This window comes from Aythya fuligula, chromosome 8 (assembly GCF_009819795.1).
Source record: "Aythya fuligula isolate bAytFul2 chromosome 8, bAytFul2.pri, whole genome shotgun sequence".
Lineage (NCBI taxonomy): Eukaryota > Metazoa > Chordata > Aves > Anseriformes > Anatidae > Aythya > Aythya fuligula.
In genome coordinates, this window is record NC_045566.1 from 17,115,824 (window position 1) to 17,349,856 (window position 234,033).

Here is a 234,033-nt window from a genome sequence, read left to right on the forward strand (position 1 = left end):
CAACGTTGCTAATATTGCTTCCATATTTTGTAATGCTAGTCTTCCTTTTAGGTTTCTGTAAACAGGCATGGTCAAATTCGTAACTGTCTGGTAGTTATATTGAATATTTTTGCCAGTCTTGGATTACGAACAGTAAAATCATAATACCTTCCACAAAGCTTGTTCTGCTGGTAGGCAGGTGATACTACCTTAGAGACTTCAAGGGGAGCAGAAGAAAGGAAGTTTGGACAGAGAGAGGGGACATCTTACTGTATGTCCTGTTGTTTCTGTTTAAGTGTGGGCAAAGGAAATAGCAATATTAATAATTATTAATCTGTGAGAGAGAAATTAAACTCCTTCAAAATAATTTGTAAAGCAGCAAAGTAAAAGCATCATCTGTTTTACTGCTGGAAAAACATAGGTTTATGTATTTTTTTTTTTTTCAAAGCCACAAGAAGTGGCTTATATATAGTATATAAATGCATATTTTCAAAAGCAAGTCTTTCAGCCCCAAGATACCAATCGTAGATGAAGGAACTTTATCAAAAAGAATAAGTAGATTGCAGCAACACAGGTATATTTCTGAACAGAAAAGAAACGTTTCTCCTCCGTGGTTATGATCACTCTTAGTAACAGTGGATGTCCTTTTTAATGTGACACTTTGCAGGAAAGTGCCATTCTCGCATGCTTTGCGTTCTGCAAGTGATTCTTAAATGCAGAAAGCAGCGCCAGATGCAGCATTTCCCTATGCTATCCTCTGACGGCGGCGATGCAGCAGAAATAGCTTGTATATACAGGTGCTAGCAACCCAACCTTGGATAAACAGGTGAACGTATTCCCAGCAGCGCTTACTTTTTGGGTTAATCTGTTGTAAAGGCCTCCACCTTGTGGCTAGCAGTGTAAAACGTGCAGCCTTCTCGAGTTAGAAGCATCATTAATTTCCTGTAATTTCAACACTTCAGAAGTCAAGCCGCACATTTTACGGTTGCCTTCTGACTTTGCTAGATAGTCTTTGTGAATCCTTAAAGACGTGCATACATGTCAAAGATGGTCGTCTCCCTGGCTCTTCTGAGACAGTCTCAGAATTTGTCTGAGTGACAAAAATATGATGTCCAGTGTAAGTGAGAAGAGATGTGCTAAAGTTCTACACCTCTCTGTGCAGCAAAGCCAAATTTACAGGCTATGCTGCAGTGCAGGGCCAATTAGTTTCACATCTGCTGATTACCCTAAAACAGCAGAGTGTAACTGAGATGCTGTGAGACTTGTGAGCCCGTATCTCTAGGATGACATGCACAAAGAAAAGATCCTGTGTTTAAGTTTGAGCTGGTAATTAGAAAAGCTGTTTGTAAGCATATTGGATCCAGTAGAAGACAACACACAAGCTGTTTATAAAGTATATCAATGAATTCACGTTTCACAGTGGATCCTGAGTGAAAAATTTTGCACAAAATAAGAACCCATCTATACAGAAATTGTCACCAACATAGCTAACCCTGTTTCACATTAATTCCCTTAGGGTGTCTATGTGGCTGCAGCAGGTGAGCACAGATGCATGCATTCACACTGAGAGGATGCTGAAGCAGAGGTTATTTCCAGGTTGGTGTGTGTGTGAAGCCGTGCATAGAGAACTCTGTCTTCAAGGAACCTGGTGTTAGGGACAAAATCTGCCATCACTTGCCTGTTCTGCAGAGATCTGGATAGGAAAGAGTTCAGGCAGGGCAATACCACTCTGCTTAATGGCAAGCCATGTCACTGTACAAGAGTGTATAGAGTTGGCAGGTCATTCACTCTTGTAAGAAAATAAAAATACCCATCATATCACATGAAGCAACCTCCTTTTGACTTTCTCTTTGGTGGCATAGGTCACTTACCATTAGTAGGATTTAGAAGCCAATATTGTGACACTTGGATTTTTATTTTGTCACTAAATGCCCACGGAGGATGCCATAAAATACAATAGTTTCAGAGAGACCTGGGCTTTTATCTCTGTCTGTGTCATATGGAATACCTTATTTGTGCTGGTAGGCTTTTGTTCAAGATCACCTTGTATTGATCTTTGCTAGTCTTTAAGGGTGCCTTTTAGGGACAAAGAAATCAGTGGCCATAAGAGAGAGGCTCTGTCTTCAAAGGCAGAAATCATTTCACATCAGCCTTTGCTGTGGTCATTTCTACTGAGCACCAAAAGATGCACTGCAGTGTTGGTGCCTGTTGCACACCTGTGAACAGGAAGAAATTCTTGTGTTTAATGGACAAGGCAGTGCTGTTCATAAGCACTGATTGCCATAGTGCTCAGCGTGCTATGAAATGGCACTGCCTGAAAGCTCAGCTGAACTTTTTGCTGAAAAATGTCACTGATAGTTCTATAGCTTGACATTTGGAGTCTTCAGACACAATGTGTGCATCTACCAGGGATTCAGTTCTCTGTCTTGTTTCTAAATGAGATTAAAACGAATAGGAGGATGCTGTTTGCATTCCTGTGCATTGTTCTGTGAGCATTTCTTCTTCTTTGGCAGAACTTTCTCTCTGGGGCCAGCAGTAGGACCTGAGGGAATGGCATGGAGCTGTGATGGGAGCATCAGGCTGGGTGTTAGGGAAAAGTTCTGTGCTGAGAGGTGGTCAGTCAATGGATTCAGAAAACCTCATGATAGAAATTCAGTACATGGTTAGGAGACGTGAAAAGTTTAGCTGACTACATCTGATCTGCCAGGTAGACTCATGCACTCCCTCATACTGAGTTGCAGCTTATTCTTGTTATGATCACACTGGCTGTATAAAAGGCAACAGACTGATCTGAAGATGGCTGAAAAGCAAATGGAAGAAGCCCATTCATCTCAGTGAGCATCAGTCCTGGCCAATGGTGAGTTACAATTTCTATTTAGCTGTGATCAGGATTATTTCTGAACCCCTTCTGCACAGCAGACAATCTTGGGTTTTCAGATGCTTAGTCCTAGGAACTTGAAGCCAGTAGGTAAATCCTACCAGAGAGACATGTGGCAAGAAAGGAACATTTAAACAGGAATTTGTCTTTTTAAGTGTAGCCATGGTAATTTGCTTACAAGCACTCAGAAAAATTTCTCAGGTATAGGCCAGCAACTGTCGTTGCAGGAACAACTAGTTCTCCAGCTCAGCCAATGTTAGTTATTCATTATGTAAACTTATAAAGATCTGCTGGGGTTCTTTGGAAAGGGCTTGTCATCAAGTTATACAAAATAAGGAGAAAACATAGCTAACTCTTTTGGACCAGAGACAAAACACAGGCAATGACCAAATGACTTGATGCTCTGCTGAGCTAGAGTAGAACAGGCTTGCTTCTCTCATGTGCCGCTGTGTTTTGGCTTCAAACCTAATTTCTCTCTCACAAGTTAGTCTTCATAAGAGAAGTTGAGCCTGTGATGTGGCACCTGCAAATCTTATCTTATACCATGGTCTTGAAGCAGTGACAGCAACCATTGCCATGCTGAGGGATCCAGCAACTATATTAAAAGTGTTGCTGCTGCTTTCTCTGCTGCTGTCTTGTGGTTTCATTCGCCATGCTGCTCCAGAGACATCCCAGTAGCCATATAGGAACTCATTTTATGCTCACTGTGGTTGCAGACAAGCCACTTGGCTGTGGTAAGCTTTTTGTAAGGTAAAGCCAAAGAGCCTGCAAGGGCCGTGTAGAAGTCCAGCTGTGTTTGTGGGTATTTGTGCATACACTTAGATTTTATTGAGTTTCAGTATATGAGCTTGAAATCTTGCCATCAAAAATCAGTTTATAACTCTTCAGATAACTTCTGCTTTTAGTTAGCATGGAAGTGCTGTACGGACAGAGCTTTTTAGGGGCACCAGGGTTGGAGTTCAGCCCTGTCAGATGCAGGAACTGGCAAAGCATGTGGAGAGTGGAAGAAATGGAGGGAAGAGCTGACCCATGACAGCTCTTGGCTGCTCTGAGAAATTTGGCTCCTCGCTCCCACATGCAGCATCCTTGCGAGTGGCTATGGCTGGAACCCAAAGGCAGGGTGTGGCAGCTAAGCAACCCTCATTCTGAGGGAGCTTTATGTGAGGCCCACTCTTTCAGTTCTTACCAAGGCAATACCACCTCCCCTCTCTCCAAATCCTTCCCATAGTCTCTCTGAAGGACTACCAGTCCCACAGTGGGACAGACTTTTGTGTCCTTATCTCTGGAGTGGCAAAAAGAGGAAAAACAAAACACCACCAGCAAAACACTTTCTCATACTGACAGGTTTTATGGCTTCACGTAGAATCAGAGTCATAGAATATCCCAAGTTGGAAGGGACCCACAAGGATCATCGAGTCCAACTCCTGGCACCACACGGGTCTACCCAAAAATTCAGACCATAGCACAGTCCAAACTCTTAAACTCCGACAGGGTTGGTGCTGTGACTGTGTCCCTGGGGAGCCTGTTCCAGTGTGCGACCACCCTCTCAGTGAAGAACCTTTTCCTGATATCCAGTCTGAACCTCCCCTGTCACAGCTTGATTCCATTCCCTCAGGTCCTATCGCTGGTCACTAAAGAGAAGAGATCGATACGTGCCCCTCCACTCCCCCTTGTGAGGAAGCTGTAGGCCGCAGTGAGGTCTCCCCTCAGCCTCCTCTTCTCCAGGCTGAACAGGCCCAGTGACCTCAGCTGCTCCTCATACGTCTTCCCCTCGAGGCCCTTCACCATTTTTGCAGCCCTCCTCTGGACACTCTCCAACAGTTTCATGTCCTTTTTGTGCTGTGGTGCCCAGAACTGCACACAGTGCTCGGGGTGAGACTGCACCAGAGCAGAGCAAGACAATCGCTTCCCTCGACTGACTAGCAATGCCGTGCTTGACTGCTTTTTACATGTTTAGTTACTAAACACAGTATGTGATACCCTGCTTTCTTTTCTGTCCTTGCTTGTTCAAAGAATTGTGTTGTGAAAAAACACTAGATTCTTCTACAGTTGCGTATGGGTGAAAATTATTATTTTTTAAAATCAGAGTAGGAGACTACTCCTACTTAAGTTGCTACTAAATAATGTAGTCTAATCTTCAATATGTCATTGATTATTCATATTAAATTAGATGCCCATTTTTTTTTTGTTTGAATCTGTTGTCTATAATGAATACATATTTCAACTAATTAAATCAGATTTGATAAACTAGCTGGGAGAAATCGGATGATTTTTAGTTTAAGTGTAGTTAGTTCAACTTTTGCTGGAACGCTTGCTTTAAATGGCTCTTGAAAACTGAAATAGCATGGATCTAACAAAGACAGTTGTGTATATATGTTGTAGCACCCCAGTAAAGATACTGCACGGTACCTGTAGTGCAAGAACAATTAAGAACATTAAATGATACCTGAAAATATGTCAGAAAATGGGTTGTATATAGGGAAACCTGTGGGTTGTGGTCTCCAGCTTTTGTAGCTGGAGGGCTGTACATGGCCTTTTTGTTCAACCAGACATTTCTCCTGCTTCTTGTAGTGCCTGAAGAAGTGAAACTCTGAGTGGCAGGACATATTTGTGGTTGGAGACATCAGAGTACCTGGACAGTGGCATATACAGAGCCTTGTAGGAAATATTAAAATTGAAGTTTTTCATCTGACAAAGGAAAATAAATAATAATCCTAATAACAGGAACCCGACTGCTCAGCTTTCTCAGTGGATTCAAGGAGGTGAGTTGAACAGCTGTGTGCTCGGATGTCCTGCTGCGATCTGGATGGTGCTGTCAGCACTGGGCCGAGTGCCTCGCCCCATGTTTACCTCAGCATCCCTCATGGGGTGTGGGCCAGGCTTGTCTGGTGTCTGCTCCTCAGTGACCAAACAGACCCCCGCCAGGATGTTTCCCTTGTTGGCCTTCCCGCTGATCCTAACCCATAGGGACTCAACCTTATCATTCCCAGCCTCAAGTTCCACAACATCAAAACTCTCTCTGATACAGAGAGCCACACCACCACGCCTTCCATGCTGCCTGTCCCTTCTGAAGAGCCTATAGCCAGACATTGCAGCACTCCAGTCATGAGAGTGGTCCCACCATGTTTCCATGATGGCAACCAAGTCATAGCCTGTCTGCCTCACGATGGCTTCCAGCTCCTCCTGTTTGTTACCCATGCTGCGTGCATTAGTGTAGATGCACTTCAGTTGGGCCATTGCCTTCTCTCCCAGCCTTGCCATTGTTCTCCCTGGCACAGCTCTAACAAGCCTTGTTTCAGCCCTGTCCCCCTTCTCACCTAGTTTAAAGCCCTCTCAATGAGCCCTGCCAGCTCCTGGCCTAGGATCCATTTTCCCCTTAGAGATAGGGACCCGTCTGCGGCCATCAGGCCGGGTGCTGAGTAAAGTGCCCCATGGTCAAAAAAAACAAAATTTCTGTGTTGGCACCAGTCTCTGAGCCATGTGTTTATCAGGTGGGCATTCCGTGTCCTCTCTGTACCCCTCCCTGCCACCGTAGGGATGGACAAAAACACCACCTGTACTCCCGCTCCATCCACTAACCGTCCCAGTCCCCTAAAGTCCTGTTTGATGGTCTTCAGGCTTCTCTCTTCAATGTCATCACTGACAGCCTGGACTATTAAAAGAGGATAATAGTCAGAGGGGCGAACCAGGTTGGGAAGCTTTCTGGCAATGTCCTTGACCCTGGACCCAGGGAGGCAGCAGACTTCCCTATGGGTAGGGTCAGGCCAACAAATAGGTCCCTCTGTTCCCCTGAGAAGGGTATCGCCCACAACAAATCACCCTTCTTTCTGTCCTGGTGGAGGCAGTCCTGAGGCGTGGAGTTGACTTCCTTGCCCTAGGCATCCTCCTGGGTAGACTTTCTACCTCTTCCTCAGCTACCGATCTCTCAAGCTGCAGGGCCTCAAACCTATTGCATAAGGGCACCTGGGAAAGTGGGGTCAGTAGGGTGGGGCATCGCCTGCAGTGTCAAGCAGGGACCTGTTTCCATTCCTCCTCAACTCCTAGGTCCCCTCCCTCTGCCCGACAGCAGCAGGGCAGGGGGTCCACCCCCATTTGGGGTGTCTCACCCCAGTACCTGTCCTTCAGGCTGCGCAGGGATTTGCTCCACAAGTCTTTCTCCCGCTCACACTCCCTGATATCCCTCAACCTCTTGACCTCCTCCTTGAGTTCTGCCACGAGGCAGACCAGGTCGTCCACCTGCTTGCACCTCACACACACAGTCTCTCTGCCCCCCGCAGGTGACTGCCACGGTTTTGAGTGGGCAGTCGGTCTGGGTGTGTACAGACTTCCTGGAGAGCGCACTGTGCCTGGTGGAGACCACTGCAGCTGAGCTAGCGGTAGCCGTTAGAGGAGGTGTTCGTATGGGCGGGGGGGGGGGGGAACGCTCTGCCCTGCCTGCGCGAACTGCAGCGCCACTCACTTCTGCCGCACCACTAGGGTTCCTCGCGCTCCCTTTGGGCAGTTTATGAACGGCCGAGGCGGGGGCGCTGCTGGCTCCGCCTACGCCTCGTTCTCGCCTCGTTCACCTCCCTCGCGAGGGCTGCCAGGTCCTGGCGGCTCCCTGGAGTGGGCTCGGTGCCGAAAAAATTAGCCCTACCTGTCCGATCCCCTGCTCCGCTGCAGAACGCGTCTGCCCTGGAGCCGATGGCCTTGGCAAGTGGCTATAATATTAAGTGGCTAAGATATTATTCTTCAATGTGTATGAATTGCTTATAATATTAAGATAATCAAGAATAGTTCTTCATACTGATAGTTGCCGTTTGCACACTATAGACGATAGCGTAATAGAAGTTTTGTAGTTTTTCAGAATTTCAAAAGTCCACTGTAATTAACCCAAAAGTATTAATAAGACAACATAAAACTACTCATAACTGCTAGATTTACTCTGGTCAAATTAATTAAATGTATTATTTCTGGTCCAGTTTTGAAAAAGTATGCTGTAAAACCCCCCCTTTTTTTTCCCCTAAAATGTAAAAAGTAAACTTTTTGAATTCTCTTATCACTAGAATCAGTCTGTCCAACTAAACTTGGCAGAAAACTTTTCCTGTAAAAGAGACCAGTGTAACTGCTATGTACAGACCATTTTTTCCTGTGTGTTTGTGGGAAATTCTGTTTATAATTTAAGGTTTATTTCAACCTTAACTAAGAAAAAAATCTTATGTTATTCTCTATTAAAAATAAGAATCAAAATGTATACTTTTCTGTAATCCAGTTTCATTCTGATTTACCAGTAGAGGGAGATGGTGTTCTTGAAGCTCAATCTAAACTTGTTACAGTTATTTTCATAATACAGCGTGGTTGCCTAATTTTCTGTAAACTCTTTTGAAAATCCTGACTTGAAATTCTTGAGGATAAACTAACTTTCAATGATTTAAAAAAACAAACAAAAAACAATAAAAACAACAAAACACACACACAAAAAAAACAACAACAACAAAAAAAAACACCTTTATAATAGTGCTGTAGGAGGTCTGCAAAAATTCCTGCATTCAGCAGGCAATTACTGTAGTGGTGAAAGCAGTCAGTGTTGTAACATGATAACCTCTAGCTGGTTCCATTGCGGTAGCTCTCTATGCATGTGAGCTAATGGAAGGTTTGTGAGTGTGATTTAATGTACACACATGGGCATTTCTTGGGGGAATCAAATGGGTGACTTGTAAGGTGATTCTTCTCATTGACACAGGCATCTGTACAGAATTATATTGCATACCTCTCATGTGGTATCTCTCTGCTTTCTTTTACAGCTGCAGAGCAACAACCCCGTAGTTCTGTACGGAAATCTAGTGCCTATATTGCTGGTATTGCTGGAAAGGTTGTTTCAAATAGGACCTACAGGCAACAGTTTTGAATTCCTTTCTAAAATCCTATCTCAAAAGCTTAGAAGGGAAGAGATCCACACGTGAAGCAGTGGTCATGCATGCAGGTGCACAGGACTCGCCGTATGGGAGGCAGTCACCAGGCTTAGCGCCAGTACCTGCTCTCTGAACCTATCACCTCCAGCTCCCTTCCTCAGCAGTCAGCCAAGGCCCAGCTGCAACTAACGATACTGATCTGATCTCGGATATAGTTTACAAGGAAGGATATTCCCTAGTAGCTCTTCAGACACAGTGTAAATGACTCTATACCTGACAACATTTAGCTTGCAATTATAAAACAGAAGTGGTTGAGTGGTTTCATCCAGAGGAAAGACGAGTGCTAAAAGCATACTGTCTTCATATGAGGCCAGCCGTGTGGCTTACAAAATAGAAGTCACTAGCTGGAAGGGGGCAGTGTTTATTTAGTCACTTCTGAGTTAGAACCCTGATCCTGTAATTGCATTCACATGATAAAGTCTCCCCCCAAAAGCAGTGCTAGGTTCTTTGTATATAAATGTGAAGATTTTGCCACATATACCCACAGGTTCACCTGTCTGTCCTTCCTGTTTTCTGCTCCTTGTTTATCTTTTGTTGCAGAGCTGTTAGCAGCAGCCTTATTGGGTTTCAGGCTCTTTGGCATACCAGCTAACTCCTTTTCCTCTTCTAGGATGGCACCTTAACCTTGTCCCTCCCAAATGAAGCATAAGTTCTGCCTGTAGGATACTTCAAATCTCAGAATTTGAGACCTAAAACATTGTTTTCAGTTTTGGAGTAGTGAATGTCTTTGACAAATACAAAGTTACACCTCTCGTGTGCATGACTGGAGTGTGAATATACATAAAATACAAAGACAGGACTCAAGATTGGCTGAGAAAACACTGTCTATTAACTGGAACTGGAGAGTTCTTGCTATACAATAAGTATACTAATTACATAGCCAAAGCAACATACCCAAAACAAACAGCAAAGATTCCCTCCTTTTCCACAACAATTAATGAAGTTCAAACAAAGCAAAAATAAAATTAAAAAAATGGGGTGGGGGAGCATGATGACTTGGAGGAGGAGTGGGAGTAAAACTTTTTAATGTGCGTGGAGATACAGAGGAACTTTTGTCAAATGTCTGTGACAAAACAGCTCAGAGTATCTGGTATACGTGCAGAGTCTGCTGACCAGCAAAGAGGTGTCGTGAGAAAGAGCTCCATACGCGCAGCCTGCTGAGAGTGGTCCATGGGATCCAAGGAGGAGAATCTGTTTTGGTATCAGCAGTTTCCTCTGTAATTAGAGAGTAGTACCAGCTTTAAAAACAATCATTCTGATGTTCTCCTTCAGATGGAAACTTCAGTTTTGAAGTGGACGGTTGTTTACTGTGAACTGGATTGAAACCAGCAACTCTGTCTTTGTTAGCAGCCATTAGACAGTAACATATTTTAGCTGCATATTACAAAATGGAGCAGATTAAGACAAAGGCCCAAAGGCTGAAATGTACTTTATTTCCTTCCCAGTCTTCTGAACTAGTATATTTTCCCCACAGTGTACAAATTTTATACTTTTTATATTTGAGACAAGCTAGGAAGAAAGGAGTTAAATTGCTTAACTCATTATTCCACTTCTCCTAACAATTTACAGCCACTCATGGCAATTATATAGCCACCTATCAGTCCAGGTGGGTAATGCTTTACTCACACTCAGAGTGATGTAAGTGCAGGGGGAGGAACAGGGCAATCACGCTCAACAGAGTCAGGCTGCAGCAGGGTCTCGCTGTGCCAGGGACACAGGCCTGGCCCCCGCTCAGCTGTGGCTCTGGCATGCGGTCGCAGCTCTACAGAGGAGCATGGTGATTTTTATTGATAGACGATTCTTTGGCAAACTATGAAAATAATTTCGTTGGAGAAGGAAAAAAAAAATTCTCTTGCTACAGGGCTTTCTTCCTGCAAATTTCAAAGGTCTGCTGTGAATAATAGTGTCAGAGCTTCCAAGCTACAAGAATATTTTATAGTGGAAAGTGTTAGGCAACCAAAACAAATATCAGTTCCCACTGTTGCAAAGAAAGATTTATTATTGTTTATGTTGTACCTTAAAACCTGCATTAAATGACGTTGTTTTGAGAAGCGACACAATGTGTCAAAGAGTTGATTTTTTCACAGGGACACTGCCTTGGTTTGTTCTAGCTTGTTTACATTTAAATGAGAAATAATTTAAGACAGAAAGAACACGAGAGCTTTCTTTGTCAGAAAAAATGTAACAGGAATCCATCTTCACAAAGGACTAAACAAAATCTTTAAATCCAAGTGCTTCCAGTCTCCAGGGTGTTCAAAATACATATTCCTACTTTATGGCTTGAACCTGTCTCTACTTACAAGATTTGTGAATATTTTGACAAACCTGGTCTGAGTTTTCTGGTAGGAAAGTTACAGATGAGGCAAGTTTTCCATGGTTTGGGGTTTTATGGTGAATGTGTTGCACAGCTCTGGTTATGTGCTTCCTTCTCATGACATCAGTGCCGAAGGGGAGAAAGAATGTAAACATCTGTTTTTTATAATTCAATTCCAGGCTTATAACTTGATTAGGATAAGCAATGTTTCGACGTGATTAATTTTCCAGTCACAATATAATGGTTTGAGCGCACAGTTGTAGCACCAATTTCAAGATGCGTAGAGGCAGATTCTGCTAATGAGGCAGGTTCTGCTGCATCGCCCAACCTCCCCAGCCGCATCAAACACAGCTGACAAGAACCTGCTTGTCTCATCCCACCAAAAACTAAAGATGCGATTTTCCTCCTGCTTTGCAACTACAACCAGGTGATGCTGCTCACCTGGGAGCGCGGTGGCCTCCACCGGTGGGCGGTAAGGCCGGGACCCCAGCACTGAGTGGGGCTGTGGCCACCTCACCTCAGCCCCGCTCCACTTTCAGGCAGCACTAGGTTAGATCAGATTTTCAGGAGGTATTCCAGGCACTTAGGGTCAGATTTTCAGGAGGTATTTATGTGCCTGCTGGGACGCAGCGAAGTATCTCTGAAAAACCTGGCCTTAAATCGAGCATGCTACCTGCGGGCTGCAGGGCAGGCGGGAAGCACCGCGCCGCCCGCTTGCTTGCTTTCCCTCGCTGCCTGCTCCAGCGGTGTCTGCAGCTTCTCCGCCCTCCCTCAGCACCACCTCGCAGGAGCAGGGGCAGACTCGGTCCGGGAGGGACCGGGGCTTCGGCCCGCACCTTTCAGGTAGCGCTTGTGGAGGCGAGCGGCGGCGGCGCAGGAGGAGCGGCCCGGGTTCTTGGCGCCCCGGGGCTCCGCTCCCCTCCCCGGCAGGTGCCGGCGCGGCCCCTGCCCCTCAGCCTCGGCCGCCGGCGGTCGCCCCGCGCGGGGGCCCTGGGCTGAGGGAGGCGGGGCTGGGCGGCGCCGCAGCCGGGGCTCCCTGCGGCGCGGCAGCTCCCGCAGCCCGCGGCATGGCCGGGGCTCTGCCTTCTCCCTCGGGGCGGCGCTGCCCCGGTCCCGGCCCCAGCCCCGGCCCCGGCCCCGGCCCTGCCCGATAAGAAAGGCGGAGCGGGGCTGCGGCGGCGCGCAGACAAAAGCTGCGGCGTTTCCTGCGCTCCGCGCTGAGGGGAGCCGGGCGGCCGGCCGAACATGGCTCTCGGCGGGGCGCGGGCGGCGGGGCCGGGCTCCCTCCTGCTGCTACTGCTCGCTCTCTGCCCCCGTGCTAAGCCCGAGCCGGGCGCCGAGGCGGTTCCCGAGGGAGCCTCCACCCTGACCTTCGTGTTCGATGTCACCGGCTCCATGTACGACGACTTGGTGCAAGTCATCGAAGGGGCGTCGAAGATCCTGGAGACGTCGCTGAAGCGACCCAAGAGGCCGCTGTACAACTTCGCCCTGGTGCCCTTCCACGACCCAGGTGAGGGCTCGCCCCGGGCCCCGCTGAGGGAGGGATGCGGCACCCCGGAGCGGGGAGTCGGCAGCGGGGCGGCCGCCGGGGGGCTCCTCCTTACCCGCTCCCTGCCCCTCGCCTGGCGCCCGCGGGCCCACCTTTGTCCCCCCACCGTCGCTGGTTCCCGTTGCTCTGCTTCTCCCCGGCCGTCTGCCTCCCTCCTTGCCACAGCCCTGAAACCAGAGCAGGATGCCCCAGCCCGGTGATGCCTGCGCTACCCGGCGCCGCAAACGCCCGCTTTTTCTTAGGAAAAGAAATCGGAGGAGGATGGGGCGTAAGGGCCCCTGAAAGTAGCCGTTCTGGTGCTAGTTTCCATGGGACTCTGCAGGGTATTCCCGAGGTCGGTGCTTTAGAGTTCGTTTTTTTCAGGAATGTCCTCGAACAAAACCGGGTGCCCCTCCTGTTTCTCCCCAGCCACGAGCACTTCTGCCTGCAAAGCATTTGCTTGCCATTGTTACCAATATCTTAATCGAATTGCTTAGAAAACTAGGGAAAAACTTGAATTTTTTTCTGTTTTGTTAGCCATGAGCTTGCATAGGTTCTCTCTCCTTTAAAGAAGAGCCTGTCTTTGTTGTATCAGAAAAACATCTGTTTACATATCTTACTATTTTCACCTTTGATGTCACATCTTTTTCTTCTACTTCTGTGTTTTTGTTCTTTTATGAGACAAACCTGTGCGGAACGTAAAGCATGCCATACCACAGATGCGAGCAAGAGGGGAGAGGATTTGCGGCAGTCGCACCCAGAGCTTATTTCTGCCCCGCTGCAAAGCCACGCTAGCAGTTCTCCCTGGAGCTCTTTCTCCCTGGGATGGGGCAGAAGACCACCATGGTGGTTGGGGTGGTTTTGTTTTTTCTTCCCATGATTTTATATCTTTACTTTTACATTTTATCACTTTATATTCACTCTTTACATTGTCCCTTTCTGCTCACTGAAGTGGTTCGTTATGAGGGTTGCTAATCCACTTTTTCAGAGGGCTTGGATATCTGCACCAACCCTGAGAGCCAGAAGATGGCCTTGTGTGATGTGATTTTAGTTTGTGGGTCTGTTTGCCTGGTCCTTTCTTCGCAACTCTTGTGCGTTTGTGTAGAAAAAAACTTGCAGCCATGGTGTCACTGATACTTCCAGTGCTTAGCTTTCATCACAGGTCAGCTTCAAATCCCTTGTTTCAGTCACTGCTTTTTTTTTTTTTTTTTTTTTTTTTTTTTTTTTTTTTTTTTTTTTTTTTTTTTTTTTTTTTTTTTTTTTTTTTTCCCGCTCATCCCACACGTGCTTGTTTCCTCGTTCCCTTTGGCAGTTTCTTCATTTTATTCCTTTCTTCCCTGACCCCCTTGCTTCCACTGGCTCTCTGGGTCTTTGTGTCTGTTACAGCCAGAGCCCTGTAACCACGCTTTCCTGTGCCACCACGACCTTGCTCCCTGCATCCCTTGCTGCCACTTGCTCTCCTTGCTTCACATCTCTACCCCTCGCAGGCTCCTTTTTCTCCTGCCCTGTTTGCTCTCTCTCCCCAGGAGATCCCTTTCCTCAGCGGATTGCATCCAGCAGAGTAGCTGAAACTTCGGTCCACGGGGAGCTGAGCAAAGAGAGACAGTTCTTGTCAGCGATCTACGTTGGTGTCTCCTGTTAGGGAAGTCCAGCTTCCTCATGCAGCCAGGGGGCCATGCTTCTCACTGTCTCGGGTGGCTTGTTAGGTCTTAACGTGGTTTGAAAGGTGCTTAAGTTTAAACTTGACTTTGTCTTGACTTCTGAAAATTATTTCTGTATGTCTTTCTTAGAGTTAGTAGGACACAGCATGGGCTGGTATTTTGAACTTTATGGACGTAGCTGCTGATAATCTGGTATTTTACATCTACTGATGACCAAATCTAGATTCTTCAAACAAAAAGGAAGGAAATAGTGTTGTGAACGTTACCACCTTCTATGAACCTAAAGGAAGTAAATTAATTAAAAAATATAAAATAAAAATTTAAAACTGAAGTTGCTTGGCTTGTATGTCAGCGTCCAATTCACTTACCTAGTGTTGTTCTGTCTGATGGCAGCTCAACTAAACCGATGAGCATGAGATTTCTTTTTTTTCCCCCCAGGTTGTCAGCTTATTTGCACAATTGGGTGATTTCTTTTTGCTTCTTCAGAAAAAATCTTTGTACACAGCTGTCCCGCAGACAAGCTTTCTTGATGTTTCTGTGAGGTAGCGTGGCCCGGAGGTGAATGGGACGCTAGGAGGAGCACAACATGCAGCTGAACCTGAGCTTCATGGAGCTTCTGGTTTGTACAAGGCTGTCCTGATCCAGACACGCTGTTTGTTGATGGGTAATTACAAATGTAACTCCTTTAGTCTCATCACTGATGTTACACCCCATTCCCTGTTCAGGGCCAGGGGCAGTCGCTCTGTGGCACTGCTTGGTTGCTGGTGGCACAGCTCAAGTGCTTTCAGACCAGCCTCAGGATGGTCAGATTCTGGTGAAAAGAGAAGAGTATTGATCAAAACCATGCATTAATCTGTCCTGAAAGAGTATTTGACATTGCACAAGGTACATCCGGATTACAAATAATTTGAGTTATGCAGTAGGATATAGCAGGATTTTCAAATGTGTTCTTACTAAAATGCTGCGTATTGATGCTGCATAGTGATGTGCCAGTGCACTGTGGTGGCCTTTGATGGTAGATTTAAATGTAGTGTCATGACCACCGCTGTGGTACTTTGCTAGCACTGCGGTGTTTTGGTAAAGCAGTAATGATTGACAAGTTTATTTTGTTGAATTGAACCTGAGGTTTTTGGCACAGTGCAGAATTACAGCCTACAGAAAAGACTTGTAATGGGTTTCACGTGCTGATGCCACTGAGCCATCTGTGGGTATGCTGAGATCCCTATTTTGGAAAAGTCTTTTGGTTTTGGTTTTGTCTTGAGTGTGTCAGAATATGCCAGCAGATCACAGGAATTTTTCTGTTGTGGTTTTTCAATGCCTGAACACTGTCATGGAAGTTTTGTAGGTAGTGAAAAGGGCTCTTGACAAAGAAATCTCTTGCCAGACTTGTATTCAGTGGGGAAAAAAATGAAAAAATATCTCCCAAATCAAGGAGAGTTGGCACAGGAAAATACTGTATTGGAGCTAAGGCTTAAGATAACTGAATGCTTTTGTAGTTGCGTGTTGTGGGTCCTGATCTCCTACTAACTCACTCCTATTGTATCCTGTGGAAACAGAACTGGGCTCGGAACATCTCCATTTAACATCTGTGGCCAGCTTTTCTGTTTTTTCTTTATGCCATTAAGGAATTTTGGAACGGAAAATAAGCCCAAGAGGACACATTCATCCCTAGCATTTTTCTGTAAAGCTAATGGAGTTATCCCAGTAATAACTTTGACTCTGTATGATTCAATCAAGCATTCTTCTAGAGTGAATGACTATTTTAAAGACCAAACTCCAGCAGTTTAATTACAAGTATAATGAAGAGAATAGGGTTGCTTTACAAATTTTTTTTATATATGTAATGTTAAGTGATATCATTAAGTTTTGAGGTAACCCACTCCTATAAATGTTGTTCTAATGGGTTAGCCAGAATTTAAATACTTTTTTTTTTTTTTTTTTTTTTTTTTTCCCATGGAACAAATATAGAGGACAACTGACCCTTCACTCGTCCCTGTGATCTTGAAGAAAGGTCTTGTTTAAGTTGCATTCTGAATATAAGGTTTTTGGAGACCTGGCCTGAGCTGCCAGAGTTTGTTGTGCCTGAGCTTGTGCATAGGAGTACGCACACAGCAATATTTAACACAATCACAGAACCTTTAAGGTTGGAAAAGACGTTCAAGAACATCTGGTCCAACCATCACCCTACTACAAATGTCACCCACAAAACCATGTCCCTAAACACCACATCCAACCTTGCCTTGAACACCTCCAGGGACAGTGACTCCCACAGCTCCCTGGGCAACCCATTCAATGCCTGACTACTCTTTCTGAGAAGAAATTTCTCTTAATTTCCAACCTAAACCTCCCCTAGCACAGCTTGAGGCCCTTCCCTCTCGTTCTACAGCTGTCTGTGAGAAGAGGCTGACCCCCAGCTCCCCACAACTTCCTCTCAGGGAATTTAACTGTTCTCACAGTAGTGTAGCTATGTGGTTATGTAGGCTCTGAGCTTCTAAGTGCACAGGGTGGTGTTAATGCCATTTAATACTCCTAATGTCTACGGATGTCTGACATGAGCATCTCTTGTCCCTTCTTACAAATGGGACAGGCAATGTATTGCCTATGTGACAAACAGGAAAACATGCTGCTTTGTTCAGATCAGAACAGAGTGTTGAACTGAAGTTATCCACTTAGGGCGACAAAACGAATGTACAGGAAAGCTAGAAGTAAAACTTTTGTGTTTTTTTTTTTTTTTCCTTGGTCCCGCTTTGCTTTTCTGAGAGCAGAGCTCTGAATAAAATGGAATAAGGGCTCATAACTGTGTTTAACTTCATAACCTGTAGTCTCCTCTATTTAGCAGACTTTCAGTGCCATGGCTGTAAAAAAGGTTAAGTTGCTGGACTACATCCTAACTTGGGAGAAGTTCAGAAGGCCATAGGAAGGTCCCGAGAGCTTTGGTTTTTGTACATTTGGTGTTTTTTTAGAAATTACAAAGAGGAAGAAATATTTTTTTTCCCCCTAGAGGAGAAAAAGAAGACATTAAAACCAGGCCATTAGAGGTATTAAAATATTTCATACTTTGTGATACAAAAATTATAGGAGTTAGATCAGATGGGCAACAGAGGGAGATGAGAGGCTGTGGGTAAAAACAGAGGAGCACAGGCTTTCCTTCATGGCTTCCCTTCTGCCCTGAGGAAGATGTGTGTGAGTGATGGAGAGCAAACTGCTCTGGCCGTAGCCTCTGCCCCTGCCCAGCTGGAGCTGTTCCTGTGCCTTCCCTGTGATCTGTCTGGCCTCAGCCAGCACAGCGTAGCTCCACGTCTTGGGGCAAGCAGCATCCTCCAGCCCCATTGGCCTCCTGCAGCAAGCTTCTGAGAGTCTCACTTGCTGCCTAGCCTTGCCCTTGGGCACTCTCCTCCCCCTTGTGTCAACCTTGGGGTTGATGGGTGGCTGTTAACATTTTTAAGCAAAGCCCAAATGTATAGAAATCAGTTGTAGAAAACCTTCTCCCATTGAAACCTGATTGTTGTCCTTGATGGAGTTGCTGTGGTATCTATAAAATCATTTGTATGTAATTGTATGGATGTTTTCTTCATCTTCTGGAGGGATTTATCCGGGTCCCTCTAGAAGTAGCTAATTATGTAGATTGCCAGCGCCAGAAGCTCCTGAATCTGAGACAGCTGAAATATGGTGCCATCATCCAAAGACCGATGAGAGAACATCACTTTAAATTCTGTTTTTCTACCACCTAAAGTCTGTGTATGCACATCAGCAAGTTTTACCCTCAATTCTTTAATATTTTTTTTTTTTTTTTTTTTTTTTTGAAGGGAAGGGATTTTTATCTCTATTTTTGCTGAAAGATATAAAGGATTTCATTCTCTTTTGCATTGCATTATGAATTATTTTTCATGTTGCATCTGACATTGTTGCATACTGAACTTGCACAGAAGTTACTTGTTCTGTTTTGCTTTGCTATCCCTGGCTCCAAGTGGTGGCAATAAGTGAAAAGCTCTGTAGCTCATTAGTAACGCATCCCAGTGTTACAATGTCCCAATAATTATGACTGATGTAGTTGTGCAAATGAGCCTTGCTGTTTAGTAGTGCGTGCCTGTTCTCTGTAGCTCCCTGAATTTATGTACAGGATGCTTACTCCAGACAAATACCTCATATGTTCCTGTTTCTCACGCAGACATCCCTATAAGTGCCATTACAGATCAACCGTTCTGTGTGCAACCAGGTAACTGTGTAGGTTTTAAAATTCACTCCTGAATACAGTAATTTTTGTTGTGAAAGCTTTTTATTGTTTGTCTTAAAATCTTTACCCTCGCTACTGTCCCTGCGTGCGCTTGAAGACTTACTCACTTCCAGCTCTAGTGGGCTTTTCTTTGTGTTGCATACAACTCCGATGCTTGCCAAAGAGCAGCCAACGGCGAAAGAAGGGCTCTTCTGTAGGGTCCTGTGAGTTGGGCAGAGCAGGAAGTTGATGTGTGGCTGCCGTCGCTCACAGCAGGCAGAGCCTGTTCAGAAGCCACTTGTTGCTGTCCTTGCTAACATCAGTGTAGATGTGTAGGCATGCATCACAAAACACAAAAATAGGGAGCAGCACATGTCTGTTGAGTGACCCTGTGAAGCTATGGTCAACATTTATGCTGCTGCTGTTTGCACAGAGACTTACCCATGCCTTCCTGCTTGAGGCGGCTGTCCTGTGATTCCTCACCCTTAACTGGTTGATCTTGAGGTAGGCGTTACACAGCGCAGACCCAGGCCAGAGAGCGGTTGAGATGGTATAGGTAAAGAACAGCAAAGACTTGCCCCATGTAACAAGTGGCTGGCACAGTGTTTCACCCTGTCCTGAGCTGAAGCGATAGGGCAAGGGGGAATGGCTTTAAACTAAGAGAGGGGAGATTTAGATGAGATGTTAGGAGGAAATTCTTCACTCAGAGAGCAGTGAGGCACTGTCACAGGCTGCCCACAGAAGCCATGGATGCCCCCATCCCTGGAGGTGTTTGAGGCCAGGCTCGATGGGGCCCTGGGCAGCCTGATGTAGTGGGCAACCCTCATGGCACAGAGGTTGGAACCAGGTGATCCTTAAGGTCCCTTCCAATCCAAACTGTTTTGTGATCCTATGAATGACCCAGGCAGCAGCTATGGTACAATTCTTTTAAAAGGCAGGGTGGAAGGAACGTCTGTTGAAGCAGTCTTCTCTGCCTGCCTGAGGCAGCTGAGGAAGGCACTTGTAACAGGGAATGACAGTACAAGAGCTGATTTCATAGCCATCCGGCTTACCAGTCTGTTCTTTTGCTCCGTCTCCTTCCTCCACTTAGACTTCATTTCTCCAGAGTTGCAGCACTTTGTGTTTCCACGTGAAGTCTCACATGGAGGCCAAGCCAATCCTGTTTGTGGCAGTGGCTGTCTAGGAGAAGGAAGAAGAAAACACCTGAGAGGCTGCTCAGGCACTCCATGCTCTGTGTGCTTCTTTACCATCCTTTGGATCACATCCCTGTGCTCCCCCTGAATGTCCTGCCTGGTGCCACAGAGCTGGGATAGCTGTAGGAGGAGAAGCTCGGGGCGATGGGGCTGGATCCAGCCTGCTGGGATAGGCTGTGCTTGAATGTCTCTGAACCAGTTGTGAGCAGAGAAAATTTTTGTTGGGTCGGAGGCACATGCTGTGGCTGTGGCTGTCTTTGTCCTGCTGTGCCTGCTCCTTAGCAGCCTCGGGGCTGCTTGTAGGGTGCTGTGTCAACTTGAGGTGTGAGCTTCTGCAGTGTCCTGGCTCATGCTTGACACTGTGTGTGTGTGTGCGTTGGAGGCTGCTTGGAATTCTTGCTAGAGCGGATTCATCTCAGTCTGTGAGGGTCTGGACAAGCTGGATTCCTGGAAAAGGAGCAGGTTCTTTATTTAGTTAATGAATTTTGTATGTGGCCTAAGGAATGCCAGGAGGAACCTTTCAGATGGTGAAAGCCCTCAGATGCCAGCTAGTGCATATTTTCTAATCAATGCTTTGATTTCTGGCATATTCTGTGAGCTTGGGTTTGAAGGAGATGCATACAGCAGAGGAAAAAATTGGGAACATATGTTTTTGAGTTTGCAAATGGCAAAACAATTTCTATGTTGAAAGAGACTGATGGTGTTACTTGATTGCCTTGCCATGCCTTGATGATCAACAGTTTTGTTAGAAGAAATAGGATGGCTTTAACAAAATGTGTTCTTCATATGCTTTCTTTACTACTGGCGGGGTGGATGGGCTTTACCCCTCAATTACGTTGTAGAACATAATTGAGTTTGTGCAATACAACCAGTGGTTAGGTTTTCCTGTGTCAGTTGCATTGCTTTTAAACCTGATTTGTGAGCTCCTTCAGCTCTGCCTACTGTGAGTCCACGTTGGGCTGTTGCTGTGGGTCAGACTCGAAGCCCAAGGTTTGCACGTTGTATAGGGTCAGTTTGCCTTATTGTATTTTGAAGTGGGGTTGGAGGAGTTTAAATCACATGTATCCCCTCGTGGTCTATTGTTGAACTTCTCTTGTTGCCTCTCGACAAACATGTGCAACCTGTTCTTTGGTGACTGCAGATTTGTGCCAAGCTTCTCCATGTTTTTCCAAAGGAGAGGTGCAGTGACTCCATGCTCCTGAAGCACTTGAATGGGATTGCATTATGTCAGGGAACACGAGGCCGCCAAGTGCACATGGTTCATTTGCTTTCACTGACTGCAGAGGGTGCAACAGTTAGTTCATCTGAAGCCCCAAATTGAGGAGCAATGAAGTCAAGTGAGAGGCTTTCTGCTTGCTGCCTTCTTCCTGCTCTGGGGCTGGCTGTCCAGCTCATTGTCCCTCGGGCTTCTTCTGTCCTGGAATTGCCCTGCCATAGCACACAGAGTACCCAGGTGAGCCCACCTCCCATGGGGAATGGGTTACACCCCTCTGTGGCATCCTCCCTGGTGCAGCTCTGGGGCACCCTCATGCCCCTTGGAGTGGGGCATGGCTGTGGGAAGGTGCTGAAGAACTGCCAGTATCTCAGTGGCTATTAGTCATTTTTTAAATTATTTTTATTTTTTTTGCTACTGAAAGCAGGACCACTACTCCATCCCTGTGAAGATCCTCTTCTGGTTGGGCATTTTGAGCTAAAGTGGAGTGATGCTCGGCTCTAGTGATGGGCCTCCAGCACAAGTGTAGGGGCTCCTGCAAGTCTACTCTGCCAAGGGTGGCGGGGACAACTGTTGCTGGAGGATGTGGCTCGTTAGTGCACCTCCTGTGCCCTTCACACAGGTTGTCAGCACAGTTTGAACCCTGGGTGTTGACCAGAGCCCCTCTCTGTGCAAGCTGATGGGGTAACTGGCAACTCTGAGACTGATGCTATCCGTGGGATCGACCACAGATGGGGGCTATGATGCACTTTGGTAATGTGTATTACAAATGTCACCAGGCTGTGTGGTTCTGAGGAAATGTTAACTTATTGTCCATGTACTCTTCCATGTTGGTTTTCTTTGGCATCCTTAGCTCTCCTCTTTGCAGAGACACTGTGTGCAGTTTTCCAGTTCTACGCGAGTTGTAGCCATCTTCCTAAAATATACCGAACCGCAGAGTTCAGTCTGCAACACATTACTGGTAAAATATTTGCATATTTGAATGTGACATGTTCCCAGACACCAAGCCAATAAGCTGCATACATCGCACACAATGAAAGAGAATTGAAAGTGCTGAAGTTACTGTCAGTAATGCATTCCCATTAAGGTCTCTTAAGGATTTAAAGCCATTCCTTATAGCATGTGATGGCTCTTGGGGCAGACAGCTGCCCCCTTATGATGCCGGGCCTGCTGCGGGGTTGAAGTGGAGAGGGTCTGAGCTTTCACTCTGTACTTCTGCACTTCAGTGTTTTCATGGGAGCTGTAACGCTTCCTGCCTCTGCTGTTGCTCCAGCCACAGGAGTGCAAAGTACGAAGCCGGCTTTGAAAGACAGCTTCATGCAGCCTGATACACAGTAGAGCCAAATCCTCAGCATCAGCTTTATAATTAGAGGAGAAATTGCAGTCAGTAGAGCTCTCCCGCAACCTCACTAGTATGCAATTAGGTGTAGCTGAGAGCAGAATGGGACCCCATGTTTTCAGCTTGGAAAACTCCAGCTGAAGTGCCAGGAGTGGGGGCGGGTTTGCGTAATTAAGTGAAAATGAAGGAATGTCTTGGGTAGCTGCAGCCTTAGCCAAATGCCTCCTGTGTTTGCTTGGGATAGCAGCTCTAATCTGCAACCACAGGTTACTGCTGGATCCCTGCCATCTTGTTTAAATTACATTCATGGCCTAGGGGGGTGTAAGCAGGAAGCCATTGTAATTTTCATGCTGTGGACACCAGTGTATTTTCATGAGCTGAAGTTAAGTGTCTCTAGGGATGCTGAATATCACTAAAACATTTCCTGAGTTCTCTTAAGCTGCACAATGGTATGTCCGAATCTGTTTTCCAAAGGACAGAGCCTTTTGTTTAGTTAGTGAGGTCTTGGTATAGTTCACTGAACTAGTAAGCTTTTCCACTTATAATTTATTGAGGAACAGAAAAAGAGGAGAAAGTTGTGCAAGAAAAATGAGGTGCTTTAGATCAGCTTGGAATACTCTGAGTTCCCTGATGTCCCCATACTAACTTGCATTGTAACTAAACCCTCAAGGAGGCTGTGACTTTTTAACTGGTGTCCCAGCTAGATCTTAGGCTGTAAGTAGGTGAGTGGGTTGGGTGTGCACGCGGCTTCAGGCAAGCGTGCAAGGGCTGGCTGGGCAAACGGCTCTGCATTTCGTCACTCGAAATCATTCTGTGTGATACTTGGCCCGTGTGGCACTGAGACAGTGGCAGTGTGGTTTAACTCGGAGATCTCCAGCATCGCTGTGCTGATGCTCACCGGAGTTGAAACCCCAGGAGTGCTGCTTGGCCCCGGGAGGCAGAGGCAGGCGGCTGGTGGAGGTTGCATGGGGTGAGGTGCTGATGGCGCTGCTGCGGCCTGCATGAGCACTGCCTCCCAACCTCATGGCGTGCTGCCCGAGGGCCGGCATCGAGGCGTGGAAAGGGAAGGCGGCCTTGCTGCTGTAACACTTGAGTATTATTCTGCTGCCACAGTGCACGAAGGTGAGAACAGTGCATGCTGGCTCTGTGCCATTTTAAAGCAACGAGCAATTTTATCATGGAAGGAGCGACTCCCTGGGAATAGCATGGTAGCGGCGTGTGGGGTGAAGTGGCTGCAGGAAGCTGAACCTCCCAGGGAAGGGGGCCGGCAGTAGGGCTTCTCCTCTTTGGCCTCCAGCTCTGCCCTTGTCTAGCAGCAGTGCTTTGAAGTGGGTCGGTCCAGCCCTTTGGGCTTCAGCATAGCCACCGATGTGGGTGCCTGCCCCAGTTTTAACTGGGAGCACAGAAATTCTTGCAGGGTAGGCGTGGGAAGGGCACAAGGGAGGCGTCTGTTGCATGCTTACTTCATGGGTATGGGTCTCGTTTCGTGATGGGTATGATTTGAGATGAAACAAAGTATGAAGCTCTAAGTGCATTTTAAGTTAACTCTCTTATTTGTGTAAAACTTGTTCAGAGATTGGAAGGTTTTGTGCACTTGAAGTCTAACATCATAAATGTCCACAGCCAAAATTTGTGGTGTCTCAAGTGCATCTCACCTTTTATGCTGTAGCTTTGCTGCCTTAAAACAGGCCCTTAGTTACTGGCAATGAAATGTCCCATTGTCTAGATATAAAAGCCAGTTTTTCCACTTTGATCCTCTGTCTCATTGAGCAGGTTTTGATCTCGGTTACTGTGGAGTAAATGCAGAGTAATTCCCTTACAGGAAATGATATTAGTCTGGATTTACACCAGTATAACTGAGGTCAGAGTCTGGCTTGGGTTGTCAGCTTTCCTATCTTCCTAAATACTGCATATTTCCCAAATATCCTTTCTAACCTCCTCTTCAGCCCTTGCTGTCTCCTCCTCCTTTCCCAAATTCCAAGAGTAACAATGTAGGTAAAATGTACTTGCTGAAAGATTATTTACCCAGGGTCTGCTTTTTATTAGCTCAGCTGTTTCTTATTTTTTCAGCCCTGTTTGAAGTTTCATTGTACTTGAGATAGGATCTGCATTCATCCTGCTTTTCCTACTTGATTCAATTTTGTCAATTAGAAGTGCGGTGTTTTAAATTATAGGCTGCCCTTCGATGTTATCATTGAGAAAGAACCGTATGCCTCAGTGACATTTCAAAGGCATTGTTAACTCTGAAGTTCCGCAAAAGGTTGTGCCTGAAGGCATTCCTCTTAATCAGCACCATAATGCCTCTGGAAGAGCTTAGCAAATGCTAGATGTGACTTTGGAGAGCAGGATGAATTAAATTGTTCCTGTTTTTGTTTTTATTTCCTGACATTACATGTACATTAGCTCTGTAGAAGTGCACTCTGAGCTCTGCAACAGAGCCTTTTAACTTGGGATGTGTGAGAGACATCTGAGCTTCATCGGGGTTATTCTGTTGGGTTTGCTTTTAAGATTGGATGCTTGGGTGGTTTTTATCAGTGTGTATGTAGCTTGTCTGGTCCACTGGGGTCTTGGTCCATGTGATCATAGCACTGGTATGAATGGCTTTACAGTTGGGCTTCTACTGTAACTAAGCTGCTCTATGTTTAGATGTAAAGCTTAGTGATGTGGTTTAGTGGGAGACTGGTTAGTGTTAGGTCAGAGGTTGGACTAGGTGATCTTGGAGGTCTCTTCCAACCTAGATGACTCTGATACTGTTACAGTGTCTTGACCTTCATTTGATCATGTATAGTCCTGTCCAGAGTATCCTGCTCTTACTATGGTGGTAAAGCAAGGACAAGAGAAGAGCAGCACCCCTTCTCTCATGATTTGGAGACCGTGGGCAGAAAGGAGCTAAGTCTGTGTCAAAACACATACAAATGGTTTTGGATATATTCTGTTGATTTTGATGCATTTTTTTCATATGCTTAAGCATTTTCCTGAATGGGGCCCTAAGGGTTTGCCTCAGGCTACAAAGAGAATCTTTGGCAGAGCAAGTGATTGAACTTGAATGATACGATCTTAATCATTTGGGTGGCATTTTACACTGCAGAAACCTGAACCTGAGCTTTATGGAAAGCCTGAATCAATATTCATGCCTGTACCTGAATCTATCCTGCATTCCAGGTAGCTGCAGTCTGCACCATCAGCATACGGATGGGCAGTTCGTAGAAACAGACAGCTCCTTGATTCTGTACGCAGACAGTAACTTAGAGTTCGTCAGGCACTTTAGCCTGACTGTTACTGTGTGTGGGACCTCTGGGTTGCTTTGGGAGTGCCATTCATAGCTGTGTTTTATTTTATTTTATTTTTTTTTCTCATGATTTTGAATTTTTATCTAGTCTCAAACCTTCTTTTGGAGGCAAGAGATAATGCGTAAGGGAGAAGCCCAGAGCAGCGGTAGCGCAGCCATCAGCTCGGGTAGCTGTGCTTTCTCCTTAGAAAGGTCTGCACTGTGGGCCAGATGTTGGCTCCCTTTTCTCAGGCCCTCGGTGGTGGAAGCCTCGTGGCTGGTATGAGAAAATTCCAGAGGATGACAGAAGTCTTAGGCTGCACCGAGAGCACTCTGCTACTTGCCAGTGGCACCCCCAGTCCTGGTATGTGGCAGCTGTTGTTTGGAAGCCAGCACCCGCATTTCCATGGGGCTGACTCGAGCATTGGAGCAGGTCCTAGTTAAAGTATCCTGGCCTGAATTGTCAGAGGGTGCATTAGAGCACCCTCCCACTCACAGAGTGGGGCTTTTTCAGCGTTGTGTTGCGTCTGGAGGAGGATCAGCTTTTGTTGCCCTATAGAGGGTGCTTGATGGCATCCCCAAATCTGAATTCTTGCAAAGAGCAAATGTATTCTCACTATCTTCCTCTTTCTTCTCCTGAAGCCAAGCAACAGCTCCCCTACAGGCATCAACCCCCTGCTCTGCTGGGGCATTCCCCCCCCCCCGGATGTGCCGTGTCCGTTCTTGTGGGCAGGGCACTGTGACACCGTAAAGGGGTGACAGAAATCTGCGCAGAACCTGAGTGGGATCCTGCTGGCATGATGAGCCACGCTGTGTGGATAAGCGTGGTAAATCTGGATGGATTTGTAGCCAACCAGTTAAGTGTTCATGAATCTTGCTGTAATGAGCTGCCCAGAGTTACTGCGTAACTCCGTAGGAGAGCTAGTAGAAAAGGAAGTGTGCTGCTTTGCCTGCTCAGAAGTAACTAACTGGTAGCACTGTGTGTTTGGCAGTGGAGTCCCAGACTTGATTCAGCTTTAACCCGTACAATGTACAAAACTGTTTTGCTTATGTCTTTTCCATAGAGATGTCCTTTGGCTTGGTAGGGCAGCATTGTCTGCTTCAAAAGCTGCTCAAGCCCAAATGATTTTAGGTAGAGCCTGCAGAATGGACAAGAAAGTGACAAATCAAGTTTTAGGACAGGGACTACTGCGTGGGGCTTTCTCACACTGAGGTGGCTTGCAAGTGCAGTTTGCACTGCACACATGCCTGTGCAGTTGGTGATGAAACTGCTGTTCCACTCTTGTTCCACAGCTGGCCAAGCAAGCTCAAACAGCTTTCTGACAAATGCCCGAGACTTCCAGGTTTGGTTCTTTTCTAGCCTTATCGGATTTTTAAAATTATGTTGTTACATGATAGTGTTTTACTGTCTGAGGTCTCAATTCAGTAGCCCAAATGACTGTCAGCAGAGAATTGGATTTGAAGTGGAAGATTGTTTACATGCCGTGGCACGAACATAAGGTCAGGGAATTTGCAGGTTTTCTTTCCCAAATGGTCAATAAACATGAATGACCTGCAAGAGGACTGTAGGGATAGACTGCTGAGAGGTGGTGGGGCACTGGGACACGCTTCTCAGGGCAGTGGTCATGGCACCAAGCTGCTGGAGTTCAAGGAGCGTTTGGAGAACGCATTCAGGCACAGGGTCTGGTATTTGGGTGGTCCTTTGGGGACCCATGAGTTGGACATGATGATCCTTGTGGGTTTCTTCTAACTCAGATATTCTATGATTCTGTGGTCAGGATGGGAGACTTCTACACAACAGGATTTATTTAACAAATACTCTTAGACACTAATTGCATGACTACTTGGGGGACAAGCTCTGCTTTTTTGATTCCTCCCCCAGATTAAAAGGATTAAATAAATGCTCTTTATGTGGCAGAAGTTTCACTCCTTTCTGCACAGCTGTGAAATGGCTCCTAGCAGCTAAAGTGAGGAGGACTGTGAGTGCCAGGATGTGGCTGGTCAGCTGTTCTGAGTGTGAGCGGTGAAAGGAAGCAGAAACCGCACCATGAGGCACCTTTGGTGGTTTGTACCCAGAAAGGAAGGAGCTGCATAAGGCCGTTGTCACCACCCAGCTGTTCTGGCAGCCCTGGAGGAACTCCGCAGGCTGGCTGTGCAAATCCTTCCCTGGGTTTGTGGTGGCCATTGAAGTTTCTCAGGCTTCCTTGTGTGTAATTCTGCAGTAAGTTTATTCCTTCCTGAATGATTTCTGCTGTTTAAAATTGTTTTTGTTGGTGCTTTTTAGAAAATTACACAATTGCAAATGATATGGGCAAAAGCAAAGGGATGAGAGAGAACTGCTTCCATCTGACTTATCAGCTACCAAAATAAGCAGTTCTCTAGTAAGGGTTTTGAGAGATTTAGCTGGCCTTCAAAAACTTGCTATATCTTTCTTTTCAAATCACTGCTTCAATCCAAACCTCATCTTTTCAAAAATAGACCTAAAATGTTTCAGAATCTTTTTTTTTTTTTTTTTTTGCACAGATTGGCTTTGTCGGATGAGGAGTTTTGCAGGTGTTTTCTGCAGCTTTTTCCTGTCACTTGTGCAATAGAGCCTTGCCAGGGATAATGAATGTCTGTAAGTAGAAATAGAAATAAAATATCTACAAAGTCATCCATCTTCATAGTAGATTTTAAAAAGGACAAAAAAAGTTGCTTTTAATGAGACACACCAGTTACTGGCCCTTATCAAATATCTTTAAATAGATGCTTTAACTTAAGCAAATTGTCGCTTCTTTGTTGCTCCTTTGTTCACGGCTGTATTTGAGGCAGTGCTGAACCATGGTTAGAGCCCTGGGGGTAATGCTAACAACTGGGTGTTGTCAGAGTGAATGAGCAGTGTATACAGACAGCATTATTTGCCATAAAATTGCATGTGCTGCTAGCTGCAGATGGATTAGTTTTGTGAAGTGGACATTTACTTAGAATGAGGTATGAGGATTTGAGTTTACAGTTATAATGGCTGAAAGGGAACAGTTTGGGTTTCTAATGGTTTTACATTGGTAATCCTTTAGCCATTAATTATCTGGTGTAAGACTTACTGGGAGCATGGGTCAGTTCTAATTGAAATCAAGAAAAACTTTGTCATTGACTTGAATACAGATGCTTTTTTGATAGTATATAAAAAAAAAAAAAAAGAAGACTTTTGGTACAGAGTAAATCCATATGCAGAATACAAGGAGCCATGTACTGAGTGTAGCACCTTCTTTCCTAGCAGCTGGTCTCAGAGTACTTTATTTTTGTTATGCTTGGAAATATCCATTCTCAAAAAATGGCAATTGGATACATCATAAAACATTTTATAGCACAGAAATGCACATATACACATGTGCAAGGCCTCATGGCATGGAACATTGTTTTAATTCTCCTAGAATTTTCTGTCAGAAATCTTCTGTGTGTGTGTTCTTTTGAGCAACCGGTGGCTTGGTATGAAAACTGAGGAAAACTTAGTTAGTTCTGTTTTAATTATGCAAGGATAGTTAGGTCTGTGGTTATAGTCTCATTATCTTTTCTCCTTAGGGCTGATTGGCTAATTGTGTGGCTTGCAGATAATTGCCAAGAATGCAAGAAAATTGCAAGAGTGCAAGAAAGTGCACGTGCAATTGCCAAGAATGCAAGAAAACAACTTTATTTAAATAACTTTTCAAGGATTGTGTCTGGCATCTGAATTAGGTCAGTCATGTGCTGTTCTGCCTTGTCCCACATCACTTAACCTTCTGTGGGCAAAGAAACCCCAATGGAGCCATTTAAGTATGGCACTGTTACATCTATGATATCTTTTTAATCTATATTTTTTAACCATATAGAATCATTAAGGTTGTTAGTTATCCCCTATCCTTCATGAAAGCCATGTGGCTGCAGTTCCAGCGTGAGCCAGTTGTTTGGTTCTGGTTGTGTCTGATCAAAAAGCTGACCTGGCCTTGAGTGAGGTAGCGCTCTCCAAGGATCTTCCAAGTCTCTTTGAGCAAACTAATTGGTGAATATAATTATTCAAGCAGCACAGGCTTTTAATTAAGACCTTGTAATTGAATTAATTGACTCTGGAAAAATAAGGCATGACTTTCTTTTTTGTCGCTCAGCATATGGACCCCTGCTGTCCTGGGATGTGTTCAGGGAATGTGGTGGGAAGCAGAGGTGAGCGCAGACAGAGCCATTGGGGAAACTTGCAGAGCTTGCTGGCGGCAGAGCTCGGAGGGTCCCGGCCAGCAGCTGCATGGGCAGCAGCTTGACGCAGAGCTTTGCGGGATGCTGCAGCAAATAAGTGAGCCCCATAACCTAACGCCAAGTGTAAATTGAGATTTAAAAGTTGAGTTTTAAAGACAATTTGATTTGACTTCAACATGTTATGATTGTTGATCACAAAATAGGACTGTAAAATTTGTAGTTACATTCATTCCTGCCTTATCCTTCAGTGTAAGCTCTTTATCCAGCACTGTTACAAGTGTTGAAGGAGTATTGCCAAAATACACAGACACAGAGATGAGACAGAAATAGACCTGGACTGAACTGGAGTTCAGTCTGGAGAAAGAATTTAAAGAGTGTTATGAACTGAATTTTACTCAGTTCAGATTGTTGTTAACAAGGGAAATAAACACAAGCAGAAAGTAATCTGATGACCTTCTCAGATGTTCCCTGGGAGCTACAAGCGTGGGCAAGCTTCAGTAAACGCTTGCTGCTCCCCTGCTGCGCAGTAAGGAAGCAGCGGTTGCGGCTCTTATCAGCTGTTTATCCCTTACTGTAGGGCTGAAGGAAGCAAAGCAGCTTGGCAATGCTTGCGTGCTGTATAGAGTCAACAAATGCATTTTCCTCTTGTCTGCTGGTGATTTGTTATTAGACAAGAAAAGAAGCATCACAAACTTGTGTACTCTTAGGCTAAGAAGCCTAAAACCAAAAGACTTCCTGCAAGGAGGAGATGCGTATGAGCACGGGCAGCAGTTGTGTATGGGCTTGGGTCCCTGGGGTAGCTGCAGGCCTGCATGCAGAGGACCACCTAGCTGAGGCTCTGTAATCCCCGTGGCTCTTCCTGTCCCTTGGCTTCTCCCAGGGGTTGCCAGCTGTGGCTGTGTGTTCTGTAGTGTGGGCAATTGTCCACTGAGAGCTGGCTGGAGATGGCCAGCGTCGCTTCAGAAATGCTGGCTGCCGGCCCTGGTGAGGAGGGACCTGGGGGGCTGTTGGAGCTGCCAGGGGATGGGGGAGAAAGGGGGGTCCCCTGCAGGTGCCAGCACTCAGAAGAGTCTGTTGTCCCCAGAATGAAAAACCTTGCCTTGTGTCAGTCTCCTTATGTTTGGGATGGGTAACAGCCTCTGGCATTGCTTTGAATTTTAACCACACAGCGTCAAGGTTTCTGGTCTCCTTGCCTGGTATTTGTGCACCAGCAGTAGACAAAAATCTTCTCCCCTAACAGTGGAACCAGAGGGAATGTTCAAGTGCATTGTTTTCTTGGAACAAAAATCATCCTGGAGACCTACTTAATTCAGGTGTTCTTTTTCTTATTTCCAGCCTGAGGAAATAGGTCTTCTGTGGGTGGATCCATAATGAGTGCAATGTGGTGCCACCCGTGCTAGGGACTGGAGAAGCTGTAAGGCTGTTTTGTGCATCAGCCAATTAACAGGGAATTTGTAGAAAACATTTATTTTAACTGTCTCTGTAGACAATGAGGCTATTCTGCATATCCTATTTTATTTCTGTAGTTCTTAGAGAAGTTAACAATAGGCTTGCTATTGTGCTAGGCAAACAAGCACCTATTTTTTATTATTGGTTATTGCATTTGGTAAATAACTTGTAGAAAATGACACTCTTGACCCGTAAGCTGAATTTAGTGCTGGCTGTAGTAGATGAAAGATTTTCTTCACTGGAAATCCCCAAGCTGGCTTTCCTTTTCCAAGAAATATAAGCATGTACAGTGTCATTTTTTTTACCATTGTTTTTTTCTTTATTAAATAAAAACCAACATAAGGCTCTTAAATGTTATAAGAATGAGAAATATAATAGATACTAATAATTAATAACTTAAGGCAGATTTTTAGCAAAATCTCTCTTATACCTTTGGTCTCTAGGATTCATCCATGCTTTGGCCATTTGCCCTGAGGTAACTGCTGGAGAATTAGATGGATGAGGGTGGTGACTGTGTCCAGCAGTGACCTGAGAATGGACCTTCGGCAAGCCTTCACGCTAGGCTGCTTGGCAGTGACTTGTTCTTTGTCTGGATGGTCTGCATGGGTTTTGTATGGATGGCCAGCGACAGGAGGAAAGGCTCCTGTGCAGACAGACCCCTTCCAGTCTTAAGTTGAAGCTGCATGTTAAAGTCAATAGTCATAAGTCATGAGACTGAGTTATTAAAAAAAAAAAAAAAAAAAGTGTGTTAAAGGAACAGGATGTTGCTGGGTTGGTTTGGCTTCTTTTCTCTTTGGTTAAGAATCTGGCAGAAGTTGCTCACTGCAGTTCTTGGGCTTTCTAAACATTAATATAATTATACATAGCTTAGAGCCTGAAAGTGAAAAGTGACCGAGTTGTGAGGGAATATCATTAGGAAGAAACTAAATAGCCAGTAGCACATACTAGGGCTGAGCATCTTGGCTGACTCCAGCACCCCTCAAGTTCCCTGGGAGGATTCTGCCAGTGGGGCTTGCATTAGCCTGGGGGGAGTGGGTGGTGGTGGTGGTGGAGGTGGGCAGCACCCCCAGAGTTACTGCTTGTGCTGCAGGAAGGCTTCAGCGAGGTGTCTGTCTGCATAGCTCTCAGCTTCACTGTGAGTTGAGGGGTCCTTTGCTACAGAGGATGAAGCACAGGGCTGTAAGGCTTTTTTTTGTTTTGTTTTGTTTTTTTGTTTTTTTTTTTCCTCTAGGTGGTGGTTAGCATTGCTTAGCCTAACTTAGGTGTTCAGTCAGATGCTTGCATTGAGTGGTCTACTAAGGAAATTTGGAATTGGTTAAAACTGGAGCAGTGTTTTAATTGCAGTAATGTTGAAAACAGTAATTTATCTGGTTCTGTCATAATACAGCTGTTTGAGAAATAAAAAGGTTCACTATAATTTGAAAGATTGCAACGAGAAATATTTTCTCTGTAGTTGCAGCTGTGACATCTTGCTCCAGTATTGGAAAAGAGAAGAAACTTGCTGTGAAAGATTTCTGAAGGCATCTCACGAGTGGTCAAAGAGGGCTGGGTAGCCAGACTGAGCTCCAGATGAGCTTCGGCCTTTCTAATTTTGTCCCTGTACATCCTTACAACATCCTTACAGTCCTCCTGAGTGGTCTGCCCTCTTTTCCAAAAATCATAAACCCTCTTTTATTTATTTTATTTTTTCTTTTTTCCTAAGCTCTAGCCACAGCTCTGTTCAGCCAGGCCAGTCTTCTTCTGCACCGGCTTGTCTTTGCACGTGTGGGGAGAGACCACTCCTGAGCCATAAAGATTTCCTTCTTGAGGAGTGCCCAGCCTTCCTGTACAATTCTGGGCCATGGAGAGCTACTCTTTGACTCCATTGCAAAGATAGAGTTAAACAGGAATGATGTAGCCAAACATGCAGTAAAAGGCTGTCATAATTATATTGGTTATTAAAAATATCAGGTTGTTGTTGCTTGTGTGTGTGTGCTTGGCCCTCCTCCATGGGGTACTAGTTCTGAAGTTTATTTCCTGTTTGGAAGGTATCCACAGGTTTGGGGTTGTGTTTGCTTGTTTTGGGTGCTTATTTACTTGTTTTTAATGCTGGATATATAAGAACAATGTCCCTGCTCTGAATTAGAAGAAGGAATTCTGTGGGTGAAAGTGTTCTGCAGGATTTGGCTTCTCTGCCGAAATCCATTTGGCTGATAAGCACCAATTAGAGGTGGTGGTTGTGGTTTTTTTCCTTCTAGAACAAACAAATTCAGTATTCTGAATGGATTAGAGGTAGGCAAATGGCTGCAGTTTTTCTCTGCTAAATTCTAATACATCCAGCTCTCCAAACCAGCTATATAGAGCAGATGTCTTGCATGGTAAGGATTAAGGGAGAGCCAAATCTGCGAACACCCTCAGCAATAATTATGAGCGACTGTGTGTCTGTGGGTAGTTTGTGGCTGTCCAAATGTGTTTGCTGTTTGGCATGTATATAAAGAAGCAGTCATTTGAGATGTGGCAGAAAGTCATGGAAGAGCATCAGAGCCTTTCAGAATGGCCAGTTCCTTGGCATTACTGGGGACCTCTCTGCTTATTTCCGAGGGAGAGAACTTTTTATCAAATTTGACACAAAAACCCAGCATTGAGATTCGTAATATCTATCCAATGGACAGGTACTCATTTTTATGCTGTTGTATTTTTTCAGTTGCTTAGGTACAAGCTCCAATGCTGTACTGGTTGTATAGAGTTTGATGATGTTGATTTAGAAAGTCCAGTCTTTGTTTAACAATGTGCAACCGTTCCTTTAAAATGTTTCCTCTCCTGCGTTATCAGTTCTCTGTGTAATGTTAATCCTCGGATCACCGTGTCAATTTGAAAGAACTGTCATTTATGTTGTACTTTCCACACAAGAGAACTTAGTTACTGTCTAATGAAGGTAAGCTGTTTTGCTGCATCTGTATCAGGGTTTTCACCTTTCCCATAATCACTGCTGAAGGACCAGGGAGAGCTTTGTGGTAACAAGCAGTGTGGAAAACCTCCATAACAAACTAGTCCCAAATGTTCCAATGTCAGCACCTAAACATGGATTTGCATCGCAACACCTGTATGTATGTATTATTCTGTTGTAGTGTTTCAGCTATCAATCTGGTGAAGAACTAGTGAAGTAAATATAAATATATATGTATATGAATGTGTGTGTGTGTATTGTTTTTTCTTGGCATGTTTGCAGGACCTAGTGTAAGTGTAAATATTCTGTATTTAGAGTTTCATGTTTGTATGTATGCTTGATTTGAGGAATGCGTGACTTGTGTGCTCGATTTCTGCATGTAGCTGTTGAGACTTCAGGCAGTTTTGGATGTGGGTGAATGTGCAGTTAGATCTCTGAGTTGGCTATATGTGTGCTATTACTGATGCACAAAGGAACAGCCTTGTGCTTTCACTGCTGCTCTCAGGGCACTAAAAAGTGTTCTGAATGCAGATATGTTCCTCTTTTTCTATAATATTGACTATTTTATGTAGCTTGACTATACGTTTTTTCATGTCTTATCTTAGTTTAATTCTACAAAGCATTTCCATATCGTTTTGAGTGGAAGTCCTTATACAAGGTGAACCTGTACAGTGTGGGATGGTAGCTGCTAAATCCTCCAAATTCCTTCAGGAGCTCTGCCCACCCACTCATGCTTCACAGGCAGCATCTTTTGAAGTGCCAGGAACAATTCCCCACTGTGGCCTGTCATTCTTTTATATCACTGTACTTTAGCAGTAGTGTCTTGATTGCATTGCCTCTCTGACCTGCCTCTGCTCATTTGTTCCGTGGAGCCATGTCTGGCCTGACAGCCATAATGTGATTTGGACTTCAAGTTCCAGAGACCTTACTGTCTTGCTCCTTTGACAGTCTGTATGAATTCTATAGCACTACATGAGAGGAGTTACCGTTCTTTCTTCAAGTCCTTTTTGGAAGTCATCCCTCTTTGGAGTACATTGAAGGCCCGTCTTCATCTGCAATGGGGAAACGGTCCTGTTGGGTTGCAGCTGGGGAGTAGCAGAACAAAGGCAAGGAAAGCTCGGTGGAGGCTGGTTCAGCCCTTAGGGCATGCATGTCACACACGCTCAATGGAGGCATGGTAGTGTTTGGAAAACAGTTGGTGCTGTGTTTTGGGTACAGGCCAGTGGGCATTCAGGTAGTGAGAGCCAGTCACAGCACCCGTTATACCTAGAGTGGTCCCATAAGTTACTTGTGGGGGGCACTGAATAACCTCACCATAACTGTGCCATCAGATTGTGAGGGCAATGAGGTGACACCAGTCTGGAGATCGTTGGTGTTGCCTTTCCAAATGCCTTCTGAGCCTGTGACTGCTTGGTCTTGTATTGGCCTGTGGCTGCCGGCCTGCCTAGAGTACTTTCCTGCAGCTGGAGGTATCTTCACAGAATCACAGAATTTCTAGGTTGGAAGAGACCTCAAGATCATCGAGTCCAATCTCTGACCTAACACTAACAGTCCCCACTAAACCATATCCCTAAGCTCTACATCTAAACGTCTTTTAAAGACTTCCAGGGATGGTGACTCCACCACTTCCCTGGGCAGCCTGTTCCAATGCCTAACAACCCTTTCAGTGAAGAAGTTCTTCCTAACATCTAACCTAAAACTCCCCTGGCTCAACTTTAGCCCATTCCCCCTCGTCCTGTCACCAGGCACGTGGGAGAACAGGCCAACCCCCACCTCACTACAGCCTCCTTTGAGGTACCTGTAGAGAGCAATAAGGTCGCCCCTGAGCCTCCTCTTCTCCAGGCTGAACAAACCCAGCTCCCTCAGCTGCTCCTCGTAGGACTTGTTCTCCAGACCCCTCACCAGCTTCGTTGCCCTTCTCTGGACCCGCTCAAGCACCTCGATGTCCTTCTTGTAGCGAGGGGCCCAAAACTGAACACAGTACTCGAGGTGCGGCCTCACCAGAGCTGAGTACAGGGGGACAATCACCTCCCTAGCCCTGCTGGTCACACTGTTTCTGATACAAGCCAGGATGCCATTGGCCTTCTTGGCCACCTGAGCACACTGCTGGCTCATATTCAGCTGACTATCCACCATCACTCCCAGGTCCTTCTCTGCCTGGCAGCTCTCCAACCATTCCTCTCCCAGCCTGTAGCTCTGCTTGGGGTTATTGCGCCCCAGATGCAGGACCCGGTACTTGGCCTTGTTGAACTTCATGCAGTTCACCTCAGCCCATCGGTGCAGTCTTCCAGATCCTCCTGCAGAGCTTTCCTACTCTCGAGCAGATCGACACACGCACCTAACTTGGTGTCATCTGTGAACTTACTGAGGGTGCACTCGATGACCTTGTCCAGATCATCGATGAAGATATTAAAGAGGACCAGCCCCAGCACCGAGCCCTGGGGGACGCCACTAGTGACTGGCCTCCAACTGGACTTGACTCCATTCACCACGACTCTTAGGGCCCGGCTACCCAGCCAGTTTCTAACCCAACGAAGTGTATGCCAGTCCAAGCCAAGAGCAGACAGTTTCTTGAGGAGAATGCTGTGGGAGACGGTGTCAAAAGCCTTGCTGAAGTCAAGGTAGACCACATCCACAGCCTTTCCCTCGTCCACCCAGCGTGTCACTTTGTCATAGAAGGAGATCAGGTTTGTCAAGCAGGACCTGCCTTTCATAAACCCATGCTGACTGGGCCTGATCGCCTGCTTGCCCTGCAAGTGCTGCGTGATGACTCTCAGGAGGATCTGCTCCATGAGTTTCCCTGGTACTGAGGTCAAACTGACAGGCCTGTAGTTTCCTGGGTCTGCCCTCCGGCCCTTCTTGTAGATGGGTGTCATGTTTGCTAGCCACCAGTTGACTGGGACCTCCCCCGATCACCAGGACTGCTGATAAATGATGGACAGTGGCTTGGCCAGCTCCTCTGCCAGTTCTCTCAGTACCCTTGGCTGGATCCCATCCGGCCCCATCGACTTGTGCACATCCAAGTGCCGTAGCAGGTCACCAACCAGTTCTTCATGGATAGTGAGTGGATCTTGATGTCCCTCTTAACAGCTGGTGCTGGGAGGCTCGTTTGCGGTCTTGCTCTGGGGCTCTGTTGTTTATATTGCTGCTGTTCGTCCCTCAGAGGAGTCCAGCATCTCTCCAGGAATGAAGTAGCCCATTCACTCGTGCCTGGGGTCTTGCTTGCCCCCACTGCAGAGCTGCTCGGGGATATCTGTGCTCTGTCCAGCTCTCAAGAGCGTCTCGGGTCTTTCCTGACAAAGCTCCTTGCTTGACATTGCCTAGCCCGGGTTCCCTTCCTGACCTCCTGTCCTGAGGTCCCGTTCTGAGCTCGGAGCTAGGTGCCATCCCAAAGATCTGCTCTTTGCTGAGAGCAGACCAGAGGGCAGCCAGTGCCTTGCAGTGATCCTGCGGCATGCTGACTAGGGCCCCGCTTGGCGTCTGCACGCTGCTGGAGTGAGCACTGGCTGCCTGTGGAGCAAGAGGCAACATTCTCCTCCCATCTAAGCTGGATGGGCTGTTTTAACTTAGCTGAAGTAACGTTACTTTTCAGATCTTTATTTTATAGGGAAAGAAAGCCTTTCCAAAGGATTTACTGCTCTAGAATTGAAAAATGTAATCCCTAGACTGCTGGGGCATAATGGAGCTTGTGGTTTTACTACATGTATAAAACCCACTCAATTCTGTGCTTCAGAACAATGGCTGGCAGGGGACAGATGCTAAGCAAAACACTTCAGAGATAGCTTTAGTACAGGCATATGCCTGTAATGTGGTACCAGGCTGAGTAGCAGCAGGAGGAGCTTGTGTGAAGGGGTGTAGCTGATTAACTGTTATGGGGCCGAGCAAATTCGGGGTACTGAACTATCACAGTCGCGGATTCACCAGCAACATAGCATGCCCTCACTCTAGTCGTGTTCAAGGAGAACTATCATGGCTAGGAACAATGCAGTGAAGAGCACTTTATTACAGCTGCAGCTACAGAGGTTCTTTGGATTGCCAGCAATAAATTCACTGTCTACAAAAGCAGGCTGGCATGCATGAAATACACAGGTACATAGTCTGGCTATTAACATTTTAAAAGGCACAAAGACTCTATATAGATTTCTAAGTTTCTGCAGAAACGCCTGGTATAACCAAGTGTTCAAATCTTACCCCATCGTGTCCCAGTGTGGGGGAAGAGAGGCTCAGCCCATCAAATTATCCCAGAAGTCACAACAATGTCTTTCCCAACATCTCCTCTCTCTTATAAGCCAGCTTATATTGTTCTCTATCTTTTAGGTGGAGCTTGAGTGACTCTAGTCGCATATATCTTGCTTATGATTGGTAAAAAGTTTTCTCGCTTTCATTTAAAGGTACAGGCTCCGAGACATTCAGAGCGTATGCGCAGTGAGGGGTGGTCTCATCTGGAGGCGGGTGGCTTTTGGGATGGAGGTGTGTTTTGGTATTATAATGATATTATAATGAGCAAAATTCACGAGAGCACAGCATCTTGTAAAAACCATGACAGGCCGTTGTCTCAGGGTAGCAAATGTGCAGCCTACCAATCCCAGTGTGCACAAGAACAATTGATGCCCCTTCTTGTCACAGAGCCTAGCCGCGGTGTCTCCACTCCTCTCTGCGCTCCATGCTGTTCCTTAGTCAGCACACTAGGTGCCCCCAGTGGTGGTGACATCTAAGGTTGGAGGCCTAGGGAATGCTTAGGTAGTGCAGCTACACTGCACCCTGTAAGCTTCTTCAGTGCTTTACATTTTCTTTAAAATGTGAATACTCGTTTAATTTTCCTAGTCACTTTAGGCAATTACTTCAGAGCTCTGTGCATGAGTCCTTGGAACGGCTCTTCTGGTGGTAGCGTAGCATTTTGACTTGGGTAATAAGTAACACTCACAGAGAAATAGCTCAAATCAAAGCCATACAACAAACCCTCAAGACACTTTAATATTCTAGGAGAGCTTTTCTGTGATCTAATGAGTGACTTTTAACCAAATTTAAAGCCTACATTCAGCTAAGGCATGCATAAATACAACCCCTCAAGCAAACTCAAGTGTGATTGTAGTCGACTTTAAGGATGGCTGTTGTTGAAACTCCAGTGAAATAAAACTTTGGGCTGTTCCAAAAAGACAAATGTCTAGATTACATGGATGATAAGTACATGTTAATGTTTATAGAGCTTGGAAAGCACTGCATGGTCTGCTGAGGCAGCACTTCTATGCAAGCTGCAGCTGAATTAAATTGGCACCATGGCAGTCTCATGCTTTTCTTTCATCCTGACTGCGTAATCGTATCCCACTTTGTGTGCTGGTACTCAGCTGATCTCTTTATGAGGTGGCTTGGGGGCACTAAGCTAGTGGAAATCAATTTTTGTCTCTTGCTGATGTGCTTACTTATTTGTGCTTGGCTCAGTGCCGTGAACCAGCTTGCTGAGCTAGATGAGTACCCTGCCCTGTCTCTGTGCTGGGAGCAGCAGGAATGCGGGCCTGGGGCAGGCAGTGCACGGAGTGTGGGGGTGCCAAGTTAGATTGAGGTAAACTGTCCGGAAATAGCAGCCTCAGGAAAACAGCTGCCTAGAATCACATTTGATACCAATTAGGAAGGCAATTGTTGAGCAGCAGAGGGAGGCTAGTGGTGCAGCTAGTGTGCTTGTGGAGCTCTCGACATGTGCTGCTGTTCTGTGCTGACCTGGCTGGCATCATTTGGATGGTGCCATGCCATTGCTCAGCATACAATGACATGGCAAACACCATGAGTAAAGCTGATGCTTCCAGAGTTCTTAATGGCAACTGCTGCTGGGTAGTTTTTTCAGGTAGCCTCTCCTTCATGATTTTCAGAAAGAGTTGTATAGATAAAATACACGATTTTCTGGTGCTGCCACCTTTGTTTTGTGGGTTTTTGTTCCCTTGTGTTTCCTGAGAGCAGTGAAATGATGGGTCAAAAATAAATGTATGTGAGAGAAACAACACAGCACATCATATGTACCTATAAATCCTTACGACACTTACAAGTCAGCAATGCTGGAATGATGGTAGCATTACTAGGTTTGGAATTACAGATTGCAGTGTGGGATATATCTTTCTCAAGTCCTCCTTTCTGCTGTTAAATATTCTTTCTTTTCTTATTATCAAATTTTATCAAATTGAAAAACCATTAACTCTTCAGCTGAAATTCTTTTGATAGCTTTCTGTCTTCTTCATGTTATGTTTTCCTTTTTTTTATTATTTTTATTTTTTATCCCAGAAATTGGTCCAGTGACGATAACCACAGATCCCAAGAAATTTCAGTTTGAACTCAGGGAGCTTTATGTTCAGGTGAGTAACATGTTTGTTCTCTGTGTGGTTTTAGCACCAGGCCCTGTTCCCTCCTTCTAATCCTTCCTCTCTTGTTAGTGTTTCTGCTGTAATGCTTCATCTGGAGGTAGGCTGTCAATCTCGGTCATTTTACCTGCACTAATTATCATCTGCCTGTTCTCTGGTCTTTTTAATTTATGATTACAATTTACTTTGTGATTACTGGAAGTTATTTCCTTAGTTCCAGTTAGCGAACTAATTCATGTGCAGGACTCTTAAGACCCATCAAATGTGACATATGCGCTTCCTCTGCTGCCCTGTGTTAACCAGCACCTCCTGATTCAAAAGCAACAACAGGTTTGTTTAGGTTTTCTGGTCTTATTCAAGCTCCAAGCTCTGTGAATTGCTTCCCCAGCCACGCTTTGGAGATGAGCAGTTTTTTTGTTGTTGTTGTTTGTTTGTTTGTTTGTTTGTTTTTTGAGCCAGTATACCAGTATGTTTCCCTTGGTGGAATCAGGTGCTGGAAGGAAAGAGAGGTATGGGAGTGGAGTTACCTTTACTGAAAGATCCTACTCTCTTACCTTCTTCAATCAAGCAAAATGCATCTGTTTCGGGAAGAGCCTTGCCTGAGTTAGTAGTGCTTGACATACTTCTGACTTGAAGAACAGTGTTTTAGAAATGGGCATATGGTTTAATCCCTGTAATAAAAGGTTGTTTGGAAGTCAATGGTGCTAGTTGGGGTAGAGTGAGAGAATGAGTAGATTAAAATTTGGCAGAAAGGTTGAAATTCTGATAAAACAGTAGTAAATTTATAAGGAGAGAGAAAATGCCAGTTGTTGTTGTGCTTTTCCCTTTTGTAGGGAAATTAAAAATCCTTCTAGTGTTTATTTTTTGTTTTTGTAATAGCTATTCTGGAAAATAACTGTAACTGTTTTGAAAAAGCGTATGAATTAGATGAAGCTTTTGGGAATTTAAAACTCTTAATTTGCTAGCAAGTTGTTTAAAAGTCACTGTCTAATGAATGTAAGATTTCTGTCTTTAATCTTGGTTGATTGCATATTTCATAATTTGAAGATGTGCCCATTCCACTGATTTAAGGCATTAACTGATTTACTATTTTTCTTTACATTGATGAAGGACCAAAGTAAAAATTAAATAAGTGGTTAGGTCAGGACTGATAGGATATCTTGCAGTAGTTCTCCCAGAAAATATGAACATTTCCATGAAGTCCATTATGGGTATTTTTCCTAGAGAGGTGGTAAAAAGATGCAAGAATGAATAACATGCAGGAAGGGAAAATTCTGAGATAGATGCATTTCGAAAAAGACTGTAGAACAGATTTTAGTGAACAAGGCTAAAATTAAGGTGAAGTTAAATTATTTTAGTCTTATGTATATATAAAACAAGCCAGTCTTCCTAGCACATTTCTATCTGTGAAACTTGCCCTCCCCAGTTATCAGGACAAACCCAGCTCTTACTTTCCAACAAAATCTATCTGGGTGCAGAACAATTCGAGTGTTTGGATGTGACATTGGAAATAGGCTTGGAAATTATGTTGGCACTTGACAACAGTAAAGATCAGTGAAATGTATACAGACTAAAGAAAGTATGTCCTGTTCTTTTTATGTTTAAATTGATGAAGAAAGTACCCCTTTGACACTAGGTAAGCTGTTAGTATTTTGCACATGTTTTATCTGTCATTAACAGATAAACAGATGTGTGAATCGTTCTTAGGGGCAGCATGACAATAACTTGTACTTGCATTCTTAGTGTCACTTCTTTTTTAAGAGGGAACCAGATTTTTTTTTGTGTATCCTCATACTAAATAGAGTTTTTAATTTTTTTTTTTTTTTTACGAATTTTTACAGTTTTTATTTCTTATTTGCATAAGCAATATAATGAAATATTGTCCATATAAAGTCTTTTAAAGCATAGGGAGTGCTGCATGATCCCCTGGTACAGATGCCTATAAAGTTGCGTGAGCGGTTATGAAAAGGCCTTATTTGGGTGTTCCTGAAAATAAAAATGACAAATTACTTACCAAAATCAGTTGTCTTTAAGAGTTTTTTATAACACCTTTCAAATTAGATACTAAAGTTATCTTTTTATAAGTGAACACAATGCTATTTAAATAACTAGTTATATCAATATTAAATTCAGACCCAAGAAAGGGAATAATACAGATGAGCTGAGCTAACAACCCAAATATCTGTGTGCATGTCCAAATTGAGAGGAAAATAAAACTTTCTGAGCTGTAGTTGTCACCCCTGTTCTTTTCCAGAAAACTTCACAAGGCAATTGTAATCATATTTAATTGGAATTTGGAAAGAAAAGCAGGAAATGTTGAAAGGAAAACTGTTGGTAATAAAACTGATATATTTTTGTTTACTAGTTCTGCCTAGCTGCCTTTTGAGTAAACTTCTCTTCTACATTATAAAAATGACATGTTCGTGCTTATTGTCAGAACAACCATTTAGCTTGATGGTAACAGTAATCTAGTAGACCAAAAGTGGGATAGAGAGTTTACAGCCACCTTCTCAGTACCTGAGAAATTAGATATTATCTTGATTTTTGCCTACAAATTAAAGCTTAACGCAGGATAGTCTTTTGCTGAAGATGACATTTGCTTTGCAAGAGGAGGAAGAAAATCATTTGGGTGAAAAATCCTGTGCTTTGTCCCATAGGATTGTATAAGCATTGCCTAAATGAAGGTCTCCAAAAACATTTTTAGCACATCAGAATTATCTCCTGACTTTCAGGCATTCTGGAGTTTGCCACTTGTTTCTCCCATTAAAGTAAGGCTACTTTTAGAAAGGACCAAAATACAAAAACGAAAAATGACCAAGTACCTATTCTTTAACATAAATGAGAAGTTTGGAGATATTTTGTTTCTAAATCAGGTCAGAGATACTGATAGATTAAAAATTGTTACTGATGTGAACATTTTGTTGGGGTCAGCTGAAATTCTTAAAGTCTGGGGAGTGTGGGAGGCAGATTTTTCTTTTTATCCCCCTCCCCTGCCATGTGAACTTTTAATCTCAAAGCATAATTTCTGATTGCATCTGAAGAACTAAAAACTGACGTAACAATTGTTATCTTTTTTTCTTCTTCCTTCCCAGCCTATGAAGTTTTGTGTGTAAAATGTGTGAAGTCATGATGATTATAGAAACACAAGAATGACTTCTGTATTTAATTTTGAAAGCGAGAGATCTGTTGCTGTGTGCAGGGCTGGGTTTTATAGTTTGTGTTCAGCTGTTTGGAAAGTTCTGTCTTCCATAAGTCAAGTTAACTTTTACGTAAGTGAAAGTGAACTTCTATTTAAATAGTATTTTTCTCTAACTCTTGATTCCTGAAAGGGTCAATTTCTCTTCCCATAAAGTTAAATACAGTCATACTTGGAAGTGTATTGTTTAAATCCATGGTCTGAAAAATCTCCAGCTGTGCAGCTGTCTACGCAGCAGTGCAGGTCACGAGGAACATCACCTGCTGAGCACTGGCACTGCCCGCCCCACAGTGTCTAGGTCAAGTTCCTGCTGTCCTGGTACTGGAGTGTCCTCCTGGAGAGCAGCGCTGCTGGGCTGAGGTCACTTCGCATCTGCGCCTCTAACTGTGACCTCCCGGGGCTGCTGCGCACTACTGGAGCCATTAACTTGCCAGTCAGTAAGGGAGCGTGTGAGTATAGGAAATGGAGCTGTCGCAGGAACTGGGTGCTCCCAGAAGAGATAAGAGACACCAGCCATTTTCAGTGCTAACTGCAATTTCCTCCTTTGACTTTATTTTCCCTAAGGAATTATTGTCATTGCTGCTTGCCTGTGAGTTTGTGACTACACTCTGCAGAAACTGTACAGTGCTTTGGAAAAAAAAAAAGTGAATAAATTATTAGAAGCTGAGAAAGTATCTGCCTTGAATGTTTGAAAAGAAAGATATTTTTTTTAGTATGTTCTTTATCTTAGAATTTCTTTTTCTTCTAATTGTGAACAGGGTGGTGGAGACTGTCCAGAGATGAGCATTGGGGCAATTAAGATCGCTCTAGAAATTTCTCTTCCTGGTTCTTTCATCTATGTATTTACTGATGCACGATCCAAAGATTATAGACTTGCACATGAAGTACTTCAGCTCATTCAACAGAAACAATCACAGGTACAGAGGGGATTTACATTCTGAGCTGGTATATGGTCAGCATTCCAGTTATGTGGATGTCCTTATATTGTTCTGAAATGAGTGTTCGGTGAAGTCTGAGTGTTGATAGAAGAGTGTGACTTATAAAGTTATTCTTGTTTGTTTCTTTCTGCGTTGTTGTTTTCATCAGCAATGAATACAGTATGTCTGTCCTTATATGCAAAGTAATATGAACCCTTGCTGAGCAATACAGTTCTTTTCTTGTCAGGCCTATGTACTAACTGTAAAATGTTTTCCTACAAAAGCTTTCACTATGTCCAATGTGACTTGGATTTGATTTTTCTTTTTTGTTTGTTTGTTTTGTTTTAAATACAGGTAGTATTTGTGCTAACTGGAGACTGTGATGACAGGGATCATATTGGTTACAAAGTCTATGAAGAAATTGCCTCAACAAGCTCTGGTCAAGTTTTTCACTTGGACAAAAAGCAAGTTAATGAGGTAAATTTGCCCAAATTCTGCTATATAGAACAAGGCAGGGGTTTATTCTCTAAGTCTTTAAATGACCTGATTGTGGGCTAGTGTGATTGAGGAGAAAATCTAAATGTTCTCAAATTTGTATATAGATTTTGTTCTATCTTTCCATCTGCTATATCAGGATTCAATTCTATTAATTTTATTTATATTAGGGAAGTCTGAACTACTATATGTCTTTGTTGGAAAGCTTCCAGGAGGAAAGCCTTTAATATAAAGGGACAGTTCTGTGCTTTGTGAGTGTCAAATCAGTGGCTTTACTCCTCTCTGAATGCAAGTACAATATCAGCTTTAAATGAACACTTTGTTAGCAAGCAAAGGATGACTAATAAGCCAGGATATAAGGTTATGGACAGGTAAGCTAGCAGGCTTCCATTGTTCACAAAGCAACTGTGATAATTTTTAATTGAGGTTGTTTTTTCAACAGTTTTGATGCTTTTGCTGTCAAATGGTAGTTTTGAGTCATGGTGAAATGCTTTGTTGTAATTGTTGACTCACAGCCCTGAACGAATATTTTCTTTGAAAATTCCAGTGATTCTTAGACATAAATGAAATTTCAGTAGTGCATGAGAAAATAATTTGGAGAGAGATGAAATCACACCTTAGTTATTTGGGGAGCTGCAGTTGTTTATACATGTTGTAAATGTTTCCTTTTGACTTCTTTGTATAGGCCATAACTGGATGAGGTTTTTAAATAAAACTTTAGTTTCAGTTTGTTCCTTTTCTTTTTCTTTCTAAAACTTTGACGGTGACAAATGTTGAACATGCATTGCAGCTCTCTTCTGCTGTTGGTTAGTGAGATTGATATTCTTACCGGGAATGTAATAAGGTACTGGCAATAATGTGAAAGTGATCTAAAGGAAGAACTTCCCCGAAGGGTTTATCCTCCCAGAATTAGGTTAAAAGTTAGAGGAAAAGAAATTGGCAGTTAGGACTATGCAGTTTCTGATCTGCGTTTTGCATTTTTTTTGTGTAAGAAGGGTAAAACTTCTGTCTGTGAGACTCCATAAAATCCATTTATACTGAAATAGTCATAATACTGCCAATGGGAAATACTCTTTGTCAGGTCTGCAGATTGAGGATAAAGTATTTTTGTTTTGTTTTGCTTCTGGTTTTGGGAGGTAAGTGAGCAGAAGTGACTTGTATGTATTAGGCAGTACCATATTGTTAAGAAGAGCTGACATACACTGTTCTGTTGGCTGTCTGCTTCTGCTTTCTGAACTTAGCACTTTTCCATCTCCAAGAATACTAGCTTCTGTTTGAACTGTTGGTCTGTCTGTGAATTTTGAGTAAGGTTTCAAGCCGGGAGTTTCAGTAGCCATTTCTACCTCTTTCCTGCTTTATCTCAGCATTTTCTTTGGGCAAAGAATGGGGCTTCTCATCTCTGGGGTAGACAACCCATAGCCTGTACAAGAGCCAGAGGGTGATACAGACAAGTGATTATATCATTAGGTGCTATTCTTGCAGGTTGTGGTTGTGTTTTTTTGGGGTGGGGGTGTGGTGGTGGTGGCGGAAGAATGCATTGCATTATATAATTACACCTCCTTTCAGTGATCATAGGTTGCAAATGGTCCCCTTGGTAAAACTCTACAATACTTTTGGAAGTCCTACATGGTAACACGGTAACTGCTGAACAAATTGCATTTTAAAAGAAAACAAAAACAAAAAGCCACAACACCTTAGTGAGCTTACATACAGCTACTCCTGGGATAGGGGACTGTGAAAATGAGCTTACCAAAAGTCTACAGTCTCAAATAAAACCTTTGCTGCAGATTTTGGTTCTGGATCAGAAATACTATTTTTCGAGGAACATATGCCCTACTGTGCGGATGCAAATGAATAGGAGTTGTAGTAGTAATCTGCATTAGCTGTTAATGGTATATATTTCAGATTCATCAGACACAGATCTCTCTCTCCTTTTTATCTGAGTAGTCAATGATGTGTGAAGAATGAAGTTTATAAATGTTAAAGCACAGTCACTCTTTTGGGCCTAGAGATGACTAATGCTGAATTGTAGACCAGGAAAGAACCAAGACTGTGAATACCCTGCCAAACCGATGTCTTGTTTTCTTCAACATTTTTGAGTATTCTACCCCCACCCCCCCAAATAAACAAAGCTATTTTTAGTGTATAAAGTTTCAAACCATTGCTCTCATCCTTGCCCTTTGTGCTTTAAGTTCAGAATGAACAGAATTAAGCAATATTATAACTAGCTACAAGGAAACACAACAAAACAGTACTTGATACTTTTCCAATGCTTGTGTTGTCAAGAGGACTAAGAAAGCTTTTTGCCTTTCTTCCACCTCTGCAAAAAAGATTATTATGATAATGCTACAGTTAACTTGGTCACAATTATTGTCAGTTGGCCAAGTTGCGTTGGCTTCAGGCCAGAAAAGTGTGAAATAAGAGAGCTAAGTGGAGCTATTCATGTATTTGCTGAATGAAGATCTTCAAAACATGATATTCTTCTCCTACTGGTAGAAGAAATTGGAAAGGTTTATGTGCATGGATAAATAAGAATATTCTCAATGTCCAAAATACAAGTTGTGGTTTTGTTACCTAAACCTCCTTCTAGATTTCTTGTAGGTTTGGGTTAGGTCTACCATCATCTGCAGAGGTAACTCTGTCCAAGAAAGAAAACATTACAGGTTTCAAATAGTATGAGTCCAACTAAGTTTTTACCATATTTGGTAAAACCTGATGGGTTATATGGTTCCAGGTCTGTCAGAGCATAAAAGTATTTCATGATTCTTAAAAGGGAAAGATTTACTGTTCAAATTTTGGTTTTGAAGTTCTACTTTTATTAACGATTTGTGAATGTGATTGCACTTAACTACAAATTCATTAAGCAGTCTTCAGTTTGAAGTTTTCCAGCTGGTCCCTAGTCTTCAGAGATTTATCTCAGTGAGTCAATTTGAAAGTGAAGTTTCTTCTAGATGAAAGAACCATAGCTTTCTTGTTTTTGCCTCTGTCTTAGGAAGGTGGTTATGCTTGTCTTATCAAAGCATTTAAGTTCAGATCTTGAAAGGTGTTTCAGTAGTCTAAGGTTTCCTTGGCTGCAGTAATGTTCCATGGCTGCAAATTAAGGTCAGAGCCTACAAAATCAGTAATTGCTCCAAATTAAATGCATTGAGTATCCTCATTAAACAAGGGTTAGACTCTCCCTCTACAACAGATTGCATATTGTATACCCACATCCAATTTTATTAGTATCTTCCCAGAAAATACTAAATTTGACATGAGCTGAAGTTATGTTTCACCCCACTTACAGAACTCTGTTATGAGGGGAATAAGTAAGTAAATTTCTGGAAATGACTGATGCCAAAGGTTTGTACTGATGCCACAACTGGCAGTAAGATGAACAGTGACAATTAGCAGAATGTGAATTTGGTACGGCTTAAAAATTGTGGAGAATGAGTCATCAGTGGTTTAGATCATGCCTCCAGGTTGTTTTGATTTGTTTGTGGTAAACACGAGTCATTACTGGGTCTGATGAGTATGTGCAGTCGGTATGGCTAAAGCCAGGAGTTCACAGGAATGTGAGCTAGCAGAGTTCTTTATTTCTTTTAGTGTTGAAACACTTGCTTGATTTTTTTCTTACCTTACTGTTACCTGAGTTCTAAATATTCTGCTCCTACCTGCTATAAGAAGGGAAAATTTTCCTGGGCTGCTTAAAAATACAGCTTTCCTAATGATTTTTAAAATAAGTAGAAGTGGATGTTTCATATACAGGCTTTAGAACATTGATGGGAGGAGAACTGAAAGTGACTGTGAAGGTGGCTAGAGACATTGTATTGACTTTGGTGTAGAAGAGGGTGTTACTGAGTGACTGGAGAGGGGAATGGGACTATATTTAAAAATAAAAATAAAAAGGTTGGAATTCAAGTGGGTGAACATAAGCGATGATGTGAGTGAGAGGAGCTAAGAAGGGAGCTGAGGACAGAGATTGGACAAGCAGTAACAGAACATGTTAAAAGAAGTGGTACAAAAGGATTCATGTTTGCAGGCAGAAGGTGAATGTCTGTAGGTTCACACGGATCTGGCATGGAGCCCAGTATTCTTCACAGTAATTAATTCTTTGCTCCAAACAGAAGTCTCAAACCTGCTGGAAAGCATCCTACTTCTCTTGGCTGCTAGTCCTCACTGAGGACTAGCTACTCTGAGTTACACCTACATGGCCTGGGTCAGTATTAAAGGTCTGCAGCGCGGATGAACACCAGGTGTATGTTTAGATGTCGCTGCATGAGGAAATCATTTTAAGTTTTGTTTAATTTTGCTAAAAATGTAAAAGGCCCCTCCAGCGTTTTACAAGAATAACAGGAAGGCCATGAAGTCAAAGCACAAAACTGCAGCATATTGTTAATGTCACTTGCTTAGCCCTGTTTCTTATTGCCTTCTTGCTCCCTCCTTCCTTCCCTAGCAGTCAGCGTGCATTATCACAGAAAAAGGGATTGGTTTCATGGCTGAGACAGCTGAATGCTGCCTGGGCGAGTATGCTTCTACTCTGGAGACATGGATTGTACAGTAAATGCCAAGCAAGAGAAGTAGTTACAGCTGTTCTTTCTCTGGTTTATGTGGAACTTGGATTCTCTGGAAGAAATACTCTGATCATGTATCTAAGAGCTGTCACAAAGCAACTGTAAAGAGGATGTTTTAAAGATAGTTGAAAGCAGGCAGACTTAATTCCCATGTATTCCTAATTTTGAAGTGCTTGAGATTCAGTACTAACACATTTCTTTCAGTAATGTTTTTTGGTCTATATAATGTATACTTTTATGTACAACCTAGGACATATTTTCATAGTGTAATTTTCACATGCAGTTTCTTGGTCATATTTTTCTAGAACAGAATTACTAGAATATTTTCTCTTTGGATGAAAGTAAGAGCCTACATATAGTTAAGCAATGAAACAGTTAACTTCAAATCCTGTTGCTTTGACTGTTTGAGAAATATTCTTGAGACTAAGAATAAACAAATGAGAATAGAGACCATTCTCCATATATTTTCCAGGTTTCAGTATGCATTCCAAGAAATGACCTGACAGCAGGGCAGGTTGCAAGAGCAAATTCTCTGGAGAAGTGTTATAAATTTCTGTGTTTGCCCTTCCCCCTCTAATAATACTAATCGAGTCAGATTTTGGCAGAACAACAAAAGTTGCAGTTGTTTTGGGGGCTTTCTGTAAGCGTCCCAAAGGAAAAAAAGCTACTTCAAAACCAGTGTTACAGCAGTATTGCAAACCTTGTTGGAATGACAGGGTTGGGAAATGCATCTCTCAGAACTGCCTGTTGAACTTTGGGGGGGAAAAAAGTTAACTTCACAAACAAATTATTGCCAGACTAAAGACAGCTGGGTCATTCTCTTGGCTTCCATTTTCACTTTTGAACTTGAAAAATTCTCAAAAACATTTGCTTAAAAACTGAGGTTAGGTTCTGCTCTGAATTTAAGCTACTCACAGTAGCTTCCAGTTCTGATGTATATTTGTGTTAAAAACAAAGGTGATTTTGCGCTTTTTTTTTTTCTTTTTTTTTTTTTCTGTAATGTCAGTTGCACAACAAAAATGCATCATCCCAGGGAAAAGTTACTTTAAGGGCAAATTCTACCATAAGAGAATTGAAATAGCTTCATGGCCATCAGCCAGCCTGCATACAATTCATAAAGTGGAATTTTAGCTAATGTTTACTGTAGTATCAGAGTACTTCCTAAGCGTTGCTGTATCTTTTTCCATAACAGTTCTGAGAGATACAAAGGTATTCCTCTTCTTCTGGTAAAAGAGTACCAAAGGAATTAAGGTGGTGTGGCTAATGTAACAGCTTGGCAGTTACACAAAGTAACTACACAAACTAAAATTAAAGGAATGAAGACAGAACCCATGACAACTTAGTGAATATAAAATATAGAGAAGGAACTAGAGGGTCTAAAGATTATACTTTATGTATATTTGTATAAGGTAATACGCTTCCATGTGCCTAATATCAGACTACATTAGCATAATATGTGGTTGAGAGCCCATGCCTGATGCTTACTGTTTGTTGGATTTTCCTGAAACTCTCAAGCCAACACTACTTTCCTGTGTATTCACAATAGGTTGAAATGTGCATGGCTGCTCTTCAGAAACACTGTTCGTTTTGGTGACGCTACTGATTTTTGTTTCATAGACTTGGAAAGTGGAAGATACAAACTTTTTTTTTTTTTTTTTATGATTTCATTTTATTTATTTTAAATGCTACGAATGTCAGAAGCTATAAAAGTAGGAGGTACTACTTTTAAAATCCTGGCAGTGATTTGTGTATTCATGTCCTCATCTGACTGCCTAGCTGTTAGAGTGAAAGAAGAAAGACCAAACTCCCATTAATGGTAACCTGGGTAGAGTTCAATCCCTAAACCATTACCACCTTGGGAAAATCCATGCTGAGTGGTCCCTGGCACCTTCTACTTTGTGTGCCCAGAAAGATGATGAAGGGATTGAGTTAGAGTCGTAATACTAGTAGGCAAGCAGAACCAGAAGGTAAACGTTATTGTTCTGTCAGATACTCAATGGAAATCTAGTATCCTTGAAATTCATGTAACATATCTGAGATGAAACTATCTGAGATGAAACCAGTCTTTTTAATTTTGTATCCATTCCAGCTGGGTAAATTATCAAACTATAGCAGAATAGTTCTCAGGGTATCTGGAAAACTCTTACATAGTGGAAGATGGTTTTTGTTTAAAACAGAAAGCAAATTGGTAAAGATTTACAGTTTGAGCTAAATCTCTGTTCTGGACTTGGACTGGACCTTGGTAAACGTTCAAGTATTTTTACGTCCTCAAAATTTATTTTTATGCGTGAAACTATCTAGTTATAGTAGAGACTCCTTGGCTACTTGCTGAGGCGATAAGCTCTGGGGCAGATGCGGGGATTGGACAGGCAGGGCTAATTTTTCTGTCACTGAGCCCACTTGAGGGAGCCGCCAGGACCTGACAGCCCTCACGAGGGAGGTGAACGAGGTGAGAACGAGGCGTAGGCGGAGCCAGCAGCGCCCCCTCCCCGGCCATTCAAAAGCTGTCCCTCGGGAGCATGGGTGAACAGGGCGTGGTGCGTCAGAAGGGAATGGTGTGACAGTTCCCGCAGGCAGGGCAGAGCGTTCCCCCCCTGCGGCCCATACGAACACCTCCTCTAACGGCGGTCTACCGCTAGCTCAGCTGCAATGGTGTACACCAGGCACAGTGTGCTCTCTAGGAAGTCTGTTCACACCCAGACCAAAACTGCCCGCTCAAAACTGCAGCAGTTCAGGTTTCCGGGTGCAGGGAGTGCCTGAGCCTGTTGCTACCACTTGCGGGGAGGAAAGAGACTGTGTGTGTGAGGTGCGAGCAGGTGGACGACCTGGTCCACCTGCACCATTACAGCTGACAATAGTTGCGAAATCGTCAGCGCTTGTTCTTGTGGGGGACTTCAACTTCCCAGACATATCCTGGAAGCACAACACAGCCCAGAGAAAGCAGTCTAGGAGGTTTCTGGAGAGTGTGGAAGATAGCTTCCTGATGCAGCTGGTTATTGAGCCTACCAGGGGAGGTGCCCTGCTAGACCTTCTCTTCACAAACAGAGAAGGACTGGTGGAGGATGTGGTGGTTGGAAACTGTCTTGGGCAGAGTGAACATGAAATGGTAGAGTTCTCCATTCTCGGAGAAGCCAGGAAGGGGACCAGTAAAACTGCTGTATTGGACTTCCGGAGGGACGACTTTGAACTGTTCAGGACACTGGTTGGTAGAGTCCCTTGAGAGGTGGTTGTGAAGGGCAGAGGAGTCCAGGAAGGCTGGGCGCTCTTCAAGAAGGAAATCTTAATGGCTCAGGAGCAGTCTGTCCCCACGTGCCCAAAGATGAGCTGGTGAGGAAGACTGGCCTGGCTGAACAGAGAGTTGTGGCTTGAGCTTAGGAGGAAAAAGAGGGTTTACAATCTTTGGAAAAGAGGGCAGGCCACTCGGGAGGACTATAAGGATGTTGTGAGGCAGTGCAGGGACAAAATTAGAAAGGCCAAAGCTCATCTGGAGCTCAATCTGGCAACTGCCCTCAAAGACAACAAAAAATGTTTTTTACAAATATATTAATGCAGAACAGAGGATTAAGGAGAATCTCCGGCCTTTACTGGATGCAGGGGGGAACTTAGTTACAAAAGATGAGGAAAAGGCGGAGGTGCTTAATGCCTTCTTTGCCTCAGTCTCTAGCAGCAAAACCAGTTGCTCTCTGGATACCTAGTACCCTGAACTGGTGGAAGGGGATGGGGAGCAGAATGTGACCCTCACTATCCATGAGGAAATGTCTGGCAACCTGCTACAGCACTTGGATGTACGCAAGTTGATGGGGCCAGATGGGATCAACCCGAGGATACCGAGAGAACTGGCAGAGGAGCTGGCCAAGCCGCTTACTTTCATTTATCAAAAGTCCTGGCTATCGGGGGTTTGCTAGCCCCTTGTCGACTGGCGGCTAGCAAATGTGACACCCATCTACAAGAAGGGCTGGAGGGCAGACTCGGGAAACTGTAGGCCTGTCAGTTTGACCTCAGTGCCAGGGAAACTCATGGAGCAGATTATCTTGAGTGTCATCACGCAGCACTTGCAGGGCAAGCAGGCGATCAGGCCCAGCCAGCATGGGTTTATGAAAGGCAGGTCCTGCTTGACAAACCTGATCTCCTTCTATGACAAAGTGATGCGCTTGGTGGATGAGGGAAAGGCCGTGGTTGTGGTCTACCTTGACTTCAGCAAGGCTTTTGACACTGTTTCCCACAGCATTCTCCTCAAGAAACTGTCTGCTCTTGGCTTGGACTGGCATATGCTTCATTGGGTTAAAAACTGGCTGGGTAGCCGGGCCCTAAGAGTCGTGGTGAATGGAGCCAAATCCAGCTGGAAGCCGGTCCCCAGGGGACCGGCGTTCTAGTGGCGTTCCCCAGGGCTCGGTACTGGGGCTAGTCCTCTTTAATATCTTTATCGATGATATGGATGAGGGCATCAAGTGCACCCGCAGTAAGTTCACAGATGACACCAAGTTAGGTGCGTGTGTCAATCTGCTTGAGGGTAGGAAGGCTCTGCAGGAGGATCTGGATAGGCTTGACTGATGAGCTGGGGCCAACTGTATGAAGTTAAACAAGGCCAAGTACCGGGTCCTGCATCTGGGGCGCAATAACCCCAAGCAGAGCTACAGGCTGGGAGATGAGTGGTTGGAGAGCTGCCTGTCGGAGAAGGACCTGGGAGTATTGGTGGATAGTCAGCTGAATATGAGCCAGCAGTGTGCTCAGGTGGCCAAGAAGGCCAATGGCATCCTGGCTTGCATAAGAAGCAGTGTGGCCAGCAGGTCTAGATTGTCCCCCTGTATTCGGCTCTGGTGAGGCCGCACCTCGAGTACTGTGTTCAGTTTTGGGCCCCTCGCTACAAGAAGGACATGGAGGTGCTTGAGTGGGTCCAGAGAAGGGCAACGAAGCTGGTGAGGGGTCTGGAGAACAAGTCCTACGAGGAGCGGCTGAGGGAGCTGGGCTTGTTCAGCCTGGAGAAAAGGTGGCTCAGGGGCGACCTTATCGCTCTTTATAAGCACATTAAAGGAGGCTGTAGAAAGGTGGCAGTTGGTCTATTCTCCCATGTGCCTGGTGTCAGGATCAGAGGAAATGGGCTAAAGTTGCGCCGGGGTGTTTTAGGTTGGATATTGGCAAGAACTTCTTTACTGAGAGGGTTGTGAGGCATTGGAACAGGCTGCCCAGGGAAGTGGTGGAGTCACCATCCCTGGAGGTCTTTAAAAGATGTTTAGATGCTGAACTTAGCAATATAGTTTAGTGGAGGACTTTTTAGTGTTAGGTCAGAGTTTGGACTCGATGATCTTGAGGTCTCTTCCAACCTAGACAATTCTGTGATTCCAAAAGTTAACATGTACTCATCCATCCAGTTGAAGATCCCCTTAATTTGAACTCAGCTGACTTAAATTGATCTAAAAATACAACTATTTTTATTTTTATTTTTATTTTTATTTTTATTTTTATTTTTATTTTTATTTTTATTTTTATTTTTATTTTTATTTTTATTTTTATTTTTATTTTTATTTTTATTTTTATTTTTATTTTTATTTTTATTTTTATTTTTTATTTTTTTCTCTGAAGCTCTCATTTTAAATCTTTCTGAAAGCAAAGAGATATTAAAAATGTATTTTTGGGGTGGCTTTCAGTGTGTTTTACTGTTTAAAAAAATAAGTGTTTTATGATCACATTTATGTGCTAACTTAAACCTTGCAATGGATTAGGTGGACATTAGGTGGACATGGATTAATGAACATTCTTAATTGTAAAGTGAGAGTTGAAGAGGGGAGAAGGGTAGAGATGGAGAAAAAGTCATTTTCCATTGTCGTGGAAAGAGAACATAGCTAATTCTGTGTTGAGATTTTCTGAAAGATTTGGTCATACTCATTTTGGTCATCTGCTGTTAGATCAATGCTATTTTTATTGTGTGCTGGTGGCGGTATGTTCAAAATGTTCTGTGTCAGACATGTCGTCTCTCTCTCACTTCGTTAGATAAAGTTTATTACCAAACTTTTCCAGATGTACTGAGAAATGACATAAACAATCACATTCAGCATACAACTGTGGAAATCAATCAAATCATTGTGATTTACAACTTCTGAAATGTGTTGTCTTGGAAATATGTATAAACTTATTTCTGTTTTTATGCAGACATCCAGGATCATATAGTAGTTCAATCATATGAACTTTGACAAAGCATTGCAGAAACTAGCCTGTGGACCTGCATTTTTGCATTACTAATGGACTCAGACAGATAGGCCCTTCAGATTAGACTTCTGATCTAGTTTGATTGTGTATGAATGAACTATTTACTGGGTCTTATCAAGGATGCTCAACTCCCATTTCTGGTAAGATGCATCATTCAGTTTCCAAAATCAGCATGGCTTAATGCAGTGAGCACTATGCTGGATTGTCTTAACAGGAAAGCCAAAAACTAAAGAATCGGTTCCCTTCCACAGCCAAAAATAGTTGATACCTGGTCTTTGCAGAACATGCCCAAGAGGTGCTCTCTGACTGTTGTTTGAAGAAGAATGGCTCAGAAGAAGCTGAAACAGAACCATTTTAATGCTAGATATGTTTTTTATCCAAAGACCAGCAGCTTTTCTTAGAATAACCAGAGTAGCATCACAGTTACAAGTATACTAGCTTTTTCAGCAATGGACATGCGCAGAGCTGGGCTGATGGGTAGGTTCTTCTCTGTGTTATTTGAATTGGTGTTGGTATTTTGTGGCAGAACGTTGTCTGAATTGACTTGATGGTTAACTGAAATTGCTTTTTTGTCAGATAGCAAAAGGGGAGTAGAAGAGGATTGGATTCATTTCACTGTGTTTACTGAAAACACCTTTTCTAATTTGAAAGTGTTCTTTATTCTTCTAATACTTTTATAGGCTACAAGGCCTCATATAATTTACCTTTGGAAAAAAATGTGAGCTTTTGAAATGATTTCCATGGCTCAGCACACCTCTCTGTCAAAAAGGATATCTGGGGCTCATAGAAATATTTGTTTTGATTAGGTTTTTGTTTTGAAATAAATGGTTGCATGCTGCTGATAAATTTCCCACTGGAGAACCTTCCCACTTGCCCCCCATAATTTTACAAGCTGTAACATAGTACTATAGTGGCTTGAAGCGAGCTGTGCTGTATAAAAGTGAGATCTTTTCTAAAGGTAATTAATAGGATGTAGTAGTCTAAGAGAAATAATGGGAGGGGAAAAAAAACACAGGCTCTTTGTTTTAAATCTGGATGGATATGTCTTTCAGTAAATTCTTTTGTTGAAGCTCTTTGCTATGGAATTTTGGTGACTGCACTTTAAGGCGTCCCCCTCTTTGGGTTGTTTTAAATCCAGATCCTTCAAAAATCTGTTTTTCAGCATGACTGCAGCAATAGCTAAGTCAAAGGCCAGCAAAGTGCTTTGGGATCACTGGGATCATATGTGTTCTCCATTAGTAATTTTGTCTTTGTAATCCCAACAAACTTACATGTAAATCACTTATTCGGTGCAGAAATGGTTTAGACCAATCTTGGCCAGGTATCTTGTGTTGGTTTATAATGCGGAGAGATGGTTTGTCAAGCTTTAGTAGTGTTTCCTGATTGACCTAGGTAGAATTGTGTGTTCTTTCCATCTGCTTTTTAATACAGGTGGCTATGTCTGTAAAAGAAAAAAAAAAGTTTCAATTAATACAACTAAAAATTAATTATGATTAATTAATAATACAAAAAAGTTGGTTGGTTGTGTTTTTTGGGAGATGGGGGTGGGGGCAAGGAGAGGAAGGGAAGGGAGAATTGCTGACAAAAGGCATTTCAGGGTTCGTCCCAGCGAGTAAGATTGTTGCAAAGCAGCCTGTTGGGAAAGCCTTGTAGTTATTGCTGTGCTGCGCTAGGAAGAAATCAAATTCTAGTTTATTTTTATTGTGAAATAATGATTTTATTAGAAAACAGAACAAGTTGCAGAGAATCATCTCACAAGGTTAGTGAATGGGAGTGAGCTAAGTGCTGATGGTTCGGACCTTCCAATTCTTTACAAATGTGAGAACTAAGCGAAGGACCTGGTCTAAGTCAATGGGTGGGTTGCCATCTTAACCCTGTCACTTGCTGCAGTTCCTGCTCAGGCTAAGACCTATCAAGTTGGTGGTCAGGATTGGGGATTAGGCAGCGATCATGAGGAGGAGCGTAAAAAAATGCATTCTGGGGAACTAAAATTGTTACCTAACTTTGTTTAAATTAATACCTTGTGAATCAGACTTTTTTTTTTTTCTTCTCTATCATATAAATGTTGCAGTCTTGTTTGAGAAATTTTTCAAGAATATAACATTAATCCTTCTGAGTTTTGAAAGAATTTTGTGTATAAATAACAGTGTGCCTTACTTATTGGTAAAACTTCTACAAGGATGCAGAAGTTTACCTTGTGACCTGATTTATTTTGCTTAATATGAAACACATTTAAGCTAGACTGGAAAATTCCTTTCTTCTGAAAATTCATGTAGGTTAATTAAATTTTACAATTTGTTTAAAAACTTTCCTGTGAAGGTAAGATCCTGGAATTAACTAGAATCCTTTCCATATACCTGCCACAAACAAGTGGCACAGTCATCTCAGTGTGTAATGTAAGTAGAGCAGATTGAAATCACTTTGGGAAGCATTTTTGGAGCCAAACATATAATTTTTAAAAGTAAAATGTAAGGTTAGCTGGATCTTTTTGAAGCCTTGTTGTTTCTGTTTCGGCATTCAACAGCTCATCTAAAGTAAACAGTTGCTGAATAGCTGATATCACTAGCTGTTACAGAAATGATCTTTCTCCCTTGGGTACTGTTACTTCAGAGGCTTTGAGTAGCATAGTTGATTTTACTCTCATTTTTGTATGTTCTTTTTAAAGTACACTTAAGTTCCTTGCTAACGCAGACCCTTGTGTGGAGTATACACAGCGCTGTTGTTACATGGCCAATGCTGTTTCGCTTCGCGTTGCACTGGGAGCATTCAGCATGTCTCAGGTGAGGCATCCCTGGTAGTATGGGGATAATAATTTATGAAAACATGCCTCCACCACTTCACATGTTTTTTGGATGATGACCTTTATTTAAAATTCTTTTACATATGCACAAAGATGCAAAGGTTCCTGGGCATTTGTAGTATAAACTGTATGAACAAATACACTGCTGAGAGCCCTCCATTGCTGGTACATGACACATCCAGGTTAGCTTATTGTTCGGTTCAAAATCTTGTGCAGTCACCGTTGTGCTGCAGGGCTGTTTCTCCCTTTCTTTTCCTCAGCACTGTGCAGCATTCTCCCTTCCAAAGGAGGCCTTCACAAAGGCGCCGCCATCTTGGCTGGCGGGCCTGCTGTGGAACCAGCTTTCCTCACAGAGAGGTTAGGTGATGATGTACATCTGTTTTGAATTTTTAGTTGATAATTGTTGATTAAAAACAGTATAGTTAAAGATTAAAATTCTGTAAAGCACAAATTCAGTTTTAGTCACAGAACTTTATTTTCCACAGCATTGTTCTCCATTCTGTCCTGCATTCCATGTCTAACAGTACTTTGTATTAGGTGCTTTAGATTTAAAAATAAACAATCAAACAAAAAGCAACGAAGTCCATGGATGGTGATTAGTCAACTTGCCTGAATAAGGGAACTTTCCTTCTTGCTTCAGGTAATTAGTAGGGTATGACCAGAATTTGTATTTGCATTTGTATTGCTAATGTCTATTTGAAAATATAATGCTACGGTGTAAGTGTGAATGCTCTGTAGAGATTTTTCTTTAATCCTTTTCAACACCATGTTGATCTTGCCTTCACTAATATCTTCTGTGAAAATTGTGTGGTATTTGGGGATTGAGTGCACCCTCAGTAGGTTTGCAATAATGTTTGTTATTTTTACAGGTGATCTGTTTTGTCATATTATGTGTGTGTGTTCTTGATGTGAGCAGTTGAAGTAGAAACAGAAGTGTGCCTTCGCTTGGTGTTGGTGCTTTTTCCTATGTATTCCAAGTGCAGAGGTGATATAATGTCAGTTCTTTTTGGATTCCTGTGCTATTGCGTCCTGCTGATATGAGTGCAAATCCTGTTTACACTGTCTGTAGAATATCTTCATTGCAATTAATATATTATCACTGTATTAGGCTTTATCAGTCTTTTTGCTGAGTGTGATGTGGTAGCTGTGTGATGTCCAATGATTTAAAAAACAAAACAACCTAGGTGAAAGTTGGGGGTATTACAACAAATTAACATGGAATCTCTACAAGACAGTAGGGACAGTACTTCAACATAAAACAATAACAAATATTATTGACAGTACAAATATTATTATATTGACAAATTATTATTAATAATATTGACAAATATTATTGACAGTTCTGGATGAGAAGCTGGACCTGAGCTGGCAGTGAGCCCTTGCAGCTCAGAAGGCCAACTATGTCCTGGGCTGCATTAAAAAGAGGTGGCCAGCAGGGAGAGGGAGGTGATTGTCCCCCTCTACTCTGCGCTTGTGAGACCCCACCTGGAATACTGCGTGCAGGCCTGCCTGGAGCCCCAGCACAAGAAGGATTTGGAGCTCTTGGAACAGGTCCAGAGGAGGGCCACTAAGATGATCAAAGACTGGAGCACCTCTCCTCTGAAGAAAGGTTGAAGGAACTGGGCTTGTTTAGCTTGGAGAAGAGAAGTCTCTGGGGAGACCTCATTGCAGCCTTCCACAACTTGAAGGGAGTGTATGAACAGGAGGGTGAATGCCTGTTTACATGTGTTGGTAGTGATAGGACAAGGGGGAATGGTTTTAAACTAAGACAGGGGAGATTTAGGTTAGATATTAGGAGAAAATTTTTCTTTCAGAGGGTGGTAAGGCAGTGGAACAGGTTGCCTAGAGAGGTTGTGGGTGCCCCCTTCCTGGAGGCATTCAAGGCCAGGCTGGATGCAGCTCTGGGCAGCCTGCTCTAGTGGTTGGCAACCCTGCACAGAGCAGGGGGGTTGAAACTAGCTGATCTGTAAGGTCCTTTTCAACCCAGGCTATTCTATGATTCTGTGATACTTCAACAGAATAATGACGGTTACTTTCTTTCATAGGTGTTGAAATGGGTCGAAGAAGCAGTTCAAGCCTCCAAAGTGCATCTCTTGTCTACAGACCATTTGACCATGGCTGTAAATACTTGGCAGATCCCTTTTGATCCAAGTCTAAAAGAGGTTACAGTGTCCTTGAGTGGTCCTTCACCAGCAATTGAGATTCGTGATTCATTAGGTGAAGTAGTTTGTGTTTTTTGTGTTTTTTTTTTTTTTTTTTTTTTTTATGATACCATTAAAGTGAATGAAAAAGACAAATAATCCCTACTGCCTTCAAACAGGGAAGACCATATTTATGTGATCCATGAATGTGTTTCCAATTTTGAAAGGCAGTACCAAGATTTCAGGATATATATATATATATATATATATAAAATATTTATATATATAAAAATATAAATATATATATAAATATATTTAAATATATTTTATATATATATATATATATCTCCTGAAATTATATATATATATAATTATTTTTTATTATTATTATGTATTTTTTTTTAATACAGAATCACTTGGAACCCGGAAATCCTCCCTATTCTGACTACTTCTTACCTCCTTCTGCTTTCTTGGTATTTGTCCTTGCATTCCAAATTTCTGGCTACTTCTTTTGCTTTTCATATCCTATATTTGTATACTCATTGAACCATTGTTAATGGATCGCATATGATGGTTGTTTTTATGCAGTGAGTGCTAAAGCAAGCTCCACATTCATTGAACTAAGAGAGCATTCAGAATCAAATCCTCTCTCATGCTGCATCTGTAGCTGAACAGCGTGTAGTGGGGAAGGAGAATCACGTATTTGGGTGCTAATTTGTAGTTGAAAGTATTTTCAACAAATCTACTGTTTATTGTTATTGTTTGTTGTTATGTTGATGCCTTAGGAACCTGGAGCCAGCCCCCCAGAAATGAATTTAAATCATACTTTGTATTCCTTGAATGATTTTTGGCTGAGGATATAGCATAAGTTATAGTATCTTGAAAATATTCTATGCACGGGATTATTTCCCAGCAATACAATCTGGGTGTCCTCCACTAAGGCATTCTTCTTTCTTTACAAGAAAGATTTACTCAGTGTCCCTTCAAATCACAATAACACACAATCCTGGGTGCAACTCTGAGGCTCAGCTGAAGCTTTGACCCCATCTGTCTGCTTTCCTTTCTCGTAGGTTAGCTCCATGCATCTAAATCTATGTAGTTTAACTGAATGTAGTGGAGGCTTGTCTTAAAGCTTTTAAAAATTGACACTGGAACATCCCATCCATAACTTAAGCTTCAGCGCTCTGAAACATCCAGACCTGTTTTGATTGATGATCGTACTCCTCAGTCAGCCTTGGGGGAGAAAAATTCCTCTACAGGGAACCTGTTCCTACATAGAACCATCTGTATATTTGCATGGAAAGGTGTACACATTAAGTGTGGTATGGTCCGTTATGAAAACTTAACTTCTGTCAAGGTCTGTGATGTCTAACAGGCTAAATCTTCTGTGAGGACCTTATAAGCATTCCTGCTGTTGTTAGTCACAGGCTAATTCTTGTCTACCAAGAGTACCTTGCTTATCAATATTTTTACTTGTGGATTTTATCCATTGTGGGATTTATCCAGCTTGGAACAGGTCTGCAGGATGGACCAGTGAGAGGGCTGGCAGCTGCCATATGGGTTAGGGTAAGTGTCTTCTAGGATCCCCTTTGAAGGAGATTGCTTCTGTGCTGCCTTCTTTCACTGGGAGCTGAGTACTGTCTGTGAATAGAACTTGCTTTACTTACAGCTGTAAGGAAACCCAGCAACTGTAATGCTGAAGGCTGTATTAAGGCTCCCACGTGAATGAAAAGAGTGAAAATAAAGGAGCATTTTTAGTGTTCTATTCCCTGCAAGAACTTACAGGGGGTTTTGAGTGTTGCAAATGTCATCGACTCAACTGAATAGTAAATCAAATATCAACTGTACATCAGACACGAAGAAAAATATTACATTTACTCTTTTTTTAGGCAGTACTGTATTTACTCTCTGTTTGATTCTTTTTGTTTGTTTGTTTTTTAGGTAAGCAGATCAGTAAAGGATCAGGACTGAATGAACTGCTAAATATCCACAACTCTGCAAAGGTAGTAAACGTCAAAGACCCAGAGCCTGGAACATGGACAATTAAGGTATAGTTACTGTAGAAATTGTGTATGACTTATCCCAGAGTTTACAAGAGAGTTGTGTAATGATTTACTATATATTCTTATCATAGATACCCACAGATGAGATTGTGTTACATTAAATGTCCTTTTTGAACTATATGTGATATATTTTGAAGGCAGTAGCATGAAATTCTTAATGAGATGTTAACATACTAAAAGTTACTGGTTTAGGTCAAATTCTTTGGATGGAAAAAAGATGAAGTGAATACTGAATTTTTTGATGTCTAGTGAGCAGAGACTGTAGAGATCAGGGGCACTGAGAGGCTTTGCTGTGCACAAAGTCTAGAGGGCTGTAAGGGGGAGATGATATGTACTTTGTAGGCCAAAGATTTTTGCTATTGGGTTCACAAAGTCAGCAAATCTACATTTAATTCAAACTCATTCTCAGTAAATTATTTGAGTCCTACGTAATTGTAAATCAGTTTGTTCATGTGCGTGGTATCTTAGCACATTCAGTTACAGAATGAATCCCAAAAGATGTGGAAACATTAAGAAGGTAAGATCAACATGACTAGCAGTAATACTCAAGTGCTGAGTTGTATAGAGAACTCATTGGATGTTTGTATGCTGCCAGGACTGGAAATGCTGAAAAAAATGGTACGGAGACACCCTGGTGATCTGCAAAAAAAAAAAAAAAAAAAATGGTTTGGGTCCTGCTGGACTTTGTAACATCAGGTATACTGAGTACTGAGCAAACTTCTGCAGTCGGAGCCTTAGGTCTCACAGCTCAGCTCTATAGCTTGTAGTCTTTTAGGAGAAACATGCAATTTAATAAACATTCCATGCCCTACAGAGAAGCAGAGTGCAGAGAGCTCTGGGGTCTCTTCCTGGCCCTGATTGGCCATTGAGGCTCTGAGGCTTCTTTGGGAGCTGAGCCAAGTCATACAATCTCAGAATTGTCAAGGTTGGAAGAGACCTCCAACTTGTGTGTGCCTGCATGGTGCCACCCAAATTTCTGGGTTCTAGAAGCTGCTGAGAGAAGAGCATGCCACATTTAAATGCTCACTGTGTAACATCGAGACAAGCTGGTCACGCTGCTGAATTACCTACCATCAGATAGCCCTCAACAGAACAGTCTGAGTAATTTAATAGAAGAGGGAGCATCAATTTATTTTTGCTAAATCCCTCCCACAAAGTCCTGTCTGCTGACTCAAAAGATTCTTTAAAGTAGGTTGGGAAGGTGTTTCCAGTTGAAAAGGTAAGGGGGTGATGCAGGTGAGTCTGGGGGGGAGAGGCAGAAGTGGGAAGTCACCAGCCTTCCTTGAAGTCTGTTGTTAAGCAGTAGGATGCGACTCTTCTAGCTGAACCATGCCACAAAATCTACCCTCCTGGTTAGGGTTAAATGATCATCTTTGTGATTGAGAAAGGAAGAGAAAAAGCAGTGAGGAATCAGCAGAAAAAACTTGTGATCAAGTCAACTTTGTAGCCAAATGCAGCTGGTTCAAAGGAGTGTAATGACAAATGAGTCCAGAAAATTTCTGCTTAATGAGTGCATTCCTTAAAGCCTAATTCAGCTGCATATCTCCATCATTGTAAATATAAATACATAAATATAACTATGCAATTAAAAATTATTTAGCCATTGTAGCTTGATTTTTTTCAGTTGTGTGAAACAAATATAAAAATGAGTGCTTTTTGTTACTTTAAAAAACAAACAAACAAACAAAACTGTGCACTTTTCAAACATGTTTATGGATGCATTTGGGGCAGTTTTTATTTTCTGTTGTTTACCAGACAAGAAGGCATTTTTTCCTGACTCATTTGAAAAATATGTGTTTGTTTTTTGTATTGTGCTGGAACTGTTCATATATCTGTTTATTCTTATTTCAGTCATCCAGCCTGGGAGGAGAAACACTAATGTACAATTCCAGCGATCCTTGATAAACTACATATTACTGAAAATAGAAAATTACTAATTGGAAAGCAGTGCTTTGGGATGAAGTTTATTCTTAGGTGTTTGCATAGCACTGCCAGCTTCTAGTTACAAAAATGCTAGATGCATTTATTGTTAATAAATGGTAATATTTGATACGGTTATTGTTGCCTTAAAACTTCACAAGTATCCAAAAGTCTGAATAATTCCTAAAGAGAAATAATTTCCCAATGGATTATTTTTCCTTGGGTTGTTTACGCTGGCTTTTTTCATTTGCCTTAAGATTTTAAGAGTGCAAGGAAAAGCCTTCTGAAATGTTTAATTGCAATGTATATTCCTAATACAGATGCATAAGGCTATAAAAAATAATTTTGTCACTGTATCTAACAAAATTTTAACTGCTAATTAATGCTTGCTAACATGAGTTTCACACACTTCACTTAAATATTTCTTTGTATTGTTAACAGCTGGTTTGTATAGAAGAAGGCCTTAAAGATAGTTTTTTTCTGAGGTGAAAGGCCAACCAAATAGAAGCAAATAGGTTGTTTTAATCACATAAACAGCAATTTGTCATAGCATCTGAACAGCTCTCCCCTGGCAGTTAGTTATAAGAAACAACTGCCTAATTTAATAGTAACGTGTGGCTGTGTTGGAGATGCTTGCTAACTGAAGGAATTATGTATTTTTAGGTTAGATCAGGTAATACTCTATCTAGATAAATCTTAATGGAAGGATGTCACTTTGATATTGATTTTCTTTACGTTGTGTGTCTCATAGGTTGCATTGTCTCAGAAGAAAAAATCAGAGTAGGTTCTACTAAATTCAGATGAGATATTGGCATTGTAGACATCACACTTCACAGCCTTTCACGTCTTTTCCTACTGTTCTGGTTGAAATTATCCGTGGGTTTGTCAGTGTTAGGTGTCTGTAGAGTCTAACAAGTGTGCTCAGTGCAGTACAGCGGTTTTCCCTAATACCTGAGTGGCGTGGAAGTAGGGGAGGACAAAAGCCCCTGGGCTTCTGGGCACTCTGGGCAGGCAGTAGGCAGCCTTTTCCTTCTCAGCATGCAGTGACAGAAGGTAGCTCAAAGAAGGCGAATCAAAAATTGCAGAATTGAGGACTTGCATGGAAGTCGCTGTACCCCCAGACAACATCAAACAAAGGCTTTTCACAGAGTGGTCGGCACTGTGCAAGAGTGGCTGGCTGGGAGTGCTTTGTGCTCTGGGGTTTTGCTGATAGAACTGGAATGAGCTTAAGGCAGGGTAGGGACAGGCAGGATGAGGAGCAAGAAGTACTTCTGCAACCTCTGCTTTCCAACGGAGATCTTGACCAGGAAGGAGAGGAACTTTAATGTGCAGTATTGAATGAGACTGGTCTGTACATGCAGCTTACCTCAGGATATGCAAAGCCTGCAATGTTTGCATATGCCTCACAGATAAGATTGATTATGTGTATGTTTAAAAAAAAATGATCTTATTATTAAATAGAAAAGGTGCTATAAATTTTTGTAGCACTGGACATAAATTGTTATTTCTGTACAAAAGCGAAAAATTTACACTGACTTTTCCTTTTGACTTAGGTTTAATTTCCTGTTTTGTAATATACTTTCCAAGTAGCCAAAATGTTAACTTCCAGACATGTTTTCCAATTACCATCACTGACATGGTACAAGTAATTGTTGGACTTGTGTACCTCAGAGACAAATCAATTGGCTCTTTTTGCAGACACTGCAGCTGTCAGGTGCCTTATCTAAAAGTGAAGCATTATTATGGCCTTCTTATGTATAACTTTTGATGTAGGCCTCCATTCTGTCTTGTTTTTAATGAAAGCTGAATTCTATCTACTGAACTTGGTGGATGGTTCAGAAACTTCTGAACTGCTCATGGTTCTGAACTGCTCATGGTGCCTGTGATTTTCAACTTGCTTTTTCAGACATCGAGCAGTGGAAGGCACTCTGTTCGGATCACAGGTCTCAGCACTATTGATTTTCGAGCTGGGTTTTCTAAGAAGCCAACATTAGACTTTAAGAAAACATCCAGCAGGCCAGTGCAAGGTTTGTTTCCATTTTATTCTATGCTAAGCAGTAACCTCTTTTGAGAGTATGTTGAGGCCGCCAGAATCAAGTAGAACTCTAGGATGATCTCTGTGGCAAACTGTGATAATTTTGAGGCCACTGCCTTCTTGTTCTTAGGGCTTTGAATGTGTGAGAACAGCCAACGTTATTCTCTCATCATATTGCCATGTATTTTTGTGTTAGCTCTGTGGTTTTTATTTTTAATGTCCCATAAATCCTGGCATTTTTGCTATGAAATGCCTCAAAATTGCAACTCTGTTTCTGTTAACTTTTGGACACTAAGAAAAAGCTTTTCTCTTTGTGGCATGGTGGGGAGTTAATGAAGTGGCTGCTATTTCAGAAACACCTGTTGGAAGTCAGTAATTTCAGCCCTAATCAGTGCTGTGTCTCTTGACAGCTAATATGCAGAGCATAATTTAGAACAGTTTAGTTTCCTGTTACTTGGTAAGTAAAGGTTGAAACTGAATGGTGCATTTATGGGATGGTGGGCCAAACATATGGCATTTAATCTTTTTTTTTTTTTTTTTTTTTTTTTTTTTTAATTAAACAACACACACTTGAAATAGCGTGTTTCTATTTTTCTAGGGATTCCTACCTTCGTGCTGCTAAATACCACAGGAATCCTTCTTCCAGCTAGAGTAGACCGACTGGAACTTCTGAGTATTACAGGGGAACTTCTTAAGACCTTGCCTGTGAAATACTATCCTGACAGAAAGCCCTATGGACTATGGAATATTTCTGACTTTATTCCACCAGATGAAGCTTTTTTTGTTAAAATAATTGGCTATGACAAGGATGATTATCTTTTTCAGAGAGTTTCAAGCGTTTCATTTTCTAGTATTACTCCTGGTAAGAGATGTGAACTTCAGTGTAATGTAAATTTGTCATATCTGATTTAGTTAAAATTGATATCTCATCTTTTTTTTTCCTGTTTTATAGAAGTACTTTCTGTGTTTTCCATTTTATTCCAAAGTCATTTTTCAGAGTTTTGAAGAACAAGTTAATTGTTATGCTTAACATATAATAAAAACAGAAAGTGATTTTCCTTTTAATAATAGGAAAAGACGAGGTATGTTAGTAGCTGTTAATAATCTGTTGGGAAATGTTTCCTTTCTTCAGATGCTCCAAAAGTTACAATGCCCAGCAAGACTCCAGGGTATTACTTACAGCCAGGGTCTGTTCCTTGCCATGTAGAAAGTCTTATACCTTTTACTCAGCGTTTTACTAAAAATGGAGTAAAACTAGGAGAGGATCAGTTCTTCAAGTAAGTAGTGACTTTTTTTTTCCCAATCCTATTTGTATCCTATGATTTCTATTTACTGTTATACTTTATATCCTATTACTTATGTTCTTTTATTTTTGGTGAAAATTGTTAGGGAAGCTGTATTCTATGGAGAGATTTATAGTAAATATGCATGTTTAACGAGGGAGTACACCATCTGTATAGATGGAGAGATATTGTTTTGGTCAAAAATCCCCTCAAAAGTGTGCTCTTAAATTACCATAAGCTGTGTTTAGAAGGCAAATGCTTTTTAATATATATATTTAAAAGTTCTGTAAAATAGATCAGTAACTACCTTGCTCCCAAGACACTTCTGCAATTATATATAGATGACTATGTAGTATAAAGGAATTTACTTTTTATTTCAATTTGTCTTTCATGGATCCCTTTGATATGTGATCTATGACCTATCCTAGAAAATTATCCTCTTTAGAAAATCCCCCAAAAGAGGAAACCTTACACTGAATCTATCACAAATCTCTTCAGATTACTGTATGGAAAATGGACTACTCTTTCGCTGTAGAATGCAGTAGGAATAAAAAATAAATAAAATCAAGTGAATAGACTCAAAGTCTTTCTTATGATTCTGCTAGTTGAAAACAAAAGGAAATGTATACTAGAAAAAAACATCAGCAGCCTCCATTAGCCTCTTGTAAAGCCTGAAGCATTTCAGGAGAAAACTGAAGACAAAGTTCTAACATTCAATAACAAGTACATGATGACTAAATAGATAAACTCTGAAACTTCCTTTTATGCTGTTGGCAGTGTAAAATGCTGCAGCTCTTCTGTTTTTGTTTTGTTTAATGATGTACCATTTACGTTTACTCAACTCTGGTACATACTTTGGTAGCTCTGTAATTTTTTCCATTCTTTAGTTATCAAACCACCCACATCTTCTCCCTGCTTTTCACATATCCAGCACCTTCATGATCAGGACTCATTTTTCTTTCTCTTATCACAGAACAGAGGAATGAATAGATCACTTGAGTTAATTTAACAAAATATTTCTCAAGCCAAATGTTATTGATCGCAGGTAAACAGGATATAATTTGTCTTGTCTGCATTTTATTAGTGAGGTTCTGTATGGGGTTTGTCCAGTTTACTAGTTGGACTCAGAACTGAGTTGTATTATCACTCTGCACTGGATGAATTTGATTTTTTTGTTTTGGTGACAAGGTGTCATTTGGGGTGACCAAGTGCTGAAGTTCAATATGATATGAATTATCACTGTGCTCCCTGCCAATGGCTTTTACAGTAACCAAAAACCAGGATATGATTTGGTCTTCAGACTCTGCAGCTTGGCTAGGTTGTATTTTCTGAAAGATAAGCAGCTTGACCAGCTAATTACATATACTGTGTATGTGGAGAAAATAAAATGGTTTGGGTATATAAATAACTTGCTGCTGTGAAAGGTGCTGACTTATCGCTGTAAGACATACTGCAAGGAGTTGTGCATAGTTACCGCTGAATTGTGCAGCAGAAACATTGAGGTGTATGTTACTCATCGCTGCTGTTGTATTTCTATACGTATTTATTAACAGACCCCCTGTCCTGTGTTCAGCTTCTCCACTCTGGACTCCTTGTATGCTTCCATTCTCAGGGTTTCCGTGTTCTACATCTGGTATATAGCAAAAGTTGGGAATAAAGAAGGATGGGATTGCATAACTTCACTTTTAATATACTTTCCTTGAAGAAGTTTCTCACTTTTCACTTGGAAGAAATAGTGTTTTAATCCTTAGCGTTTGTGGTTGCTGCCATTTCCATTTGCCAGCATAGCACTGTTAAATGTCATAGATTTGACATATGATATACTAGGTTATCTAGAATCAATATAAAGGAAGAAGAATAACCAGGAAGCCATTTAAGGTCACCACTGATTTCCTTAGGTTTTCCAAGTCACTTTCTCTTTCTTTCTGCATCTGCTAAGGGATGATAAATCACCATATTCTGACAAGCAAAATGGAGACCAAGGGGTCACTAATTCAGTGTTTTCCCATAACATGGAAATTACTTGACAAGCCATGGTGGATATATTTGTGTTCCTTGGTTTTGTTTGTAAACCATAGCAACTGGCCCCAGGGAGCGCTGGGGCACTGCGCAAACCCCTGCTTTGCTCCGTTATGTCATTGTCCATGTGCTTGTTGCACGATTTGTTACGAAACAAAAAAATGTGGTTTTGAATTTTAAGGAGCTGTAAGAGTGTCTGCTTTTAAGCATGTGACCCCCACCAGTCAATGCAGTCATGTATTTATTTCCTTCTCCACTTTAATGTTATATGTGACAGATGCATGATATTAATTACCTATCAGCTTTACCTTGCACGACTTGTAGGAAAAAAACTGCACATATTTCTCTGAATTCATGTTCTGTCACTTTGCTCATATCTCTTCTGTATTTTGCTCTATGTTTTTAGTCCTGGATCTATCAATTCACTCTTTATAGTTGTTGCACTGTTTATTTTTGTGTGGGTAGGCAATCAATGTGCAGATTATTGAGTTAATGTAGTTGGTGCTTGTCATAACTTCTGCTCTCCTGGCTGTACCTCTGAAGTTGACATATTCATATGGATACTTCATTGCTGGATTTTAAATATTTAGAGTGGAGGTAGTCCCTACAGGTGGAAAAGCAGGAAGAGCTGCCTGGATGTATTCACTTTGAAACAGATAGTAGGGTAGGTGCTACCCTCCCCACCCCATGAGCCTAAGAGTGGGTTTACAAATAGAAAGATTTGATGAGAAGCTCTTCACTGGGAAGATGAACCCTCATTAACTTTTCTAGTAAGAGCTGTGGGTTCAGTACTGTGACTGGCTCCATGTAGAAACTGGTGGGTGTTAAGGAGAGAGAAGAACTACTGCTTCTCGAGTAGTAAATGCAACAATGAGGTACAATCAGCTGAGTGAATGACTGCAAATGCTGTGGTCTTAGTTACTGTATGGCACATGTTCATGTATGTTAGTCATCTTTGTAGAAGTTTAACTGAAACATTCTGCAAAAGCTTGCATTTTTTAATACTGACTTAATAATGACTGACAATGTATTTATCTTTTCTTTAACTAAAGTTAATAGATTCTCTGCTGAATCAAACTGGATTTATCTGTTTTTTCCTGTAACCTAACCTATTGTGAAAATCTTTGCCTGCAGTCAGGAAACTAAATCTCTCTTTATTCCTTCAGAAATTTATTGAAACATGCCTTTTCATTTCTTCAGAGAATCATCTAGCATGAGCTGGGAAATAGACCAAGTCTCCTTGTCTGATGAAGGCTTCTATGAATGTATTGCAACTAGCAGTGCAGGGACTGGACGTGCACAGACATTTCTGGATGTATCAGGTGGGTACTAATTCATCCTTCCATGCTGAAATATGGTAACATGTTGTACTGGGATGTTTAACAGAAAGAAATGACACTTAGTACCAATAAAAAGTATTTCCAGTTCTAAGTATATGTTTAATTAATATGTTTTTTCTCACTGATGTACACAAATGCTTTGATGTTTACTCAGGAAACCCGTTTTGAATACTAGCATGGGATTTGTTTTATTTAGTTCCTGCAAGCAGTTGGATTTACAGAATAGATGTGGCCCACAGAAGCAGAAATTGAAATCTGAGATGTCAGTCATTGCCAGATGCCATGTAGAAGTGTAAATCAGTGCCCTTGAATAAGGAAAACACTGGAGCTGAGTCAAAGTGGCAGTGATGATAGCAGAGCTTAGCACAGCAGTTTGAATTCAACCTCAGGTTTTCATGTAACTGCTTGAAATCAAGGTTGTCTTCTATCTCCCACATTAGCTAATTCAGAATGGTTAACCTGAATAATCTGACTCGCAGAATCACAAAACTGTTTGGGTTGAAGAGACCTCTGGAAGTTACCTAGTTCAGCTTTCAGCTCATAGCAGAGCTAACTTCCAAGTTTGATCACATTTCCCAGGGACTTGTCCAATCAAACACTGAATGGCTCTAAGGACAGAGATTTCACAAGCTCTGTGGGCAGCCTGTTCAGTGGTTAATTGCTCTCACTAGGAAAATAGTTTGCGTAATGATCTAGTTGGAATTTCCCATGATGGATATTACAACCATGGGCTCTCATCCTTTGTGCTCAGAGATCATATTCTCTAAAATGGCCCTCTCAGTAGTTGAAGACTGTGCCTATATATCCCTCCATCTTCTTTTTTACAGCCATGCACATTCTTCTCACTGCAGAATGAGTATATTAAAAACAAACTAACGAACAAAAAAACCAACAGCCTGATATCACTGATTCTGTGCAAGGCAAAGTTTGCAGAGAAACAGCCTTCTTATAGCGAGTGGTAAATTTGAGATGAGGAACATCCTTTTAGTCACACAATGTACTCAAGTAACATCAATACTTATTCAAGTCCTAGCTGAGCACTGTTTCATATTTTATCTACCAAAATCCTTCTGGTGAATAAGGTATCACATTTGCTTCTTTCAGTCTGTGCTTTGGAGTACCAGTACCAGCAGCTGTTATATTCCGCCCCCAGAAATTGTGTGCACAAAGATTCTTGGTTAGGATGTTGCAACCATCCTTTTCTTTACAGAGATAATTGAAAGAGATTCCTAACCTTTTTTTCCTGTGATACTGGTGGTAGAACTTGAGAGTAAAGGGGGAGCGTGCAGGGAAAATGCTGTATTGTCTCATTTACAAAATGCTGTAAGATCCACCAAGACTTGACACACGGTGTAAACATGAGCAGCTAGTTCTGTTTTGAGCTATACAGAGGAGTAACGTGAGGGAGGTGCTTTGAAAGGCTTGTATGCAAACATTTGTAAGAAAAGTATCTGAAATTTCTTCTTTGAGCAAAGTAAACAATCTTTTCAAGTATTCGTAGTTTGACTAGCTGACAGACAGTATATCACAGATTTTTGTCAGCTGCTGTGTGAAAGGTATTGGAACTGTGTCAACATTTTCCAGTTTCAGGAAAAGCAAACACTTGAGTTTGACTTTGTCTCACTAGTATTAAATGTTTAAAATGTCAAATGGTTTGTTAGCTTGTGCAGACACATTAACTGAAGTGCTCTGAATACCAGGAATTCAGTTTAGAGTTTGACCAGGGGATTGCTATGTGCTCACTGTTATTCTGAGTCTAGAGGTGTGCCCCAAGGACGGACAGTCAAATAATGGAGGGGTTTTAGTCCTATACTGGCCTTCATCTCTTTCTATTCTTAGCTTTCCAAGTTTAAGTATCGTGTTCTTAGGGATAGTACCATGGAAAACTAGAGAAGATTCATCTTTTCTTCCAAAATACCCCCCACCCCTAACCTGAAGTGCAACATTGGATCTGCAGTCTCAGTAAGCAAGTCCAGCTTTTCTTGATACTGCTCTGTGTTGAAATGCACTGCTCTGGTAGTGAGAGTGAGAGGTGTTAGGGGCTGTGCTCCAAGGGAAGCAGAGCTGTATGCCCAGCGTGTGGCATGTATGAGGGAGTCATTGGTATGCAGAGAGCTGGCCTAAAGCTTGTGAACCTCATCTGAGACCCCACAGGAGACTTAAATGAGGAAGAGTTATGGCTGGCTCTGAGTTTAGGAGCAACTTTTACCCTCAATAAATACATATATGTTTTTTTTCTCTAGGCTTGGTTTGCTTAGGATAATTGATTTTTGGTGTGTGCTGGTAAAGATTTGGTCTTGCTCTTACAGCTGTCTTACTTCTGCTGAAGCATCCTGGTCAGAATATTATTCATTGCAGATTTTTCTTAGCAAGAAACAGTCAGGGGTAGTGCTGGGGAAACCAGCAAATGGAATATATGAATATATCATTTCTGTAACACGTTATGCATACCACGTACGTGGAATGCATACAGAATGCATAGCATTACATAATTTACGTTCTTCAGCATTTAAACATTTTCTGCTTTGTCAGTGATATCTCAAGAAGTATTGAGACAACTGCTCCTATTTTTAGCATTTGTAGCTTCAAAGCTAAATTCCAGTACTCAATACTGTTGCAGCTGCATCCTTCTAGAAGTGCAATTAAAAACGTCCCTCTTTGAAGTGATGGCAGAAGCTACTTGATTGCCCATCAATTAGCGTGACTGAGTTTTCTTGTCACTGTTTCTGATACTGTTTGTCTATCAAGTGTGTGTCTCTGCGTACTGTTTACTGCCTTGTCTTTCCTTCACTGTGCTCAGTAACACCCTTGATCAGGGAGACTTAAAGGAGCAGACAGTGTCTCCTTCCACATATCCTTAGAAACAAACCAATCATGTAAAGAACATGATGATGATGCTTGCAGCAGCTGGTGACTTGGTTTCATCGTCTCTGTTAGAAGAGATTTGTAGTAGCATTTTTTTCCTTTTTTTTCTTCATAAACAAGCCCGCAAAACTCTGGAGTGGAACTCAGATTGTACCATGCATGGTCATACCTCAGAGAACTCAGAGACCTGGTTGCGGGGCTGTGATCTCATGTTGGCTTTTCCTGGTGCAAGATTAGCTCAAAGAACAGCACAACATCCTCTCATACAAGATGTGGCATTTCATCCTGGGTGATGCAATATTTTTTTCACATACATCAGGTGTATTCTCGTCAGGTAGCTTATGTCAGGGAGTGATGATGCTGGCCTGGGATCTCTGTTCCATGGGTTGAGCAAGGTGAAATGAAACTAAAATAGTAACCAATATTACAATTGTTTTGCACTATAGCATACTTCAACTTATTTACCAAGAATCTACCAATGAAGCAAAGGCTCCCAAATCTTTTTTCTCCTTATTTTGTTTTTTTATTCTGTTCTTTCTACACAGAGCCTCCACCCATGATTCAGGTTCCTAACAACATCACAGCTGTCCCTGGCGAAGCAGCCATCTTGACCTGCCTAACATTAAGCACTGTGCGTTACAATCTCACCTGGCAGAGGAATGGCAGAGATGTGTGGCTGAAGGAGCCCCTGCGGATAAGGGTGCTGAGCAATCTGTCTTTAGAGGTGAAGACCGTAAAGTTCACAGATGCTGGCAAGTACAACTGCATCGCTTCTAATGAGGGTGGATCTACTACAGCATCTGTCTTCCTTACAGTACAAGGTAACAAGAAAACTGCCTGTTAAGCTTCCTCTGATATGGTTTTAACTTGCTTCATCTTTTTTTGTGAACTATCTCTCATAGTAACTTTTGCAGTTTATGCCTATTGATGAAACAACTTAGAGACTGGTAGAAAGTAATGTAGTTCTTCCTTGTTTTAAAATACTGGTGCAAATCACCAAACAGGACTTACGCTCAGCTTGTGACACTGCCTCATGATGTGGGCCTCTATGAACCATGGTTTGATACCTCTTCTGAAACTGCCAGCTTAATCCTGCTGTATGTCTGTATAGAGCCTCAGGTATCTTCGTTGTTAGTGTCTCCTAAAGTGTAGAGCACAAAGAGGTAGCTGCAGACAGATTTTGTTCTTGTTTGTGTATGTGCACACTCATGTTCTTAGCAGCATCAGTCCCCAATATTTGTAGCCGAGCCTGACTTTGAGAAAAGTTAAGGACTGCATGTGTGATTTTTATTTCCCCTTTCAGTGAAACTACTGTTATACACGTGCATGTACTTGGTAAGAGTTCCTGTGTTCTTCTGGATTACTTTATATCTCCTTAGAATAATACTTCTAAGTGTTTCTATGTATTACTGTATTAGTCATCTTGTGTCATTTAATACAAGCTAAGAATCAATCAAGATTTTATGAAGGACTACATAAGATAAGGACTTTCAGAGTATGTCAGGACTGAAGAAGAGGCCATGGGTTGAGACCAAGCAAGCTCTAGGTCCATGTTATTGCTTCAAATCAAGAACAAACTTGAAAAAAAAGAAAAAAAAAAAAAAAAAAAACGCAGTAATTTGAATTGGGGCAAATTCTGTTGAAATCTGAAAGTACTTCAGATTTGGTTTTGACTGCCTTGGTCATGTGGAGGTTTGAACCTTGGTTTCCCAGCATGCAGTCTGTGGATAAGAAGAGTCAGAACTGCCAAATGTTATAGAAAACTATTGTGTCCTATATTTTTAGGTTTTGGCTGTATTGATAAACTACTTGTTAGTGACTCTAACAGTATTTCTGCTTGCTAATGATATTCTGACCAGAGTGGGTACCTTATTAATTTCTTTGCTGTAATCCTACTACTTTATTAGCTAATGGAAAACTTAAAATTATGGGGGGGAAAAAAGAAGAATTGCCTGCATTAAGGTGCTGTAAAAGAAAGATGTCAAAAATGGAATTGTAACACTTACTGAGGGGATGCAGCTTTTGATGTAGGAAGAGTAGATTGATCTGTCAAGGCAGAGTAAATAGATGCGTAATCAATTATGTAGGACCTGTTACAAAATGTAGTGGTGAGGTGTTTCTTCACTGCTCTGTCTGAATTACCATTTGGATATCTATGGTTGAGTTATAACTGTTAAATTTCTAGTAAGTTAAAGGGGGAGAGGGGGAAATCCATGAAAAAAACTCAGCCCATACATGTTTGGAAAACTGTTTTGAATTCCACAGGATTTTTCCATCAAGACAATCATTCAAGCATGTCAAAGTCAAGAGAAGTGCCCCCTCCCTCATTCCTCTCTTCCAGGGATTTAGATTCTGTCCCTAAGGTCTGCAGACCAGCTGGGAGATTTAACACGATGAGCAAATTACATCTGGCAGGTTTTTACAGTAGAGCTAGAGAAGTTTAGTGTTGCCACAGCAGAATATTTAGTTTCAAATCATTTGTATATGTAGAATGATTATATCAAATAGTTGAGAATTGCGTTTTGGCTGGTACTGGTATTGCTAACAGGTTTAAAACGTGCCTGAGATAACCTTCTTAGACAGTTTATACAGGATTAGTTGGCAGTCTGAGAAGCATTTTCTTCTTTCTGATGAAAGATGCTTGGAGTAGAATAAAGATAGTAGCAAATGTAGCAAACATTGAGCTGCAGCTGAACTCAGATTCCTGCAGCACTGTCTGTCTTGTGGTGTTTGGAAAATGTAAACTCCAGACAACCTTTTGAATGGCTGTATGCAGAAACTGAGTGGTGTCAGAATGGTTGTATGTGTATTGTTTTACTTTGCTTGAACCAAATGATTTTTACCAAATTTCTGGAGGTACTCTGATGTATGATTAACTGTGTCATGCACAGCCCATACTGTTTGTTAGGGTCCAGAATATTGAAAAGAATGGTTTATATTTGACAGCAAAAGAGTCAAGGATGGCTTCACGTATGAAGAAAAAGTTTAAAGGGGTTGTAATGTTTCCCTTCTGAAAGAAGGCAATTTGTGGTCTTATTAATAGAGATGGGTTCGTGCTTTATGTAGCTGCACGTAATTCTGCATGTCATATTAAATTCATATCAGATCCCTTTATTATTGTTGGCACAGATCCAATACAGACCTCTGAATTTTGGGTCATAAGAGAACAAACAATGCTTTCATCCTCATTTTCTTTCTGCAGTAGGAGTTAAGGCAGAGAACAAACGTTTGTAGCTCTAAAAATAATCCAGCGTCTGCTTTACAAGTGGGTTGTAGTAAACCCTTGTTTTGAATAGAATTGTTTTGAAATTTTTTCTTTTGATAGCTCTCCTGAAAGGGAATGTTAATCTGATTTTTAATTTTTTTTAATGTTCTTTCTAGACCAGCAGCTGTACAAATACAGCCTGATACTTGAATGGGAGTTGACTTTTTTTTCGAGGCTGCATGTTCTGTGTTAGCTGCTATGCTGAGCCACGACTTGTTCATCACCAGCACTGAGCCCTGCTGGCCAGACGTCCTGGTTAAAAGCTGTGCCCACCTGTGCCATGGCACTGTGCTGCTCACAGCAGGCTGAAAGGTCTTGGACCTTGTGGCCTTTGAGATACTGAGGAATACAGTCTCTTGGGCCTCCTAGGGTTGTATTGGTGTTGATTCACTGCTCTGACTTCTAAAGTGCACCCTCAGTTTTGGACGTTATTACAAGATGGATCCACAGAGTGAATGGCTCAACTCCTCTCAACAGGTTGGACTTGTAACCTGTTACCACCGTAGCACTTCCTGCTCTAAAAGGGAAGGAAGTAAAATGCAGTTAAACTTTCAGCACTTCTTTGATGCAAAAGACAATATTGTCTGAAAGAAAAAGAGATGAATCAGTAGGTATCCCTCTGCTAGGTGCTGATTGCCACTCACAGCAGGCTCAGAGGAGGTCAGTGAGCTGCCCTTCAGAAGCAAGCTTCCTGTGCAGGAGAAGCAAGTTAGCGGCAGGGTCAGGAACTGTCCGAGCATCCCCTCTCAAGTTCTCTGTAGGTCAGGAAAATCAGCTGGAGTCCCAAAGTTTGTTCATCTGCTCCCTGTGCTGTGGTTCATAAGAGGTTTTTGTCTGCATTCAGAGAAAAGGAGCTGATGGGGCAAAAAGGTTTGTGTTATAAGACCAGTCGCTGATAGCTTGTTTTTATGATTTGGCCTGAACTTATTATTCCAGGTGTTTCTTTTGTTAAAATTCCTTTGTGATATCCTCTATAGATCAGTGCAGAAGTGGGACAAACAAAGCTTTCTCATCCAGCTAAATATATCTTTTGGTTTTCCAAGTCTCTTCTGTATCATTTCTTACAAATTCAGCTAAATAAGTGATGATTAATCTCTTGTAATTTTTGTAATATTCAGGTTATGCATAGAAGGGAGAGTACTTACTACAATGAATTTGAGTTCAGACTTGATGAAGGATGAAAAATTCAGGCATTAAACAAAACAGGATGTGTTAAGTGTCATGCATCTTAATGAGCAAGCGCATGACATCAAATGAGAGAGATTATTTTCTAGTTGCTTTCTCATGGAAAGTCTATCTCTTCAGAAGAATTTTTAAGAGGAGATTTGAAGGAGCAGAAACAAATTTAGAAATCAGCATTTCTAGATTTATGCTGACCCACCCAAACCTGTGGCTCATTGCATTCCCTGCAAATCCCATGGGAACTAGCTTCTTGCAGGGTATTTGGCCTCTGTTACTGCAGTAGTTGTAAAAAGCACAGGCAAATGATTAGTTTAGCTGCTAAGTATAGTACCCACAGCTGTAAGAAAAGTGTTGCATTGGTACCTCTTTCAGGAGGGTTGCGTGCAGTCCTCGGTACAGATTGCTCACAGGAGCATGGACAAATTCAGTCTGGATGTGCTTGAAGTGCGCCATCTGCCCAGTGAAGACAGGGACACATCCCCTGAGAAGTATCCACTAATTCCCTATTTCTTGTTTTGAAAAATGCTATTTTCCAAGATGATGCTTGCTTATTTGCAGCTTGTTGGTGCTGCTCTGCTGGAGCAGGAGGCCTGCCTCCTTTGGGTTTATAAAGGTGCATACCAAGTTCATTTCAGCTCTACCAGCCTCTAGGGCTGAGCACAAACCCAGGACAGGGACATGAGAAGGACAGAATCCATTCTCTTTAATTCTCCATGCCTTTCTCCTGCAGGGAAGTCCACAGGAGACTGTGGACTGTAAAGGCCATGCTTGTGGTACGTGTGTTGTTAGATGTTTCCTTAGTTGGCCTCTCGTTCACAACTGGTGAATACTTAAAATCATGCACTTAATGTTTTCTAGTAGAGTATGCATTTGGTCAGTGAATGCCAAATCACAAGGAAGTGCAGAGAGGTTTTGAGAGACAACTTTGGCGAGAAGCCATGGTGACAGCACACATCCACATGCCTTTTGGGAAGCAGCCCCTCTGAGTAAGAGAGCAAATGGGTTGGGTTCTCCTCTCCCCATCACACCTCTTGGCACACCGCCGTGGTGTCATGGTACACGCTGCAAGGCTGGTTCTGAAGCAGAGTGGCTTGTTCCAGCCTGGGCGTGCTGCTGGAGCTGCTGACATTGCAGCTTGCGTGCCCTCCGGGCCAATCAACGGGGTCCCAAGTGGTGTTCCACCTCCTGCCCCACAGAAGTTAAATTTGTGCTTGGGAGCTTTGGGAATTATCTTATCTTTCTCTAGTGCATAGGCAGTTACGGACTGGGTGTTTTCCCACTGTGTTGCGCAGAGTGCCAGGGTGAGGGGTGATGCAGGATGATCTGCACATCTCTGTGGGCATGGGTGTGCAGGTGAGGGGACAGTGGGAAAGTGGCAGCTAAATGAGATGGCTGGCAAGTGAATGGGGTAGGATAATTATGTCCAAAGACAATATTTCTTTTTCATTAGGTTCACTTGGTTGACGCCAGAAGGACAGATGAATGTGTCTGGCTGGTTGGCTAATTTTGAAGGCTGCTTTATATTTATTTGCATTTAATGTTCTGATCTTTATTTCTGCTGTAACAAATTTGTTCTCAGCTTCCATTCAAACAGGAAGCTTTGTAAGTGAGCAAAAGTAGAAAAATACTGTATCAAATATTAATTCCGATGCATATTGCTGAAACATGATTCAAAATAAATAATAGAAATCAGATAAGCAGAGAGGATTCCTTTTGTGTGTGTAGTGAGAGGTGGTGTATGCATGTATTATTTCATGGCATAGGACATAACCTGAATTCTGTGCTTGAACTGACATCAAAGTGGAAATCTGCTTCCACTAGAGTTCTTCAGTATGTGCATAACCCTTGTCTTGTCTCGCTTGCTGACATACGTTAATAGCTATTACAATGAGATTCCACTCACCCCACCCCACCCCTGCCTTCCAGTGTGCACTCCTGATACTAACCTGTAGGTTTTTAGCAAGTTTGAGATCAAAGCCAAGCAATCCCATCTATGTGCTCCCACATGGAAAAGTTAAGGCATATCTATAAAACTCACAGTAACACAAGAATGTGTAGACACTGCTGTGGTTACACAGGAGTAGAGAAGAGAACTCATATTTCACAGCAGGACTACAGTTGCTGTGTTACTAAAAGCAGGTCTTTGTGCTAAAATTCTGCTCCTGCAGCATCTAGGTAATTGGAAGCCCAGGGAGCTCAGTCCAGTCCCTTTTTAATGTTTGCTAATGAGAATGAGTAGAAATGACAGAGAAGTGCCAGAGAAGAGCCCAGGGGAGGGGCTTTGTCTATTCTCGGCCAGAATACGTGTGCGTAAGGTTCTGAGGAAGTGACATTTGATGGAAATCAAATCCTTGTAAAAATAAATAAATAAAAATTCTGCAGCAAGTGTATGCAAACTTCTGAAGTGATTGCATTATTACATGGTTGGTTTTGATTAAAATATGTTTAAATAGTTAATCAGCCTTGTTAGGACATTACTTGTCAGGTTAACAGTTGGAATCCTTCAGCTTTTAAAAGATGCTCTTAGCAAAAATGGCAAGAAATAACCTTGAGGGTGCGGCACAAAAAATATTGATACAAGTAATAGTTAAGTCAAATATCCTCTACAGCGAGGCTTGGGGGAAACGCTTCTGTTGGAAAAAAGATGCAGAAAGTAATGACAATTATTGTCATTGACTGTTTGCTTTTTGCTAATAAATGGTGGTAAATATTTTTTTAATGTTGAATAAAAGAAAAATTTGGCATTTGTTGTCCTTTTATTCATGTTAAGTTAAATTTCTTCTAATGATTTAAATGGACCAAGGAAAGGTGCAATTGTGAGTGTTTCAGAGCCTGGAGTCTCCACACCAACCTTCATTATCTTCAGAAAAATCACATGTGATCTTTGTTTAAAAGGCTATATGTATATATATTATTTTTATCTCTACAGACTTGAATGGGATGAGTGTGGTAAGGAGCTTGTGCTTCTCCTGCCCATGGATCTTGTCCTTTCTGGTACAAACAGTAAAGCAAAATTAATCAAATTGTCCTGCCATACAAGAAAGCCAATTCTGTGCCCCTAGCTGGCTTTTGAGCAAGAAAACCAGGTGGTTAATTAGTGCTGACTGTGGCCTTGGGTGGCCTAGGTGGTAGCTTGAGTATTACAGCTGTGTCTGTTGATTTCTTTTCATTAATTTAATAGCTTGCATATTAAATATTACTTGCACCTTCTTTTGCTCGCCTGGTGCTATTGCAGTGTGACAATAACTGTGGGGAACAGTGTCACAGCACAGTGTGTAACTATCTGAAACAAAGAGCTTCCTAATATCAACAGGAGCCTTAAGACCAAAGCATGCAGAATATCTCCCAGTGTTTCTTGGCAGGATTTAAAACAAAACAAAAATAGCTGAGAAAGCTGTGCATGTCCTCAATCACTTGAGGACAATCCTGTAGCTTGCATTCATTTCTTGCCTTTCCCTACCCCCTCGTGTCTGGATTTGATCCCGGTATTACTGACGCTGCGGCTTTGCCTTCCTCTGGTGCCTTTCATCCAGGGTTCTGGAGGATTCAGACCCTCACGAGATGCTAGAGAGGCTTTTCAGGACCCTGCAGAATCCCCTCTAGAAATGAAAATGAAACTGGGGGACCTTAACACCATGAATTTGAGAAAGAAAAGGATGAGGCAGTATGTAGATGCATTTGTGTTTAGTTTTGCAAATCTGTGTGCAAATTAGTTGCTGTTTATTACTTATTTTTTTCCTTGCCTTTGGCAGTGTGGCTGTGTGGTTTTGCATGCATTTTTACAAGGATTGAAGGATCCTTGACACACTGACACGTTCCTTCAGTAACTGAAAGCGGAGGCCACGGATCCGGGCACTGGCTCTGCTCCCCCACAGCACCTGCTGCAAGACCGTGGCCAAAAGCCTTCCTCAGCACAGCTCCTGCCCTCTCTCAACAGAGGGGCTTTATGTGTGGGGTGGGGGCCTGCAGATAGGTTTTCATGAAATACTAACAGATGTGAATTAATCATGAAATCCAAAGCATGTTGCAATTGTTTGAAATGAAAGTATACTACAAAGGTTAAATAACAGTATGTTCAGGGCTTGTATGCTGATGTTACCACTAATATATTTTAAAACTATATATATATATTTGATAAATTTTAAAGATATTTTTGTGTTCCTTGGCAAACTTGCTTTCAGATGCAGTAAGATGCCCTGCGGGACAAATCAGCCTATAGCAACTGGGATTGAGGTCTTCTGCTGTTCTTGTCTGTGCCCTGTACAGTAATTGACCTTATGAGTTAGTTCATGTGTGTCTAACAGTCATTATTTGTGCTAAGTGGAGGCAATTGTAGGGAAACAATCATGTGACCTTTATCAGGACCGTTTTCTCACTATGGAACTGTTTGGAAGCAGAATTAAAATGATTATTATAATGTGTAAGTGCTTACAAAATCGATCTTAATTGCTGCTTTTCTTTTCTTCTAATAGAACCACCTAGGGTCGTCATTTCGCCTAAGAATCAGACTTTTACAGAAGGCTCTGAAGTGTTCATCAGATGTTCTGCAACAGGTTATCCAAAGCCAACAGTAGTATGGACACACAATGAAATGTTTATTATTGGTTCATACAGGTAGGAGTTAAGTTCTCTTTCTCTCTCTCTCTCTCTCTCTCTCTCTCTCTCCCCCTTTCTCTTTCTCTTTCTCTCTCCCTCTCCCCCTTTTTCATGTATGAGAAAGAGATTGTGAAGGTTGCTGAAATATTCTGACTTTCTGCCACAGGAGCCTGCAAGTTTAGGAAATAGTACCACAACTTTCATCTTTATAACTCTTTAATTTCTATTACCTCATCTCTGAACTAGAAATACTGTGATTAGCACCTCCATGTCCTTCTTGTACTGAGGGGCCCAAAACTGAATGCAGTACTCGAGGTGCGGCCTCACCAGAGCCGAGTACAGAGGGACAATCACTTTCCTGGTCCTGCTGGCTGCACTATTCCTGATCCAAGCCAGGATGCTGTTAGCCTTCTTGACCACCTGAGCACACCACCCGCTCATATTCAGCCAGCTATCAACCAATATTCCCAGGTCCCTTTCTGACGGGCAGCTTTCCAGCCACTCTTCCCTCAGCCTGTAGCGCTGCATGGGGTTGTTGTGCCCCAGATGCTGGACTTGTCACTTGGCCTTGTTGAATCTCATAGAGTTGGCCTCAGCCCATTGGTCCAGCCTGTCCAGACCCCTCTGCAGATCTACCATTGAGCAGATCAACACTCATGCCTAACTTGGTGTCATCTGCAAACTTACTGAGAGTGCCTTCGATCCCCTCATCCATATCATCAATAAAGGTATAAAAGAGAACTGGCCACAGTACTGAGCCCTGGGGGATTCCACTAGTGACTGGCCTCCAACTGGACTTAACTCCGTTAACTCTTTGGGCCTGGGGACACGGCCAGATTTTAACCCAACCAAGCGTATACCTGTCCAAGCCTTGAGCAGCCAGTTTCTCCAGGAGAATGCTTTGGGAATGTTTTTTTTACAAGATTTAACTCAATTGTCTTCATAATGTACATTGATTTCCTCTAGTAGAAGTAATAATACCAAGTTGTTTATGTTGTTTATCATGAGGAAAAGCAGTACCTGTTTGTAAACCATCTAGTCATGCTGCTGTTGTTGCATGGAGTGTAGATGTAACACTTTCTTTTTTAATTAGCTTTTTTGGTTGGTCCCCTATGTATTTCCAGGTACAGGCTGACCCCAGAAGGGACCTTGATCATAAAAAAGGCAATTCCAAAAGATGAGGGAGTTTATGGTTGCTTGGCAAGTAACTCAGCTGGGACAGAGAAACAGACATCCACCCTTACATACATTGGTAAGTAATAGAAGTAATGTAGTGAAACTAAAAAAGCAAACTAATACAACATCAGGGTGGTACAGTTATTTTGCAGTACTATGCAGCTCATATTTGTAGAAATTTCCCAAAGCTCTGGAGAGATTTGCCCCTTTTGTTTTCTGTTAAAATCTGAACAGTATTGTTAGGATTCATTAGTGGCTTTCTGTTTCTTATGCTGTTAAAATAAATAAATAAATAAATACTAATGTAGGGTAGGCATGCAAAACTGAGTAGGTCTTTGGAGATGGAATCATGTTTCTGTATATTCCTGTAGTGTGCTTAGCCATCTGGAGTCCTAGTCCAAATCATGTCCTCTAAATACTACCCCATATTTTAATTGAGTACTAAAATTCTTAGTGACCAAACTTAGGCTGAAGAGGGAGATAAAGGCTTTGAAGCTTTTTACTTTCTAAATGGTCAAACTCTTCCAATTCTTTCCTTTTATTCCTGCATATTCTATATAAGGTCCAGGTGTTCTGACATTCCAAACTCTACTTTTTTTTTTTCCTGTTACCTAGTATTTATCTGTCACCTCACATGATTTTAAAGCCTGTTTGACTTTTAGTGCAAATATTTTTTGTATACCAAGAGAAAGTTAAGTCTTTCATTGTTTATGTCTTAATAATGGTGAATGCTTTAGATGAGGAACTCATTTTCTCTCTGTTGTTTCTTTATAGAGGGCCCAACATTGACTGTAGTTCAGAGTGAAATTCTGGTTGCTCTTGGAGACACAACTATTATGGAGTGTAAAACAACCGGAATCCCACATCCCCAGGTTAAATGGTTTAAAGGTGCACTTCTTTGATTTATTTACTTTAGCAGCAATATTTAGAACAATGATCTTGAAGGGACTTCATTTTTCTCAAAAGCGTATGTAGTATTCAACCAGTGACTGACCTGTGAAATTCTCTAAATCTAGAAGATATGGCACTTAACCTCTCTCTCCTGTTTAAATACAGTGAATGAACTTACCCTAGCATAAATAAAAAGAAAAAGCCGTGCCTCATTTGTGCTTAACTAAGCTTCATGCTTTATGCTTTATGCTTCATGCTTAGCTATATGCTACAAAAGTCACAAAACATCTTCCAATGTGTGGGCCAATTCTGAGTGTTACACAGCAGTATTATGGCTCCTGCTGAGCTTGAGATGTAGCAGAGCTGTTCTCTAGGTTTTACAGAGTTTCCAACTTGGCATGGAATTGGCAGACAAGTGGCTGCCATAAATAGTCTCTAATTAAGTGGCTGCCACAAATAGTCTCTGGTACAGCCTGGCATACTATCCTAATGGTGATCTCTGTCCAAAGCTACTTCAGTTTATATTTCCCTTGTAAAACAGATACAAATAAAATGAGATTGTGTCTAACGCAGGAATGAATTTTCCCACTGAGTTGAATGAAAATCAGAGTATTCATCTACTGAATGAATACAGTCGAGTTGTGAACTAATCCCAAATTTGGACACAGTTCAGTAGGAGTAATTTTGGTAAATACCCTGTTAGATTTCATTTTTTTTTTTTTTTTTTTTTTTTTTTCTGTCTGAACTTAGGTGACTTAGAGTTAAGACCATCAGCATTTCTCATTATTGATTCTCATCGGGGTCTTTTGAAGATCCAGGAAACACAAGATCTGGATGCAGGTGATTATACCTGTGTGGCTACGAATGATGCAGGGACAGCTTCTGCAAAGATAACACTGGATGTTGGCTGTAAGTAGCTTGCTGTAGTGCCTTATTTATTTGAGCTTTTCTCTTAAATATGTGTGTACAAGTCCTTGAATAATTGCGTGTACTGGGAACTCCTTTTTGGTGGTGTTCACTGAGCTAAATAGCCTTGTCCTATTTGGATTCTCGACTTACCCTCACTCTTCTTTTGCAAAGCTTAAAAGTTTTGAGGAGGAAGACAGAGCCAGAGAAGGAGGAAACTGTTCAAACTTCAACCTAACATAGGTTGTAGTATTCTTGTGTAGAGAATACAATATAACAACTTGAGTTACTATGTAAGTTTATTGTAACTTAGTTCTTCCTGTCCTCTTTTCAAAAGTCTTTCTAACTGCTTGTGGCCTGATGTGTCATGCCCCCATTAAATGGATGTTCCTGTCAGTCATGTATACTTTCTGAAACAAGGGGCAAAACTGTTTGAAGGAGAGGAGGAACTCGGTGTTAACTCTTGAGCATTCACATTCATATGAAAGGGATGGCTGTATTTTCATTATTTTGAAACGTTTAGTCCATTTCTGACCTCCTCAATATCACTAAGTATTGTGACAAGGCTGCTTTTGTGTTCTGTTACTGAAGTTGGGAGTCTGTTGCTAGGATCTGTTGTACATAAATGGTAGATAAATGTGGGTCGTCAGTAGTGCAAGCAGAACTTTACTGTCATGTTACAACCTCGATTCACTTTCCGTACTCTTCTGTCTTCTTTCCCAGCTCCCCCAGTTTTTACGCAAGAACCCAGTGATGAATCTGCTAATATTGGCTCAAATATCACACTGCCATGCTATGTTCAGGGTTACCCAGAACCAAAGGTTAAATGGAGGCGGCTGAATGGTGCTTCCCTTTTCTCGAGACCATTTGCTGTTAGTTCCATCAGTCAATTCAGAACAGGAGCTCTGTCAATTAATAGTAAGTAGACTAAACTTTATGAAGAAAAGGTGCCGAAGAGAAATATGATATATACAATGCATTTAAGTTGTTACGCTACTATATAAATTTGTTACCTCTATAAAAATACTGTATTTTGTCAGAGATTGTGTTTCTGATACTCATTTCATTGCTGTTGAGATGTATCATTTTCCCATGAGTTTGTGAATTCTGTTTGAGTGGTCATTGCCTTTGCTCTTCTTCATAGAAACAATTGCACTTTTATTTAAATAAATGTGGGTCATTGTCTGTGTTGATACTGAGGAGCCACAGATGATGATATAATAATAATAATAATAATTTATTTTAAGAAGCGTTTTTAAACTTCCTGTTTTAGGCAAGTCCTAATTTGTGTAATAATTAAGAATTCTGCGAGTGTCTTTGCAATTTCAGTTATCTGGAGCACTGCAGTTACCCATAGACTAAATGATGTTATCCTATTTTCTTAATCATCTTTTATTCCTCTCTAGACATAATCAGGGTGGTTAAAGTAATTCCCATATTCTGTTTGTACAGTACAGTAATTCATGTGTTATGTGGGTATCTAGTCAAATACAGACACCCAATGCTGTATGTAGTAAGCAGTATACCACAGAAAATGCACTGTATATGTATGTGTGGATATGTAAATAACTACTATATATTATTTATACGCAGTAGTGTATACAGTATTAAAGTATATGCAACATATAAGTGATGAAAAGTATCATATTTGTGCGATGCATTTTCACTGAAGCACTTATATAGTCATTGTTTCCCTGCTTCGTGACAGAAGGAATGATCTAGCAAAAAGAGAATATTTAAAATGAAAGGTAAAAGGATAAGGTATTAGTGTATTGCAAACTTCTCAGTATCGTTTCAACTGCTGCAATCTCATCTTTTGTTTTTGTTTGTTTGTTTTCCCCTCTAGATTTGTGGGTCAGTGATGAAGGAACTTATATCTGTGAGGCTGAAAACCAGTTTGGAAGGATTCAGTCACAGCCAGCCACAATCACAGTAACTGGACTGGGTAAGACTGGTTGGTGTTAGTGACATCCCTGAAAGGAAAGAGTGGCAGCATTTCCATACCAGGAATATACTGGAGTAGATGGCAGTCAGTGGTGTTTTTACGATATGTAGGATGTCTATTGGTCATGTACATAAACAGGGGTATACATGTAACTATATATTTGCATCTGTAGCTGCATTTACGTGTGTAGTCGGCCACAACAACTGAATCAGAAAACATTTGCATGGAAGATTATAATTAATTCAGTGAATTTTGCACATTAGAACATTGTTTTTTTACTGGCTACAATAATTTGAATGAATTCCAACTACATATTATAGCATAGACCTTAAAAATTATTTATCTTGTGTCCTGTTTCTTATTGCTAAATAAATTGATTAAGGAATGAAAAATCACTATAATGCTGAATGCTAATGATTGGTTCTCTGACATTTAATTCATATTTAAAAAAAAGGAAACAAAAAAAAAAAGCAGCAATGAATTTGCTTAGGCCAATGCATTGATATAACTGGAAAGGAATCTTAGTGATCCAAGAAGACAATAAATGTCCAGCTTTGACAAGAGTTGTGCTACTAAGGAGTTGTTTATTATCTCTGTTGGGCAATTGGCAATAAAAGGAAAAATAATGCGATGGAATGTACACATTTGTGGGAGGATTAGAATGGATCTGTCTGCCATCAAAGAAAACATTTGTTAACCTAAAACATGTGGTAGAAATCTGTAATACTAATAATCTTTGATAGATGAGATGTTTTTACCTATTTAAAATTGTTAATTAATTCCCATTATTTAAAAGTAATTTATGAAGCACATGCACAGGATTTTGTTCTGTTGCATTACACAGAATTTTCTGCTGTGCTATTGACCTCAGTTCTAAGCCTTTAAAATTTTATGCCCAGAGGAAAATACTGCTTATTTATTGTGCTCACCAAAACTGCTACTTTTGTTCTTCAGTATTTTGCCCAGGTAAGGAAAAATGGTAAATGAACTTGGTATCCACAGGAACATGATCTTCCAGGAAAATGCTGGACTGGATCCAGTTTCAACTGGCAGCTCTTTGCTGCCATTCCTTAATCTTAGGATCACTGTATGTGTATTCCTTCAGCTTCCTTTTCTCTCCTATGCTATTCTAATTTATTTTTTTTCCCTGCCTTCATCATTGACATTTCAGATACCAGAACCTTATCTGGTATGCTTTGTCCTAAGATTAAGTATGTTGGTACTTACTATGCTGTTTGTTGACCGCTACATTTTTTTTCTTTCTAACTTTTTTTCCCCTTTCTGTCTAAATCATATGGTTTTCATTGCAGAAAAATTTCCTGCTCTGTATCTGTATAGTGTCTTGCACGAGGAGACCTTTTTCTGATGCTGCTGCATCACTAGTAGCATTACTGACAGGACATGAATATATATTAAAAAAAAAAAAAAAAAATCCTATTATTTCTTCTAATTTATTTTTTATTTTTTATTTTTTTTCCCAAGTTACACCTCTGATTGGAATAAGTCCAGACACAGCCAATGTAATTGAGGGGCAGCAGCTCACTTTGCCATGCGTACTGCTTGCTGGAAACCCCATTCCAGACCGGAGATGGATTAGGAACAGTATGGTGGTAAGACTGTGTTTTGTTTCTTGTAAGATCTGTTGGCATAGAAAATCAACAATTGGTATTTTAAGCCATGGTGACAACTGGGTTTAATTTCAAAAAATTGATGTTCAAATATAGTGACAGGTTTTATGCTTAATATAAAGATGCTTCATGAGATTTGTCTGGCTCACTGGAAACAAGGACGTGGTGTCAATGAGTTGAGTTACAGCTGACCACCACCATGCAGCAGAAGCTGCTGCTTTCCCAGGAGAAGCCAGGTGGCTGTATCTGTAAGGCAGTAGCTGCTTCTGAGTTTCCACACGTGCTGTCATTCAGGGTGCAGCCATTCCCCTTGAGAAATGACAATTTATTAGTGTTTGAAATACAAAAGTGGAAGTGTGGCATGCTGACCATTATGCCTCACTGTGATCTCTGCCCACTGTAGGAAATTGCTAATTCTGAAGCATGGATGAGGGAATGGAAGATGGTAGTGGGGGATAGGAATTCCTATAAATGAACTTGGAACCAAAGTATTTGTGAATTGTCCTTTTATCTTCTATTTTACTTACTGTCAAAGCTGTTGCATGCATTCTTGTTAGCTCCTGCCTGGTAGCTTTTGACTCTGAAAATAGGAATGCTAGTAGAAAATACCCACCAGAATAACAAAAGTGTTGGAATTTAAACCCTGCTGACTGAAAAGTATTTCTTTTTCCCTAATTTCTTAAAATAAAGATACTAGAAAATCTTTGTAGATTTAATTTTTTGACATGAGGTAAACATCCCTGTACCGTGCAGTCCTTTCTTAGTGATGCAGTGCTCAGAGCATGAAACCTTGTATTTTTTCTCTCTCCTTTCAGAGCACACCGTTGTCAGTTTATAACTCTTGCAGACAGGAAGGTTGCACACACTCTGCTCCTGGGCTGGTTGTCTGAGTGAAGTTTAATTTCTTTAGTAGCAGCTGAATTGCTGAATTTGAGATTCCCAATTTTTAATTTTGCTTGCAAATTGCGCCCTTTCTTCATGGCTGTAATTAAAAGAAAAAGGTAGCAAAAATGTCTTCATGTGGGTTTTCACATTTTCCATTAGATATGCTTTCTGTGATGTTTTTTCCTCAAGCAGCCTGCTGTGCAATGCTGCCTTCATAATTGTGGCTTCAGGGAGACCTTGCTCAATTTTTATTGCCACCAAGCAGAACCCTGACACTACTAGACCCTTTACTTGTAAGAGTTTTCTGCTGAATTTTTGTCATTGTGAATCACCAGCCTTTTCTTTAGACTGTGAAGGTGCAAATAACACAGGCTGTAACTTCTGTGAGAAATACTGGCAGGATCCTCCTTGTTGAGTTGCTAATTCTTCTGTACAGTAGTACTAGTTTCCTGTAATTGTAAGCACGTGACAAAAACTCCACTCCAAGGAAAGCGTTGGAGCAAGTTGCATTCAGAAAAGAATGTAGTTTTCTCTGACCAGAGCAGGACTGGAATAATTTCTCATTCTGACAGCCTCTGTGTAAGGCAAGTCTGTGTTGCTGAGCATATTCTAGGCAGAGCTCTTCCAGTTGATTGGTAAAAATCTCTGAATTTTTTAATGTTGCTAGAGAGCAGGTAATTTTTAATAATTACTGTCTTTTGGTGAAATGTCTTCGTTATCTTTCACAATAGATACTTTTTAAATGTTGCTGCTGCCAACTAAAGTCTATACAACATGCTCAGAGGGTGAAGGTATGCTTAGAGCTGATCCCTTTTACATGATGATTATGCCAAGAGTATTTAGAAGGTTCTGATAACTGTAAAAACAAACAAACAAACAAAAAAACAAAACAGAAAACAAAAACAAACAAACAAACAAAAACAAACAAACAACAAAAAAGTCATCTATTTGTAGAAGAAGTCAAGAAGTCATTGCACTCATCAGAGGTGATCTATAATGACACTGGATTACTGGTATAACTACAAAGTGCAGTAAAATAGTTCAACTAAGTTTGTTCTTGCTTTAATACATGACTAGAAGCACCAGTGGCAGTTGCATATGTGCTGTGACAGAGCAGAGTTGCTGCTGTAGGTGTTAATCTCACTCCAGCATTACATACAAGGTGCTACTAAAATTCTAATTTAAAATTAACTTTTTATGAAAGATTGAAAGTAGGAAAAGCTCTAGTAAAATTCTTCAGGAACATATTTTATTTTTTTTAAATGTGAAAGAGTAAAATTACAGCTGCGCTGCATCCCAAAGTAAATATTATCAAGCAAGTATTTTCTTTAGCAACACGTTACATCATTCTTTTGGCAGCTGGTTCCCAATCCCTACATTAATGTTCGCAGTGATGGAAGCCTGCACCTTGAAAGAGTTCGGCTGCAGGATGGAGGTGATTATACCTGCATGGCCAGTAATGTTGCTGGGACAAACAACAAAACTACTACTGTTAATGTGTATGGTAAGGAACACTGTCTTGCTTTGTGCTGGCTGGAAGATAAAAGTGTGTATCTTACTAACAGGAGCTCTCATTAGTGCTTTCTCATTATAGCTATACTAATTTCTCAGTTTTCCTCTTCAGTAATGTTGCTTTGTAAAGTAGCACGGTCCACTGCACAGGAGAGAATGGAGCAATTGAGACTTGTTTTGAAATTAAACAAAAATAATGCCATTTTATGGTTGTAAAAAATCTTCATTTTGAAACATCTAGAAAGGTCAAGCTGTGCAAACTTATCTTTAGCTTTATTAACAAAACAGATGCAAGTTTACTGAAAACCATGAAAAGCAATGTGTGTTTCATAACTAATAAAAGCATGCACAACTCATGGGAGAATTGCAATTAAAATAAATTAGAACTTTTGCAAAACTTTTTTTTTTTTTTTTTTCGTAGCCCTATTGGAAATTATATTGCCAGCAAGACAAGTGTTAGGATTGTGGTAACCCATCTGTATTTCTGCTGTAAATTCTTGCATTAACTCTGTGTGGGGTCCCATCTACTTTATGGTTTACAGACTGAAAGTTTCTCATGTGTTAAATTAATCATGGAAGATTTATTCTAAGCTTCACTGAAGGTGCTGGAACACTGTTCTATGTTAACAGTAGCTGTTGCTTGTTAATTCAGACAAATATTCAGTGTCTGATAAGGTCTTCTGTGTGCACAGTAGATTTTGGAATTTTTTAGAACCTGAGGACAGAAGGGAATATATTTTGGTCTTTGAAAGATCTAGTTCTTGGTATTACAACCTTAAGTCTGACCATGTCTTAAATCTGTTCTTTCTATTGTTAACTGAAGATCAGCTCTGTTAGGGAGGGGTATTGAGGTTCTCTTATTAGTACCTCTTATTAGTGATTTAATAAAGTAATCTGGTGGTTTTATTCAAGTTTCTCTCTGTCTGCCCAGTCCACGCAGAAACCATCAGTGCAGTTATTACAACTTTGTAGCATTTATAACAAAGATTAAATGAACTTGTAATGTGATTGTTTCTTCACTTTCAAATCTGCTCTTCTCAAAGTGTTGTCCAGCAATAGAAACTGATTCAGCAACAAAAATGCTGAGCCTCTTCTCATGAAATGTGCTATATAGGATAGATCCTGTACAGTACTGTTTCAGGCATCTAGCCTAAAATGTCATCAGTGAATGGTGTGATAAAGACTGCCTTAAATGACTGCAATCAGCTAAAATACCTACATTTACTTTAAAGCTGTGTGTATCTGATCTACTAATCAACCTGTGACTGACATGCTTTGATATGAACAGGTCCATGTTCTGTCATAAAAGACTGGAGAGTGGGGGAGGAAGAGGTGACAGGTCAACGTTAGTTAGAGGGTTCAGAGAACAGGCTGAAAATTCCCAACCCTTGCTGTCTGTAGGAATTAGTAGTTGAGTATAGGGACTTTATTGCAAGAGCTGTGCTGTGCTTTGAAATATTTTGCATGTGTTTAATACTTCCATTTATTTTTAGTTCTGCCTGTTATTCAGCATGGACAGCAGATATTCAGCACCATTGAAGGAATCCCAGTGACATTGCCATGCAAAGCAAGTGGAGTTCCTAAGCCATCTATTGTCTGGTCCAAGGTAACATCTCATATTTGAGCTTTTTGTGGTGGAAAATAAGTTGAAGACATCTTTTACTTGTCATAAAACTGTAGGCAAGAGATGCAACCAAAAAACTGCGTTGTGAGGGATCTGGAAATCTCTATTTGTAACTGCTTTTGTTTCTTAGAGTAGTACTTCCTGGCCATGGTCCAGACATAAATCAAGGTTCTGTTCTTTGGAAAGATTTCTTTGGGTTTATCCCTATATCTTTGTACTTTCTAATACTTCAGAAATTGTTGATATTCCTGTTATGAGGTGATAATTTCAGATTAGGCAACCTGCCACAGATTGAAAATTCATTTTTGTTTAAGAGGTTTGCTCTAAGATGATTTTTAGTCTTGGAAGTTCAATATGGAAAAGGAGTGTCTGCTGGGAAACTTTTTATGCTATGTATACAAGATCTGTTCTGACATTGGAAACCTATATCAAAATTAGTTCAGTTGAAATGCTGACTTTTTTTTTTTTTAAGAATTAGGTCCTGCTTTATGTGTGTGTGTGTGTGTGTGTGTGTATATATATATTATATATATATATATTTGAATATATAGCAAAATAACAAGTTTTCTAGATATGAATCCTTGTGTTTCTGCTGTTGTTACTGCTCAGACAGTGACCCTAAAACAATGCAAAAAGTTAGTGAGTTTCAATGAAGAATGACAGAATTTTGGGGCTAAACTTCTTAGTTAATTCAAAATATTTTGCCCATCTCAGCCATAAACAATAGAAGTCATAAACAAAAGAAGTGGTACTGTAATGTATATTACATATTGGTTAGTTTAGTCAGACTGCCTGCAAGTTGTTTTGTCTACAGAACTGTGAAAAATTGGACCCAGCATTATATTGAAAATACAGCAGTCTTCATACAAATGGGTTGCAGCAATGAATTCAGCTGCTACAGGCACTAACAAATTTTATATTCCTGTAATAGTTTTTATGTTTTCATTAGATTTTCTTTCTGTAAGGCTTAGCTTTTATTGAATTAAATATTTATAACTTGCTGTATTTTTTAACATCCAGGCACTATGGACTTTTTTTTTTCTTTCTACAGAAAGGAGAAGTAATTCTTCCCAACAATGGGAAGTTTTCTGCAGGTTCTGATGGAAGTCTGTATGTAGTTTCACCAGGGGGTGAAGAGACTGGGGAATATGTGTGCACTGCAACAAATGCTGCTGGTTATGCTACGCGGAAAGTCCAGCTGACTGTCTATGGTATATATGAGCTAAAATCTAGTGTCATTTTTCAATCCGCTCATTGAGTTCTAGTTTAGACTGCAATCCCCCTCCAGGTAGATAGTGAAGTATGATACCCGCAGTGCAAACAGGATTTAAACTAATCTCCAATTAGTGCTTTTGGCTCTGTCCTAGATTACTGGATCTACATACTAGGCAATTTTACAAATGGCAGATATTGAAAGGCCAATTCTTCAGCCTCTGTGATTCCCTTAAAACCTCCCGATGCCTGTTACCTTGAGTTCATGGACCTAAGAACTTGGGCTTATTTGATTTCATCCTTTATAGAAGTGGATAGGAAGTACCTCTATAGAAATATAAGTACCTGCTGATAAAAGAATGAAGATCCATTAATCTCATTGTTCCCAAGGCTTCATACCATCTCCCAGTATAGTAAAAAAATTTGACTTATTAGATTTGTGTTGCCAGATGTTTATGGCTTGTAGTTATTGATGCTGCAGTATAAGTCCATTCAGGTATTGGTTGCAAACTACTTATGCAATACAGACCTCAGCATGTACATGAACTGCATATATTGTTTGCTGTCCAGCTTTTTAGGTGGACAGTGCAGTCTTGCTGATATTTGTGGTGTTGCAGGTAGGCATCAGCCAGTGTCTGAGCTAACCAGGCACTATACATCAGCATTACAGTGATTTACAGCAGCAAGTCCAGTGCAGAAACATCTTTTTTTTATTTAAAAAAAAAAAAAAAAAAGGATTGTAATGTTATATACCTGATACAAGAAATAAACGTTAAATTTCATAGACAAGCTCAGGAAGTGCGGCCTAGATGAGTGGACAGTGAGGTGGATTGACAGTTGGCTGGATGGCAGAGCTCAGAGGGTTGTGCTTATTCGTGCAGTCTAGTTGGAGGTCTGTAGCTAGTGGTGTCCCCCAGGTATCAGTACTGGGTCCAGTGTTGTTCAACTTACTCATCAACGACCTGGACGATGGAATGGAGTGCACCCTCAGCAGGTTTGCTGACGACATCAAGCTGGGAGGAGTGGCTCATACCCCGGAGGGCTGTGCTGCCATTTAGAGGGGCCTCAACAGGCTGTAGAGGTGGGCTGTGAGGAACCTCATGAAGTTCAACAAGGGCAAGTGCAGGGTCCTGCACCTAGGGAGGAATAACCCCAAGCACCAGTACAGGCTGGTCGCTGACCTGCTGGAGAGCAGCTCTGCAGAGAGGGACCTGGGAGGTGGACAGCAATGTGCCCTCGTGGCCAAGAAGGCCAACGGTATCCTGGGTTGCATTTGGAAGAGTGTTGCCAGCAGGTCAAGGGAGGTGATCCTCCCCCTCTACTCAGCCCTGGTGAGGCCACTCCTGGAGTCTCTTTTTGGAGTTTCCTGAAAATCTCTTTTCAGTTGTGCTTAGTGACAGGATGAGAGGCAATGGGTACAAACTGAAGCGCAGGAGGTTCCAGCTGAATATGGCAGGGCATTCCCTTTCTGTGAGGGTGACAGAGCACTGGAACAGGTTGCCCAGAGAGGTTATGGAGTCTCCTTCTCTGGAGATATTCAAAACCCACCTGGGTGCCATCCTGTGTAATGTGCTCTAGGTGATCCAGCCTAGCAGGGGGGGTGGACTAGATGATATTCAGAGGTCTCTTCCAACCTCGGCCATTCTGTGATTCTGTAATCTGAAGTAAAATGGTATGGTGTTACATTTGTGCAAATATGTATATTCATTTTATCTACTTAACATGTTCCTTATTATAGTTAAACCTAGAGTGTCCAGGCCTGGAGACCAGCAAGGAAATGCATATGACGAACCCATAGATATCTCAGTAACTGCAGGGGAAGATGTCACCCTTCCATGTGAAGTAAAGAGCTTGCCACCTCCCATAATTACCTGGGCCAAAGAGATGCAGCTCATATCTCCGTTCTCTCCAAGGTAACAACGTTTGATGAAAACAAAAGAAAAAGGAAATTGCATCTAAGATACCAAGATTTTTGGAAGGGTATATAATTTCCAGTTGCTTAACAATCAATCGGAAAGTTTTAAGTTGTTTTCCAAGAGAACCCTGCTTTAATAAGTCTAAAAAAGCTCTTTCCCAAACTGAGTGTATGTCTTTCTGAAAGATGCTAAGACTGTATGTGATTGTATGGCTTCCATTCCAGCATATGTTTATATACAGAACTTCAGCATTTGCTCTGAAGTTTGCAATTTCAGGAGGCCAGGACAAAAGAGGATCCTGTAGTACGTGTACTATGGTGGTGTCCAGGTACTCACATAATCTATGCCTGATTTTAAATCTCTAAAAATCTGTTTTTCTTTTCTTAAAAACTTTGAATGTATGCTCAGGACAACAGTGTCTCTTATTAATATTAAGTCTGGTCTCTTACTAATATAAAGTCTGGGACCCCATCAGAATAGATAAACGTTTGGTAGTACTTACAAGGTCACTGTGCTTTGAATCCTAAACTCTTCATGTATTCTTGAAATGCTTATAAAAATGTTGAGTTTTTACAGATAGCCTTAGAAACTGTGGCATTGGGGATTGTCTTGTATATGTTGTGGGCTACGATGTTGGAGTTCTTCTGTACTATTTTAGTATGGTACAAAAAGAGAGGGAAAAGGGCAATTATTGGCTGTATGCACTCATTTTCAGTGCCAGGCACTCTCACAGGGTGTGTTAGTGCTTGCTAATTTCCAAGATACCTCAGAAGGTGTAAAGGCTATGCTGTGTCTGGAAACCAGGATATGGTAATGTTGCCAGGTGCACACTATAGCAATTGCGGTGCCTATTGCCCACTGTCTCTCAGTGATCCAAATGAAATGTTAAGGAATCATACAGACCTAAAAGTGAGCCAGACCTTGGCCTCAGATCCACCCATTCCAGTGAGTCTGTAACAGCCTTAGCAACAGATAGCTGCTGGGCAAGCAATTTATGTGGAAGAGGCTTGTGCACAGGGAGTTAATTTGGTGTTAATGCTCCATGTGGAATTTTCTGCTTAGTCCTGTGAGCAAATTGCTTGAATTAATGAATCTGCATTCTTGGTCCATTACTTGTCCTCATTTTACCTCAGGAGACATAGATAAATTAGGCTACTTGCTCACTGTGGAGAGATTCAAGTTGTCCAGAGTAGCAGCAGTCCAGCTCAGCTCATTCCATAAAATTGTTTACAGATGTCAGCAAAAGTTAAAGAATTAGTCCAAACAAAATTGTTTGAGACCACCCAAAGTTGATGTTAGAAAAGTGACCAAAAGAAAAATGAAAGCAGAAATAAAGGAACTTCTATCAGAAAGCAAATATAATAAATGGACAAAGTAATGGAAGGTAAGTTACCCCTGTAGTTGTATCTTTTGGGGTTATTAAAAAAAAATTGGAAAAATAGGGACAACAGAGGAGGAATCATAATATCAGACAGATATGGGTGGCCTGGATGAAGTGCATTTCACTTTCCATTCATCTCTGCAGCTTGTTACAATCTCCAAATCAACCATGTATACCCATATAATAACGTTGTCCTGATTAGAGGGTTGCCAGAGAAGGGAAGATGGGTGATACCACAAATTCCCACCAACTTTGCCTAAATTCTGCATATAACTTTGAGTGCTAATTACTTCCTGCTAATTCTTAGCTGTCATTTTTTCTTCCCTCCTGTTTTTTTTTTTCTCTATTTCTTTTAACTTCTGCAGAAGACTTTGGCTTAGCTGGCCAAGACTGTATTTTGTAATGTTGCAAGCCTGTGACCACAGCTATAGTAAAAATCAGTGCTATGTGGTTAATTATTTAGTCAAGAATAGTGACAAATTCTATAAACACCAGAACTGGCAGTTTTGAGTCAGAGTACTCTCTCCAGAACACACACGTTCTCATCCCCCACCCACTGTCTTTAACACCATAACATCTTTAAGACCTTGATGAAGTAGAATCAAGCTGTTTAACCCAAACATTCTGATCCTGCTAACATGGGATGAGCATAAATTTGTGATGGGGTGGGGCGAAGAGCTCCAATTCTCTACCTGATTTTTTTTTTTTCTATTTCTAGAAATAAGACAGGTTTGAATATCTCCTGTACGTAGCTAGAACCAAATTTTGTAATTTGGATCTTATATTTTAGATATTTGCTGTGTATTCTAAATGTAATGGCTCAGTAAAGAGTTAGAATAAATGAATAAGTCACAGTTTAGTAATATGGCACAGCTCAGTGTGCTGTGTAGAATAGTGTTATTATAGATCATTGCAATCAGTTATGTGTAAGTAGAGGTCATTCACCTTTCAGTACATGTTTATACAGTGTATCTGCTTCTTATTTTTCCAGACACACTTACCTTCCCTCAGGGTCAATGAAGATCAGTGAGACACAAATTTCAGACGGTGGAATGTATTTCTGTGTAGCCACAAATATTGCTGGGAATGTGACTCAGTCAGTGAAGCTAAGTGTACATGGTAAGTTTTAAGTGAAAGGATGATCATCTGGAATTTTCCATATGGAATTTAGCATCATGTGGAGATCTTGAAACATTTTTTGCTTATGTACATTAAATGCTAACAACCTGTGTATTTTCTGGTCATATTATCTTCATATGCAAATGGTTGGTATTGATTATATGAAATGAAATCATTGTATACACACATACTACCTAAAAATGTATATGTATATACATATATGTACACCTTCCTTTAATGTTACTTAGACTCAAGGAAGAATTATAGTTATACAGGACATTTGACTCTACTTAAGTCAGACAGACGAGCTTTAAGAACTGAAAACTTTTGTTCTAATGAACTTGCATGTTCTCTGTGCAAGAAGTTTCTCAGAAGTAAGTCTGCAAACAGACTTTCTGGCTGAGAATAGCAAAGCTGCTCGAGGCTTGCAGATGCCAAGTTCCCAACAACTTGACAGGAATTACATATCCAAACTCTGTTAGCAGTGCATATCTAAGTTTGCTTGCACACTGGCTTTAGTGGTAGATAAACCAGCGTGCAGCTGTATCTCCTATGGGTAGGCAGTTGCTGCTGTCTCCTGCTGTGTGCATATGCATTCTGTACCCGCCTTTTCATACTAATACCTTAGCCCATCTTACCATCCTTTCTCTGTTCAAACAAGAACCCACCTTTCTGCCCCTCACTGAAGGTTTCTAGTCTCTCTTGCTCAAGCCAGGACCTGTGCCCCCTTCACTCCCCTTCTTACCATAAGTCATCAAATTCTCACACCCTTGTCTCCTGCTCTCTCTGTGGTGGGACCCCAGCCACAGTCTCTTAACTGCCTATGTAGTCACACATTGTTAGCTCTATGCTCCTATTTATTCCTCCTCACCTGCATCAGACAGAAGCACAGGTTGTGCAAGTATACCTGCTGCAAATGCTAAAGTACAGAGGAGAGCAGGTGCTGGAACCGTGGCCTGGCACAGCACAGACAAAGCTGATCTATCATTGTGGTTCATGTAGAGTTTGGAAGTGTTGTTGCCAGTGCCCGTTGCCAGCACACATCTTTGAAGTGGATCACATACCACAAATGTACCAGCTTGGAACTCATGCCCTCAGCAGTTCTGAAAACTTCAACTACACTAATTCAGTTCCAATGACTGTAACAGACTACTGTCTGGTTTTCTGTAGAGAGAGGTCTCATATCAGTGCACATCTTTGTTTATCTGTAACTGTACATTAACAGACAGTCTGAAAAAATGGCACTTGTAATTATTTCTATCTGGATAGGCTGCACCGATGGGCTGAGGTCAACTGCATGAAGTTCAACAAGGCCAAGTGCCGGGTCCTGCACCTGGGGCGCAATAACCCCAAGCAGAGCTACAGACTGGGAGAGGAATGGTTGGAGAGCTGCCAGGCAGAGAAGGACCTGGGAGTGATGGTGGATAGTCGGCTGAATATGAGCCAGCAGTGTGCTCAGGTGGCCAAGAAGGCCAAGAGCATCCTGGCTGGCATAAGAAACAGTGTGACCAGCAGGGCTAGGGAGGTGATCGTCCCCCTGTACTCAGCTCTGGTGAGGCCGCACCTCGAGTACTGTGTTCAGTTTTGGGCCCCTCGCTACAAGAAGGACATGGAGATGCTTGAGTGGGTTCAGAGAAGGGCGACGAAGCTGGTGAGGGGCCTGGAGAACAAGTCCTACGAGGAGCGGCTGAGGGAGCTGGGCTTGTTCAGCCTGGAGAAGAGGAGGCTCAGGGGCGACCTTATCGCTCTCTATGGGTACCTCAAGGGAGGCTGTAGCAAGGTGGGGGTTGGTCTGTTCTCCCACGTGCCTGGTGACAGGACGAGGGGGAATGGGCTTAAGTTGCGCCAGGGGAATTTTAGGTTAGATTTTAGGAAGAACTTCTTCACTGAAAGGGTTGTGAGGCACTGGAATAGGCTGCCCAGGGAAGTGGTGGAGTCACCATCCCTGGAAGTCTTCAAAAGACGTTTAGATGTAGAGCTTAGGGAAATGGTTTAGTGGGGACTGTTAGCATTAGGTCAGAGATTGGACTCGATGACCTTGAGGTCTCTTCCAACCTAGAAAATTCTGTGATTCTGTGATTCTATTTCAGACATTCTTTATAAGTCTTTTTATTGTCAATGATCCTTAGAAAGGAAAACATTGCAGCAAAAGAGTTAAGTCAGACTTGTATTATTTCTTGGGACCAGCAAAATCTTCTCCAGTCATACTTTATCTCCTTGTCTGAACTTGTGTTTGGAAGCATACAAAGATAAGGGATTAGGGGAAGGAAATGAGAATGTCAAAGGGGAACTGTAATTAACTTTATCATAAAAGCTTTTGATTTTTTTTGTTGTTGTGAAGAGTCAGTACCCATAATTTTTCAAATGTGCTCGATATAATGAGCTTTAACTACTCATGCAAGTAATGCAGTAGAATTTGAAATGTAGCTTCTCCAGATAAGTTTAGCAATAAGTGATTGTACCTCCTATCTGTAGAGGACGTGCAGTTCTGCTTTTTTTTAGTCACTTGGAATTGTGTTTCATTGAATAAGAATGGATGTTGTCTAAAATGACAAGGAGAAGAATTTCCTTCAAGAATGATCTCATACATCATTTTCTTCACTTAAGTGGACTTAACTTGTCGTCTTGCATAGTTCCTCCAAAGATACAGCGTGGGCCTCGGGTTATGAAAGTCCAAGCTGGCCACAGAGTTGACATACCCTGCAGTGCCCAGGGGATCCCTCCGCCAACAGTCACCTGGTTCAGAGGCAGAAGTGCTGTGCTGATAGACGGCAGGCAGTTCACCCGCGGCCTGGATGGAGCTCTGAGCATCAACAACATCCAGCTTCCTGATGCTGGAATCTACAAGTGTGTTGCTAGTAATGCAGTGGGCAGCGACACATCAGAGATAACATTACAAGTTCAAGGTATTTCTGCTAGGGTCATAATCTTGCCTCTTGCCCTGTCTGAATATAATGTCATGCCAGTGCTGTCTGGTTTATTTTTTGGAGGACAGTGCCCTTTGCTGTCGACAGTTACATAATATAAAATCCAAACCTGTTTTAGATGTTGTTATGTTCTGATATTAATTAAGGAAAATTAGAGTAGGCACACAGTTTTCGCAGAGTTAGCAGAAATAAGAAACTCAAAATATATTACTTTTTTTTTTTTTTTTTTTTAACTTAAAGGTACTTACAGTTTGTTTGTTTGGTACTAGATAATTAAAACCAGATTTCAGTATGGGAAACCTCCTTTTAAAATATTCTTTGTGTGTTCACATCTCACATTTTCACAGATTATTTCTGAATATCAGAGCCTGATAGCATAGCTTTAAGTGGAATTAGAGTTTTGCTGAAATAAACTGAAAGAAGAGCTCTGTCAGACAGTATGCTTTTAAAATGGTGATGGGGCAACAATGGTTATGTGCCAATTTAAATATATTCTGTAACTCATCACTTGATCGGATGACATACAGCAGTGTAGCATGACTGACTTAAGCAGGCAGTATTTCTCCTTCATAATAGTTTAAAGGCAACATTCTGATGCATTGGATTAGAGCTGCTGGGAACTGCTCATTACGAACAACAAAGAACTGCCAGTAACTTTATTTAATTGTAAACAATATTCTTTGTGTAGTCTTAGTCCACACACAAGCTTAAAATGAGATGTAAGAACAAAGGATGGAAGGAATACTAAGTGGCATGGGAAAGAATTTATCTAATATTTTTCAGAATTTGCAGAAACGTTGTCTCTGCCTTCAAAACAAATATAGTGGATTTTAGAATCAATTTCAATCAAACTGGAAAGTTTCTTTGTACTGCTTGCTTCCTAAATACTCCTCTTGAAGTCAAAACTTCTTGTAGTATGCTATGTCACTGCAGGTTATTGGAATCTGACCTTGTGTGACTAAGACTTAAAGGGTAGGAGTTGCCAGACTTTATTTTCACACTTGGAAGCAGAGGTCAAAAAATTTTGAAAATCTGATTTTCTTTCAGAGTCACCTACTATAGATGATCTTGACCCTCCATACAATCGTCCTTTTCAAGAAAGAGTAGCAAATCAACGCATTGCATTCCCATGTCCAGCAAGAGGTGTGTATCATTATTAATTCTTCCAGTGACAAAAGTATCCTTTTCTGCTGACCACTGATGATCACTAAGTTTCTCTGTATTCCCTGTCATGGTAAAAATGTACAATATACACAGTGTTTTGCATGTATACTTTATATGGAAAATTCAAACTAACAGTTATTAAAACAACCACTGCATATAGAAACTCTGGAAAAAGTCCTTTCTAGCTAACACGGAAGTTAGAATGTTTAGCACTAAGATTTTTTTATGTTACCATCATACTGTAACAGTAGGGGCTTCCTGTAAATTAGAAGGCTCATGGCCTCCCTCTGGATTGTGCTTGCCAGCAAGACTTCCAGCAAGCAATAGTAATTATTTGAATCCCTCTTACTCTGAGCTAAGTGAACTATTGAAGTTTCTCGTGTTTCTCATTAGGTACTCCAAAGCCTGTCATCAAATGGCTACATAACGGAAGAGAGCTGACAGGCAGTGAACCAGGAATTTCAATTCTGGAGAATGGCACACTGCTGGTCATAGCTTCTGTAACACCTTCTGATAATGGAGAGTATATCTGTGTGGCAACCAATGAAGCTGGAAACACAGAAAGAAAATATAACCTGAAAGTTCATGGTAAATAATAAGTACGACTAGTGAGAAACTGTTTTGGAAGAGCATCTTCTGTTTCATTGTTGGAAATTGTGTGTTCCAAACCTGCCCATGTGCAGTTAATTCATTTAAAAAAAAAAAAAAAATGAATCTGAGTACTCATATTTCTACAATTCTGTTACACTTCATGTATTTTCTATTATTTCTCTTTACTGTAACGTATACAAAACATGTTTGTTTTGCTCAAAGAGTTAGGTGAGTCTCATTTGTAAAGAGCTCTGGTTATAGTTGATAACTTTAATACAAGTAACAAGTGAAGACTTTTTGCACTGTAAAAATTAAAGTTTGGGTGGTCTGCATTTTCAAGCATAAATATGAGATAAGTTATTTGTCAGAATGAGTGTAGAATAGAAGACTTGTTCCTGACATTTTTCTTTCCCAATCCTAATTGCAAAATAAAAAATCTATAGATGGCTGTGAGGTATGTTTTTATATGCTACACTTTGCTTCTTACAGAGTGTTTTTTTTTTTCCAGCCCTGTTCACTTCCCCCGTGAGCTCTGATGCCCAAGCAGGATTATATCTTTTTGTGAGAAATGTAGGAATTCCATCATGTGCCAGCAGGGCCTTGTCAGTGAGATTTGAATTTTCTAATCTACCACATAGGACCATTCTCTTTGTACTCATAGTGAGATAAGTGATGTGTAAATACTATTGGAGATGACTAGAGCAATGAAGAGGAAAGATGACTCTAGGGAGTCCAACTTCCTTTATATGTTGAGCAAATAATGTGACATCTTACAGATTATTATTTTAAAATACTGCTGATGATTATGTTTCAGTGGATTTCACTGGGAGTCTGTTATAGGATAAGAGAAGAGTCTGTTCTTTGAGAAAGAGAAGAAAGGACATAGGGAGATATGTCCAGAGCCAAAAGGGAAACAGAAACATCAGGGAGGGAATGAAAAGTGTCTGAGAAATGTAGAAGATAGAAGTCCATGACTTAGGGAAAGGATGAAGTGGGAAATCACTGGATTAAAAGACTTATTACGTGATTTTGAACTTTCTCGTAGTTCCTCCTGAAATTAGAGATCAAGAAAAGGTGACAAATACATCTGTAGTTGTTAATCATCCTGTAAGTCTCTTTTGTGAAGTGTCTGGTAACCCCTTCCCAATCATCTCCTGGTATAAAGAAGACACCCAGGTAGGTACTATTAAGCTAATTGAAGTAACCATAGCCATTAACAGTTTCAGAATATTTTGTGTTGATTTTGAGTTCTTGGTATTAGATCTCATTTAAAGTAAATACGTGTATGTGCTTGTATGTATATTTAAACTGCACTAAGAACACTCACACAAAGACAGATGAATATGACTAATCCATTAATTCATCTATTCAACAAATCAAAAATAAACTCTTTTTTTAAGATTTCACTAGAAATTAACCTTAGCAATTTCCCAGTGCTATAGATGACAGACTTGTAGGGGGGACCAGTAATAGTATTTTCTTTATTCTGTAGTTGGAGAAATGAGATTTCTTGGAGGTGATTTGAATTCCTCAGGATTATCCTAGGGTCCTGTGCTTCTACTCATAGCTGATAAGTGAGTTTAAATGAAGAGAGACCTCTTTATGCAACTTCATAACTAAACATTACTGATAAACAAAGAATTTTGTTGGTTTTCTCGCCCTCTATTTTGTTAAGCTACAAGTCATATTGGTTAGATTGCAGAAACCGAGGAGATTATTGCTGTAACTGAAAAGGGAAATAGGCTATCCTTAGATTGAAATTACCATTTTATTGTAAAAAAATAAAATAAAATAAAATCTGGCTGATGTAACTTGGATCACATAATATCTTGGGTTCTTTTAAGGTTGTGGAAAGCAGTGCTCTCCAGATTTTGCACAACGGGAAGATACTGAAGCTCCTTAAAGCTGCTACTGGTGATGCTGGACAATATTCATGCAAAGCCATAAATGTAGCAGGAAGTTCTGAGAAACTCTTTAACCTAGATATACTAGGTTAGTGTTTTTTGTTGTTGTTGTTCTTTTGTGTGTGTGTGTTCTTTTTTTAATAAGATGGTGATCTCAAAAACAATTGATATTTAAGAAGCCAGTAAATTTCAAAATATTATTAAAAAAAAAAAAAAAAAAAAGTTCTTTCTCTCACTGTCCATTAAGTATTGGCTGCTGAAGCACTCTTCATGATGGCTTATGAATACTTAAAATTTGCCATTTTCACAGTAGCAGAGACAAAATGCTGTTTTTCATTTCTGGATTTTGGTCTTTAATACTTTATTTTGTATTTTTGGGGTACTGTGCTCCATGATACAAAGGAGTTTTATTCTGTGCAGTTCAGCAGCACAAATGTGGAAACGCATGTGGTAGTAGAAGTGATGTTGTGAACTAGCACGTGTAGTTTTGCAGTGTAAACAAAAGTTGTTTCAAGGGACTAGTATGACTCACTACTAATACATTTATTCCAGTTTCATAGCTTACCTTTCCTATTTAAATGTTCTTACTGTAACATTTTGTCTTTTTAAAGTTCCACCAAGTATAATAGGTGCTGACACCCCCAGTGAAATTGCAGTCATCCTTAACCAGGAAATCAGCCTGGAATGTAGAGCCAAAGGCTTTCCTTTTCCTGATATTCACTGGTTCAAAGATGGCAAGTAAGTATATCATTGCTTTTGTGGTGTATGTCTAGGTTATTCCTTCCTTAGAACACAGAGGAAAAAGGTGCAATGTATCAGCAAGCCATGCTTTTACCTACATAATGTTGAGTTGTTATGACTGGATACAGTTTTTGGTAGTGACATGGAAAGTACTTTAATCAAAAGTTAGCATTCTGCTTTTCTTTGTGAACTGTCCCATTACGCAGGCACTTGCAGAGCATATTTGCAGTATAGGAAGCTGGACAATACATGAACCAAGATAGATGTAACCATTTCTTTGAGTTTATGCTATTTGGATTATTTGAAATGTGCTTTGTTGGCATAATTTTTTTAATTGGTAGACAGTAACAATGTCAAACAATTTTCTAGCTGGTGCCTTGTGCCACTAAAGGTTTTAGAACAGTTTTTGCCTGCATGTTTCAATTCTTCATCTCATCTTCCAGGATGAATTTAAAACAATATAGTTCAGTATAGGCATTGGGTATTACTCATTCTGACATGATATGAGATTAATATGTTGATACTTTGATCTAGTAAACATGGACATTTTGTTATCGGCAAAGGACCATCATGACCTAATAATTAGAAAAGGAAACTGAGATCCAGAGTAGGACTCTGGCTCTGATGCTGATATTCTGGATGACCTGCATAAAGTACCTTTGTGTTTTGGTTTATTCTGAAAACTAAGCATCAAAATAATTATAATAGTTTGCCTCTTTACAGTGTTTCTTCAGATGAATAGTGTTGCTAGTGCTAAATGATACTCTTTAATACAATTACTGCCATGAAGGGACCCCTTGTTATTATTGTCAGTTTAAATTGATGTTGAAAGGATGGGGTCAGAGTTCTGTGAAGTGAAATAATCTCTATTCCAGGCCATTGTTCTTGGGTGATCCGAATGTTGAGCTTCTGGACAAAGATCAAGTTCTACACATACGGAGTGCTCGAAGGATTGACAAAGGTCGTTACCAGTGTAGTGCCACTAATACTGCTGGCAAACAAGTGAAGGAGATAAAGCTGATCATCCATGGTAAGTTTACAGAATGCATGATCCTAGAAGGTATTTCAATTTTGCACATAAGATTTCTATTTTGAATGGAGATGCTCAAACATATAAATTAATTATCCAGGAATAAACTAAATTCAGTGCAAAAATACAAGGCAAAGTGCAAAACCAGTAAGAATCAGACCCAATAGGATTTGAAACAGAATGGTCCAGAAGATCTTCAGGTAGTGTGGTGTGTCATCTCTCTCTAGCTGGTGTAAACTGAATAATAAAGGAAGAATAAGGGAAGAAGCACTAGCAGTGGGTAACTATGTTAACATTATTTTAAGAACTTTAAAGCACAATGAGTGTGCTTTTTTATTTTTACTAATAGCCAAGTCTTTGCATGGGGAATAGGCTTGTGATTAATTCCTGTGATCAAAACACAAAAGTTTTAGGTAAATGGAAAATAAAAAGTTGGGAGAAAAGGAAGGGAAAAATTAATGAAAGCAGAAAGGAGTTTTTGAAAGAAGACTTGAAGGAGAAGTGAAAGGAGACAAGAACAGTTTTTCCATTTGGAAGACAAAGAGCACATGAAAGCCCAGTCATACCTGAAAACTGCAAGCATACAGTGCTTGCAGAAATGATGGGGGAAACAAATGCAGGAATCTATAGTTACGATTAAACTATTAAGTCCAGAGTGTAAATTGTGTGAATCTGCATGAGCCCTCAAGTTGATGGGTGATTCCTTGTTAGCTGTAGATTTGCTTCTGAAGCTGTTGCATCTTTTGTGCTGATATCTGAAATTCACAGAATCACAGAACTGTAGGGGTTGGAAGGGACCGCAAAAGATCATCGGGTCCAACCCCCCTGCCAAAGCAGGTTCCTCAGAGCAGGCTGCTCAGGTAGGCATCCAGACAGGCCTTGAACATCTCCAGAGAAGGAGACTCCACAACCTCCCTAGGCAGTCTGTTCCAATGCTCCATCACCCTCACCATGAAGAAGTTCTTTCGCATGTCAGTGCGGAACTTCCTGTGCTCTAACTTGCAGCCATTGCCCCTTGTCCTATCCCCACAAACCACTGAGAAGAGGTTGGCTACATCCTTCTGTCCCCCACCCCTCAGATATTTATATACAATGAGGAGATCCCCTCTCAGTCTTCTCTTCTCCAGGCTGAACAGACCCAGGTCTCTCAGCCTTTCTTCATAAGGAAGATGCTCCAGGCCCCGTATCATCTTTGTTGCCCTCCACTGGACTCTTTCCAGGAGATCCCTGTCTTTCTTGTACTGGGGAGCCCAGAACTGGACACAGTACTCCAGGTGAGGCCTGACCAGGGCAGAGTAGAGGGGGAGGATCATCTCCCTTGACCTGCTGGCCACGTTCCTTTTAATGCACGCCAGGATCCCATTAGCCCTCTTGGCCACAAGGGCACAGTGCTGGCTCATGGTCAACCTGTCATCCACCAGGACCCCAGGTCCTTTTCGTCAGAGCTCCTCTCCGGCAGGTCGTCCCCCAGCCTGTACTGATACATGTGGTTGTTCCTTCCCAGGTGCAGGACTCTACACTTGCTCTTATTAAATCTCATTTGGTTTCTTCCTGCCCATCTCTCCAGCCGGTCCAGGTCTCACTGAATGGCAGCACAGCCTTCTGGTGTGTCAGCCACTCTCCCCGGCTTTGTGTTATTGGCGTTCTTGCTGAGGGCAGACACTATTCCCTCATCCAGGTCGTTGATAAAGATGCTGAACAAGACCAGACTGAGCACCGACCCCTGGGGAACACCGCTAGTCACAGGCCTCCAGCCAGACTCTGCTCCGTTTATCACCACCCTCTGAGCTCAGCCAGTCAGCCAGTTCTCAACCCACCTTGCCGTCCACTCCTCTATCCCACACTTTCTCAGCTTTGCATGGGAGACAGTATCAAAAGCCTTGCTAAAGTCAAGGTAGATGACATCCACTGCTCTCCCCCCATCTACTCAGCTGGTGATGCCATCATAGAAGGCAACGAGGTTGGTCGAGCACAACTTCCCCTTGGTGAATCCATGCTGACTACTCCTCATAACCTTCTTCTCTTCCAATTGCTTGGACATGGCATCCAGAACAAGCTGCTCCAATACCTTTCCAGACACAAAGGTGAGACTGACTGGCCTGTAGTTTCCCAGATTCTCCTTCCTGCCCTTCTTGAAGACCGGAGTGACGTTGGCTATCCTCCGGTCTTCAGGCACCTCACCTGTTCTCCAGGACCTTTCAAAGATGATAGAGAACGGTTTGGCGATCACATCTGCCAGCTCCCTTAGCACACGTGGATGCATCCCATCGGGATCCATGGATTTGTGTGCGTTGAGCCTACTCAAATGCTCCCGAACCACTCCCACGTCCACCAGGGGGAGCCCTCCATTTCCCAGACCCTTTGTCCTATTGCCAGTCCCCAGTCACCAGGACTCTTTGCTCTTTTTTTGTGGCACAGGTTACAATGCGGTGCTTCATCTGGCCCTGATCCTTATGTTTTGCACTTCCCCCAATCTTGACTCTCTTCTTGGGGTTGCTTCCCAGGTTTGGACTACTGTCCAGATCCTCAGCCTCTTCCGCGACCTCCCTGAGAGCCTCAAATCTATTTCCCAGAGACACCGTGGAGGTAGGTGGCACCGTGGGTGTCAGGGGCAGCCAATATAAATATATCTTTCTGCTCTGAGCCAAGACAAGGGTCCATCCCCTTGACTCTTGCAGACAGTCTGGCCCTTTGTTCTGCATGTGTTCAACGGGGGCAGCCTCTACCCCTTGTCAGGACATAGGAGAGGGCTGCCGAGCAACAGCAGGGGTGGGAAGACCCCTCCTATCTGCCACCCTCAGAGACTCCCTCAGGCTGCCAATTTCTCGCTGCAGCCCAGCCACTTGCAGTCCCTGAAGTCAAGGAGTCCCTGAAGCAGGGCACACCTGCAGCCATAACAGTGCTCTCCTCCCTCATGGCCCACATAGGCCTCCAGATTCTGGAGTTCCCCACAGTCACCTGTCTGGACTGCTGCCTCCCCCCTCAGGGGATCCACATGGGTGCCCACATGAGCCCAGAGAGGCAGCATCCTCTGTTTGGGTTGCTGCCTCAGACCAACCACCGACCGCTGCAACGGGTGGCATCTCTGCTGCGTTATTGGGGGGTTTGGGGTTGGCTTTGTTCATCTCCCTGCCAGGAGCCCTCACTGCAGCCAATCCCTGTGAGGTTCCCGATCAAAATTGTTACATTATTTCCCTCATTTGGACATTTTTGAAAAATGGGGTAACCACATGCATAGAAATATGCCTGTACATCAATCACAGTGAAGTCTGTTTCTGTTGGGAGCAGAGGAAATGCTGTGAGGACTCTGGTGATCGAGGTTGTGGCTGTCATGAGATCAGAGGCATAAAAACCTCTCAGATCTCCCCTAGATGAGTAGACCTTACTTTAGGTTCTTCAACAAGGAGAGATGATTTTGTGGTAGTACAATGGAATCTGTCTTTACTTTCAAATTTCTTCAGCCTGGCCAGACAAACGGAAGCCCACAGAGTAAGTGAGGAACCTAGATGATAATTCGCAGAAGTTCTTACTTTGTTTTATATCTTTAACCCGACTTTTGGCTTTTATATTTTCCCACAATACTGTGTTAAAACCATTCCCCATCTCTGTGAATGAAAGCATTCATTGATAGAGAAATGCACTCACCTTTTGAACTGGGTATATTTTAGTGTATTTTATAGGTTTTCATATTTTTGCACAGATAATATTAAGAAAATATTTCATCATGGTTTGATAACTGGCAAGATCCATCTCATAGGTGTAGGTCCCTTCACTGACACTTGACTTTTACATTTCTGTGATGCCATTTTAAATGAGTCCTATGAAAGTCAGTGGAAGTCAAGGATATACTGAGCATGTTTGGCAGCAGAGGAGTTAATGTGTTTGCCAGATGTGTCTGGTACTTTCAGCAGTCATAAATTTAGTTGTTGCCAATTGCACTGTGTTTTTATTACTTCTACAGAGATTTACGAACTCTTTATATTGGCTGATTTACACGAGAGCTTGTTTGCTAGAAAAAATCTGAGTACTGCTGCCTAGTGAGCAAGTGAAATGACTATGGGCCAAAAGCTTCAAAAATAGGAGCATAAAGCTAGACTGCTAAGCTCATATTTAGTCTCAAAGTAAGTGACTTCATCTTTAGAAGTTTTGAGCACCGAGCAGTTCCCATTCCAGTCACAGAGGTTCTTGGATGTATTTGGTATTTTAAGTAGCAGATTTCTGTTCCTGGGAGGGTGCAGCTCCCAAGACATATAGGGATTGCTATTTATTTACCCCTCAGAGACTGGGAAGGGACAGAGCCCTGCTCAAATGCTTTGCAGGTGTCACAGAGGCCCAGACGACCTTACTTAGTGCATGTTGGAGCCTAGAAGGTAGAAATGGTCCCAGGTACCTACAGTGGGGCAGCAATGCTTTCCAGTGCCCTATGCTGTGGCACTTGTTTCTTAAATCTAGGGTGGCCTTTTGACATTAGATTCCATTTGTGTAGTGATGTCTTCATGGTTCCACCTTTGTGTGCTGTGGAGTTGTACAGACAAGGTGTAACTGTTTGGGGAGAAAGACAGAAAACACCAGCATGGGTTGGAAATCTGATTAAGCTAAAAATCTTTTATTCTTACAATGTTTTAATGTTTATTTGATTTAAAGTTGCACAGACATGTATACTAAGGCTTTAATGCTGTTGTTTTGTCTTCTGAAATAGTCCCTCCTAGTATTAAAGGAGGAAATACTACCACAGAGGTATCAGCACTTCTTAACAATCTTATAAATTTGGAATGTGAAACCAAGGGAATCCCAGTTCCTACCATTACATGGTACAAAGAAGGTCGTCCAATTATTTCCAACCCCCAAGCTCTATACGTGGATAGAGGGCAGTTCCTGCAAATACCTCGGGCCCAAGTGTCAGATTCTGCAAAGTACACTTGCCATGTGACTAATGCTGCTGGAGTTGCTGAAAAAGTATATGAGGTGGATGTATACGGTAAGTGAGAGTTTATTGAACTTGGTTATTTGCCATGTTACAGGAAGTGTGTACTGAAAGTTTTTCTGCCTTCATGCTGTGCAAAGCCTTTGCAGGCCTGTCAAGGGTTGAACAGCAGTCAGTGGTTGCGTTTAAACTCTGATCTGTTTAGCAAGTCTTTGTACAGGGAGCTTTACACCATGTGCTTCAATTGACTCCTAAAAAGCTCTTGACTTCAGGGACCTTGATCCTTTTCTTTAGTGATGTATCAGAACAATTTATTTTCCACGCATCCTTTCTCCTTCCACATGTGCATGGTGAACAATGTTTACCTGAAATAGACACTGTGGGCAGGATCTTTGGTGTACTGTTTTAAGACCTTCAAATTCAGTTCTTCCATCTCAAAGCCCCGAATATCCTCTCTCTTTTATACAACTGGTCAATATTAAACTACATCGTTTGACTTCTCTGTTTCCTTTTTGTCTTGGCTTGCCACAGCAGCAAATTCTCACGTGAAATTGTGCATGACATAATGGGTTGTAGAGCCAAAGTGGGTGGGGAGGAACTAACCCATTTGCTCTTAATACATTTTCTGGCTACAGAATTAATCACTTGCAATATATTTTTTCCTTTCTACAGTTCCTCCAGTAATTGAGGGTGATGCTGAAACAGCCCAGAGCAGGCAGGTGGTTGCTGGCAATTCTCTGACGTTAGAGTGTAAAGCTGCTGGCAACCCTCCGCCTCTCCTTACCTGGTTAAAGGATGGCGTGCCTGTGAAAGCAAGCAGCAACCTCCACATCATGTCTGGCGGGAAGAAGCTGGAGATTCTCAATGCTGTTGAGGCTGACCGGGGCCAGTATTTGTGTGTGGCCACAAGCATAGCTGGAGAAAAAGAAATCAAATATGAAGTTGAAATCTTAGGTGTGTGAGCAACAGAAATAGTGATTTATCATGTTGATATAAACCTGATTAAGTTTTTATTTCTGTTGATATCATTATATAATCTGCTGCTTATTTAGTTAAATCTGGGCACTGCACAGTTTTTTCTGCCCAGGGTTGCAGGACAGTTCTAATACACTTAGTTTCAGGTTAGTTCTTGGAGAATTTTCATGCATGTGGTTAGGCAAATATTATTCTCAGGAACATTTAAAATTCTTCTAGCTTCTCTTCCTAGAGAAAGATTGTAAATGTGAAAAGAATTAGATAAAAAAGATCACTGAGTAGTTGCCTTGGGGGGGGGGGGAGGAGGGGAGAACATCTTTCTCTTGAGTTTGAATTGTGTTTTGCAAATTTGGAACATTTTCTTGAGAAGGATTTTCTCCGCTTCATTCTATTTAATATTTTACCATGGTCTGAATCTCAGCAGTCCCTTCTGTCTGTCGTGAGGTAAATGAATTGTACAAATTTTAATTGTTGAAGAGACCTTCTTGACATAGAAGGATTTATTTCAGGCCTTCAAAAATACTTGATTTTTCCTGTATAGACACTATAGACACTTTGAAGTACCCTCTTGAAGAGTACTGCCACTCTACTGCATGCACATGTAGAGCATCCGTTCCCAGGTTTATCTTTCTGATCTTGCTAGACAGTGAAGGAGCTGGGAGAAGCCATATCGCAGTGCTTCCTTCCCAGCCCACCCACCCCTGAAGGAGGATGAGATAGAGCAAAGAGGACCTGCAGGAGTGGCACAGGTTCTCTATGCCTTTGCTTTCTCCGTTTACAGATGGAGGGTGCTAAAAGGCTCTCCTCACTAGCATGTACACACTTTCACAAGAGAGCTCATACAAATGTGGAAAAAAATAAAGAAACATGAAAAATGGAGAATGGCGAGTCGAATTAAGAAAATATCGTTGTCTACGTGTTTTGCTTAGGAACAATGATTCCTAATGAACTCCAAATCTGTCCATGTCCCAAAGTGAGATGGATGTCAAGATTTTTTTTAACGCTACTACTTTTGATAAGCTTTTATGACATTTCTGATACTTAAACATTTCTGCTGATGAATGTTTCTCTCCTACAGTCCCACCATTTGTGGAAGGTGGGGGTGAGCTCTTGGACTACTTTGTGATTCTCCATAGCCCTTTGGAGTTGGATTGTTCAGCAACAGGGACACCCTCACCAACTATCATGTAAGTGGATTGGTATGACAGTAAAATAAAATAAAAAAATCTTCTATTTGACGAAGTGAGCTTAGAGGCAGTGTTTCTAAACTGCCTATATTATGTATTGATAGTTAATGTATGGAGGATAAGCTCTTATCTCCACTGAAGACAGTAACAGGCATGTACATTGCCGGATTTCAGTCCCATTTTGTTTTGAAGTAATTGGGTAGGTTGTGCCAAAATATATGTCCTAGGAGTTAGTGTAGATAAAAAGAGTTGACCGAATTCTTCTTCCATGGCTAATGCAAGTGTGTATTTATCATCTACCAGCAACAATTGACTTTGCTTTGGAGGTTTGTATCTGCTCTCTGTACTGCTTCCTAGCTGTCACCTTTCTGATGACTTCTTTAGTGCCTGTTCCCCTATATTCCCTTCTCATGATAACCACTTCAGACCATGACACTTGGAAAAGCAAAATATTACCTGAGATTTCCAAACCTTCCTAGAAATGCAAATAAGAGTTATTGACATGTTCTGTTTAATAGAAATGTGCATATTTTAGGACTGTTGTCACTCTTACTCTAATAGAGGTCTGAGTTTATACTTTCTTTTTGGTAGGTGGTTAAAAGATGGTCAGCCAGTTGAAGAGGGAGCTGGACATAAAACCTTATTAAACGGACAAAAACTTCTTATCTCTCAAGCTCAAGTGTCAGACACTGGCCGCTATAAATGTGTGGCTGCAAATACGGCAGGAGAACATGAAAAGGAATTTGATGTTACTGTACATGGTAGGTTATTCGAGGGGCAAAAAGGCAGCAGATTGCCACTACTGTACATGGCTGGCAAGAAGATACTCAAATTTTCTGTAATTTTTATTTATTTATTTTTTTAATTAGGGGGTTGAAAAGTAGGATATGAGAGTAGATGAAGTCAAAATAGAGCTACTCTTATTGGAAGGCTATTGCCACTGTGTATGTAAAGGTATATGTTCAAATGATATTTTATTTTTGTTTATGGTGCTTCTTGCAGTTCCTCCAACCATCAAATCATCTGGCGCTTCTGAGAGAGCTGTTGTGATACACAAACCTGTAACACTGCAGTGCGTAGCTAATGGCATTCCCAGCCCTTCCATAACTTGGTTAAAAGATGGTCAACCAGTAAACACAGCCAGAGGAAATACTAGAGTAAGTACTATTTTTATGGAATTCAAACCATGAAAAAATAGTTACAATAAGTTAAATGTGTTAGTGCTTCTTTTCCTTTTGCTTTCCTCATGCTGTGATACAAAGATGTTAAAAGATCCATCCTGGAGAATGATGGGCTTTTTACCTGAATGGATGGTTTATCAGATTGAGTAGCACTGTTAAGCAGACTGAATCCCATTAGATACCTCTCTACCAGAAGAGTTTGTGACTGTAAATTCATTATCTGGCTCCTTTCAGTTATACTTTAGCCTTCAAGGTATGGTCATCTGTCAGTTAGAAGATACCTCTCCCCGCCTGCCACCATGATGTGGGATTAGATGAGTTTTTCTATAAGCGTTGCCCTTGCAGCACCTACTTGTACATTCCCGTCTCATTGTAAGATTCTAACTTTCAGTGAACAGCCCTTCCTAGTGCTTGCATGCTCCAGGGAATGAAGTGCTTGTAATGGTTTTGATTTACTTCAGGCTGTAGCAGTTTCTGACGTCATGCCAGAGGCAGCTCTCTCTGCTTGCAGCCCCATCTTCACCTTGCTTGCCTGCCCCACTGCCATGTAGGTCTTCTCACAGTTATACAGCTAATAAATAATCCCATTGTCCCAGGAACACTGAGGTCTCTGAACTAGCAAGACACCTCTTGCATGAATATCAGCACCAGGTTAGGAGAAAGATGAGACTGGCTGTATTCAGCATACATGTCTACTGTGCCATTACACAGAATCACAGAACCATTGAGGTTGGAAAAGACCTCCAAGATCACCTAGTCCAACCTCTGACCTAACACTAATAAGTCCTCCACTAAACCATATCACTAAACTCTACATCTAAACATCTTTTAAAGACCTCCAGGGATGGTGACTCAACCATTTCCCTGGGCAGCCTATTCAAATGCCTAACAACCTTTCTCGTAAAGAAGTTCTTCCTAATATCCAGCCTAAACCTCCCCTGGTGCAACTTTAGCCTATTCCCCCTCATCCTGTCACCAAGCACATGGGAGAATAGACCAACCCCCACCTTGCTACGGCCTCCTTTAAGGCATTCTATAGAGAGTGATAGGGTTGCCCCTGAGCCTCATCTTCTCCAGGCTGAACAATCCCAGGTCCCTCAATCTCTTGTTCTCCAGACCCCTCACCAGCTTCGTCGCCCTTCTCTGGACTTGCTCAAGCACCTCGGTGTCCTTCTTGTAGCGAGGGGCCCAAAACTGAACACAGTACTTGAGGTGCTTAGTGACTCTGCCTGTGATCATTGTGTAAAGTGGTTCCCTTCTATCTGTTTTGGTACAGCTGGAGTCTTCAGGCCGTATTCTGCAAGTTGTCAAGGCCCTGCTCGAGGATGCTGGCCGATACACTTGTGTGGCAACAAATGCTGCAGGAGAAGCCCAACAGCACGTTCGGCTTCATGTGCACGGTAATGATGTTTCTGCCTCTAGTTAGAAGCTAAACCTTTGGTGGTTTTAAGGCAGCTTTTTTACATCTGTATTCCTTTCTCTTTTAAACTCTCTGGCATTTTTGTTACCTGTGCACATCCATCCTTCAGTTTTCATTCTTTGTCTCACTCCATTCATAAGAAGCTAGGGCAAAAGCTGTCTTTCTTGGGATTTGGCTTTTCTTGCGTGGTACTGAGGGCCACTGAAAGAGAAACCTTCCAGTTAACTTTTCTGTTATCCCAAGAAGCTTTCTGACCAAGACAGTCAGAAGTATACTCTATGTTTCTGAATCAAGACCTGATGTACCCACCATTGGCATTACTAATTTAATCTAAATCTCCTGGAGAAAATGGCATTGCCCATGAACTTGCAATGGGGAAGTTCTACATGAATTTCTCTGAGAAAGAAAAATTCTGTCATGTGAAAAACAGTTTTATTTTTCAGCTAAAAACAAGTCAAAAGAAATCAGGGAAACTTCAAAAGCTGTTGTTTGCACGTGAATTTGGCAAATGCGCTCACCATGATTTACGTATATTTACCTCAGAAGTGGTCATGAAGTGTCGTGCATTCTTGATGTGACTCAGTTCTCAAAGGATACAGGAGGTGTGATGATGGACTGTGGCAAAGTGTTCATGAGTATGATTATGTGGACTTTAAGTGCCAAACAGAATCAGTAACTGGGAAATGTTAAATTGAAACAGAAATAAGATTTCAGTATCTCCCTGAATGAGACTTGGAAAGAGAAGCTGCACTCATCTTATATTCTGATAATTGCATCATAGTTGATTTTGGTGTCAGTCCCATGCTCACAAATTTTGCTTGTGATCTTCACGTTCAGAGTGTCACTGTCTGGTGTTTATGGCACATTGCAAATTTACAGATACCAGTAATACAGAGTCTTGCCTTGTTAAAGCACTGTACAACATTCGGTTTAATATTACCAGTTCAAGTGACCTTGCCACCTTGGAAGAACTGCTGTTCTGTGTTGTGCACCCATTTCTTACAAGTCCATTTTTAAGAATCACTTTCCCTGCCTTCTCTTCCTGACACCCCCCCCCCCCACCCTCCCCCCCCAAAAAAAACCCACCCACATTTTACACATTTTATTCCTCTTAACACTAATGAGGCTATATAATGAAAGCAGTCCAGTTCCAAAGGTGCAGTTTCTTCAGAAATTTCTTAGTCACCCAGTAGTTAGTTAAAGCTTGGGCAATTAATTGCCTAGAGTTTCTCAGAAGGCAGATTACGATTGGAAGCTTTGCCAACTGGGTGGCTGAACTAATGAAAACCTAATACTTTTGTTTTTACCCAGAACCACCCAGTCTGGAGGATGCAGGGAAAATGTTAAATGAAACAGTGGTCGTGAATAATCCAATCCATCTTGAATGCAGAGCAACTGGGAACCCTCTGCCAGGTATGCACCTTTGAGAACATGAAGAAAGGCTGATAGCATGTATTTGCTTTTATATGTCTTTTGAAAATAATAGGTATTCTGAATATGAAGTTAATTTTGTGGTATTGAAACTAGCTATGAAGTATTAAACGCTGTATGATGGGAAATGCCAATATATTGAGTGATGTGGAATAAATATTGAGGAATTCACTATTTTTAGTAAAATAAATCAAAACCAGAAGGATAAACTACACCCTCAAGCATACAGTAGTGCCTGCTCCATAGGCAATAATATGGTTAGTCTTCTACAAAATCCGCTTTAAACAGCTACTCGTCAGGTCAGTATTTTATAGTATTTTATAGTGTAGAGCAAACTTAGAACAATAACCTTAGTATTGAGTGTGCCTGTCAAGTGGGGCCACATCTAGGACCTTATCTAAAGTCTGTTTAAATTTATAGGAGTCTCTGTTTGGTTTGGGCCCCTGGCATGCGTAAATGCAAATGTTTTGTGTGTGTGCGCCATGCTTTCTGTGGCATACCCAGATGATAAGATTATACTTAGGATTTTCAGAGTTCTCCTTATATTATCAGTTTTGAACACCAGGCCCTATATATCTGTTTGTGGTTTATTTTATTCATGCTTTGTGTAGTTATAACCTTGCACACAGCCTTGGTCATCATCAGTCAGGCCAGACTACTTCTTGAATGAGAGTCTTTCACAGAAAACTTGTGTTACAAAAAATGATTCAGTAAGCAGCAGTTTCATGTAACTGCAGAGTGAAGTGATGCCAGTAAAGCATTGGTTAGCACCAGCACTGTGCTGATAGAGGGTGCCATCTTTTGGCTGAGATGCAAGAAATTCCTCGTTTTTTGTTAGGTTCCTATAATATATTGCTTTGAAATAATACTGTTTTTCCAGTTTTCATTTTCATTTTTTTTTGCCTCCAAGATGAACTTTGTTTTGACTGTTCATGTTTTGACTCCATAAATTTTCCAGGTGGTTCAGTTTAGTGTAGCAGTACTTTAGGGTAAAAGATAAAAATGATATTATTGTTTATTTTTAAACAGCTTCTGTTGACCTTAGTGTGAGGTGAGTAGACCCCTTTAAGTATGCTTTGTGTTATTTTATTTTTTTTATCTTCAGAACATATTTTCACGTGTACGTTGTGTGCATGTATGATAGTTTCAAGTTTGTGCTATTGAGACCTGTAGGCATGGTTAGTATTTTGCACAGATGTTTTGTGCTGATTTTCTCATATCCTAGCTACTTTTTACTTTTACAAATCAATATATATTCATTATAATTAATAAATGTTAGTTTTATGTATCTGAAAATTCAGATGGAAAATTTGAAGAATCTTTGGTCCTGTTGTTTATAACGGGGAATTCTTGTGATAACTTTCCCATTCCATTATGCAGCTATCACATGGTACAAAGACAATCGTCCACTTACCAGTGCTACAAGTGCCACTTTCCAGAACAGAGGGCAGGTTCTGCAGATTGAGGGAGCTCAGATCTCTGACACTGGCATTTATAAGTGTGTGACTGTCAATGCTGCAGGCTCAGCTGAGTTGTTTTACAATCTTCAGGTTCATGGTAAGTACTGCTAAACTTGTGAAAAACACCTATGTGCACCACTTTTACTCTTTTCAAGTTTCAAGTCTGCTTAGGAGTCTTACCATCATTCAGCACACCATTGTACTGGAAGAGATATGGCAGGGGTCAAGGTGAGAAAATTTCTTTTGTTTGTTTGTTTTACCAATACTATTTTAATATTAGGAAGATATGGCGAGGGAATTAAATTTTAGGAAGAATGAGCAGAGGCACCAGATTGGTGGAAAATGTATTTATATTACCACTTGAGGTAACATAAATAAAATATTTATAAAATACAAACATAAATATAAGATATTTATATGTAAATATAAATTTAAAAAATATATATATATATATATATATATAAAGGTATTTATATTCCACTTAATTTGGAAGGACTTGCAATTGCTGCATTTTGCTGGGGATTACTTCAAAGCCTACAGTAGATAAAGACAGGACACAAATCAAATGTTCTTTCATAATCCAACAGTCTTAAAAATATACTGTCTAATAAGATGAAGTGAAAGTGTGGGTGTTTGTAGACATGAGACACCTGATCAAAAGCCAAATTGGAGCTTTTCCACTGATTTCAGTGGATTTAGGATCAGGCCCTGATCCAAATTCTTATCTTTGATACGTGCATATGCATGTAACTGGTTTTCAGTGGGAGTCTTCCATGCAAAATTGAGTCCCAAATTTGGCCCAGTGTCCCCAACTCATATGCATACCCAGTATGTAGTTCCTATTAAAGTTAATTAACAAATAAAGACTTGGGCAGTACATTTCCATGGGATTAATGATCATCATGGGAGAAACTGATGGCTCGAGACATGGTCAAAGGCAATTAACCCCACCCAGTGATTAATTTCCAGGAAATACTTAGAGCCAAGGTCATTATTCTGGTTAGACCAAGAAATGAAAAATAACTCCCAAGTATATGTGTGTCTTCTTATGGGTGGTGGAACTGCAGCAGATATGTACAGAGTTTTCTGGGGATCACATACTCTCTGACTTAGTTGTATAGACAGGAGAAATAAAATTGTAATCCCTTCCAGAATAGGATATATGCAGTTGCAGCCAGTGCTAATTGCATCAAAGGAAGCTGAAACAGTTATCCATGAACCTACTTTATTCAGCTTGTGTGGTACAGGGCTTAAAATGGAGTGCTTCTTCGATTTCACAGAAACAAGGTTCTCATCCAGTTTATTTAGAGTTTGATTTTGATAAGAGAAAGCTTTCTTTTCTGTTAATGGTAGAAGCAAGAACAACTACTAAAGGGAGAACACAGAAAGTTGCACTGCATTTACTGAAAGCCTGCTCTAGATTTTTGTGTGGCAGCTGGCATTGTGAGTAAGCACCTATCTTGGTCAATTGTTGGTTGCATTCAACAACTTCTGTTATTAATAGACTGTTGTGGGTGTAGTAGCGATGGTAGAAATTATCAACTGATTTTTGAAATAAAGCCTGATACTGCAGGCTTAACACTGAATGAAACTGGGCAAGCCTATTTAAAGGAAGTTGGTTTAATTTCAGCTTAGCTTATTCTTCTAATGTCATTGTATTAAGATTTTTGCACTCCTTTCTCACCATTAGAACTTTTTCAGGCATTTGAGAACAATGAATGCTATTGAAATGAAATGGGGAAACTGTGCATATATATGGAAAAAAAGATTGTAGAATCACACTTGTGTTTTTTCTACCTTTTCTGCTATTACTGGATTTTTCTAAGGATAGGTAGTCTGAGTTACAGGCTGTTACAAATCGCTGAATTTATTAACATATCTTATTTTTGTTAAAGAATTTCTGATTTTTTTTTCCTGGCATAGGATATGTATGAGTAGAACGCACCAGTCTAATGTTTTTTCTCGGGGTTCAAGTATTATGTTTTGTGACTGACAGTGAAAGTAAAGTTACATCACTAAGTTTTAATTGGTAGGAACAAATAATAGCTTTAATTCTCCTGATAAATGAACCATCTTCCTTTTCTAACGCTTACACATTAAAATGCAAATGTTGATTATATATTGAAAACAGCTTTTTGATTTTAAAGCTGTTTTCTTTCCATAACCATGCATCAGTGCTACACCCACACTTGCTTACTGATGAACAGCCTGAATGAAAGAAGCACAGAAATAACAAAAGAAATATACTGGAAATCTTAGATATGTTCCTGCCTCCTCTTTCAGTGTAGTGCTGCAAAATGTGCTAGACCTTATACCTAAAGTAATTGTTTTGAGATGTTCCATTAAGATGATTTTTATCATCAGGAAGATGTTATGCAGGTTGATCTGGTAAATGTTCATGTAAGTTCTGCAAGGTTGATTTATTACTCTGTGCATGTATTTGCTTTATGCAGTTTATCTTATATACTTCCCTCTTTAATCTCCACCACTGTTAATGCCTTTCACGAGGTCTAAAGGGAATGTTATAAAAGTCTTGAAGGAATATTTTCAGGTTTTATGTTCTGGTTCCTGGGTTTCACAGCTGTCCTCTGGGCTGTGGGCCCAATCATGCTTACCGTTGCTCACAGTAGTTTCATTGAAATTATCTGACTTTTTAGGTCAATAAAGAGCAGGATTTGGCAGAGAGCAAACAAATGACAGTAGTGGTAACATTAGAAATCTTTCCAACAACAGAGTGCCTTGCAGAAAGAGAAACAATGTCCAAAAGTAAGCATCCCATTTAATTTCATTGTGATTTATACTCCTACGTAGCAGCTCCAGATTTATTTTCTTTTTCCAGTCCCACCATCAATCTCTGGCAGCAATGACATGGTGGCAGTGGTGGTTAATAATCTAGTGCGACTGGAGTGTGAAGCAAGAGGCATCCCCGCGCCTATTCTGACGTGGCTGAAAGATGGTAGCCCTGTTTCCAGCTTTAGCGACGGACTCCAGGTACTGGGTTCAAATCCTGCCATCTGTGTTGTTTCCTGTTTTGGTATGAGACTTTAAAACTTGTGCAGTTTAATGAAACTTAAAAATTTGGAGGTTTTGGAATGAGAGTATAGGGCTTTTTGCTCTAGGATATTGTGGCATGTTTACAGTAATTATTGTGTGAAGTGTGCTCATTATGGATATGTTGAAACATGGTGGTTCTTTCAAATGATGTCATACTGAGTAAAGATAGGCAAGTTTTTTACTTACTGGCAAGAAGAGTAAATTGGACCTCATTTATATCCCGAAGAGATACATAGAGTCCAAGATTGGGTAATATCTCATTACAAAAAATAATAATTTGGGAGGAAAAAAGACGACTATGATGCAAGGAGATGCTTCTGAGTTAAAAGGAGGAGGCATGACTGCTCCTTTAAAGCCAGTTTTATGATCTGAAAGGAGAGAGGGGAAATTTGTGGAAGTCTGTGGGTCATTTGGGGCACAGACAGAAGATGTGACAATGTTTGAAACTAATGAGAGGGAGGAATATCCAGATCCTACAAAGACTTTTAAGTGCCAGGAGTTTATGAAGACTTGTGTAAAGTTAGACTTTTGCTTTTGCATGTCTTGGTGAAAAAAAAAAAAAAAAAAAAAAAAGAACAATGGAGTGCAGGGAAGAGTGTAGGTAAAAATATAGATTGTGGGAAGCAATGGCAAAACAAGTATTTTGTTTTGATATGAAACCTAATGGTTCTCTCTGCTTCTGTTTTACTTTGAGGCATGTATACTGAATGTGGTGTGCTTCTATTGCAGGTTCTGTCTGGGGGTCGAGTCCTGGCACTGACCAGTGCTCAGATCAGCGACACAGGAAAATACACTTGTGTTGCAGTGAATGCTGCAGGCGAGAGTCAAAGAGATATTGATCTCAGAGTTTATGGTGAGATTTTCTGACCTTTTTTTTTTTTTTGAATAATGAAAACTGCTTATGGAGCTTTAATTAAACACAATGTGGCCCAGATGGTTAACAACCATAAAGAAAAATCATTCCAACTCTTAATGAAAGACAAAGGGATTAGGAGGTGTTTGTATGTGCCTGTATGTAAGTTTATATATGCATACAGTCAGGTATTAAAGTATGGGTATTCTTTTTTGTATCTTTGAAGAAACATAGTTGCAGTGCATTTATATGTTTCATACACACAGGCTCATTTATAAATGTTAGGAGAAAATACATTTGTCTTTGTGTGAATAACATGTAGATCACATGGACAAAAGATGTTATTGTGGCCAGAGCTCAGTTGTCTTTACCAGAATGAGTTGGTGTGAATTTGCCATACGCATCTCAAGTTTTCATTCTGTTTTCAGGCCCTTACTACACCTGCCAAAATGGTGGTGACTTTTGTAGTGCTAATAATGATGCTGTAGAGAGCTATATTGAACCCAACCAGTCAACTTTGTCTCTTTCAAAAAGCAGGACATGTAACTCTTTAGCTATTGTGCTTTGCTAGTTTTCCAAATTGTGTCAAGCAGTTAATTTTGAATTCTCTTTGACTGAACTCATGTAAATTCATTCTTCCTCCTCATTTTGTGTAACATTTCCAGCTTCCTCCTTATTCTTGAGACTGATTTCAGATGCCTTTTTGTATTTTGTTCTTAAGAGATCACTGGTGATGTACACACACCAAAGAGCAAAAAGTACTGCCAGGAGGGAAGCCAGGGAGCTTGATGGTAGTAAGTCTCAAGTTTCCCTGGACAGCTGAGTGAGGATGAACAATGATCTACCACTTGTTTTAGAAATCTTACAGTACCAGATATGGAGAGAAGGTTTTGGAATAAAAGAATCTTTGTGGGTTCTCTTTTGCTTTTAATAGATCAGCTGGGAGAAAACTGTTTTTGGTCTGCCAGTCTCTAGCTTAATGGCAACTGTAAGCAGACTCTCTGGAAAATCTTGCAAGAGGAGTTAGAAGTTTGGATGTTTCCTTAGGCAAATAGGAACAGTTTGTCTGGTTATTTGTTTTCAAGTTTGGCTTTCAGAATAGACTTGCAAAGGCATTGTGGTTAGGATACTCACTCGTGACTTGAGTCATGGCTACTTTTTTCATCTGCAAGAGGCAGTTCAGAAAGTCAGGATTCTGGCACAGCAAGTTCAAGTTTAAAGTGGGCTAGAACATATTAATCTAGAGCAAGGAATATTAAAGTACATTTTGCAGTTTGAGGACATGTGTATATGTATACATAACTGCAGAAATAGCATGGATCTTCTTATTGTTCCTCTTCTATTTTTTGGAACCTCTGTCCCTTTTAGCTAGATTAAATTAAAAGAGTTAGAAGTTGTGTGTGTTTGCAATTACTGTTGTAACAGAAGCTGGCCAGGGTTGAGCTCAGCTGCAGGGCTGTCTTGAGTGAGGCTGTCACCAAAAAGTAATATCACTCTTGGGATTTAACCTCATATGGGTAGTCTAATTAAGAAGCCACAGGAGGAAAATAATTTGGAATGCTTTTGGAGCTGAGGTGGTTAGAAATGAGTGGTACACTAAGCCAGTCTAAGAGTTGGAACAGCCTGGATAATGTATAGTTGCCATGAGCATAATAAGATTAATTTCAAACCTTATTCCTTCAGAAACAAATGATGTAGTATCTGTCTTTCTATGTTTTATAAACTCAGTTTCCTTTTGAATACATTTCAATTCATTTAGCTGAGAGGAAAAGTAATTGGTGGAAAAATGTTTGGAAAATAAATTTGCCTTCTGCAGTAATGGATTAGCTTCCAATTTTCAGTTCCACAACACTTGTAAAGAATCTAGGCCTTTGTGAATTCTACAAAGAAAGTAAGATAAACAGATTTATTTTTTTTTTCAGTTACTCTATTTCTTATCCACTGAGACCAGACTTTTCCCTAAATTATTTCCAAACTGTGAAATCAGCTGCTCTGCTGAGTACTTCCTGTGCAAGAAAAACAAAGCTTTATTGTTAGTGTTATTTTTCAGGACATCTTGAGAACTGTATTGCTGGTTTACTGAGTACTGCTTTGGGACATTTTATAATCTCATGTGTGCTAATTAATTCAATATCTTTTTTGTTCAAATTGAAGCCCAGAGTATTTCTCATGGACAGTTCCACTGCTTCCCTCCTTCATACCCATGTATTTTGGGCAATCAGACATGCAATTTTTGGACTAATGGATTGCAAAGATAAAAAGTAAAGGAAATGTGACAATAAGGGCTTTTATATTTGGCCCTGGTCAACATTTTATTGGGTGAACTGAACAGTTTCTAGTACATTGTGAGTATAAAAATCTCACCAGATCTATGTAACTAGATGAATTAATTCTTGCTAGAAGTTTTGATTTTGTAAATCTTAAATTGCAAACCTAATGTTGTCTTAATGTCAAGAGTCTGTAATGAGCGTGCCTTAGATTTTTAAATTGCAAGAAAGCAAAGGTAATCCCTATTGGTTGCTGTAAGGATTTAAGAACATACATGCCATTAAGAGCACAAATAGGAGTTCTCTTCTGGATCATGTTTGAGCAGCCCAGTAAAAGCACTTCTACTCTTAGTTTGCTGTTAGTGATGTACTAAATTTATTATGAGCACTCCCAGATACTGTCCCACTGGCTCTGATCTGGGAAAGGGAACTTCCAGTGGTGAGCTGCTAGTAAGCAGCAACAACTCATAGCATGATGGCCTACTGCACTCTCACAATTTTCTAAGAGTGTGTGTGTATCTCAGGCTGAAACATTTTAAAACTCTTGCTGTGGCAATGTTTTGTCAACGACTCAAAGCTGCCGGGAAGTCTGAAAATCTGTGAGCGGTGATGCAGCACGCTGTTACCAAAGAACATTTGGTTGAGCTGTGAATATTGACACAAAGCCATGGACGACAAAGAGTTTTCAGTCATTAATCTTTTAATTTAACCTCATCTTGTCAGTAATATTTCAGTAATATTTCCTCCTTGATTTAGGGAGTTCTTTTCAACTCCAGCCATGAATACTTTCTCAATGGAAAATTACTCACATGATGCGTTCCAGGGTTTAGTTCTCAATTGCTTCTCAGTTGCTTTGTTTTTTGGAAAAAACAGCTAATTTTTAAAATGAGGGAAAAGTATTCACTTTCTTGAATCTTTATACCACTTGAGAACAGCTAATGGGCTGCAATTTCAATGTCCAGAAGTGTTTTTGTCTTCTACATGGGCAACATTTGTTCCAAAAGCTGATATTTCTACCCTGTAATTTGGAAATGTGATAAAAATTTTTGCTGCCACTGCAACTGTTGCACAAATTTAAATATAGTGCTCAGTGCCAACAATCACAATAATTAGCTAGCAGACAGCACAGAAAACAAATAGACAATAATGTAATAATAAATTATGACTCACTGATGATTAATTTCTTAACCCATTCACTTGGCTGGAAACATGTAAATTCTCATTGTGTCTTCTTTATTTGGCCATCTTTGGACAATATTCTTCTTAGAGTTCTCCTTAGAGCCAACTATGCATGCTGGCATTGTTTGGAACATTTTAAGACATTTTAACCTACTTGGTTTGAGTATTATCTTGTGAACCTTTATGCTCATTAACTCTCTCTATTATTTGTGTGTGTGTGATTTTAGCAGGTGTGTATTTCTCTCTTTCTCTCTCTCTCTCTAATATATATATAATATAATATGGCGATTTTCCCTTCTAAATATATTTTTCTGCAAGTCTTAGCTTACCTACACAATTTCTCCATAGTTTATATTTTACAAGCATGTATCTTGTGTAGAGGATATTCTGTTGGTAACAAAATTATTTTGGTGCTTGTTGAGATCTAAAGGAAACTTAAGGTCTATGTCAAAAAGGTAGTAACTGCCACTTTGTTTTCATTAAATGAAGACTTGTTAGCTCTACAGTATGTCTTACTCTGGGGAGTCTGCAATGCTCAAAGGTCCTTTGTTTTGATTTATTGCTATAGTTCCACCAAACATCATGGGAGAGGAACAAAATGTCTCTGTACTCATCGGCGAAACAATGGAGCTGCTCTGCCAGAGCAATGCTGTTCCCCCACCTGTGCTGACATGGCTTAAAGATGGACGACCCTTGCTGAAGAAACTAGGTCTTAGCATCTCTGAAGATGGAAGTGTACTGAAGGTAAATTGGGTGGTCAGGCTTCAGCAGTGATTGCTTCCTGGGGAGTATCCCCATCATGATGGTGCTAGATATGTGTTAGAGGCTGGGTAGCATCAGGCCCTCTGGTGCAACAGAGAACTGTAGATAAGGACTGAGAGATCACAGACAACTAGATGTTTCTATAGAGGTTTTGCAGGAGTGCTCCTCTGTTATTTAGGGAGACAGATGTAAACATAAAAATTAAAACTTAGAATCATAGAATATCCCGAGTTGGACCCACAAGAATCATTGAGGGCAACTCCTGGCACCACACAGGTCTACCCAAAAATTCAGACCATATGACTGAGAGCACAGTCCAAAGCCTTCTTAAACTCCGACTGGCTTGGTGCTGTGACTGTGTCCCTGGGGAGCCTGTTCCAGTGTGTGAGCACCCTCTCGGTGAAGAAACTTTTCCTGATATCCAGTCTGAACCTTACATGTCACAGCTTGACTCCATTCCTGTGGGTCCTGTCACTGGTCACTAAAGAGAAGAGATCGATACGTGCCCCTCCACTCCCCCTCATGAGGAAGCTGTAGACCATGATGAGGTCATGCCTCAGCCTCCTCTTCTCCAGGCTGAACAGGCCCAGTGACCTCACTCGTTCCTCATACATCTTCCCCTCCAGGCCCTTCACCATTTTTGCAGCCCTCCTCTGGACACTCTCCAACAGTTTCATGTCCTTTTTGTGCTGTGGTGCCCAGAACTGCACACAGTGCTCGGGGTGAAGCCGCACCAGCACAGAGCAGAGCAAGACAATCACTTCCCTCGACCGACTGTGCTGATGCACCCCAGGATACGGTTGGCCCTTCTGGCTGCCAGGGCACACTCCTGGCTCATGTTCAGCTTGTTATCCACCAAAACCCCCAGATCCCTCTCTGCGGGGCTGCTCTCCAGTGTCTCGTCCCCCAGTCTGTACGTATAGCCAAGGTTGCCCCGTCCCAGGTGCAGGACCCGGCACTTGCTCTTATTAAACTTCATGCAGTTGGTGATTGCCCAGCTCTCCAATCTGTACAGATCTCTCTGCAAGGCCTTTGCACCCTCAACAGCGTCAACAACTCCTCCCAGTTTAGTATCATCAGCAAATTTACTCAAAACACCTTCTAGTACTACATCCAAATCATTTATGAAAACATTGAAAAGAACTGGCCCTAAAATAGAGCCGTGGAGGACCCCACTGGTGACTGGCCACCAGCCCGATGTGACCCCATTTACCATAACCGTTTGAGCCCTGCCCATCAGCCAACTGTTCACCCACTGCATGATGTTTTTTTTTGTAGCTGTATACTGGACATTCTGTCCAGTAGGATCCCATGGAAAACCATATTGAAAGCTTTACTGAAACCCAAAAAGATTACATCAGCTGGCTTTATTTGATTGACCAGATGGGTGATCTTATAAAAGGAAATTAAATTTGTTAAACAGGACCTACTCCTTGTGAACCCGTGTTGGCTGTGACCTATAGCAACACAAAAATACTGAGCAACCTCTCCCTGTAACTTCTCTGTACAACAATGCAAAAAGAAAAAACCCAGATTTTTATTTTCTTTCTAGATTGAAGGAGCTCAAGTACAGGATACTGGCCGTTACACTTGTGAAGCGACAAATGTTGCTGGAAAAACTGAAAAGAACTATAATGTTAATATTTGGGGTAAGATTTAAGCTTATTCCAGGAATGGGAATGAAGCTCAGAGTGGAGTTATGATGTGAGACACTGAAATTTTCTGTAGTTCATAAATACATAAAAGCTGAGGTTCGTGCAGGGTGACATTATTATATTTGCTGTAGTTAACAGTTTAAAGAAAGTGCATGCATTTTCCAAATTGCTTTGGTTAGATTCTAAATTAATACCAGCTACTTTGTAGGCCATTGTCAGATTGGGTTTGCACGCATGATGATAGTTTAGAGCAGAAACTAAATGGCTTTGTATCCAGCTCCTGTTTGTGCACTCATACAGAGCAACTTACCAACCTCCAACTTTTCTAAATGCTGAAGCATGGAAATTCATATCTAAAAAGAAAACCAAACTATTTTACCTAGCTTTGTTTGCTCAGCAAAATTTCTAGATCTAAATCATAGTAATAGCATTAGTACAATGTTTCTATGAGTACATGATGAATGTAGCATCATGTAGCAAATCACAAAGCTAGACTTATCTAACAGGGTTTGTAATGATGAAACTAAAATTCTTAGTACAGAACAAAGTCATTATTTATTTGGTGTTTAAATTAAGGGGTTGACATTATAGTATCATACAAGGCCATGTGATATTTCCATGCTAAAGTATATGTCCATATACTGAGCTTGTCATCATCATCTCAGATCTCTTCCTTCCTCAGATTTGTAAGATTTGTGCTGTTGCAAAGGACCTTTAGTGCAGGAGGGAATAGGGTTTATTCTTTTGTGCAGTGAGACCATTTCTGTAGGGTTTTGAGAGATGGGATAATTCTTTGCTAGTTAGCAGCTTTGATGGACTAAACTTAATAGAAACCAAAAGTTGCCTGTGAAAGTCATCTGTGGGTAACTGTTTAGAATTAGTCTTTGTTTACACCCGGGCACCAAAAGTCCTGCCTGCCATATTTCTAAGTTTTAAATCCAGGAAATGTATCCTACTGAGGACTGATGAGATCCTGAGGGCTAACTCTGGTTCCAGAACTAGAAGAAACAGCCCATGTGTTAGATGTAAGATGTACCTCCTCAGAGAATGGCACAAACTTTGTGACTTGAAGCAGGACAAAATAAAAGGTTGAAGCCAGTCCAGTACAATAAAGCTCTTTGCTTGCAGTCAGTCATTCTGAAACCCATACATCTGGTCGTGGCTAAAAAAAAAAAGTTAGTCTAAAGTGTCAGAAGGAGAAGCTGTCTACTGTCATGTGCATTTTAAATGCACTGGTTAAGTTGTTCACTAGCGAACTTTTACTCTATTGTCAGCCTACATTCTCCTCTGCTTTGTTTGGTCTCTTTTCAAGTATTACCTGCACTATTTTCATCTAAAGAGAATGGTTCCTCCATTTCAAGAAGGCAATTATCCCTTCCCTAATGACTGGACTAAAGTCCTTGAGAATGAAACTGAAAACAGTGGTCCCTTTTGTCTGCAACTGGCTTACAATCACAGAGCTGTTTAACAAAACTGGCAGTCTGCAATAGTAGGGCAGTTGAAGGGTTGGGGACCTTCATGTTGCATGTGGCAGCCAGTATATTGCCATATAAATTGAAGGGAGAAACTGGCTGAATTTTAAAAGTTATTTTCTGACATATGATTTAGGTTTATGAGCTAAGGCTATGAGCAGGGCAGCCTCTTAAAGTCAGTTTACGTAATTCACAGAAATGGGTCTGTACTGGGAAGTCTATTCAAAAGCCAGTGAGAAGTAGAGCCTATGCATACACCAGACCTCAGAGGCTGGAAAGATAGATGCAGTTGTTCGTAAGTATATTCCCTATTCAGGCAGGGTCTAGTTTGCATGGTAAGGAAGAGAAGGAAGAGAATGCGATCCTTGTAATTTCTTCAGAGCACAATGGGACAGTTTTGTTTTAAGGTCAGTTTGGTTATACTGTTGGCTGATACCATTTTATTTCAAATGATGAACTGATTTGGTATTTCTTTTCAGTGTCACCAAGTATTTATGGCTCAGATGATATCTCTCAGCTGACAGCAATTGAAGGGAGCCTGATAAGCCTGATATGTGAGTCTAGTGGCATCCCACCACCTAGTCTTACCTGGAAAAAGAATGGTGAGTAACCATCCATTTCTGTAAACTGTTTTTGTAAAGCAAATGTGATAATTCTGACTTGCCATTTTTTTCCTTTTTTTTTTTTTTTTTTTTTTTCCTGTGGACATTTTAGGTGGTGTGTTCTGAGGAGTACAAACATGTAGCCAGCTAAACAATCCCAATATTGAGTAAAATAAACTACAGCAGTAGATTATGTCATTCTCTAACTCACATGTGCTTAGCCTAGATGCCATTATTTCTAAAGGTGTTGGGGGGAGGAGGGGAGGAGGGAACACAGTGCAGTGCAGAGATTCCTGAGCTGACTTAAAACTGGACAGTTTATATATGTTAGTGAAGCACTTAAACCCTCTTAATACACTTACTTGTTGCACAGTGCAGTGGGACAGCTTCAAGAGTTATTCATGTATCCCAGCTGGCGTGGCTCTGAGTCACAGTGCTGTACTGTGGGACTGAGTTGGGGGTCTCTACCTTGTGATCCACTTGCATAACATAGATGTCTCCTCAAAATTTACTTTGATTTTTGCAGCTGTAGCACACAGCCAAGTGATGAAAATGCATCTAGCATAGCAGTTGCTTTGGGGGCTTGCTGAACCTTTCTCTCATCCCATCGTAATATTTAAGAGTAGTCTTCACACCTTTTTGCTTTAGGGTTTGAAGTAATCATCGACAAATGTGTTCTTATGAAAGTAGGTATTTTACCTTCTTTTAAGCATGGGCACTGTTGAAGACAGAATAATAGACAAAGTAAAATGATGCATTCTTCCAGTATGGTAATTTTTGTGTTATTAATCAATCTTATCTTATTTATCTTTTTTTTTTTTTTTTTTCAGAAGGTACATTTCAGAGTAGTGTGTGCCTACTTTAATTATGACTTGTAGAAAGAGCAGATTTTAATTACAAAACACTTTCTTTACTGCTGAAAATTTTCAGAGAAAATTAATTTTATCAAGCTCTTTTTAAACCCTCTCTACTGGAAGCCAAGAAAGGGACACTATAAGATGTTATAATAATGTATTTCAGTGCTGAAGTATGTATGCTTAAATTGCAGAAAGTAAACTTGAACCTGCTTGAAATTCTTGAAGGGCAGTGAGAAAGTAGTGCAATTTTCAATGTTATGCAGGAGCCAGATTAATCATCACCTTTGAAATGTAGTGCACATTTTCGGAGGGAGGATTTGAAATGTGTGACTGAGAAATGGAAATTCAGCTTGTAGGAATAATCAGTGGGAGGTGTATTCTTGCTGTCACAAAATCTCCCTGCAGTTTATAAAGGTGATGATAGTTGCCCAATCTTAGGTCTCCAAGATTGAAAATTCTGCTCAGAGAATGTCACATCATTTTGCTGAGCTGCGACTGTACCATTTCTGCTGAGCAGAAGTGTATTCACATGTGCCATGTGACACAATACGCAGATGGTCTGGGAGTGCAGACTACATCACATAGGTGTAAGATGTGCTGTACTGGCTGGGCTGGCTGAGACAATCATATACTATATGTGCAACAAGTCAGGTTTTACTGAAGATACTGAATTTGTGGAAGTGTCCAAGACACTTTGGATGTATGTAAGCATGGCGAAAGTTACTGTGCTTTAGCTCAGGTTGCTCTGTGTCATGCAGTCAGGAATTAATATGAGAAGTCCTCAGAATCTACCTACAAGGTTTCCGATGTCCAGGGAAACTCTGATACGGCAGTTCTAAAATAGACAATTGTGCTGCTCTGTAATTTTTAAATGAGCCAGTGGACTTTACACCACCTGAGCAAGGTCATTACTATTCTCTGTGTTTTTATCTGAAAGAATGTCTCTTGCAGGCTCTCCAATTGTGGCTGACCTTTCAGGAAGAGTACGGATATTATCTGGAGGCAGGCAATTGCAGATTTCAATTGCTGAGAAGTCTGATGCTGCATCTTACACTTGTATTGCTTCAAACGTAGCTGGAAGTGCAAAGAAAGAATACAGTTTGCAAGTATACAGTAAGTTACCATTAAATATTCTGTTCTGAAAAAGGTGCATTATGAAAGTGTCATCTGTATAGTGATGTTAAACTGCAAAATGTCTACTCTGGAACAAATGCAAGATACTCAGAGGAGATAAGTAAATATAATTTTTATGATTTGGACTTGGAGTTTGACCAAGAAATCTGTTTAAAATGCATTTGACCAGAGATGATTACAGGGATATAGCCCCCTTTACTTAGTGCACTGTTTCTTGTCACTGTATTAGTGATAACAACTAGTTGAGCTTAGATCTTCCAGTTTTACTGCTAATTCTGTCTTTCAGTCAGAAATAAAGCAAGGTATTTTTAAACAATCCCATGAAGAAGATAATCTCAAAAAATATGGATGGATTGACAGAATATTGAGCAGTCTTTTTTAAAATTTCAAGTTATTTTCCTGTTTTTATTTTTAAAATCGCCTGTAAGTTACTTTAACAACACTTTTATTTTGTGGGCTGCAGGAAAGAGAGGTTATTTGTCACTTCTCAACTCCGTGGAAAATGTTATGAATTGCAGAGTGCCCCTAACTGGGCTAGCAGTAGTGGCCTGCAATAACTGTCTTCATTAAAATGCTCATCCGACAAGCTTGATTGCTGCTCTTTTCAGAAGCAGGTGAATATTCTGAAAAGTAGCTTCTAGTTGACTTGTAAATTGTGTTTCTTTTTCTTTTGTAGTTCGCCCAACTATATTCAACAGTGGTAGCCACCCTTCAGAGGTGGTTGTCACCCAGGGAAATGAAATTTCTTTGGAGTGCAAGGTTCAGGGTATTCCAGAACCAGCAGTAACATGGATGAAGGATGGCCATCCGCTGGTCAGTGGAAGGGACATAGGAATACTTCATAATGGTCGCTTTCTTCAACTGAGAAATGCCCAGGTGTCAGACACAGGCCGCTATGTCTGTGTTGCTGTCAATGTGGCAGGGCTGTCTGACAGAAAATATGATCTAAATGTTCATGGTGAGTATGCAAAAAGTGGGGCATACATAACAAACAAAGTAGACCTTTAAGTTCACCCGAGGATATTCAAGAAATAGTTGTGTAGCTAAATTTGCAAACCATGTTTATTGCAGGCATTATACATAATGCAGTTTCAATTGCAGATGTATTACAAAAATCCAAATCCAATTAAAATCTTACCTCCGTCCGTGTGAATATCAATCTACCCCCTAGCTACTGTATTTCCCAAGAAATTTCCCCCCAGCTACTGTATCTTGCTTTTCTCTGAGGAGAAAAGCAAGATACAGTACAATTTCATATGATATTAGGGTGAGTTTCATGGTAGGAAATATTCTATTGGGTTTTGGGAGATAGAAGTTAAGGTTTAACCAAGAACACCTTACGTGTGGCCTCTACCAGAAGACAGTCATGAATATAGACAGTATTCCAAGTATCTAACAGACAAGTTCTCTTGTTTTTTACTCTCAGAAGAATTTAAGATGGTACCTCCAACTATAATTCATTGCTGTAATTTTACTTAAAAATTACTAAAAATTACTTGATGGAATGGATTATAGCATGATGCTATGGTACAGCCACTATAACTTGAATGGAACATTTTTTTGCATGTGTTTTTTTATGCCTCATATAACTCTGAATATTTATGTTTTGAAAGGATAAAACCAAGAAAGAAAGGGAGTTCTATCCCTAAGAAAGGGAGATACTCCTTTCAGGAGTTACTATGCGACTGAATCAGGAGATCAGATTACAGGGGTTTAGCTGCAATATTCCTCTGCAAATCCCACTGTATCACAGAGGCTTTCAAGTGTCTTTAGACAGAAAAATTAGGTAGAAAAAAAAATGTACTTTTGACAATGTTAGAATTTTCCGTATTGTTCTGTTAGATACTGGAAATTATAATTAATGTAGAATGGACAGAACTACTGTTACTCGTTAGGTGCCTTAAGGCTTTAGATAAAGGTAATAGTACTGGTAGAATTAAATTTTAATTTTTCCATGCAGTTGCACTGTTTAAAAAGAAAAGTCATTATTGTAATAAATCTCAGTTTTGCACTGATCCTCCCTTGCCAAGTTTATCGTAGCTTCAGTGAATTATTATTTGCTTGACAGAATGTTTTGAGAGCAAAAGCTTTTTTGATTTGTTTTGAAGTAACTTTTCTCTTATTCTGTAGTTCCCCCAAGTATTGCTGGTGACCTGCAGGTGCCTGAGAACATCAGCACTGTGGAGAAGAATCCCATCTCTCTGGTTTGTGAAGCTTCGGGAATTCCCCTGCCATCGATAACATGGCTCAAGAATGGCTGGCCTGTCACTTTGAACAGCTCAGTGCGCATCCTCTCAGGTACAGCACATATTTAAAGCTGTAGTTATCTTTGAAAAAGGGAATGGAGTGAAGAGCCTTCTGAATCTGTACTGTAGGTATTTCACATGGAAGAAAGTTTCATTTAATAATCGTGTAAAGACATGGAGAGAAAAGAAACTGTTATCCAAGCTATTCAGTAAATTGTATCAGATCATGTTGAAGTGCCTATCAAATAGTTAAAGTAAACTGTGTAAGTTGTTACCAAACTTTACATGCGTGGGTCAAAGGTGTGGTAACTGTTCAGTCTTTGTCATGGAATAAGCCATAGTTCTAGCTGTATGTCAGTCCAGTATCTGTGTTTCCAGAAATACGTCAGATAGAGATGTATTTGTCAGTGCTGATACATAGAAAGCTATAATATGACATTTCCTCGCCCCTCAGATGAATACAGATGACCATAAACAAAATACATCTTTCATTTCTCTGTGTCTGTATATAAAAACAAATGGAAATCTATTCATGAGCCTCAGCAATTAATGCATGTAAATACTTACTAGCCCTGAAGCTAATTGAATCTGACCTTCAGAATGTCATTTTGTAAAAGCTGGAATTGCGTGATCAGTCAAGGACAGCACAGAATATTTCATTAGCAAGTATAGTATGAAGCCCAAGGGATCTGGAGAAATGTATGACAGGTGTTCAGAATGACAGTCCCAATTCACTGGGGTCTCGTTTTTCAAGCTGGCATAACCTACAAAGAACTAGTTCAAGCATCCTTTTATGACAGTAGCAATTGACAGACACATGTGAAATAAGAGGCCTTAGCACTTGTTTCTGTAAACCATCTTGCAATACTGTAGGGAAGTGAGAGTATTTGACTAGCAGCTGCAGTTGTGTTTTTTTTTTGTTTAAAATAGGAAATTGAGTTAGCAACCCTTGATATTAAAATGGAAGTTGTGTACCAAGCAGGCAACATGTTTTGCTTTGGCTTCTTGTGTCTGGAAATCAGCTTTGTGGACTGTTCCTTTGGCTAAGAACTGATACATATAGACAACAACAGAGATGTTTCTTTGATTTTGGGTTTGCCACCATAAATCTCATGAAAGTAAGTTTTCACAAAGTTTCTAATATTCTAACGTAGCCACCATGCAAGACAAGCCATCCTACAGCATGAACATAAGAAAACTATCAGAAAGGTAAAGAAACTAGAAGCTCAGCTAAGACTGCATTTGAAGCTGGAATTTATCAGGCATTTTTTCCATCAGTGTAACTTTTGACGTTGCATGTAGCCCTGTTTTCTTCTTTCCTATTTTTAATTATGGCACATGGAAAAAGGGGTGGTGGTGTCTGATTATTATGCAGTATCTGAGTTAGTGTGCATTCCTTTTGGTGCATAGTTGCCATCAACAAAAACCAATGTTTTCTGGGCTTGATTGTTCCTACTCTGTTGATTTCTACACCCACACTAATATCACCACCCGGATTGCAGTGTCAGGAAGGGTGAGACACAAGTAGATGTTTATTGTCTCTGAATGTTAGCTGCAGTGGGAGGGGGGAAGCAAGCCAGAACTCAGTGCTTTGTTTTCCAGCAAACTTCATGCTTTCATATAGTTCTTTGGAAATCTACATATTGTGGTAGTGATCTGTGACCAACATGGCATTTGAGACTCCCTTTGTGCTTGTATAGCTGTAAGAAAAACAACAACAACAAAAACTGACTAATATTTAAGAGGTAAAATACTCTGCCAAAGCAATATTTCAGTTCTGTTGATTGAAAACATACTTGGCATTGCAGATGATTTAAATGTGTGGACACACTGCTGGCAACTGTCTGTTAATTCAGATACTATGCTGCTGCTTCCTTTTGGAGATACTTGATATGGTTCCTTTAGGGGAAAAAAAAAGTTTTCACTATGCCACCACATCTGCTGTTTTGCAGACTGTGCATTAAGCTTCATATTAACTTTAAAAAGGAGAGACGGTTTTATTAAGTTGTAGCTGAATGTGAAGAATCATATCCTGCCTCAGCACGGGAGCTCTGGGTATGCAAGTGTGTGAAATCATGGAAAGTTACTCTCCTACAGGCAGGTGTCTGTTTCATTTTGAGTCTTACGTAGCTTTGTTCAGGGTATGGGTGGGAGAAGGGATCAGGGTGACATGAGACTGCAAGAACAGAGCCTTCCTCAGTCCAGCAGGTATAATTTCTTCAGTGAAAGAAATCTATCCATCAAGCAGGTTAAGTTTCTTCCTTCAAAGCACGTGACCAGGAACATAAATTTGTGGGATACATCCTGGTAATGAGACCCAGTAGAGATCCACAGACAAACAGTTTAGATGTAGTGTTCTGTGTGGTAATGATTGTTAATGTGAGAGCAGCTGATGAGAAAGTGGAAAAGGGTAAGGGATGGCCACCATGTTTGTTTTTACACTTAAATGCTCGTTCCTCTGCCAAAAGGATGCAATGAGAAGTTTTGCTGCTAGGTTGAAGTGGGGTCCTCTGGTCAACCATATAAGTGTATGCATGTGTTTATAAAAATAGACTTATTTTTCTGTGTACATCACTCTGTCTCTTTCTCTCTCTGCTTTATTATTTTTCCTGTACAGTCATGTAGATTCCAGTACAGCAAAGTACTTAGGTAAGCAAAAGTCCTGCTGTCTTAGACTATTCTGTCACGATTTCCTGCATAGAAGGAATGTGCACAAATCCTGCATATTGCAGACACAGTGTACCTGATATATCCAGTGTCCGCACTGAACCAATGAATTTCGAGTGGGCTGTACCTCTGATGTGTTTGTATATAGTTTGTGACCTGTCTAGAGCAGGTTGCATTTTCTCTGCATGCTCTTTCTCTGCAAGTTTTCAGTGATTTTAATTTGATCTGTTGATTTCTTCCAGAAAACAATTGATTGAAGAAAAAAAAATAAAGGTGTGGGAATGGAGGGAGAAGGGATGTGTCAGGGTAATTTGGCAATTACTGGATAGGAAGAGTGTCATAATCAATGGAAAGCATGGGTCTAAAAATACTGGGAAGCTGAGGAGCTGCACAGGGACACAGCAGTTATGGGAGTAGGAGTAAGGTCAGTTTACGTTATTCCTTGTATAACAAAAATAAGCACATTAAAAAGAGGAAAATACTCCTGTAAATTTAAGTAAAACATAAGAAATTGGAGCTAACAATTTGGGAGCAGGTTGGTTGGAGCAGAACTTTAATAATTCTACATTTTTTTCATTCTCAGGGGGTAGAACGCTCCGTTTGACACACACAACTGTATCAAATGAAGGGCAGTATACTTGTGTAGTGACCAATGCTGCAGGAGAAGCAAGGAAGGATTTTGACCTTTCTGTTCTAGGTAGGTACATGATAATTTTTGTTACAATAGAAGAAGAAAAGATACAGGGCTATACTGTATATTTTGCTGGTATTTAAAAAATCATTATGCCAAAATAAATGTCCTTAGGGGAAAGAAAGAAGCATCTGATAACATGGTTGGAAAATCAGGTGTTAAAGAGAAATTGCTTTTACATGTGAATTTGCTGTGTTCTTAGTTTTTAAAAACTAGGATTCTCCAGGCATAATTTAGAATAACTGGCAGTTACTTATATTTTGTGGTTTGTTGGTCCTTTTCTGAAAAGGATCTGTGTCAACATACCTCTGGCTTCAGTTACGTTGTTATTTCAGTATCATGGAAGTTGGGGGGATGCTTACAGCCTGATTCCCACCCTTCCTTCAGTTGCTTGTTGCTCATAGCTTCTCTATGCCTTGGATAGGATGAACAAAGTGAATCAGATTATAGGTGATCTGGAAAAGTGGGGAGGTTGTTTTTTCCTGGTCTGGTTAGTTTTCAGCCAGGTCGGTTCCCTGCTTGTTCACCACATAGCCTGTAAATGCCAGTGTTGGTGAAAGGAAGATGACAAGAATGAGTGGTCAGGGAAGTAGCACTGTTTCCTTTGGCATCAGCCTGAATTTAAGCTGTTTTAAAGTTGAAAAAAAACTACAGCCTCAGAAAACCACGTAAACTGTTCTTGTTCTGTCTGTTGCACCTAATGCTTGAAGGCAGAAGAGTGCAACTCTGTATGATGATGCTCATGAATTAAAATCAGCACTGGGTGTAATGTGTATCGCTGACTTGCATGATGATAATCTGTTGCAACAAAGATGTGAGTGCAAAGCCAGGGCCTACAGGGAGATTAAACACTGGAGATGGAATCAATTTTGAAAAACAGATCTCTGATCCAGCAGAAATTTTCAATTCTTGGAGCTTTTGGTATTGTAAAGCAAATAGCTAAGTGTGGTAGTAGTGGGTGACCCTGCTAGCGTATTATACAAGCACAGCAGGCTTATTAAAGGCTGTTTGGAACTCATAATATGAATTTGTGTCACATTACTTAATTCCCCTCCCACTTCCTGCTTTATGGTTTAGTAGCTATTTATTATTTATATCAATGATTAGCAGGCCTGATGGAAGTTGTCTTGCAGCATTACTGTATATAAATTGCCTTAAGTTTCCAAGTGCCTTAAGCTCTTGAGTGCTATCAGTTTGCCTTGCCTTCAGCTGACTTACGCATATTCAATCTGTAAATGATAACTTATTTTCATGTCAGTTCATGTTTATTTGATGAGCTCATGGAAGTGTAAGTCTGGTAGAATGGAAGAGATGTATAAACACTGAAAAGCATTCATTGTTTTACTGTTTTCTTTGGAAGGTGTTAGTAGCAGGGTGTTCATGATGCTTCTGGGAATCTCTCTTGCATAGGCTTTGTTTGCCTTGAAGACAAATGCTCAGTGAAGCTGATTTCAAGTGGGCTAAGTGGAAAATTCCTTTGTTCAGTCTCTTCTTCCCTCCCCCCAGTAATTTCTTTGTCCTTCTAGAGGAAAGTTACAGGAATGTGGTCTGATGTTGACACAGACTATTCACCAGCTCACTGTAAATAGGAACCATACAGAGACATCCTGGTGTTTCTCTAAATTGGTATAGGAGGTGCAACAGGCAAGCCAGATTGCATGGAGAGCTTGGTGTAACAAGCCTAATACTTACATATTTGCAAAACATTTGGTGTGGCTTTGTTTTAGTTCTGAAATGTGTCGACATCTTACTGTGTTGTTTTGGGGCCAAAGTGATGAGTTGCTCTGTTTATGCATACTAACTTCTGGCCAGACTTATGTCCTGACCTGTATAATCATAGGTTATATTTTATCCCATCTAATTCCTCCAGTTGATGCATCTTTGTCTTGTCATATTTGAACACTAGGACACGTATCATATGTGATCATAACTGTACTACAAGGGGGTAAAATTGCCAGTACCGGCCACATCTTCCTGCATACTAAATTCTGCTAACCCTCATCTTGCCATTTGTCCTGTTCAGAAACCAACTTCTCGATGTGCTGAAGCAGCATTTTTGCTGCTTCAAATTTGAAATCTCTTTTAACTGAAATTCAAATCTCTTTTAACTTTTCATTTTCCCTTACTCTAGTTTGCACTCTTCATTAGTATGGAAGATCACATGTATCGTACTATTTTTCTCTTTTAACAATGAATTCTGCATATTATCGTGGTTGTTATTTTAATAAAACTTTCAATTCCAACTTACTGGTAGGTCACAAATAAGCTGTTGAATATATTTTACTTCCTCTTTTTTTAGACCTTCCACATTGGCTGAAAGTTTGCATTTTATAGGATTATTAAAGAGAAGTATCTGGCTCCCTAGTCCAGCATTTTTGTTATAAAATTTCCCCAAATCTCTTGGAGATTGGGCTGCTTTCTTATAATTGCAGGCCTCCTTTTAAATATGTAATACTCCATGCCTACTTTGATTTCTAGTGCCATTTTCTTTTATCCTGGATCTACAAATACCTCTACTTTGAACGAAGCAGTTCATCAGTGCTCTGGAAGTTTGTGGGCCTGAGAGGCTCCTCACCAACACATTGACAGCTTGGCCTCCCTCATCCAGTAACGTGTTAGTCTCTGTGGTCCTGTTGACCAGGATTAGTTGGAAACGCGTCATCAAGTAGTCAGTCACACAGTACAAGTTTCTTGTACAGAATAAGCTATTCAGGATATGGATAGGTATTTTAATGGTATGGCTTTATCTTTTATTTCCCCAGAGAAACATGATTTGTACCACAGCAAGATGTGTAATTTGTTCAGCTGCCTCTCCAGCAGCTGTAATTGCATAAAACACTTTTGTGCCTTTACAGAGCACCTACTTGTTGGCAATCTATTGTATTGCTTTGAGTGTGCTTGTAAGAAAAAAACAGACAAAAAAAACCACACACATATTATGTGAACAAGCAAGCTTTTTTCTTTCCAACTGCTTTTGTTGTTGTTTTGTTTTAAATCTGTTCTTTCCCTAGACTTCTAGATGGATGCTTTCAATTAATGTTGGAAAATAACTCTTAAACTTAAGCACATTGTTTGAGCAAATGAATCACTTGCTGCTTAATGTGAGTGAAGCAATTTGTTTGCAAACTTATAAAACTTAGTGGTGCATACAATCAAACCTGGCCTTATTAGTAACTCAAGTGTTCATCCATGTTGCTCTAATAACCATACTCAGAAATGTGGGGAATATGCCTCAGCACCCTGACTCTCTTTAGCTGTGAAAAAAGTGAGGTGGTATGCTCAGCCTATGGCCCTCTCTTGTCCTTGTCATGGATCAGTATGTTTAAGGGGTGCAGAACAGAGGTGTAGCTGTTGTCCAGGCAGGGTAGCTCTACACTGTTTCTCATCTGGAGCTATTTCTGTCAGAGCGGAGCCATTTATTGATTTCTGTGATTAAGGGAAGTACATCCTGACACACATGGCCTGAATAAGTCTTTGCTATATTTAAATTGTTTGTAAGTAATAGCTGCTGGTATTGTCTCCTTATTTGATTCCAGTGCCTCCAGGGATTGTGGGTGAAAATAAGCTGGAAGATATGAAAGTGAAAGAGAAGCACAGTGTTACCCTGACATGTGAAGTGATAGGTAAAAATATACAGTATTTATACCTTTATTGATCTGATCTCATAGTGTTGATCTTCACTGGTTCTGAACAGGGTGTTTTAAATGGAATTTTCAGTGGAATTTTTAAATTTCAGATTTAACCTTGGTGCTAGTCCTGCCACATGCACTCCTTGTTTAAAGGTAGTATAAAACGTAACCAAGAGGTTAGGTGCTGTGGTATTTCTTCTCTAAAGTCCTGTAGAATTTAAGAGGAGGTATATATTACTTCAGGATGTTCAGAGACTATAGAATATATATATTCCGAAGCATCTTCCTAACAAATATATTGTAAGGTGGCATCAAAATTAAATTTTTCTGTTACTCAGAAATCTTGGAATATCCTGGAGGCTATACAACAGCTAATATTTGCAATTCTCTTAACTCCATTAAGGGAATCCTGTACCACAGATCACCTGGGTAAAGGATGGGCGACCTCTAGCTGAGGATGAAGATCACAAGTTTCTGTCCAGTGGGCGTTTCCTGCAAATCACCAATGCTCATGTCACTGACACGGGGAGATACACATGTATTGCATCCAATACAGCTGGAGATAAGAGCAAAAGTTACAGTCTTAATGTACTTGGTAAGACAGCTGGGTTGGCTCTTAGAGAAAAAATATTAATCTCAGGAAAAAAAAAAACAAACAGATAATCTCATTGGAATTTTGTCGTCTTTTAATTATAGCAAGGTTTAAGTTGCCTGGCTATGATTAAAGTTTAATGGCTATGTAACTGATAAATGACAGTAGTTCAACAGAAACAGCAGTTCCATGCTTTAAACAATATAGAGGTAGAAAATGCAGAGCTGTAAGAGGACCTTATCTGTGGTGAATAAGCAAGTCAGTATGTTGGCTTACTGTGATTCAAGGAAAGAGTATCAGATTGTAATCTTTTTGTAAAAGCTGAAACCATCTGCAGTTTGCTTTTTTCATAATAGTTATTGCATAACCAAATACAAACAATGGTGAATTTGTTTTCCACATCCTCATTTCCTAGGCTCATACCTCCTACCAGTTTGCTGCGCACAGGATCATCAGGCAGCAGGTCTGCCAGCTGCTGTGCAAGAAGTGGCTGGCATCCTGCTGACCTGTGTTTGACAAGAGCTAAGGGTGGATGGATTCCGCCAGCAGGGGCTGACCTTTGACTGCAGTACAAAACATAAAACCAAATGAATGTTGTCTGGTTCTGGTTTTCAGTATGCCTAGTAGGAATGCCTCACAGCTATTTGAGGCTGGAACCAGATTCTGAGGCTGAACACAAAAATGGCTTTTCAGAGCGGTCGTTTCTCTGTTTGATGATTTTGTTGCTCCTAGTGTCTCCGGTCATTGTGGGAGCAGACAGCTATGGCAGTGCAGAAGAGATCACTGTTATCCTCAACAGCCCAACATCACTGGTTTGTGAGGCTTATTCCTATCCTCCAGCTACAGTCACCTGGCTGAAAGATGGTAATCCTTTAGAATCAAACAGAAATATCCGCATTTTGCCAGGTAAATTTTTTGTTCTTGTTGAGAACTAATACAATGTTTTGTTCTTCTATTGTTTGGTTACTGCTACATTTTTTTAATAAATCAAGTATATTTATGTGAAGTGCAATATTTGTACCATTTTAGCACTGGCAATTCCATTATTTTTAAGTGCTTCACAACCGACTAATTACGTGTATTTTATTTGTGTTCAAGTATTTATCCTTTTGTTCCATAGAGCTAAATGGTGGCAAACAAGTTAATTGGAGTTACTAATGAATGGAAGTATCTTGAAATTAAGTGTGGGAATGAACTTGATGGAGAGAGAAAAACGGCAAAGCTAGTGATAAGAATGAGGTGTCATTTTTCTACGCATTTAGTAGTTTGCAATTTCTAATTTGTGGAGTAACTGTTACCTAAAACATCTATGGAGGTTGAAAACAGGAAAAAGCTTTACTTGTAACACTGAAGTAATGTACATGAACCAGTACTTTAGCATTATTAGCTGCAGCTGTTCATAGAAGGAATGAGTCTTGATATTGACAGCGAGGAAGTGAATTATTACATGGGGGGACAATCCTTAGGAATAGAGTCTGGAAAGAGCTGCAGCCAAATTAAACAGTGACTCATCTCTGAGAATGCAGACAATATAAATCATAAACAAGACAGTATGGGAAGGAAATTGATGGATATCAAAGTTGTAGAGGCCACCTGAAGTCTTAAATCCGACTGATTCATTCATATTTAAATTTCATTTCACATTGTAGCTGTTGCTTCTATCCATTCTGTGGAGAGAGAGTTGGGGGCCTATTTCGTATGAAATACTGCACTGAAAATGAAATGCAGTTCAGAGGCTCACATCTACCAATTTATGTTGGATATTCTGGTTTTGCTTAGTTTCAGTGGTAATGCCTACTTTTCCATTTTCTGTGAATGAAATGCAGAATCCTAAGTCACTTCTTTCTAACTATCTTCAAGAAATTTCTAATAAAAAGCTATGTTAACAGATTTTCCAAAATTTTTCCAACTAACAGGTGTTGTGATCCAAAGCACTGCTGCGAATTATGCACTCATTTATTGCAGGGTATACATCGTGGTAAACATTCAGTTTCTCAAGCTCATCTAAGGGTAGAATCGAGACCAAAGGATTGAAAATATGCTGCAGAAATTGTTTAAATAATCAGAAAGAAAAAATATAACTTAGACCCTATTAAGGAATGACCTTTTTTGGCAGGTGGTCGGACCCTGCAAATTCTAAGTGCACAGGAGGACAATGCTGGGAGATACACCTGCATAGCCACAAATGAGGCTGGAGAAACTTTGAAACACTATGAAGTGAAAGTCTACAGTAAGGAGCTGCTTCCACTATAATTTTTTTTTGTTTGCATTCTTCCGTTTTTTTCATTGTTACCTATCCTGGTGCACAAAGGGATTTCTGTTAGTGGTTTTGTTTACCAAACATCTGCATTAGCTCATGTCATTTCTTGAAGAAAGGTACTTGAAAAGTTTGCTGTTGCATCCTTTACAAGTGCTGGTGTAGGGCCAAGAATCTTTGTACCACCCAGGGGAAGACATTTAAGAAATGATGAACTTCAGTTTCTTTTGAAATACTTTTGGTCGTGATTTTCAAATCAGGCAAATGCAGCACAATAGATGTGAGCAGAGAATCTCATGAGTACTGAAACTCTTTTAGAAAAAAAGGAGGGGAGTCATAACATCTAATGGAAAACTTTCTCGACTAAGGTAAAACAGGAGGATACTATTTTTATATCTTCCTGTAAAAGACCGTATGCACAAAAGCTTTCCCATTCAAGCTTTCCTGTCAGCATATTGTCCTTTGGGCATCTGTGCCTAATATTCTATTTTAATGTTCAAACTCTTCATTATGGGCTCAGTCAAGCATAGTTTCTCATCTCTCTCTCTTTTTTAATTTGCTAACCTTTCAGTCTGAATTGGAGTTTGGTTTGCTCCCTCACAGTAACCATGCTGTTATTTTAATTACACAAAGTGTAATTACACAATAAGGCCCCATTGGACTAGGAATAATGAGAAGAGAGTTCGTAATTGAAGTATGACTATATAGCACCCCCGGCCCAGCCCCCCACCACTGCCATTGCAACTGTCAGCTATTATGGTACTATAAGCATTAGGGAGAGTTTAAGATATCACATTGAAGAAAAAATAAATAAATTCTTGAAAGAATTTAAAATAATTTCAGAGGTATTATGAGACCAGGCTGGGGGGTTGTTTAAGAATTTTGAAATGTTCTGTTTTCATTCTGATTCAGAACGAAACAAGATTTTGCAACATTGGGGTTTCAATGGAATGGAAATTTTGAGTTTTATCCAGCTACTCTGAGTGTGGACTTCGGTTCTAACATATGGTTCTGAGAATATTGGTTTCCATTAAAATGCTTTTTAATGACTGCAGTACACTGAACTTTGTAGAATTTAAGCCAAATGCATAATAAAGTGCTGTAGCTAGGTAAGGCTATAGTAGGTTTGCATGTCTACAATTATTGAACACGGCTGAACTATATTAACTGAGCTGTGGGAAAGAGCCAGATTATATGGGGAATGCACTTGGTTTTCCCAGGGTTATTGTCTGGGTTTTCCCTTTGTCCAGCTAGTTTTGAAATTCTGCATAAGACAGTATCTCAGAAAGGTCTCTCTCACTCCCTTTGTTTTTGTGCAGTTCCACCCACCATTAACAAGGGTGATAGCTCAGGGATGGGTCTCTCCCCTAAAGAAGTGAAGATCAAAGTAAACCACAGCCTTACCCTGGAGTGTGAAGCACATGCCATTCCTGCTGCTGCGATCAGCTGGTACAAGGATGGACAGGCCAGTGACTACTTCAATTCCTTCTAATGGGTGGATTTCCTACAGAAACAACTGCATATTCATTATCACTACTAATGAACATTCATGTAGCGCAGCACGCTCGCTTGCACTGCTAAAGTCAGTAGGAAGTCATCTTCCCTTGTCTCCTGCTGGCAGAATCACCCCTCGAGTCTGTTAGGATGCTTGCTGCTGGTCAGATCTTTGCAAATTGACCCTCGTTTCTTTGTGGGTGCCCGGCGGTACAACTGAGACATCAGCCATGGGGTTCCCAGGGCCTACTGCTGGCCTGTGCTTTAAAGAGGGAGGGCTCTACCTAGAAGTAGCATCCCGTGGTATTACCACATGTTGCTTTGCCATCATTTGTATTCCCCAAAGGCCTTGGTGCAGAATGGCCCCATGCTTGGTTCCTCTAATTGCTGCCCTTGCAGAAGTTGCAGAGAGCCTCCCACTTGGTTCTGGCAGAGTGTGCAAAGCCACAAAAGCATCTGGATCCTCTGCGAGGGGGAATGAGGCATGGTTCCTGCCACACGCAGCCTTCGCAGCAGCATCTGTCTGGAGAAGAAGCAGTTTTGAAGGGTGATGCCACAGAATCATACTGATATGTAGCCTACTGGGAGTTGCTATAAATAACAAAGAAACAGTGCAACTCTTGTGTAACGAAGGAGAACATAACAGCTCTTGCTTTAGCTGTTGTTGACAGGGCATATATGTGGCAGACTGCTGCTTCTCTGCAGCTGGACCAGCTCTTGCTGGATTTAAGGAGCATGCAGAAACAACCTGAAGTCACAGGAGAGACTGTGTATACACTCTGCTTGCTTTGAGCATATGCTGTAATTCTAGGCCCTCCTGGGTGTACTGATTATATTGCCAATGAGAATTGAAAGGGCCCCAAAGAAGGATAGTGGTTATAAGCAGCTTGCTGCCATTGACAGAGCACTGACATCCAACAGCTTTTTCTTGCTATGCCCTTGGGAAAATGGCTTCCATTCATATCTGTGGACTGAATTGAAGGCCATGAACTAGGTGACTCCCTAATGTGTTCCATTTTTGTTATTGAGAGATGTAGGTTATATTGCTGTAGTCTGTGTTGTCATGTGTGATGTAACTTGTAGGTACAGTAACATCTAATCCTGTGTATGTCTACTGCATCAGTTTTATGTTCACACCATGTCTTTGCTGTGCAGCAGATTATAGTGGTTGTGTCTGTAGGGTGAGTTAGATCAGGTTGTAAAACTCACAGAAAACTGTTTTCCATGTGTAGGTTTTCCATCAGCTCATCAGCTTGTCCAGTGACTTCAGGGATTGAGTCACCCTGCTTTAATCAGATGCCATAAGAGCACTTGCCAGATGAGGGTGGCATTGCTCCTTTCAGCAGCAGCTAGCAGACAGGGTTAGGTGTGATGTAAAACAACATCCCCTTGGGAGACCAGCTACCAAGATTAGAAAAGTGTATATACACAGTGTCTGACAAAGATGAAAAGAAAACTGTCTCCAGTGTTAAGGGCTTGGGGCTTGACGAGAGTTACTCCAGGAGGAACAGCTTTTGGGCTGAGGGAATGAAGGAGGAGAGCTGGGCTTGCCGCTGTCAGGCAAAGCTTTCCTTCCCCTGCACCACCTATGGCCAGGGATGCCAGCCCAGGAGCACCTGGCTCAGGACTGCACCCCAAGCGGCGTCCTAAGCAACTGCTTCCCTTGCATGGATTGAAAGTGGGCCTTGCTGACAGCATAACCAAAGATTGAAGGATGTTTGGTTGTCAGTGCTATCAAAACAGAGGAAATATTTAAATAAATAAAAAAAAAAGTTCTTATTCCCAGTACACTGCCTTAGGAAGGATTTTGCAACAATCAGAATTTGACCAAGAGAGATGATGTCATACTGCTACCACAAATAGGGCTATTCCTAATTTATGATTTCCATATTATTAATTAACATGTTAAAAATACATTACAGCCTCTTAAACCAGATGATCATGTCATTATCCAAGCCAGTGGCCATTTTCTGCAGATTAAAGAGGGTCAAGTATCAGACACTGGTCGTTACACTTGTTTGGCATCCAACATTGCTGGAGAGGATGAAGTGGAATTTGATGTAAATATACAAGGTAAACAGAATTCAAATAATAAAATTCCTGTTTTTTTTTGGTAGTCTGAGCCTCTTTATTTATGTTCTGGAATGTTGGAATTCTTTATAATTTTTGTATCCTTTAGCCCTTCTTGGTCTATTGTAATACTCTTGTGTTCTGTGTGATTTCTATTGCATGTATATTTAGTTCATCTTTAAGAAATATGGTACTTGATTCTTCTTTCTTTCACATGTTGTGACATGGAGTGTATGTAAAATCAGTGGAATGCTGTCATAGATCTGATCTTCCTCTGCCTTACATGAAAAAGTTTTAGTTTAGCTTTTAAACTGAGAGGTTGTATTTTATTAATTGTGTCAGGTAGTACTTGGAGGCTCCAGGCATAAGCACCCAGTTGGCCTACACATTGTGTAAATACAAGACATTCATTAGTCATTCCTGAAATTTTAAACAAAATGAGAATTTGATTGAAAGCAGGTTGTTTGCTATTTAAATAATTATTGTTAATCAATACCCTCTGTGTCTTGTTATCAGGTCCTCTTACATTGTTATTTATTAGCCTCCATTCAGTAGATTGGTCAATTGCTTGTTCTGTTGAAAAGAACTAGAATTATCCTGGCTAATCTAAATGGGGGGAGCTTAATTTAATAAACTTAATTTTACTTACTGCTATTTAACAATTACAGTATCTTCTGTATCTCTTGACTTCATAACTAGTTGTTTCCACTGTAAAATTATATTTTTTTTCTTTCTCAAACGTAGTTCCTCCTAGTTTCCAAAAGCCTTATAGAGGATGGGAAACTGGTAACATGGTAGATACAGGAAGAGGTGGAGAAAATAAAGATGTGATTGTCAACAATCCCCTATCTCTGTACTGTGAGACCAATGCTGTTCCTCCCCCAGTTCTTACATGGTATAAAGATGGCTATCTTCTGAGCTCTAGTGATAAAGTACTAATATTACCTGGTGAGTATTAAAATACTTCACACTAGGACCTTAAGAAGTGGTGTTTGGTACTACCATACAAATGCTTGTAGTAACTTTTCTCCTTGAAAACATTGCATTAATTTTCCTTTCAGGCTTTCTTGACTGGAGAAATTTCTTTCCAGTGATCAGATTTAAGCAAACTGTTACCGTTTTTCATTTAAAATGCAGAAATGGTGAGGATGTGAGCACTGTTGAAAAATGAAATACAACAATATGTTGTATTTCTGATGTATTTCTAATTTATTTTCTTAATATGTTTTGCTTTGACAAAATTACAATTAAAGTAGAAAAGCCTCTCAACCAGGGACAGAGACTTGGAAATATTACAGTAGCAAAATCACCATGAGCTTCTACTTACGCAAAAGAGAGAGAGGAGCTAATAATTGGAAGCAGGGACATGTGGCCTGGGAAGAGTACAGGGGTGCTGTCTGGATGTGCAGGTATGGGATCAGGAAAGCCAAGGCACAGATGGACCTGAACTTGGCAAGAGATGCAAGGAACAAGAAGGAATTCTATAGGTACATTGGCCAGAAAAGAAAGGACAAGGAGAGTGTACCCCCTCTGATAAAAGAGAAGGGAGAACTGGTAACAAAAGACATGGAGAAGGTACTCAACACCTTCTTTGCCTCAGTCTTCCCTGCCAGTCAGGCTTTCCATGTCTCTTGTTTCCCTGAACCTCTAAGCATGAGCTGGGGGATCAAAGTCCCTCCCACCATAAGCAAAGAGCAGGTTCTAGACCACCTGATGAAAATGAATAGCTACAAGTCCATGGAGCCCAATGACATGCATCCCAGGGTTCTGAGAGAATTGACTGATGGAGTTGCCAAGCCTCTCTCCATCCTGTTTGAAAAGTCCTGGCAGTCAGGGGAAGTCCCTGGTGACTGGAAAAATCACTCCTGATTGTAAAAAGGGTAGAAAGGAAGACCACTGAGCTTCACCTTTGTGTCTGTGAAGATCATGGAACAGATTCTCCGGGAAGCAGTGTCAAGGCACATGGAGGATGAGGAGGTGATCCGGAACAGCCAGCATGACTTCACCAAGGGCAAATCATGCCTGACCAGTCTGGTGGCCTTCTCTGATGGAGTGACTGCATCAGTTGACAAGGGAAGACTGACCAAAGGGCAACTGCATCCTGGGCTGCACCAACAGAGGTGTGACCCGCAGGTCGAGGGAGGTGACTGTGCCCCTCTGCTCTGCCCTTGTGAGGCCCCACCTGGAGTCCTGCATCCAGGTCTGGAGCCCCAAGCACAAGAAGGATGTGGGGCTGTTAAAGTGAGTACAGAGGAGGCAACGAGGATGCTCAGAGGATGGAGCAGCTCTCCTACGAAGAAACGTTGAGAGAGCTGGGGATGTTCAGCCTGGAGAAGAGAAGGCTCTGGGGTGACCTCATTGCAGCTTTTCAGTACTTGAAGTGGGCACATGAAAAAGATGGAAATTGACTTTTTGCTTGGGCAGATAATGACAGGACAAGGGGGAATGGTTTAAAACGGAAAGAGGGGAGATTTAGATGAAGTGTTAGTAGGAAATTCTTCAGTCAGAGGGTGGTGAGGCACTGGAACAGGTTGACCAGAGAGGCTGTGGATGCCCCATCCCTGAAGGTGTTTATGGCCAGGCTGGATAGGGCTTTGAGCAACCTGATCTAGTGTGTGGTATCCCTGCCCATGGCAGGGGGGTTAAAACAAGATGATCTTTAAGGTCCCTTCCAACCTGAGCCATTCTGTGACATAATTCCATGGTATGATAATGCTGAGTACAAAAAGGAAGGTCTTTCTGTTTAGAGGATGATTTTGGGTAGCATCTGTGAAGAAGCACAGTGCTAGAGATAACATCTGGCTGTGAGTTATTGAAGAACATTATTCTTTCCTGTGGAATTAATTACTCTTTTCTAACATATCAGTATGAACATTCCTGAATTTAAAGTATCTGCCAGTACAGAAAGTAGCTCGGAAATAAAAGTCTTTAGTTACTTATAATTCAGAACAAATGCTGACCATTCATAATTTTGCCTGCTCAAGTCTCTAGTGAAATGTGGTGTGGAAGTGATGGAAATGGCTCGATTTTACATTTAAATCTTAAATGGATTTATCTTCCAGGAGGTCGAGTGTTACAGATTCCACGGGTACAGGCTGAAGATGCAGGGAGATACATGTGTGTGGCAGTAAATGAAGCTGGGGAGGATTCCATTCATTACGATGTCCGCGTGCTCTGTGAGCTTTTCTGCTTTTCTTTTTTTAATATGTTTATATAAGTTTATAGAGTTTTGTAGAAATATATAGAATTAGATGAAGACATTGGTCATATTGTTAGTTCTGGATGTTTTTCGGTTATTGTTACAGGAACTCAATTACATTAGGCCAAGCATGCTTCACTTCACTGTAAAGAAAAGTGTATGTAGAAGTCCTGGTTTTATCTTGGTATCTCTTATTTTCTATCCAGTTTCCATTTCAAAAATTTGACTTGTTCTAGACTTTTTTCTCCCCTGATTTTCATCATGATTTTCTAAAATATCTGCAAAACTCCCAAAGTCAGAAGGGAATTGATGATTCAGATCCACCATTGAATGCCTGTAGAGTCCATTTTGTATGATGGATTTACAGATATTACACAACAAATCTTGTGTAATATTTATATGTTGTTTGTATTGCTCCTTGATGTAATCAAGGTTTTTGCCTTTATTTCTATTTCTATATCTATCACTGAAAGCACTGAGTTATTGTTAGGAAGAACGGCCTGCCTTGGAAATCCTGCTTTGTTCTGGCAGCAAAGAACCTAACAGATTGGCTGGAAAATGAGTTTTCCCTCCTCTTTATGGTTGCTGTGAATAAATGTAGCTCTCCTGCAGTCCCTTGAATTATACGGATTCTTTTGAGCTAAACTATTCTTGGGATTTTATTATCTCTCGCTGTAGTCACTGAAGATTTCACTGTTTCCTTCTGCAAACCCATTCTTTGACATCTTAAGAAAAATACCTCTGTAACATGCTAAGTCACAGTATTCTTATATGTTTTGCTCTTTTCTAGTACCACCATCCATTAGTGGAGCTGATGGTGATCTGCCTGAAGAAGTGACGGTACTTGTGAATAAGGTTGCAGTGATGGACTGTGTCGCAAGTGGCAGCCCTTCTCCAAGTATTACCTGGCAGAAGGATGGCCACCTTCTGGCAGAAGATGACAAACCCACATTTTTATCCAATGGAAGAAGATTACAGGTAGCTCTAAGTGAAGAACATAAAGAACTCTTTTAGCATCACAAACAAAAATCACCTGTAAAGACAAATCTGTTCAGATTTGTTGAGTATGTGATTATGGATGGTTTTTTTATGAGGTGCTGAAAACCTAAGGAGTTTCTTTCCCTTGTCCCTGTCCCTCAGCTGCTTATTCCCATTCCTCTGTAGCTCCCTCAGTTGTACTGACCCAACTGTTTGTGGTGTCATGCTGTGAACCACATCAATGAAATCACTCGGTTTAAAATAGCATTGGTTTTTGTGGAGAACAACATAGTGCTGCCATCTTTATCCGAGCATTTAATTGTGTTAAACAATTAACACATGTTAAACTAATTAACAATTGTGCTAAACTAATGGTGTTTAATTATTGTAAAATTTACTGGTTTTTTAAAATGTATTCTGAAGAACTGCTCCCTTCCTATCAGTAGATGAAATTGAATCAAACTATTAAACAGTTAAAAAGCTGAGCTTAATTCTCTCTGTTTTCATAGCATGATCTAGGAATATAATATAAAATGTAAAAGCCATATGGAATATTAATATTTTTATTTAAATAATTTTGTGAATATTATTTTTGTTATTAATTTTGAATGAACTTAATGGGAAAGGTACTACGGTGACCTTTCTGGAGGTTTGAGATGCACAGTTTTGCAGAAGAGATTCTGAAAAGAGTAGCATCAGTGAAAGTATCATCAGTTTTCAGGTAGACTTCTTCATAACACTACAAAGGCATTAGCTAAAAAATACAAATCAAACAAACCTGTAGACTTGTAAGCCCCAAAGACCCTTGGGGTCTCTGGGGAGACCCCAAAACTTGATGTTCTGACAATGTTGTCTTATATATATTGTCTCAACAACAGTCTTCTTTCTCTTAGATTTCGAATGCCCAAATAACAGATACTGGCAGGTATGTCTGTGTTGTGGAAAACATAGCTGGAAGTGCCAAGAAGTATTTTAACCTAAATGTTCATGGTAAGTATAATAATCCATAATTTGATGTATTTTTTTTTCCAAATGTTAGTTCAATTTGAATGTTTTAGCAGAGCATTTAGGTACATTCTTAGCTTTATGTGTGTAAGTCACCATATTGCATGTAATGGAAATTCTCATGTACTAGAAATTAAATACAAGTTTGTAGTACCGTGGCAGTACATTGCTTTTGCTACCCCATCTTTATAGGTAGAAATTGTTATTGTGTGTGTACGTCATGTAGGTGTTGCTAAGCCCTATGATTAAGAATTACAAACAGGTTGAATAACAGCCTGTTTTGATTTGTTTAAGAAGAATATTTTTCAAGAAAGTTATGATTAGAAACATAAACCAAGGAGATGAAGCATTGTAAAACCTTATGTATTCTCCTGTTTCCTCTTTTAAGATTCCTTTATATTCTTTTTTATTGCTGTTGAGTTAGAGCAAGGTTAAAATAAATTTGTGCCTTTGGTGTCACAGGTCTAAAACAAATATAATCAAGAAATTAAAACATTTTTCATTATTTTAAAAATGTTTCTCTACCACCTTCCTAAACTTTTCTGATAAGTTCAGAAGATCATGTTAATTCTAATTAACATTTCAGAGTTAACCGTAACTTCCCCTTTTATTTCCGCTCACTCTTCATCCCACCACTTTAACCCCTCCATTCCAAACTGAAGATCAAATAAGCATTACTCCCCCAAAGTCAGCAGCACAATTGCATTTTGAAACCTACCAAGGAATACTGGCAACTAAATTTTTTATCTGCTTTCACAATATAGTTTAGAGACGTAGAATCATAGGATGTTTTGAGTTGGAATGGACTTTAAAGATCATCTATTCCAGCCTCTGGAGTTTTCTACATATGATAAGGATCATTTCTCATATCCTTGTTAGCTAGCTAATCTTAGAGTTACACACTAGATAGAAGGCAAGTGCAGTCTTCTCTGTCTTATTTGAGTGTAGTCCCATAATCCGAGACATCTGATGATTTAGGTTATAACGTACAAAAGAAAAAAATCTTGCAGCAAATTTACATTCTAAATGAAACAAATTACAGTGCTTTTTTCAATTCAGTGATTTAATTTGCCAAAAAATAGTGTTATCATGGAAAGAATTTGCCCCTATTCTCTGAGAGGTTCTTTTCTTTCAGTGGAATCTACCCAGATTTCCTGATGCTTGAGCTTTGTTTTTAAATTTAATTTCTTGACATTTGTGTTCTAACTTAAATTTCTTGTCTTTAAAATATTTGTTTATAATGGCCATAGTCTAATAGTGTCATTTTAAAATAAATATTTGTATGAAGCTTCTTTGATTTCTAGCTCAGCAATATTACTAATTTGCGGCTATTAATCTTTGAATGCAATTTCATGTGAAAAATTAGACTAATGCTGTTAAGAAAGGACTACCAAAGGTGAAGCACTGATGGAAGTGTATTATCGTTAAGCAGCATGATCTTTGTTTTCCCAGCATCAGAAAAAAAAAAAAAAGGTTATTTTTCTACTATTTTTATGTTTTTAACATAATTGCTTTTGTAAAATTAAAGTGTATCAACTTATCTTTAATAAGTTGAAAAATTCTTACCTCCAAGATGAGTAATAAAACCTTAAAAATAAAATTAAACCTTAACAATCCTGAAAATAAATAAGCATCCACTTTTAAAAATTCCTGTCTCTAACAAACAATAAACAGGCCATTTTTTACACTGAATGCTAAAATTGAGCCCATTACTGCATCTTTATGCACATAAAAATACTTTTGTATATGTGCATTACCTGCGGTGGTGCATTTATGAGTGCTTTGCTTACACAGTAGAAACCTGCAGAATTTGAAATGCAGTTTAAGCAAAATTCATTAAAAGGTAACTTAGATTTGGCCCTTTTTATTTAATTGTCCACTGTCTTGCACTGCCCATAATCACATCTGTGGGAAAGTAACTGTAAAAGGAAATAAATATAAATATCTATAAAATGTCATCAGATCCGAATTCTCCATTAATTTTAGTGAACTGTTTTATACTCGTTATTAGGGAAATAACCCTCAGATATTCCATGCTGAAAAATATGGAATGAACTCTCCCATTTCCATCGACTCCTCTTGTTTCTGTTGTGCCACAGAGGAGCAATAAACTTGGCTTAATGACTGCTTTGTGTCATTCAAGTGACAGAAAGCAGCTGGAGTATTTCTGGTGGGTATGATCCAAAATACTTTAACACTTCTGTCTTTGAAGAAGAGGATTCCATGTGTACTTTGGAATGACTTTTCCACCCGTTTGAGCCAAGAACATGCTTTTGCTTTCCTCTTAAGTGTTTCATGTATCCACACTGCAAAAACGTGGAAACTAAAACTTGGGGTTTATTAAAAGGAAAAGATTTACAGTTATTTATTTTTAAATAGTTATTGTAAAAAGGTCAAATGTCTAAATAGTCTTCTCTTTAACAGCAGTGGGACTTGGAAGCTTAAAAATGCACCCCTATGAGCAATGCATGTGTGTCAGAATTTTAAACTGCTTAGCTCATTATTACACAACAGGTTTGTCTGGTTAAAAAAAGTACTCTGGTTCTCTATAAAGGGAAAATAGTATATTTCAGTAAGAACAGGAAAAATACTATATCAGCAAGAAATGTTGCTTAGCCCTCTTAGATATCCTGACAAAGTAAAATTTGCCCTGCCTTGTGTAACAAACATTCTGTGAATACATTCTTTTAAAATTCATAATACTTTGATCAGGAATTGTAAGATCTTTTAGAGGTCACTGAACTTTCCCAAATTCCAAGCAGAGAAGAATTGTAGATGAAATTGTTTCCAGATACATCCAAAAAGCAGAGGATCCATTCACAAAGTGTGAAAGATTTTTGCAACTTTGCCCTTTGGCAAAGCTCAACAATTCAGCTTTATTTTAGTAGATCAGCATCTTGCAGAATATTGGTTGCTGATGCTGTGAAAGATACTATTGATGTATTTCTCTCTGCAGTTCCTCCAAATGTTGTTGGTACTAATCCTGAGAATTTGACCGTGGTGGTGAATAATTTCATCTCTCTGACTTGTGAGGTCACTGGCTTTCCACCTCCTGATCTCAGCTGGCTCAAGAATGGAAAACCTATCAGTTTGAATGCTAACACTTTTATTGTGCCTGGTGAGGAATCTCAGCTATTTATACAGCCTTTGTACTGGACTTCTGTCTGTTTTGTATTAATAAGGGTGACAGCCATTTATGGAGCTAATATATTCTTAGTATTATTCCAGTGAGTAGACAAGACACTTGGCCTATTGTGTTTTTAAAGCATTTAATAATGTCTTGGCTGTTGGATGGGTTCACTTCTAAGGAGAACTAGCTCTGACTGAAAGCACTGAAATAAACTGTGTGAAAAAGACTGTTGGGCAAGTCACGTAAAACAGAGGTCCTCTGATAGAGGTATCAATTAAAGTTGAGGCACTTTGATTCACCTTGCAAATAAATGATCAGAAGTAGTGATGGAGGCTGGGATTAGTTTTGCTGGCTTAGATGGCAAAAATTAACAACCCTCGTATTAATTCCATGGGAAACAGGGTGAACCCTTAGTGACTGCTGAATTCTTAGGAAGAAATCCTTGTATCTGCTATCTCCTTACTCATTCAAAGTTCCTCACTCAATTAGATGAGTGTGTAATTTCTACTCCTGCTGCTTATGTTCAGTCCAGAATATCTAGATCCCTTGCTGTGGTGCTCAGTCCTGTTCTACAGCTATTACTTGGCTGGGGGCTGTGTTACCAGCATGGACTAAAGTGCAGACATGGAACTTGCTTAAAGGCAGCAGAGGCATATGTGCAGTTTAGTAATCCAGGTGCAGACAGTAGCTTCGCAAATGGAGACAATTGATATATAGGGAGTAAAGGATCAGATAGTGACAGAGCTTGGGGAAAAGAGCATAGTTAAGTTAGCAGAGAGGGTTTAGCAACCATGAAATAAAGAGGCCTTAAAGGTGTGTCAGTGGTCCAAACTTACAGTTAACAGCACCAGTAAAAGACCCTAAAATTTTCTTCTTTGATTTTTTTATGGATAAATGAAGCTTAAAAAACAATGGCAATTGTGTACATTTTTAAATCTGAGGCTAATTTGGTGCCTATGTTGGACCAGTCTGTTGGACACAATCTGTTGTCAGTTCTGTTGTCGTATTTGAAATTGATACCATAACCACAGAATAAATATCAACGCTTCTCTTTTTACTTCAGGTGCTCGGACTCTGCAGATTCCTCGAGCCAAACTATCAGATGATGGTGAATACACTTGTGTTGCCAGAAACCAAGCTGGGGAAAGTCAGAAGAGGAGCTTCCTAACTGTCCTTGGTTTGGTTTTAGTTTTACTATTTTCCTAAGATAATATCTATTGCTTAGAAAATGCAGTATTTTGTTTTTTTTCTTAGGTTGTCTTTTTCCCTCTCACAAAACAAAGGCAAAAATAACTCTGAGCTTCTTCTACAGTCCCCCCAAGCATCAAAGACCATAGTGGAACCTCACTGACAGTGCTCAACGTGAGAGTGGGCACCCCGATGATGTTAGAGTGTGAATCCAATGCTATCCCACCACCAGTCATCACCTGGTACAAGAACAGGCGTATAATTTCAGAGTCTGCAAATGTGGAGATCTTAGCAGATGGGCAAACATTGCGAATCAAGGGTGCGGAGGTAGGTCAGGCTTGTGGGATGCTGCATCTGCCACTGCTCCACTACTGTTAAGCAATTCTTTTGTTCTTTATGGGTGTGTTCTACTAGATGTATGTAAGAGATACATTTGCTGGAGGCCTTTAATTCTGTGAAAAGGATTTTGAGTTGGCAAAATCTGTTAATATCTCTATACTGTATAATTAATATAAGATCTACATAATAAGCTGGTTTTGTTTTATATTATTTTTAATTTTTTCTTAAATTTTTATTCTAGGTTTCTGACACTGGCCAGTATGTGTGCAAAGCCATAAATATTGCAGGACAAGATGATAAAAATTTCCATCTTAATGTTTATGGTGAGCATACTCCATACTATCTTCAGTAGTCATTATTATAATGTCATAGATATTGTAGAGCAGATAATTCAAAATCAATTTACAAAAATATTTGGTAAGCAAACTATTCAGACTTCCATTCAATTTGTAGTGCCACCACATATAGAAGGCCCCGAACAAGAGTGGATGAATGAAACAATCGGTAATCCCATTACCTTCGTGTGTGATGCTACTGGAATTCCTCCACCGAAACTAGCCTGGTTTAAGAATGGAAAACCACTAGGTAACATTCCTTCATACTCTTTCCTGCTCTTTTTTCCCCCTTTGGAGTACTGCTGTGCAATTTGTAGTCTTTTTTTGTTGTTGTTGTTGTTCATCTGTCTCTAGGTAGACTCTTACATTAAGCGATTGGAATCTTTTAATTTTGTTCTGAAATTATGATGAAAAATTTTCTCAGGATATGTTTACTCTTTGTGGCCTGCTTTGGAATGACCACCTGTTTACATATTTTCAGAAAATTCTGATTCTCCTGAAGTTCATATTTTATCTGGTGGAAGCAAGCTTCAGATTGCTCACTCTCAGCTTCTGGACAGTGGGACCTACACATGTATTGCCTCAAATATAGAGGGAAAAGCTCAGAAAAGTTACATTCTTTCCATTCAAGGTAAGTCATATGAGTGCAGTGGGCAGAATTGGTTAGTAATTTTTGAGTATGATGCTGTATCTGTACTAGAGACACTGAGGTAACATACACAGAGAAGTGGAGAATTTGGATCAGTATTCCTATCATTTGCAACCAGTGGGAAAAAAATGGTTAGAAGATTATATATCTAGTGAGAAATTTGCATGAAAAAGAATATTATTTACCTCTCATAGTAGGAGAACTTGAAAGCTGTCAGGAACTGACACACTCTGTGTGTTTGCAGCTGATCACATCCTTCCTTCTGCTGATCACTGAAGCTTCACTGGTTAAGTGTGGAACAACACACATACGTAGTGTTCCAGAAGCAATAATACCTGTTGCCTTTTTTCCTCATAGCAAACAGAAGGAGATAGAAGTACTGGAAGAATTTTCTTATTAAAAAAATAAATTATTTCCTCAGTCAAATAAGAAACCCCTATTTGTTAGGGAATTGTAGATTTCTTGCCTCCCTATACATCACTCTTATACTGCAAGCACCTCTACTTTCCTCTGTTCTTAATGACTCATCCCCATTAATTTCACTAGCCTCCCATGTTCAGTAACACACTGCTTGTACAGCATCTGCAGCTTTCTGCTGTGGTCCCTTCCTAGGCCAGCAGTTGCTGGTTGGGGAAGAGGCAGAGGAGCTGTGAGTTGTGTGTGCCAGCAGGTACAGATGTGACAGCTAGCCATCAGCAGGCCACACAGATCCAGTGACTGTTCAAAAGAGCAGTTGTTCTGTGGGGGTACTAGTTCTTGTGTATCCCTGTCTACATGCCTGTTTACCTCAAGTTTAGGAACTGAATATTAAGCTACTTGCTTCATCTAATATGACTTAAATTTGACAAGTGGGACCAGATAGCGTGACAGATAGCGTGACTGTCATTCGTGTTCTTTAGGAGAACAGACTGAAAATGGCTTGCTGGTTAGGGCGGAGCAAGTGGCTCTCTGTTGATGGGAATATGATTGTCATTGATGCAGTAGGGCATTTGACTGTGTACTAAGCATATGCTCAAGAATTAAGCTGGCATTTTGTTGTTAGTGTATTGTGATGTTGCGTGAACTGGGATTGTCATAATGTTATTGTCCATGTTAGTCAGCCTTGTTTGAGCAGGTAGGTAGATGTTAAATAAATAGCAAGTATTACATGATTTCTGTAATCTTGTAAATGAGTGGGTTTCAGAAATGATTAAAGGGGCTTTGAACTTATCTTCACAGAACTTCCTCTAGAAACAAAGTAATACTATACTTTCTAAACTAGTTTTGTGTTGAAGGTACTACAATAATTAGTAGTAGCACTAAGCTACTGCAGCATTACTTTTTATAGCTTAAATTATGTCTTTTGCTGATGAATGTTCTCTTCCTACCATCCTACATTCCTAGTTCCTCCTAATATTGTCGGCTCTGAAATGCCTAGTGAGGTCAGTGTCCTGCTGGGAGAAAGCATCCAGCTTGTCTGCGATGCTAGTGGTGTTCCCACACCCGTTATGCAATGGCTTAAAGATGGAAAAACAGTTGCCAGTGATGATTTACAAAGAATAAGGCAAGTAAAAATTAGCAGGTACTGAATTATTTTCTTGTATAATTTAAAATACGAAGAGTGTAAAGAGGACAGGAAAGAGGAACCATTCTTTAATTCTAGGTTCCTAAAGTGTGCTTAAAGAGGGTCTGAGTCCTGGTTAGCCAGGTTAAGAACATCATCTCCCTCTTCATCTTTTATCATTCTAGTATACTTTGTTACTACTTTGATTTTTTTTAAATAAAATTATACTGAGATATATATATATGATATCTGTTTTTTTCTCAGTTAATAAGTTCCCTGAAAGTTCATCAGATTAATTCAAATTTGTAAAGCTCTGCAAGTTCCATTAAGTTCTTTTGGAGGGGAAAGATCTTGATGCTTTTTGTTATGGATTCTTGAAAAACCTGTTTGGAATTAAAAAAAAAAAAAAAAAAAAAAAAAGCTTCCTAGCCTATCTCTAATAAATAATTTACAGAAAACAGTGGTTCTCTAGTGAAATTCCCAAGAGGATAGAGGGAATTGATTTAAATGTACAAAACTGAATGTTTATTTGCTAGGTCATAATAATATATAAACAAATTCACCGTGTTTTATGACCTTCCTTGCAGAGTAACTCCAGATGGCAGCACATTAACCATTTTCAGAGCTCTCACTTCTGATACAGGAAAATATACTTGTGTGGCTACTAATCCTGCAGGAGAGGAAGATCAAATTTTCAACTTGAATGTATATGGTGAGTTTTCACAGATGTGAAACTAAAATCTGGTCCATAATCCTATCTTTGTAAGTGCACTCAAGAGAGGGCCAAGAAATGAATGCCTGTCTTCAGGATAATACTACATGCACATTTCCAATTTCATGTACTGTAGATATCACGGTATGTTACACAGGATGTTCTGTCAATGACAAGATTATTTAAATTGCTGTTAAATACGTTTTAGGATAAACAGAAATTAGTTTGTTTGGTGTATTTTATAATAGAGAAATTCTGCTTTTGGTAATTTTTTTCTTGCTGAGATTCACTAGGGGCTGATTTACCATGATATTCCTTTCTTTTTTTTTTTCTGTTAATCAATTTGCATTAATTCTTGTCAAAGTACATCAGTAAAACCAAAGTAATAAGGTAGAACACTAATTGTTAAAGGTTCCCTCTTCCCTGAGAAATAGATTATTTAGAGTTTAAAAGAAATATGATATAGTTTGGGATGAAATTCTTGTTTTCTTACACAAAATGATATAAAGAAGACAGCATAATTCTTCTTTGCCATTGTTGTATGTGGACATTTTATTTTTTGCAAAATAAGAACCTGATGTGCTGTGATTAGTGTGAAAAAGTTCTGCATAGGAAGCATTTCACAGAGGTGTAAGCATGTGTCCCAGTTATACAGTGAGAGTCAGAATTAGTTGGAATGTGAGTATGAGAAGAGTAACAAGATGACCTTTAATATAATAAAAAAATAATACTGAAAAAAGTACCACGTCACATCCCTATACAATAGTGGAGACTGTTTTGGTCAATTTGTATTGGCTGAGGCTCAAGCAATCATCAACTTAAGTCATCTTACCATGCAACTGTAATGGTGTGCAATGGGATCCTAAGTCAGTCAGAGCTTGGAGCTGCATGTGCCTGGACCTTCTTTATAAAGTGAGTCCCTTTTTGCCCCCAAGACTTAAAAGGCTTTCAGACTATAAAACCAAACAAAAAGACAGCTAAAAACAATGTTTTTTTTAGAATCATGATCCAGAATACTTAACCAGTCATTTTGAAGTTTTCTGTATACTTTAAAATTGTCAGCCTATACATCTAGAAGTTAAGCTAACTTTCCTCCTTTGTGATTCTAGTTTTCATGTTATTTAAGGTTCATTGAAGTAGATACTTTTGGTAGCAAATTGCAAAGTCCCATTTGGCCTTTAAGAGGTTCAATGCATTCCCTCCAATTCTTGACCACTTGCTCCCCTCTGAAATGCCATTTTTTCCCCATGAGCTTCAGGCTCTGAGCCCAAAGATCTCATTTGCCACAGCCAGCACAAATAAGAGGGAGTGTTATAATCATTCTACAGTGCATCTGGTTTTAAATATGCAAGCAAGTATTTATTAATGCTCAATATTATTGTTAGAGGTTTTACTGTTAAAAAAATTGGGGAGCCTCTTCTTTCTTAAATGCCTGTGAGACATTAGGTGCAAGATTTCATAGGCTTCCTGGTATTGCAAAATTACATATATGGAATGATTTTAAGAAGCAGTCTTAACATCTTCCTTTTCAACATTCACAAAATGTAGTTCCTCCAGCAATAACCAATAATAAAGGTGAACCAGAGGACCTCACTGTTCTTTTGGACACCTCCATAAATATTGAATGTACTGCTACTGGAACTCCATCTCCGCAGATAAACTGGTTAAAGAATGGCCTTCCTCTGTCTGTCTCCTCCCAAATCAGGTTGCTGTCAGCTGGGCAAATTCTAAGGTTGGTTTTCATTTATTTTGACATAGCTAGCTGGGTTTTCTGTCTTTTGCTAGCTAGCATTGTTGGAAGCAAGAGTAAAATTTGATCCAAACCGTGCCATAATAAAAGTGTGATACTGTGTTCCAGTTACAGCTCAACTAAAATGATTTTCTCCTTAGACTTGCCCGAGTGCAGATATCTGATGCTGGTGTGTACACTTGTGTAGCATCTAGCAGAGCTGGAGTGGACAACAAGCATTACAGCCTTCAAATTTTTGGTAAGTTTCTCTGAAAAGCTATATGTAAAAAATCTATTGCTCAGTTAATTTCTTAAACCTAATCTTCTTTTTTCCTTCTCATAAACACAAAGTTGCAGACATCCACAAGTGTTTCATACTTAGATAATCATTAGAAATACATTCACTTTTTTATGTTTGTTTGTTTGTTTTGTTTTGTTTTAATGCAGTATTTTAACCCTCAAAGAGTTCTTACTTGAATTGGCACCCATGAAGTGTCACAGGTGTTTTTTTAGAATGAGTAATAAAGTACAATTTTCAAGTGAATTTTAACTCAATTACTTAATATAAAATAAGGAGTGCAGGTGATGAGACGCAAAAGGGTAGCTGCACTGCAGTTATTTTATATTCAGAATTAACTATTGTGTGTACTCTGTGTGAATCAGCTCTTTGTTTCTCTGCAGTACCACCAAGCTTGGATAATGCTGGAGGAACAGAGGACATGACTGTAATAAAAGGCAGTTCAACCTCAATGAAGTGTTTTACTGATGGCACTCCTGTCCCTGCTGTGTCCTGGTTTAAAAATGGAAATCCTCTAAGCCTTGGAGCTCACCTAACTTCAAGTGACCAAGGAATGGTCCTTCATTTTGTAAAAGCAGAAATTGGTGACACAGGCAAATACACTTGTGTAGCGTCCAATGAAGCTGGAGATATCAGCAAGCACTTTTCCCTGAAAGTGCTGGGTAAGGTTAACCTGTCAGCTGAACAAAATGCAAGCAGTAAATGAGTATCTACTCAGGGCAACATTTCAAAAATTGTCTAGTGATAAGGGAGTATTTTCAATAAACATCTTCTGTATTTAATAAGACAAATAGGATATGGAACATACCTAAAGATGTTTGTGTAATATATGTATTTTTACTCAAAATCTCAGGAGTACTGAAATATGCCAACTAGCAGTAAAGTGATTTGCAAAGTAATTTCATATAAACAAACAAATTGGGTTAGTGGAAATTCAGCTTGACAGGTTGATAGCACAGCTGAAGGTACAACAGCGAAGAGATAATAAAAGTCTTTGCTGATACTACGTAAAATTTTTTTTCCCTGGGATTATGAAAACATTGACTACTAAATTAATTTCACAAAATGTGCAGATTTCTAAACAGAGGCAGATGGAAATCATGATATAGCCAGTTGTACAGCCAGGCATAATACTGATGCAGACTAATTCTATAAATTCTGAACACAAGTTGGTGAATTAGGCTGAGTCAGTAAACAACATGAATGTTTTTCTTTCTGTAGAGCCTCCTCACATCAATGGTTCTGATCAACCAGAGGAGCTCTCTGTGATTGTCAACAACCCCCTTGAACTTCTTTGCATGTCTACTGGCATTCCAGTCCCCAAAATCTCATGGATGAAGGATGGGCGCCCACTTCTGCAGAATGACAATGTTCATGTCCTAAGAGAAGTGCTTCGAATAACCAGTGCTCAGGTAAAACATTTGTTTCAAAATAGTCTCAAAAGTTTTGAAAACATTTTGTTTCAAAACAGCCAACCCTAGAGGAGTGTACAAAATTGTCTGCTATTAGGGCTGTCCTAAGAAAGGTCCTCAAAAACCTCTATTCAATTAATCTGCTTGCATGTACAGTTGGAGAATATATTTTTCAAGCCTTGGCCTAGGAATTTTCCATACAGAACAAGCAGTAGTATTGTGGGTTAAGAGTGACCAAGTACTTCTGCCTCTTCTGAGCATTATTCAAGTTCATTCTTTATTTATTGCTGCTTTCTCACACGAAGAACAATCAAGTCTAGGGACTTGTGCCTTTTTCTGGGTTTATTTCTCTTTTTAGTCTGTGTCCGTAATCTTATATTGTTGATTTTCTGCCTGTTTGAATCTTGTTACTGTCACTTGTTTTTCTTCTTCCATATTTTATAGTTCTTCCTTAGCCTTTCTTCTTTTTCAGAGAACTGAGATTTTCCTAAGATTTATTTTCTTCTCACATGTATAGGCCATAGACTGCAGGGGAAAAAATGCCTTTGCAGCCACCTATGTTATAAGTTAAATAAAAATAAATAAAGACAATACAAAGGCTTTCAGATTAATTCAGGCAATAAAAGAGTCCATGGAAAAGTAACTTGCACAGAACTAGACCACTAAACTAAAGCTGTATTCAGCTACACTCAGCCAGGCTGAAGGTCACCAAACACAAGTGGGATGGGGCTCAGGAAGAAGGACGAGCAGTTTGATTCATTTGAGCTGGTTTTGCTTCTAAAGCAAACACTTTTCATCTTTACAATGAGGAGTTTACAGGACAGAGAAAGCATAAAGACATTTTAGGATATGTGCATAAAAAAACTTCCTTAGTATCCAGAACTGACCTTTGCATACATGTAGATGCATACTTACAGCTGTTTCCTTCTTCATTGATCAACTATAACAGAAAGTATCACAAAGAGAAGAGGTTCTTCCTGGAAGCAAATTACCCAGAGAGATTATTTAGAGCCCTGCTGCTCCTAAGCAATCTCTGTACCATCCTACCATGGTAACAGAAGCAAGTTTCCAAGAACTAGAGAAGACAGGTCTACAGGGAGACCTTATAGCAACCTTCCAGTGTTTAAAGGGTGCCTAAAGGAAAAATGGGTAACCTACAGGATAGACTATCAGGAAATTTAGTGACAGAACAAGGAATAATGGTGTTAAATTAAGCAAGGGTAGGTTTAGATGAGATACAAGGATGAAATTCTTCACTCAGAGGGTGATGAGGCACTGGTATAGGCTGCCCAGAGAAGCTGTGGATGCCCCATCCCTGGAAGTGATCAAGACCAGGTCGGGTGGGGCTTTGAGCAACCTGATGTAGTGGGAGGTGTCCCTGTCTACAGCAGGGGGGTCGGAACTACATGATCTTTAAGGTCCCTTCCAACCCAAACCATTCTATGAGTCTAAGAACTCTTTTTCATTTATTTTCAGACAGTTCTTATCTGTTGTCTTTACTTTTAAGTGCTGCCCTTTAAATTTTGCTGTCCATGTTTATATTTCACTGTTTTTCTGAATTGTTCCCAGATACTGCAATTCTTGCTGAAGTTGTCCATGTGTTTCTAGGTGGAGGACACAGGAAGATACACATGTGTGGCATCTAGCCCAGCAGGAGATGATGATAAGGAATATTTAGTAAGAGTGCATGGTAAGTTTAATTTAGGCAAAAAATAATCCTCAAACTGTAAACTCCTAAGGTATGTAACAGTATTGCAATTTAATGGCTAATGTATTACTAAAGAAGAAATACGTGTTTTGAGAAAATGATGTTATATCATATGATAACTAACATTTCTGTATAAGATTAAGTATTCTAAACTTGATGAGCAATTAAAAGGGAAAGTTCTACCTGATTTAATCCAAGTCTTGTTTTTTGAATAAACAGGAAGGTTACAGATATCAATAATCGACATCAGGGGTCATTTGAACTGAGTTTATTATGCTTGTTAAAAAGAGTATAAAGTGTAATGATGTCCATGATATTAGTTTTTCAGTAGAAAAACTTAAGAAATCTATTTACAAATGAATACATAAAATGTAGTGTCAGTTAAGGTAGAATACACCAGGACTTATGCAGTTTTACAATATGACTAAGGTTTCTTCTTGAAGATTATAGCTTCCCTGTTTCTTGACGGAGAGTTTATGGAAATTCTGTGATCCCCACTCTGCCTGGCTTAAATGCTGGTGCCTTCACTGAGAATGGACTTTAAATTAATTTGTCACAGTAGTTTCCAGTGTGTGATGTAAGAAACAGGTTCACCAGTTATACAAACATGGTGTATTTAATACAAGTATTGAAGAGCAGAACTAATCAGTGGCACTGTAGCTTTGTCTTTATTTTAAATATTGAGAAATAAAATCAAATTTTTCAATTAATAGTTTTAATGGTGGCTCATATCTGTGGTGTTTGTTTTTCTTCTTAATTTTTGTAACAGTTCCTCCTAATATTGCTGGTACCAGTGGTCCACAGGACCTCACTGTGTTGCAGAACAGACAAGTTATACTGGAATGCAAGTCAGATGCTGTACCACCTCCGACAATCTCATGGCTTAAAAATGGAGAACTTTTAGAGGTACAGGAGTTATATTATTTGTATTAGTTTGTTGCTCCCTTTAATTTTTACACACAATGCTTGAGGTTTCTTATTCTGTTCACTTGCTCCTTCAGTGCAGTCAAGTTACAGTGCCTTGAATTCAAGCTGAGTTGCCCCAGTACAAATACAGTTAGTCCTAAATGAGTACCTGAAGCTAGCAAGCATGTGAAGTGGCCATCCCGCTGTTACTTGTTCTTTTTTCCTTTAGGGGGATCCCTTGCTCCTCCTGGATCCTCTGAACAATCCTAGAAGCCTTCGGTATACTCCTGAATGGCTTCCCAGGAAAGGTAGCTGAGAGAAGACTACACTATATGTTTCCTTTGGGTATATTATGCATCCTCATATTCTAGTAGCATTTAGGAAGGAATTAAATTTCTTTACATTGGGGAAAAAACAAACCATGGATTGCTAACCACCACGGGTTTGTATCAAATGCATCTTTTTCACTCATGGTTCCATGTAGTGTCATATAAGGCATTGAGTCCTTGGTGGTTGAGCAAGATGAGGATAGTTTAAACAGAACGGTGTTGTTTTTTTTTCTTTTCTAAATTTCTCATCATTTTATGATGACTCAGAAGCCAGATGATTTACAACAGAACAATTTAAATTAAGCTATTAACTGAAATTAATTAATAATTTTCCCTATATTGATCTTTATTTGTGAATAAAGAGGAAACAAATTTATCTTATGAATTTTGTCTCCCTTAGTTGTAGCCCATCAGTAGTCTTCATACAAAGTTCTGCTTCTTTGTTTTACCTGCGTCAGCCCGTTCTTCAGGCTCTTTTTCTATTGTAAATTTAGAAGAATGAAATATCTGTGGTAGAAGTAAGAATACGAGGAGTGATTGTGTCTTACTAAGTGCTGCTAGGGAACGTTACCTTGAATATTACTGTGTGCAGTTCTGGGCTCCCCAGTACAAGAAAGACAGGGATCTCCTGCAAAGAGTCCAGTGGAGGGCAACAAAGATGATTGGGGCCTGGAGCATCTTCCCTATGAGGAAAGGCTGAGAGATCTGGGTCTGCTCAGCCTTGAGAAGAGAAGACTGAGAGGGGATCTTATCAATGTTTGCAAATATCTTAAGTGTGGGAGACATTGGGATTTGGCCAGCCTCTTTTCAGTGGTTTCTGGGGACAGGACAAGGGGCAATGGCCAAAACATGGAGCACAGGAAGTTCCACACCAACATGCGAAAGAACTTCCTCACAGTGAGGGTAATGGAGCACTGGAATGGGCTGCCCAGGGAAGTTGTGGAGTCTCCTTCTCTGGAGATATTCAAGGCCAGTCTGAATGCCATCCAGTTCAACCTGCTCTAGGGAACCTGCTTTGGCAGGGGGGTTGGACCCGACGATTTCTTGAGGTCCCTTCCAATCCCTACAATTCTGTGGTTCTGTGATATGGACCTCCTTATCTTGGGAACATTGAGGATTCACAATGACAAGAGACGACTGGAGAAGTCAGATTTTCAGATTGCAGTGCCACTTTGATTTAAGTCATCACTGCTTTTTGAAACGGCCTGGTAATGGAGGGTGTCATTCCTCCTCATTTTGTTGTCTTCCACTGTGCAGATTTTGAAAACGCTAGACTTCTCTGCGTTTAATGATGTAATTGTGCAACACCACCACTTTCAGTAGCAGAACTATAGGAAGACCTAGCCTGGGACAGCTTTGGCAGTCATAGTCTCGGCACTCTTCCTTGCTTTTGGGAAATGCACCTCGAGTGTTACCAAAATAAGTAAATAGGAGTGTCTGGACCTAGTCCATCTTTATTTAGAAACTAAAAGAATTTCTGAATTTGTATTTTTTTTTAAAGTTGATGTTTCTGACATGCCTTGAGTATAGTGAAAGTTTTAAACAATAGCTTCATTGCCTGTGTTTTGCCTTCTGTGTCTGTAATCCATCCTGGTGGTGAATCATTTCACCTGTGAGGTTCTGACAGTGTTGTCTGGTTTGCATCCTTAGACTTGCTGTGTTGGTGCCTAGTGTTAGAGCAGAGTACTTGAGTGGTAGTACAGAGAGGTGCAGAACCAGAAGTGTTTCACATATCTGTTGTAGTTGCTACAACAGACCTTCTAACTTTCTGCAGACCTTCTAACCAAAAGAGCAAACGGGAATGTTGGCTTCAAATGTTATCTGAAGTGTGCATAGTGCATACTGTAAAGTTTTTTGTTTGTTTGTTTGTTTTTAAGGGGAGGTGGGGGTGGGTTCCTGTTTTTTTATCCAGTCAGTTTTTGGAACACTTGTAGTTGGCATTACTGTCATTCAGTTGTTCAGTCGTTCAGTTCTTATCCAGACTAGCTGTGGTTAAAAAAAAAAAAAAAAAAAAAAAAAAAAAAAAAAAGGCTGCTGAGCAGGTGCTGTACATTCTCAGAGCTGAGTGGTTTCCTCATATCCAGAAATGCTGGCTAGCAAACCTAATAGGCTAAGTTTATGTTGGATTCTGTCTGGTCGAGACTTGTAATGTTTGAAGAACAGTCTGGAGAAACTGGTATTTCTTCTGCTGGTGGTATGCATGGATTTTTGGGGAAAAAAAATAATAATCATGTGCTAATGGCTTCCCCTTTTCTGTAAAAACTCAAAAGCCCTTTGGCTGTACGTTGTGGATTAGTTAACACAAAAAGCCACCTTATTCAGGCACACACCCCAGAAGGAGTTTCAAGGTGGAACCACTACTAAATGATAACTTACTAAAAACTTGTTTATCCTATTATCTTCATGGCTATAAATAAAGTTAAACAAGCAGTTAATTCAGCCCTTTGTTTATCTTTGTCTCTCTTTCGTGGCTGTTCATACTCTGAAACAAAAAAAAGAAAAAAAAAAAAAGCTCTATCTTTAGAAAGAGAACAATCATAAAATTAAATCCATCAAACTCTCTCTCTTTCCCCTTAGGGAACTCCTCGAGTTCGAATCCTATCCAGTGGGCGATACCTGCAAATCAATAATGCTGACCTCAGTGATGCAGCAAGCTATACATGTGTGGCAAGTAATATTGCAGGAAAAATGACCAGGGAGTTCGTGCTGACAGTACATGGTAAAATTATGAAACTGTTCTTGTTGGTTTTGATCTTTGCATGGTATTTCTGCTGGATTTCAAATGGCAAGAAAGAAGCATTAATAGTCCCTTTGTAGCCAGGTGCAGGCCACTTAGGCTGCATCTGAACTGTGAAACCAGGTGTATTACCTCACGTGTTTCACCATTGCAGTTCACAGTTGTCCCCCATGCTAGAAGACCTGCTGGGGACTCACCATGGCTCCTTCTCTGTCTCTCTGTGCTTCCTGCTGACAGAGGGTGCTGTGTATCCTGCCTTCATCCTGATACAGAGTCAAGATACATCCAGACTGAACACACAGATCCAAGACAGAGAAATGCTCTTGGGCAAATTTATGTAAATTGTTAAAGCAGTTCACTGGTATCTTGGGGGACTTGGTTTGCATAGCTGTTTTGGCCACTGGTTTTGCAAGTTACTTGAAAACTGGGGCTTCTCTGCAGCTCCAAGCAGGAGATGGTAGGCACATAATGTTTGGAGGGCCCTGTGCATCCTGATACATGCCCTCTAATAACATCAGCTTGCTGGTACGTTCTGAATTTCATTTTAAACCTGCTTTGTTTTGTTTTGTTTTCCTCAACTGTAGACTGATTAGAAACTATTCTATTCTCACACTCTCGTGATGCTGAAAAACTGTTTTTCCTCTTTCTCTTCTTTTAGCAACTCACTCATAAGTACCTGCATTATGCTGTGCCCCCACAGTGATTGTATTTAGCTGTCCATTTAAAATTCTTGTTCCTCATTCCTCCTTAATCAAGGATATCACTTCACAGCCTTATTTTGCTAAGTTAAATATACTAAACTCTTCTGCTGATTTAGCTATGTAGTAACTTTTACAGTAACTAGCAAAGATGATCTTCACAGTGCATTTAAGACAGACTTTGTTTTTCATTCCTTACTGCAGTGTGGCAATTATGTACTGCTCAGAGTGGTAAGAAACTTAGTTCCATCATTGTAACCCTCCCTGTACCTGTTATTGCATGTGTTTTCATGTGTAAAGTTTCAGTCAGAGCAGAATTCTTTTTTTTTTTTTTTTTTTTCCTGATGCCTTTTGGAATTTTTCCTTTACAGTGGCTCCAACAATCCGAAGTAGCCCTCAGACTACTGTTGTCCATATAAATGCATCTGCTGTTCTGGAGTGTATTGCAGAAGGAGTACCAACCCCCAGAATTACATGGAGGAAAGATGGGGTTGTTTTTACTGGAAACAATACGAGGTATTGTGCAATAGTCAGAATAAATATTCTCCTTTTTTTTTTTTATTTGTTGTTGTTTTTTAACAATGTATTAGTTACAGAAAGCTTGAATTGACTTCCAGAACTTGTAAATGAGTTTTGTTTTCACAGATCAGAACTGCTGTTTGTGCTATAATCTCAAATAAACCCAAATATGGAAAATACGGTGGCAAAAATAGATATCTAAAGAAGTTGTTCTTGAGAAAAGTAGCAGTAGCAAAGATTTCACCCTTTTACTGTTAAGAAAGACAAAAAAACAAACAAACAACAACAACAAAAAAGCCTCCTTTGACAACCTCAAAGTAATGATTTTTTTGATATTGAAGATTTTGAACAATAAATCTGGGAGATGTTTACAATTTTTGATAGATTTGAAGATTCAGGATGAAGCCAAGCAATTTCATGCAGTCCAAAAGCTCCTTGAGTGTACTCTGTAGCTTCCAATATATTATACTTTATATATGTTCTAGTATTCACATTTATTATAATGAATGATCTCATTTATTATAATGAATGTTTTCTGTCTTCTGAATGCTTTAGGGGAAATTAGCTAGGCATTTTCTAGAACTGGGCAAATGGTTAAGAATTCAGTTATATTTCAAAGAAAAATATACAAGCATTAACTTGTTTTGTTTTGTTTTATTTTTGAAGTTCAGTGGGAATTCATAAAAACAAGTTTTGGACATCTGCAAATCTGTCATCGTTTATGTAGGAGTACTATGTCAGTTAGATTTCATAATTTCTTAAGAAAATGGATGTGCTGGGAAAAAATGAAGTCATAATAACTGCAATAAATGAGAAAACTGTATGTGCCCAAATTAAGACACCAAGTGTTGAGGTTATTTGTTGTGCAGACAGTCATCTTTTCTGTCTGTACTATCAGAATGGCCTATGGTTCTGTTGATTGGACAGTAGGAAAAATTGTGTGGCTTTGTTTCAGATATTCCATATTAGAGGATGGATCTCTACACATCCACTCAGCACATGTTACTGACACAGGAAGATACATGTGTATGGCGACTAATACAGCTGGCACTGAGCGCAAACGAATTGATCTTCAGGTCCTTGGTAAAAGTTTTGGGTTTAGATCAATATACTTATTTTTACAAGTCTAAAGTCCAGATATATCATTTTTCTTGTTCAGCCTGATCCAATATTAAGTTTAGTCCCTTTTCAGTTTCTCTGTTTAAAAAACAAAATAAAATAAAAATGAATTGACAACTTTAAGAATACAACCAAATATAAGTGAAAAGAAAATATTTATTCTTTGTTATCTGTTGTGTGCACACCAACTGGAAATAGAAAGACGTGACACATCCAATACTACATGTTTAGTAGGTTAATTACTGCCAAGTTACTCTGTATAAAAATCAAGTGAATGTGCTCAGGCGGTGCAGCTCTGTGTATATGAGGGGGGAGGAAGGGGTGGATGGACATGTGTGTATAATGATTCTGAATAATTAGGTTTTGTTTGTCCTTAGTTCCTCCAACTATTGCTCCTGGACATACTAATATTACAGTTACTGTAAATGTGCAGACCACTTTGCCCTGTGAAACCACTGGAATTCCCAGGCCAGCAATTAGCTGGAAGAAGAATGGCCATCTTCTTAGTGTTGACCAGAACCAGAATACTTACAGGTGAGGGATGTTTTCATTTCTTTGTGGGTTTAAAATGTTCAGTGATGAATCTGGCACTTTAAAAAACAGCCATACATAAATGTAATCTTGAATAGCCTATAAAATCAGTCGTCTGATTACCTGAGAAGAAGTATTTCAATGTCTTTTACTTTCTTTTCTTTTTTCAGACTTCTGTCTTCTGGTTCCTTAGTTATCATTTCTCCTACTGTTGATGACACAGCTGTCTATGAGTGCTCTGTGTCAAACGATGCAGGAGAAGATCGAAGAGCAGTTGAACTCACTGTTCAAGGTAGAGGGGATATTGCTATTGCATGTGTATGTGTAGCATTTCACTGGATTATTCCAATCTTAAAATGAGATTTGTATATGGTTCTTTTATGATACTGATATCCTTAAGTCTATGGTATTCCCAAGAAAGACAGTAAGTTATTTCCAATGATTAACAACAAATAAAAATGAGCAAGTAACACTGATCTTCGTTTTTAGTGCCCCCATCCATAGCAGATGAAGCCACAGATGTGTTGGTAACAAAGCTTTCTCCAGTAATAATTTCCTGCACCGCATCAGGGGTTCCTACTCCCTCAGTTCATTGGACCAAAAATGGCATAAAGTTGATTCCCAGAGGAGATGGCTACAGAATACTCTCTTCAGGTACTGTGCATGGATGGAGTTCAGATGCAGAAAATTAGTGAAGGGTTTGGGGAGATGATTGTGCATATCTGGAAGCAATAAATTAAATAAAGTCTCTCAAAAAAAGCACAACTGTCCAATTTTATTAGAATAAGAGTATAGACCTCTTAATATGAATGCTTTAAGAGAGTTCTCCATGAATACAGGGTATTGCTGTATGTCGTAATGTTCTCTATTTCTGATGTAGGTGCTGTTGAAATACCTGCTGCGCAGTTAGTGCACGCAGGTCGGTATACCTGTGTGGCCCGCAATGCAGCTGGGTCTGCTCACAGACACGCCACTCTTCACGTTCAGGGTAAGATGGGAAGCTGAGGAGAAAATGCATTCTATCAGAAAGCATTACCTATATAATAAGTACAAGTGCTGTAGAGTAATGGTAAGCACAGATTGGACTGTCAGTTGAAGAGCTCTTCAAAAGGTTGGCAGAATCAAGCTGTTGCTAATTCAGCCTTCTCAGACTCCTCATATTATGTGATTTCTAATATCCTCTGTGTTATCTAGCCTTGAAAATTTACCAGTTGCATTTTGCCTTGCATTTTGTTGTACAGAACCACCAGTTATCCAAACTCAACCAGGGATGCTGGATGTCATTGTGAACAATCCCGTCCTATTACCATGCGAAGCCATGGGTACACCTCAACCCATAATAACGTGGCAAAAGGAAGGCATCAATGTAATCACAGCAGGTATCCTCTGGAAGCCTGTAATTCTAGCCTATTTACTGGAACTCAGATACTTTCTCTCTCTTCTATGAATATTCAAATTTATGTCTAAGAAAGCCATTCATTTAAATAAAAGAAAGTCATACTTTGCTTATATTTGTTTTAGGCAATGGTTACATGGTTCTTCCCAGTGGCAGTTTACAGATTGCAAAATCAACTGTTGAAGATGCTGGTACTTACACGTGTGTTGCTCAAAATCCAGCTGGCACTGCTCTGGGGAAGATCAAACTGAAAGTTCAAGGTAGATTGTCTTCTAAACTATTGTGATTGACGGACAGGAAATTCATGAACATTTTCTGTTAGTCAAAGCCTAAATATGAGCAACACAAAAAGACCTAATGCTTCCCTATTTGATGTGACACTGAGCAGAGCCTAGGAGGTTTATTCCCTTTATTTGTCTGTCTACTTTAGGATCAAAGATTGCTTTTAGGGTTGTTTTCACAAAGAATTTAAGTGTTTCATGCTTCTTACATCATCTGATTCTTTTCTAAATATTTTTTATTCTTTTTCAGTTCCTCCTGTCATCAAGTCTCACCTGAAGGAGTATGTTGTTCCTGTAGATCAATCTGTCACTCTGCAGTGTGAAGCTGAAGGCTACCCTGGGCCAGAGATCAGTTGGCATAAAGACGGACAGCAGATAACTGAGTCAATGAGAAGAAGAGTTCTTAGCACTGGCACTCTGCAGATTGTGTTTGTGCAGCCTGCTGACACGGGCCGATACACATGCATAGCAGCAAACCTGGCAGGGTCCAGCAGTTCCAGCATGGAGCTCATTGTGCACAGTAAGTGGGACTGTATGGAAACAGTGTAGAGTATGACAGCATGAACCCATGGAGGGTGAGGAGCTAGGATGTAAGGGAGAAGTTATGCTCCTTAATGTGTGAAGTTTATTGGTTTGTAGCATCAGCCAGTTGTTTGAATTAAGGAAGAGTATTACATTCCCTGAGCTCAATTTCTGCTTTGCTTCGTTTATTTCACACATTTAGCTGGCATGTTTAATGGGAGGTCACTGATTGAGACAAGAAACAATATATAAGATCCAAGTTTCTTCAATCCAGTATTGTATGTTTTCACAGTAAAGCTTGGATAACACATAGAGGTAACTTTATTTATTTATTTAAATAAATCTTTTCACAGTTCCACCCAAGATTCGCAGTACAGAGGTGGAATACACTGTCATGGAGGACTCCAGGGCTGTTCTGACTTGTGTGGCTGATGGGATTCCAACACCAACAATAAACTGGAAGAAGGACAATACACTGTTAACAGAGATGGTGGGAAAATACAGGGCCATGCCAGATGGAGACCTCATTTTGGACAATGTCGTTGTAAGTTCACTAAACTTAAGGTCTGACTTGACTAGTTTGCACATAATACAACCCTACTTCTCTTCATTTTCACCCATTTCTGGATTATTTTTTTGTTGTTTGCTTGCTTGCTTGCTTGTTTTCTCATTGTTAATATTCCAAAGTCCTCATAAATATTTCATTTTCAACTGAAGAGTAAAATGTCTGAAAAACTTGTAGTGATAAATTCTCAGAAAAGGCAAAAGCAAGTATAGGTCATCTTTCAAATTTAGAGGAAGCAGGAGTACAGATGAGCAATTCTACTGAATGCTGTTTTGAGCTTCTCTTGTCAGTACATGTGATAATTTTGTTTAGGATATATCAAAACTGAGATCTTCCTAATATGATTTTTCAGCCTGAAGATTCTGGCAATTACACCTGTATTGCTAACAATGCTGCTGGAGAAGAGACACATACTGTCACTCTCATTGTCCAGATACTCCCAGCTTTTAGTGAACTGCCTGGAGATGTAGCTTTGACTAAAGGAGAACAACTCAGATTAACTTGCAAAGCAACTGGGATACCTATACCCAAAATAACATGGACCTTTAACAATAACATCATTCCAGGTGGGAAACACTGGATCTTACTGGTCATTCTGCTCTAGATTTTTTCCCCACACAGCACTGCAATTAGTTTGGCGTAAGAGAGAAAAAGAATACAGAGAGAAACTTGTTAGGCAGCAGTTGTGTGAGAAATATCTTCAGTATTCTGCAATTACATGATTAAATTGCCTGAGACACAGCTGTAAGAAAGGTAATGAAGAAATTGTTCCTGTTCTGCAGTGAATAATGTAACACATTAAAAACTTTCAGTAACTGATGACATTTATCCAACAGCTAAAGCTATTTCTCTCAAATATGAAGAAAACCTCAGCAGTTCATAGAATACAGATGCACAAAGCATGAAATTAAGAGACAACTTAAATGAATACATGCATGTGGGCAAATGTTGTAGCTGTGACTTTTCTGTGTGTTTCTGAGGCATCTCAGAAATTAAACGGCATGATGCCATTGTGCTGCTTAATAGCACTGTAATTCAAAAAATCGTAAGAAATATATGTTTAAAATCATTGAAGTAATCTTGTGCTGTGTGTTCTCCTTTCAGCACAGTATGATGATGTAAATGGACACAGTGAACTTGTTATTGATAGAGTATCTAAAGATGACTCTGGTACATATATATGCACAGCAGAAAACACAGTTGGCTCAGTCAAAGCTATTGGTTTTGTGTATGTCAAAGGTATGTATAAATAACAGCAGTTGTGATCACTGTCACAGTTTTATGCAGATGTCTTCATATTATTTGGTACCTTGTCTACGGTTAAGTGGAAAAAATAGAAACAGGCTGAAATTCACATTTCAGAATGTCTTAAAGCCATGGAAGAATGTTTCCACTCAGGGCATTTTATTTTGACTCTGCTACTTGTTTGCTATCACTTGGAATTTCAGAGCCTCCAGTCTTCAAAGGGGATTACCATCCTATCCGAACTGAGCCCTTGGGTGGCAATGCTATGCTGAATTGTGAAGTCAGAGGAGATCCACCTCCAACCATCCAGTGGAGCAAAAAAGGAGTGGATGTTCAGATCAGCAACAGGATCCAACAGCTTAACAATGGTTCTCTTGCTATTTATGGCACTGTGGTGAGTCACTGGACTGTTACAATGTGTTTGTGCATTGCAGTTAATTAATAAAGGCATTCTAGATCGTATCATTTTGAAAGACTGAGGCTAGGCATTTAATCCAGTTTTGCTTTTACCTTTAACAAATGTTGGTTTAGTTCAGGCTAGAATACACTCAAGTTATCATGACAAAAAATCCAGAGAGACATCATTCTATTTAATTGTAAGAAGGACTGCATCTGCACACTAATCTTGGGTATGTGAAATCCTGGTGATGCCCAATTACATGGGAATTTTTCTTTGGACCTTAAAAGAGCCCAAGTTCTACCCAGTTAGGTCAGCTAAAAAGCAATTGTGTTCTTCAAGTGCAAACCTCATAGCATCAAAATTCCTAATATGAATGACAAGATCCTTCCCACCCACCCCCCACCATAAACTCATGCCTGTATTTTGAAGTAAGGTTAAAAACAGCTCCCTGGAGTTGATTTAGGAGAAAAATATATATATATACCTCAAAGTTTAAAAATTCCAGGTAGTAAGAAATAGAACAATCACAGTAAAAGTAATTCACAGTATTGCTGTTAATTACAACAAAATGTTTGAATACTGTCAAATCTGACAGTGTGCCTCTTAGGATCCAGTGCATGCCATGTTGCAGAAAATTCACTTACATGAGGTGCACTATAAACTGAAACCTTCTTTACAAACATGTTGAGGAGTTATATGATTGCTTGCTATTTGCTCTTTAGAATGAAGATGCTGGTGACTACAAGTGCGTGGCTACCAATGACGCTGGTGTGGTGGAACGCAGTCTGACACTAACACTTCAGAGTAAGACTCAAAATGAAAAGTCCAATACTTCTAGATTGGAGCAGTAATCTACCTTTGGATAGGTATATGCAGCTCCTGTTGAAATTTTGGAGGTTGGGCACCTCACTGCACTTAAGGTTAAGATTCACCTCATCTTTCATCATTAGTGGTTAAGCTAGTAACTGAGGTCAATGAAGGAAAGAATGCAGGGAATGATTTAGCCCATTTATCTTAGAAACCAGCTTAGATAGGGAAGAATCACCCTCTGAAGGGGTCCATTTCTCATAACTGACTTAGAGTCCATACAACAGAATTAAAGTAGAACTAACTTTCACATTGAGAAAGTTATATGAGATGAATTCCAGCCTTCACTGACAATATTTTATGCATTGTGGAAATAATATTTTAGAATTATTTTTTCAACGGTGGTAGTTTCTAAACATCCTTTTTCTATTATAACCTTAACTCATATGGATGTATTACTTCTGTCTCAGTTGTCTTAGGGTATCACAGAATGGCTGAGGTTGGAAGGGATCTGAAGATCATAATGATTAATAGCGTCTGATTAATACAACAATAGTGTGAGATTTCATATATAATTTAATGTATAACAGGTTTAATATATATATAGTAGGTTTAATATATATATAATAGGTATAATGCATAATTTAATATTATTTATAATATTAAATATCTATAATTAATAATAATATAATTAATATAATCAATATAATTTAATTATAAATTTATTAAATTATAATTGATTACAATAATATAATTAATTACTGTTATTTATAACAGCTATTTTAATTTTAATATATTATGCATAATTTAATATATAACAGGTATGATTAATAGCGTCTTCCTGCAGGTTTTATAAAAAACAATAGATTTTAGTAATATAGGAATACTGTATGCTCATGCCGTTAGGCCTCAGTCCCAACCTTGGCCCTCAGCTACACATTAAAAACAGCCTATCAGCATTGATTTAACTTGCGTGTAGCCTACCATTTGACAGCCGAAGACCAAAATAATAATTGTAGTCAAAATAAAAAGACTACATTGTTGTGCCCTCTTTCTGACCAGACTTTTGTTATTTATCCCAATGAAAAAATGTACCCGTGTGCTACTTCTCTTCAAGGTCCTCCAGTCATCACCATTGAACCTGCAGGGACTGTTATTGAAGCTGGTGCCACAGCAATGCTGAACTGCCAGGCAAAGGGAGAACCTCCTCCAACCATCACATGGTCCCGTCAAGGTCATCCAGTTGTGAGTGAGGAGAGAGTGACTGTCCTGTCTAATGGTTCCTTGCGTATTGTTGCAGCACGGAAAGAAGATACGTCTGAATATGAGTGTGTAGCAAGGAATCTAATGGGATCTGTTCTTGTCAGAGTACCACTGATTGTCCAGGGTAGGTGCACAAAATATAGGACTGTGACTGTCAAACTGCTAGATTCCAGCATTAACTCAGTATAAGAGCAAGATTTTATTTTATCCCTTCCATATATGCATTAGGTGATTGCAGATTGCATTAGGTGCATGTTAAATCTAGTCTGAGATGTCAGTGGGTTTGTTCTTCATGTAATTTTGCTCCTTCATGTAATTATGCTCCTCACCCAGCTTTGTGAGACAGATGAATGTGAAGGAGTGAGAGACATAAATAATAATGAAAGGATCTTGATCCCATTATCAGAACATAAGCCATTACTTCATCATATCTCTAAAGAAAAGCATTTAGAAACATGAACACTATTTCAGAGCAGTTGAGGTGTTCTCTGAACCTGTAGAAAGATATTTCTGCAGTAATGAAGATACGAAGTGAGTTGGGTGAGTTGGGTTTCCAAGTATGGCTTCACAAATGTATATTTCTCTCTGCTCTGCCAATCTAAGAGTTATTACCACAAGCACATGTTCCAAACAGAGCATCATTTTTCCCACTGCAGTGCATGGTGGATTTTCTGAATGGCTTGAATGGCAACCTTGCAGTGTAACATGTGGTCAAGGTGTTCAGGAGAGGATTCGTCAGTGCAACAACCCTCTTCCAGCAAATGGTGGGAAGATGTGCGAGGGGCCTGATACAGATGTACGCAGCTGCCACAACAAGCTGTGTCCAGGTATTTCTTTAATGAATTGATGCATTTGCTGTATGCTGAGTGCCCTAGTAATAAACAATTATCACCATGGATCTTCATGACAGCTGGATTTTTTTTTAACAAGGTGTAATTCATCTTGACTTTTGTGGAAAGTAAATTTCAGCATATACTGTTTAAAATAAATAAATAAATAAATAGATAAATAATAAAGCTGGAGTTTTCTCTTTCTTAGTGGATGGCAACTGGTCAGAGTGGGGGCTTTGGGAAGAGTGTTCAAAGAGCTGTGGACAAGGTAACAGGACCAGAACCAGAATCTGCAGCAATCCATCAGCTCAGCATGGTGGGAAGCCATGTGATGGTAGCGCTGTGGATTCAGTCATGTGTAATATTAGGCCTTGCCCAGGTAAGGGAAAATTGGTTAAGAATTAGCTGCTTAAGACACTTTCTCTGTAGATTTCTTGTTTTTCTGAAAACCTAAATTCTTTCCATTTGTTTCAAGTGATTAGCTTATAAAAGAATTAAATGCCCCTTTTTTTTTTAGTTTGTTTTAACATTATTTGCAATGTATTGAATGGGAGCACTTCTTGGAAATAGAAATCATAAAACTAAACACAAGGAGAAATTTCAGCACTCTTTTTTTTTTTTCCCATACCCAATTAAAATGCTGTATAAAATTCTGTATTTTTATGTTTTTCAGTATTTATTACACACGATCACAGAGTAAAACTTGCTACTTTAAACCTATTCTGCAAAGCCTATTAAAATTGAAAAAAAAAAAAGATAAAAAGGCCATGTAAAGCATGTTAATTAATACTTTAAGATATTATCAGTATTTTTTCTCTGCTTTTTAAATTTTCAGCCATATGTCTTTCTCCTCACTAACTGAATGTTAAGGTTTCCTTTCTGCCTTGGTACTACCTACTCAGTTTGACAGGATGTAGTTTATTCATAGCCTGTAACCACTGGCATGTTTCCTTCTGTACATTTTTTATGATATTGATTTTTCCCTTTTCCCCTGATGTTCGTCCCACCGCAAAGCCAAACGTTCATCCACTGCCTGAGATTGATTTCTCTGGATCCTGGCAACAAAGTCAGTTCTGGCTCCTGCTTACTAGTAGCCCCTGAAGCTGGTGTGCCAGCTTTTAGCTGGCATGCCCCCTTCTCCTACTGAGACCTTCAGCCTAGCTAGTACATAACATTCAGATCCGGGTAATTTATGAAAACACCAGACTTGATCAAGCATTCAGTTCTGTTGTTTAAAGATTGTAATCAGGTGAAGTGATTCAGGAAACAAAAAGGAAAAAATCTCTCCTTTGGAAACTTCTGATCTGTTTCAGCTGTTGCTCAAGGTGAAGTTTTGTGTTGTTTTTTTTTTTTAAAGTGCTTATTCAGAGTATTTCATTTATTGATATTAAAGAAGGTAGTGGTGTTTTTTGTTGTTGTTGTTGTTTGTTTTTTTTTTCCCCCCTTTTTCTTTTCTTTTTGCCTTAGGCTGTGGAACTATAATTTCAAGTAAAGTAGCTGTATGGTTTAAACAGTTTTATGGCTATACTGCCTTTGCAGTTGATGGTGAGTGGAGTTCTTGGCTGCCATGGGGTCCTTGCAGTGAGACTTGTGGGAAAGGTACTCAGACACGACTGAGGCTCTGCAATAACCCTCCTCCTTCACATGATGGATCATACTGTGAGGGATCTGATGCACAGATGCAGGTTTGCAACAAGAAACGCTGCCCAGGTAAGATACATCAAATACAAAGAGAAACATGACAAACTTCTTGTTTCCATACTCTACTTAATTTGTACTTAATCTAATGCTTTCCAGTACTAAAAATGAAATCCCAGAAAAAATTCCACTGAAGTCTTTTGTTTTCAGTGGCCCCCTCTCACCATCTTCAACAATCCTCTAGAGACTTAACATGGGATTTCTTCTCCAGTCCCTTTCTTTACTCTTCCACTGTGCAAAAGCAGCATTTTGAATCCTTGGCAATTAAATTACAGGTTTCCTAAGCTTGTTTTTTAATTTAAATTTTCCTAGGGTCTGTTACTCGTTTATCCTTTTCTTCCACATTTCAATGACTGGATAGGAAAGCTCATTTTTGAAATATGACCTTTGTATTTGGCTGAGTGCAGGGATAATGAAGGGAAATTTAATGAAGTGGAATATGCAGCAGTTCAGATTAGATTCCTCTGGCTTCACACTCCATTTTGCTCATGCCAGATCCTAAGCTGTGTCTCCTGTAACTATTAAGCAGTAGAAGAGAGAACTGTTTGTGTAGTAGCTGAGCAACTGAGGGCTTGATGTTGCACACTTACCTGGATAGAGGTACCTCTGCAGAGGATGCTATTGCTCCAGCTGATTTGTGATGAACCTGCCTCTTCTCAGCTACCAGCTCAAGTGTTCACATGGATGTATGCATAACAGTTTGTGCCACGATGTGGTGGGAGAGCAAAGCCCCTACTATTCAAATGCTTAGACCTGCTCATGTGAGATAATTTAACAATAACTCACATAAACAGATGAGCCTGTAAGTCAAAGGAAGCAGTAAGCGTGGCTAAGAAGGAGCAGGGAGATGATGGTAATGGTCACATCTTCAGACAGTGCAGCTGCAACCAGGGAGGACACAACTAAAAACTAGATTTTTAGGATGGCACGAGTACCATGAGTGCAGTAATTTTGGGCATCACTTTATACGTTGATACCTAAAAATAGGTGACTGAGCCCAAGGACTCAGTGATCCCTCACTGTGGATCTAGTCAGGCTCACAGCTTATCTAAAAGACATGTGCTTTTCACCAGCCTTCACTCCTGAAAATCCCTATGTATAAATCCCTACATAGCTGAGATACTCTATAGAGACTGTCAATAACATCCTACAGTAAGCTTTACCTTGGTGTAACCCTGACTTTGTTGTTTCTAACATCAGTGACTGTAACTGTACAATGCTTTGCCTTTCTAACCAGTGGATGGGAAGTGGGCCACGTGGAGCAGCTGGAGTGCCTGCACTGTATCTTGTGGAGGAGGCAGCAGGCAGAGAACACGGCACTGCTCAGACCCAGCCCCACAATTTGGGGGTCACAAATGTGAAGGATCCGACATACAGATTGATTTTTGCAACAGTGATCCTTGTCCCAGTAAGTGCTTCAGGTTAAGCTGCTTATCCACCTACTGGGTTTGTAGGGATGGATAAGAGGACAGAAGTCCTCTACAAATTACACACTCGTTTGTACTCCCTTTCCATGTGCACAGAAAAATAAGAGGATCTGAACACAGGTAAGTGGTACTAGATCTCTGCATCAGCAAAACTGTGGCATTTTAAACACCAGCTGGTAGGAACACAAACCGGTGGCAGCTGGTGCATAAGCTCCTGCCAGACTATGAGAAGTCACAGAACATCTAGAGAGAGAAAGACCTTCAAGATCATCAAGTCCAACCATCAAGATGGCCTGGTTGTGCACTTCTGTAAAGTTACAACTGTCCAGTCACAAAATACTGCAAATCAAATCTCTTGGGATCTCACACCATAATTAAGTGATTCCCTTTGTTAACAATATCTGCTTCATGCTTTTCTATATTAGTCAGTTAATGAGCTACAATGTTCCAAAGCTGGTTAATACACACTGAGAAATCACTGAATGCTGGACGAGATAACTTTCATAAATCTGTCAGTCGATTATTTTGTTTTTTATTTTAGGAAAAAAGTATTTAAAAATTACTGTCCAATAGGAATATTTTCCTAGCTTGAGTGTCTGTTTTTAGTATCTGTTATTAAGGAGAAGGCAGATAAAAATCTAACATTTATTTTCACAGTTCATGGCAACTGGGGCCCATGGAGTAGCTGGGGAACTTGTAGTCGCACGTGCAACGGAGGGCAGATGAGGCGATACCGGACCTGTGACAATCCTCGCCCTGTCAGTGGTGGAAGGGCATGTGCAGGGGCTGATATGCAAATACAGAGATGCAGCACTGAACTGTGCCCTGGTGAGTCCTCAACCTAACAGAGAAATTAAACACAGCTTCCTCTGGAATACTGCAGGTCACATAATGTATGCAGTATTTTCATGTCGTGAGAGGAGTGTAGAACATTCTTGTAATTTACATTTTCATACAGCCTAATAATCTACTCTCACCTTTTTTTTTCTTCTTTACATGACTGTCACCTTACCATGCTTTCCCCTTTCACATGTTAGGTTTTACCAAAATGAGGTGGAATAATCCTAAACAGGAAATAGCATATGAAAATCACTCCTACACCTAGAAATTCTACTTTTGTTTTACAGTAAATACAGTTTATGAGGCTCCCAGCAAAATTTTATAATGTATTCCAGGAGCAAGGAAGAACGCTAAGCTCGTGGTTTAAATCAAGTCATGATAAAAGCAGTATTAACAACACAAAACCAAAGGGCAGTCAGTGAACTTAACGCATTCAAAATCCATATCAGCAATATTTGAGATAAACCATGATGCTAGAGACTTACTAAACACCTACAAAGTTCTAAACATCCTTCTATAATTCATCCCAGAAAAGCATTGTTATTAAATTATTAGTATTCCTGATATAATAAGAAATTATTAAACCCCTGCTCTGTGCACACTCCTTTACACACTTGTCTTTTGTGGGAGGTGCAGCATCTTTTTGTGTACCCGTGCCACTTTTGACACCCTGCTGACCCACACATTGGTGACAAAGCCCCTACCAAGGACACATTTATACTCATGGGCTGTGGATCTCTGCTTCTTGCACCCCATACCGTCAGCTCTTCTATCTTGGATCCCAGCTGCTCATGGTGTGTGAGGGGGACAGTGCTCCATCAGGTCTTGATGGAGGTTGCAGTGTTGATGGGACAACTTCTGGCAGGGTCAGTTTGACTTGATTGTTTACCTTCCTTGTATTCAGGTTTCTCCCCCCAGTCACAGATTTTCATGCTGCTTCTATACTTGTGTGCTGGTTTAACACCAGTAAGTAGCTAAGTATCACCACACTGCTATCTCAGTCTCCCCTCTCAGAAGGACAGAATGAGAAAATACATGTATGATGTAAAAAAAAAAAAAAAAAAAAAAAAAAAAAAGCTCATGGGATAAGGACAGGGAGATCACTCATCAATAGTGGTATGGGCAAAACAGACTCAGTGTAGGGAAGATTAATTTATTGCCAATTAATATCAAAGTAGGGCAGTGAGAACTAAAAGCAAACTAAAACCACCTTCTCCCATCCTCCCTCTTTTACCTCCTCCCCCTGAGCCGTGCAGTGGAACAGGGGCTGCATCAGTCCATGTTGCTTTCTTATCTGCCTCTCTTTCAGGGTCACTCCCTTCCCATGCTCCAGCATGGAGCCCCTCCCACAGGATGCCATCCTTCCTGATATGATCCTGTGTGGGCTTCCCACAGAGTGCAGTTGAGAACTGCTCCCATATTGGTCTATACCAAGTGGTCCATCCTTTAGCAGCAATTGGCTCCATCACAGGCCTCCCCCAGGGCAGCAGCTCCCCCCAGATCCACCTGCTGCTGCGTGGGCTTCTCTCCACGGGCTGCAGCGCCAACCTGGGACCTACTCCTGTGGGGGCTCTCCATGGGCTGCAGGCTAGATCCACCTGCTCCTCCACAGGCTACAGTGTGGAGATCTGGTCTGACGTGGTACATCATGGGCAGCAGGAAGACAGCTTGCCTCACCATGGGACTCCATGGGCTGCGGGGGAACTTCTGTTCTGGTACTTGGAGCACCTCCTGCACTGACCTCGGTGTCTGTGGGATTCATTCTCTCTCCTTTTCTCACTCTTCTCTGCCAGCTGCAATTTCTTCCCTTTCTTAACTCTGCTCTCTCAGAGGCCCTCCTGGCTCAGCTCTGGCCAGCAGTGGGTCCCTTTGGAGCCGTCTGGAGCTGGCTCTGATCTGACATGTGGCAGCTGTCGGGCTCTGCTCACAGAGGACACCCCTGCAGCCCCCCCTGCTACCAACCCCTTGCCATGTAAACCTAATATCACTTTTCAAACCGTTTCCCCCTTTATTAGAAAGTCTCCTAGTATTTCCCCAGTTATTGCTTAATTTGGCCAATGGCTGTGTTAGGCAAACTTTTCATTGTTACCTTCTCCTTACCATTGTCAGTTTTGGGCAACTGTCAGCTCTGATAAGGCGTTTCCAGATACTCTGTTCACATTGTATACAGCCACATTCTTATAGTTACATCTGTTGTGATTGAGGCCATGCTACCAAGAGGAGGCAGTGGAGACTCCCCCTCCATATAATTTGAGCCAAATCTAATTGAGCTCTTACACGTGTTCTTTATTTGCAAAATATATGGTTTGTTTGGTTTCTTGTAATCTTCCATCAATTTTATCCTCATGCAATTTCAGATAACTTATTTTTAGGAGGAAAAGCACCCAGAGCTCTGAACAGATTGGTTGCTTCTCTACTAAGACTACCACAAAGGATGATAGGAGATTGTAAAGAACCACTGTCAATATTCACAAACTGGTTTCTGATGGATCTGCATATATTCAACACTGCTTCTTAGTTTTGAAATCAGTTTCTGTGTAGCTTGATATTCTCAGGACAGATGCAGAGAGACTGGCAAAAGGAATCTCTACAGAAGCTCTTGGACAGGGCAGCTCACAGAAGTTAGGCAGCAGTTGATTACGTGGTTATGATTATCTTCACCCCGCAGAGCATGATGCATAGGCACACCCAGAGGCAGCCTGAGATAATTCTGTGCACTGTGGGCCTCTCGACACACTGCCCTTGGTGCGGTTGTACAGGGCTGTGCAGAGGGACTTGCATAGTTCACACTGTTCAAAACTTTCCTGGCCAGCCATGAAGAAGTAGCTATTCGACATGACACGGGGAAGAATTTTGCCCAGCTCTTGCCAAATCCCCAACCATTGTACAGGAAGCACTTTCTGGAGGAGTCTCCTCATTTCCAGTATAGCCAATATACAAACAAAATTTTGAAGGTGGTGTGTTTCTTGAAGAAAGAAGTGTTCACTGTTCATCTCTACCCATTAAGGTCTTTCTATCATCCTTTTAGCTATCTTTTCTTTATCACATTGTTTCCACCAAGAAGGATTGACACAAAAGCATGACTGATGCAGTCTAAAATATTTTAATTGAGATGTTATTTTCCTCCTTCTTTCTTTCTTCAAGTGGATGGGAACTGGGGTCAGTGGCAAACATGGAGCCAATGCTCTGCTTCATGTGGAGGAGGAGAGCAGACCCGAGTACGGCTGTGCAGCAATCCAGCCCCATTAAATCGTGGACGTCCTTGTCCTGGAGACTCCTCTCAGATCTCCAGGTGCAATGTCCAAGCATGTCCAGGTGAGTTAATTTACAGCAATACAGAGTGAGAATGTCATGAAGGCCTGTGGTTCTCCTCATCTAACTGGTACATTTTTTTGGTTTACATGTTCCCTGCAACTGTAGGTGGATAACTCTGTTGTTGTAACTTGTTATGTAGCACTACAGTATGCTCTTAAAGCATAGCTGCTTTTCTGACAGAGGTGACTGTATAAGGTGATTACTATGTTATTGTGAGTATATCTTAGATCATATATAAACAGCATCCTCTTATTTTCAGGTTGTAAACTTTACTGTTGCAATTATTGTAGTAATAACATATGCAGAAATACCTTTATTTCTTAACATGATAGGCCATATTTCTGGATTTTCTCTCCCCCCAAAATATCAGACGACTGAGTTTTCATATGGTACTTTTTTTCCCTTCCTCCCTTCCCTCCCCTGCACAGGTGGGCCTTCTCATGCCAAAGGCAGTATCATTGGAAACATAAACAATATTGAATTTGGAATTGCTTTCCTGAATGCCACAGTAACAGACAGCCTTGACTCTGAAAACAGAGTAATACAAGCAAAGATTACCAACATCCCTCAGAGCCTTGGTAGGCTTTTTGCTACTTTTTTTTTTCTTTTTTTCTTGAACTAGATTGAATTCTGTGCAATGTTAGTTTTCACTACTTCATTTCCATAATGTCACTGGAGAAACTGACCTAAACTTTTCATAGACAGAGTGGGGAAAAGGGAATCTTCACTATTTATCTCCAGTATATTAATATTTGTAAAATGTTTCCTCTTATTTTTGTGGTTTAAATCTTAAGGCTATATGTTAGATTCAGGCGCTTGTCTTCTTTCAGCACCTACTCATGTGGAACATACACAGTTAGGAAAAAAACCTCACATGTTATATTGGATTTCTTTCAGGTCCAGCCATTAGAAAGCTTGTTTCTATTCTGAGCCCAGTTTATTGGACAACTGCAAAAGAAATTGGAGAAGCAATGAATGGGTTTACACTCACCGATGCGGTCTTCAAGAGAGAAACTCAAGTGGAGTTTGCAACTGGTTAGCTACCTGTGATACACCATCTCTTTCCAATAAGCTTAATAGATACCACATTCCTTTAAAAATACCACCTCACCATTGCTGAATTTTGTCTTGTGCTCATGACGCTGTTTTCTGAGTATCTATGGCTTAAATATAGCCCTTAGAGCTTTAATTTGGAACATGTAATGTTTATATTATAGGTATGGTATGCCTTATAAAAATACTAGTGTAAAATAAGTGGTCAAGGGATCTGGTTCAGATACTGTGTGGCTTACAGGAGTCCCTAGTTAGGATGTTTTATAAATCAGCATGCTCTTAAAATTCATAGGAGAGATTCTGCGAATGACTCATATTGCCCGAGGCTTAGATTCAGATGGAGCCTTAATGCTGGATGTCGTTGTGAGTGGCCATGTTCTGCAGCTCCAGTCATTAGCCGATGTTAATGTGAAGGTAAAGCTGCCCTCAGATGCCACCCTCTCCTCTCTAATTGATACATATTTCCATATTTCCTCACCTGTCTATATTAAAGTGCTAGACATTAAGTCCTGAAAAATGTTTTACTGTATGTAACTTATTTCATGCCTGGTTTAATTGACAGATGTTAACACTGCCTTTGAAAACTAAAAGATGCTGTCAGAAAGGTAGTAATGGTCACTCAAAATTCTGAGATGTTAGAAGGGAACACTGTAGTGTCTTCAGGGCTAGGTACTGCAGAGAGGCATGTGTGGCTTTTAATAGAGCTATGAAGCGTGTCTTAAGGCTCTCCAATTTTACAGCTTTTCATCAGTTTTTCTATGCCATGGCACCCTGCAAAAAAACTTTGGAATGTTACTGATGATTTGTTTGCAGCTACAATTATACATAGTCTGGCAGAGAAACATTTCTTTGGCTGAGAAAATTGCAACGACAGCATTAACAGATTCCAAATCAGATTACATCACAGGCCATTTTACGTATTCGTGTCATGCATGCTGTCATGATACTGTTAATGATATGCTCCTTTCTCTGCCATAACATCAAAATTTGGTCTTGTGCATGTATCTAATATGGCAAACAGTCCCGTTACACAATGCCTCTGAAACATTTTCCAGAGTTTTCCTTTCCAAAGAATGAAATCTCTCAAACTTTTTCAAGAATGATTAGAGAGGGTGGTTTGCATGACATTATGGTAAGAAGTTATAATCTGTCTGTTTTTTCCAGGATATGCTAGTAGTAAGAAAACAAGCTTCTGTTACTGGCCCTGTACACTTAATAGAATGATGAAGTTCAAAGGAATTTTTTTTCTACCTTTTGGGTTTAGTGTAAGCCATGAAAAACATTTTACTTAATATGATTCATGGTATTAAAATTTTGGGTTAGAATCATGTGCTTGATAACTGATTTTACTCTGGAAGAAAAAGCATTTTTTAAAGTTGTTTTTACATAGGCGATACTTAGTTGGTGGTAGGTAACCTGTACAAACATATATTAATTCTACAATGCAATACATACTTATGAAATTCTCAGTATTTTGTTACATTTCCATAAGAAGCATCCTCAATATTTATACCCCTTTTCAGTAGCATAATTCTTCTCTACTGACTGTTTATGTAGTACATGTTGTCAGAATCTGATTTAGAAGATTAAAAATATTTAGGCCTCAAAATATTGTTATTGAACAATATGGCCAGGTTTGTTTTTTGTAGAATAGTAGTCCCAATTATCAGGACCATCATCCTATTTCTTATTAAAAGAAACATACAGAGGCTGTTAAGATTCAACAGACAAATTAAGAGTAAAGACATATTATGTGAAATACAATTTGTTCATCTAGTACATTCTGAAAAAGTGTTTGCTTTTTTTTTGTTTCTTTGTTTTAATCTTTAAACATGAAGACCCCAGTGGTGTTAATTGTGCTCAGTGGCTGATGTTTGCTATTTCAGGATTACACAGAGGACTACATTCAAACCGGCCCTGGGCAGCTGTATGCCCATTCTACTCGTCTCTTCACTATAGATGGAGTTAGTGTTCCCTATACATGGAACCACACTATTACCTATGATTATACGAAAGGAAAAATGCCTTTCTTGGTGGAAACACTCCATGCTTCCTCTATCACAGCAGAATACAACCCCCAGGAAGAAACTGTGGCTTTTAAAATCCATGCTTCCATTGCAAAAGGTATTGTTCAATTCTTTCACAGAAATAAAGCAATGGAAAAATAATATCCTATTTTACTAGCATTTACTAGCATCATAGTTTTCATCCTTACTTTTCATCCACAAGTAATGTGATTCCTTTACCATGTAGGAGATCGCAGCAATCAGTGTCCTGCTGGGTTTGGTTTGGACTCAATCGGGCCTTACTGTACAGGTAATGATGTAACAAATGTAATATGTAATCAACTACCAGCAACTTATTTGCAGTTTCAAAGCATGCAGTACATACTTCAAAAAGTAAAAATTACTGTTGATTACAGGGTGTGGATCCAGAGGTGGGTGAGAACTTCACTTCTGTATTCATCTAGAACAGAAGTAGTGCCCAGGCAGCCTTTCTTCAGATGTGAGCTGGGGATGCTGAACTATGCTATCTGCTGAGCCTGCAAGGCAGCGAAACACTTACATGATCTGTGGGGAGGAAGGATGAGGGTTGCCAATCTAGACAACAGCCCACTTAAAAAAAAAAAACAACTGTTGCCTGGGGAGTGAGTGTGAAAAGAAACTCACAAGCGTTTTAGCTGTCTCCTCTAGATAACTGAGTCATGTTTGTTTTAGGAAACAATCATTTGATATACTTTTGTGGACTTACTTCATTGCCCCTGGAAAGTTTAAAAATTAAGGAAATTAAAAACAAAATGCTATGGCATCAGAAAAATTTAAAACCAGGAAAGCTGAAAATAATAAAGCTGCTTAAAAGTTTTCCACCTGCAGATTTTCTGTAAAACAGTGAGTTCTAAAATTTTAATACAAAAAATGTAATAATCTTTGCAAGTCTATATGGGAATGCTAAGAATAACACTGAACTCCATCTTTTCTGCTGTATAGAGATTACCTGTAATAGATTGTATCAAACATTCATTACTGCAATAGTGGCCCAGGCCTGCAGATCTAACACAAGCAAGATTTCTGGGACCTTAGTGTAGGTTTGGTAGCAGTAAAGAGCAGGATCTTAAATTAGACATAGAGAATGTACTATATGCAAATTCTAGTCTTCTCAATGTGTAGCAGTGGACATTTCACACCAGTAACATGTAAAGGAGGCTTCAGGGGGGTTTATTACTAAGATTCTAACTAGAACTTCAGTCACAGCATTTTTATGCTCCGGTTTGTGCCTTGCTAATTGCCTCTGCTCACTTTCCTAAAGCACTCCAAGGATGACTGCACGTGGTCACCTGGTGTAGTTCTGCTGACCACAGCGGCCTTTTGCTTTAGCTGAGCAGGGCCAAACAAGCAGAGACTGGCGTTCATGAGATTTGTTGATGTGATCTGGGAGCTCCGTGAAGGGGTGTTCTGAGTGACACAGAGAGCAAGGCAGATGCTCTTTACCATGGGAACAGAATGGGGATGGGAAGGAAGGAGCATGCATTGCTGAACTGGTTCTGTGAAGCTGCTCAATTGCTAGATTAGTCTTGACCTGGGATCTGTACCAGACACATACCTCCTATGAAGGTTATTTTGGCGTAGTTTCTCAAGTCCTGTAAAGTCTGACTGTTTTTTCTAATATTTCCTTCTTCCAGATGAAGATGAATGTGTTGTGCGAAATCCTTGTTCCCATACCTGTCATAATGCCATAGGAACTTACCACTGCTCCTGTCCAAAAGGCCTCACCATCTCCGCAGATGGTAGAACATGCCAAGGTAAGATGAGTGATGTTATTGACAGAAAAAGCCCCATGGCAAATAAATCGCTGGGTAAATGCTTTGTTCAGGCTGGGCAGTTTTGTCATTGTACAAAATGTGTTCTAATTATTCTGAGTATGTTTGCAATAAAGTATTTCATAATCCATCGTGTTCAATGCTACTTAGTCTGTGTCATTTTGCCATGGTGAGGTTTACTGCTTCTTTTTAATTACAGATATTGATGAGTGTGCATTAGGTGGACATACCTGCCATGGTGGCCAAGACTGCGAAAACGTCATTGGTTCATACCGTTGCGTAGTTAGATGTGGGAATGGTTTTAGAAGGACAGCTGATGGATTTAGCTGCCAAGGTTTGGAGTTACCTTTTGGTTGTTGGTGTTAGCTTTCATGAACTGAAAATGTCTTTCACACAAAATAAAAAAGTAACTTTTAAAAAGATACATCTGCAACTAAGGTGTCTATAAATCTTCAATATTATCCTAGCAAGATTTTTTTAAAAACCTTTTGCTTTTTCCATCTTTAGAAATAAATTAAAATCTTGCTTTTGTGTCCCATTTGCATTTTCTTCTATGAAGAAGCGAGAAAAGTATACACTTCCAAACGTATGTCAGTAGTGTAATAAATAGAGTTCAAAACAGAGCCCAAAATGTTGTCTAAACCAAAACACCATTCATCTAAATGATGACAAGGTGATTCACAGCTATGACATTGATAGTCTGTTTTGTCCAACAGATATTAATGAGTGTCAAGAACCCAACTCCTGTCACCACCGTTGCTTCAATACTATAGGAAGTTTCCAGTGTGGCTGTGATCCAGGATTCCAGCTAAAGGGCAGAAAATGCATGGGTATGAATCAATTTTGAATTTTCATTCTCTCTTTATAAAGGAAATAGTTCAATATGTATTTGTTACTATATGCAATCTTACCTGAAACCTTATGAATGAAACTCCTACTACAAATGATACCAGGATGTATTTTTGAATTTGTTTGTGAAGTACTACTAAAATCTAGAGTGGGAACTGGGCTGACCAATAAATGTACATGAAATGCATTCAAATGTATGTACACAGCATAATTACACCTGGATTATTCTGCTCTTTAGGAATTGAACATAAGGAACTATGTTCATTTCCATTCTTGCTTTTTTTTTTTTTTTTTTTTTTTGAATAAGATGTAAATGAATGCAGGCAGAATGTATGCAGGCCTGATCAACTTTGCAAAAACACCCGTGGTGGCTATAAGTGCATCGATCTGTGCCCAAATGGAATGACCAAAGCAGAAAATGGAACTTGTGTTGGTGAGTAGAAACATTAGTGTACTGTATGGTGATGGTAAACACAGGGACAATTATTAATATATTTTGAAAGAAATCCTTAAGACGGTCCATTTTCAGTTATTAAGATTCACACATATCAAGGCACTGACTTGTTTAATTTATGGGAACATACATATTTAACTTCTTTTAATATCAATTAATTAAACAAAAATAAAAAAAAAAAACAAAAAAAAAAAACAACAAAACAAATCAAAAAACACATTAGATATCCTTACCACTTCCAGTTTTCCTTTGCTCTTAAATAAGAACGGGGAAGTTCTCATCGGCATCTCTTCTGCATTGTCACCTTCAATTCTAGAAATCGTTCACTGACTGAAATGTTTTGAGTCGTGAGTTCTTTCTAACTAGTTTGTCTCAGGAGCTCTAAATCAAGACTGGCGGTCCTTTCTGCTACTCAGGACTGTTTCTAAACATAACCAACATCACAGAGGTTACCAAATATAATGGGATACGAGAGAAAGATGGATTATGTCTATTTGGATGGCATAACTGTTAGAACTGAAATCCTCAATTCAAAGTTTTGAAAGTTAATGGAAAGAGTAAATGCAGTGCCGTTAAAAAATATGTGTATCTGTTCAAAATCTGCTTTCAGGTTGTGAAACAAAGATTGTTTCACAGATTTGTAACAACTGTTAAAGATTAACCCTTCATCATGGTGAGAAAAGTGTATTCAGAAGCAAAATCTATCTAAAGAGCCAAATTTGTTTGTGGTTTAGCTGCATTCATTACATGTAAAAAAATGTAAAGCTGTAGGAACTTTCAAGAAAAAATCTGATTCTTGCCCTCTTGCCTTATTGCTTGCAGACATTGATGAATGCCGGGATGGAACCCATCAGTGCCGCTATAACCAGATTTGTGAGAACACACGAGGAAGTTACCGCTGTGTGTGTCCAAGAGGATATCGGTCCCAGGGAGTTGGAAGACCTTGTGTGGGTAAGCTGTCCAATCACACTAGTATTGCGTATTTTCTGCTACTGGTTTTGTCTGTGCTTTCTGCAGTTACATCCAACAACTCTATTCTATTTGAAGACTGTTCTATGTAGATAAATCTGCTTTGAAGTTCAAAATTACCCATATAAAACAGTGTCCCAGTCAAAACAAATAGTCAAAACTCAGTGATTCCAAGCTGAGATTGCTACAGACCCATACTTTGAAAACAAAGTGTACAAGGGCTGAGGACCTCTAAGGTACTGATGGATAGATGCAACAACCTACCACTCAACAACAGGCTTAATTTATAAAATTCAGATCAGTTTTGTGAGTTGACTGGACAGTGACACATGTTTGGCTCTACACTGGACTGCAACCATTCACACCTGAAGCTAGTCAAGCAGGGAGCAATGTGGACTCTACTAAAGGAGAACACCTAAAGGAAGTGTGTTGCAAGCGGCGTGGTACACCCAGAACCTGCATCTGCAAGCAAATGTCACAACCACCCTTATCTACCCTCTGGAATTGCAGAAGGTTTTCCCCATATGGGACGAAGCTGCACTTATCAATTAACACTCCTTTTTCTGATTTTGGGTGAATCACAGGAGGAATCCCCACAGACATAGGAATGCTGACCATGTAGTTACTCCCCTATGCTATCTGTGTAGAACCCTTTGGCAAAAATGTGCAGACCTTTGGCCCATGCAAACACACGCAGCATTTCACAGATACTCTCGTAATTCTAATGTGGATAGCAAGAGAGTTTATTTAATGTATGATGTCAGTGCAAGTGTATAAAAAAAAAATAAAAAATCCCTTGGCATTTCACAGACCTCAGCATGGCACTAGGATCATTTATATTCACAATTTATATATGTAGAGTATTTAAAATTCAATAGCTGATCCACCCTGCTCATAATCACAGAATTTTAGATTTGTAGAATGGGTCGGGTTGGAAGGGCCGTTAAAGATCATCTTGTTTTAACCCCCCTGCCATAGGCAGGGATATACCACCCACTAGATTAGGTTGCCCAAAGCCCCATCCAACCTGGCCTTGAACACCTCCACGGATGAGGCATCCACAACATTTCTTGGAAACGTGTTCCAGTGCCTCACTATCCTTACAGTGAAGAATTTCCTCCTAAAATATAATCATTTATAACTGTCAGTATGTGACACCTAAGTGAAGTCAGTTTCCATTGCTCTGACATATCATATCAGAGAAGCTTTCCTCCATGATGACTTCTTCAATATTAGGCTTCATAAGTGATAAATAACTGCTTTGGAGGATAGGATTTTTTTTCTTTTTAAAGTGCCTAAGTTTTTGTAGTGCCAAAAGCCAGGCTGAAATGCTTTTTTAAAGATTAAATTTCAGTAAGAAACTGTTTGGCTGCAGACCAAGAAATTTCTTCCACCAGCTTCCTCTCTACTAAAATAAAATCAGTCCCAGACTCTTTAACATATCTTAAAAACATTTAAATTTCTTACAGTAATTAATGGGATGAACTTTAGGACTACAGATTTTCAGAAAACACCAGCAGCTGCCCTAAAACTGTTTTCGGGGTAATGACCACTGAAAGTTCCCTCTTTAAATTAATGAAGTATGACTTTTATGCTCCTTTGATTTTTTCTTTATCTGTTTAAAATATGTTTGAAACATATATGCAAAAATATTAGTTCACCTGTTAATAAAAATAGGTTTTAGTGTTAGTGTTTCCAGTGAGCACATGGGAGAGTTGAAAAGTAAGTAGGAACCCAGACTGAAACAGAAGAGTCAAACTTTGTTCCTACCTGTGCCACTGCTGCCATGTGTAAAATCATTCATGACACAGGTCACAGACTGTTAGATTTAGATGGGGTAAGGTATTTGTCATCAAAACATGGATAGATATGTTGTGTGTGCCCACTCAGCTAAACTATAACATTTCTGTGAACTATGTCCCATGTCAACATGCCACATTGTAGATGGAAGGGCATTGTCAAAAGCTATTGTAATGCATTTTTGCATCCAACACATGTAAGGTAACCTAGAATTTAAAATCAAATAATATTCTTAAAATAAAAGAAAGCCCGAGAATTTAAGTTTCAAAGTCATTTCACTTTATTCTTGTAAATATTTAGTATTTATGGTACATGATCAAAGGGATACTGTCCAGGGAAACTTTGTCTTACCAGTCTGTAAGTGATCAAATTTCACAAGGATGGCAATGATGTAAATGCAATGGCTTGTTGTATTCAATTTTGTTGATACTGCATACGTTGCTCCTTGCAAAAGAACTTGCTCTGGTTTTCTTAAAAATCATACTAGTTGTTACTTTATTAAAAATAAAGTTATTTTTTTACAACACCTGACAATATTACACCAATGATAACTGACATATATCTGTTAAATTATGCATTTTTGAAGTAACAATTGGATAATACTGCAGTACTCTACGATAAATTACCCCTGGATTTCTGATTCTAAAAGCATTAAATTGCTAAGACCAAAAAAAGTCTTTAAAACAAGTTTCTAAACAGCATTACTCTCAAAATACCATTAGTATGCATGCATACTATGCATTAGTATGCATAGGTTTACACACTATGCACAAAATATGTTCAAATGAAACCGTAATGCTAGTGTAATGGCATTTTTACAGTAATAATTTAGAAATACACACTTTCCACTAATACGAAATAAACCCTTACTGAGTCACCATTAAAATAACCTTTAAATTGTAGTTTAAAAAGTTGTGGGATATATGTCAGTTAATAGACATGTCATGTATTTTAAGAATATCTTAGTAATATCAGGTTATTTCTGGTCATTCCAGAATTGCACATTCCTGGATGGAATTGGCCATCTTTTGCCTTTTTCTAGTATAGGACGTTTGCAAGTTTGGAATTGAATACCATATATGTCAAAATTTTAGTTGGGCCAGAGAAACTCAGTGAAAACTTTGGTAAACTTTTTTTCTGCTAGTGCCAGAGAGACTGTGGGTCCTACAATATCCAGCACTCATCCTGAATTTATTTTCATTGAAGAACACAAGGACACTCATTGTGTTATATCCTTAAACCTGCTGCTATACTCTGTATGCTCACCTCTCTGTTTTGGTTTTAAAGATGACAATTTACTGCTAGGGTTGGTCTAGTTATTTGGGATTACAGTTTAAAGGGAAAGAGAAATGACCTGAGAAAAGGATTTCCTAAGCAAACTGAAATAACTCCATTTTTAAATTGTATGAAAGAGAATTAATATGTACTGGTAAGTGTTAAAACATTCATAACTGGAACGACCAATAACAATGCAAAAGGTTAGAACATACCCAGCCTTCTTCCCCTGCAGCCCTGCAACACGTCCTCAAGATGGGATTTTTCCCCTGACAGAGCGCAACAACCGTATCAGTGCATTTTGAGCTTACCTCAGTACTAGCTTGAAGGACCTGGAAGACTAACTGTACTTCTCAAGAGTGCTTTGTGCTGTGTCCTCCTTTAAGAAGGAGCCCCACAGCTTCTCTTGCTCATCTGCAGAGCACTAAACAAAGTGAAAAAAAATAAAACAATTCTGTAGTAGCAGTGAACAGCTTATAGGGAAACAACGAATGGCTTGGGTACTAGGGGTCACTTATTTCTGTTTGGGTGAACAGGAGTTGCTCACTACAGTCAGCAGTAGTCAGGCTGTCACACAGCTCTGCTGCTGCAAAAGCAGGGGAAGAGATTTGGATCCCTGTTTTGTAGTCACATCTTACCTTCAGTAGCTCTCAAGGCAAGACCTTCAACAGATTTTTTGTCCTATATGAGAAATTTTATGTCACAGGTAGCCTTACAAGAAGAATAAAGGTATATTACTGAACAGGGTAGAAGAAAAACTCCCTGCTTGGCATTTGTGTTCTTTGTATTGTACTGCCTTCAAGATCTCACTTTTGTCTTCAGTTTGTTACGCAGACTGAGTTAAGTATATATGTATATATATATACACACATATAGTTATGTGGTTTTTTTTTTTTTTTTTTTTTTTTTTTTTTTTTTTTTTTTTCCTTTCCACATGGTTTGTTGCTCTGGATCATGTCACATGAGCAGACATTAATGAATGTGAACAAGTGCCTAAACCCTGTGCATTTCAATGCACCAACACCCCCGGCAGCTTCAAGTGTATCTGTCCACCTGGACAACATTTATTAGGTGATGGGAAATCTTGCGCTGGATTGGAGAGATTGCCAAATAATGGTGCCTATTACAATAGCTATAACTATGCTCAATTCTCCCCTGTGAGAGACAACTATCAACCTCAACAATATTACAGGCACTCCTCAAATCTCTACAGCTCCTTCTCAGAGTATAGGAACAGCAGAATACCTTTCTCCAGGACTAGAAGGAACATTAGAGAAACTTGTCCTGAAGGCTATGAGGCAAGAAATGACACATGTGTAGGTAAATGTCAGTCATATCTATGCAATTCTTCTATTTTAGACCTTATTCTTAGGTTACTGTTATATATATGTTAGGGGCCTATGGTTTGTGGTGCTGTATTTTTTTTCATATTACCATGATGAATATTCAGTGAGTTATGCATGTTTTTATTTCCCAAGCAAGCATAGCAAAAATATTTTTGTTCTGAAATAAGCTTCTCTTAGGTTAGGTTTTTGCCACATTAACTCATGTTTTGAGTATCATTATCTATCTATCTATCTATCTATATAGTCAATCATTTTTTGATAATACTGCTGAGTTTAAGACCAAGGGTACTGCAGTCTAGCTCTTATGAGAACTTTTCCCAGCACGTTTAACATAGCAGTTTGTAATGCTTTAGATATGTGCCTCAACCTAATATATATATACCAATGGCACATCATAGGAGGAGCAATATACCTCCAGGATAAATAGTGACCTACAGCTAGATTCCAGCCACCGGAGTTATTGCTACGATTATATAGCAATATATAATATTGAAAAATATGAATGTATTTTTATCACTGATAATATAGATAAATAGACATCAGATTAACCTTGTATATATGTTATAATGACGTCTCATAGATACAGTTTGTTATGGGTGTAGCTGCTTTAATTGAAAGAACTAGAACTGTATGATCCATACCCCAGCTTCCAGTTCCAGGTAGTTAATATTCCTGTACTTCTGTTTCAAAGGAATAAATATGTAGATTTAAAATTTACTGTTTAATATGAAAAACACATCCCAATAATGTTCCTTTTTTTTTTTTTAAGAGGGTCCTTTGAGTAGACAACCATCAAGATTTGATAACAACACATATTAAATATTTAGTGTCACATTTGTTTCTCTTTTGTGTTTGCATTTGTATCTAATGCAAGACCTGTAAATCAGACAAAGAGAGGGGAAGCAAAGACCTTCCTTTCACTGATTTAATCAAGTCTTAATTCCTGCACATGAGAGTAACTTGAGTAGGAGCTCTGTTACCCTCCTGAAGCAGGCAGAAATTTCAAAAGTAATAATTATATATGATCTAAATCACATTAGTCTGCTTTGAAAATTTTAAATAAAGTGGTATGCTACTTCTGTATTTGAGAGGGAGATTTTTTTAAAAAAAAAAAAAAAAAAAAAAAAAAAAAAAGGTTTGAGAGCATTTATAGGTAGTCTTTCCAGATACTGAGATTCATTCCCATGGCATGAGAGAAATTGGTCTGGAGAGGAAACAGCTTTGCCAGAGGAGGGATTAACTGTAAGAACAACTCCCTGGGGTGAAGGCTTTCTCTGAAAAGAAAACTGATATGTGTATATGCTAAGCATACTGCCTAAAACCTTATCGTCAGGCAGCTTGACTTGCTTTCTGGGACAAGACTATATTTGTAACCTTTGTGGATTTATGTAGCTTGTGTATCCCCTTTTCTTCCCAGAACTCTGTATCAGACTGGTCTCTCCAGCTAGTAGATACCTGTTATAGCTGTTGTCAGAGGAAGTGAGAATCCCCTCAAAGGTGGTGCTGTGGTTTAACCCAGCAGCTCAGCACCACACAGCCATTTGCTCACCCTTCCCCCTCCCTCTCTGGTACCAGGGAGAGAATCAGAAAAAAATGAAGCCTGTGGGTTGAAATAAAGACAGTTTATTAGGACAGAAAAGAAGGGAACATAATAATAATAATGATAATAGTACTACTACTAATAATGTGTACAAACAAGTGATGTACAATGCAGTTGCTCACCACCTGCTGACTGATGCCCAGTCTATCCCCAAGCAGCCAGTCCCCCCACTCGGCCAGCCTCCCCATATAATTGTTCAGCATGACCCCATATGGTGTGGAATACCCCTTTGGCCAGTTTGGGTCAGCTGTTATGGGTCTCTCCCCTCCCAGCTCCTGCTGCACTCGCAGCCTGCCCGCTGGCAGGACAGCAAGAAGCTGGAAAGTCCTTGACTTGGTGTAAGCACTGCTCTGCAGCAATTAAAACATCAGCGTGTTATCAACATTCTTCTCATTCCAAATCCCAAACACAGCACCATAACAACTACTAGGAGGAAAATCAACTCTATCCTAGCTGGAACCAGGACAGGTGGCTTTAAAAGCTATAGGGAATGGAAGCAGGTAAGTTGTGAAGGAATTTGCTAAGCTTAGTCTTTCAACCCCCTTAGAAAACAAGATCCCTGTAACTTCCAACTCCACCCATATGTTTGTACATAAATAGAACAAGAACTACCTATGTTCTGGTAAGCCTGGTTTTTATCTTTCGATGTTTCTTTTCCACAGACATTGATGAATGTGAAACCAGAGATACATGTCAGCATGAATGCAGAAACACCCTAGGAAGTTACCAATGTACTTGTCCACCTGGTTATCGTCTTACACCCAATGGCAAAACCTGCCAAGGTACAAAAGTCTCTTTAACCGTTCAGAAACGTGTTTGTAAATCATAAGATTTAGATCATATTCAGAGCATGTATAAGCACTTGTTGAATTTGGTTTGAGATACAGCATTCAAAATGGCAAGTATTTCGCGTTATAACACTTCCTACAATACTGGCAAATTAGACAACTGCAACTTCTTATTCTCTGAAGTTACCTCTTGTACCCTTACATTACACATTTAACTCATGCAAGTACAAAGCAACTCTAGGGTCAAAGCCAATAAAATCTTTAACTGTCTGTCAAAAAAAAAAAAAAATTAGAAAGACAGGAAAAAAAAAAAAAGAGGTAGCCAAATTTTCTGTTCCACAAAAAACAACAACAACAACAAAAACCAATTAGCCTCTATTGACAAGACAACTACAGTTTATGAAATATAATAAATGCATATTATTGGAACCAGTGCCTCAGATACCAAGACAGGTTTCTAAAAATCTCACTTATGGGTACAGGTGCCCTCTGTCTTCTTGTTCAGCCTTTACTGATCCAACTAGTTTCTAATTCTGTTAAATTCATGGTACCAGCAACTAATTTGTCTATTTTTTTTGTAACCTTCAGATATTGATGAGTGTCTCGAACAGAACATTGATTGTGGATCAAATCAAATGTGTTTCAACATGAGAGGCAGCTACCAGTGCATAGACACACCTTGTCCACCAAACTATCAGCGAGAGCCTCTTTCTGGGTATGTTTTATTTGCAGCCCCTTTTAGGTCTTGTTTTCCTGCCCACTCCAAGCTCAAATACTTGATCCTAATTTGCCAAAGTCCTAATTTGCCATCATTTTCAAAGCTTTGAAAGTATTGTTTTCATTGTGAAAATAACACTACGGTTCATAGGCAGTTTTTCTTTAAATTACTCTATGTTTTTCCTCTTCTGGAAAATAAACAACACATTAATTATTTTTAATCTTTAAATGTAAGCAGGGAAATAGCTTGGTTCAGTCTGATCACAAAAGATGGTTTCTGAGTACGAGCTAGAATTATATTTAAATTGAAATGGATAAACGTTCACTGATGAACAGAGTTAAGGAACCTTCTATTTTGACTACAGATTAGTAGAAGTAAAATTAATTCTGCCCTTCTTTATTCCAAATTCTTTGTTTTATGATTTAACACACAGACACATCACATGGAGCTGCCAGTACACTTTACACGAATATTGTCAACTGTAATTTTTAAGGGTCACTAAAACATGCACTATTCACTTCAATGGCAAATACTGCATTCATTATTTTTTCTTTTATATATCCTCTTGGTGTTTTCTGAGATGATCCTGTTGAGGAAAATGGGATGTTAAACTGGGATGCAACTTTAAGGAAGAGTGGATAAAGAGTGCATGAGGTTAGCTCTCTTGGGAAGTTTGAATCTGTATATCACAACAGGACCAATGGGAAGATCTTTAGCCAAGGGATTAGGCACCACATGGCAGGTACTGGAGTAGGACTTACAGTGCTCTGTTTATTCCCAGGTTCTGTCTCAAAAACTGCCCAGCCAATGATCTGGAGTGTGCCCTGAGTACCTACGCCTTGGAATACAAACTCCTTTCCCTCCCCTTTGGCATAGCTGCTGGTCAGGATCTAATCCGGCTGGTTGCCTATACACAAGATCAAGTCATGCATCCAAGGACAACTTTTTTAATGGCAGATGAGGACCCCACAATCCCATTTGCCCTGAGAGACGAGAATTTGAAAGGAGTTGTATTCACCATCAGACCACTGCGAGAGCCAAAGACATACCGCATGAGAGTCAGAGCCTTATCCTACAGCGTTGATGGAAACATTGAGTATCAGACAACTTTCATTCTTTATATAGCTGTGTCAGCCTATCCCTATTAAACGCCTAAACTACTTGACAGTAATCACAGTATTTTAACCACATTCATAAATGCCAGTGGGTATTACCACTTCCAGACTGATTCTACTGCCTGCCAAACAGTTGTGAACCATGTAACTTGAAAACGGTGCTATGCTCTTTTCTTTTTCCTACCCCAAGGCTGCCTATACAGTCCCATTATTCCAAGTCAGGAGGAAAATCCATGGCTTTGAGGACCCATTACCGCTTCCTGTATTTATTACACAACTGGCTACATTAGTAGTCATCTTCCACAGTTTGTTCTGAAAACCAGCAGAACAAATCAAAGTATGAGCTGAAGTATATGGTCAAAAGCAGTAAGCAAGGAGCAGCCTGTGTTAAAAGCAACTAAAGGAATGCCTAACCAGAAGAAGAAATGGCAATTTCAAATGGTCTACATATGTTAAACGTTGCTAAGTATGTTAAATTTTAGATCTGTTAGATTTTTTTTTTCTTTTCAAATACCTGATAGAACTAGGGCTGTACATATACTATGTCATGTGCTCAAAAAAAACAAAAACAAAACACAAATACCACTGTACTTAATGATTGCAAGTGCTGAAACATTACATTAGTAAAGTTTGTTTTCAGCTAAAGAATCTACCGTAGAATTAGGAACTGGTACATTTGTTTCCTGTGCAAGTTTAGGAACATCACTATTGGTTGGAAGAAAAAAACCAACATGGCTACTTCTACTTTATACAGCAAGTATTTTATAATTTTTTTTAGCTGACATTTGACATTCTGGTATAGCCATTTATTTAGCTCAAAACCATATCCACTTCAGTACTCCCACCTCAGTTTAAATGTTTTGTTTTTTTTTGTTTTCTTTCAAATAGAACATTTTTCTCCAAAGATGTAGTAAGTTTGGTTCAATAATGTCAATACACTGTACACAAGTAATTTTGCCAAGATGTATTCTATTTTTATGAAAGTGTATATATGTTTTTTCCTATTTGTATTTTCTATGCAGTATCTCAAGACTGTTCTACAGTTAAGTTTTCATAAGAGGACGATGTCAGTACATTGGAAATAATCAAAATAAAAGTTCCCATTGCCTTTGAGATTGCTGCAAGTTTTATCATTGTAAAAAAAATAAAATCTTTCCCATGTGTAAGGCACACTTGCCTTTAGTACCAGAGAAGAATGCAAAAGGTACTGTGCCCAGCAAACCAGGGAGCTGCTTACACAAATGTAGCCATGTCTCCTGCTTAGTGATCTTCTGGCTTCCCCCATCCTCCAGTTTTTCAGAAGAAGTCATGGAGGCTGTTGCACTTACCATACGTACTGTTACTTACACCAAGGCCTCTTAGTTTAGCCAGTATCTACTGTCTAGGAGACATGTCATTTCCTCTGAGGAAATAGATTTTGCTAAAAGTTACATTTTTGTTGCATGTATAGGAAGTGTCTATTTGTAAATATTCTTGCCAAACATTAAATACATTGCTATAATTCCAATGTACATAAAAAAAGAAAATGGGGAAAAAAAAATCCACAGAGGGCATTGAGATTAAAACCTACTGGCAACTATCAGTTTTCCCTGTGAAAGTTCTGCAGTTTTTCAGTCAACATGAGAACAAGATGTCAACAGAACCCTTGCTGCTGAGACAGCCTCAGATTGTTGCAGCATGCTTGGGCTGCATGGAATAGCCCAAGAATAATTCCTGCCAGTGATAACCCACCTGACTGCTGCTGTCTTCCCTCCACCTGACACTAAGGCAAAGTGAGCGATTATCACCAGCATTCAAGAGCATTTTTTCACAACAGGGCCAAAAGATTCCTTAATGGAACTTTGAATCTATGTTTCCCTTAATAGTGGTCCCTAGTGAAAGCCCTACCAGTTTTCCTCAGCTGCTTTTTTGTTCAATATCCATTGCAAGAAGTGAGACAGTCCTGAAAAATAAGGATGATTTAACATCATTTTGCTCTTTGTACAAATTATTTATACAAGTGACAGATTTCAAATGAAACAGGTTGGTTTCTTGTAAGCCCGACTTGAAAAGTAAAAGCAATTTAAGAAGAAAAAGGAGATAACTTACATGGTAAAAATGAGAAGGAACTACAAATGAGAGTAAGTGCTAAGAAGTACAGTCATGCGATTTCTTTTAAGGCTGATAAGCACACTGAAAACTATTCCCTTGAAGGAATTTATTTCCACTGTGAGGCATGAAGGAAAAGAACCAGCTTCTATTATACGCTGCTTGAGAGGGGAAATAAAGAAATAATAGGATTCAAATGCTTTATGGCAACCTTATTACTTAGTTTAGGGTTAGGAACTTACTTACCAGACAGAAATCAATGACACTTCCAGACAGATCCACAGCTTTGTCACTTCTGGTTGTTTTCCCATGCTGTGTTTTTCATTTGTTCATCTGCAGCTCGAACAGGAGGAGCCACTTGCCCATCTGGAAGCAGTCGCTTATGCTGAGGTGGCGCTAGAGGACCGCAGGCCTGAGGGAAGAGCAAAATTAGGTATATTGTATGGCATAAGCTGTCTGGTTTTCAGTTGGTTTACTGGCTGAAGTGAACTTCTGAATTAGAAAGGGGGATATGGGCCATGCCCTTCTCTTCCTTGGACATCTCATTCTATGTTACGAAATGCCAATCTCTTGTGCTTTAAGACTCACAAATGTTGGATTAACTGGCAGAGCAAATAGATCTGCTCAGTTCTACCTCCAAAAACGATTTGACCCTAGTCTTAACAGGCCAGAATGTTAGCTGTGCCATTAGTTTGTAAACAAACTTGCGTGGTAAGAGGCAGGTTGGTTTTTGTGCATGTGTACATGCCTGCATCAAATTGTGCAGTTGTTAATTGTTAGTGTTTAAAAACAAAATCTGTATAAATCCTAATGAACAATAAATATTCTACTGTATTTGTATTTACTTTAGGTAAGGTTAGCAAAATCCTGTGGATGGAGTTTTATCTTTTGCATTAAAACTGATAACTCCATGGGGTTTTCAGTGTCTAAGGACTGCAGCTGTAGGCTTGAACCTGCAGCCCTGTTGGCCAGTGCCCCTCTACAGAACTGGGGCTGGTCCAGCAAGCAATACGGGATCTCCTAGGGAGCCTCACTTATATTGGCATCAGTGCTGAAAACAAATTGTTGGTTCCCCATTGGCCTTACCCAGTCATCACCCTATATTTTAATTAAATAATGCATCAAGGAATGGTAGAAATTAATTACTATCTCTGTCCATCATGTGGCTTAAAGATTAAAAGCAGCCCAGAGACTGACTTTCTCTTTGCAGCCAGCAGGACACAGCCACAGGCGCACAGCAGAGACAAAGAAAGCCCTGGTGCTGAAGCCACTGTGCTTAGTGGGAGGCACCATGCAAAGAGTCAGGAACACTGTTAGAGTTCAGCTAGAGACATGGCCTCTTTCTCAGACAGAAATACCTTTCGTTACTTTCTGGCTACCTAATTGCGGAGCAAACACCCTTCCTAGCATGTTAGTGTGGTGTGTAGGAGAACGTAAAGCTTTATTAAAAACAACAACCACCCCACCACCAGGACAAAGAGCAAAGTACGTAGCCGTTAAAAGATGCAAAGAGAAGTATGTAAAGGAAATGTTCTGATCTGTACCACATGTAACTGACTGGTTCCTGCTGTTTGTCCTAGTGCACTATCACCATTCCTGCTCACATCCTGGAATTGTTAAGGGACATGGTCAGTATATGCTGGTGCCTGTTTCATGCTGTACAATAGCTGTATGAAGAGCACTGAATGACCTTAGAACAACAAGTAAGCAGGTGGTCCCAGTTCTCGATTCTTTCAGACAAGCCAAAAAGCAAGCTAGTAACATGTCATGCTACCTAGAGACTGTGTGATCATTTTGTACGAGCCTACTCCCACTGCCTTTCAGTTCTCAGGGAAGGGACATGGCTTTTCCTTCTGATCCTCATCCTGACCCACACCCATAATACCTGCTGCATCCCTGGGCCTCCCCTAGGCGCTAACAGGGCAGCATCTAACTGCTACAGAGATGAAGCAGACATTGCAAAAGATGGCAAATGTGTTTTATATGTTGAAGAGATGAGTTTATATATGCTGGTGGTTTAAGTGTGACATCTTGTGGCTCTCCAGTGGCACACAGCTGATCACACAAGTCTCTGTGCACGTATGGGTTGGGTACCAGCCCTGTGCACCACATGGCCCTGCGTTACTCCACCCAGGGCACCATACAGCTAGGGTACCATACTGCTAGGGTACAGCCAGTCCCACTTATGACTTGCTTACTACAGCCCATGCGGAGATGCAGCACTTTGCGCAATTCTTCCAGATCTAAGTCCTGGCAGAGGAGTACAGCACAAAAAGGAGGGGAGGGAGGAGCCCTGGGCCAGGAGCCAGAGGCAGGCCGGGAAGCTGCAATGATCCCACTGACTACACAGGATGTGTTCAAGAACCAGAGATGGGTAAGAGGACCCCCCACACCTTTTGTACAAGGCTGGCTTGCCAAAGCTTTGAGCCAGGAATTCACCACTGTTTGTTTTCCTGCACTGGCTGAATATAAAAGCTATTAAATGCTTACAGCAATGGATCAATGCAGGGCACACACTACTATGGATGGAAGGGGAAACAGTTACCAGAAGAGAACGATGCTCGGAAAATGCGAGAGTAACAGTGCTTGACAGGTTATGTCCCCTTGCCAAGTACAGAGCAGAGAGTTAATGCTAAACGAAGCAGAAGGATAATGAGTAAAGCGAGCGTCATCACTCCCACGGCAGCATGGCGATTCCAGCAGGACTATGTTCTCAGGGTACAAGTGGGAGCTCTGGCACCCTTTGACTTCAGAGGCATTTCTACTTCTGGCAGCTCCACTCTAAGACCACTGCCAGCACGTTATGACCTTTGAAATACACAGACTAGTTTATGAGACTGGAATCCAACCATCCGCCTCCCAGCTGCATGCAGGCCGTGGCCAGGATGGGTGGGACGGTGCAGGGAGGGATGTGTCGCCACCACTGCACTGCCCATGGCCGCTCACCGAGGCACGGCGCTGCAGGAGTCTGGCACATTTCCGTTCCACGCCTGCCCGCCAAGGTGTGTTGACGTACAGAGCTGTGGGGCTGAGCGCTGCCAGGCCAGGCTGCTTCATCCCTGAGGAAAACCTGTGGGCAGATGGAGGCTCCTCCAGGCTTCTGGGCTTGAACCTGTTCTTCACACATGGTTTGGTCACTGTCCGGAGAATCAGCACAAACCCAGACAGACTAGTATCTGTAGTTATTCAACAACGAATTGAGAAATCAAGTGAAGTCCAGAAAGCTAAAACACGTTCTTACACCAACAGTCATAAATGGTAAAAAGCCTGAGCAGCCACTGCCTTGTTCAAGCACAGCCAGATCTCTTGCATGAGGGGGTTCCAGCTCCTGCACTTGCGGTAGTGCTCTGGGAGCTCGGCTTGTTGGGCCCTGCTGCTCCATGTGGGATGTGAGAAACCCTTAGCAGATGACCTTACCTGTTTAGAAGTAGAGCTTAGTTATATGGTGGAGGACTTGTTAGTGTTAGGTCAGAGGTTGGACTGGATGAGCTTGGAGGTCTCTTCCAACCTAGATGATTCTGTGATTCTGTCCTTTCTGTCCCCAGATGTACTTTCTGAAACAGAAAGGGGAAAGCCAGGCCAAGGGTATCTCTGGGTGTGAGCTGGGAAAGACAAGAAACACTAGAGAGTGTCAGCAGATTAACAGAACTAAAAGGGGCTGTTGCGCATACCACAGCCAGCAGCATTGCACGAATAAACTTAACAACCAAGCACAATTTATCCAGCTGTGCCTCCTAAACAATGTTAGATGTAATTCCTGCTGTGCAAGCAGATGTTTTTTATAAGCACATTTGCATGTGTGGATGCAATGAACACAACTCCAATTACTTTTTTAGGTCATTGAGTTCAGCTCTCCAGTACCTTCAACATTCAACTGGTGCCAGACGGTATGCACTGCTGCTTTGTCTCCTGATTTGATAAATTTTATACAAGGAATAAAAACAAAGAATACCTGCTTACAGACGAAGGCACAGAGATACAAATTATATAAATATAGAAATTAAAATTTAAATAAAATAAATATAGAAATTAAATAAATATAGAAAATAAATATAGAAAATAAATATAGAAATAAATAGCTTTAATCTTTTACACAGAGGTTCACCTGATCATTTATGAATTGCCAGATGACAAAGGTATCAGGAGAATAATCATGCCAGGAAGCAGCTCAGCACCCAGAGCAGTAGTTTGGATGTGCTCTGAAGCAGCACTGTGCAATAACCATGTGTCTGGGGTATCCCTTCCCTACCCTCTGTCGATGGCAAGGCCGAGGAGTGCTGCAGAGCTTAGTGGCAGCAATCGCCCCAGGGAGCATATCCCAGGGCACCCTCTGAGAGAGCAGGAGGCTGCCAGCACAGGTAGTGTACGCACATGGGTACAGAACAAAGGAAGTCCAACAGCCACAGAAAAACCTTTGTATTTCACACCAGGTTACTCCTCTGCCCTTAGTCTCAGTGACAGCCGCAGCAATGCAGCTCCGTGTTTCCAGTGAAAATACTGGCATCACATAAGGCACAGAAAGAGACGGCATGCAGAAAGAAGAGACACCACTCAGATTGCCTCAGTGAGAGCATGGCACACCCACAGTGCTGCAGCCCGCCTTGTTCTCACGTCCCAATGATGAGTCCGAGTGATGAGCTTAGGGTCCCAGACACTAAGGAGGAAGTTTCTGTATACATCTTCTTTGTCATCACGTCACACATAACAGGAACAGAGAAGTGAAAAAGATGTGTAAAATTTTTGGCATGCAGTAGCTATCAACAGTAACAGTGAACACTACTGATCTCACCCACCGCTGCTTTTTGACTCGCACTTCTCCACACCAAGCGCCTACCATTACAACATCGAGGACAACATTTACACAATCTGGTATCAGATGAATGAGCAGGCTGAAAGTGGCATCCCCACAGCCTACAGCACACACGAATCTCTGCGCTCAGTCGTGCCCTGCCCTAAGTCAAGGACATCATTAGGAAAGAGGCTTGGCTGGACAAGTGGGCAGAGGGGAATCGTGAGGCTTGACAGGGGGAAAGACCAGGTCCTGAGGAGGAACAACCCCAGCTGCTGGAAAGCAGTCTGGCAGAAGGGACCTGGGGGTCCTGATGGGTGCCATGCTGAGTATGAGCCAGCCATGTGCCCTGCTGGCAAAGGCCACCACTGGGAGGAGAACTGCCAGCTGGCCCAGGGGATTCCCCACTGGTCAGCACTGGTGAGACATCAACAGTGCTGTGGCCAGTGTTGGGCTCCCAGTACGAGACCAACACGGATGTACTGGAGGGAGTCCAGCCATGGTTAAGGGACTGGAGCATCTGACGTATGAGAAGAGGCCGAGAGAGCTGGAACAGTTTATCCTGGAGGGAGGGCTTGGGGGAGCCTTACCCACATGTCTACCCACCTGGCAGAGGAAAGACATTAAAAACACATGCTGATGGAGCCTTAGTGATAAATGGCAGAGGCAAGGCATTCTTGTACCGGAGTAGTATGGTTTCTGCATAAACGTGCTGGCATGTCACCGCTCGACGAAAACTCTTAAATGGCAGAGAGTATATGAGCAGGAGATGGGCTGAAAAGACACACAAATCTGCAACTGAACTGTCACATCTTTGATTCCTCTTCCGCTGACAGGAACTGGACGTTGAATACGAACCTCATAAATAACGCAGATTACATCAAATTTATTCATCCCTCCTCATTACTGTCTGCTAACAGAATTAGCTCACAAATCTTCAAATATTTACTAACCATACCGGTCAGACTGTGTTCTGTGTTTTCTGCGGTCTGGCCTTTTTTAAAAAAAAAGGTTTGTTTGCCTACTGGTTCATTTGCGATGCTCTCAGCAATGTGGAGGCTGATAGGGAACCTCAAATTGGGTGTAACCCTGCAAAGCCTTTGCCAAAGTATTACTGCTAACATTTTGCAGCTCATGTTTTGAAAAGTTTTGGGATGCAAAAAATGATGTCCTTTAGTAGATGAGGCTCTATCACAAAAGTGATTTGTGTTCACCAACTGAACTGCAAAGGAAGGGAATGCCAAGGTACCTTTACCATCTATAAGCTTTACTCTGGACAAACAAAAAAAGACACCGGTGATTTCCAGAGTGGCATCAAGTGAAAGCCAGTTACAACCTTTCTAGACAACCCCAATGTTCTTGAATTGGAAATCTTGCCCAATACAATCTCTCTTAATCATAAAACCAGTTTTCAGCAGATGATAACAACAGCAAAACATTGCCTTAAGATACTTCGAACGGAGCAGTGAGTCAAAATCCTCTGTATGTTGCTGGGAACTAGCTTTTTGGAGCAGTAAGATTGTTATTTGAGCAGTGAAGTTCAGCCTTTGCCAAATTAGTCACTATTTATTTATAAAGCCCTGTTGATTACCTAAATAAATCACATAGCACTGGTTTTGCTTCTACTTTGTGTGCAACAAATGAATTAAGAGAAAATAATCACCTTTAATCTAAATCGGTTGTGATACATTCTGAAACATTTTCAGGATCTAAAGAAATTTGAAGAAATTAACCATTGTTAGATGTTTACGTGTATTTGTATGAGGGAAACCATCAGTGGCTAGCATATAATTTGTATAACACTTTGCAATACGCACTTGTCTTTGACACGTTTACCTTGGGGCTGCCTGCCCTATTACACAGCATATGGTCTGAACTTTTGGGTAGACCTGTGCGGTGTCAAGAGTTGGACTTGATGATCCTTAAGGGTCCCTTCCAACTCAGGATATTCTATGATTCTATGATTCTATGATATCACCATCTGTCTCTAAACTGATTTATTTCATGATCTCTAGGTGCCATGGTTGGATACTTAGCTAATTTTCCAGTTACAAAAGTTGAAGGAGGACTGTTTCAGGTGGAAACATTGATAGCACTTTGCCAAAGATCTCTAAGCACTTAAAGCTGAGCTGAGAAAATCCCATCCCTTTTTCTTCTGGCTAAAATAAATCTCAGCTTCTCTGACATCCCCAAATGGGTAGATGTATGTCTTTTCAACCTGGCAAAATCAAAGTTGTTTCCTCAGTGGCATTTTTCCCAGCTTTTGCCTCTTTCAGGAAGTATTTCTGATACTCCGCACAACCTGGACATCATCTTCAAATGAGATATTTAGTTTGAATTGCTCTGAAGTCAACGTGGTGGTTTTTTTTGGTGGTGGTGGTGTGGTGTTTTTTAATTGACCATAACAACATGGCTATCTATGAAAAGCCATAATGACCACTGCAGCATGGTCACAATGAGTGTTAAGTGTCTGAGCGCCCAGACTTCCCAGCTGTCTCTCATTAGTAGCAATAACCTTTTCTCTGACCACAGCAAATCCTTTTCTCCCCATTCACCATAACATGGATTGCTGCTACAAAGACTTTTACCTTAGCCACATAACACGAGCTGCTGCTTCTCTGTTTTAATGTTCTCTGCAGTCTTTCCTTACCATCAAGAAACAGACTCACTAGACAAGAAGTTTGCTCTTCCCCTCAAATTGCTCTCTGTACATAGCAGAAGTGCGCCTCATGCACACAAAAGCATTTAATTTCGCTCCTCCAAAGCTTCTTCCAGAGTGCTCCTCTGGTAGGATACCATTAAAGACAGTGGAAAACAAAGGTACAGGGAAACACATACCTACGAGAAAGAAAAGTAATGATAAGGAGGAAATCATCTTTTTTCCAATAAAAATTATTGTAGCTTTGGAAGACAAACATTTCCCAGAGTAATGTCATGTTTGTAAACAGTACTCTTTATCTGGTTTATCCAACATGCTGGTCTCAAGTGATCGTTACTGGGGGAAAAAAAAAAAAAAGCATGGATCTGTGAGCATCAATGAACATGAGTGTCTCTTACCAACAGCAAAAAAAAAAGCCCAAACCAAAGACCATCTCTACATTTAAATCAGAAAAGGTGTAAGAGAGCACTGGATCCCGTTGTATATTACACGGTGGATTTACAGAATAATGCCTGTCCTAGTGAGAGCCATCACTAATTCCCCACAGCATCTGGAGCAACTACTGACGGAGTATTTGAGTGCTTATAAATGCAACTGTATTTCTATGCAAGTTGCAATGCAACCATGCAACCACTGGAACAATTTCAATTCAAAAAAGAGAATGTCAGTCCATATTTGCTGAAACAATGGATAGTATTATTTTTTGTATGTTTGGGAATGCTTTTGATGACAGCAGAATAAACACACTATTAAAAAGCTTTGTTAAGTGACAGGCATGTCTGTAGTGATAGGGCTTGACCTTGGTTCTGAACTTTGGAGATGAAATAGTGGGTTTTGCAACATTGTGACATGTGTGTAAGGAACATCAATTTCCAAATTTGTAAGGCTGTCAACAGAAATAAGCACCTGGCATTTCTTGTGTTCAGGCTTCTAAGGGTAGAGAAAAATATGGAATTACAATACAACACAAGGAAGGCAACCATAGACGGCACACATTGTACTTTGTGCAACCAGACTTCCTTCAACTGCTTATTTGTTTACTGTCCAGTCTGAAGGAGACATTCAATGAGATTTTGCAAGGGCTGGTTTTGGTACCCACATTATATGTTTCTATGAATGACTGGGGCAGGGTGAATATTAGCGGACAACCCAAGAGGAAGAGAGTAGAATTAGGACTTTAACTACAAAGCTGATCAGTTGAAGATGCCTTGTGTAAAAACAGTGTGCTGGTCAAAGATCAAAAATGATGTGTTGCGCATTAGACGAGAAAAGGCAATTGTACAAAAATAACATGTACAGTGTCTGGTGACAGCTGCATTTCAAGGTATTACTCAGAATCACAAGCTAAACGGGAGTTAATGTTCATACTCTGAGGTGGAAAAGGCTTCCTACCAATACTTGAACAAAGCACAGCATACAAGATATGCAATGTATTCTTGCTTCATTTTCTATTATTTATTATACATTATTCATCTGGAGTATCGTATCCATTTTTGGGCCCCATGTTCCAAGAGAGCAGCAGATCATTTCTGAGAGACTCTGATGAGAAGATGAATTAACAGAAACTTGGAAAATGCGATGTAGGAATTAGAACCAAAAGGATAGCTGAAAGGTGGTAAATTAAGGATAGTCATGGGAACAGCCTGCAGGTAACCAAAAAGTTGTTGCAAAACAGAGGGAATGATCTCCTTTTCACATCTTCAGTGGCTAAGACAGGAGCAGGTAACAGAGGCTCCTCCCACAGATCCAGACGGATCTGTGAAAGTAGAAAGCTGACTGTGCCCCATCCCTGATCTCAGAGTGCTTTTGAAGAACTGAAATAAGCTGATTTGAGCGCAAGGAATGCAGCTTCAGTTTGGCAAAATAATCATTGTTATCACCTGAATTATCACGGCAAAGGAAAAGGATCTCTCCTCTTGCTGGAAGTTCTCAGAAGACATTAATTCACAATTTTTACATTAAATCTGGACAGCAGAACAACACAAGGAACACAAAATTCAAACATCATAAAAATTTCAGCTCTGCTGGCAGCAGCAACATTAATATGACAGTTATTCAGTGAATTTTCTTCAGGAGGTTTCAACAGATTTTGTAGGTAAATAAAATATTAGTTTGCATCCACATATTATGCAATGGTTTTTTTTGGTCCTATTTAAAATCATTTTGCTTTGAAAGACAAGCAACAGTATTTGTAGATCAGAACATCTGGTAAGAATTCTGTAATCTCCCAGACAGTCTTGTGAAAGAGTAATTTCTCCAAATAAATGTTATTTGCAATTTTACTCCAGACACAGCCATTACAATAAATGTAAAAACCTTAAAAGGACAGAAGTAACATCACATCCCCCAAATTATCACTAAGTGCTCATATTTTCTGAGGATCACATATGAATCACAAATGAACTACCATGTTGGCACAAGTCTGAGATCCCAGAGAGTGAACATACACGATGATCACAAAGAAGGACAAAAACAGGAGAGAAAACAACAGCTTTTTATCATGCTCTGTGAATGTCCTCATTCTCCAAAGGACTACTGTTTATAAATGAAGTGAGACAGCTAAGTTTGAGACTCATGAATTAAACTAATTTCCCCAAAAAGTAATGTTGGAATGGTTAATGTTCAAAAACATTAACCTTATTTTACAGCTGGGCTAATACAACTATTTCCTCTTGTTTGACAGTAACACGGAGGGGCTAATCACTAACACACACTTTCTCTCCACTATTTACTGATGTGATTTTGTTATAAAATACATGAAGAGGGAAAGCTGCATTTAAATGCAATGTATTATCCTAACCTGGCATTTCAGAGAAATAGTAGTGCATAACATTGGAGGTTATCATCTTTGTCACTAAGAAGATATAAGTTTAAATTTAGCTTTAGGTCCAAAATTGGATTAAAAAATGGCCTTATACTGTGCTCAGGAAGCTCTAACAACATCATCTTCAACAATAACACAATCAAATTCAACATTCCTTCTAACATAAAAAACAAAACAAAACAAAACAACCTGGATAGGAACTGGCGTTGAACAGCAAGAATTAATATTCTATAAAATTTTATATGACACACAAAGCTGCAGACGCTACATGCCTGATCTTTTAGGACTACTGTGGTACACATGGTTTTTGTGAGTCTTGCTCTCATAAAAATTTATACTGCTTGAATTTCATGGTTAGCAAGAGAAAGGCAGTAAGAGAAGCAGGGAGTGCACAGAAGTAGAAGAACCAAGTTCAGAGGAATGATGGAGTTCTTGCTTCCTCTTCCCAGATGCCCAAATACACTAAGAAGGAAACTGGCCTCAGCAGAAAAAGGATACGAGCAAAATATTAGTGCCACTGGCATTTGAGTTCCAGAACCAGGGAACTGGAGACAACGAGGTTGTTGCCTCTCCATGTAGCTATGTAATGCCAAAGCTTTCCTGGCTGCCCAAAGAGGTCTTTGCTACAGATGGTCATGATAAATGACTTACTAAGTGGAAACAAGTCACATCCACTTACAGTGAAGTAATGTCTCTAAAGTAACCATCACCACTGCGCTGTCTGACAGAAGCAGCCTCGCAGAGTGGTGGCAGGTGACCAGCACGGCCCCAGCTCCATGGCCACCCTTGGGTGATGCTGCCCAAGGGGAGCGTGGGCAGGAGCAGCATTGTGCGTGCCCTTCCCCACGCAGCCACATTCCAAAAATACCCTGCTCAAAAATGCATCGGGCTCCATCTTTAAACTTATTTGATGGGAAGGCTGTTTCAAACCCTCAGTGACACAATGGTTAGGAACCTTATTCTAATTTTCTGCCTTATTTACTTGCACACTGCGTAGAACTACTTGACTTCTAGCTCTTAGTTCCCTTTAGCTTAAAAAAACCCTCTTCCACTCAGTCCCTCTAATCCTTATTGCCTGGAGGTACTGAGGAACAAAACTCTAAGCCCTTCTTTGCTAGAATTAAACCAAACCCTTCAAGAATTTCCTCTTGCATCTTTCCATTACCTAATTTATTGCTTTAGCCCCTTTTTTCACCTGTCTCAGTCTCAGTAACTTGTGCATAGGTAGCCCAATGTGCTCACAATACCCCATATAGTGTTGGGTTAATATTTAAGTAACCCATGGTGTTGGGTTAATATTTTTAAGTTATGATCTCCACTTTCAGTGAACCTAGGACACCGGACCTCTACGATGTTCTGGTTTAAATGTCATCAGAAAATCTCAACAACATGTCACAATAACCGCAAAGTTTTATCTGGCCAAATAATGAACTTCGCTGAGTAATCCGAGCCCTCAGGAGCAGGACGTTAGGGCGTTACCATGAAGTAAGGCAGAGTCATCAGCCCAAGCCAGAGCCTTGGAACAGGACGTAACATCAGTCCTGAAAGTCTGCCAGGCTCCTGCAACCTCTGCACATTCCACAGCCTTCTCATACAGCCCCCATAGGATTGCCAAGGACAAAAACATAAACCTATCTGCTGGCAGAGGGCATGTTCCTGCTTCCTTCATGACTGTATATTCCAGCCAGTCTCCGCTGCTTACGGCTTGGTGGCCGATTCCTGACACTGAGTTCTCCTTCTTCTCACACGTCCTGTGTCTGCGACCCAGCCCTTTAACATCAACGCCACGCTGGCCAAACAAACCAATACCTCATCTCCACCAGTACTGCAGTATTCATTTATGCTTTCAATGCCACTCAGTCTTTACTTATGTCCTCTAAGGTCTCCTTGCACTTTCCTGCCAGGGATTCAAGCTTGCCTGTAATGCTGCTGCTAAACTTCACACTAGGATGTGAAATTTACATCTTATTTTAAAAAAAAAAATTTAAGTTTACCTTAATTGGCCCAATTTGTCACTAGATCTAATAATGCAGCTAGTCAAAACAGAAGACAACTACCAACACTGGATACCATTTATTTCACCACCTGTTTCAGTAATTTTGAAGTGAAACAAAAGGCCTTATCACAAACCTACACCACCTAGAAAAGGGACAACCTGACAGTAGTGCCAGTCTGTCCTTCAAATTTTCCACACCAAAAGCAATAGTTTCAAAAAATCAATAATCTCAATAAAGCATCAAAACAATATTCAGGTTTCGTACATATTGCAAAACTGTTTTAGAATGGAAGATGACATCTTTTACATAACTCTTGGGAATTTGAAAGCATTCTAATGCTTAAAATCTATTCCATGTTGGGGAAAAAAAAAAAGGCTCAGATTCTTTGTAGTATTTTTGCTAGGAGGTAAAAGACAGGAATACATTACCATACCATCTATTATTTTATGTGCGTGTTTAAATATTAGATATTTCTTTTTTAGACATGTATCATAAGCCCACATTAGAACAGATTTATTTAAAATAAATACAGTACTTTCAGAGGAGCTCTTGCCTTACCTGTAAACACAAGTCATGCACTGTTGTTAAGTTCTAAGATGAATTTCAGAATGCCCAGACTGTCTGTAATCCACCTGCTTTACCTTCTCCATCCTTACACCTTTCCTAATAATTCATCCTAGTAACTGAGGTCAAACTTTAGGATTCAAAAGGCTATTTTGAAAGTGTGGAGCTCACCTTACACTTTCCTAAAAATACTTTAATCTAAAAATTAAACAAAATATTTTGAAGGAACTGCTCTTCAGAAAAGGATGGCAGATTTGGGGCATATCCTTAACTGAAACACTTGTTATATTCTTACACACTTGATGTGTCTATTCCTTGCATACTCAAAGAATCAAGGAAAAAAAAAAAAAGAGGAATCAAAACATCAAGAGATCTGAATTTCTATTGAGCTTGGTATGAAAGGCTAAGGAAGCTGTCTGAATGAAGTCCCACCCTCCAGATACATCTCCCATGATATACTAAAATTAGGTTGTTAGATCTATACAGTGAGGACTTTTTCTTGTTCTGAAAAGCACTTAACAGATTCTAAATTTTGTGAAAATATTACTGTGAAACAATGATAATAAAAAAGCAAACTGCCATGACTCAGGATCACTCACTGACATACAGCTGAAGACCAGAAGATATTGGCTGCCAACTTAGAGAGCCCAACAGAGGGAATTCCTGCAAGGGAGTATGCCCACGGTGGTTTAAGTGCTAATGGATGAGATTTTCTTTGGAAGAGCAGAAGCTTATAAAGATGGCTTGCTAGTTACTTGAAACACCTTCTCATGGCATCCCAGTTCAAAGGGCACCTCCTTCCTCACTGCAGAACCTCACAACCAAAACTTGTTCTAACTTTGAGGGGGAAAAAATGGAGATGAATTCCTACAGGCTACACTAAAAAAGGGAATCGTCACCACAGTCCAGCCAAGGAAAGATGCCATTTTCACACCTAGCTTCTATTGCAGGTCTTTTTTTTTTTCTTCTTTTTTTCTTTTTTTTTTTTTAATGACAGGTTTTATCCATAAAACTTCTGCCCCACTCAGAATGATGCAAACTCCTGAATTCTCTACCACTTCTCTACCAACTACAGACTAGTACTGACTCTTGTGACCCTTTTCAACTCATCAACAAATAAGGCTCCTGGAGTGCTGTTTTCTCAGCCTCTAGTGTAACCCTATGGCTAAATTAACTTAATAAAAATCTAAAGTATTATTTGCATCCCAAGCCAGCATATAAGGCACTAGACCTTCTGATGAAAAAAATCTCTTCTTTATGTCTCTGGTTAACATGAGGTTTACAGACGTCTGGCCTTTGGGTTTTGAACTCTGCCATAAGTATGGGATTCATATATGCAAAAACACCCCCTAACATGAAACATTATCTCCTACTAACATCAATCCAATGCTTAGATGTCCAGTGCCTGTGAAATAGAGCAAGAAGCTAAAATCACTCTAAAATTAAATGGTTACTAATCTAAGCATAATTTTACACCCCTTTCCCCTGTCCCTTGTTTTTCAGAGATAAGACAGGCATTTCAAAATTCTCATACTTCTGTCCTAAGCCACTGTAACTTAGTTACAGGACTCATTCTTATGGGTCTCACTCAAACACTGAAAGAAAACCTAAGTCATGAGCAATTGCTGGTAGCAGACTAACTCTGAAGAGCCCTTAACAGTGGAAGCTCTTGAACATTTACAATCACAAACCTTTATCCAATGTATAACACAACACAAATCCGATGTATAACTCTAACCTAATCTCTGTAGTTCCTTGATAATGTATATACTGGTGTATTGAATTGTTGGATCTTTGCAACCTAAATTTAATCTTTTTTAATATTCAGAGATCGTTCCCTTTAGAAAAGTAAAATACATCTTTGTGGTGCACGTCTGCCCATGCTTCTTGGTTCTTAAAGCTGAAAATTCCTCAATATTAGCTGCAGCCCACAACCTTACACTAACCTCGGTTATAAGAATGTGGCCAATGTTTACAGTAAGCAACACACAAGTAATCTGAAAATGTATCCTGAAGCTGAAACATAAACCAAACATTACTGTAACACTATTGCTGAGCATATACTGAGCAATGTAGCCACATATCAGGGTCTTAATAGTGCAAACTACAAAAACTGTATTTTACTTTGAAGACCAATTCCTACAGTGAAACAGATCTTCATCAATCCCCAGCCCTCCTTTTACCCTTTTAGTTAAGCTTTAGTAACTGGACTTCAAAACTGGGTGTTCTGAGCCAATATACATACTTAATAACATCAACATATTGATCAATCTCTGTGGTAAATGGGAGTAAACAGGGTCTGCCTGACACACTCCTAAAACCGAAAGCCATGAAGCTGAATCACTAGATTCCTATAATCTAACTTTAATACAAATCATAACCCTAATTTGAAGTCTAGAAGGGGAATGAATCATTAAGACACATGCATACAAAACCCCACATGCCTCATCCGTGCTGCTGCCAGCTGTCTTTAACTCATGGGGCTTTTAAAATCTGCCGACACATCCCTTCAAGTTTTTATCTTTCCAAAGCTTGACCAAGCCCCATCTTCAAGCAAAGGTACACCTGAGGAGAGATTTGAGGACTAATTCAGAACCTCCCCCCCAACCCTAATGCTAGCTTTTCATTACGGTCGTCCATACAGTGAAAGAGGGATGCGTAGGTGAGGTAAAGAGCTGAGCTCTGTCAGGACCATTCATGCTTTGCCTGCCCATGTCCATGACAATGAGGTATTAAGTGGACCTTATGATTTAGATTTCTAACACGTAATACTTATTTCAGTTCTAACCCCAGACTTAATCATAGGCAAATAGAGACCAATGATTAGATTTTTTTTGGATACAGCAGAAAGATATATGAGTTACAAAGAACTAAATCCAGTTATTTTCCTCATTTTGCCCTGCAATTTCCTCAGTCGACAAATTATGAATCCTGCCTGTGCTGCAGATAATTCCTTTTTCAAGTCAGACTTGGATCAGCACTGCACCAGCTGTGCTGTGCTATAGCCTTGTTGGATAATTTACATTTTTGCAATAATTGTATTTGTTGCAAAAAATCTTGCTGTTATATTTAAACTGCAAATGGGTTGTGTTCTGCGTGCCCTGGTTTGAATTGCTGCAATCCTGGTGAGTGCACAGTTCCTGTCAGTTTGATTTCTCAGAGGCAAAGTTCACTTTGAAGGCACTTAAAAGAGAACACAACTTGTTCAAAGATCTTCGAAACAGAAGAGAAAAAAAATATTTTTTAAATCTTTACCTTTGTCAAAGAAAAAGGTATTTGTCATACTGAGACAATCTTCTCTGCCAAACACCCAGCTGTCTCTTGTTCATGGTGGGTGTCTTTTACATAACAGCAAAGAGAAAAACCACAGTACAGCAGAAGTGCATAAAATAAGTTTCAGTGTCAGAAAGTGCATGAAATTTCAGTGTCAGAAAGAAATCAGTGGACTGACATCCCTTTTGAAATACAGATTTTGGATATCTATATAAAAAAGTGTCTCTGTTTTCAACTTAAGTGAAGATATTCTCCATTAAATTAACTCTTCTTTGTCCACAAGTATCAATAGTGTATTTTGTCTTGCAATACCTTATATTTTCTCTTCAGTTGAAAGAATGGCCTCTTTTCCGCTGTACCTTTCCCTACACAAAACCACATCTGGTGCTCTGAAAACTAATGCTGCCAGAATTTAAATTGTCTTCTGTCAGCTACTGATTTCCAAACTGTACTGGGTTTATGTGGCAAGGTTTTGGTAGCAGGGGGGCATAGAGGTGGCTTCTGTGAGAAGAATCTAGAAGCTGCCCCATGTTAGGTAATGGCCCCGCTGTTGACCAGAGATGAGCCAATAAGCGATGTTGTTTGTGCCTCTGTAAAAGCACATTTAAGAAAGAAAAAACAAACAAACAAACAAACAAAACAAAAACAAAACAAACAAAAACACACACACAAAAAAAAAAAAAAAACACTGCCTCACAGCAGCTGGGAGAGTGAGCAGAGTGAGGAACAGCCTTGCAGGCACCAAGGTCAGTGAAGAAGGAGGGGGAGAGGTGCTCCAGGCGCTGGAACAGAATTTCCCTGCAGCCTGTGGTAAGGACCATGGTGAAGCAGGCTGTCCTCCTGCAGCCCATGGAGTACCATGGTGGAGCAGGGTTCTATGCTGCAGCCCATGGAGGAGACCACAGTGGAGCACGTGGACCTGCACTGACAGAGACTGCAGCCTGTGGAGGACCCCCACCGGAGCAGGCCCCGGGCCGGAGCTACAGCCCGTGGAGAGGAGCCCACACAGGAGCTAGAAGGACCTAGAAGGAGCTGCTGCCTGTGCTGGACCCAGGTTGGAGCAGTTTGCTCCTGAGGGATGAACCCTGTAGTATGGACCCATATCTGGAGCAGTTCTTGAAGAACTGCTGCCTGTGGGAAGCCCACGCAGGATCAGTTTGGCAAGGACTGCATCCTGTGGGAGGGACCCCGCAGCACAGGGCACGAGTGACCAAGAAGCAGTGGTGGAGACCAAGTGCTATAGACTGACCACAACCCCCATTCCCCTGTGCCGCTTGGGGGGAGAAGGTGGAAGAGGGCGGATGAGGGGAAGGCGTTTTTGGTTTCTTTCCTTTGTTTCTCACTTCTCTAGCTTGTTAGTAATAGGCAATAAATCTTACTATCTCCCTATGCTGAGTCTGTTTTGCCCGTCACAATAATTGTTGAGTGATCTCCCCATCCTTATCTCAAACCTTGAGCTCTTTGTGTCTTTTTCTCCCCCTTCCTCTTTGAGGAGGGGGAGTGAGAGAGTGGCCATGGTGGAACTCAGCCACCTACCCGAGTAAAACCACCACACAAACATGTCCTCAAGTCCTGCCTGGAAAAGTGGGTTTGTGTGTCATTGTTCAGTACCCAAGTGTTGTTCCTCTCCAAAAACATTAAGCTTTCCTCCAGCTTGTGTTACACTTTGAGCAGGTTTCTGTGATACTCACACCATCAAATTGTTAGATCATCCTTAAGCTAGTTACTCTTGTTGATAAATCATGTTGTATTATAATATACAGAAATCAGACTTTATAGTGAGGTTATAAGCCACCTGTATAAAGTCTGTCTCAGAAGCCTTCTTTATTGAGCCCATGCTGTTTCTGAAACTCTGTGCTATATTTTTCTGCTTGGCAAAATCCCAGTCCATTACATCTGTTCACAAACATAATGAAGAACTCTGCCTCATTCTGCAAAATCTTTTCAAGTGCTGTACTTTGCATCAGTTTTCAATGACCATACAGAATTACACGGGTGATTAAAACTGAAGAGACTAAAACAAGAATGCCCCTGTCCTCTAAGAACTCCATTAAACAGAAGCTAAGTACTGATCATTTCAGTTGAAGAACTCAGACTGTTGTAAAATTATGAATGATCAAAATCAGGTGTTTACTTTAGAAAAAAGACAAAGGCAACTTCCACAAGCCTTTGGCAGCTTCAATGATAGCTCTCACTACTAGTACTAATACATAGTATTCGGTACTGCCAAGGGAGGTTTTTTGTACATTAACTTATTTGTCCTTCAAGACCTTCCTGTTGAATACACCTCAACAGTTCCAAACAAGAAAAAAATAAACCCTCTCCAAGAAGTATAAATTAATTACTTGTTCTTATATACAGTTATGCTGATCCAGCTACTCTTTCCCCTTGAATACAGACATTTAAACAGACCATTTTTGCTTGAATGCATGAGATGTAAAAGCTTGAGCATGAGTAAAGAGGATTATTTATAGTAGCCTGAGCGTAATGTTTAAGAAAGATGATTCTTCATGTTACAAGAAAATTACTTCATACTAAGTCTGAAAATAAAATAAAGACTTGCAATGATGTCTCACACTTTTTCACTGGTATTTTGCCAATGCAAGGGTGTCATTTGTCAGTCACTTAACGAGTGGTGGCTGTTTCTGGGAAACTTTATTAAGAGTCCTGCAGGTGGTAATGAAATAACTGTATCCTGAAAGAGTTTTCTGCATCTTTCATTCATAAGTTAACAAGGAGCCACTGCTAATTCCACTCCTACTACTTAATTGGGAATTCCCTGTTTAACTCTTCTAGATTTACCTCTTTTTACTTCCCCAGGCACTTTTCTTGTGTTCATTTTCCCTATTCTTATTATTTGATATCCTTTATATGAACCAAACCTTCCATTATTTTTTCTTCCTATAGTTGAATGTCTTGCATTTTTCCTATTATTCACTAGAAGAATCACTCCATATACTATATTGCTAAAAAACAAAACAAAACAAAACAAAACACAATGTGGAATACAGTTCATTTTGAGATATGTTTTTAATGAGACAATAGTCACTTTTTAGCCTGTATGGACTGAAATCAATAAACAGAACGAACTTAAGGGTGAGGAATAATTAGTGTACTTGGAAAGAAAGGAAAGACAAATATTTCTGATTTAGTAACATCCTGCTCTATCAGACCTTTTGCATGGAAGATTTCTCCCTGTAACTTTCTGCCTCTAAAAGTCTGCTCTGTTTACACTCACTGCTTATAAACTCAGATTGTGTATTCCACGCAACATGAGATTCTAGCCTAGTTTAAGTAAACCCATGCTCTAGTTTTGAGGCTTTCTTCTTTTAGAAGAAACTGATAGGACCCACAGAGAAATATTGTAATAGCCATTGAATGATGATCGTAGGGTCGAGGCTCCAGAGGAATTCAAGCTATGCATATCTATAGGTGTAAACAGCCAGCAGACCTGCTCCTCCTCGTCCTGCTGTTCAAGGTGTTCAGTAATGCCTGCAGTTGTGCCGAGTACAGAGAGGCTTCTGCAATAAAAACTTTCTCCTACCGATCTCGATAATACTACAAAAATAACATAAACACCATGCAGATTTTATCCTTCGTCTTCCACCTATCATTATTGCCTCATCTGTTATCTCATTATCTAATCTTGCCGAGGCGATCGGCTCCAGGGCAGACGCGTTCTGCAGCGGAGCAGGGGATCGGACAGGCACGGCTAATTTTCCCGGCACCGAGTCCAGTCGAGGGAGCCGCCAGGACCCGGCAGCCCTCGCGAGGGAGGTGAACGAGGCGAGAACGAGGCGAGGCGTAACCGGCAGCGCCCCCGCCCCGGCCGTTCAAAAGCTGCCCCTAGGGAGCGCGAGCGACCAGGACGGGCAAACAGGGCGTGGCGCGGCAGAAAGGAGGGCGTGGCAGTTCGTGCAGGCAGGGCGAGCAGGAAGGGCAGCAGCGTTCTCCCCCCCCACCCATGCGAACACCTCCTCTAACGGCGGTCTACCGCTAGCTCAGCTGCAATGGTCTCCACCAGGCACGGTGCTCTCTCTAGGAAGTCTGTTCACATCCAGTCTAGACTGCCCGCTCAAAACTGCGGCAGTTCGTGTCTCCGAGTGCACGTGGTAGCCTGTTGCTACCACCTGCGGGGGGCAAAGAGACTGTGTGTGTGAGGTGTGAGCAGGTGGACGACCTGGTCTGCCTGGTGGCAGAACTCAAGGAGGAGGTCGAGAGGTTGAGGGTTATCAGGGAGCGTGAGCGGGAGAAAGACTTGTGGAGCAATTCCCTGCGCGGCCTGAAGGACAGGTACTGGGGTGAGACACCCCAAATGGGGGTGGACCCCCTGCCCTGCTGCTGTCAGGCAGAGGGGGGGGACCTAGGATTTGAGGAGGAATGGAAACAGGTCCCTGCTCGACACTGCAGGCGATGCCCCACCCTACTGACCCCACCTTCCCAGGTGCCCTTAAGCAACAGGTTTGAGGCCCTGCAGCTTGAGAGACCGGTAGCTGAAGAAGAGATAGAAAGTCTACCCAGGAGGATGCTTAGGGTGAAGAAGTCGACTCCATGCCTCAGGACTGCCTCCACCAGGACAGAAAGAAGGGTGATTGTTGTGGGTGACTCCCTTCTCAGGGGAACAGAGGGACCTATTTGTTGGCCTGACCCTACCCATAGGGAAGTCTGCTGCCTCCTGGGGCCAGGGTCAAGGACATTGCCAGAAAGCTTCCCAACCTGGTTCGCCCCTCTGACTATTATCCTCTTTTAATAGTCCAGGCTGTCAGTGATGACATTGAAGAGAGAAGCCTGAAGACTATCAAACAGGACTTTAGGGGACTGGGACGGTTAGTGGATGGAGCAGGAGTACAGGTGGTGTTTTCGTCCATCCCTACGGTGGCAGGGAGGGGTACAGAGAGGACATGGAATGCCCACCTGATAAACACGTGGCTTAGAGGCTGGTGCCAACACAGAATTATTATTTTTTTTTTTGACCATGGGGCACTTTACTCGGCACCCGGCCTGATGACCGCAGACAGGTTCCTATCTCTAAGGGGAAAATGGATCCTAGGCCAGGAGCTGGCAGGGCTCATTGAGAGGGCTTTAAACTAGGTGAGAAGGGGGATGGGGCTGAAACAAGGCTTGTTAGAGCTGTGCCAGGGGGAACAATGGCAAGGCTGGGAGAGAAGGCAATGGCCCAGCTGAAGTGCATCTACACTAATGCATGCAGCATGGGTAACAAACAGGAGGAGCTGGAAGCCATCGTGCGGCAGACAGGCTATGGCTTGGTTGCCATCACGGAAACGTGGTGGGACCACTCTCATGACTGGAGTGCTGCAATGTCTGGCTATAGGCTCTTCAGAAGGGACAGGCAGCATGGAAGGGGTGGTGGTGTGGCTCTCTGTATCAGAGAGAGTTTTGATGTTGTGGAACTTGAGGCTGGGAATGATAAGGTTGAGTCCCTATGGGTTAGGATCAGCGGGAAGGCCAACAAGGGAAGCTTCCTGATGGGAGTGTGTTATAGACCGCCGAACCAGGATGAGGAGACTGATGAGGAGTTCTACAGGCAGCTGACAATAGTTGCGAAATCGTCAGTGCTTGTTGTTGTGGGGGACTTCAACTTCCCAGACATATCCTGGAAGCACAACACAGCCCAGAGAAAGCAGTCTAGGAGGTTTCTGGAGAGTGTGGAAGATAGCTTCCTGATGCAGCTGGTTATTGAGCCTACCAGGGGAGGTGCCCTGCTAGACCTTCTCTTCACAAACAGAGAAGGACTGGTGGAGGATGTGGTGGTTGGAAACTGTCTTGGGCAGAGTGAACATGAAATGGTAGAGTTCTCCATTCTTGGAGAAACCAGGAAGGGGGCCAGTAAAACCGCTGTATTTGACTTCCGGAGGGACAACTTTGAACTGTTCAGGACACTGGTTGATAGAGTCCCTTGAGAGGTGGTTGTGAAGGGCAGAGGAGTCCAGGAAGGCTGGGCGCTCTTCAAGAAGGAAATCTTAATGGCGCAGGAGCGGTCTGTCCCCACGTGCCCAAAGATGAGCTGGTGAGGAAGACCAGCCTGGCTGAACAGAGAGTTGTGGCTTGAGCTTAGGAGGAAAAAGAGGGTTTATGATCTTTGGAAAAGAGGGCGGGCCACTCGGGAGGACTACAAGGATGTTGTGAGGCAGTGCAGGGACAAAATTAGAAAGGCCAAAGCTCATCTGGAGCTCAATCTGGCAACTGCCCTCAAAGACAACAAAAAATGTTTTTTACAAATATATTAATGCAGAACAGAGGACTAAGGAGAATCTCCGGCCTTTACTGGATGCAGGGGGGAACTTAGTTACAAAAGATGAGGAAAAGGCGGAGGTGCTTAATGCCTTCTTTGCCTCAGTCTCTAGCAGCAAAACCAGTTGCTCTCTGGATACCCAGTACTCTGAACTGGTGGAAGGGGATGGGGAGCAGAATGTGACCCTCACTATCCATGAGGAAATGGCTGGCGACCTGCTACAGCACTTGGATGTACGCAAGTTGATGGGGCCAGATGGGATCCACCCGAGGATACCGAGAGAACTGGCAGAGGAGCTGGCCAAGCCGCTTACTTTCATTTATCAATGGTTCTGGCTATCGGGGGAGGTCCCACTTGACTGGCGGCTAGCAAATGTGACACCCATCTACAAGAAGGGCTGGAGGGCAGACTCGGGAAACTACAGGCCTGTCAGTTTGACCTCAGTGCCAGGGAAACTCATGGAGCAGATTATCTTGAGTGTCATCACGTGGTGAGTGGGTTGTGAGGCATTGGAATGGGCTGCCCAGAAAAGTGGTGGAGTCACCATCCCTGGAGGTCTTTAAAAGATATTTAGATGTTGAACTTAGCGATATGGTTTAGTGGAGGACCTGTTAGTATTAGGTCAGAGGTTGGACTCGATGATCTTGAGGTCTCTTCCAAGCTAGACAATTCTGTGATTCTCTGTGTGGACATATACAATTTATAAGTCATATTCTTCTCTCTACTTACTTTTAAACCATTCTGTCAACTTTTTAGGTGTTGGAAATGTAGTAAGTCTATATAGACATCAAATGGCTGACATACGTGTCCATCTGACCCTTATTACAGTAGCGTGCTAGATCAGAATTCATTGCAATATTACTGCTACTCACAATACTCAAAGATCACAGAAAAGCCATAGACTAATACTCCTTTGTCTTAAAAGTAAGCATAAATTCTCTTTGAAATTAACTTCTTTTTTTTTTTTTTTTCTCCCTAGAATCTAGTTAAATATGGAAATAAAATGTAGCCAGTTCTGGTATGGAAGAAGGTGCATGGTCATTGAAGGAAATGCAGGAGGAAATTGTCCTTTGGTCAGTTATCAGATGGCTCAGAAGAATTAATTGTAACCCCATGCCCTCCCACATTAGGGCTTCTGCCTCCCCTGCATTGTTCTCCTTCCTCATCCCTGCAAGACAGAAAGCCTGGAAGATCATTAGCAAGAGTGTATCCACTACGTGGATTTAAAAGTGCTTAAAGTGCTTTTTATGTTCTGTTAATCCACTTACTGAATTATCCCATACAGCACACCGGGAAGATAAACCTGCCCGCAAAAGCAGCTTAGTGATGAATTTTTTTTATGAAAAAAGAGACTCTAAAAAAGAATATTTAAAGGTACAGCCTCACAATTCTGGAAATCCTAATTTAACTTTCAGGATAAGTGACTTGGCTAAAACTCATAGACCAAGCCTGCCTCAGAATGGGAAACCAACCTGAACTGATCCTCATTGACTTCCTTAATCTCCAAAGGAAAACAAACAAAAGCCCTTCCCATTTAACCTTCTACCAGTCTTCCAAAAAGTATGCTCTTCTAAGTTAGTTTTTAGTGCTGTAGAGAAAAGTACTACAAAGAAGATTCATTTGAGATTTTAAAATATGTTTTTTGTTTTGTTTTTCTGTACAGGTAACAGAGCAAATGTGTAACAGCCTCAGTTTCCATGCATCACAAAAGTAAATGGAACCCACACAGGTTGATAAAAATCCGACATACTGTCAGATGCTGCTAGCTAAAATTGCACTGACAGGAAAGGAAGGAAAAACAACATTATCATTTTCTATTTGAAGTTCATATAACTAATGCTAAGGAATTAGTGGTCATTAGTGATCACCTAGCAGTCATTCAACTATGGTAAATACAAATGCTGTAGATGTGGATAACTGCAATTGAAATCAGGTCACAGCAGGTTAGGAAATCATCTCACCATTCATACTTTGCAACCCAATATACATCTTACCAATCCAATTACTTAATTCATAAAATAAATGAAACAATACAGCCCTACCAAAATGAACATATCTGTAAAACAAAATATCTGTAGCAGCCAGTCATGACTATCCATATGTTCAAGCTGTGTATGTACCTAATTGGCTTTTGATTTATTCATACTGCCATGTTACAAGATCACGATTAAACATTTAGAGCTTATTTTTGTTTACTTTTTATATATATATATATTTTTCACCTCATGTAGCTGTCCACTATTAACTGGCACTCAGAGCTGTACTGACTGAAATGATAGAAGTGATGAAATCTCCTTTAAAACAAGGATATCAAAATACACTTTACAATGTATTCTTGAATGTTTAGCTTGATGTAACTATAAATGATTTAAGTTACGAGTATTTTAGTATTTTTCTTGAAAATCTAGAAAATGAAGTTGATTCTATTTAACTACCCTAACTTCTTTCCTGGGTTCTAAGTATCTACAGGTTTGTACCTTTCATCTTAATCCACAGAGTTTCTGTGTCAAGTGTATAGTCAGCTCCACTAAAGGCTTAATCAAAGCTCTTATTATGACAAAGAAAGGTAATGTACTTCCTCCAGTGTATTACCTTGAATAAACTCCATGAAATCTCAGGGCCTCAGGTTTCTTTTTTCGTATAGTATGCTAATAGCAGGAAATTATTGGCAGTGTGCAGAAGAGCTCGAATACCAGACTGATACTGTAAGTGCGCCCATTTAATACTTGTGTAAATAACTACAGAAACTTTTGCAAAGATCATGCATGTTCCTAGAGCAATAAAAAAGCACTCTTTTATTGATCAGAATTAATGGAAATGTTGCAGTGACATGAAAGCTATTAGAAATGTCCACAATGCAGAAAGATTGAATGAAATTGCTTCTATTGTGGTAACATATAAATTACAAAGAAATTCTAGCATAAAAAAAGCTATTCAGTCATTGGACTGAGCACAGAAAACATTTGAACCCAGATCTAAACCCATTATTTTTCAGAGATACCTACATTTTTTCTTTAAGTGACTTAAGCCTAATGGTTAAGTGCTTTCCTCAGGTGGGATCAGTGTGAATTGTACATATTTGTTATTTTGGGATATTAAAGTTACTTTGGGATTCAAATAATAGCATAAGACAGGAGTAACAAAGCTCCGTGCCTCTATTTAAGTTAGTTTCTGTGTAAAGAGGCAGCCCCCAAGCCCTGAGAGTCAGGACGACTGAAGTTTCAAAGGGAGTTGCCTTTGGCTCTGAGAGTGCCAAGCAGCCATTTCCAGTAGTCTGAATAGTGAATGGAGAAACGCATAGACCATTAAAACAATGTAATTCTCTTCCATTCATTCTGATGCTTTGCGTAGAATAGATGCAATAAATTTGAGACTTGACTAAATTGTTTGATTTCTAGCCAACACCTTAGCAACATTTCCATTCAGCTTAGAGGAAAGCAACATATATTCAGTGCAGAACTGGAAAATTATTTATGACTAAGCGAACTGAATCTCAAAAGTTTTTGGAGAAGAAACACCATCAGTAGTGGATAGTACTGCATAATTTTAGGCTACTGTCACCTAAGCTTTATTTGACAGGAATGAAAATATACTCTGCATTTGCCTACAATGAGTTCTTATTGCTATGCAATAACGTCTAATGCCTTCCAGATGCATTCAGGACAATTTGTTCATTTCACTCAGTAATCAAAATGTGTTTTGACTAGTAAGTCTATTTATTTTTTTCTGTAATCATTTTTCTTAATGGGAGTATTTTCCAGATGTTGTGTTAGTCTAGTCATCTGGGACCTCTTCCAATTCATGTGGAAAGTTTGCTGTCATAGGCTGTCATTGGCAGTTTTGTTTAACAAGAAGTCTAATTAGTTAACCCCAGCATAGTTACAAAGAGATATATAAGGCATTTGAACCATCCTTAAGGGCAGACATATCCTCTGTTAGGTAAGTGTAACGCCTCTCTCTACTCAGAGTGTTCTGATCAAAGTGCTCTTCCTCAAAAGGAAAATGATGGGCTGGAAAAAAAATACTTTTCCTTTTGAAAGGAGATTTACTTTTATCCTACATTTCCATTGACTTGCTTAAACACTAATATTTTGATGATAGATTATGGTTTATAAAAGTATGCTGCTTAATAATTGTTTTGTCAGTTTAATAATTAATTTGACAGTTTAATAATTGTTTTTGACAATTTAAAAATATAATAG

General features: G+C 40.4%; 1 protein-coding gene across 1 annotated transcript; it reads left to right on the forward strand.

The window, feature by feature from the left end:
* Positions 1-12,367: 12,367 nt before the first annotated feature.
* On the forward strand, positions 12,368-206,497 carry HMCN1 (hemicentin 1). The gene is made up of 107 exons (XM_032192128.1): positions 12,368-12,632; positions 40,386-40,456; positions 44,417-44,575; positions 44,930-45,052; positions 60,673-60,844; positions 62,710-62,816; positions 66,658-66,778; positions 67,385-67,648; positions 67,919-68,063; positions 71,289-71,410; positions 74,839-75,114; positions 83,213-83,354; positions 84,461-84,588; positions 85,287-85,400; positions 86,154-86,312; positions 87,033-87,227; positions 88,156-88,254; positions 89,737-89,864; positions 92,127-92,271; positions 93,773-93,885; positions 94,955-95,114; positions 96,854-97,028; positions 99,404-99,531; positions 102,165-102,437; positions 103,506-103,601; positions 104,016-104,210; positions 105,259-105,389; positions 106,058-106,205; positions 106,729-106,855; positions 107,734-107,888; positions 112,588-112,866; positions 113,485-113,766; positions 114,866-114,974; positions 115,566-115,735; positions 115,977-116,131; positions 117,432-117,555; positions 118,887-118,988; positions 120,387-120,563; positions 123,306-123,457; positions 124,250-124,373; positions 128,388-128,563; positions 130,134-130,230; positions 132,188-132,310; positions 134,119-134,280; positions 134,978-135,259; positions 136,432-136,599; positions 139,798-139,911; positions 143,442-143,528; positions 143,938-144,129; positions 144,859-145,032; positions 146,243-146,356; positions 147,703-147,848; positions 149,800-149,950; positions 150,692-150,895; positions 153,010-153,123; positions 153,937-154,124; positions 155,018-155,114; positions 158,086-158,247; positions 159,323-159,436; positions 159,572-159,774; positions 160,028-160,109; positions 160,240-160,371; positions 160,603-160,752; positions 162,154-162,313; positions 162,901-163,025; positions 164,574-164,757; positions 164,916-165,013; positions 165,436-165,714; positions 166,274-166,464; positions 168,073-168,154; positions 168,942-169,078; positions 171,985-172,126; positions 173,214-173,358; positions 174,317-174,444; positions 174,858-175,014; positions 175,182-175,303; positions 175,501-175,665; positions 175,892-175,999; positions 176,253-176,390; positions 176,533-176,667; positions 176,939-177,208; positions 177,564-177,754; positions 178,128-178,341; positions 178,880-179,014; positions 179,224-179,414; positions 180,143-180,224; positions 181,345-181,614; positions 182,147-182,317; positions 182,529-182,699; positions 183,860-184,030; positions 185,256-185,426; positions 186,103-186,273; positions 189,430-189,600; positions 190,029-190,178; positions 190,498-190,635; positions 190,946-191,067; positions 192,540-192,777; positions 192,907-192,969; positions 194,333-194,452; positions 194,670-194,804; positions 195,187-195,300; positions 195,627-195,752; positions 196,596-196,724; positions 200,787-201,137; positions 203,426-203,545; positions 204,140-204,266; positions 205,051-206,497. Exons 1-107 carry the CDS (start codon positions 12,368-12,370, stop codon positions 205,415-205,417), a joined length of 16,917 nt encoding a protein of 5,638 aa, XP_032048019.1. The 3' UTR covers positions 205,418-206,497.
* The last annotated feature ends 27,536 nt before the right edge of the window (positions 206,498-234,033 follow it).

Excerpts from the sequence above, each read along its gene's own strand:
- HMCN1 (XM_032192128.1), top strand. The coding sequence starts at position 12,368 with ATGGCTCTCGGCGGGGCGCGGGCGGCGGGGCCGGGCTCCCTCCTGCTG. Across the intron at positions 86,313-87,032 it reads GATAACACTGGATGTTGGCT|CTCCCCCAGTTTTTACGCAA; the intron begins GTAAGTAGCTTG and ends CTTCTTTCCCAG. Across the intron at positions 87,228-88,155 it reads AGGAGCTCTGTCAATTAATA|ATTTGTGGGTCAGTGATGAA; the intron begins GTAAGTAGACTA and ends TTTCCCCTCTAG.